Source organism: Salmo trutta, chromosome 22, assembly GCF_901001165.1.
Source record: "Salmo trutta chromosome 22, fSalTru1.1, whole genome shotgun sequence".
In the NCBI taxonomy this organism is placed as follows: Eukaryota; Metazoa; Chordata; class Actinopteri; order Salmoniformes; family Salmonidae; genus Salmo; species Salmo trutta.
The window spans coordinates 20,918,313-21,206,670 of NC_042978.1; the positions used below are offsets into that span (position 1 = coordinate 20,918,313).

A 288,358-nucleotide genomic window follows, 5' to 3' on the forward strand; every position below is an offset into this window, starting at 1 on the left:
GGCTGTAACACAACAAAATGTGGAATAAGTCAAGGGGAATGAATACTATCTGAAAGCACTGTACAGAGCTTCTGTCCCTGTGCCTCCTTTACCCTTGGTTAGCCACATTGGTTAGCTCCCGCTCAGCCCAGTCAAAGCTCTTATCTGTCTTGGCACCCCAATCATGTAACTAGCTTCCCCCTGAAGCTAGGACAGCAGAGTCCCTGCCCATCTTCTGAAAACATTTCAAACCCTACCTCTTCAAAGAGCATCTTAAATAATCCCACAGCACCCCTGGAACCCCCTTATAAATTGCCTTTTGTGAAATTACACTAAGACTTGCCCCCACCCACTTGCACTGACTTTGCTGATAAAATGTAATTGCTATGACAGATATGTGGTTGTCCCACCTAATTATCTTAAGATGAATGCACTAACTGAAAGTTGCTCTGGATGAGAGCGTCTGCTAAATGACTAAAGTATAAATGTTGGGCTGATAGCTATATCGTGTGTGTGTGTGTGTGCACACAGGGGTGTGGTATGTACATGTGTGTGTATTTCTGTTTAGGGGGTGCATCCCTGTGTGTTTACATGTAGCTTTATGTAGGACTGGGCGTATAAGTCTTTTTCATTTCTGCCATCCAAAGATGTATGCGCGGCAGTTCAGCCAGCTCCAGAGAGTCGGCACAGGGCTGTAATTGGAAGTAGAGCAAGTGAGCGGAGCTGCTGTATTGATAAGAGCGTATCAGGCTCCGTCAGCAGGCCCTGTGTCCGCCACGCTTCCCTAGGGAGGGGAGGAGGAGCTGTGAGTCTGCCATCTGTTGGAGCAGGCGCCTCACTATGGGGAGGCGGGGAGGCAGGGAGGCAGGGAGGCATGGGGGTGGGTTGGTGCAGGCAGTCTGCAAATATATACACGTACATGTAATAGCTGCAGATCTGGCTGCCAATTAAGGTATAAATGTAATGGGAGCATGTGTGAGGAGTGCTAATGAAGACAAGCGGGCAAACTAATATAACAGCACCGTGTGTGTGTGTGTGTGTGTGTGTGTGTGTGTGTGTGTGTGTGTGTGTGTGTGTGTGTGTGTGTGTGTGTGTGTGTGTGTGTGTGTGTGTGTGTGTGTGTGTGTGTGTGTGTGTGTGTGTGTGGAGGGTTTCGCTACCTAGTTGGGTGTGAGGGGGCAGAGCCGCGACTGTTGGCACACACCCTGCCTACATTATTGTATGGCCTGTCTGTCTGGGGCCTGCCTGGGCTGTTGAGTATCAGACTGTTGACTTCTCCACCCTCAATTAGGCAGACAGTAATATTAGTATTTCATAAGTGAGGATAGCAAAGATGTTGTATATTCCATGTAATGGGAGATACCATTTTGTACATAAGATGTACATGGGAACTAAATGGAGCCACAATTTAATATGGGGCGGCAGGTAGCCTAGTGGTTAGAGCGTTGGGACAGTAAGCGAAAGGTTGCTGGATCGATTCCCCGAGCTGACAAGGTAACAATCTGTTGTTCTTCCACTGAACAAGGCAGTTAGGCATTGTAAATTAGAATTTGTTCTTGCCTGGTTAAATAATATTAAATAGTGAATACACATTATGTAAACATAAATTTAACACTAGTAGCCTATCCATTTAGACACAATTTCTTCATACTACCCAAATGACTATCTGAAATGAACTACATATTACCATATTCGTTTAATTTGATTCTAGAACACAGCACCAAGTACAGTGAATGAAGTGCAACACAATGAATATTCATATTTACAACAAACTACTTTCAACGTGTTAGTATAGAGGACATCAATACAAACCATTTCATAGGCTTACAGTGTGTCACTTCAATGCACATGTTAAAAGTTGTTATGCAGTGCCATGATGACACAGTAATGGTCTGTTGTTAGAATAGACTCTTACATCTGCCATATGCTCCTGCAGAACATAAACCATTCATAAATCTACGAGCCTACTTAATCAACTAGGTGGTCGATCGTAAATGATGGCAGATATACGTTTTTTGATTCTGTCGTTGTCCTGCATGTGATGGGTTTAATTCCCATCAAATAGAGATATTACAGGTGACAATTCAGTATATCACCATGGGCTATGGAAATAGCTTTCGTGACTATGCATAGCCATAAAACACCATGGACTGCTTAGATTTATGGAATAGCATGATAAATAAATGGTAAAATGCAATCACATTATCGCTGTATTGAAATTCATCTGATGAGAAACACCTATTAGGTGAAGCTGTGCATGCAGTGCTTTATCTGGACCACTAGTCGTTGCTCTTTCCCTGCAGTACGATTGGATGGCAAAGCAAGGGACTTTTCAGTAGTTTAAAAATGTTAGTAGGAATCTGAGCGGGTGCTCTGTTGCGATTGGTTTGAGATGCGCTATCTTCTTTTCGTGATTGGTCACGAGGTGTTAAAGGGGTGTGAGAAGTGCTGTTGAGGGAACGGGGGCCAAGGTCTATCTCTCATCCCGCTTCACTTATCCCCTACATGCCTCATCCTCCAAGTAACCTACTAGGTTTTCATACACTGCGTACAGTACGGTTTGAAATGTGATTCAACATACGCACTGCTGGAATACTATTCTGTGGCAGCTAAAGGATTTGTGTTTACACCTTTTAAAAGGGGAGAGGAAAGGCAGACCACTTTTGCCATGCCAGCGGATTTGTTAGTGGTTTTATGCGTGATTACTACGGTTTACGCAGTGGAAGGTAAATTATTTGAGTTTCTCTCTTTTTAGCTGTGATATTCTATTGCTATGTGTGCACGTATGTGAACGCAATATGGTGCATTAACAGTGTTGTTGTAAGCGCATGGGTGTATTCGTTTCTAAATGTATGGAAAGCAATTAGGATCTTGGATGGGATAAGTTTGGAACTGGTTCCGTGGCGCCTCTCGGATTGATTCAGGCAGAGGTACCCAGGGTCGAGGGTGGGTGTACCACTGCCACTACGATGGTGGATGTGCAGTTTTGGGTCATGTATTCCCTTCAATAATTCGACTACAAGAGCATTGAATCAATGTATTATTGATTCATATTATATATATATATATATATATATATATATCATTGTTGCTTTATGACGCGTTCATGTCGCGTCCAAACTTGGGACCTCCGTGTTAAAAGGAACGTATGTTATTTGTGTAGAGCTTCCTATTGGTTGATTCTGATACCGCCCATGTGTGGAACTCGGGCTCCGACTCTTTCTCCTAGGTTAGCAAGTCCGAAATTCCCGAGTTTCGGGACATTACCTAAACGCTGCATTAGGTTAATTGCTTCAATTAAGATATTCCACGATTTCTTCCAATCATTTAATGCCGCTGGACAATTAAATACAAATTCAACTATACATAGGCCTAAATCCCCAAGTATTTACAGCAATATTATTTGATAGGACATTACCTCCCAAACATATAGGCTAGTGGAGGAGATGAGGGAAGCCTGCGACACCCAGTCCCCGGCACCCTGGTGTATACAGTCAGTCAGTGCGCCACAGAATATTCCTTTCAGGTCATGTTTTAGATATAAGGTGACAGGCAGTGAACCTATACTAATTTATTTTGCCATTTCCTCCTAAACCTCCATAAATTATGACTTAATTGAATCTCTTTTTACTTGATGTGAAGCTGTCCCTCTAGAAGCTATAGAGAAGGTCAAGGTCTCTCCTAAATGCTGTCTGTTCGAAATAATAATGAGAAGTTCTGTATGGAGGTTTGTTCCTCTCATGTCCATTTTTGTCTCCGGATTTCGACAAAATATTTGAAAGGTGGATTTTGTCTGTATGTATCTTTTTGAATAGGCTACTCGGACAGAATCCACAGGTTGGCTGGTCTCATGAGGTGTATTGCTATTATATCCCCAGACGCGACCCATAACGCATCCTCCGCTATGGCTGCGATGAATAGCCTAGCCAACGTGCGTCAGTGAACGCAATGACAGGCAGTTGATCGAATGCCCTTGTTTCATGTTTTCATGTTTTCTTACTGAGGTTTTTTGTAGATGAGATACACCATGTAAAAAAAAAACTATCAAATGTTTCATCTTTGATTTGACCAGCTTGTTGGTGATGATAAGATACATATTGTATCTTATCATCACCAACAAGCTGGTCAAATAACAAGGGCAGGTAACAAGGTTTTGGAAATGCAAAATGGTTACCTATTTAACCTGTACTTGGTATAATAATACATGGGATTTAAAGCGCCTTTCAAGAAACTAAAGGACACTTTAAAGCAAGAGAGTAAAAATCAAAACAAGGATTAAATAAAAACAAATAAAGCTACAAATCCCCATAATATGTGGACTAGGGGTGACTGGTCATATAGTGAGGACCCTCACCCTTTGCCTGGCGGTGACAATAACCTGGCTAATAAAATCAAAGGACATTTTATGTGCTACGTGCTTCGTAAACAACAGGTATAGACTAACAGTGAAATGGTTACTTATGGTCCATTCCCAACAATGCGGAGAGAAAGAAAATAGAGAAATAATAGAAAAGTAAAAAACGTGGTAATAATAAATACACAATGAGTAACGATACCTTTCCTATATACACTGGGTACTAGTAACGAGTCGATGTGCAGGGGTACTAGGTAATTGAGGTAGGTATGTACATATAACTAGGACTAAAGTGACAGATAATAAACAGTAGCAGCAGCGTTATGATATGAGTCAAAAAAGCGCTAGAAGATCAAGCAGATTGCGTTCTTCATTTCACCTGTCACATTATTTTACATTATGAAGTTTACTGTAGTTCCCCAGAACAGTTGAGCCAGTCACGCGTTTGTTCGTAAATAGCACAACGGGAGAAAGTGGGAGCTTGTGAGTCCTTAAAGATGTATAGTTATCGGCGAGTTTCTGTTGTGCTGCGCACATGAGGTGATGAAGTTACACTTGTATGCAATTCACTACTAAATGTTTGCCATCATATCTTATAACGGCATTCTGCCAGAAGTGAAAGAGCTCTGAATGAGATATCTCTACAGTTGCCATTATTTCTCTGCTAGCGTTTCTTCTCTCCTCAGTTCTTCAACCCGGTGCTCCATGTACACATGCTGCTCTTCCTTCAGAAAAGCATACATCAAAACTTTGTTCATTTCAACAATTTCTGTCTTTCACTTTCGATTGTAAATGTCCACACTCTCCGAAAATGACATTCGGTAGCTACTACTGTAGCTATGCTTGTATGTATGAGTCTTTGCAATTCGTTTGTTAGTTTCGTTCGTTAGCATTTAGCTAACAACATCATGTGATTTTGCTATTAGTTTGTGCAAATGTTGTTAGCATTCTGGTTATAGAAGCCCAATGGGATTGTCTTGCGTTTTTTGAGTGCCCCTGTGTGCTATGCCGGTAATACCGTAAATCCCATAATGAGAGAAGAACGGTATGATGATTTGAAAATCGGGATACCACCCAAGCCTAGTGTTGGTGTGTTTGGACCAGTGGCAGTCTGTACCGTTTAAGATGGAGGATGATTCTTTTTTTAATTAACATGGTCTTACTTCTATTACAGCATATTGGATGACTGTCATTCATATTACATTCACTCAGCTCAATGTAACATCGACAGGTTTAGGCTTACTACATGATACAAAATGTTTGTCTGTACCCATCATGAGGTTGCTACAACCTAGCTTATGAATAAAAGTTTACAATGTAGGTGCACAGGTCTAGAGAATTTTGAGTAATCAGACAGTGACACATTCAATACCGCCTTGCACACCCTTGCCTGCATCTAGCTGATCTAGGGTGTAATCATTAGTCCAACAGTTGCAAACAAGTGTTTCTATTGGATAAATTCATTTATACCTGTTCCGCTTGCCTCCATTTAAGACATTCTTTTCAACAGAATCACAATCATACGGCACTTTTATGCCAGACACATAAAAACAGCTTGTTGTATTTATAATTCATTCCTGCATCTATCTATGCGCTCTCCTCCTCTCACCTTTTCCCTTCGCTTGTGGACTTCAGTGCACAACACATCAGCTGTCTGTGACCAGGCGAACAAACCTTTCCAAGCCAAACCTTCATATCATGGCCACTAACCTCTACACACAGTCTACATTGTTGTCATGTTAAAGTCAGCATAGTTACTAGAACTAACACATTAGTAAACCCGCTACAGTGTAGTCAGCAGCAATCAGTTTAGCACTTACACTGGCAGTCCCAGTGGCAATACATTAATAATACCAAAAGCTTACCTTGACTCCGAAGAGTTCCAGTGTTGGATAGCCATAGCCAGCTAGCTAACATGGCATTCCTCTGTTTGAGCTGGGTGTTTGAGTAGGCTAAACTAGCTAGCTGAATTTGTCACTAGCTAAGTAAGTGAAAACAAATATGCTTAGAAATATCTATTTTTCTGCTCCTTACTTTTGGAAGATATTAATTTGTTCAAAATGGTTCAACGATTGTTTTTCTTTGAGTCAACTACTCAACACATTTTATGCACTGTAGTGCTAGCTAGCTGTAGTTTATGCTTTCAGTACTAGATTCATTCTCTGATCCTTTGATTGGGTGGACAACATGTAAGTTCATGCTGCAAGAGCGCTGATAAGTTGGGGGACGTCCTCCAGAAGTTGTCATGATTACAGTGTAAGTCTATGGAAGAGGGTGAAGACCATGAGCCTACTAGGTTTTGTTATGAAGTCAATGTACCCAGAGAAGGACAGAAGCTAGCTGTCCACTGGCTATACCATCGCTCTACGTTAGAGTGCTGCGGAGGCTACTGTAGATCTTAATTTCAAAACAATGTTTTTTATAAATTATTTGGTGACGTGAATATATTTAGTATAGTTTTATCTGAAAAGGATAACTGTTTTTTAATGTTTCACTATTTAGATTTTTATGAAATTCACTCAGGATGGTCCTGCTCGGAGGAGCCTCCACTGGTTTGGACCATATGTGATGTGGACACAGAGGAACTTGAAGCTCTCAACCTGCTCCACTACAGCCCCGTCGATGTGGATGGGGGCGTGCTTGGCCCCCCGTTTCCTGTAGTCCATGATCAGCTCCTTTTGTCTTGCTCAGGTTGAGGGAGAATTTGTTGTCATGTCACCACACTACCAGGTATCTGACCTCCTCCCTAAAGGACAGCGGTTCCCAAACTAGGGGTCGTGAAAATGGGGTCCTGGGAGAATTTCCAAAATTCTGGAGAAAACAAATATATACAAAAAATATATAAATTATAATATCGTCGTTGTATCTCAATCATTGTAATGTGGTTAACCTTAACAATCCCCCCCAAAAAATCTAAAAGATCAAATTCAATTAAAGAGCGCTCTTAGATTATGGGAAAAAGCCTCACTTGACCGTTGCACTTGAATCATTCCCACGTTGAATGGCTAGGCCCGCTACGCTATGAAACCACACACTATTGCAGAGACTTTGATATTACTGGATGCAACTGATATGGTGAAAACAATGTATGGGGAGAAAGACGCACAAACTCACATCAATAGCTTTGTCAGATTACACTGTTAAATGAAGAATTCATGCTATTGCTAGCAATCAAGAGAGAACTCTGACTGAACGACTCAAACTCCCCAGCTTATGGTCTCCAAATGGACGTTAGCTGTGAGGGCCGAGATGTCCATGCATTGACTTTTGTTCACTTTACATGTCAGGGGATGCTATTCACAAGGACATATTATTCTGTCTCACGATTCCCGAGCATGAAATGGCACAGGGGATGTTCAGTGTGCTGCGTGGCTATATTGATGAGGAACAGATTCCATGGGATCAAATGGTGGGCTTTTGCATAGATGGGGCAGGCCTCTGCACTCTAGTTATGAATAGGTCTCTCTCTGCCATATGGACGCATTGTATGATACACCGAGAGCAACTGGCGGCAAAAGAGCTGAGCGCAGAAATCAGAAATATACTGCAGCAGGTAGCTTCGATTGTAAACTACATCAAACCAAATCCACTGTACACACCTGTTCACAAAACTATGTGTAGATATGGGATCAGAGCATGACAATGTTCTTTTTCACACCGAGGCCTGGTGGTTATCGAGGGGGAGCATTGGAAAGATTTTTCGCATTGAGAGAGGAACTGTTGTCATTCACAATGGATGTAAAAAAGCCCAGACTTGGTTGAGTTTTTGTGTAATGAAAAGAAAATGTCTCCTTGCATATTTTGGGAACTGAACCCAAGCATGCAGTGGAAATACAAAAGCATTGTGACCAAATCAGTGGATTCAGAGGAGATAATTATTTTTGGAGAGAGTCTTTCAAAAGCGAATCATGCCCCCTTCCCTCAGCTGTGCATCAGTAAGTGTCCCACACAAGTGATGACTGCTCACCTCCAACGCTTGGAAGAGCACATTGGGACCTACGTCCCAATCCGTTTGACTGTGATCCTGGCTCAGTTGACATGCCGGTAAGTGAAATCGAACACCTACAGAGGAATTTTGGTTCCTGACTCAAAAGGAATATTACACTGCTGTCTCCCTCTGGGCATTAATGCAGTGTTCAAAACAACCGGGAACTGGGAACTCATCTCAGACTTCTGACTTCAGTGCGTTCAAGAAAACGGGGATTTATGAAGCCGGTGATTGATGTGATAAACTCCATAATGTCATCAGATGAATCCCGGAACATATTCCAGTCTGTGCTAGCTAAACAGTCCTGTAGTTCAACAGCCGCTTCATCTATGGGCCAGCCCCGATAGAGGACTGCTTAGCTCGCCTATTAGTGGCTAGGCCCCATGAATGAGATGACCCCTGTTAAGGCAGGCATTGTCAAAAAATATCCACAGCTATCCATAAACAATGCCAATTAGTAAATTGCCTTGACCTTATTAATGAGCTGGCCCATGCTTTGGCTTTGCCCTACATTGGGTATGGTGTGGCCAATCAGGCCAATCCTTCAGTAGGACTTCCTCTAAGCCAGCCTCTCAGTGCCCTAATTGAAAGCAGGGTCTATTGCAGGTAAATTGCTGCCTAATGAACTGGGCGATTAAGTCATTTAACAAGAATCTGTTTATGGGAAACAACGTTATAGTGATGATTAGAGTCCAGATCATTCTTCTCGCAACCTTACAACAGCCGGTGTGCTGCTCTCTGCTTCACTTCATTCTCTTCTTACCATACCATTAGGTATTCAGTTATCTTCTCTCTCCCTCCGTGCTCTTCTTTCATTCTCTATGCACAGCTAATTGTGTGAATATTTCAACTGTCCTCTGAATTCAGACCGAGACCAAAACCCAAACATTCAACTGCTCTGTTCTAATCAGCACTGTGTTTTAATGAGTCTTTTCCTTGTCATCTTTCTTCATTTCTCTTTTCATATTTTGCTCTATTCACCCCCTCCCCCCACCCTTTTCATTGTATCCACATATTTCTCCCACTAACTGTCTGTTTCTATTGTACTAATTTTCCCCTTTTCTCTCATGGTCCCTCTATCACCCTGTGTTTTAATGAGCTACATTTAAGACATTCATTATTACCAAGCCTTAAATAAATTGACCATATCCCCTAGCCTGTTAAGGCAGGCCTGGAAGTTAGAGGCTGCATTATCTTAACTCTCTCTGAAAAACTCAAACCCTTCACCAATGGTCTAAGAAGAAGGATAGGGAAGCGAGAGGATTAGGAAGGAAAATAATTGTGGTGTCGGCTGTTAGAAAAGGGATAGAGAGGAGAGAATGAAAGAGGTAGTGACTTAGTGAGGGATGTGGAGTATGTAAGTTACTGAGTGAATGGTGGTGGCGGTGCTAGGGTGGCATTGGGGGCCCCTCACTTCCTCCCCTAATGAAAGAGGCCCCTAGGCCTGGTTTCCATTGGAAATAGTGTGGTTAGCATAAGGGTACATGTCCGTACAAAGAATCATTGTTATGTCTGCGTGGACCTGCTCCAGGGCCTTGTCTCTCTCTCTCTCTCTCTCTCTCTCTCTCTCTCTCTCTCTCTCTCTCTCTCTCTCTCTCTCTCTCTCTCTCTCTCTCTCTCATATTCAATTAATATTAAACTCAATTCATGCTTATGGAAAAAAATATACACTATATACATACAAAAGTGGACACCCCTTCAAATTAGTGGATTCGGCTTTTTCAACCACACTCGTTGCTGACAGGTGTATAAAATTGAGCACACAGCCATGCAATCTCTATAGACAAACATTGACAGTAGAATGGTCTTACTGAAGACCTCAGTGACTTTCGTCATTGCACTGTCATAGGATGCCGCCTTTCCAACAAGTCAGTTCATCAAATTTCTGCCCTGCTAGAGCTGCCCCGGTCAACTGTAAGTGATGTTATTGTGAAGTGGAAACGTTGAGGAGCAACAACGGCTCTACCGCGAAATCATAGGCCACACAAGCTCACAGAACAGGACTGCAGAGTGCTGAAAATCGTCTGTCCTCGGTTGCAATACTCACACTACCGAGTTCTAAACTGCCTCTGGAAGCAACATCCGCACAGGAGCTGTTCATCGAGAGCTTCATGAAGTGGGTTTTCATGGCCGAGCAGCCGCACACAAGCCTAAGATCACCATGCGCAATGCCAAGCGTCGGCTGGAGTGGTGTAAAGCTCGCAGCCATTGGACTCTGGAGCAGTGGAAACGCATTCTCTGCAGTAATGAATCACGCTTCACCATCTAGCAGTCGCTACGGAATAATCTGGGTTTGGCGGATGCCAGGAGAACGCTACCTGCCCCAATGCATAGTGCCAACTGTAAAGTTTGGTGGAGGAATAATGGTCTGGGGCTGTTTTTCATGGTTTGGGCTAGGCCCCTTAGTTCCAGTGAAGGGAAATATTAACGCTACAGGATACAATGACATTCTAGACGAATCTGTGCTTAAAATGCAGGTAAAAATACACCTTATGGAACAACGGGGACTGTGAAGAGACACACACAAAGGTACAGACACGTATACGCACACATTGTGATATTGTTGTATGGTGGTATTGAGCATTTTGTGTTGTGGATATGTGGTGGTCTACTGTTTTATCTTTAGCTCATTCAGTACAAACATAGTTCACGTTTTTATCTCTTGTTTTACATGTAATGTGGGTGCATTGATGTGTTTCGACCCCAGGAAGAGTAGCTGCTGCCTTGGCAGGAACTAATGGGGATCCCTAATAAATACAAATACAAACGCCGACTGCGAGCCAGGCCTAATCGCCCAACATCAGTGCCCAACCTCACTTATGCTTTTCTGGCTGAATGGAAGCAAGTCCCCGCAGCAATTTCCAACATCTACTGGAAAGACTTCCAAGAAGAGTTGAGGCTATTATAGTAGCAAAGGAGGGGACCAACTCCATATTAATGCCCATGATTTTGGAATGAGATGCTCGACGAGCAGGTGTCCGCATACTTTTGGAAGAACATAATTTTTGTTTTGCAAATACTAACTGTCAGTGGCCAGTTTTGGCAGTAGGCATCTAACACTGACAGGCTATGCTGTAACCCCTGTTCTGTTGGAGACAACAAGACCAGGTCATCTGCATGGAGAAGAAGCTTCATTTCTTTGTTTTCTAGGATAAGACCAGGAGCTCCAACTGTTTTTGAAAATTCATCAATATAGATATTTAACAATGTTGGGCTCAGATTTGCTGCCCTGGGTGGCCCCTTGCCTCTTTGTGATTTTTACATGTATTTTAATTTCTTTGATTTAATAGGTTCTTCCTCCAATTCCACTTTGGATGAGTTTCAGGAAGAGTCCTTTATGCCAGATGGAAGTCAATAAAGCAGGCAAATATTTTACCCTTGGTGGATTGATAAGGGTGTATATGTGGTCAGATGTTCTTTGTTTCGGTAGGAAGCCAATTTGACTTGCACTTAAAGGGACATTTCACCATATTCATCATCTCCAGCAACACCCCAACATCAACGTATGTGAAAATTGCACGTATCTATTTTTTGAAGTAAAAAAAGATAGAGGAAGATAAGTGTTTCCAATGACATCCTCTGTGTGCATAGTGTGGTTTTAACCAATTATGAGGAGGAATTGCCAACTTATTGTCTACTAATGTCAGTTGTCAGTTATGTGGAGGTGAGGATAGAGTCAGGCGCAGGACACAGAACTGAGTAAAATAACGAACTTTACACTCAGAAAAAATCATAAGCCAATAATCCACGCAGGGATAAATAATCCTGACACAAACAACTAACACGAAGACAAGAAAACAATCACGCACAAAACATAATGAGAACCAGAGGGTTAAATATGGAAATAATCATAACGAGATGGGAACCAGGTGTGAACACTCAAGACATAACAAATAGAAAAAGAAACGTGGATCGGTGGTAGCTAGAAAGCCGGAGACGATGAACGCCGCCCGAACAAGGAGAGGCACCAACTTCGGCGGAAGTCGTGACAACTAATTTATTGATGATGCCATTGGAAATACTTATCGCCCCTTAATTTTCACACATGTTGATGTTGGGGTGGTGCTGGAGAGGATGAATATGAACATTTATAAAACACTGTTTTCGTTGAGGAAAGTCTGTATTCTCGTATATATTATGTTGCAGAAAACCTTCCCTAAATTACTGGTCACGCAGATGCCGTGATAATTATTAAGGTCATATATTTGCCTTGAATATGGGTGTTATTATGCCTTTATTCCATATTTCTGGAAAGTATCCTACATTCAGCACCAGATTGAAGAGCTACTGTAGAGTATGGCTTCCTACAGCTTAGGGCTGTTTTTCTTCAGCATGGCACTGCAGATACTGTCTGGCCCACAGGCTTTACCGCACTTGAAGGGTTTGATTTTCTCTTTCATCTCTGTTATTGTGATGGGTATTTAATGGGTTTTGTTGGTCTTTATTTGATTGTTTGTCCATTTAAAAAAAAAAAAAAAAATGTATCAACCAATTTGGTCTGAGTCTGGATCATTTCTGGCATTCTGGATTTTCGTAGTTTTTCTAGATGCCATTTCGATTGGGGTTGTTTCTCTTATGTGAGGCATTAGTCTCTCTGTCTCTCTGTGTGTGCCATTCATTCACTCTCCTGGTAATTAAAGTCTTCAACAGCAGCTCCTGGTGATAGGCGAAGCAGAGCTCTCTGTGCGCCTCACAGCCCCCCGGCTAAAATACTAATTGGTTTTTATATTGTGCTTGAAGTTTGAATGTATATGATTATGGTCTTAGCTTTGTGTTTTTTAAGCATTTTGTTATTACAGGGATTATGAGTCAATAGCCATGTTTACAAAGGGACAAGAGAGCAGAGTGTTAGGCCAAAGGAGGAGGGAGAAAAGGCAGGAGCGGATTATGTAGGTAGGTGAGTTGCTGGATCAGCTAAGTGTATTTACTCTTGCTCGCTCGCTCTCTCAATTCAATTCAAGGGCTTTATTGGCATGGGAAACATATGTTATCATTGCCAAAGCAAGTGAAGTAGATAATAAACAAAAGTGAAATAAATAATAAAAATGTACAGTAAACATTACACTTACAGAAGTTCCAAAAGAATAAAGACATTTCAAATGTCATTATGTCTATAAACAGTGTGCAAACGATATGCAAATAGTACAAAAGGGAAAATAAATAAACATAAATATGGGTTGTATTGACAATGGTGTTTGTTCTTTACTGGTTGTCCTTTTCTTGTGGCAACAGGTCACACATCTTGCTGCTGTGATTGCACACTGTGGTATTTCACCAAGTAGATATGGGAGTTTATCAAAATTAGGGTGTTTTTTGAATTATTTGTGGATCTGTGTAGTCTGAGGTAAATATTTGTCTCTAATATGAAAATACATTTGGAAGGAGGTTAGGAAGTGCAGCTCAGATTCCACCTAATTTTGTGGGCAGTGTGCACATAGCCTGTCTTCTCTTGAGAGCCAGGTCTGCCTACGGCGGCCTTTCTCAATAGCAAGTCTACGTTCACTGAGTCTGTACATAGTCGAAGCTTTCCTTAAGTGTGGGTCAGTCACAGTGGTCAGGTATTCTACCACTCTCTGTTTTCAGGCCAAATAGCATTCTAGTTTGCTCTGTTTTTTTGTTAATTCTTTTAAATGTCTCAAGTAATTATCTTTTTGTTTTATCATGATTTGGTTGGGTCTAATTGTGTTGCTGTCCGGGGGCTCTGTGGGGTCTGTTTGTGTTTGTGAACAGAGCCCCAGGACCAGCTTGCTGAGGGGACTGTTCTCCAGCTTCATCTCTCTGTAGGTGATGGCTTTGTTATGGAAGGTTTGGGAATCGCTTCCTTTTAGGTGGTTGTAGAATTTAACGCCTCTTTTCTGGATTTTGATAATTAACGGGTATCGGCCTAATTCTGCTCTGCATGCATTATTTGGTGTTTTACGTTGTACATTTTTATGTTTGTCCCATTTTGTTAATTCTTGGTTGGCGAGCGGACCCCAGACATCACAACCATAAAGGGCAATGGGTTCTATAACTGATTCAAGTATTTTTAGCCAGATCCTAATTGGTCTGTCGAATTTGATGTTCTTTTTGATGGTATAGAATGCCCTTCTTTCCTTGTCTCTCAGCTCGTTCAAAGCTTTGTGGAAGTTACCTGTGGCGCTGATGTTTAGGCCGAGGTATAGTATAGTTTTTTGTGTGCTCTAGGAATTTGGAATTTGTGGTCCTGGTGACTGGACCTTTTTTGTCTTACTGAGATTTACTGTCAAGGCCCAGGTCTGACAGAATCTGTGCAGAAGATCTAGGTGCCTCATTGGTTAGTGACAGAAGCACCAGATCATCCGCAAACAGATATTTGACTTCAGATTCTAGTAGGGTGAGGCCGGGTGCTGACTCTCTCTCTCTTGTCTAAATACATTGGCGTTTCATAACATCTTATTTCTGTCCTTTCCCTAGAGGCACCCTTCAAGACAGGGGCACCTCATCACTAATTTCGCGCTAATCTTGGTCCACAAAGGTCATAGGTCACATGATGTGTGTATCTGCAAGTGCCATAAAACAGAAAGTATGACCCATCCAGAGCACATTATACAGCAGAATTTGCTTGGTTGCTTCTCAGGACCGTTCAGGCACTGTTCTGTTCTCATATGCTATCTGTGGTGTTCTCTGTTCAGCATGCCCTTCTCCTCTCCCATAGTAATGCGAGAAAAACAAGGGACAGAAGGTTTAAGGTAGAAACCGAGGGAGGAAAAGTTTGAACAAGGGGGAAAAAGTGTAGGAATGTGGACAGGCAGGTAATGGCGTGAGACAGTTGGTAATGACCTTGCCCTTGCCTCCCCCTTTTTTCAGGTAATTAGGTATTGATTGTTAAGAAGTAGAAATACTTAAAAACGAGAAGGCAAAAGCCCTCTCCTTCTGTGCCTTCCTTCTGTCCTTTTTACTGGAGTGAGCAGCATAGTTAGACTGGCTGTCAATCTGGGCAGCAGGGCCAGCCTAGTGGGGAAAAGAGGGTTCAGCAACTTGTGATGCAAAGCCTGGTGTAGACCAAGTCAGACGTTCTCCTTGAGAAGAACTTTCTGCCGCTGCTCAGTCCTGTTGGATATACACGTATGCTTGCGTCCCAATTGGCAGGTGATGTATGGAATCAATGTGTCAAAGTGTTCCCATCCGGGTGAGAGTCTATCCAGGTGCTAGTGGAGGGCCACTGTAGTTTTGTCTTTGACTGTTTCATTCAGATGTCTAATAATGTAGATGAATAGGAATGAAATGCTTGGTCATCACTGTTTGGTGGAAAATTATGCTGATCATGTGATTTTCAGCATGCATGTCTTGTAAGGATAGGGACCCTGTTGGTGTGAAAGATGGACTCACTCTGCCTCCCAGGTCCTTCCCTCCTGATTCACAGCCTCATTATTTTAATATGTGCATTGAAGTTGCAGCCCTTATTTCCTTTATAAACCCAGGAAACAATGCCATAAAGCTGTTACGTACCTCATGAATCTTCCTGAGCGGCCATTTTAGATCCCTGTTACAGCCTTATATACTTTGTCTTGTGTTTATGACCTCAGGAGGGAGAGGGAGAGAGACTTATCAGTCTGTGTATGGAACAACACAGGAGAAGACAGACATCTGCACATTAATTAACAGCCCAATCTTTGATGCATTTCTTATCCTATTGCAAATCCTCAAGGCAATAGGGTGATTTGACTGTTTGGGAACTAGGTGATCAGTGAGTAATAGGGAAGATATTGGGGTCGCAATTACCTTGTTGTCAAGGTTGATTTAACAACATCAGATTCAATTAAATTCCCTCAAGGATAGATATCACATCAATGTTGAAAATGGATTGGCAGACGCACACCGCTCTGCCCCTCAATGTGCAACATCACTTGTCATTTCATGTTTAATACATGTTCATTATAGTCCTGTCATTACTAATTTACCTGATAGCTGACCTCCTCATAGGCACTGCTTCCTGCTTATAATCATGTGTGACATTAGTTATTATTGATGAGGAGAGGTCTTTGCTAAAAAGGCATGATCTTGGGTTAGATGGTGCTGGCTGTAACCTAACCAAGGGTTTGAGCACTTACTCTATCACTTAAACCTCCACTGCATGATGTTGTGTAAAAACCTGGTTAGAAGAGCTGAGCTGTCTTGATTGTACGCCCAAGAGCACACAACACCAAGTTAGTGTGTGGAATTATAGACAGAAGCCTACTTTCTTTCACTGAGTTATTTTTGTCAGTGTGCACCTTGCATTGCTGCAGTTGACAGCAATACAAAACAAAGACCATCTAGGAGATCATGAACGTGTCTTTGGAGCTGATGTTTTTCTGCAGTGAAAAATTGAAAACACAAGTAGAGACAAAAGCGTTCTGAAGAGCTGAACCACCCAACCTCCCTTTGCAATTTACATAACGAACAGAATTTGATGGCTTTAATTTTAGAAATAGATGATTGTGTTTGAAGAAAAAAAGGCTAAAAAAGGCATTTTGAAGAAAGGGTTCTTTGTTTCTAGCATAAGGCAACATCAGTTTTCTTCTTTTTGGTATTTTTTAGACTTAATATGCTGGGTAAGCAGTGATAGCCAACTGTCACCAGCATGCTACACAGCAGGCATGATGTGGGCTCCTTTAGAAATGTTTGAATGTGGTGTTTATTACAGAATACTAATGTGTTATATTTTATGAAAAAAATTCAATTACGCTTCATTTCACACAGTATTTTTAAACAAAATAGCTCTCCCACAGAGTCAGAGACAAAGACTGACATCGCTTTTTATGAATGTCAAATGCACCACCAGACTTCAAGGGCCTTTTCACAACCACTAAACACTGTGTGAGTTGGTTGAGAAAATGGGCCTCAGATTTGCCCATGTACTACTGTATATCAAATCACTTTTTATGAGGTCTCTATAAGGTCTGGGCCCTCTCCCTTGCAGCAGGAAGGGACATTACTCCTCCCAGGTTGTTGCTTCATCTGTTCCCTGGCCACTGACACAAGAGCATTAGCTGACATAATGGGGAATTATTAGTGGAAGAGCAGGTACTGTATTTAAGGGCAGGCAGTGTGCCAGCTACCTAAGGAGTCTCTCTCTCTGGGCGTATGGCTCCATAAGCAAGTATAACGGATGTTTCAGGAGGATTATCCCACCAGGGAAGACAGATGGTGAAAGGCAACCAAAGAGAGGGGGAGGATTGTGGAAACCTAAAAGCATGGCAAATAACTTAAGTGTATGCCCCTCTGTGATAATGGAGGTTTTTAGTGTGTGTGTTTTTTGAAGAAATCTTCTAAGAAGTCTTCACAAGGATAGTAAAACAAGGAAAATTTGGACAAGTGGGGACTCAAGGAAAAAGGCTATATTAAATTTAGGGGTAGGGTTACAATTAGGGTTAAAATTAGAGTTAGGTATAGGAGTTAGGGTTTGTGGTTTATGTTAGGGTTAGGTTAGGGGTTAGGTAGCGTACTAAACTCTACTCCATGTTGAAGGAAGTTTCTGAATAACTTCACTAACGGCGTGGAGCCGAGACCAGGCTTTGTGGAATCTAGCTCCAACTAGCTCCGATTCTCGAAGGTCAATACTTAAAATGTTTTTAATTATGAAGCGCCCACTTTGTACCGACAGTACGTTTGGCCTCTGTAGTTGCATACCTTTCTTTGTTAGCTAAAATCCATACGTTAATCAAACGCAACTACAGAGGAAAAACATAGGTACAAGGTGGGCGTTTCATAATTGAATATTGACTTTGGGCGAATTGACATAGTTGGAGCTAGATTCCACCAAGCCTGGTCTTGGCGCCACACCGTTGGTAATTGAAACTGTGTATGTAGCCTACTCTCTGTAACCTAGCGTTAATGGTTGACCATACAGCACCCACCCTAATGCAACCCATGCATTACATCACAGGAGCAGTTCTAACGCCAGCTCTGGTGACAAACCTTTCTTAGAAAGCAGGCAGAGAAAGATCAAGTAAAAGAGAACAGGAAGGAAGGAGAGAGAGAGAGAGAGGGCGAGAGAGTAGGAGAGAGAGGTTGATTAAAAGAGGATGAGGAAGAGTGCGCAGTCTCACACTTTGTTGCAACACCTGACTCTGTCCATTGTCCTCCTGTCTCTGTCCATTGAGCAAGAATGGATTCTGTCTTTTCCTTGTTAAACTGCTTATTTTTGCCACCCCTGTTTATTTCAGTTCCCTCTCCTTATTGAGGTTAGGCCAGTGTTTGGGTATTTTAGAAATGGCTATTACATTGCTCATTAGCTGCGGTGGATTTGGTGCTTATTCTGGACTTGCAGCCAGTTTTCAGCCCCCAGCTTTGTTATGTTGCTTTTTAGCACATTTTCCAGCATGCTACCATGGATATGGACAAGGGAGAAAAGTATTGACTTTGGAACTTTCCTGTTTTGTGAGGCTGTGATCAGGGATGACAAGCATCCATCATTTCCTTTCTCCTCACAGTCAGAGAGAGTGGACTCTCTGTGACAGGACACATCAAATAATACAAACAACATATGCTTTTATCCCAAGCGACTTAGTCACGTGTGCATCCATTTTACATATGGGTGGCCTCAGGGAATCAAACCCACAACCCTGGCATTGTAAGCGCCATGCTCTACCAACTGAGCCATACAGGACCACGTATCACCTGACAACTGACTGACGCTCTACTTTCTTTACCAACTTTTAGTTACAGTAGCTACTATTACGTATTAGATATGAAAGAAATCTGATTTTTGTACTCCAGCAAAAAAGGAATAAGATTTGACCCAGTGTTTTCTCCCCTAACAGGATGTGATTGACAGACAAAGTATCCAGTAACTACAAGCTCTGTTAATGTAGCCTCAGCACTTCATTGGTTCTTAACAAGCACGTAAAGCAAACCAATGGTGACCTTTTACAAAACCTTCTCCATGACCGCTGTTAAGCACGTTTTTACGATTCAACCTCATTGTCAAAGGTCATTGAATATATCCTTATCTGGTTTCACACTTTCTCCACATTTATTGAGTGATCACTCAGAATACTGTTAGTGTGTCTAATCAGTTGTTTATTAAGAAAAAGTTATTTAAAAAATCCATCAATATTAAAAAAAAACTAAGCAAATAGCAAGAAGTGTGCTGCTCTCATTTTTTGGGACTGGAATAGCGTATGGCAGGAGACAAGCAAAAGAGCTATGTTCCACAGACCAAAAAAAAATCTAGCACATTTTATGCTGTTGGACCCGAGACAAGCAGTAGGACCCAACACAGATTTCATCTCACCAATCTTTTAAAAAATTATGAAACCCCTAAAACACACTCACTCTCACTCACTCACTTTCTCTGAATGTGTTGGTTTGTGTATGAGATACAGTATGAATGTGTTTGCATTTGCAATTGTGTTTGCAGTTTGTTTGGGGTGGGTGTGCAGTATGCTTCTACTTTTGGGCAATGTGTTTGTGCTGTATGGATGTATGCATCTGTAAATCTGTGACTATTTTGTGGAGCTCAGTGAGTGACAGTTGCTGTATAGTCTCTATGAAGAGCTCAGTCAGGTTTATATCACTGGACAGACGCGTCTCTGGCAGGATGCCCAACCCTTCTGATTTACACAGATGTGAGGGGATAGGCCCTTCAATCAGAAAGGCCATTTACAAAATCTATGGCAACAAGAGTCTTGCCTTCCCAGTCACCAGTGACATATAGTACATTTTCCCCCTAAACGCACCCACTGTAATTTTTCTCCCTAACTCAGACAGACCCCCTTGTACACGTACGTGTGTACACACACACACACACACACACACACACACACACACACACACACACACACACACACACACACACACACACACACACTCCCTTAGCCAGCTGTCTGCCGGGAGGAAGCTATTACAGCCAATAAAACATAGCTCCTTGGCCACGGTCCCAGCACGCTGAACTGCCAGCGCAGTCCTTCCCCTGTGGTCATGGAGCTCAATGGTGTCTGCAAGCAGAGCAACCAGAAACTAAAAGCCAGAGGGGAAATGACTCCATTCAGCCCACTGTTAAGGGATGCTGTGTTTGTACATCTACAGTACATATTCTGATGATAAACACGTCTCGGGCCCAGTGGCTACATGGAAGGTAATTGTGGCCGTTTTCTTACTACTGTACTGTTTGCACAAAATGAGGGTTACGTTGTGCCCTGACCCATGTGTTCTTCTCTAATAGTTTCAGTTTGCTAATTATGTGTGCGTACATACACACTACACAGTATTTTCCTGCTTTCTCTATTTACTTTCCTCTAGTTTCCTAATCTGTCTTTAATTTATAATTTCCAAAAAACACAAACATACAAACAAAAGGATTCTTTCCCCTTTTCAATCCAGGAGGATTATTTGAGATCAGGGCAATTACCTGGGACAACGAAAGCAATTTGCTTTGCCTGGCAAAAACCCATCACAGATTGCTTCAGTACCTGGCCTCCCTGGACTTTCATTAAGATGCTGCTGAACTTTGGGGAGCCCCTGGTAACTGAACGCAATTCCAGCCATCTCACCAGGCTGTTGAATGAAATGGAGGGCACTGTTTTGGGGAGAAGAGGGGAAAATGGACAGAGATGGAATTTTAACGAATAGCTATTACAACGAGTGTCCCTTTTTACCATGGAAGGGTTTAAGGTGGGGATGGAGGGAACCCATGGCAGGAGGGGCGATGGACAGAACTGGAGAGTGGACTTGACAGAGAGAGGAAGGGAGAGTGAAGTGGGCTGTAAAAGGACTAGGTAGATAGGAAGAGATAATATAGCATTGGACCAGTCAGACTTTCTGCCTCCCTTCTTTCTGTCCATCTTCCCACAGAAGCAGTATAGGATTATCTTAGTTATTTCTCCAATAACAGTACTATTGGACTACTGTGGTATTAGAGAAGCTGTGTGCTCTGTGAATCAGATGGTGCGGTGTGTTTAGTTGTGGAGGCTGTGGGCTGACACCGAGCACTGTCACATGGACTCTACGGCTGTGTCTCTGCTGCTGAGGCTGCTGCTGCAGTGCAGTCCTCCTGCTCTACCCTGTGGCCTGATCCTTATGAAAGAGGAACTCTTGTGGGAGGAAGTCAAGTGTGTGTGTCGGAGCAAGCAGACACAGGCTGCTAAAAATCTGTCACCCTCACTTGACTTGCTTGCCCTCAGAGGGAGGTGCCCTCCTTTTTTCCTACTCCCCCTGTTCAATCATGTTAGATTTATGTTGCTGGCTACCCCCCCCCCCCCCCCCCCCCCCACACACACACACACCGCCTCAGTTTGTGGTTGAGTGAGTACCCAAGGGGACGGGTGACGAGCTCTGTTCCTGTCAAAGTGACACTTTGTGTGGTTTACAGACAGTGCTGTCCTTACCCAAACTCCAAATCCTGGTAGAACAATCCAGAATGCATCAGTTTGCGGAATGCATCAGTTCCCCCATATAGGCATGAACAGGATGAGACTCATCCAGAGGATGAAACAAGAAAGCAGAAAACAGCAAACAGCTAAATGCATTCTAGCATCATCTGTGCCATTTAGTGAGAATATGGCTTTGTACAGATGAACCTCTTCTCAAGTGGTATAGCTTGTGTGCCTGTTTGCCAGGATTGGAAATAACATTGAAATAATTACCATGTATTCATTATTCACTAAACCTAATCGAGCAAATGAATGTACCCTATGGACCAATGAGAAAATGAACGCATTATCAGACAGACAAAAAAGACAAGAGTGCAATCACTTTATTGTAGATATGCTGCACAAAGCACTAAATTGTGAATGTTACTGATGTCGGATGATCATCTTTGGAGTACCTGATTGGGATTATATTTGTTATCTTGAAGGTACACACACACAGGATAAATAAGTGCTTGATTACAGGCTGCATTGAAAAATCTATTTACATGTGTTGTTTTAAATTTACATGTGTTTTTTGGAGCTGCAAATTGGTCTCTGAATTTGTCTGTTTGTTGTAGTCACCTGTAGTTTGTTACTTATCGACTGTGTTGATTGTTCCCTTCTCCGAAGAGCAGAGATACAGAGAATGGCACCCAACAAATACCAACATTTACTCTAGTAATCCAGATATCACCAACGTTACTACCTCCTGTAATAGACTCACCTAATGATTGTGTTGTATTACTGCACCATTCATACGGAAGGGAAGTCAAGTCAAGCCATGTAGTAAAGAGCAGGGTCCCAGGGTGTGAGAGGGGATTAGTACACACTGGCCAGGCTAGCAGCTGATGGCTAACAGTCCAGTGAGACTTGTCCCCAGCCTACCCACCGGCCATCTTTCAGCCACCTGATGGTGGTGGTTTTAAGAGGCTTGATGTTCTGAGGGTGGAAGGTCACTCCTGGAATGTGTGAGAGTGGATCAGCTCAGTCAGAGCAGTTATCCAGAGCCTGTTTAAAGCCTCCACAGCTTTAACGCTATTGTCCCAACTTGCCAAAAGAAGCTTAAGAGGTAATCGGCTCAGGGCTGTGGCCAGGGCCCTGGGTGAACCTATCCGTATGGGCCCTGTCGCCCAGAGCCAACCCTAAAGGGGTTCAGAGAGTGAGAAGGAGGCCCCTGAGTTCCAAATGATCAGGGATTACAACACATAAACTTGTGTTTACCATGGCTCCCAGATAAAGTTTCACAGCTTTCACACCAGCACAACCAGGCCTGTTATCAGGAGAAGCTGGAATGATGTTTCAGTCTATTTTGAAGTCACTGAAGTTCAAGCGATACAAAGGCATGCTCAGTACCTGGCCTCAGACAGATAGAATATGTATTGTATTTCAGTACTGCGTGTATGTGTGGGGCCCTCAGAGGGTAATCTCCTCTTTCCTGTTGTTCTGAAATCTAGGGATTATGTTTTGGGAATGTTTTTATTTTTATTTTACCTTTATTTAACTAGGCAAGTCAGTTAAGAACACATTCTTATTTACAATGACGGCCTGCCAAACCCTAACCCAGACTACGCTGAGCCAATTGTGTGCCGCCCAATGGGACTCCCAATCACGGCCGGTTGTGATATAGCTTGGAATCAAATCAGGGTCTGAAGTGATGCATCTAGCACTGAGATGCAGTGCCTTAGACCGCTGTGCCACTTGGGAGCCCCAAAATGTCATTGGGAACACCCAAAAGTGTGTACTAAATAATGATTCCACAGGATTTCAAAACCATTTTGGCACCAAACCTACATTTAAGGAAAGTCAAATTATCTTGAGTTCAGGAAAAGATTATTCACACAACACATTCTCCAAAACACACACATTTTAGTGTAATCAAGTGCTTATTACTTTTTGTCAGGCTCTCTTTTGAGGCACATTTATAATACTAACCTCATTGTTGTCCCGGTGGTTGAATTCAACCTTGTCTTACTTCCATCAAGTTATTTCACAGACTTTCTGTGTGGAGAGAAAGTGAGGGAGAGATCTAAAGAAAGAGTGGGTAAGTAAAGGGAGAGAGAGAAAGTCAGGGAGACTGGTTGTCTGTGTGCTATAGCTTTCTGGGCCGAAGCCTTTGGGAGCCCAGGAGAAAAATGTACCACAGGCCAGGGGCCATTTCACCACTTCTATCTCCAGCACCTCACACAACGCTCTATAAGCAGTACCCTCATCCACCAAGACAATCCCACTGACCACAGAGCTGCATGTCTGCCAACAACCTCAATTCCCATATCTGTCATAAACACCATTTTCTCTCTTTCTCTCTTTGTTTCTTATTCAAACAACACTGAAATTATAGCTTTGGGGTTTTCCATATGTGGTGTTGAAGTACTCTCTGCTTTCTGTGCCTAGAGCCTAGAGTGTTGTTTGATGCAGTACTTCCATAGTAAGGGCTTGTTCTCCATTAGAATTGCTTTTCATCATTAGTTCTTTGGAAACCTAGTAGGCCCACTTGTAGCCTACACTCTCAGAAAAAAAAGTTGCTAAGTAGAACCATATAGGTTTCATCAGTTTGTCCCCATAGGGGAACCCTTTTTGGTGCTGGGTAGCAGAGGGTTCTCCAAAAAACCCTGTATGTAGGGTTCTTCATAGAACCCCCAGTATATGATTCTACCTAGAACCATTCTGAGGGGTTCTGCCCTGAACCCCATGTGAAGAGTTCTACCAATAACCATTTTATCATCTAAAGGTTCTTCCCAGAACTCTCTATGAACAGTTCCACCAGTCTTATTAGCCTTTAAAATTCAATTATTTATGACAATATATTACATATATCATAAGGCTTTTCTTTGAGGGCCCAGTTATACCCTAACACAGTAATGTTAGGAAACTCTTGGTTTAAAGGCCAATTCAGGCCTGCAAGTCACACTATGCTAGCTTGCAAAGTTATGTTTAATTCCTATTGGAATGCAGCCAGAGTTAGGATATCCAACAAGTAGAGTTTTTTGCACCCGCAACCTGCATTCAGAATGACTGCCAGGGTATGGAAGATTGAATACTGAGATTACCTCAAACTGGAACAACCATCTCAGTAACGGGTGCAATAAGTACAACTACTAACAGATTGGATTAGTTTCGAAGAATGTATCAATCAGTCAATCAATGTACAGTTGAAGTCAGAAGTTTACATTCATACACTTAGGTTGGTGTCATTAAAACTAGTTTTTCAACCACTCCACAAATTTCTTGTTAACAAACTATAGTTTTGGCAAGTCGGTTAGGACATCTACTTTGTGCATGACACAAGTCATTTTTCCAACAATTGTTTACAGACAGATTATTTCACTTATAATTTACTGTATCACAATTCCAGTGGGTCAGAAGTTTACATACACTAAGTTGACTGTGCCTTTTAAACAGCTTGGAAAATTCCAGAAAATGATGTCATGGCTTTAGAAGCTTCGGATAGGCTAATTGACATAATTTGAGTCAATTGGAGGTGTACCTGTGGGTGTATTGCAAGGCCTACCTAACTCAGTGCCTCTTTGCTTGACATCATGGGAAAATCAAAATAAATCTGCCAAGACCTCTGAAAAAAAAATTGTAGACCTCCACAAGTCTGGTTCATCCTTGGGAGCAATTTCCAAACACCTGAAGGTACCACGTTCATCTGTACAAACAATGGTACGCAAGTATAAACACCATGGGACCACGCAGCCATCATACCGCTCAGGAAGGAGATGTGTTTTGTCTCCTAGAGATGAACGTACTTTGGTGCGAAAAGTGCAGCAAAGGACATTGTGAAGATGCTCGAGGAAACAGGTACAAAAGTATCTATATCCACAGTAAAACGAGTCCTATATCGACATAACCTGAAAGGCCGCTCAGCAAGGAAGAAGCCACTGCTCCAAAACCGGAATAAAAAAGCCAGACTATGTTTGCAACTTGCACATGGGGACAAAGATCGTACTTTTTGGAGAAATGTCCTCTGGTCTGATGAAACAATAATAGGACTGTTTGGCCATAATGACCATTTGTTATGGTTAGAGGAAAAAGGGGCACGCTTGCAAGCTGAAGAACACCATCCCAACCGTGAAGCACGGGGGTGGCAGCATCATGTTGTGGGGATGCTTTGCTGCAGGAGGGACTGGTGCACTTTACAAAATAGATGGCATCGTGAGGCAGGAAAATTATGTGGATATATTGAAGCAACATCTCAAGACATCAGTCAGGAAGTTAAAGCTTGATCGCAAATGGGTCCTCTAAATGGACAATGACCCCAAGCATACTTCTATAGTTGTGGAAAAATGGCTTCAGGACAACAAAGTCAAGGTATTGGAGTGGCCATCACAAAGCCCTGACCTCGATCCCATAGAAAATCTGTGGACATGACTGAAAAAGCGTGTGCAAGCAATGAGGCCTACAAACTTGACTCAAAATTCACCCAATTTATTGTGGGAAGCTTGTGGAAGGCTACCTGAAACGTTTGTCCCAAGTTAAACACTTTAAAGGCAATGCTACTAAATACTAATTGAGTGTATGTAAACTTCTGACCCACTGGGAATGTGATAAAATAAATAAAATCTGAAATAAATAATTCTCTCTACTATTATTCTGACATTTCACATTCTTAAAATAAAGTGGTGATTCTAACTAACCGGGAATTTTTACTGGGATTAAATGTCAGGAATTTTGAAAAACTGAGTTTAAATGTATTTGGCTAAGGTGTATGTAAACTTCCGACTTCAACTGTACATGCAAAAACAGATATTAAAACAAACAATTCTGAAAATTGGGAAATATGATTCTATGTAGAACCCTTCTTGCCTTCCAAATCATTTTTATTGCCTTCCAAAGAATCATCAGACCCTTTCTTTCAAAAACAGTTCTTAGGATGTTAAAGGTTTTAGGTAGAATCCTTTGCCTTACAAATAACCCTTGTCTTCCAAAAGGGGTTCTTCAGATCAAAAAGGTTCTTAGTAGAAACCTATCTCTCCGCAAAGAACCCTTTTGGAAATGTTTTTTATAAGAGCGTAGGGTCAGTCAGACATGGTTCACAGGACGCATAAAGAGAAACACTTACTTGACATAACTGCAAAACAATGTTTAAATGTTACCATAGCCTATAGCTCACAAACTCAACTCTGGACCTCGAAGCCAGTTCCACTGGGTTTTTTCATTGTTCACCTCTAATCAGGGACTGATTTAGACCCGGGACACCAGGTGGTTGCAATTAATTATCAGGTAGAGTAGAAACCCTACGAGGTCCGGAGCCTTCTGGTTAAGAGTTGAATACCCCTGGCCTATAACAATACACTGAAAAGCCAATGCCAAACCAGACTAATTAGCCATACAGGTGTTCCTGTGAGGAGTGGTGCAGGTTGGTTGATGATCTGATGAGAGAAATAGGGAGTTCGTATTTCATGAATAGTGTACGGCCACACTTAAAACCCTTCATTATTTCTGTTTTAGTGAGAAGTAGCACCCTCGATGCACCTGAGCTGCGTGTGCAGTGAATGTTTAAAGGGACAAAGATTGTTCAACAATTTATTCCGGTAGTTACCACCATTCCCTCAATGCCCCGAGTTTCACTCCTAACAACGAGAGACAAGATACCAGGCCTTGCAGGTCATTTAATACACCATCTGCAGATCGCTGTTGAAGTGGGGGGAAAAGATTGCTGTATCAGCAAGAAGGTGTTGCTCAGGGAGAATGAATTAATCGCCACGCGAGGGGTCACAGGGGAGCATGTGAGGAAACGCACAGCAAAATCCTTTATGTGCTGCTGCACTCTAAAGGAACTTTGCTCATGACTGCTGTACAGGAAACCTGTCTTTATCACAGTTCCTTATATTCTTTTTCCATTCAATACCACACAGTCATACTAGGAGAAGGGGGACTGCTGTTGGTAAATGGCTTATCAATGAAATAGCCATTGATGTAATAACAATACACAGGTGACTGGTACAGTGTATTGAACAGCAATAGAAGGCAGTCACCCCTACTGAGAAAAATAACCGTAGAAAAAAATATAGCTGTACAGAAACAGGGATCAGTTTGCTCAAATTGAATTTAAAATACTCCACTTTTTGCTCCAATGGCTTCCATTTCTTCCGGATATATTTCCACTGTATATTAAAAATAATTATTTTGTAAAATCACATGGAACCTATCATAACCATACATAAGGAGATAGAACAGATATTAGAAAGCAGTCTGAACCAAACTTTCAGGGTCATGATAAGAGAGAAGTAAGATCACACACCAGCCCCAGGTTCTTATCCTGGTTTAGTTTAGAACGCTGTTCTCTGTTATGTTCTGCTCCACATCCCTGTCTCTTCTGGCTTGGCCTGCTTCCAAAGTAAATAGTCCTGCTTCTGCTTTAAGTCAGTAAACTGATAAAAAACCGTTAAAAAACACTCCTGTAGCATTCAGATTTTGTGAGAATTTGAGAGAGATTTTGGGGGGTTGGAATATTCACACCGTCTAAAGGTTAATGCGCCAATAACGCCTGGCTAATGCAGGTGATGTATGTCTGTTATGCCACTGACATTCAGGTGGGGAATTATAGCACCAGACTTCTACTCAGTAAAGGGCAGAGGTGGTTAGTTAATCTCCTAAGCTTTTCCCAAAACATGTATTTTCACTGGCTGCCTCTGTTAGATAATGTTGTTTTTGCTGAGGTCATGTTTGGTAGAGATAAACCAGTGTTTTGGGAGAATAATACCTGTGAGGATAAAAACAAAGAAATGAACAAACAAGCATAGAATGGAATTTACAACCTGACCCAGTTACACATGTTAGATGTTTCACCTCATTCTATTAGAATAACTACATGTGGCAGTATTACCACCTACTGTAGTATTATCTAATCCAACAGTTCATGTTTCCAGGGTTCGAGTTCCATCTTGCTTACCCTTGAAGAGTCCTTTGTCAGAGAGTGACAGGGCTACAGTAGGTAAAGAAAGTCTGTTGCTCAGGACACGTACTGTAGTGGAACTCAACCTGAGGGGAATATGAGTGTCAGGATGATTCTGAGGGCAGTTTAGTGCAGCTGCATTATGACAGACAACCTTAGACAAAGTCACAATGCAGCGGGTACAGTCTAATCATGCCATGGCATGCCATAACCAGTGTTGGGGAAGCTACTCTGAAAATATAGTTTACCAAGCTACTAATTACTTCACACTGGAAGAAGTTAAGCTACACTAAAGCTACCCTTAAGAAAAATATAATTTACTCAACTAAAGTTACTTAGTAGTTCACTGTCATAGACTACCAATTGCAAGAACATATCACTCTGGAGTCAGATGTTAACAGAATGTGTAATGTAGCCTATTAACCACAAAACTGTTTTAAGTAAGAATTAGGTTGGTCTAATGCCGAAAAATAAAGGAAATTCTTGCGTACTTCACCCATATTTTATTTTTGCAAAAAAAGTAGTGTAGTTCCAGTAGTTAGCTACACCGCTACTAAAAACAGTACCACACATTTAATTTAGTTCAACTACAACCAAGCTACTGCAAAATGTAGTTGCATTTCTAGCTGAACTACATGTAGTTCACTACTGCCCAACACTGCTAAAGACACACCTTGATTCTCTGGGGTGCAGGTTTACCACTCACTGCTACGAGGGTAGAGAGAGGGTACCATGAGATCATCTGACTGTAGAGAGGAGAGTGTCTTGTGTGAAGTAATGGTATGAATATATACTTCATGTCCGAATAGAGGATAAGAGGGGATTTTAAATAGACAGTAAATGCATGGTGGGGGGATGTTTTTCCCCTTGTTCTTTCCACTTATATTCAATTTTCTCTCTCTGTCGCTCTCTCTTGCTCTTTCTCTCACTCACTCACTCTCTCACACATATATACATTCTGTAGACTCCCTCTTGTTGGCATGGAGTCATGTCCCTATATTCAGAAAATAAGAAAATGTACCCATTATACAGTGCATTCGTAAAGTATTCAGACCCGTTGACTTGTTACATTACAGCCTTATTCTAAAATATATTAAATTGTTGTTTTTTCCTCATCAATCTACACACAATACCCCACAATGACAAAGCCAAAAGCAGTTTTTAGAATAAATAAAACAACTACGTAAATATCAGATTTACATAAGTATTCAGACCCTTTACTCAGTACTTTGTTGAAGCACCTTTGGCAGCAATTACAGCCTCGAGTCTTCTTGGGTATGACGCTACAAGCTTGGCACACCTGTATTTGGGGAGTTTCTCCCATCCTTCTCTGCAGATCCTCTCAAGCTCTGTCAGGTTGGTTGGGGAGCGTCGCTGCACAGCTATTTTCAGGTCTCTCCAGAGATGTTCAAGTCTGGCTCTGGCTGGACCACCCAAGGAGGCCACTATGTTCTTGGGGAGCTTCAATGCCGCAGAAATGTTTTGGTGCACTTCCCCAGATCTGAGCCTCGACACAGTCCTGTCTCGGAGCGCTACAGACAATTCCTTCGGCCTCATGGCTTGGTGTTTGCTCTGACATGCACTGTCAACTGTGAGACCATGTCTAATCAATTTAATTTACCATAGCTGGCCTCCAATCAAGTTGTAGAAACATCTCAAGGATGATCAATGAAACAGGATGCACATGAGCTCATTTTCGAGTCTCATATCAAAGGGTCTGAATACTTATGTAAATAATGTATTTCTGTTTTACGGTTTTATAAATTTGCTAAAATTTCTAAAAAGCTTTTTTCACTTTGTCATTATTGGGGATTGTGTGTAGATGAGGATTTTTTTCCAATTTAATCCATGTTAGAATAAGGATGTGATGTAACAAAATGTGGAAAAAGTAAAGGGGTCTGAATACTTCCCGAATGCACTGTATCAGTTATCATTCATTGAGGAAATCGCCCAGTAAAACGATGCCGTTTCGCGGGTTTAGGTTAAGGCGGAGCAGTCCAAGCATTAAAAAGGTGTTCCGGCTGTACTTTCCCCCTGGCTATTGTCACATGATTGTTGATACAATTGGCCTGATACTGATACAATTGGCCCTTATCGAAAGCAATTCCTGTCATTCTTGAGCCATTCTTTCATTGGAACCAAGCTGGATTCCTTATGATTTCATACAGTAGCACACAGTGGAAGTCCTGCTACAGTATATTTTGAGTCTTTGTACCTGCTAAAAGTGTTTGCCTTAAACTTTTTAGTCAAAATGTGTTTACCCACAGTAAGTGTGCAAACCGGACTCTGTTATCAAAAGAAAACTAGTGCTCTGTGGACTAAGGAGTGGAATGGAAATGTTTTTCCATCTCTACTGTAAATAGGCTGCCTTACTTTCATGTTACCTTCTATGGCAAAATACAAATTAGAGTGATTTTCTGTTATGTATCATGATTTCACCTGCATCTTGGGCCACACAGGGCAGGCTACTGGCTTCATGAAACATGTCTTCCTATGCACATCACATTCACACTGGGAAGGGGCTGATCTAAGGACTAAACACAACAGTAATAACCTGCTGGGTATCTTGACCACTTCATTTGCTGTGTATAGTATAAGTGATGGTGACCTATACACAAATCTTTTGGGAGTGGCAGAACTAATACACGATGGCTGACTTGCATCAACAGTGTAGGTCTATATTATGATAACGTGAATCTATGACCTTAAGTCTATTTATCAAAGAGACATTATCAGTTAATAGGATGAGTGATTGACGGTAATAGTCTCCTTTAATTTCCTTCCAGAAAATCCATTTTGCCATGCGGGAATGTCATTACACCTTTATCACAGCAGATTTCGGCTGCAGCTGGCGCTTTAAAGCCTTTCTCATTTTGGCAATACAGCAACTCTTTAATTCAGCTTTGAATAGATGTTGTTTTATTGGTGCATAATGGAGTGAGAAGACAGGGATTTTTCCCTGTGAATTATAGCTCTGTGTGTGATGGTATTGTGTGAAATGTCTGCTGGCAACCTATCACCTGAGATAAAAAGAGGGATTGGAGGCAGATGTCAACCTCAGAACTTGTTTACCTCAGTGGATTAATTGCGTCACTCACTCTGACTGGCAGTTCAAATTTCCTGTGTAAACAAATGTATGAGCATGATTTTGGCCCTGTGCACAAATATCACAATGTGCACATGCGGTCTTGTGCTAGTGCACAATAAATACATGCACATGTGCGCATGTGACACACATGCAAACACACACACACACACACACAGTCTTGTACAACTAACCTTGTGGGGACACAGAATCCAGTCCCATTCAAAATCCTATTTTCCCTAAGCCGTACCCTAACCTTAACCCTAACCCTAACCTTAACCCCCAAACCTAACCCTAGCTCCTAACCCTAAAACTAATGCTAGTTTCTAACCCTAAACCTAATTCTAACCCTAACACTAATTATCTCTTTCATCCTCTCTCTGTGTATTGTAATCAGAGCCAGCTCTTTATTGATGATGGTGTGTTTACAGAGCAGTGTCTTGCCTTCTCCAGTTACAGTTGAAGTCGGAAGTTTACATACACTTAGGTTGGAGTCATTAAAACTCGTTTTTCAACCACTCCACAAATTTCTTGTTAACAAACTAGTTTTTGCAAGTCGGTTAGGACATCTACTTTGTGCATGACACAAGTCATTTTTCCAACAATTGTTTACAGACAGATTATTTCACTTATAATTCACTGTATCACAATTCCAGTGTGTCAGAAGTTTACATACACTAAGTTGACTGTGCCTTTAAACAGCTTGGAAAATTCCAGAAAATGATGTCATGGCTTTAGAAGCTTCTGATAGGCTAATTGACATAATTTGAGTCAATTGGAGGTGTACCTGTGGATGTATTTCAAGGCCTACCTTCAAACTCAGTGCCTCTGCTTGACATCATGGGAAAATCAAAAGAAATCAGTCAAGACCTCAGAAAAAAATTGTAGACCTCCACAAGTCTGGTTCATCCTTGGGAGTAATTTCCAAACACCTGAAGGTACCACGTTCATCTGTACAAACAATAATACGCAAGTATAAACACCATGGGACCACGCAGCTGTCATACCACTCAGGAAAGAGACGTGTTCTGTCTCCTAGAAATGAACGTACTTTGGTGCGAAAAGTGCAAATCAATCCCAGAACAACAGCAAAGGACCTTGTGAAGATGCTGGAGGAAAAGGGTACAAAAGTATCGATATCCACAGTAAAACGAGTCTTATATCGACATAACCTGAAAGGCCACTCGGCAAGGAAGAAGCCACTGCTCCAAAACCGGAATAAAAAAGGCAGACTACGGTTTGCAACTGCACATGGGGACAAAGATTGTACTTTTTAGAGGAATGTCCTCTGGTCTGATGAAACAAAAATAGAACTGTTTGGCCTTAATTACCATCGTTATGTTTGGAGGAAAAAGGGGGAGGCTTGCAAGCCGAAGAACACCATCCCAACCGTGAAGCACGGGGGTGGCAGCATCATGTTATGTGTTGCTTTGCTGCAGGAGGGACTGGTGCACTTCACAAAATAGATGGCATCATGAGGCAGGAAAATTATGTGGATATATTGAAGCAACATCTCAAGACATCAGTCAGGAAGTTAAAGCTTGGTCGCTAATGGGTCTTCCAAATGGACAATGACCCCAAGCATACTTCCAAAGTTGTGGCAAAATGGCTTAAGGACAACAAAGTCAAGGTATTGGAGTGGCCATCACAAAGCCCTGACCTCAATCCTATAGAAAATCTGTGGACAGAACTGAAAAGGTGTGTGCGAGCAATGAGGCCTACAAACCTAACTCAGTTACCCCAGGTCTGTCAGGAGGAATGAGCCAAAATTCACCGAATTTATTGTAGGAAGCTTGTGGAAGGTTACCCGGAATGTTTGACCCAATTTAAAGGCAATGCTACCAAATACTAAGTGAGTGTATGTAAACTTCTGACCCACTGGGAATGTGATGAAAGAAATAAAATCTGAAATAAATAATTCTCTCTACTATTATTCTGACATTTCACATTCTGATGATCCTAACTGACCTAAGACAGGGAATTTTTACTAGGATTAAATATCAGGAGATGTGAAAAACTGAGTTTAAATGTATTTGGCTGAGGTGTATGTAAACTTCCGACTTCAACTGTATGTCACGCTTGATTGACGTCTGGCTGGATAGGGGATCGCATCTAAATCGAGACGAGAGAACTGAGGAGCACAGGTCTCTTTCTCAGTGAAAGACGAGAGGATAGATTTTAGAGTGGCCGAGTAAAATAAGAGGGATAGATGGAGAAGAGGAGTATTTTCTTTGATTTTGGAGTGAGCCACTGAATGAACATACGGGAGTATTGTCCCAGGGGACTCATTCTTCCTGAGTGGACGTGAAGTGTTTACAGAGGAATAAATATACCTCTCGCCGGGGGACCACGGCGGCCAGCTGCTCCGAGTCAAGTTTCCCCCAGAGATACTGATAGAGACGTACTGTTGCCTAGCCCTTCTCAGAGTCAGAGGGGAGTTCAGGCCTCGAGTCACGAGCCCCCCACCATTGGCCCTCAGTCATAGGGCCCATTGACAGGCCCCTACCTCCCCTAACAGTTGCCCAGAATCAGATTTCTCTCTGAGAGGGCTTATATCAGCACTCCATACCAGCTTGTCTTTTTAGGAAAGTATGACTTTCCCAGTAGTGATAGACCTCTTATTCTTCAAGAAGCTGCTCTGAGTCAAGTTTCCCTCTACCCTTAAGGTACCAAACATACGTCCTCCACATCTCCACCTTCCTCTACTTCCATATTCCTTGAATCCCATCTTCATCCCAACCATCATTTTCCTCAACTCCTCCTTCTCACATGTCACATGACTGGTGACCTTTTTACCTGCTCCCCAGTTCAAATACCAATGACACGCACAGGCATGCACACGTACACACCTGTCTCTGTCCATCTGCACCTGTCAGCCCTTACCCAGGTTAACCCAACGTGACAGGTAATGTAAACAAGCCACATCCATAGGGTAACATGAAATGCCTGTGGAATTTAGCCACTTGTCACTTACATTACATGCACACGTGTAACACATGCCACAAGCGCACACACACACTCATGATACACACATACTGAAACTGAGCTTAGAGTTCCAACACTCTCACTGCTGAGTTTAGTCTTAAAGATCATTAAACACTGTCTTTATGTTTCTCTTGAACATGAGGGATATTTCCACCTCTTAACCACCTTGCTTCAAATCCCCCCAAACATTCAACACTCTGCCACTTCACCTGGAGTGTCCGTGAGGTGTTTTCCACAAGTGACCCAGGATACCTTTCTGCACTGCCACTCAAGTGGTCTCAGTTGCCCCTGGCCATATCGTATTTAAAATCCAGATGTTTTTACACAGGGTTAGCGCATGTCTGACAGTCACTTTTCAGGCTGTTTGGGCAGTGACATTTGGTCAGCACTTCTCTTCAGTAGCATTGGTAGCACGCAGAGCTGTCAGCACAGTAGAGGGAGCTCTGCTCAGGGCTTTGGATAGGACAGAGAGCCAATGTTGTTCAGTGGCATCTACTCAACAGCCTGTCAACACTCTCCTTCACTCTTAGTCAACACACTGTATCAAAAATAAATACAAGGACTTGGAGAATGTGGTTTGTCAGCTGGAATAGTTATTGGATAGTCGGACCAGATTTATTTTCTGGCTTCCCAATTTGAGAGAACATGATTGATAAGTGAGAAGAACTAAACTGTTCTCTTGTTTTTTTGCGTTTTCCTATTTTATCACTCTTATTCCTTCCCTCTCAGTAACTCGGTGAATAATTCCTCACAGGAGCTTAAGAACTGTGCCTATTTCCAAATGCTATTGTGTCTCCTACAGCAGTCAGGCATACTGTATTGAATTTATTTCTGTTGTATATTTACCCAGTGCCACCCTGGGGGTGTATGTTCTGTAGAGCTTTTGTTTCAGGTTCCCGCACCTTAATATGCTTCTCTCCATGGTCACGGTGTTGTTTGATGTGGGTAGAACTATACCTATGTCCCTCTCACTGTTCCATACCTTAGGAGTACCTTTCAGACTCCAATTGTTCCTGTTCTTTAAGGCTGTGTCATCATGTGCCTCAGGAATCAATACATTCTCCAGACATATCTGTATGGTTGTGTATGGTCTCCTGCAGAAGGCCATACAAGTCGTTCTGGACACAGCGGGAATATGAAAGAGAGGGACTGAGGGGGCGAGACAAAGAGAAAGGGTCTTATCCCTTCCACTCAGAGAGGGAAGTCATTTGCGGCTGGTATCGTTCTGAGTCTCACTAATTACTGGCTAACAGGTTCCTCCTCACAGCTTCCATGTGGGGTATTTCAGCAAGGATGGATGCCTGCAATTAACTTTAATCCCATTTCTGTGAGCTACAATCTGAAGCCAGGCTTTTTACATGACCAGTCAGAGTTATATACCCCATGCACAAGGGAGGACTTGGTCGCATGAGTAATACTCCCTTCTGTTGATATTTGGAGTAAGTGTAAGATATGAAAGGTTTTTGTCTCTTAATAGAGGCCTTTGCTTTTTATCTCTCTCTCACCAGTAACATAGGATTACTTCTATCTGTTCAGAATGACTGTTCGCCTCGCTCACCAAAAGTCTTCAGCCCTGCTCAGTGGATCAGCAGATAATTGAGCTGTCATCTCAAGTCAAATACTAGGCAGGCAGACTGACAGTATGAAATTCATGCATGTCTCCACAGTGAGAGCATGTTGAATATCGAGACACAATATACTGAATTGGAAGTCTGGAGAACTGACAGCAATTACAATGGAATCTAAGGTGTCAAATCCAAATGAATCCAGAATTGAACTGCCTGGCATTCTAAACCAGACTGTTCCAGAGTCCTGTGAGATAATGAAGACTACACAGAGTTGTGAAGGAGCCAGTAAAAAGCCTGTAATGCAGTCCATAATGTGTCACAACTAAGAGCTGTGTATGTATCCCAGGGCTCTGTACTGGTTTATAGTCCAGTCTTCATGAAGCAGTAATAGAGTCTCTCCTCAGCTAATGTACAGCAGCCAGGTACTGAGGCACAGCTGTGTACAAACCGCCATAGTATAAAATCTGCTGCAAGACTCAATTTACCCAATGATGAGTCTGTAATTGCATGGACCAAAATAGAAAGAGCTATAACTAGAATGTGTGATTATGTGATGAAAGTAGATCTAAGGAGTTCACCTTCATCATTTTCAGTGAAATCATTGTAAAATGGACACTATTTTGTGAATTCATAGGGATGGAGTCTTTCAGAAGGTGCTTTGTCTCATGCTTTGGGCAGTCTGGTCTGCCCTCCATGTTCTCTCATGGCATGTTCAACTTAGTCAGAGCCCAGTCGCTCGAGTCCTCCAATCACTCTGTCAGCAGCAGGAGTCGCACTGATGACATCTATGGGGGGTGAGAGGTACTTAGTGGGTAACCCCCTCTTCACTCCATCATCTTGGGCAAGCAATCAATCAGTGCAACAGGAGAGCCAAGATCTAAGACTAGCTCCTCAGATCACTTTTCACTGTTCTCCACAATGATGATTCGTATTTCAGGGTTTTATGGCAAGATACGTTTTACTTCTCTTGTCTTGGATGTGGTGCTGACCCTAATCATCCTTATACTCCTGATTCCTGTGGTGCTCTATGTTGCAGTTTTTATTTGCAGATGTCTCTCTGTCTTTCTCGGTCTGCCTGCTGATGCCCAACCTACCATATAGGAAGGTAATTAATTAGTGCCTGGAGAGCAGAAATTAATTGCACTCCATCGCTCCCCAGGTCCACTGCAGGAAGAAAAGCATTTTTACATTTCAGTCATTTAGCAGACACTCTTATCCAGAGCGACTTACAGTAGTGAATGCATACATTTCATTTTCATTTAATGCATTTATTTATTATTTTTAATTTAATTTGTACTGGCCCCCCGTGGGAATCAAACCCACAACCCTGGCGTTGCACACACCATGCTGGCGTTGCAAACACCATGCTCTACCAACTGAGCCACAGCAGACAGAGCCTGGCGTAAACTACATCCTGCGTGTGTGTGTGCGCATGTGCATATGTGTGATTGTGTGTGTAGGACCGTTTTGTGTAACTCTGTACCAGTACACTGAACTGGGGAGGCTGGGTTATGGTGGAAAGGCTGATGGAGCTAATTAAACTATTATCCAGTCAGTGGTGACACAGCTTCCATGACACTAATAGAATGTGTACTAACATTTGTTTAGCTTTGCCAGTTACTCCCAGTCAAATGCCATCGGTGAAGACTGCGTATAAGAAATTACATCCCCCCCATACCATTGCAAGTCAGTGTGGGGGACATTTATAATACTGGAACTGTTGTATTTAGAGTGAAGACCAGGCTTTGCATGAACTCTACAAGGTGTCGAAAGCATTCCACAGGGATGCTGGCCCATGTTGACTCCAATGCTTCCCACAGTTGTGTCAAATTGGCTGGATGTCCTTTGGGTGGTGGACAATTCTTGATACACACAGGAAACTGTTGAGGGTGAAAAATCCAACAGAGTTGCAGTTCTTGACACACTCAAACCGGTGCGCCTGGCACCTACTACCATACCCTGTTCAAAGGCACTTCAGTGTTTTGTCTTGCCTATTCACCCTCTGAATGGCACACATACACAATCCATGTCTCAATTGTCTCAAAGCTTAAAAATCCTTCTTTAACCTGTCTCCTCCCCTTCATCTACACTGATTTGAAATGGATTTAACAAGTGACATCAATAAGGTATCATAGCTTTCACCTGGATTCACCTGGTCAGTCTGTCAGTCTAAGGCACTTCAATCTTTTGTCTTGCCCATTCACCCTATGAATGGCACACACAGTGACGTGTATTCATGGGTGCCAAGGGCTTCCCCAAAAATGTTCCAAGAAAAAAACATAAAATAATGTGTCTTTCGTCTCTCTATGGTTCACAGTTTTCCTTCAATGCGCAAGAGGCTGAATGTAACTCACCGGAGAAAGCATCTGAGCGATCGAAACTGCTCCCCTCTCTCTGTATGTGTAGGTCATCTATCTGATTCGGTCTTGTCAAAAATAGTATGATATTGTTGCCACCCATAGCATTGAATGCAAGGGAAGCCAGCGAGCATTTGGCCTCTCTTAATATATTTTTTTATACAATAATAGCCAATCAGCGTTGAGCTCAACTGTGAATGGTCTTGGCACACCCCCCCCAAAAGTGTCAAGGGAACCCAGTTTAGATTTGACTTTACACCAATTGACACAAACATTTTTTAACTGTTGCATATAGTTGTTGTTGTCCTCAAGTGGCTATCTAGCTAGCTAGCAAATATTGTCCCTTTCCAAATTAGCCATGGATGGAGATAGGGATTTGGACTTGTGGTTTTACTTAATTCTCCGTACTGGCCAATGATTATAACAGCGATTCTACTCCAACCATAAATTCTGGCCTGATAGGACGGAAGTTCAATATGTAGCTAGATGTAGTAAGCTAATGTTAACTAATAGTTGCCCATGAAGGAAGTTAGGCTCGCGAGCAAGCATTTTAGCCAAGTAGCCTAGGACAACAAAAACTAAAAGTGGGTACTGTATGACAGAGTGATAGACCGTTTAGGCAACATGAAAGAGAGGAGGACGGCATTGGCGCTTCTCTACTTACACACACACACACGCACACACGCACGCACAGTCTTGTATAAATAACCTCGTGGGGGACACAATTCAGTCCCATTCAAAATCCTGTTTTCCCTAACCGTAACCTTAACCTAACCCTAAACCTAACCCTAGCTCCTAACCCTAAAACTAACCCTAATACTAATTCTAACCTTAACCCTAAACCCTCTAGAAATAGCATTTGACCTTGTGGGGACTAACAAAATGTCCCCAGATGGTAAAATGTTTGTTTGTTTACTATTCTTGTGGTGACTTCTGGTCCCCACAAGTATAGTTACACACACAGAAATCAGTAGCATGGACAGCCACATGATATTTAGCTATTTAGTTGATTAGACTAAATAGTTTTTGGAATCATTTAGTTGTCACTGTATTAGACTAAGCATAGGTGATTTGATGATGTTGAAATGGTGCTGGAATAGTGGAGGCAGCTTCTGATTTCTTTGCGACTTGCAATAACTCTCCGGTGTTCTAAGTCAATAATTGTTTAGTTGTCAGAAAAAGTCGGAAAAATTAACTTCATTGAGCATGCTGTAGGTCTTGTAACTGTTTGTTACATGCGATATGCTTTGTCGACTTCACCAGACTGATGTTGCTCTCTGGTTTTGTGATGAAACAAAGATGTGGTTGAATTTATTCTGCCACTCTGTCTTCTTATGTTTTTCTGCCTTACACAGAACCCAAACCGGCTGCTCGTGTGCGCCATCGTGCATACATTTATTTTGGCCCCCCACACCAAACGCGATCACGACACGCAGGTTAAAATTTCAAAACAAACTCTGAACCAATTACATTAATTTGGGGACAGGTCGAAAAGCATTAAACATTTATGGCAATTTAGCTAGCTAGCTTGCACTTGCTAGCTAATTTGTCCTATTTAGCTAGCTTGCTGTTGCTAGCTAATTTGTCCTGGGATGTAAACATTGAGTTGTTATTTTACCTGAAATGCACAAGGTCTTCTACTCCGACAATTAATCCACACATAAAACGGTCAATCGTTTCTAGTCATCTCCCCTCCTTCTAGGCTTTTTCTTCTCTTGACTTTATATTGCGATTGGCAACTTTCATAAATTAGGTGCATTACCGCCACTGACCTCGTTCGTCTTTTAGTCACCCACGTGGGTATAACCAATAAGGAGATGGCACGTGGGTACCTGCTTCTATAAACCAATGAGGAGATGTGAGAGGCAGGACTTGCAGCTCGATCTGCGTCACAAATAGAACTGACTTCTATTTTATTCCTAGGCAACGCAGATGCTCGTTGGCCCGCGCGAGCAGTGTGGGTGCAATAATTGAATAACATAGATTTCTAAATGTATTTTGCAACGCTCGCTCACGTGACGCGAGCGGTGTAGTCAGCCTGTTAGGCCTATACACAGGATCACGGTGGCAAGGCATACGTATGAACTAACAGGTTAAAGAGCAAACTATGCAATTATCACAGCACATGCTGTAGGTTATAATATAGCTTTTTTTTCCTGGCTTGTCTTCCCCAGTGATTTTACCCATGCACCGTTACTGGGCACACGTACACAATCCAGGCTTAAAATCCTTCTTTAATCTGTCTCCTCCCCTTCATCTACACTGATTGAAGTGGATTTAACAAGTGACATCAATAAGGGATCATGATTTCGTGATGTTTTGTGTACTCAGTGTATGTATATATTATGGTGACCATGGCCATTTGGCTGACCATCACGGGCATAATTGAGTCGTTTAAACCATTTGTATCGATTGCGAGTGTATGGGGCTATACAGTCACAGCTTGTACGTGGGGTGAGACACATTTCCCCTTCATGATCAATGCCTGTACCCCTCTGTGTTTGAATTGCACAAATCCATACTCTTGTGTGTTCCTATTGGGGGAAAAATAAGGTTATGATTGGCAGGGCATAAGGAGCGCTCTCTAGAGACCTTCAGTTACGAAATGAACCTGGCAATTTTTAAGATACTTTATTAACTGGAGCTGATAAAGCGTGAGGTAGAGAGGGTGCCGCTCTAGCAGGGGCTGTGCATGCTGTGTGTAGGCTACTGTGAGTGAGCGAGTAACATGGGGAGCAGGGAGGTGGGGGGGAGAGACGAGAGACAGCAACCAATCAAGCCGACTCACGCTATAGTATAATAACAGCTGCCATAGCTAAGTTATTTATCATCCAGGTTATTTATCATCCTATACATATACGTAGTGCCCGTCTTGACTGCATCAAACACAGGTAGCCTAGTGGTTAAAGCGTTGGGCCAGTAACTGAAAGGTTGCTAGATTGAACCCCCGAGCTGACAAGGTTAAAATCTGTTGTTCTGCCCCTGAACAAGGCAGTTAACCCACTTAACTGACTTGCCTAGTTAAATAAAGGTTTAAAAAAAAAAAAAAAAGTGAGAAGCTAGTTAAGCTAGCTAGCCTAATTGAGGCAGCATCTGCTTTCTTGTCCTACACATTTACAAACAACAACAACTCCATTCAGAACATTAAGTAGCAGCCTACCTGTTAGCTCTTGGTCGTTGTAGCTATCATTTTAACTTTTAATTCTGTAATTTTAATTCCATCTTCCATTGATTAGATATATCCTAACTTTTGCCATACATGGAGATTGTAGCCTATTGCCGCATTGATGATTTATGATCGGCCAACAACAAGCTACATGCGCCACTCTCGTGAAAAGCAAGAGCTGCAGCATAAATGATACAATTTCTCTGTCTCTCTCTCCCGCTGTCTCTCTATACACACTGCAGCAGTCTCGTTCGGATCTGATAAATTACACATACCCAAGACCTGTGACATTATTTAGAATTCTGGATCCAGACCCGCTCGGGTCTTGGGTATTTCGGATACAGGTGGATCCGTGAAGCACTCTCGCCTACAGTCTGTCTAAAGAAACCCCATCTCTGCTCTGAATCCATGGGCAGGCTCCAAAAATAAACTGTTGATAAATCTATTGGAAAATATGCTTTCAGATATAGTTGCACCTGTGATGTTTTGTTAAAGGGCAAAACCACATATTCATCCTCTCCAACACCATACCAGTGTCTACACACAGTACATGACCAAAAGTATGTGGACACCATGAAATACAGCCCCAGACCATTAGTCCTCCTCCACCAAACTTTATAGTTGGCACTATGCATTGGGACAGGTAGCGTTTTCCTGGCATCCGCCAAACCCAGATTTGTCCATTGGACTGCCAGATGGTGAAGCGTGATTCATCACTCCAGAGAACACGTTTCCACTGCTCCAGAATCCGAAGCTTTATACCACTCCAGCCGACGCTTGGCATTGCGCCGGCGATCTTAGGCTTCTGTGCGGCTGCTCGGCCAAGGAAACCCATTTCATGAAGCTCCTGACAAACAGTTATTGTGCTGACGTTGCTGCCAGAGGCAGTTTGGAACTCGGTAGTGAGTCTTGCAACCGAGGACAGACAATTTTTACATGCTACGTACTTCAGCACTCTGCGGTCCAGTTCTGTGAGCTTGTGTGGACTGCCACTTCGCGGCTGAGCCGTTGTTGCTCCTAGACGTTTCCACTTTACAATAACAGCACTTACAGTTAAGCGGGGCAGCTCTAGCAGGGCAGAAATTTGATGAACTGGCTTGTTGGAAATGTGGCATCCTATGACGGTGCCACGTTGAAAGTCACTGAGCTCTTCAGTAAGGCCATTCTACTGACAATGGGTGTGGCTGAAATAGCTGAATAAATTAATTTGAAGGGGTATCCACATACTTCTGTATATATAGTGTATGTGGAAACGACTCGTTTCTATGATCTGTGGTTAAAAAGATAAGCAGAAAGGTCCTAAAAAATACTTCTCTGTGACACCACAGGGTAGGATTAAAAGAACCTTCAACAAGTTTCTAGCCAGAGGGAGGGTATTTTCTTGCTTTCCACATCACTGCAAATGTCATAGTGTTTGAAAATCGCTGTTTTTAAAATGTTTTAACTTTTGGAGATGCCATCGGGTAGAACTTTTTAACTTCATATTATATTTTTTATAGATAGAAACAGTTTTACGTAAAGATTTGAGTGAGGACAATGGCCAACCGTCGCTGAACAAAGTTATTGATATTGTATTCATATTAGCCGCAGTGTTTCAGTGGGTCAGGCTATTGAATTATGAACTCTACTATTGACTAAATTGTCATGTTGTACAGCAACGTGCATTGATTGTCCATTCTCTAAATACTTTGGCCAAACACAAGGCCAGAGATCATTCTATGTTCTCTCTATTGCCATCTCTCTTTTTCCTATTTTAAGCTCTATAGTGGCTAAGGTTGTGGTTATATTTGTATTAGGAGATGATCATCTGGACCATTTGATCCGCCACAGTAGCTGGCCATTTTGGCCAAACATAACAAGTACAGTGTGTCATAGAAGGGTGTTATGTCTGTGCAATATGTTTATCACACTATTACCGAACCTGTACAAGTTTTGAACCTTTCCTGATAAATGTCTTTACTTTGAACATCCAGCCGTGCAACCTTTTTGAAGGCGCTCAAATCTGAGGAGTAAAACCATATTTAGACCATATTTAGATCTCTAGCACAAAAAAAATCTTCAGATCTTGTGTAAAAGAATGCCAGAAATAGCTATACATGAAACATTCCTCCATCCTGACAGGTATGTCCAAGGATAATCACTGTATGTTCGTTCACCTTGTTGTGATTAAAAGTAACGGTACTTTTATGGTGTAACATGCTATCCAGAAAAGCTTTGCTAAGAACGCCTACAAATAAATTGGGTCATGCTTGCGATTCTAAAAATAGATCCACGGGCACAAAAGACTTTTCATGTGTGAATTTTTCCTACACAGCATTCAGTGTAGCCTATCTTTGGGACAGAATAACATCAGGAGTCTGTGTATTGGTTGGACTCCCTGAGTGGTGCATCATTCTGGTGGCTGGCGATGGAAAATAACCATGCAACAATATAGCCGGCTTCAGCCCAAAAACTTTTCCTGTCAACAGACGCATATGTAGAATCTCTAGGAAATCAACATACCAGATGTAAAGTAAAATGTGACTCGCTATCAAATAAACAATGTGACCCTCATGTGAGGTGTGTGGTCTAATGGCAGCCCGCTGTCTAACTCAACAGGAATATGGTGCTGTTCAGACAAAAGTTGGATTCAGATGTTTATTTGATAGCGAGGGACACGTTTCACTTTACATCTGGTTAGTAGAATTCTTAGAGATTCAGACAGGAAAAGTGTCAATACAGGACTAAGATTGAATCCTAAGACACCGGCTCTGATGCTCATCGGATGTGGCAGGGCTTGCAAACTATTAAGGATTACAAAGGGAAACCCGGCTGAGAGCTGCCCAGTGACGCGAGCCTACCAGACGAGCTAAATGCCTTCTATGCTTGCTTCGAGGCAAGCAACACTGAACCATGCATGAGAGCACCAGCTGTTCCGGACGACTGTGTGATCACGCTCTCCGTAGCCGATGTGAGTAAGACCTTTAAACAGGTTAACATTCACAAGGCCGCAGGTCCAGATGAATTACTAAGACGTGTACTCAGAGCATGCTCTGACTAGCTGGCAAGTGTCTTCACTGACATTTTCAACCTCTCCCTGACCCAGTCTGTAATACCTACATGTTTCAAGCAAACCATCTTAGGCCCTGTGCCCAAGAACACCAAGGTAACCTGTCTAAATGACTACCACCACGTAGCACTCACATATGTTGCCATGAAATGCTTTGAAAGGCATGGCTCACATCAACACCATCATCCCAGAAACCCTGAACCCACTCCAATTCCAACCCAACAGATCCTCAGATGACGCAATCTCTATTGCACTCCACACTGCCCTTTCCCACCTGGATAAAAGGAACACTTACAGTATGTGAAAATGCTGTTCATTGACTACAGCTCAGCGTTCAACACCATAGTGCCATTCAAGCTCATCACTAAGCTAAGAACCCTTGGATTAAACACCTCCCTCTGCAACTTGATCCTAAATTTCCTGATGGGCCGCTCCCAGGTGGTGAGGGTAGGCAACTACAACCGCCACGACGCAAACACCATCAATAAGTTTTCCGACGACACGAATGGTGGTGGCCCGATGAGACGTCCTGGCACCTCACTACCAGGTCTCTGACCTCCTCCCTATAGGCTAACAACGTCTCTCTCAATGTGGGCAAGACAAAGTAGCTGATCGTGGACTACAGGAAACGAAGGGCTGAACATGCCCCCATTCACATCGAAGGTGCTGTAGTGGAGCAGGTCGAAAGCTTCTAGTTCCTTGGTATCCACATCACTAAGGACCTATCATGGTCCAAACACACCAACACAGTCGTGAAGAGGGCACAACAACATTTCTTCCCCCTCAGGTGGCTGAAAAGATTTGGTATGGGCCTTCAGATTCTCAAAAAGTTCTACAGCTGCACCATTGAAAGCATCTTGACTGGCTGCATCACTGCTTGGTATGGTAACTTCTTTGCATCCAACCGCTAGGCGCTAAAGAGGGTAGTGCGTACGGCATAGTACATCACTCGGGCCGAACTCCCTGCCATCCAAAACCTCTATACCACACGGTGTCAGAGGAAGGCCCACATAATTGTCAGACTCCAGCCGCCGAAGTCATAGACTGTTCACTCTGCTACCGCACAGCAAGCGGTACCAGAGCGCCAAGTCTGGAACCAAAAGGCTCCTAAACAGCTTCGACCCCCAAGCCATAAGACATATTTATTTATTGTTTTTTTATGCTGACTCTCTTGCACTGGCTCTATGCACACTCACTTGACTCTACCCACGCACGCACTCACACATACTACACTGCCACTCCAACACACACACACACACACACACACACACACACACACACACACACACACACAGACACTACATAAGCACACACACACACACACACACACACACACACTTGCATATTTACACCACACACTCACACATAGACACACTTTCACACTCTTCCCAGATGCTGCTGCTACTCTGTTTATTATCCTGATTGCCTAGACACTTTTAACCCTACCTACATGTACGTACTGTATTATCTCAATTACCTCACTTATCTCATACCCCTGCAGATTGACTCAGTACTGGTACTTGTATTTAGCCTCGTTATAGTTACTGTCTCCTTTTTTATTTAGCAAATATTTTTCATACTTTTTAACTCTACATTGTTGTTTAGGGGCTCATAAATAAGCAGTTCACTGTAAAGTCTACACTTGTTGTATTCGGCGCATGTGACCAATAAAATTTGATTTGACAATAACAACAGGATATTAAAACAGATAAATAAGTAGGAACGACCAGTGTCATAAAATCATCTTGAGATTGGTTGTCCTGACAAATTGCTTTTTCTGTCAAACATATCCTAGCTCATTTTGTGATGTTGCATTGTGGAATTCATATACATTGTATTGCATTACTTACTAGTTGGTAGAGGGATGTTTTAAGTCGTTTTATAGAGTAGGAATAAATTATGTTGTGGTATTGTTGTTGGCTCATGATGTTGCTGTGTCATAATGTAATAAAGTAAGGTGTTACTCTGGTTTAGTGAAACTGTGTGATGCCATTATGCCACAAAATGAACTTGTAATCTTAATGGTGCTACAATACCGACCTCTGAGAATACCTATCCCCAGGTATTGGTAGCTGAATAAGTGTGCCATCATTGGAAAGCACAGCTGGCACACTGCTGGGAAATGCAATGGATTTACTTCAACACTGAACACAGATGTTAACGTGTTCTGGCTCATTGCGTTCTCGTCACCCTCCCTCGCCTAACTGCAGAGGAGGGGTAGTGTGACTGTGGTGTGGCTTTTTCTATGGGTCTCTGTAAAGATACAGTAGGCTCGGCATGGCTCCTTTCGTGCTAAACCCCCAGAACGCTTGGCTGACTGATTGGGCAACTGGCTAGCGCTGTTCTGGAGGCTTCCGTTGTCTCCTGTCCCAGGGGTTTTTACTACGCCTGCAGCAGCTTCACATGGTGAATGACAAACAGATGCCAGGTACAGGCTAGGGATGCATTGCTTCACAGGACATGCTAATCAAAATGGCTATTTCCATTCTGTTTTGCCCCCGCCTAAGCTAACAGCAAATTACTTAAACATAAAAATACAGCTAGGCCCACACACCCTTGTTGTCACGTTCTGACCAGTAAAGGGGTCATTTGTTATTGTAGTTTGGTCAGGACGTGGCAGGGGGGTATTTGTTTTATGTGGTTCGCGGTGTGTGTTTGTGTAGAGGGGTGTTTGTTTAGAGTTTCCGGGGTTTTGGTCTATGTTAGTGTATTTCTATGTTAAGTCTAGCCTATGTTTAGTTAATTGGGATTGGGCATTCAATTGGAGGCAGCTGTCCCTTGTTACCTCTGATTGAAGATCCTATGTATAGGGGTGTGTTTGTTATGGGAATTGTGGGAGGTTGTTTGTGCATTGCTGTGTGGTCCCTGTAGTACTGTGCGTTTGTGTGGTTTCTTGTTGTGTATTTTCAGTGTTCTTTATTAAAAGTTAAAATGAGCACTCAACCCGCTGCATCTTGGTCCACTTCCTACAACGACCGTTACACTTGTTCCCACAGAAACATCCTGCTGTTACATGTTCTGTAGCTGGTCTTGGAGTGTCTTTTCTACAACGTCTATCCTGGGTGTCAATCTAAAGAGTCTATACTTCCATGCAAAAATCTGAGATTTTCTCTCTGATGATCTACTAAGACTGAGGAAGCCCTAATAGGATTAATGTGAGGCTTTGAGCTCTGTGGGAGTGAAAGGCAGACAGGCACCCTGTGGTTGGTCCTGGCCCTGGACCTGCTCTCATCTCCTCTGCCCTGCTCTCCTCTGCTGACTACAGAGAACACCCTCCACAGGCACTGACCTCAGTGGCCTCAACACTTATTCTGCCAGCCAGTGGGTCAGTGTCTCAATGGGTCTATGATGAACTGTAACCCTGAAAGAACCCACAACCACAATACAGTGATTGTATAGCATTATGGGTATTGCATTGAGACTAGGAATAAGTAGCTGTATACAGAGAAATAAAGAAATATAAAAAATACAGTATGGCTTTACCCTGACCAGTTTGCTGATGAGTGGGAAGGAATCAGTGATTTATATATACACTAGATGACTAATAAGGGGTGATGTGTTGAAGCCACTGTGCCTCCAACATGGCACTTCCTCATCGTCGTAAAAAATATTTTGGAAGCTATAGAAATGGATGTATTAATGTCTACATTTGTTTTTGCCGCATTTATTATATTAGACACCTTAATGCATACTTCTAAATTATATTATATGAGCTAAACATACAAATACATTTAGTTGAAATATTTACATTTTTCCTTAAAGTAACATTTTTAGAGATGACTAATGTTACTGATCCCACTACACCACTACACAAAATACTTATAAATAGCCAATAAATAGCATCAGAAATCCACGGTTAATATACATCATTGGAGGGGATGGGTTGAGAGCACTTGTAGGAAGGTGAGTTGGGATGAGGGCAATTTATTTTTTATTTTTTGCATTCTGCATGGGGCGGTTGATTGGTTGGCAGTTGATTGGACCAGACCCTCTCTCTGTAAAATGGCTGCTGTTATCGACTGATGATTTACCCATGCTGCTGATTGCCTTTCCACCTGCTGACTTGATCGACTCCCAGGAAAATTGTGAAGGAGGAAGAGAGCTAGAGAAAGTGAGCTAGAGACAGACAGGCAGTCAGGCAGGCCACCAGGCAGACAGGCAGACAGGCAGACAGGCAGATAGGCAGACAGACAGACAGACATCAAAGAGATCAGTGTCAATGCTTTTGGAAAATCGAGAAATAGTCACATCTGGAAAATATATATAAATTGTTGTGGTGAAATGACACCAATAGACCAACATGTGCTGTTTTGTGGCTCTGTGAGCTGTGTTAGTTGCATTTGAACCCCTCTGCCTTCAAGCCAGGTGTGGCTGTTGGCATGCACCGGTGTTTGTATACCTGCTGTTGCGTTATCACGGACGTGATCAATATTTCCTGGGCCATCAATATTTAATACACTCCTTTGCAGAAATCACCCACCATTACCTATTGATCAGTCACAGCCCAGACTGTGTGAAAACAACACTCTTCCAAGGGCAGCAGTTTGCACAGAGGATGGTGCTAACTGAAAGTCCACAGAGAACGGTTTGTATATACTGTACCATACATCATATCCCAAACAAAAGTGTTGGTTATCTCCCACTTTTCCTCCAAGAGTGTGGCCTATCTAGACCCAGAGCCTGTTAGAAGTGGAGAGGTGATGGATCACCCTATGTCTCTGAGTCAGAGTTTGACTGTAGTGAAATGTGTAGAGACGGTGTCATCCAGTAGGAACTGTCAAACATTGGTCTGATTCTGTCTGGACCATTGGTAAAGAGCTGATATACATTTACAGTAATGAGACATTGAAGCTTTAGCTCATATCAATGGTTTTCAATGGACTGAGAAGAAAAATTTGCATTACGCAAAAAGTGATGGGGTGAGGTGTTTCACTGTAACAGGTGTTTGCATTACATTGGTAGTAGCAGACATGTGTATTACATTTCTTGTTCTTTGTCTCTTCTATAGAGACAGTGATGGACACGCGGACGGCCACAGCGGAGCTGGGTTGGATAGCGTATCCTGCCTCTGGGGTAAGACCACTCCTCATCTAGACCTCATTTTAACACTCACCAACCATCCTCTCCTTCCCTCTCCTTGACATCTAAACTTTTCCACAATCTCAAAAAGCTTCCCTGAAAGTTGAGTGGTAGAGTGTATTGTTGATGCCACAGTGAGATGAATGGCCAAAGAAAGTGTTCAGATGCCCATAGTCTGCTCTCAGGGCCTAACAACACACTCACCAGCTAACGAGCTCACTTCATTCTGCTGCCACATGACTGACTGGCTCACAGACAGCCATCTCTGGGAGATGTAGTGATTTGTGACCATGTTCTTCTTCCTCTTAAAAACATATTTGTCATTCATAGGCGCTGGCTGGCAGATTGGTTCTGAGCTGTAGTTTTCTGAGCCACGTTAAGTGGAAAGACAGAATGTGCATCCCCTGTGTCTCATGCAATCAGGAGAAATAATGTATTGCACCGTCAGTGTGTGTACCCCAAGGGAATACTTTAGTTTGAGCACACTTAGATTCCAATTTCAAGCCTGCCAACAGCTTAATTAAAACACTTATATCTCGTTCTGAACAATTAAGTTCTACTTATGTGCTACAATAAGTGAAACATTAAACACCAGAATTGGCCAAATCCAGATGAGGAAAATAAATGCCAGAGGTCCTTGTTTGCATGAACAGTTGTGAAAGCTTTAACGTGTCATTATTTACACACAAGATTAGATTCTGTTGAATGTATGTGCATTCCATTAAGATTCATTACAATTCACAATGCCATATTCATATCGACATTGATAGTGATTTAAAAAAGTTCAAGCATAAAAAGTCTCGTACTTCGATGATTACAGAAACCAATTTCGTTTTTTTTTCTTTTAGATAAAAAGTATTTTCAACCAGTGTGTTTTACAAAATGGAAAATGTATAATTTTCTGCCAAATGAGACACATTTAGGCCCTTAAGGTTTGGTGTTTATGGTAATGTGATTAATGAGATTAATTTAAATAAATGTAGATTATATTCAGCAATGTTTAATCTATTGCAATTGTGAATGGTTTCAGGCTGCCCTCTGTCAATGAGTCATTTGTAAATAATGAGTAATTCTCTGAAAGCTGCCACAGGTCTTAGTCATGACCACAATTATTTCATTAGGATATTATGTTCATTTGACAGGCAGAAAATGGCATTAGAAATATGACTGGAAACTCTGCCAACTATACTGTCAACAGAAAGAGAATATATAATAATGAGGTTCTAAGAGGGGGTTGAATGTAGAATATGTACATGCAGAATGTATATTTAACAGATAGGTCCACACTGTTTGACTCTGCATTAGCTTTGATCCTGCTGCAACCAGCACCTTGCATAGATAGCAAGGGCTTTCAAAACCAAGAAAATGGAGGGTCAGTGATGTTTCCTCCTTTAGATAGATAGTGTGTGGTGAAACATAGGCAAGTTCCCGGAGCTAGATGCTCTACTGCAGTAAACGTTTAGTGGGTTAGAGAGAAACAATGAATACAGCTGGGTTTTGGTGGAGAGGTTCAGATTCTTCTAGCCATACATGTGAAGCTGAGACTCGCAAGGGTCATAGTTAATTTGCTAGTTTGAGAGAGAAAATTGTGCACCTCCCCAAGTGGTTATAATTTAACGCTCGTCCATGTTATAGTTGTTAAAAATAAACATGGTTGAGCTATGGAAGACATGCCAAAGTATCTGATAATGTTTAATGCAAAACTGGTCCTTCTGTGCAAATAAAACTCCATGACCATTAATTAACCTTTTGCTGAGTATCTATTTGATTGCATACCGTAAAGGACTCCTGGTTGTCTGATGATGCTATTACTGTAAGTTGCTACAGAGCTGGAGTCAGATTTCTCATTTCAAATTGAGAGAGCCTATTCATTTCATGATGGCTTGTCATTGTAATTGAATTGTACACTTCTTGGCAATCACAGTGACATTATGAATCATTCAGTTCAAAGGAGAACACTCCCACATACATACCACTCTCATGAAGGGAAACGTCTCCTGTTAATGTCTACATGAGTAAAAGAGACACGTTAAGATAGTAGTATACAGTGCATTCCGAAACTATTCAGACTCCTTGACTTTTTCCACATTTTCTTACGTTACAGCCTTATTGTAAAATGTTTTTTTGTCAAATAAATCCTCATAAATCTACACACAATATCCCATAATGACGAAGTGATTACAGGTTTTTAGAAATTTTAGCAAATGTATTAAAAATGAAAAACAGATACCTTATTTACATAAGTATTCAGACCCTTTGCTATGAGATTCAGGTACATCCTGTTTCCATTGATCATCCTTGAGATGTTTCTACAACTTGATTGGAGACCACCTGTGGTAAATTCAATTGATTGGACATGATTTGGAAAGGCGCACACCTGTTTATATAAGGTACCACAGTTGACAGTGCATGTCAGAGCAAAAAACAATCCATAAGGTCAAGGAAATTGTCAGTAGAGCTCCAAGACAGGATTGTGTCGAGGCACAGATCAGGGGAAGGTTACCAAAAGATGTCAACAGCATTGAAGGTTCCTAAGAACACAGTGGCCTCCATCATTCTTAAATGAAAGAAGTTTACAACCACCAAGACTCTTCCTAGAGCTGGCCACCCTGCCAAATTGACCAATCGGGGGAGAAGGGCCTTGGTCAGGGAGGTGACCAAGAATCCGATGATCACTTTGACAGAGCTCCAGAGTTCCTCTGTGGAGATGGGAGAACCTTCCAGAAGGACAACCATCTCTGCAGCACTCCACCAATCAGGCCTTAAAGGTAGAGTGGCCAGACGGAAACCACTCCTCAGTAAAAGGCACTTGACTGACTGCTTGGAGTTTGCCAAAAGGCACCTAAAGGAATCTCAGACCATGACAAACAAGATTCTCTGGTCTGATGAAACCAAGATTGAACTCTTTGGCTTGAATGCCAAGCGTCACGTCTGGAGGAAACCTGGCACTATCCCTACAGTGAAGCATAGTGGTGGCAGCATCATGCTGTGAGGATGTTTTTCAGCGGCAGGGACTGGGAGACTAGTCAGGATCGAGAGAAAAATGAATGGAGCAAAGTACAGAGAGATCCCAGATGAAAACCGGTTCCAGACCACTCAGGACCTCAGACTGGGGCGAAGGTTCACCTTCCAACATGACAACGACCCTAAGCACACAGCCAAGACAATGCGGGAGTGGCTTCGGGACAAGTCTCTGAATGTCCTTGAGCGGCCCAGCCAGAGACCGATTTGAACCCGATCGAACATCTCTGGAGAGACCTGAAAATGGCTGTGCAGTGATGCTCCCCATCCAACCTGACAGAGCTTGAAAGGATCTGCAGAGAAGAATGGGAGAAACTCCCCAAATACAGGTGTGCCAAGCTTGTAGCATCATACCCAAGAAGACTATGCTGTAATCACTACCATAGGTGCTTCAACAAAGTACTGCGTAAAGGGAACTGAATACTTATGCAAATATGACATTTCAGTAAAACAAAAAATATATTGCAAGAATTCCGAAAAACATGTTTTTTCTTTGTCATTATGGGGTATTGTGTGTAGATTGATGAGGGGGAAAAAACAATTCAATCCATTTTAGAATAAGGCTGTAACGTAACAAAATTTGGAAAAAGTCAAAGGGTCTGAATACTTTCTGAATGCACTGTATCTCAGTACTACATATACAGTATGTAGCCTACAATTGTGCTCCATATTTATTTTATCTGAGCATATATTTTTCTCTGGCAAATAGATCACAAAAGAGAGCAGAGAATGGAGTGACATGGAGTGATAGGCTATTATGGTATGATAGGCAGGAGAGGATCTTAAATCATTATATTTTCTTTTATCCATAGGCACCTAAGCTCACACTGTAACAGCAGTATATTGTTGTATGTGGAGGTCAGTGTGAGTGCAGGTGAGGAGGGGTAATTTAATGGAAAACCACCTTAAAGTATTCTTGTGTGAGAGAGAAGGCGGAGATACTTTAGGAGCAGGAGGCATTGAGGGAAGAGGGGATAGGGGGAGGGGGTTCACAGTGGATATCACACAGATGCTACATGGGCACTCAGCTGCACTGAAAGTCCAGGTGTGGGGTTGTTCAGAGGGCAGGTGGTGGTTGTGGTGGTCATGGGTTAAGGGAGGGCATCACTGATCTTTATGTAGATACTCATAGGTGTATCATGATTGAAATATATCAAACCGTTTGGGGTTTTCAGTGAAAGAAGACCATATAAGATGCTGAATTAGGCCCAGTACATTCTCCTGGTCAGGGCAAGGCTCTGTAGACACAACAGATATCTGGGGGTTACTTGGGTACACAGTCTTTTCTCTGATCCATAATGGGCTGTGTTCCACATGGAGTCAGAGGCCTGCTGCTATTCTCATCCTCCCCTTCCAGAAACAATGAATATCTGACAGATAATCCCTGCCCATTCATCCTCATGGAAATACTGGACTGCTCATGCACCTGTTTAATTTACTATGGAGGAAATGAACTGGAAATGACTAAATTGAGAAGCTGTGTAAGTATGTGTGTTCACACGCGCGCTCGTACTCATCCATGCGTGCACATGTACCTGTCCACGTGCATACGGGCTTGTTGGGTGTGTATGGGATGTACAGAGATTTGGGTGAGTGTGAGAAAGGAGTGGGAACAGAGGAGACCTCCTGTGGAGAGCCTGTATCATCCCTTCATCATCTCTCCATCCTCTGATCCACCGGGAGGACTCCCTATGGAGTCAGAGTGTATCCCTCGCTTACATTCCCACCACACTCTCCTCCTCTGCACCTAGCTCTTCTTATGAAGTCTGCTCTCTGCCTCCCCAAAAACATGCCCAACATGGATGTTGATCATTACATGTTTAACCTGTTGACGTGTAATAAAATCAGAAGTGAGATATGACAGAACTTCCAGCCTCTTGTAGCTATTGCTTACGTTACACAAACATTTAGAGCCTGGTTTTACTTTAGTCAAGAACCCATTGTAATTGTATCTAATATATTCTACCACTACATACATAATATACACTGAGTATACAGCTTCTACCCCCAAGCCATAAGACTCCTGAACATCTAATCAAGTGGCTACCCAGACTATTTGTATTGCCCCCCCACCCATCTTTTACACCGCTGCTACTCTCTGTTGTTATCATCTATTCATAGTCACTTTAATAACTCTACCTACATGTACATATTACCTAAATTACCTCGACTAAACGGTGCCCCCTCACATTGACTCTGTACCGGTACTCCCTGTATATGGTCTCGCTATTATTATTTTACTGCTGCTCTTTAATTACTTGTTACTTTTATTTCTTATTGTTATTCGTAATTTTTTTTAAATATACTGCTCAAAAAAATAAAGGGAACACTTAAACAACACATCCTAGATCTGAATGAAAGAAATAATCTTATTAAATACTTTTTTCTTTACATAGTTGAATGTGCTGACAACAAAATCACACAAAAATAATCAATGGAAATCCAATTTATCAACCCATGGAGGTCTGGATTTGGAGTCACACTCAAAATTAAAGTGGAAAACCACACTACAGGCTGATCCAACTTTGATGTAATGTCCTTAAAACAAGTCAAAATGAGGCTCAGTAGTGTGTGTGGCCTCCACGTGCCTGTATGACCTCCCTACAACGCCTGGGCATGCTCCTGATGAGGTGACGGATGGTCTCCTGAGGGATCTCCTCCCAGACCTGGACTAAAGCATCCACCAACTCCTGGACAGTCTGTGGTGCAACGTGGCATTGGTGGATGGAGCGAGACATGATGTCCCAGATGTGCTCAATTGGATTCAGGTCTGGGGAACGGGCGGGCCAGTCCATAGCATCAATGCCTTCCTCTTGCAGGAACTGCTGACACACTCCAGCCACATGAGGTCTAGCATTGTCTTGCATTAGGAGGAACCCAGGGCCAACCGCACCAGCATATGGTCTCACAAGGGGTCTGAGGATCTCATCTTGGTACCTAATGGCAGTCAGGCTACCTCTGGCGAGCACATGGAGGGCCGTGCGGCCCCCCAAAGAAATGCCCCCCCCACACCATGATTCACCCACCGCTAAACCGGTCATGCTGGAGGATGTTGCAGGCAGCAGAACGTTCTCCACAGCGTCTCCAGACTCTGTCACGTCTGTCACGTGCTCAGTGTGAACCTGCTTTCATCTGTGAAGAGCACAGGGCGCCAGTGGCGAATTTGCCAATCTTGGTGTTCTCTGGCAAATGCCAAACGTCCTGCACGGTGTTGGGCTGTAAGCACAATCCCCACCTGTGGACGTCGGGCCCTCATACCACCCTCATGGAGTCTGTTTCTGACCGTTTGAGCAGACACATGCACATTTGTGGCCTGCTGGAGGTCATTTTGCAGGGCTCTGGCAGTGCTCCTCCTGCTCCTCCTTGCACAAAGGCGGAGGTAGCGGTCCCGCTGCTGGGTTGTTGCCCTCCTACGACCTCCTCCACGTCTCCTGATGTACTGGCCTGTCTCCTGGTAGCGCCTCCATGCTCTGGACACTATGCTGACAGACACAGCAAATCTTCTTGCCACAGCTCGCATTGATGTGCCATCCTGGATGAGCTGCACTACCTGAGCCACTTGTGTGGGTTGTAGACTCCGTCTCATGCTACCACTAGAGTGAAAGCACCGCCAGCATTCAAAAGTGACCAAAACATCAGCCAGGAAGCATAGGAACTGAGAAGTGGTCTGTGGTCCCCACCTGCAGAACCATTCCTTTATTGGGGGTGTCTTGCTAATTGCCTATAATTTCCACCTGTTGTCTATTCCATTTGCACAACAGCATGTGAAATTTATTGTCAATCAGTGTTGCTTCCTAAGTGGACAGTTTGATTTCACAGAAGTGTGATTGACTTGGAGTTACATTGTGTTGTTTAAGTGTTCCTTTTATTTTTTTGAGCAGTTTATATACAGTATACACTACCGTTCAAAAGTTTGGGGTCACTTAGAAATGTCCTTGTTTTCCATGAAAAAATACATAACGTGAGTTGCAAAATGAATAGCAAATATAGTCAAGACGTTGACAAGGTTATAAATAATGATTTTTAATTGAAATAATAGCTGTGTCCTTCCAACTTTGCTTGTAATTGTGTCCTCCAATAATTGTGTCTTCCATTTGCAGCAATTACAGCCTTGCAGACCTTTGGCATTCTAGTTGTCAATTCGTTGAGGTATTCTGAAGAGATTGGCGCTTCTTACGTACCATACGGTCAAGCTGCTTCCACAACAGCTCAATAGGGTTCAGATCCGGTGACTGTGCTGGCCACTCCATTATAGACAGAATACCAGCTGACTGCTTCTTTCCTAAATAGTTATTGTATAGTTTGGAGCTGTGCTTTGGGTCATTGTCCTGTGAGGAGGAAATTGGCTCCAATTAAGCGGCGTCCACAGGGTAAGGCATGGCGTTGCAAAATGGAGTGATAGCCGTCCTTCTTCAAGATCCCTTTTACCCTGTACAAATCTCCCACTTTACCATCACCAAAGCACCTCCAGACCATCACATTGCCTCCACCATGCTTGACAGATGCCGTCAAGCACTCCTCCAGCCTCTTTTCATTTTTTCTACATCTCACGAATGTTCTTCTTTTGTAATCCGACCACCTCAAACTTAGATTTGTCTGTCCATGACACTTTTTTAAATTTTCCTTTGTCCAGTGTGTTCTTTTGCCCATCTTAATCTTTTCTTTTTTTTGGCAAGTCTTAGAAATGGCTTTTTCATTGCAACTCTGCCTAGAAGGCCAGCATCCCGGAGTCGCCTCTTCACTGTTGACATTGAGACTGGTGTTTTGCGGGTACTATTTAATGAAGCTGCAAGTTTAGCACTCTAATATACTTGTATTCTGGTTAGAGCCAGTTTGCTCTGTTCTGTGAGGGCAGTAGTACACAGCGTTGTACGAGATATTCAGTTTCTTGCCAATTTCTCGCATGGAATAGCCTTCATTTCTCAGAACAAGAATAGACGGACGAGTTTCAGAAGAAAGTTAATTGTTTCTGGCCATTTTGAGCCTGTAATCGAACCCACAAATGCTGTGTCTCCAGATACTCAACTAGTCTAATGAATGCCAGTTTTATTGCTTATTTAATCAGCACAACCGTTTTCAGCTGTGCTAACATGATTGCAAAAGGCTTTTCTAATGATCAATTAGCCTTTTTAAAATGATAAACTTGGATTAGCTAACACAACGTGCCATTGAAACACAGGAGTGATGTTTGCTGATAATGGGCTGATAATGAACCTCTGTACGCCTGTTCCATTAAAAATCAGCCGTTTCCAGCTACAATAGTCATTTACAACATTAACAATGTCTACACTGCATTTCTGATCAATTTGAATTAATTTTAAATGAACAAAAAAATTTGCTTTTCTTTCAAAAACAAGGACATTTTTTAACTTTTTTTTTTACTGCATTGTTGGTTAGGGGCTCGTAAGTAAGCATTTCACTGTAAGGTGAAATGTATTCGGCACGTGTCTAATAAAAATTTGATTTGAAAACATTAAGAACACCTTTCTAATATTGAGTTGCACCCCCCACACTCTTTTGCCCTCAGAACAGCCTCAAATTCTTGACACAAACTGGTGCGCCTGACACCTACTACCATACCCCTTTCAAAGGCACTTAAATCTTTTGTCTTGCCCATTCACCCTCGAAATGGCACACATGCACAATCCATGTCTGAATTGGCTCAAGGCTTAAAAATCCTTCTTTAACTGGTCTCTTCCCCTTAATCTACAATGATTGAAATGGGATCAATAAGGGATCATAGCTTTCACCTGGTCAGTCTATGTCATGGAAAGAGCAGGTGTTCATAATGTTTTATATACTCAGCAATTACTGTTCCTTACATGTTTTTCAGAAAATCCGGCACATCTTTACAGATTTTCAGATCTGAGTACTCTGTTTTTGAGCTATCTAATTTGAATATTTGTGACTTTAAACTCTAACTCCTGCCTTTCTGTCTTTGAGCCCACACAGTACCTCTCTGCTGTGATATGCTGCTGGCCCGTATGAGTGGGAACAAACTGTTCCAAAACCCTGTTGTGTTCAAATGTCTTTTTGGTGTTACATCCATCATTCCTTATACAGCAATCTTCCTATTTATTATTAAAGACAGAACATCGAGAGAAACATATACTGTCTTCTCACTAGAGTAGAGAGAACTTTCCAGCTATTTCCAAACTATCTAATCACACCTACCCCATCCCAGCATGTCTAAAGCAGCTATTAATATCTATACTAAGATTCCCTTCAAGTCGCTCAAAGCAGTAACCACCTTCCACCTCCTAAACTACGGCCCAGATTACAGTAATGCGGAGGTAGAGCACTCAAACAGAACCCTGGAGTTCACTAATTGAAACCACTGGGCTCTCCTGAATATTCCCTTTATTTTGTCTGTCTAAAATAGACACCTGACTTTTAATCAGCGTCTGGCTAGGTTGGGTTGGGTTGGGGAGCATTGGAGGTCTGGACTCTTTTCCCCCTGCTGTTTCAGGAGAGCCTGTTGATTCAGTGTGTGGCGCTGCCTGCCTGCCGCTGACGGTCTCATTATCACGTCTCTCCTATTCTCTGCTTCTCTTCCGCTCATAGTCACACAGACGGAGGAAGACGGAGGAATCCTGGGAGAGAAGGTGGGGAAGGCGGAGAGAGAACGTTAGGGAGGGAGGGCACTGTGACTGGAACGAGGATGAACACAGAGTCCAAGGGGACAGACAGGGTCCAGTCTGATCATCCATGTTCACTGACTATGAAACACACAGCTTTTACAGTACCATAAAGTGGAGGCTCCTCAGAGGGCGAAAGGGGAGGACCATCCTTCTCAGTGAATTTAATTTAAAAATAATAATTGTAAAACATTTAAAAAGTTATCCTTTTTAGATAAAACTATACTAAATATATTCACATGTCACCAAAGAATTGATTAAAATACACTGTTTTGCCATTAAAACCTCTTACATCTACACGTTCCGCTAGCGGAACGTCTGCTCCAATATCCAATGATGGGCGGGGCGCGAAATACAAACTCCTCTAAAATCCGAAAACTTCCACTTTTCAAACATATGACTATTTTACAGCTATTTAAAGACAAGACTCTCCTTTATCTAACCACACTGTCCGATTTCAAAAAGGCTTTACAGCGAAAGCAAAACATTAGATTATGTCAGCAGAGTACCCAGCCAGAAATAATCAGACACCCATTTTTCAAGCTAGCATATAATGTCACATAAACCCAAACCACAGCTAAATGCAGTACTAACCTTTTATGATCTTCATCAGATGACACACCTAGGACATTATGTTATACAATACATGCATGTCTGTTCAATCAAGTTCATATTTATATCAAAAACCAGCTTTTTTACATTAGCATGTGACGTTCAGAACTAGCATTCCCACCGAACACTTCCGGTGATTTTACTAAATTACTCACGATAAACGTTCACAAAAAGCATAACAATTATTTTAAGAATTATAGATACAGAACTCCTCTATGCACTCGATATGTCCGATTTTAAAATAGCTTTTCGGATGAAGCACATTTTGCAATAATCTAAGTACATAGCCCGGCATCACAGGGCTAGCTATTTAGACACCCACACAGTTTAGCCTTCACCAAAATCACATTTCCTATAAGAAAAATGTTCTTACCTTTCCTGTTCTTCGTCAGAATGCAGTCCCAGGACTTCTACTTCAATAACAAATGTAGGTTTGGTCCCAAATAATCCATCGTTATGTTCCATCAACGACGTTTTGTTTGTGCGTTCTAGACACTATCCCAACGCTAAATCTCGAGTTCAGGAGTTTTTGTTTGTCTTTTATTTTGTTGGTGATGTCGAGGTGGATTCCGCCGCCAATGAAACCGGGGTGCCTAAGCCAGCCCGTCTGGCTTTCACGCCCTGGCTGGCTCGAGAGGTTTTCCTGGCTCAGCGGCTTCCCATCTCACGAATCACTCCTCTGGATTATCGGGCTCCACTTCTGCTGTGGGATCGACAGGCATCTTCCCTCAGCCGGATCGTCAGGCTCTCATGCCTCGGCCGGCTCGCCAGGCTCTCACGCTCCTGCCGGTTCGCCGGGCTTTCACGCCCCAACCGGCTTGCCCAGCGCCCATGTCTCAGCCGGTTCGCCCAGGTGGGACACCGGGTGGCGTCCCAAGAGGGAGGGGTACTGTCACGTCTGCTCCCGCTCTTCTCTTCCCCTGGGGCTTGAGGGCACCAGATGACCCTTCATCACGCACTCCTGCCATCATCACTCACACCTGCCCTCCCTCGTCACTCGCTTCAGCGTTATTGGACTCACCTGGACTCACTTATTACCTGTTATTTCCTCCCCTATATTTGTCAGTTCCCCAGCTCTGTTCCCCGCTGCTGCATTGATTGTTTTTTGTCTTAGTTTCTGTTTGCTGACGCTGTGCTTGTCTTGTTGTATGTCCGTTATTTATTAAATGTTGCTCCCCGTACCTGCTTCATCTCTCCAGCGTCAATACATGTGACAATATAGTAGCCTAAACCTATCGCTGTTGCATTGAAGTGGGTGAATGGAATATGAATGACAGTCATTCAATATGCTGTAATAGAAATATGGCCTCCCGGGTGGCACAGCAGTCTCAGGCACTGCATCGGAGATCTGGAGGCGTCACTTTGATCCCAGTCTGTGTTGCAGCCGGCCGTGACCAGGAGACCCATGAGGCGGCACGCAATTGGCCCAGCGTTGTCCGGGTTAGGGGAGGGTTTGGTCGGCTGTGAGGTCCTTGTCCCATTGCACTCTAGCGACTCCTTGTGGCGGCCGGGCGCATGCACGCTGACTTCGGTCGTCAGCTGTACGGTGTTTCTTCTGACACATTGGTGCGGCTGGCTTCCGGATTAAGCGAGCAGTGTGTCAAGAAGCAGTGCGGCTTGGTTGTGGTCGTGTTTTGGAGGATGAATGGCTCTCAACCTTCGCCTCTCCCGAGTCCGTACTTGAGTTGCAGCGATGGGACAAGACTGTAACTACCAATTAGATATCACGAAAAAGTGGTAAAAAATGATCAAACAAATAAATCCCTCATCTTAAAAAGGCACCGACCGCCACTGGTATCACACCATAGTACGGTATGCTGTATATGTATGGATTTTGTTATAGTATACAGTTGAAGTCGGAAGTTTACATACACTTAGGTTAAAACTCGTTTTTCAACCACTCCACAAATTTCTTGTTAACAAACTATAGTTTTGGCAAGTTGGTTAGGACATCTACATCTAAGTAATTTTTACAACAATTGTTTACAGAAAGATTATTTCATTATAATTCACTATATCACAATTCCAGTGGGTCAGAAGTTTACATACACTAAGTTGACTGTGCCTTTAAACAGCTTGGAAAATTCCAGAAAATGATGTCATGGCTTTAGAAGCTTCTGATAGGCTAATTGACATAATTCGAGTCAATTGGAGGTGTACCTGTGGATGTATTTCAAGGCCTACCTTCAAACTCAGTGCCTCTTTGCTTGACATCATGGGAAAATCAAAAGAAATCAAGACATCAGAAAAAAAATTGAAGACCTCCACAAGTCTGGTTCATCCTTGGGAGCAATTTCCAAACGCCTGAAGGTACCACGTTCATCTGTACAAATAATAGTAAAGTATAAACACCATGGGACCACGCAGCCGTCATACCGCTCAGGAAGGAGACGTGTTCTGTCTCTTAGAGATGAACGTTCTTTGGTGCGAAAAGTGAAAATCCATCCCAGAACAACAGCAAAAGTCATTGTGAAGAGTTTAAACTGAGTTTAAATGTATTTGGCTAAGGTGTATGTAAACTTCCGACTTCAACTGTACCTGTCAGGATGGAGGAATGTTTCAAGTATAGCTATATCTGGCATTCTTTTACACAAGATCTGACGATTTTTTTGTGCTAGAGATCTAAATATGGTCTGTTTTTACTACGTACAGTATGTCTCCTCAGATTTGAGTGCTTTCAAAAGGTTACGAGGTTGGATGTTCAAAGTAAAGACATTTATCAGGAAAGGGTCAACTTGTACAGGTTCGGTAATAGTGTGATAAACATTGCACAGACATAACACCCTTCTATGACACAAAAGTGGTGATCCTAACTGATCTAAGACAGTGAATCTTTACTAGGATTAAATGTCAGGAATTGTGAAAAACTGAGTTTAAATGTATTTGGCTAAGGTGTATGTAAACTTCTGACTTCAACTGTATGTACATGCCATAGTATCCCTTAATGTAATATGTTTAAATTATTCACTCTTATATGCATTTACACATCAGCTCTCTAAATAATATCTGTGTGGGTCTCAGGCTTATATTTTGTAGAAGTGCATACAGCAGCGGGACCAGATAAGTGAATTACCACTGAGGTGCAGCAGGATGCCCCATTATTTCCCTTATGCACCAGAACCAATGAGGTGCAGCTGAATGCTCTGTTATTTTTACCTGGTGGGGCTGAGACAATGAGGTGCCATGGGATGCTCTATCTGAGAGGAGCACAGAGAGGAAAGGACATACACACACACACAACCACACACAGGTCATTCCACTTTAAAGAGCTCAAGAAAGAGAATTTCAACAACCACCATCTCAGATTGTTCACCTAATAGCAGGAACAGCACCATCTAGTGGTCAGAACCTTGTAATATCAGGATGTACGATGGGACATAAACCTACTAACTTCTATGACTAATTTCTCTGAACAGGGGGATAAACACATCACCAAATTCATTGTGAAGACATAACATAGGATGAAGAAACAATACTCCGAGCCGCAGCTCCATGCTACTTGTCAGACATATTTATTGATTTTATTGATTTAACCTTTATTTAACTTGGCAAGTCAGTTAAGAGCAAATTCTTATTTACAATGATGGCCTACCAAGAGGCAAAAGGCCTCCCGCGGGGACGGGGGCTGGGATAAAAAATAAAAATAAAAAAATGAATAAAAAAATATAGGATTAAACACACATCATGACAAGAGAGACAACACAACACTACATAAAGAGAGACCTAAGACAACAACATAGCAAATCAGCAACACATGACAACAACATGGCAGCAACACAACATGGCAGCAGCACAACATGGTAGCAGAACAAAACATGGTACAAACATTATTGGGCACAGACAACAGCACAAAGGGCAAGAAGGTAGACACAACAATGCATCACGCAACGCAGCCACAACTGTCAGTAAGAGTGTCCATGATTGAGTCTTTGAATGAAGAGATTGAGATAAAAATTGTCCAGTTTGAGTGTTTATTGCAGCTCGTTCCAGTCGCTAGCTGCAGCAAACTAAAAAGACGAGCGACCCAGGGATGTGTGTGCTTTGGGGACCTTTAACAGAATGTAACTTGCAGAACGGGGGTTGTATGTGGAGGATGAAGGCTGCAGTAGATATCTCAGACAGGGGGGAGTGAGGCCTAAGAGGGTTTTATAAATAAGTATCAACCAGTGGGTCTTGCGATGGGTATACAGAGATGACCAGTTTTCAGAGGTGTATAGAGTGCAGTGATGTGTCCTATAAGGAGCATTGGTGGAAAATCTGATGGCTGAATGCTGAAAAACATCTAGCCGCTCGAGAGCACCCTTACCTGCCAATCTATAAATTACTTCTCTGTAATCTAGCATAGGTAGGATGGTCATCTTAATCAGGGATAGTTTTGCAGCTGGGTTGAAAGAGGAGTGATTACGATAGAGGAAACCACGTCTAGATGTAACTTTAGCCTGCAGCTTTGATATGTGCTGAGAGAAGGACAGTGTACCATCTAGCAATGCTCCCAAGTACTTGTATGAGGTGACTAACTCAAGCTCTAAACCCTCAGATGTAGTAATCACACCTGTGAGGAGAGGGACATTCTTCTTCCCAAACCACATGACCTTTGTTTTGGAGGTGTTCAGAACAAGGTTAAGGGCAGAGAAAGCTTGTTGGACACTAAGAAATCTTTGTTTTAGAGCGTTTAACACAAAATCTGGGGAGGGGCCAGCTGAGTATAAGACTGTATCATCTGCATATAAATGGATGAGAGCGCTTCATACTGCCTGAGCTATGTTGTTGATGTAAATTGAGAAGAGCATGGGGCCTAGGATTGAGCCTTTGGGTACTCCCTTGGTGACAGGCAGTGGCTGAGATAGCAGATGTTCTGACTTTGTACATTCCACTCTTTGAGAGAGGTAGTTAGCAAACCAGGCCAAAGACCCCTCAGAGACATCAATACTCCTTAGCCGGCCCACAAGAATGGAATTGTCTACCGTATCAAAAGCTTGGCCAAGTCAATAAAAATAGCATCGCAACATTGCTTAGAATCAAGGGCAATGGTGACATCATTGAGGACCTTTAAGGTTGCACTTTCACATCTATCACCTGAGCAGAAACCAGATTGCATACCAGAGATAATGCTATTGACATCAAGAAAGGCAGTCAGTTGATTATTGACAAGTTTTTCCAACACTTTTTTTAATAAACTGGGCAAAATAGAAAAAGGCCTGTAACCGTTAGGATCAGCTTAATCAAATCAAACAAATCAAATTTTATTTATATAGCCCTTCGTATATCAGCTGAAATCTCAAAGTGCTGTACAGAAACCCAGCCTAAAACCCCAAACAGCAAGCAATGCATGTGAAAGAGGCACGGTGGCTAGGAAAAACTCCCTAGGAAAAACTCCCTAGAAAGGCCAAAAACCTAGGAAGAAACCTAGAGAGGAACCAGGCTATGAGGGGTGGCCAGTCCTCTTCTGGCTGTGCCGGGTGGATATTATAACAGAACATGGTCAAGTTGTTAACCTCTCTGGGCTATGTGGGACGATTTCGTCCCACCTACGTAACAGCCACTTCAATCCAGTGGCGCGATTTTTGAATCGTTAGAAATGCTATAACTTCAATTTCTCAAACATATGACTATTTCACAGCTATTTAAAGACAAGAATCTCGTTAATCTAACCCCACTGTCCGATTTCAAAAAGGCTTTACAACAAAAGCAAAACATTAGATTATGTCAGCAGAGTACCCAGCCAGAAATAATCACACAGCCATTTTTCAAGCTAGCATATCATGTCACATAAACCCAAACCATATCTAAATGCAGCACTAACCTTTGATGATCTTCATCAGATGACACACCTAGGACATTGTGTTATACAATACATGCATGTCTGTTCAATCAAGTTCATATTTATATCAAAAAACAGCTTTTTGCATTAGCATGTGACGTTCAGAAAACGCATAACCCCCGCAAACTTCCGTTGAATTTACTAACAGTTTGCTAAATTACTCACGATAAACGTTCACAAAAAGCATAACAATTATTTTAAGAATTATAGATACATTACTCCTCTATGCACTCGATATGTCCGATTTTAAAATAGCTTTTCGGATGAAGCACATTTTGCAATAATCTAAGTACATAGCCCGGCATTACAGGGCTAGCTATTTAGATACCCACCCAGGTCAGCATCCACCAAAATCACATTTCCTATAAGAAAAATGTTCTTACCTTGCTTGTTCTTCATCAGAATACACTGCCAGGACTTCTACTTCAATAACAAATGTTGGTTTGGTCCCAAATAATCCATCGTTATGTTCCAACAGCGACGTTTTGTTCGTGAGTTCTAGAATGCTTCTTCGCGGTGTCGCGCATGGCGCATTGGCGTGTCAAAAATGTCTAAATATTCCATTACCGTACTTCGAAGCATGTCAACCGCTGTTTAAAACCAATTTTTATGCCATTTATGTCATAGAGAAGTGTTAATATTCCGACCGGGAGTATGCATTGAGCCTAAACAGCCGAATAAAATTTCTCCTCAGAAGCGACTCATGCACGCGCATCATTGAAAGGTCCTCCGAGCATCCACTTACAAAAGGCGATAATATATTTCAACCTGAGGTTCCCTCGTAAACCTTCAGTTATTTCGCGGGCTCTGAGAGCCTATTGGAGCCCTGGGAATTGTCACGTTACAGCTAAGATCCTTACTTTTCAATAAAAAGAGGTAAGACGCACGACTCCTTGTCAGACAGGGTACTTCCTGCTTGAAGCCTTGTCAGGTTTTTGCCTGCCATAGGAGTTCTGTTATACTCACAGACACCATTCAAACAGTTTTAGAAAATTCAGAGTGTTTTCTATCCAAACCTGAACAATAATATGCATATTCTAGCTTCTGAGTTGGTGTAGGAGGCAGTTAAAAATGGGAACATATTTTTTCCAAAAATTCTCAATACTGCCCCCTATACCAAAGAGGTTAAAATGTTCATAAATGACCAGCATGGTCAAATAATAATAATCATAGTAGTTGTCGAGGGTGCAACAAGCACGTCCGGTGAACAGGTCAGGGTTCCGTAGCCGCAGGCAGAACAGTTGAAACTGGAGCAGCAGCATGGCCAGGTGGACTAGGGACAGCAAGGAGTCATCATGCCAGGTAGTCCCGAGGCATGGTCCTAGGGCTCAGGTCCTCCGAGAGAAAGAAAGAGAGAATTAGAGAGAGCATATTTAAATTCACACAGGACACCGGATAAGACAAGAGAATACTCCAGATGAAACAGACTGACCCTAGCCCCCCGGCACATAAACTACTGCAGCATAAATACTGGAGGCTGAGACATCTCCCCCTTTAAATAAAGGACAAACCGTGGCTGCCTTCCAAGCAATGAGCACCTCCCCAGAGAGGAGAGAGAGGTTAAAAAGTTCAGAGATAGGCTTGGCGATGATAGGGGCAGCAACCTTAAAGAAGAAAGGGTCTAAACCATCTGAACCAGATGTTTTTTTGGGTCAAGTTTAAGGAGCTCCTTTAGCACATCGGACTCAGTGACCGCCTGTAGGGAGAAACTTTGTAGCGGGGCAGGGGAAAAAGAGGTAGGAGCATCGGGGCTAGTCGCATTAGAAGGAGTGGGAGATGAGGAAATGTTGGATGGGCAAGGAGGCATGGTTGAGTCAAATAGGAATCCTGACTTAATGAAGTGGTGATTTAAAGAGCTCTGCCATGTGCTTCTTGTCACATTAAGGGACATGTGCAGCTGTGAGGAGGAGGGTTTATTCTCCAGGTCTTTAACCGTTTTCCAGAACTTCTTAGGATTTGACCAACAGAGAGAGAACTGCTCCTTATAGTAACTAACTTTGGCCAGTCAGCCTGAGTATGCGTGTACCAAGCCTTTCACCAAATTCTTGAGGTGGAGTAACTCTGCATGTTTGTTAACAATACCACTGGAAATATAAAAAAAAGGTCCAAGCGTCTCCGACATCCACCCCCTCAAGCTCATTCTAGACCATTTTACAGAGGCCAGTTCATGAAGGAAGGCTTGCTCATTAACGTTTTTCAGCAAGCATCTATAACAAATAAGGTCAGGTCGTTTCATTGAGCAGCCATTACGAACACAGGTTGTAAAACAGTGATTACTCAGGTCATTACAGAAAACACCAGTCTGATACCTATCAGTATTATTTGTGAGGATAACATCGAGGAGAGTAGCCTTTTCTGGGTGTTTGGAGTCATACATTGTGGGATTGGTAATAATCTGAGGAAGATTTAGAGAGTCCCATTGCTTTAGGTCTTGGTCAGGTGGTTTAAGCATGTCCCAGTTTAGGTCACCTAGCAGGACAAATTCAGATTTGGTGTAAGGGGCCAGGAGAGAGCTTAGTGCAGGTAGGGTACAGGCTGGTGCTGATAGAGGACGATAGAGAACTGCTACTTTATATTTGTTTTTAGGGTGGGATTGGTGTAGATTGTGGGGGTCTGTGGTTGGTTTTTGACCATTTCTTTGTATTCCTCATGTCTTACTCATTGTTAGAACATTTCTTTTGTCCAAATTGGATGTTAACCTGTCTGGGGTATGTGGGACGATTTCGTCCCACCTACGTAACAGCTACTGATATTCCAGTGGCGCGATTTTTGAATCGTTAGAAATACTTTTACTTCAATTTCTCAAACATATGACTATTTTACAGCTATTTAAAGACAAGAATCTCGTTAATCTAACCCCACTGTCCGATTTCAAAAAGGCTTTACAACGAAAGCAAAACATTAGATTATGTCAGCAGAGTGCCCAGACAGAAAAAATCAGACAGCCATTTTTCAAGCTAGCATATCATGTCACATAAACCCAAACCACAGCTAAATGCAGCACTAACCTTTGATGATCTTCATCAGATGACACACCTAGGACATTGTGTTATACAATACATGCATGTCTGTTCAATCAAGTTCATATTTATATCAAAAAACAGCTTTTTGCATTAGCATGTGACGTTCAGAAAACGCATAACCCCCGGCAAACTTCCGTTGAATTTACTAACAGTTTGCTAAATTACTCACGATAAACGTTCACAAAAAGCATAACAATTATTTTAAGAATTATAGATACATTACTCCTCTATGCACTCGATATGTCCGATTTTAAAATAGCTTTTCGGATGAAGCACATTTTGCAATAATCTAAGTACATAGCCCGGCATTACAGGGCTAGCTATTTAGATACCCACCCAGGTCAGCATCCACCAAAATCACATTTCCTATAAGAAAAATGTTCTTACCTTGCTTGTTCTTCATCAGAATACACTGCCAGGACTTCTACTTCAATAACAAATGTTGGTTTGGTCCCAAATAATCCATCGTTATATCCAAACAGCGACGTTTTGTTCGTGAGTTCTAGAATGCTTCTTCCCGGTTTCGCGCATGGCGCATTGGCGTGTCAAAAATGTCTAAATATTCCATTACCGTACTTCGAAGCATGTCAACCGCTGTTTAAAACCAATTTTTATGCCATTTATGTCGTAGAGAAGTGATAATATTCCGACCGGGAGTATGCATTGAGCCTAAACAGCCGAATAAAATTTCTCCTCAGAAGCGACTCATGCACGCGCATCATTCAAAGGTCCTCGGAGCATCCACTTACAAAAGGCGATAATATGTTTCAACCTGAGGCTCCCTCGTAAACCTTCAGTTATTTCGCGGGCTCTGAGAGCCTATTGGAGCCCTGGGAATTGTCACGTTACAGCTAAGATCCTTACTTTTCAATAAAAAGATGCAAGACGCACGACTCCTTGTCAGACAGGGTACTTCCTGCTTGAAACCTTGTCAGGTTTTTGCCTGCCATAGGAGTTCTGTTATACTCACAGACACCATTCAAACAGTTTTAGAAAATTCAGAGTGTTTTCTATCCAAACCTGAACAATAATATGCATATTCTAGCTTCTGAGTTGGTGTAGGAGGCAGTTAAAAATGGGAACATATTTTTCCAAAATTCTCAATACTGCCCCCTAGCCCAGACAGGTTAAGTACTGTATTAATTGAACATTATATGAATCCGATAAATTAAAATCTGAGATCAAATTATGTTTCAACAAAATAATGTTGCAGGAATGCTAATCTTATCTCATTCTAACTACAGAAACGATTTAAAAGAAATCTGATATGGTGAGTGTCATGGCTTGCTGAAATGACATGGAAACACAACCAAACAAACAAACACAAACAAACAAACAAAGAGAGACACTGCATCTGTTCCCAGAGCTGCTTTGTTCTCTCTCAGAAGAACATTCATCCATCCACCCCTACTCTCTCTTTACCTACCTGCCTGCTTGGTTAAGAGGTGATGGAGATAATAAAATAGCAAGGCGGTGTTACATAAACATAATACATAATATAGCCAGAGGGGGAACAGCCTAACTTAATCATCACCACTGATTGGGTTTGCTGAGACGCTCACGACAAGGACATGACAGTCTGTTGTTAGAGTCCCAATGGACCCTCTGCTTTCTGTTTGGCTTCTGTTAAAGATAGCGGACCCGACAGCCTAGTAAGGAGGTTCCGGAGTACTTAATCAGTCTGTATAGCCTAGATCAGGTGCAAAAAATAGGTGGTATTTATTTACAGTGCAGGTAATTGTCACGCCCTGACCAGGTGAACTCGGGGATATTGGGTCAGGGTGTGTCATGTTAGGTATTTTTCCTTGGTTTGTGTTTTGTTTACGTTTTAGCCTTGTGTAGGCTCTAGGTGGGAAATTCTAGGTTGGGTTCTGTCGATTCCCAATCAGAGACAGCTGTCGCTAATTGTCTCTGATTGGGATCACATTTAAGTGCTGTTTTCCCCACGCTGTTTTGTGGGTTGTTGTCTCTTTGTTTTGAGCACGTAACGTATCGACATTTTTTCTTGATTTTGTGTACATGTTTAATTCCAGTGTGTTCAATAAACATGTGTTCGCTCCCAGCTGCGTTTTGGTCCGCTTCCTCGTCACCAGGCGACGATCGTTACAGTAATGGAGAAGACTGGATCCAGAGACGTAGCCTATTAATAAAATCGCAGAAATTATTAAAAATTGTTTTTGACGATTTAAAAAAAAAAATACATGCAATATTATTAGTGCTGATAGATTACTTTACTTTAATAAAATATGTTTTATTTGATGACTTTGTTATTCCATTCCAAGTCATCATCTCATCTCTATAGACCTGCTGCTAAGGCATACTTTTATGACTTTTATGACTATCAGTCACTTAGAATATGTATTTTCAGGTAGAGATACCTTGCAAAGCATCTGCTTTCTATCCCTCTTGCACGTTCTCTCTTGTCTCTGTCGCCGAGCTCTCCATGTCTGCTCCACACAGACCAGACTGGTAAGCGGGTACGCAATGGGTTATGGTCATTGTAGTTAATTACCACATTTTCTGTGCTAAACTATGTAGAATATTGGCCTGTTGGAAACCACAAGTCCCTAATACATCATACTGTTCGGCTTGATCTGATTAATCTCTACAAGTCAAAATGTGGCTCAGTAGTGTGTGTGGCCTCCACGTGCCTGTATGACCTCCCTACAACGCCTGGGCATGCTCCTGATGAGGTGGGGGATCTCCTCCCAGACCTGGACTAAAGCATCCGCCAACTCCTGGACAGCCTGTGGTGCAACGTGGCGTTGGTGGATGGAGCGAGACATGATGTCCCAGATGTGCTCAATTGGATTCAGGTCTGGGGAATGGGCGGGCCAGTCCATGGCATCAATGCCTTCCTCTTGCAGGAACTGCTGACACACTCCAGCCACATGAGGTCAAGCATTGTCTTGCATTAGGAGGAACCCAGGGCCAACCTTACCAGTATATGGTCTCACAAGGGGTCTGAGGATCTCATCTCGGTACCTAATGGCAGTCAGGCTACCTCTGGCGAGCACATGGAGGGCCGTGTGGCCCCCCAAAGAAATGCCACCCCACACCATGACTGACCCACCGCCAAACCGGTCATGCTGGAGAGGATGTTGCAGGCAGCAGAACATTCTCCACGGCGTCTCCAGACTCTGACACGTCTGTCACGTGCTCAGTGTGAACCTGCTTTCATCTGTGAAGAGCACAGGGCGCCAGTGGCGAATTTGCCAATCTTGATGTTCTCTGGCAAATGCCAAACGTCCTGCACGGTGTTGTGCTGTAAGCACAACCCCCACCTGTGGACGTCGGGCCCTCATACCACCCTCATGGAGTCTGTTTCTGACCGTTTGAGCAGACACAGCACATTTGTGGCCTGCTGGAGGTCATTTTGCAGGGCTCTGGCAGTGCTTCTCCTGCTCCTCCTTGCACAAAGGCGGGGGTAGCGGTCCTGCTGCTGGGTTGTTGCCCTCCTACGGCCTCCTCCACGTCTCCTGATGTACTGGCCTGTCTCCTGGTAGCGCCTCAATGCTCTGGACACTACGCTGACAGACACAGCAAACCTTCTTGCCACAGCTCGCATTGATGTGCCATCCTGGATGAGCTGCACTACCTGAGCCACTTGTGTGGGTTGTAGACTCCGTCTCATGCTACCACTAGAGTGAAAGCACCGCCAGCATTCAAAAGTGACCAAAACATCAGCCAGGAAGCATAGGAACTGAGATGTGGTCTGTGGTCCCCACCTGCAGAACCACTCCTTTATTGGGGGTGTCTTGCTAATTGCCTATAATTTCCACCTGTTGTCTATTCCATTTGCACAACTGCATGTGAAATTTATTGTCAATCAGTGTTGCTTCCTAAGTGGACAGTTTGATTTCACAGAAGTGTGATTGACTTGGAGTTACATTGTGTTGTTTAGGTGTTCCCTTTATATTTTTTGAGCAGTGTATATACAGAAATATGTGGACACCCCTTAAAATTTGTGGATTCGGCCACACCCGTTGCTGACAGGTGTATAATATTGAGCACACAGCCATGCAATCTCCATAGACAAACATTGTCAGTAGAATGACCTTACTGAAGAGCTCACTGACTTTCAATGTGGCACAGTCATACAGTAGGATGCCAGTCAGTTTGCCAAATTTCTGTCCTGCTAGAGCTACCCCGGTCAACTGTAAGTGCTGTAATTGTGAAGTGGAAATGTCTAGGAGCAACAATGGCTCAGTCGTGAAGTGGTAGGCCACACAAGCTCACAGAACGGGACTACCAAGTGCTGAAGCATGTAGCGCGATAAAATTGTCTGTCCTAGCGTGTAATTTTTAGCTACATCCTCAACATTTTTGCTGTTTTGAAACTGCAGTAAAAGTGCAGTAACTGCTGTCGACTGGTATTTTGGACGCAGTATTTTCAGAATAACTGCAGTGTACTGCAGTTGAAATGCAGTAATACTGCACCATAACTGCAATTATATTGCACTCTAACTGCAGTTACGGTATACTGCAGTATACCACAGTTATACTGTCACGTCCTGACCAGTAAAAGGGGTTATTTGTTATTGTAGTTTGGTCAGGGCGTGTTTGGTTTGTGTTTCGTTTTTTTGGGGGTTATGTTCTATGTTAGTCTATTTCTATGTTTATTCTAGGTTGTCTATGTCTAGGTTGGGAGTGTTTGGGATTGGTCTCTAATTGGAGGCAGCTGTATCTCGTTGCCTCTGATTAGAGACTATATTTAAGTAGGGGTTTTTTCTCATTGTGTTTGTGGGTGGTTATTTTCTGTTCAGTGTTTCGTATACCTGACAGTACTGTTTGGGTGTCGCGGCACTGTGCTACACCCTCCCTCCCCAACCCACCTATCCTGGAGGTGGCTCAGGTGCTGGCCGTTCCAGGCTGTCGGGGCGGTCCGGCCTCTCGGGGCAGTCTGGGCAGTCCGGCAGCTCGGGACGGTCTGGGCAGTCCGGCAGCTCGGGACGGTCTGGGCAGTCCGGCAGCTCGGGACGGTCTGGGCAGTCCGGCAGCTCGGGACGGTCTGGGCAGTCCGGCAGCTCGGGACGGTCTGGGCAGTCCGGCAGCTCGGGACGGTCTGGGCAGTCCGGCAGCTCGGGACGGTCTGGGCAGTCCGGCAGTTCGGGCCGGTCTGGGCAGTCCGGCAGTTCGGGCCGTCTGGCCACTCAGGCAGTTCGGGCCGTCTGGCCACTCCGGCAGTTCGGGCCGTCTGGCCACTCCGGCAGTTCGGGCCGTCTGGCCACTCCGGCAGTTCAGGGCCGTCTGGCCACTCCGGCAGTTCAGGGCCGTCTGGCCACTCCGGCAGTTCAGGGCCGTCTGGCCACTCCGGCAGTTCAGGGCGCTCTGGCGACTGTTGACTGGCGGGCAGCTCTGACGACTGTTGACTGGCGGGCAGCTCTGACGACTGTTGACTGGCGGGCAGCTCTGACGACTGTTGACTGGCGGGCAGCTCTGACGACTGTTGACTGGCGGGCAGCTCTGACGACTGTTGACTGGCGGGCAGCTCTGACGACTGTTGACTGGCGGGCAGCTCTGACGACTGTTGACTGGCGGGCAGCTCTGACGACTGTTGACTGGCGGGCAGCTCTGACGACTGTTGAATGGCGGGCAGCTCTGACGACTGTTGACTGGCGGGCAGCTCTGACGACTGTTGACTGGCGGGCAGCTCTGACGACTGTTGACTGGCGGGCAGCTCTGACGACTGTTGACTGGCGGGCAGCTCTGACGACTGTTGACTGGCGGGCAGCTCTGACGACTGTTGACTGGCGGGCAGCTCTGACGACTGTTGACTGGCGGGCAGCTCTGGTGACGGTTGACTGGCGGCAGCTCTGGTGACTGTTGACTGGCGGGCAGCACTGACGACTGTTGACTGGCGGGCAGCTCTGGCGACTGTTGACTGGCGGGCAGCTCTGGCGACTGTTGACTGGCGGGCAGCTCTGGCGACTGTTGACTGGCGGGCAGCTCTGGCGACTGTTGACTGGCGGGCAGCTCCTGCCCCGTCAAACAGCCCTTGTGCCCCCCCTAAAAAATTATTGGGGGTGCCTCTCGGTCTCCCTTACCCGTCGTGTCTCCCAGTCCTCGCCAGCCTTCTTCCGCTGCTTGGTCCTGTGTTGGTGGGGAATTCTGTCACAGTATCCATCGTGGATTTGAAAGGAGGACCAAGGCGCAGCAGAAGTGTGGACACTCATGTTTCTTTAATTAACAAAACAAGTAAAGTATCCACTGGGAAAAACAATAAACATAACAATGAACAGTACTCACGATACGACAGTGTAGCAGGCTAAACCAAAAAAAAAGCAGTGCTCACCACAATTCCCCACAACCCCCAGTGACAAACATACTCCTACATATATGACTCCCAATCAGGAACAACGATCCCCAGCTGTTCCTGATCAGGAGTCACAAGACACAGAGAACACACACAAGACTGCCACGTCCTGAACCCCAAACTACTACAACAGCTCCATCTGCTGGTCAGGACGTGACAAACTCCCAATACAGTTTCCTTCTTTTTGTCACGTCTCTGCGTCTCATTCCTAGGATTTCATCAGTGAATAGGTACGGCCTTTCACAGTTAATTATCCTAACCTACTACATTAATTCTCCTATCCTGCTACGTTAATTCTCCTAACCTGCTACGTTAATTCTCCTATCCTGCTACGTTAATTCTCCTAACCTGCTATGTTAGTTCTCCTAACCTGCTACTTTAATTTTCCTAATCTGGTACGTTAGTTCTCCTAACCCGTTATGTAACAAACCATCCGTCCCGACAAACCATCAGTATCTCCACACAGGGTATGACCCATGAAGACGCATTAACAAACGAAAAAACATCACTCAATCAAAACAGTCTTATTATTACACACCTTTATAACATGATTCCCACATGGCTATATTTCAATGATACAGCTTAAGGAAGAGATGCAAACACCTGTTCTAATTAGCTATCTAGCGTCTCCGAACACCTGTGTGTGGAACATTGTCAGGACAGTGGATGCTTGGCACAGTTGTTGTGGCACAGCACTTGAAATTAATGTTGCTGTCAGACACATAGTCAGACATTAGTCTGGAATGCTGTGAAAATAGGTCATCTGTGGATGGTGGAGACATGGAGGGTCCCCTTAGCTTGGCTCCAGCTGCGCTGAGCACCCCTACCCCTCTCTCGCTCTCTATGGCTGGAACCTGGCTGTATTAATGTCTGCTTGGTGTTGAAAGGGACAGGTCGCTCTAATTCTGATGAATGGTCATCCCAGGGAGAGGGGCAGAGCGAAGGAGAGACACTGAGAAAAAAAGATATGGTTTAATTTGTGTCAGGGCTCTCCGTAAACTCATTAATCATCTCAGCTCTCTGTGATCTAGTCCTCTTCCTGGCCGCTGTTTCAACAGGATCTCCCACAATGCACCGCTTCAGTGCTCCCCAGTAGCCACAACTCACCACGTTACCTCCTGTTTCACACAACCCTCGTCTATTGCTCATACACACACACACACGACGGTGTATCTATCTCACCTCCCTAAAGGCCTAGATAGTTGGACCAAACAATAGCTCTCAGGGATGATGGTGTGTAGGGTACTCTCCACTAGTGTTTCTGCATTCATGTATTCCATCTTCTGCCAGACTGTGGGCTGCTATGGCCAATCCACATCCAGTGTGCCCTCTCTTGGTCCATGGTAATTCTCCTGTGGAGAAGTGGCCGTTTCAATGTCATACCATTAGTACAGTACATCATAATATTGCACATATACATCAAACAGGTACACACACATTTCTGTTATAAAGAATTTACCAGTGGTGTTAATGCACAGTAGCAGTGATCCAGGTCTGTCACATAAATGGTAATGTGTGAATTAATGGTGTAGGGAAAGCATTGACTGTGTTTAAGGCCTATCAGTGCTTTATGGCTGGCTCACAGCCCCCTAACGTGTATGTACTGATCCATTAGCTAGGCAGCTCATTCTGATGCGATGGGCCATCGTTTCTCTAAGGCTTTAATTCAATACCTTGTATAATCCTGCGTCTGTAATGCACCAAATGTCCTAATGTGGTGAGGCCTTGCTCAGTCATGCCTGCGCAAGATTGATTTCAGTTGGGCCACTTATCTGTGGTAGACTGGCTGTGTCTGAGTGGATTGTGGGCCGCTAACAGCCAATACCAGCGTTCAGAGAGGTATGTTAATACACTGGGAAATGGAGGGAAAACATATGCAGGGCCATACTCTGTCTATCTCACATGCACTAATCTCTCTCTCCATGACTTGGACGGATGTGCTGATTGATTGAAGCCTTGCTCTAACTTGTTGTGTGTCTGTTCTCCACAGTGGGAGGAGGTGAGTGGCTACGATGAGAACCTCAACACCATCAGGACCTACCAGGTGTGTAACGTGTTCGAGCCCAGCCAGAACAACTGGCTCCTCACCACCTTCATCGACAGACGAGGGGCTCAGCGTGTCTATGTGGAGATGCGTTTCACTGTCCGTGACTGCAGCTCCATCCCCAGTGTCCCCGGCTCCTGCAAGGAGACTTTCAACCTCTACTACTATGAGACAGACTCGGTCATCGCCACCACCAAGGGAACCTCCTTCTGGATGGAAGCTCCCTACCTGAAGGTGGACACCATCGCGGCCGACGAGAGTTTCTCCCAAGTGGACTTCGGCGGACGATTGATGAAGGTCAACACGGAGGTGCGGAGCTTTGGCCCTCTCTCCCGTAATGGGTTCTACTTGGCCTTCCAGGACTACGGGGCCTGCATGTCCCTGCTGTCAGTACGTGTCTTCCATAAGAAATGCCCCAGCGTTGTGCAGAATTTTGCCATCTTCCCAGAGACGATGACGGGTGCCGAGAGCACCTCACTGGTCATCGCCAGAGGCACGTGCATCGCTAACTCAGAGGAGGTGGACGTGCCCATCAAGCTGTACTGCAATGGAGATGGGGAGTGGATGGTTCCCATCGGGAGCTGCACCTGCAAGGCTGGCTTTGAGCCGGATAACGGCAATGTCTGTAGAGGTGAGATCAGTTCTCCTCACTCATAATAACCCCTATCACACTTTGTGTTACTGTGTCTTACTGTCCTACTGGAAATTTGAAGGCATTATGTCTCACTGTGGAAACAGTGGTGATGATAAACAAAGTAAGGAGCAGAAAATATTTTGTTTCGTCTGGCAATCACTGCTGCCAGGGGATAGCTATGTGGGCGGCCAGACAATCAAAGACTGTTCCTCAGGGAAGAAAATTTGACCAGCAGCAGGCATATAATTTGAAAGTTCATAATTTTAATAATTATTTCCCATCAAGGAACAGAAAGGGGAACATTTTGTCTAGCACCAGTCAGAAGCAGAGGGGGGGGGGGGGCAACTAACCAACCAACAACTATAGGGTTCTCTCATGCTGAGATAGCTCTGATTGTATATTATTTTGGAAAAATGGTTTTAAATGTTGGTTATTCTATAGAGTAATTTGATTATCATCCTAACAAAGTTATTAAGTTAGGCTTTCCATAAACTTTTTTTTAGCTCTTTGGATTTTCCACTGCAGTATCTACAGTGAGCTACCTGCATGGAATGTTTTCTTCCCCCAGCACTATGTTCAGATTTTATCTTTGTCTCATAGAAGGAGGACATCTGATGTGTTCCATTCTTGATGTTACTTACAGTAGTGACCTCATTCAGGACACACTCGCACTCTCTTTTTGACTCCTACCGTATCTTCTCTCACTGATGGTCAGTCTGCCTGTATAGAGACCAGATAAGATTGATCGGCAGCCATATGGGCTGATCAATAATATAGGTATTAAAACCTTTCCTCCTAATATGGAGTTGAGCCTGTTTCACAGATGACCTAGTGGAGTCGTTGACTTTGTTCTGCCTCTGAGGTGAGCATTTAGATCAGTTAAAGAGTGGCACAGCAAGAGCTGATTACTGTACTGACGGTAACATAGGCATGTGTCATCTAATAGTGAATACATGTTTATGAAAGTGTCACTATGTCTATAAGAGTGGATGTATATGACAATAAAGGATCAGATTTGTAATTGTAAAAAAAAAAGTGTAGCCACTCTGGAATGTTTTCATAAGCTTGTCAGAACATTTCTAAGTGACAGATTCTGAAGGTGTTTATTTGTGTTACTGTGACTTGGTACTGCTCTGAAAGCAAGACTTGGCCCTGCTCTGCAGTGTATTATTAGCAGCCTGATCCCTTTATGTCTGGGATTGGTTCTGAGGATACTTCTTTCAGTCCATCTGCTCATACGCTCAATCATGCATCAGTATGTTAGCATTACCTACATGAAATATCTCTCTGATGTTTAGTTATTTGTCAGAAAGGTGAGACATTTTTGATTTTTGTCGCTGCCTACTGCTGGGGATATGCGACTGTGAGGTAGTCCAACACATTGGAAAGGCCTTGGAGTGCTTCATGAAAGTCTCATTTATCATTACAAAAAAAGCCTTGTGAATCCAGCCCCAGAAGTGTTAATAAAGATGTGATGACAGCTCATCAACACCTTGTGGCTGGCCAGAGAATAGGATAGGAGAGCTACTGCTTGCTGGAGAGATGTGGTGAGTTGAAGTCTGGCTGACCGTCTAGGTCTCCAGTTGCTCTCCATACAAGATCCAACCCCCCCAACATCAGGGCTTCTCGAGGGTGTAGTGATAACTGCCGGCTTACTGTTGAAACCCCCACATCATCGTGCAAAAAGAAACTGCCACCTGCCACCAGTATCCACACCTGCCAATCATTGGACCATAGTGGCACTCTTGAGAAAATCTCTGTGTGAATAAAAAATTGTATTAGGAATGAGATGATGAAGTAAAGGGGGAGAATAGTGTAGAAAGAGAGGGAGGAGAAGAGGGACAGAGATGGAGGGAGAGAGAGAAGTAGGGGCGGAGCAGAGAGAAAGAAGGAGAACAAGACAGGGAAAGACACACAAAGAGAAAGCTAATGGCGAATGCTACAGTAAATACGTGTGTTGGCCCTGTGCTGACACGTGGCCTCCACCAAGCTTGCAACTGTCAGGTATTTAATAAGAATTTCATAGATCAGCTCAGCGCTCAGCAGCATAATTAATCATGGAAATTGGCTCTGCTTGTCAGATTAAAAAGGCTAGTGCCCTCTGCCTCGCCACATCATATTAGAATCTATTTTTTCTTGTCCTCCTACGTTCTTTCCCATATTTTTTCTTATTCTATCCTTTTCCTGTAATGTCCTTTTGCTCCATTTTCTCGCGGTATCCAATAATATCTTTCCATCGAGTCTCTAATCCATTTTGTTCTCACACCCTTTTACACCTCCCTCCTCCCTTTATCAATGCAGCTGGGGCGAGGGGGATGGAGGTGGTGGGGGGTGCACCTGTGTATATGTCTTGATATTAAGTGTTATTATTACATGTTAATTGGCCAAGTAGGTTCAAACCAGATTACTTCGCTACAGGCTTAAATTCACCTCATATCTATTCAATGCACATGATTGGAGAGAGAATGAGAGCAGAGGAGGAGAAAAAAGCAGTAAAGAAGAGTGGTCAAGGCCGCCCGCTATGGTTGGTCTGACTGAATATATTACACAGGAGAGATCATGAGAGAGGCCATATACTCAGAATATAAATGCGGTGAATTATATTCAGTACCTTTGTTCAATGACAGTAGATACTTTGCGCCACAGGGGCACTATAAAGTATAGATTCTGCAGAATACAAATTCTATATAAATCAGTCAGATTTCACATTGATGGGTGATTATTTGCTGTGGAAGTGTTCTTAACTTGTGCCAAAGGGTCTACACAATGGCTGGTGACATTAGCAGAAACTATTGTAAAGTAAAATTTGTCAAGTTGAAAGTGTCAAGTAACCTAGTGTTCCTCATCCTGTGTGACTGTTTGCATCATCGGTACAGCACACATTCATTATTCATTAGATGGGTAGCGAACTCTCGTCTCACTACTGTGCACTATTTCAATGGCCAGATCCCTTGATGTCTGACACACTCCATAGCCCCTTTTTAAGCCATCCCAGAATGCACCTCTCTCTTGCACCAGAGGCACCATACTACTGCTTCTGCATATACCAGGCAGGGACAGAATGAAGAGGTGCACCAGGTCTCTCTGGCTTCCAGATACATTAGCATTAATATTTCAAATATTCAAATAACATTATTTAACATGCAGTAGGCTGAAGGAGATGCTAGATTCACTGGCAACTTGATTGACTGCTCATACTCAAACTGACTTATCAGGGTTTGTTATTTATGCAAGATGCCCGATTATCGGCTGACACAGGTGGGCACACTGGCACCCTTGCCTGCTGTGGAGGGGACAGGACAGGGGACACAGAGAGAGGGCAAAGCCACTCAAGGGGCTGAGGGCAGTTTATCACTGTCACAGGCAGAGACACACACTTCATTTGGCATTCTGCAGCAACCTCCTCAGAGCCTGGTCTCCAAATGGAACACAGAATTGGATGGCGCCACTCGATATTCCTCTCACTCACTCTTACTCTATGGAGAGGGAATCTGTAGGCATAGCACCACCGAAGGTGATAGTCTGGGAGGTCTGGTGGAGAATGGGGCTATGCCATTTATAAGTCCTGAGGGAAGATTAAGGTCAAATAGGGACAAGAGAATGAGAGACGAGGGTGTAAGGGAGAGAAAATACAGTGCCTTCAGAAAGTATTCACAACCCTTTACTTTTTCCACATTTTGTTGTGTTACAAAGTGGGATTAAAATGGATTACATTTTTTTGTCAAAGATTTATACAAAATACTCTAATGTCAAAGTGGAGAAAAAAAATCTTACATTTGTAAAACATTCATGAAACATTAAACACTATCTTGATTAGACAAGTATTCAACCTCCTGAGTCAATACATGTTAGAATCATCTTTGGTAGTGATGTGAGTCAGTCCAGTCACACCTGAATTGTGTAACATTTGCCTATGATTTTTTTCAAAATTCTTCAAGCTCTGTCAAATTGGTTGTTAATCGATGATAAACAACCATTTTCAAGTCTTTTCATAGATTGTTATGTAGATTTAAGTCAACTGTAAATTGGCCACTCAGGAACATTCACTGTCATCTTGGTAAGCAATTCCAGTGTAGATTTCGCCTTATGTTTTAGGTTATTGTCTTGCTGAAAGGTGAATTCCCATTGTCTGGTGGAATGCAGACTGAACCTGGTTTTCCTCTAGGATTTTGCCTGTGCTTGGCTCCATTCTGTACATTTTTTTATCCTGAAAACTCCCCAGTCCTTAACGATTACAAGCATACCCATAAGTGAAATTGGCGCCGACAGAGGGCTGCCTCGCTTCTTGCTCTTAGGAAACTTGGCAGTATTTTTTTTGTAATGTATTATTTGTTAGCCCAGAATTTTTTTGGTGTTATTACATACAGCCGGGAAGAACTATTGGATATCAGAGCGGCGGTAACTCACCAGCATCACGACCAGGAATACGACTTTCCCGAAGCAGATCCTTTGTTCGCACCCCCCAGGGCAACTGAACTGATTCCAGAAGCCGACCCTGTCAAGTTGTATAATGATAGGAGACAAGTGCAGGAATACGTAATAGGGGTTTTATTTTCTCCACCCAAACAAGATGCGAGGTGTAAACCTCTAAATAATACATGGGACGAGACCCGTAAAACAAGTGCACAATAACACATAGCATGGAAGCCGATACAACAGCACAGGTGCTCACAAGACCAACGGGCATGGTAACAATAACCGACAAGGACAATGGGGAACGGAGGGCACATATATACACATACTAATCAGGGGGAATGGGAACCAGGTGTGCGTAATGAGACAAGACAGTCCGGGGTTGTTGGTAATGAATCCAGTTCAGTGGCACCTAGAAGGCCGGTGACGTAGACCTCCGGAGCTGGTGAACGGAATGAGCAGCAGTACCGGAGGGATCCGTGACAGACCCAAAACAACGCCGGCGATGGAGAGGTACTCGGAGTGATCTTCTAGTCCGATTTAGGAGGCGCGCACACCACCCACCGCTTCCGAGTATATTACTCGCTAATGTTCAGTCTCTGGATAATAAAGTTGACGAGCTCAGGGCAAGGGTTTCTTTCCAGAGAGACATCAGGGATTGTAACATACTCTGCTTCACGGAAACATGGCTCTCTCGGAATATACTGTCCGACTCGGTCCAGCCAGCTGGATTCTCAGTTCATTGCATAGACCGAAATAAATATCTCTTCGGGAAGAAGGGCGAGTTTCATGATTAACGACTCATGGTGTAATTGTGATAACATACAGGAACTCAAGTCCTTTTGTTCACCGGAACGAGAATACCTCACAATCAAATGCCAACCGTATTATCTCCCAAGAGAATTCTCATCGGTTATAGCCACGGCTGTGTATATCCCCCCTCAAGCTGATACCTCGACAGCCCTCAAACTCTTTTTGAAAACTGGAAACCACATATCCTGAGGCTGCATTTATTGTAGCTGGAGATTTTAACAAATGAAATTTGAGAAAAAGGATGCCGAAATTCTATATTGACTGTAGTACTCGCGCTGCCAAAACACTTGACCACTGTTACTCCAACTTCCGGAATGCATACAAGAACCTCCCCCACCCTCCTTTCGGCAGATCTGACCACGACTCCATTTTGCTCCTCCCTTCCTATAGAAACTCAAACAGGAAGTACCCGTGCTAAGGACTATTCAACGCTGGTCTGCCCAATCGGAATCAATGCTTCAAGGTTGTTTTGATCACGCGGACTGGGATATGTTCCGGGTAGCTTCCGAGAATAACATTGACGAATACACTGATTCTGTGATTGAGTTTATCAGGAAGTGTATAGGAGATGTTGTACCCACTGTGACTATTAAAACCTACCCTAACCAGAAACCATGGATAGATGGCAGCATTCACGCAAAACTGAAACCGCGAACCACCGCAATTAACCATGGCAAGGTGACTGGGAATATGGCACAATACAATTAAGAAAGCAAAGGTAACTGAACTAAATGACTATTGCCCCGTAGCACTCACTTCTGTCATCATGAAGTGCTTTGAGAGACTAGTCAAGGATCATATCACCTCTACCTTACCTGTCACCCTAGACCCACTTCCATGTGCTTACCGCCCCAATAGATCCACAGACGATGCAATCGCCATCACACTCCACACTGCCCTATCCTATCTAGACAAGAGAAATACATATGTAAGAATGCTGTTCGTTGACTATAGCTTAGCATTCAACACCATAGTACGCTCCAAGCTTATCATTAAGCTCGAGGCCCTGGGACTGAACCCTGCCCTGTGCAACTAGGTCCTGGACTTCCTGACGGGCTGTCCCCAGGTGGTGAAGGTAGGAAACAACATTTCCACTTTGCTGATCCTCAACAATGGGGCGCCACAAGGGTGCGTGCTCAGTCCCCTCCTGTACTCCCTGTTCAACCATGACTGCGTGGCCAAGCAAGCCTCCAACTCAATCATCAAGTTTGCAGATGACATAACAGTACAAGTTGGATATCCAAATTTGAATTAGCTTATTATCCACATTTCAATCAGTTTAACATGTCCTTTCCACAACTGTCACATCCACATTTACTTAGTACTATTCCCAAATACACTCAGTAATCTCCCTTATTACTCCATGTGCATCTTCAATGATTCTCTTGTCGTTACTTCCTATTCACCTGTTCAACGGTTCTCTTGCCGCTACTTGCTATACATATAAAATAGCACAACATGCTCAATAACACCTGGTGCTATTAGTAGTGGCTCCAGACCACGTAGACGCTTCAAATGAATGCCTACAGATGGTTGTCAGCGGGTTTTTCCATGGTACCTTTTTGCTCTCACGCTAACCTTCTCCTAAAACTAGTTCTAGCCTTCTTGTCAAGACTAGTGGTGCCGTTTTGTTTTATTGGTTTTATTAATATATATATATTTTTAAATGCAGATTCATTTAAATTGACTTACTAAAATTCAGTCCCTGTGTCTCTCAGTTGTTTGAGGATGATGTGTCTCCTCCTGGGCAGCTCACAGTAAAGGTCTGGGCAGGTCCTCATTGTCTTTTGGTCAGACGGGAATTTCCCTCACGCATCATAACATTTGCTAACCGTTTTCCTCGCAGACCCTCACTGTAAAGCTCCGCAGGCAGAGTCAATCATCTTCTTTGTGACACCAAATTGTGGTGGAAATTCAACACCAGGGACACCGGAAGTCAATATTAAATGAATCATTCTTTATTATCAGCAAGCTAGAGAGCTTCCAAGAAACTTAATGTACCATAGTACACGTCGGTCGGGAGCTCCCCCGGGGCAGTCCCGTTACTTTTCTTATATACGGCTAGACAAAAAAGTCATATAAGCATGATTTACCTTATTCTTTATTCATCATTAACTTTGGTTTCTGCATGTGACTGACCAATACCTCACAAGGCTTCTTCTCTCCAAACTGAGACCTTGAAACTGAGATACCCCTTTCAGTTCCCACACAGCAATGTTCTGGGCGTACTGCCAAATTACTTATACTGATAGTGAGGATTCCTCCATGCGCGATCAATTAGTCACTTCCATGAACCTATCTTATTGGTTATTATAAAAGCAGCATTGATCTGATACACAAACATACCATTTTCTTTTCACTCTGTCAATTAGGTTAGTATTGTGGAGTAACTACAATGTTGTTGATCCATCTCCCGTTTTCTCCTATCACAGCCATTAAACTTCAACTGTTTTAAAGTCGCCATTGGCCTCATGGTGAAGTCCCTGAGTGGTTTTCTTCCTCTCCATCAACTGAGTTAGGAAGGATGTTTGTATCTTTGTGGGTACTTGGTGTATTGGTACACCATCCAAAGTGTCATTAATAACTTTACCATGCTCAAAGGGATATTCAATGTCTGTTTTTGTTTTTTACCAATCTAGTAATAGATGCTCCACTTTACGAGGCATTGGAAAACCTCCATGGTCTTTGTGGTTGAGTCTGTGTTTTGAAATGTACTGCTCAACTGAGAGACCTTACAATTATCTGTATGTGTGGGGTACAGAGATGAGGTAGTCATTCAAAAATTATGTTAAATACTTATTGCATACAGAGTTAACAATAAATGTGGAGTTCTAATAACTAAAGCTCCATTATTGTTGACAAATAATAGACAGTTACGTCTTCTTCTTCATTTCAGTATAACCAACCATTTTTAGTTGAATTAATTTCACATTTTGTTAAGTCAACTTTCAATTAAGTTATTGTAACTAGTAATACAGTTATCATAACTAAATTTGAAGTTTACATAACATGTCACGTTATCCTTGCTTAGACCATTTTGTTAAGTGCTCTGAGCTTGAAAAAGGCCACGCAACTAGATGACTGGAAATAACAAGTTGAAACAAACTTAAAGCTAGAGTTATCGGAACTAAAGCCAGTAACTTCAATGTATAAAAGAGTTAACCATTTGCCATTATAACTTACTATTCTGAGTTGAATCTTTTTCCTATTATGTTATGTCAACTTTTAATAAAGTTATCATAACTAGTAACACAGTTATGATAACTACATTTAAAGTCTACATAACAAAATTGTCTAGGCTAGGATAAGGTGACATGTAATGTACTCTGAGCTTGAACAAGGCCATGTAACTAGATAACTGGAAATAAAAAGTTGAACAACATTAAAGTGTGAATTATCTAAAGCCAGATTTAAGAGTTAACCAGTTACAATCCTTGTTCAATCAACATGCACTTAAGTCAAGCCTACTTCATATTGAGTTATTGTAACAGAGTTCTCAACCTGTGTGGCCGGTGGTGCTACACTGTGGCTACGAGCAAGTCAAGCAGGCCACACATAAATAAATAACTATACTATTAATGACATAACAGACAAGCTTGCCACAGGCTGCAAGTTGAGAACCACTGTTCTAACTCAACAAAATGACATTGACGAATAAAAAATGTAAACTTAATATAAACCAGTATGTACAGTTTAACAAAGTTCAGATTTAGTAAAGCTTATCTCCATTTTAAAATGACTTTATATTTACAATGATTGATTTACTATCAAGAGTACATTGATCGATTCAACTACTTACATTGAAATCAATTCACTCCATCTAGCTTGTAATGACAACTAAATAGTCCTATCATGTATTTCAGAACATTTATTACAATATGTATTAACCATCAAATACATTTGCAACAATGTATTGTTCCCTAGAATGCATTTGGATTGTCATGAGAAAAAAAAAATCTAACAATGCATATTTTTAGATGCATGTCTTTGGGTGCATTTAATCGGCAGCCAAATTCTGCTGTCACTAATTGGTCTTTTAACCAATCAGCTAAGATTTTTTTTTTTCTGAAGATAAATGTTGTGTCAAACAATTTTTTTTATCCTCTGTCCAATAAACCCATACTTATTTGTAAATGGCACCATTGAAACATGGTTTTATGACACGGTAAATAAAAATTCAAACACAACCTTCAGAATGGTTTCTAAGACAAGTTGATGTCGAGTGTGAAAAAAAATTCTAACATGTTGTAAACATTTTCAGAATGCACTGTAGTTTATGGGAAGAGATGATAGCAAATCAATGGTCTCTAACAAAAGATGGTTGTAGTTTTGTAGACTGAAGGTCACACGTAAAAATAGGGTAACTTAAGTCTTCCCAGAACTGAGATTTGTAAGATTTAGGCAAATAACAGCATCATTGTCTGAGGAATTAACTCAACTACTGCGAGTAAATAAAAAACACAGCAAATAGTTGTCTTAACAAAGAAGACGGTTCTTCAGCCCATGCACTTTTGCTGTACAGTTTTCTGCACCAATCTTCAAGAATATTCTCTGAACTACCTCGAAAGTGTACCTCAAACATTTTGGGTAATCCATGTTCAGACAATAAAGAAGCCCAATCAAAGTGGCAAAGGCATTTGGGACATTGTGAAGCTCCTGTATGATCACCTACTCTTCTATCACAAGGGCAACGTCCACATTGTCAGCTGGCATTGGGTCATCTGCTGCAGCTCCATCCACAACGACAAGGATACCAATTTTCACTCCGTGGGTGACTTCTTCAGAATCAGTTGTCTTCTGAAAAACAGAACAAAAATAGGCAAAGATTAGAGGCATTGCCCTACAAAACATCCTCCAATACAATTTTTCTGTGACACTGTCTGCAAATGTACTGTTGCTTATTGATGCAGGCAAGTGTGGTGGCAGGTAGCCTAGTGGTCAAGAGCATTGTGCCAATAAACAAGCGTGGTCCTTAAGCACGTCAGTCAACCATGATTGCTCCCAGGTCTACATAGAATGCATTCTTAGTTGAGGTAAAACATGGTCTGTTCTTTTTCCATTTGTAAAAAACTATTGATTGTCCGCTATAGCGCCGTGAAGGGCCATGGTCATCCAACACTGAGAATGAGGGGGAAAACCATGTAAAGCCTCATCTATCATTCAGTACTGTTTTGGCAATCAGCTCTTTCTACAACATTCATTATATTAAAGGTGCACTGTGTAGAATTCCACCTCTACTACTTTCTTTTTAAATGACCAGCTTACAAAAGCTGTTAACTATATTTCTAGATATTTTAAAAATATAAAAAGTTATTTCGATAGAACAATGATTCCCTACAATAAGCAATTCATTTGTTAGACAAAAGCACAGCCTAAAATACAAAGTTTATATTGAAGACGGACCGGCGCGAGCCCACTGACGAGCAATGTTGAAGCAAAACTGATTGCAATTCCTGTTCAAATGCCAAAGTCAGCACTGCATGGTAGGGATTATTCTCCTATCAAAATAAATCACTTTATATATTTAAATAACAAGAAATATTGTTTTTATAGCTTTTGTATAGAATTTGGAATTCCTCACAGTGCCACTTTAATTCTGTTAATTGTCTAACAATAGGGAATTTGACATACTGTATCACTAAGGGCACTGCAGTATTGTGTGCTGCCGTACACCAGGGATGTGTGATACGTTCTAATATGGTAAAACTTGAGCATACTTACATTTCACAACCATCGACAACAGCTATCAATAGTTGTTTACATGGTAGTTAGGTATTATCGCCCAAACCTAGTATTGTGTTTAATGCATGGTCCTGATTTTTGCTTTGCAGTCCAAAATAAAGATTTTGTTTCTTCTGGACAAAAAGCATGCTAAATCAGAATTCTCAACTGAATGTCTAGAAAGGGAGAAAGATTGAGGGAAAGTAAAACAAATAAAATATTTCTAAAATAGATGTCTTTATATACTGTAGTTGGTTCACATTTGATTTGGCCTGTGTGTTATAATTACTTCAGATGGCGACAGACATTCAACTTCACTCCATTGAACGTTACAGTGCATCACGATTCATAGAAAATTTCACTCTCTGGGAGAAAGCATAAGGTTATGTTGTACGGTTGTGTACCTCACATGTCTTCAAAGAATTGGTAGGGTCTTCTCGCAGGAAGTATGGCAAGCCTCAGAACACAGCCTCTCTCTTCCTTTGATTGGAACTTTAACAACAAAAGCACAATTTACTGTTTTATGACATTAATGTGGTTTTCAATGTCTCATCCCCAATATTGATGTGTATTTAAAAAAGTAGCAATTATCAATACACCAGAACGTAGGTAATAACTGTACAGAAGACTTCAATATCAATATAATCGAACCTACATCTTTGTCAAGACTGTCCATCAGGTGTTTTAGCTCCATCCCTCCACCACTCTTGGCCCGGAAGAATTCAAGGAGCTTGGAAAGATGACTGTCCAGGCCTTCATAAAATGTCTTCTTGAGGTCCACAGACACCAGTCTCATGAACTCCAGAGCAACCTGTTTGAAGAGCATAACATACCAGGGAAGGAATTTGAGGGACAAGGGGGTGCCTAATCTGCCAGTGCACCAAAACAATTAGCCAGGGCACTGAGGCCATCAAGCAAAATAGCCAATTACATTGCTACAAACAAACAAAAAACACTTCTTAAAAAACCCTAACATTTAATGTAGGAAAGTGATTAAAATGATCCGCTGCTACTTTCAGAGCAAAGGGTTACCATGGTAATGGAGCTACAGTACTTATACTGATTTGGGGGAAATATATCTTGCAGTTTAAACTGAAATTAACACTGAAAAACCCGGAAGCATGTGATTTAAAATATACATAGCTAGGAAACATGGAAACACAAACTAGCTAAGTCTCAGTTGGGATCATTTCAAATGTATCTATGACAGCCTGTGTCACGTCCTGACCATAGAAAGCTGTTATTTTCTATGGTAGAGTAGGTCAGGGCATGACAGGGGGGTTTTCTAGTTTAGTTTTTCTATGTGGTTATGTTGTAGTTTTGTATTTCTATGTTGGGTTTTGTTTGGGATGATCTCCAATTAGAGGCAGCTGGTCATCGTTGTCTCTAATTGGAGATCATACTTAAGTAAGTGTTTTTCCCACCTGGGTTTGTGGGAGATTGTTTTGGAGTTAGTGTATGTTTCACCGCTGCGTCACGGTTTGTTGTTTTTGTTATTCAGTTTATTTGTATGTATTGCATAGTTTCACAGTTCAATAAAATATGTGGAATGATAATCACGCTGCACTTTGGTCCGCTCCTTCATCCTACGACAACCATGACAGCCTGTGACTGCCACTGCCCTCATTGTTAAATAAAGTTAAGGGATGCAAGTCAATCTATGAAACTAAATGACAGAAATACTTTGAAAACAACAATGGTTTATAGCCATAATTGACTTCAGAAAATGAGTGAAACACTTACACTGTATAGAACCCTGCATTTGTGTTACCTATAAGCAGTCAGAGTTATGATTTTTACACCCGGCCATAGAGCACTACAGATAAAAGGAATACATTTTTGGAAAGAATATTACATTAACAACTTATGTAGTTCCCTGTGTCCTCTAATCACCTTCATCTCAAAATGCACAAAAGTCTGAAGGGAGACAAGCTCTTGAATTATGAGAAACTGTGTATATTATTAATTTCAACAACCACAGAAAATCTTATTGGACCTTTTGCAGATTTTAAATAAGCACTTATCTGTCTGAACAGCGCTAACCATCTAGATTTGATGTCAATCACAAGGGGCTCATCTTCCACAATCTCCTTTCGTCTTAATGAGAAAGTAGTCATCGTTGCTGCATCAACAGTTACCCAGTCAGGACTTATTTTCTGAATCTCTTCCTGCATATAATCCTTATTGTTGAAATTTCTTCTCAAATGAGAAAAGTACTGCTTAACATTACAGGGCTCATAAAGTCGCTCTGGATAAGAGCGTCTGCTAAATGACTTAAATGTAAATAAAAATGACAAAGGTCACATTTTATACAAGCAGTAACTGTTTCATGAACATTTCTTCGATGTTGAGTCAAATGCTTCTTGAGTGCTATTTCTGTTTTTAAAGGTGCATGGACAGTCTTGATGGATTCATGGTAATGGACAGGTCTTGCTTCAATTTGTAATGTCTAATAAGGATGCATTGATTTGATGTGTCAAATCTGCAGTACTTACAGTTCCACTTCATCTATTGACGGATGAATGCTTTTGGATTTCCAATAATCTAAAAAATGATGTTTACGTAAACATTTTTTTTCACTTTAGTTAATGTTATTTATTACCATTATTCTGAAATTGAAAAATTTCTGAATAATGTTAGTGCTGTCTAGGTAAACCTGTTTACTAACTGCAAAATTATTTTTATAACATGGTTTGTTTAACATAACATCTCACTACACCCAAACTAACAATTGTAAAATAACAAAATATATGCTAACATTACTACTTGCAAGATTAGGCTAATTAATCATTAGAATATTCTTAGCTAGGTTTTTAAATCATATATTTTGGAAAAAATAAGGGCTTTAAACCCAATACTAATTAGAAGCATGGCTAGCAAACATCTTTCCTTTGTACTATTATGCAGGTTGTCAAACTATTTCCAAACTAGCCAACAAGCAGCTTTTATCAGCACATTTGCAATTCCGACCACGGGCTATCTAGCGCCATGCTAAGTAAATGCACTTTAACTAACCAGCACATGTGCAAATTCGGCCACGTGTCCTAACTAACACTATGCTAGCTAACACCATGCTAAATAGCGCGATGCTAGCTAACAGCATACTAACTAAATGCCACAACATAACCTGGAGAATTTACTTAGCTAAACATACCTATATCTGATGTTTGGCTCGCAAGTCGCTGAATACAACCACATTAGTAAAATAAACTGATAACAGCTCATTACCACCCAATCTAATAGTAATTGTAACTACAAGCATAGCTACAGTTGGCTTTTGTAGCTAGCTACTGTTATACAAGTTATCAAACAAATGACAAGTTAGTCAGCATGTTTGCAATTTGGCGCCATGTGTGCTGCTGGCTAGGGCGGTACTATTTAACAGCATGATTACAGCAAGCTTTGCTACAATTATACTACAGTACACGTAGTAGTGAGGGGTTGTTCGCAGAGCCGGCTCTTGTAGGTGAACGTTAGCAGCCGGCTCACATACCAGAAGAGCCGAATCTATTTATAAAAAAATTAAGATATGAATAATCAAAAGATTTAAATTAATAGAATTAGCTAATTCAAAGAACGAAAAACTGAATACAATAAGATAGGCCTAAATGCTCAAGCGCACACATTTGTTCTGACAGTCTGAGCAGACAAACAGCCTCACCTGTTGTTCCTATAAATCAGACACGCATTGTCAACCAATGAACCAAAGATGCTAAGCCAACTCACTCACAGTCACACACTTAGCAGCCAAGGAGAGAGAGGAAGGACAGCTGTGAAAACAACAGCTGGAAAATGAGTCGGAAGCACAGTAGTATTTCGATGCATTTTAATAATGTAGACAATGTTAGAGCACAGTGTAGAATTTGCCAAAACAAAATCTTATATAAAGCCGGTTCTACGCACAACCTACACCGGCATATGTGAACTGTGCACCCAACTGTGAAGCTAGCTGTAGGGGAGCTTCGAGAAACTAGCGGGCCTGCTAGTGATAGTGGTGGAGCCAGCACCTCCACACGTGGAGATGTATCCCCTCAGTCAAGTGGGCCTACTCCGCGACCCACAGCAATGCAGTCTTCGTGGAGGACAGAGGTTTTAGAAATTATAGCAATAGTCTAAATCCAATGTACACAATTCCAAGCATTAAAACCCTTTCAAAATCCCTTATTCCACAACTGTACGAGAGCACACAGGCTTCAGTGCGGGAAAGAGTCCAACAAGCTACTGCAGTTTGTCTTACCACTGACTGTTGGACATCAAGGGTAACCACTTCTTACATGTTGGTTACATGTCACTTCATTGAAGATTTGTCGATATCTAACTATCTTCTGGACTGCTTTGAGTTCAGCGACAGACACACCTCAGAGAACTTGGCAGAGGAACTGTTGAGAGTGGCCAGAGAATGGCAAGTAGATGGAAAAGTGGTCTGTTGTGTTAGAGACAAAGCAGCTAACATAACCAAAGCCATGACAATTTTAAAATGGACCCATCATCCACCATGTCTTGCCCACACAATCAACCTGATTGTTAGAGATGCTCTAAAGGTGATGAAGCCCACTGTGGACAAAGTGAAAGCCGCTGTGGAATACTTCCACAGGAACACAGTAGGTGCTGAAAAACTAAGTCTACACAACACCAGATGGGGATGCCTGAGCTGAGGCCTAAACAAGACTGCACTACAAGGTGGAATTCAACATTTTATATGTTGAAGCGGTTTCTTGAGTCAAAGGATGCCATCATCTCTACCCTGGCCATTGTCAATGCACCTGCTCATGCTCTGACCCAAGAGCAATGGGAGGTGGTGGAGAAGGTGTGTAGAGTCCTGGAACCCTTTGAGCAGGTCACTGTGGAGATCAGTGGAGAGGTACAGTAAGTAGTTATTACTACATCATTATTTAATCCAGTATTATATATGTATATGAGCAGTAGATAAAACATGAACATGAACCTGAACTAATAAGTTACTGTTCTCTCTTTTCAGCTATGTGACAGCCTCAAAAATGATACTCCTGTGTAAGGGTCTGCAGCGAATCACAGCCAGACGCCAGAGAGAAGCAAATGTAACCACAGGACATGTGACAAATGTAACCACAGGACCTGTAACCACAGGACATCCTATGTTCATCAATGGACAGAAAGTTCCACAGAATGGAATATAATCACGTGCTATCAGCAACCTCTGCGCTTGACCCCAGGTTTAAGAAGTTAGTCTTCAGTGATGCCAGAGCGATGATGAGGCTCTTCAAAGAATAACCTCAGCAGCAGGGAGGGACAGCTCCAGCAGTCAGCTGGCTCAGGCACCAGGGCAACAGGAAGAAGAAGGATCAGATGGAACAGAAGCACCGGCAGGAGTGCCACAAACATCTGCTGTTTGGATGCTGTTTGACGAGAGAGCAACTGGGGATGCAGCACGAAGGAATCCCTCAGCAGATGCCATAATGGAGGTCCGATCCTATTTGGAGGAGCCCCTCCTCCTGAACTGGTGGAAAAACAAGGCCTCTGTCTACCCACGGCTTACTAAAGTCATGACAGGGAGACTCTGCATAGTGGCCACATCCGTCCCTCTGAGCGGGTCCTCTTGAAAACGGGACAAATAATTACTGAGAGAAGAAACCGCATCGGCCCCTCAAGTGAGGAAGCTTGCATTTCTGATTGCAAATCTCTCATAAGAGCAAAATATGGTCAGCATTGCTGTGTGCTGCTGGTAATAACATGGCAATAAGAGAAAAGAGGGACCAGTTTAATGTTTTAAGTGGGATGCTGCAGTTTTGCACATTGTTATTTATTTTTCTTTGATATGGTAAAATATTCTATTATTATGTTTTGATTTGTTACATTTATATGCACTTTGTTTATATACATTAAAAAGATTATACTTTAAATGCACATGTGTAATAGCATCCTTCTTTTTTACATTTATTTCAATTTGTGGGATGCTGCAGTTTGGCAATTGTTATTTATTTTTCTTTGATATGGTGCAATGTTCTATTATGCTGTTCAGATTGTTGTAACGGGGGTCGTCTAATGGGGACCAAGACGCGGCGTGTGACGTGCTCATATTCACTTTATTTTTTACTTTAATCAACAAAACGACCGTAAACAGTCCCGTCAGGTGCAACATACACAAAACAGGAAACAACCACCCACAAAACACAGGAAAAAACACCCCTACTAAATAGGACCTTCAATTAGAGGCAACGAGGAACAGCTGCCTCCAATTGAAGGTCAACCCAAGAAACGAAACATAAAAATAGACATACTAGAATTAACATAGAAATATACTAACATAGAACATAAATCAAAAACCCCGAAACACATAAAACAAACACCCCCTGCCACGCCCTGACCAAACTATAATAACAAATAACCCCCGTCAGGACGTGACAGTACCCCCCCCCCCCCCCCCCAAAGGTGCAGACCCTGTATGCACCTCAAACAAAAACACAAAATGAACCCCAAATAAAGGGAGGGCCCACAGTCCGGAGCCGACAGAGACGGCCCACAGTCCGGCGCCGACAGAGACGGCCCACAGTCCGGCGCCGACAGAGACGGCCCACAGCTGCGCAGGACTGGCGGCCGACTCTGGCTGCGCCGGACTGGCAGCCGTCTCTGGCTGCGCCGGACTGTCGGCCGACTCTGTCGGTGCCGGACTGTGGACCGTCTCTGTCGGCGCCGGACTGTGGGCCGTCTCTGTCGGCGCCGGACTGTGGGCCCTCCCTTTATTTGGGGTTCATTTTGTGTTTTTGTTTGAGGTGCATACAGGGTCTGCACGCCCTGACCAAACTATAATAACAAATAACCCCCTTTACTGGTCAGGACGTGACAATTGTATTCGTTTTGAATGGTTAGATTTATATGCACTTTGTTTATATACATTAAAAGTTATACTTTAAATGCCAATGTTTAATAGCATTCTTTTTCATAACAAACCAATGGATTTTTAAAAACATTGTGGTTAAGGTAGAGTATGATTTCATTTCATAATTTAATTAGAATTATTTTAACACCAGTCATAGTCAAATTATCACAAACTGTTTGACTTGAAAAAATAAAAACATGTTTTTTTTAAGAGCCATTTGGGAGCCAAAAGAGCCAGCTCTTTTTAGTGAGTTGAGCCAAACGAGCCGGCTCACTGAAAAGAGCCGGAATGCCCATCACTAACACGTAGAATTGCACAAGTAATCCAATTTAAACTAATAGTAAAATACTATTTGCCAAACGTAGCCAAATATATGTTTTTCTTTCTAAATTTAACCAAAATTACAATTTTAACATGGAATGTGTGCGGTGCTAACCAGCTAGCTAGCATGTAACATGCTGGCTAATGTCCTTGCTATTCTGGTGCAGAAAAGTTATCATTTTTTGAATAAATGGCACTTGTTAACTTGCTCAATAAATATTTATACCGTGTAGGTCACCAAGTAGGTAAATAGCATGCTAGTGGTTGTATTGTTTAATAGGAAATACTCACCTTTTGCCAAGCTACTCACTCCAACTTGGAAAGCTGTTGAATGCAGTAGAGGATTTGCTCGAAGCATGGTCTCGATCAAGCCACTTCCTGAAATGATGCCGCCGCCTATAAATTAACACTGAGTTCTAAAATAAATTGTGCTAGTACGACTTAAGTAAATAAAAAATATGTCCAACTGTTGTCTTTATTTAGTCATTTGACTTATTGGATCTAATTTGAAAGTTGAGGGAACACATAGTTCATAGCTGATTTTATGACAATGTAATGAATTGTAGTTATTATAACTTGCCATGTTTTGTCAACACAACAAGGATCTTGTTTTAGTTTATTTGACTTATTAGTTCTGATTTGAAAGTTGACTGAGCAAATTGTGCTTTGTTAAATGAAATAGATTTTTTACAGCTTTTATTGAGTTGAAGTCAACTTAACATGATTTGTCAAATCAACACATTTTGCACATTTAGTTGACTTGAATAGATGAAATAAGTTCTTTTGACTTAATCCCCAAACGTATTTTACAGTGTTGGTCAAATAGCCCTTACACATCTTTAAGGGTGTGTTTTGGGTCATTGTCCTGTTGAAAAACAAATGATAGTCCCACTAAGCGAAAACCAGATGGGATGGCATATCACTGCAGAATGCTGTGGTAGCCATGCTGGTTAAGTGTGCCTTGAATTCTAAATAAATCACAGACAATGTCACCAGCAAATCACCCCCACACAATCACACCTCCTCCTCCATGCTTTACGGTGGGAACCACACATGCGGAGATTATCCGTTCACCTACTCTGCTTCTCACAAAGACACGGCGGTTGGAACCAACAATCTCAAATTTGGACTCATCAGGTCAAAGGACAGATTTCCACTGGTCTAATGTCCATTGCTCGTGTTTCTTGGCCCAAGCAAGTCTCTTCTTCTTATTGTTGTCCTTTAGTATTGGTTTCTTTGCAGCAATTCGACCATGAAGGCCTGATTCAAGCAGTCTCCTCTGAAAAGTTGATGTTGAGATGTGTCTGTTACTTGAACTCTGTGAAGCACTTATTTGGGCTGCAATTTCTAATGAACTTATCCTCTGCAACAAGTTCCTTTCCTGTAGTGGTCCTCATGAGAGCCAGTTTCATCATGGCGCTTGATGGTTTTTGGAACTGCACTTTCAAAGTTCTTGACATTTTCCCGATTGACTAACCTTCATGTCTTAAAGTAATGATGGACTGTCGTTTCTCTTTACTTATTTGAGCTGTTCTTGCCATAATATTTACTTGGTCTTGTACCAAATAGGGCTATCTTCTGTATACCACCCCTACCTTGTCACAACACAACTGATTGACTGAAATGCATTAAGAAGGAAAGAAATTCCACAAATGAACTTTTAACAAGGCACACCTGTTAATTGAAATATATATATATTTATTTAAAAAAAATAACATTTTCCCATAACCCTACCACCGCTGCCCTAATTGGAATAAAATAATGGACAACAACACTTAGGCTTCTACTTCCAGCTTATATATATAATATACATTTTACGGACACAATGTATTTTACTATAGTTATCTTTTGTTTGTTTTTAATCCCATCTTTCAGCTACCATCAACTCCTCCCATCTATCTCTGAAGACCATCCAGTTCTATTTTGCCATATATTTGGAAAGTATTGGCATGTATTTGAAAACACTCAAATACTGTGTATTTTCAAATGCAAATAATTATTCCCATGCATTTGAACCCAGGTGTAACGGCTGCCTTTAGAGAGAGTGGACCAAAACGCAGTGGAGTTAGTGTTCGTCATATATTTAATTTCGGCCAGAACACTATACAATACAAAACAATAAACAGACAACCAAAACAGTCCTGTCACGTTAAACACAGTAACACGAACAGAAACAATTACCCACAAAACCCCAACGGAAAAACATGCACTTATGTGTGACTCCCAATCAACAGCAACAAACTTCAGCTGTGCCTGATTTGGGAGCCACACAGCCAAAAACAAAGAAATACAAACACATAGAAACAGAACATAGAACGCCCACCCAATGTAACACCCTGGCCTAACCAAAATAAAGAACAAAAAACCCCTCTCTATGGCCAGGGCGTTACAGTACCCCCCCCCCCCCCAAGGTGCGGACTCCGGCCGCAAAACCTGACACTGAAGGGGAGGGTCTGGGTGGGCCCTCTTACGGCGGCGGCTCAGGTGCGGGACGTAGCCTCTGCCCCACCCTGGCGTCGCCCTCTTAGGTGGCGCACCTGGCCGCGCCGAAGGTCTGGTGGGCGACCCTGGCTTCGCCCGGCTGGCGGGCGACCCTTGTTGCGCCCGGCTGGAGGACGACCCTTGCTGATCCGGGCAGACGGGACACTGGCTGATCCGGGCAGACGGGACACTCTGGCTGATCCGGGCAGACGGGACACTCTGGCTGATCCGGGCAGACGGGACACTCTGGCTGATCCGGGCAGACGGGACACTCTGGCTGATCCGGGCAGACGGGACACTCTGGCTGATCCGGGCAGACGGGACACTCTGGCTGATCCGGGCAGACGGGACACTCTGGCTGATCCGGGCAGACGGGACACTCTGGCTGATCCGGGCAGACGGGACACTCTGGCTGATCCGGGCAGACGGGCCACTCTGGCTGATCCGGGCAGACGGGCCACTCTGGCTGATCCGGGCAGACGGGCCACTCTGGCTGATCCGGGCAGGCGGGCCACTCTGGCAGCTCCGGGCAGGCGGGCCACTCTGGCAGCTCCGGGCAGGCGGGCCACTCTGGCAGCTCCGGGCAGGCGGGCCACTCTGGCAGCTCCGGGCAGGCGGGCCACTCTGGCAGCTCCGGGCAGGCGGGCCACTCTGGCAGCTCCGGGCAGGCGGGCCACTCTGGCAGCTCCGGGCAGGCGGGCCACTCTGGCAGCTCCGGGCAGGCGGGCCACTCTGGCAGCTCCGAGCAGGCGGGACAATCTGGCAGATCCGGACAGGCGGGCCACACCGGCAGCTCCGGACAGGCGGGCCACTCCGGCAGATCCGGGCATACGGGCCACTCTGGCTGATCCGAACAGGCGAGGCACCCTGGCAGATCTGGACAGACGGGCCACTCTGGCAGATCCGGCTCAGGATTCACCAGGCTGGGGAGACATGAGGGAGGCCTGGCTCTGGGCGCAGGCCCTGGACTCACCAGGCTGGGGAGACCCGCTGGGGGCCTGGTCTGAGGAGGCGGCACAGGAGAGACCAGGGTGGAGGGATCCACCGGAGGACTGGTCCTTGGAGGAGGCACAGGATGAACCAGGATGGGGAGACCCACTGGAGGACTGGTCCGAGGAGGAGGCACGGGCTTGACCAGGATGAGGAGACCCACTGGAGGACTGGTCCGTGGAGGAGGCACGGGCTTGACCAGGATAGGGAGACCCACTGGAGGACTGGTCCGTGGAGGAGGCACGGGCTTGACCAGGATGGGAAGACATGCAGGAGGCCTGGTTCTGGGCGTAGGCACAGGACGTGCAGGGCTGGGAAGACATGCAGGAGGCCTGTTTCTGGGTGCAGGCACAGTCTTTACCAGACAACCAGCACGCACCTCAGGACGAGTATGGAGAGCTGCCTCAGGTGACATCATTTCCACGACACGCTCCGTAGGGCGAATGCCGTGCCTTATGCACCAAACTAGCAGCTCTCTCATCTCTCTCTCCTTTAATTTCCCCATTAACTCCGTCACAGTCTCTGCCTCGTACCCCTCGCTCACCTCCAATGTCAGCCCGACTGGCTCTGGTTCTGACCTCGGCTCCGCCGACTGTCCCGTGTGCCCCCCCCAAAAAATTATTGGGGCTGCCTCTCGTGCTCGTTGCGCTCTCTCTCCTCATAATATCGCCTCTCCGCTCTCGCCGCTTCGATCTCCCACTGCGGGAGGCGATAATCCCCAGCCTGAGTCCATGGTCCCTCTCCGTCCAGTATCTGTTCCCACGTCCACGAGTCCATCAAGCTGTTCTCCTGTTGCTCCTTCCTCCTCCGCTGCTTGGTCCTGGTTTGGTGGGTAATTCTGTAACGGCTGCCTTTAGAGAGAGTGGAACAAAACGCAGCGGAGTTAGTGTTCGTCATATATTTAATTTCAGCCAGAACACTATACAATACAAAACAATAAACAGACAACCAAAACAGTCCTGTCACGTTAAACACAGTAACACGAACAGAAACAATTACCCACAAAACCCCAACGGAAAAACATGCACTTATGTGTGACTCCCAATCAACAGCAACGAACTTCAGCTGTGCCGTTATTTGGGAGCCACACACGGCCCAAAACAAAGAAATACAAACACATAGAAACAGAACATAGAACGCCCACCCAATGTAACACCCTGGCCTAACCAAAATAAAGAACAAAAACCCCTCTCTATGGCCAGGGCGTTACACCAGGTCTGTTTGGTATTTGAAATAATGTATTTTGAAAATAATGTTTGAAAAGTCTGCTTTTTAGGAAATTATTAGAAAATACTTTCAAATACTTCCAATAGACGTAGTTAATTTGGGCAACATTTTTTGAAAATACTCAAATATAAATACAAGTATTTAAATAATAAATAATCAAATTCACATGCATTTGAACCCAGGTTTGGTGTGAGTGTTTGTCTGTGTGTCTTGCATACAGACTGTGTCTGTGTGACTTGGCACAGAACATCCCTCTCACTGAGAGAGACAAATTATTGATCCCCCACTGCCTTGCTTTGTTTCCAGGACCACCTGGTGAGGCTGCCCACAAATGTCGCCTGCTTGAAAAGATTCTCTTTGAACGAGCGAGTGCTCAATGTTTCAGTTCAAGGAGTGGCCTGGGGAGAGAGGGGATGAGAGAAACGAAGGGGATGAGATGGTCGGGTGGGTACTTAAAAAAAAAGTAAAAAAAGAATGCCAAATATGTTGTTTTGTTACACAATTTGTCCGAGGGTGACACAAGACGGTTTCTAATCTAGCTGTGACTTCTGAAGGCTCTAGCAAATCTGGCGAACAGTGGGGCTACTACAGAGTGAAATCGGAACCTGGCCCAGGGAGACATGGAACTGAGACGTGTGAAGTTCCGGGCAGCTCAGCTTCGAAGACCCTGGCAGCCTCGGTTCTGTTCTGTGGATGTCCTCCTCAGTGTCATTCTGTGGCCTTGGCCGCCTGCTCCACAGAGAGCGTGGCCCTGACTTTAAAACCGCCTTCGCTCTGCTCTTCTATTCTAAAATAACAATTTTCTCTCTCTCTCTCTCTTCTTTGATAGGGCCGTTTTAAATTGTGAATGTGCTGTCGGATCACAAGGGTTGGAAAAAGCCGACAGGTGCGTGCGTAGCATTCGCAGAACGGCAAGGACGGGTAATTGAAATGAGATCTGGGGGGCCTTCAGACAAAACAGAGATTTTATATTTAAATGAGATGACAAGGTCAAGGTCATTTATTCAATCTGCCAGCACATAGACTGCTGTTTCACCATGGCAACAGTCTTGCTCTCTGCCCCCCACCCTCCCTCTCCTTCATGTCTCTGTCTCGCTCGCTCTCAGTTTCTCTCTACCCTCACCCACTGTTCTTCTGTACAACTGTCAAGGATTCATCTTCAAACCTCTCTCGTCACTGTTTGTTTGCATTTGCATGTGTCTTTCTGTGCAAAGCAAATGTGTTCATTCAGTGTGCGGTGTGGGTCTAGGACTCAGGGACTGACTGATGGAGAGTTAGTATGAGCAGCCTAATGACTGAGAGACAGAGCTCGACAGGGGCTGTAGTATGGTGGTGATGCGGAGCTCCGTCTTTCAGGGGCCGGCTCTGGCGGGCCGTAGGTCTCAGAGGAGGCTCCCAGTCTGGGATGAGTGGATCCACACGTCCCTCTGTTGGACCTGGGAGGAGTGGATGAATGCACTGTGTCTCTCTGGGCCATCCATCTCAGTGTGAGTGTTTTTCCACTCCACCTACCAGGCGAGATAGAGCGCTCCAGGCACCACACTATTCTCCCCGCCTTCCTTCCCGCCAGGAGCCCAGTACAGATTGTCTCACTCGTCATGCTGGTGCAGATTGGGTTTTCATAGCTTTTCCTTGACAATACAATGCAAAAACTCTTATAAAAGGGCTACTTGACCTTACTTAGCTGATTAGCTGTTGTTGTCTTACCCATTGTTGTCTTAGCTAGCTCTCCCAATCAACACGTTTGATTGCTTTATGTCTCTCTCTAATGTCAATATGCCTTGTATACTGTTGTTTAGGATAGTTATCATTGTTTTAATTTACTGTGGAGCCCCTAGTCCCACTCAACATGCCTCAGATACCTCTTTTGTCCTACCTCAAACACATGCAGTGACCTCACCCAGCATAACTAGTGCGTCCAGAGATGCAACCTCTCTCTCTCTCAATGCCTAGGTTTACCTCCACTGTACCCGCACCCTACCATACCCTTGTCTGTACATTATGCCCTGAATCTATCCTACCACGCCCAGAAATCTGCTCCTTTTATTCTTTGTCCCCAATGCACTAGACGACCAGTTTTGATAGCATGTAGCCGTACCCTTATCCTACTCCTCCTCTGTTCCTCGGGTGATGTGGAGGTTAACCCAGGCCCTGCGTGTCCCCAGGCACTCTCATTTGTTGACTTCTGTAACCGTGAAAGCCTTGGTTTCATGCATGTTAACATCAGAAGCCTCCTCCCTTAGTTTGTTTTACTTAATGCTTTAGCACATTCCATCAAAATATTCCATTATCGTACTTAGAAGCATGTCAAACGCTGTTTAAAATCAATTTTATGCCACTTTTCTCGTAAAATAGCGATAATATTCCAACTGGGCAACGTTGTATTCATTCAAAGACTGAAAGAAAAAAATGGAGAAGTCTCGTGAATGCGCATCTCCAGTCTCACTGTCCCCAGGCTGACCACTTACGAACTCTGCTGCTGTACTTTGCCCAGAGACAGCAGACACTTTCTGGCGGCTTTAGAGAGCCAATGGAAGCCTTAGAAAGTGTCATGTTACAGCACAGATGCTGTAATGTCGATAGAGATGCAACAGAAGGACAACAAATTGTCAGACAGGGCACTTCCTGCATGGAATCCTCTCAGGTTTTGGCCTGCCATATGAGTTATGTTATACTCACAGACACCATTCAAACAGTTTTAGAAACTTTAGAGTGTTTTCTATCCAAATCTACTAATTATATGCATATTCTAGTTTCTGGGCAGGAGTAGTAACCAGATTAAATCGGGTACGTTTTTATCCGGCCGTGAAAATACTGCCCCCTATAACACAACAGGTTAAATAAGCATGCCCCTTTCAGAAAATGTAGAACTAAGAACAGAAATAGCCCTTGGTTCACTCCAGACCTGACTGCCCTCGCTCGACCAGCACAAAAACATCATGTGGCGGACTGCACTAGCATCGAATAGTCCCCGCGATATGCAACTTTCAGGGAAGTCAGGAATTAATACACGCAGTCAGTTAGGAAAGCAAAGGCTAGCTTTTTCAAACAGAAATTTGCATCCTGTAGCTCTAACTCCAAAAGGTTATGGGACACTGTAAAGTCCATGGAGAATAAGAGCACCTCCTCCCAGCTGCTCACTGCACTGAAAATTTGACCCACTTCCGTACATACAGTTTGATGTGTAATGAGTATATGTGAAAGGTAAGGATGTGCATGGGGAGTACTATCCACAGACGTGATGAAACACTGAAAATGATGATCCACACTGGGCTCAAACTGGGCTAGTGTTGAATAATTGAAGTTGTGTGTGGCACCCAGCTGAGAGCATGATTGCGTGTAGTGTAGTAGACTAGTAGATAGCGTGTAGTGTAATGGAACGTGCCTGTATGTCTCGGAGTGTGCTAGCGGGTACTAATATCCGCGGGGCATGTTTTTGAAGTGCAGGCACGTGTTGTTGTTTGTTTGTGATTCAGTTTGGGCCCCTGGGCATCCCTGCTGTGGACATCAACAAGACTGGGGCCCTCCTGGGGTTTGTGGACAGAGAGACAGTCCATTAAAGATTCCTACCTCCCTAGCTTGGGCACTTAATTAGCCAATGAGCAGCAGCAGCAGAGTGGAGGAGGTTTTTTGGGGGGAATGTTGTCTCTACAAAATGCATTTGCTTATTCTTTCTGTTGCCATGTGTCATAGCCTTGCACTACAGTAATTATTCATGGACCAGCTGTAGTGTCAAATGGAGCACTGAATTGTATAGCCTCTAAAAGCTGGGCCAGGCTCCCTGGGCTGATGAGGGTGGAGGGGTGCAAGTTGTGTGGTGAGTATTTGTACAGGGGTTTACTGTAAATGGGTCATAAGGCATGAGAGACAGAATTCCTTTGATACTAATGGGTTCAGTAACATAACCATGTACTTTCCCTTATTTTAGTCCACAAAAAGTTCAAATGTAATTTGTACTTAGATAAAGTAGCTTAATTTACATGTGTGGCGTGTTTACATTGTTTTCAGAAAAATCATTTTCATTTGACTTCTCATTATAGGACAGACATTTGCTTGTCTGCTCCCTTGTTTGTGGTGGTATCAATTGCATACTTTTTTTTGACAAATTAGGTACCATCTGGCCTCATCTGCAAGGAAATATATTTGGCAGGTAGCTCTGACTGAGAGCAACTGGATTAATCGATGCCACACAACCACACTGACACACTCATTCAAGCATGTACAGTGCCTTCAGAAAGTATTCATATCCCTTGATATATTCCACATTTTGTTGCGTTATAGCCTGAGTTCAAAATATATCAAATTAAAAAAGAATCTCACCCATCCACACACAATACCCCATAATGACAAAGTGAAAACATGTTTTTAGAAATGTTTGGTGTATGGGGTATTGTGTGTAGGCCAGTGACCCAACATCTCAGTTTAATCCATTTAAAATTCAGGCTGTAACACAACAAAATGTGGAAAAAGTCAAGGTTTATGAATACTTATGTTATACAATATATGCAATATATGCATGTTTTGTTCAATCAAGTTCATATTTATATCAAAAACCAGCTTTTTACATTAGCATGTGATGTTCAGAACTAGCATACCCACCGAAAACCTCCGGTGAATTTACTAAATTACTCATGATAAACGTTGACAAAATACATAACAATTATTTTAAGAATTATAGATACAGAACTCCTTTATGCATTCGCTACGTCTGATTTTAAAAATAGCTTTTCGGCGAAAGCACATTTACATACACACCCACCCCACTGGGCACAATTCAATGTCTATTTCACGTTGGTTCAACCAAATTTCATTGAAATGACATGGAAACAATGTTGATTCAACCAATGTGTGCCCAGTGGGACTCTTTTTCTCCCTATCTATCGTTCTCTGGCTCTTTCTCAGAGTCTCATCGTTGTCTCAGTGACTGTTATGACAGAGAGCTCCCTATATAGACTGTAATAGCAGTAACATGGTGTACCTCATCTCAGCATCCAGGAAACTGTGTGACCCTTTGTCCCCTTCATTTGGGCTGTATCTATCCCTCTGATGAGCAGCTCTCTGCAGGGCGCAGAGGGGAAGGCAGAGCCCTGAACTCCTGATCCCCTCCATCTGCTGAGCTAATGGAGGCCGGCCATCTATCCCTTCATCTCTGTTCATTTTCCTGCTTTCTCTCTTCCTCCATCCCTCCATCCACTGGTGGCTCACAGGTCAGGTGGCAGTGGCATGCCACTCTAATCCTGCTCACCTACCGGCTCTGGCCTGAGCCCTGATCAAAGCCAGTGTCAGACGCCAATGTCATTTCATTGGACATACTATGCAGTAGCACACACTTAAATAGGAGAAAGAGAGAGGGTGGGTGGATATAAAACATACATCTTCAATCCAGTTATAGTATGATACTGTAATTTGAGCATTTCATGCGGCCAATAAAACAAAGCAACACAGCAGGGATGATAATGACCATGGGCAGTAATGGAAATTATTAATTGGAATTTAAGTTATTTATCTATCTCTGCTTTGGAACTCTCTCTCATGGCATTCTCTCCCTGGTATCTCTCTATCTGTTGTGACGTGTCTCAGTCAGAGAGAAACAGAGTCACAATGTGATTGTGCAGCGTTGCTGAGAGCTCTATGGCTGAGTCTGGCTGAGGTTTCTCTGCTCTCTGAATGTTAATGTGTTTCTGTTAGCAGTCTCATATGTTCGGGCTATGCTGTGTGCTGCTGGTATGCCACCCCCCAATCCCCCTCTCTCCCAAACCTTTGATCACTGGCCAGGCTGGAGACATCGGGTCCTGCCAGCTTTCCCTGATACCGAACAAATCCCCGAAGTTTAGGGCTGGCGCTGCGTCCTGTCCTCCAGATTTCACAGGCGATACCGTCTGTTGTTGGACCTCACTGTTGTTCAATACGGAGACCAGGGACGTGCCAGCACAGCACCAGCTGCGGCGTAACCATGGTGAATGGGCTTTTGTAAAAAAGGCCTGCTCTCCAAGAACATGGGCCCATACACAATTGTAAAATGTTTGGATAGAGAGTTGGATAGAGATGTGGAAGGGCTATAATAAACCCTAGTTTAACTGAATGTTATTTCATTAACTGCTATGGCCCTATGAAGGGTCCTACATAACAGCTTTACACAACATCACAGCTCTTCACTCATAAAGAATGCACATCAGTTGATATAGACAAACCCTTAACAGCAGGGTTTCAGAATAGAACATTGTTTCTAGCCAAGGTGCAAATTCAAGTTTGAGTTAAGTATGAAGGCGTACTCCTTAGAGGTTTCTCTTTCTCTGTTTAGAACTCCCTCCTGTTTGCTGAAACCTTTGGCGTTCTCAAGCAGCATATTTTCAAGCAGGTGTTATTTGTGGGCAGCCTCACCAGGGGTCCTAGAAAGAGAGCATGGGCAGTGAATGATCAATAAATGGGGCGTGTTCCTATGCCCAGGCGTTGTCGATGCATGCCAGATCTTGTCAGGAGTCCACCTATGGGTCATGATTGGGGCTGTACCAAATGATTGATGTATTAGAATAATTGATTATGCTTATGTTGTATTAATAGAAGAGGATGGGTTATAAATACCCTCCCTCCTTACATTTATAGGGTCCTAGACTACAGATTAACAATATATCTACATTATGAGGTTTAATATTGTTCCACAGTACTTTTCTCGGCTCTCTGCCTCTTATGAAGAAACTGTCTGAGAAATGTGTGACTGTGAAGACAGAACTCTGCAGGGGAGTGTAAGAGATAGGAGACTAGTCAGACATTCCACTATAAATCAACTTGGACATTTTCTGCTAAGCTTTCAGATAACACGCTAAAAGCCTTGTTTATATAGCTGTGTAGGCATGGTTTTGGTCTCATGAGTAAAAGATAATGACGTAGGCAGTGACATCACGAGCGCTGGACTTCGGGTTTGATAAAATAACATGGGACCTTTTCTTTGATGCAGAACTTACTTGGAAACATGCGTGCTATGTTCCTGATTGTCACGTCCTGACCAGTAAAGGGGTCATTCGTAATTGTAGTATGGTCAGGGCTTGGCAGGGGGTGTTTGTTTTGTGTGTTTTGGGGTTTTTGGTTCTAGGGGATTTTGGTTCTAGTTTTCTATTTCTATGTTTCTTTTTCCATGTTTGGCCGAGTATGGTTTCCAATCAGAGGCAGGTGTTTCTCGTTGTCTCTGATTTGAAGCCATACTTAGGCAGCCTGTTTTTTCCTTTGGGTTTGTGGGTGGTTGTTTTCCGTTATAGTCTTGTACCTTACGGAACTGTCGTTTTGTCGTTTGTTAGTATTTTTTGTTTAAGTGTTCACTTTATCAAAATAAAGAAAGAAGATGAGCACTATACCCAGTGCGCCTTGGTCTGTCCCTTTCGACGTCCAAGACACTGATTGTCATCTTCTGTCTGCAATTGCATTAATAAAGGTTTTTGAATTATTTAATTCAAGATATTGTCATAATACTTATTTCACCAATGATTGACAAGGAAACGAACCCTAACAATCTGATGCATAGCAATCTGTCAGTCGATGACACAGTCGATGACGTGGCACGCAACCATTGGTTGATGCATACACTGTCTGAGCAGGGGAAGGTATGGTGCCTGCCAAGCAGGGTTGGGGACCTGGGGTCAATTCAAATTGAATTCAGGAAGTGATTTGAATTTGAAATTCAAAAATGGAAAGACTTTTGAAAGAAATAGCTTCTACTTTTCAGTTTATTGAGAAGTCATCGAAAATAAATGACTTTGTTCAGTTATTGACAAAAATGTCAGTTTACTTCCTGAATTGACTGCCTTCAATTCGAATTGACCCAAACCCAGTTGCCAAGTCACAGACACAGTTTTCCCACCATACAGACACACACTCCCCTTTCTCGCAGAAAATGTATTACACACACATTAACCACACATTGGAAATTGTATAAGCAATACAAAATAACCTCCCAGACCAGGTGCACGGGGAAAGAGGACAGTGGGAGATACAGGTCACATAAAAAAAGAACACTGTGTTGTTTACAAAATAAGCTGGCATCCCCAGTTACTGTGTGTGAATTTACCATTAAGCCTAGTTTAATGTGCTATACTGTAGGTATGGTCATCTAATGTTTCTTTCTCGTGAATTGCACAGTTCATGGTAGTGCCTACTAAAACATTACTTGTAGATCAGACTGAAAAACAATATAATACTACTATATTTTCTACAACTCACCCCGCTTATAGGTCATTGGGTGCAAAGTGATGTGGCATAGTTGAATCGATAACGTAGAATAACCGGCTCTGTACAGTATGTCATGAAAGATGATGGTAGAAGGTCACTAGTGAGATAGGTCTTCGCTTTGCTATTGATCTGCTCTGGATTCAGACAGTTTGGCAAATACAGACTGGGGATCAGTCAGCTTCTATTCAATTAACACAATGGAAAATAGTAGTAAAGAAAACACCATAGTGGGTCCTTGTGTCTACCCGTGTTTTCTCTGACCAGTGACTCATGCCGTTTGGTCTTCTGGGGATTTACTTGGAAAAACCCATCAGTGGTAGAGAGATGGCTGCTGTGTTCATCTGCTCTCTGACCTTCTACTGGTTAAACAAAAGGCTGGAAAAACACTGGACGACACCAGTTAACAGAATAGAATAGCATGAGCCAAATATCAAGTAAACAAATGTTGTGACTTGTGAGAGAGAGGAAGTTGTGATGGCATGATGTCACACATGGCTTTCTTTAAAGCCATTTTGTGTAACGTGGCGAGAATATTTAAAGCCATTCGCTGGTTGAAAGATTCTTGAAATCTATGTGTGGCTGGGACAGGTAGTGAATGTGAACAGGTGGTCACGGGTTAGGTGACTGAGAGGAAAGGAGGAGACTGAGGCAGGAATTCCTTTAACCTCATAGTGGTATATTTACTGGATAGTTTTTTTGTCTGGATTTGACCGAGTTGGGGAGACAAAGCAGCGAGGTCGGGCCGTGGCGATTTCCTCATTTTAATGAGTTGAGCTCTGTCGGACATTTCCACCCAACCTAATTATAGCGCTCTGGCCCAAGCGCAAGCAAGCATGAATTAAAGGGTGATTCCACCAACTCCATGGGCCTTTTCAACACTGGTTGTATCAGAGGTTGTTCATCTCATATTTCTCACTTTATAACTGACTGTTTGTTTATTTATTTGGTTGTTTGTGTAGATGATATCAACACACACACACACACACACACACACACACACACACACACACACACACACACACACACATGCAAGCAGGTTGGTTTACTACGATAACAGAGCATACATATAAATGAATAATATGATATGCTTTTAAAGCTCTTTTGCTCCTGGACTGCATCTCTCAGTTTATGCTGAGTGTTTCATCTCCTGCTGCAGTGCCCTCTGCTCTGTCATCTCAGAAGGAGAGGCTGCTGGGAGTCCTCAGTCTCCAGATGAGAGGTCAGATTAACAGCAGCCTTATGACCACTGAGATCATATCTACTGAGAGACTGGAGAAAAGCCATGATTGAGACAGATAGGAGAGGGAAATGGAAGACCATGCCAACATGAATTTTAGTGACAGCCTGAATGGAAATGGTTTGTGTGTGTCTGTGTGTGTTTATGTTGGTGTGTGTGTCACCATATATGAGTCGGCTGGAGTTGGAGGAAACGTGTGGTGATCCATCAGTGCCAGGCGGGGCCCTCAGCAGGGTTCTGAGGAGAAACACAATAACATTCTGTGACCCTGAGGATCCGGTCAGCGAGCCCATGCTGCTTTAACTGCAGATCAGCACAACAAATCATCCAGTTGGTCAAGTGGGGCCACGACCCTGGTCTGCCCCGGCTCCCAGACTGAGGTACTCTCGTGTCTAAGTAGAGAAACAACCTCTCTGGGGGTCCTTGGGTGACTACTGTCCTTCCCATAAACCAGACATTACATGACCCCTTTTTCACATTTCCTGTTTAGGATGCTACTGGCTATTAACCTGTACCCTCATTGGGACTGATTAACATTCTATTGGATTCTTTCTGATGTGAATATTGCCCTTTGGAGTACTTTGGGGTAATTAAAATATACCCATTTTGGTATCTTTTGCACAAGGAAACCATCTTTTCCTGCATTATATCACAGACACTTTGGTTAACCTGTTGCAGTAAACTATCTACAAGCTGCCACATACATGACCCTACTATCTTTACCATTTTCAATTATAAAATGCAATGCAATTATTTGGTAGCCCATTTAGATTCAAGAAAGCTTCATACAGCTTCCATCAATTTTAGACATGTATGCTGCTGTTCGATACATGGGTCATGTGTGATCTCACTGATTTATGGTCAGCTCTGGATTTCCATCTGTCTGACCTCTCAGGTCTACAGGCTGATCTCAGGCCTGTGGATTTACAGCTCTCACCCTCTGATAGACCAGGTCTGTACACCCCCATTCATTTTAATCCAATCTGTTTGCTGTCAGCCCTCCCCTCTCCTCGTCTCCCCAGGATGGGTCTCTCTCTCTCTCTCTCTCTCTCTCGCTCAGGGCCAGAGGAGAGAGAGAGAGAGAATGATAACAGCCTTCTGAAGTCATTGGAATAATTCATTTCTAAGCCTTCACTTTCTCCCATGTTTAGCCATGGGCTTTGGTTAATATTAGCCTTGTCTGTAAGGGTCCTATCCTATACTTTGAGTAATGATGTCCTTCTCAATCTTTGATACAGGAGCTGCATGCATACTGTAGTAGATGGCTATTGTGTCGATGGCCTTGCCCATACAGTGGAATTTTACACAGGAGCACATGCAGTCTTAGGTGTGAGGTATGTGGAGAGGGATGACCTCTGGTTCCTCACTGATCCAGGATTCTCTCCCCTGCCTGGCACAAGCTGAAGGTGGATTCGACCCAACCTGAAGGAAGTTATACGCAGAGAGGAAAATATTAGCTTAGTCTTGACCAAGTTTCTGTGCAGGCACATCTGAGAATGTTCTGCTGTAAGATTTACACTCTAACAATTCTTTGGCTGACTGGATTGTGGGCTTTTGTTCCTGGCTGAGTACATTCACAATGGTTTGCATGGGCAAGAGCTGCAGTTAAAATGTGTTCTTGGCAGACAGGAGACAATGGGAATGAAAATGTCAAACAAGAATCCCATCTAGTAGGGTCAGACCTGAGCATAAAATACACATTCAGAGTAAATTAATGTGAATGTGTGTGTGTATATATATATATATATATATATATATATATATATATATATATATATATATATATAAACTCAGCAAAAAAAGAAACATACTCTCACTGTCAACTGCGTTCATTTTCAGCAAACTTAACTTCGCTGGCCATGGCAGAACACTGACATTCCTGTCTTGCAGGAAATCACACACAGAACGAGCAGTATGGCTGGTGGCATTGTCATGCTGGATGAGCCTGCAGGAAGGGTACCACATGAGGGAGGAGGATGTCTTCCCTGTAATGCACAGCGTTGAGATTGCCTGCAATGACAACAAGCTCAGTCCGATGATGCTGTGACACACCGCCCCAGACCATGACGGACCCTCCACCTCCATATTGATCCCGCTTCAGAGTACAGGCCTCGGTGTAACACTCATTCCTTCGACGATAAACGCGAATCCGACCATCACCCCTGGTAGAGACAAAACCCTGACTCGTCAGTGAAGAGCACTTTTTGCCAGTCTTGTCGTGTCCAGTGACGGTGGTTTTGTGTCGACGTTGTTGCTGGTGATGTCTGGTGAGGACCTGCCTTACAACATGCCTACAAGCCCTCAGTCCAGCCTTCTCACAGCCTATTGCGGACAGTCTGAGCCCTGATGGAGGGATTGTGCGTTCCTGGTGTAACTCGGGCAGTTGTTGTTGTCATCCTGTACCTGTCCCGCAGGTGTGATGTTCGGATGTACCAATCCTGTGCAGGTGTTGTTACACGTGGTCTGCTACTGCAAGGATGATCAGCTCTCCGTCCTGTCTCCCTGTAGCGCTGTCTTAGGCATCTCACAGTATGGACATTGCAATTTATTGCCATGGCCACATCTGTCTTCCTCATGCCTCCTTGCAGCATGTCTAAGCTGGGACCCTGGGCATGAGCAGGGACCCTGGGCATCTTTCTTTTGGTGTTTTTCAGAGTCAGTAGAAAGGCCTCTTTAGTGTCCTAAGTTTTCATAACTGTGACCTTAATGACCTACCGTCTGTTAAGCTGTTAGTGTCTTAACGACCGTTCCACAGGTGCATGTTCATTAATTGTTTATGATTAATTGAACAAGCATGGGAAACAGTTTAAACACTTTACAATGAAGATCTGTGAAGTTATTTGGATTTTTACTAATTATCTTTGAAAGACAGGGTCCTGAAAAAGGTTAATTTTTTTGCTGAGTTTATATGTGTGTGTGTGTGTGTGTGTGTGTGTGTGTGTGTGTGTGTGTGTGTGTGTGTGTGTGTCTTGAGAGAAAGAAAGAGATTTCCTATTTTCATGAGATTGAAGGCCCGATCCACTGTTTTACATAAAAACCTTATCCCCCCCCACACCATCCATCCCTCTTCTCTGTTTGCGTCTCTCTCTTTCTCCTCCCTCATCCCTCCATCAACACTTCCTTTATTTATAATCCCTAGCTAACAGATACCAGAACAAAGAGTGACCCTGAGCTTCTGTTGAGTTCTGCCTTTGCCTGAGGAGAACAAAGAGACGAGGGCCTGTTCTCTCTTCAACAGACAGCAGAGTGAAAACACTATGACTGTATACCCTTCCCTTCCTTTCTTTACTCTGTTTAGAACATTTTGGTGTAATGGATCATATTTAATTCAGTATCTTTTCAAGAGAAGATGGTGAATATAGCCGTCAGGCTGGCCCCCATGCCACTGTATCCCTGTCTGTGTCCCACGGTGGCAGGGCCAGCTGATATACTCTCATTGTTGCTCCTCACCGTCCCACTGGTCCTATCTCTATTCTCTCCCTTCAGCGCTCCACAGCTGTTGTTCTGTATGGAGGTCTTTGACCTTTGTGTCCGTCAGCACTGTGTCCGTATCCTGACCCCTCTACCCAGAGTCCTCTGGGCCCTCTCATCAGCCCGCCACTCTGCAAATGGGCTGGTCAACCACTAAATACCAATGTATAAACAAGTGCTATGTTTGCTTGACTATTCCCCAAAACACGTATAAATATTGGACTATAAATTGTGCCTTCCTGTATTATACTTATGCTAAAATGTGTTCTATTCTACTGAGCCATTTATTTTATGTTCATATTGTGTCTTTTATTATTTCTTATTGTTGCATTGTCGAAGGAACCAGCCATGTGTATCCCGTACATACAACTAATAAAACTTGAAACTTAAAACTGAAACTCGTGTTTTCAAGCATCTGTATTGTTTTGCCCCCAATCCTGATTTCCCACATAAAAAGCAGCAATTATTATATACAGCATTATGGTTCTAGATGTACTTGATTCTGACCCTCTGAAAAAATAACATGCTATATTACTGTATGTGCTGTCACGTGTGCTCCCTCTCCGGCCTCTAGGTCACCAGGCTGCTCGTTAAGGCACACACCTGTCACCATCGTCACGCGCATAGCCTGCCAGCTTAGTGGAGTCTGCCACAAGCACAGTCAGTGTAGTCAGCTCAGCTATCCCCATTGAGACCGTGTCTGTGCCTCGACCTAGGTTGGGCAAAACTAAACATGGCGGTGTTCGCCTTAGCAATCTCACTGGAATAAAGACCTCCTCCATTCCTGCCATTACTGAAAGAGATTGTGACCTCCTCACATCTCAAAATAGGTCTACTTAATGTTAGATCCCTCACTTCCAAGGCAGTTATAGTCAATGAACTAATCACTGATCATAATCTTGACGTGATTGGCCTGACTGAAACAAGCCTGATGAATGTACTGTGTTAAATGAGGCCTCACCTGGTTATACTAGTAACTATATCCCCCGCGCATCCCGCAAAGGCAGAGGTGTTGCTAACATTTATGATAGCAAATTTCAATTTACAAAAAAAACCGATGTTTTCGTCTTATAGTCATGAAATCTATGCAGCCTACTCAATCACTTTTTATAGCTACTGTTTACAGGCCTCTAGGGCCATATACAGCATTCCTCACTGAGTTCCCTGAATTACTATCGGACCTTGTAGTCATGGCAGATAATATTCACATTTTTGGTGACTTTAACATGGAAAAGTCCACAGACCCACTCCAAAAGGTTTTCGGAGCCATCATCGACTCAGTGGGTTTTGTCCAACATGTCTCTGGACCTACTCACTGCCATAGTCATACTCTGGACCTAGTTTTGTCCCGTATAATAAATGTTGTGGATGTTAATGTTTTTCCTCATAATATCGGACCACCATTTTATTGCATTTGCAATCGCAACAAATAATCTGCTCAGACCCCAACCAAGGATCATCAAAAGTTGTGCTATAAATTCAACCCAAAGATTCCTATATGCCCTTCCAGACTCCCTCCGCCTTCCCAAGGACGTCAGAGTACAAAAATCAGTTAACCACCTAACTGAGGAACTCAATTTAACCTTGCGCAATACCCTAGATGCAGTCGCACCCCTAAAAACCAAAAACATTTGTCATAAGAAACTAGCTCCCTGGTATACAGAAAATACCCAAGCTCTGAAGCAAGCTTCCAGAAAATTGCAACGGAAATGGCGCCACACCAAACTGGAAGGCTTCCGACTAGCTCGGAAAGACAGTACCGTGCAGTATCGAAGAGCCCTCACTGCTGCTCGATCATCCTATTTTTCCAACTTAATTGAGGAAAATAAGAACAATCCAAAATGTATTTTTGATACCGTTGCAAAGCTAACTAAAAAGCAGCATTCCCCAAGAGAGGATGGCTTTCACTTCAGCAGTGATAAATTCATGAACTTCTTTGAGGAAAAGATCATGATCATTAGAAAGCAAATTACGGACTCCTCTTTAAATCTGCGTATTCCTCCAATTACTCAGTTATCCTGAGTCTGCACAACTCTGCCAGGACCTAGGATCAAGGGAGACACTCAAGTTTTTTAGTACTATGTCTCTTGACACATGGATGAAAATAATCATGGCCTCTAAACCTTCAAGCTGCATGCTGGACCCTATTCCAACTAAACTACTGAAAGAGCTGCTTCCTGTGCTTGGCCCTCCTATGTTGAACATAATAAATGGCTCTCTATCCACCGGATGTGTACCAAACTCACTAAAAGTGGCAGTAATAAAGCCTCTCTTGAAAAAGCCAAACCTTGACCCAGAAAATATGAAAAACTATCGGCCTATATCGAATCTCCCATTCCTCTCAAAACTTTTAGAAAAAGCTGTTTCGCAGCAACTCACTGCCTTCCTGAAGACAAACAATGTATACGAAACGCTTCAGTCTGGTTTTACATCCCATCATAGCACTGATACTGCACTTGTGAAGGTGGTAAATGACCTTTTAATGGTCGTGCTCCTAGACCTTAGTGCTGCTTTTGATACCATCGATCACCACATTCTTTTGGAGAGATTGGAAACCCAAATTGGTCTACACGGACAAGTTCTGGCCTGGTTTAGATCTTATCTGTCGGAAAGATATCAGTTTTTCTCTGTGGATGGTTTGTCCTCTGACAAATCAGCTGTACATTTCGGTGTTCCTCAAGGCTCCGTTTTAGGACCACTATTGTTTTCACTATATATTAGCCTCTTGGTGATGTCATTCGGAAACATAATGTTAACTTTCACTGCTATGCGGAAGACACACAGCTGTACATTTTGATGAAACATGATGAAGCCCCAAAATGGCCCTCCCTGGAAGCCTGTGTTTCAGACATAAGGAAGTGGATGGCTGCAAATGTTCTACTTTTAAACTCAGACAAAACAGAGACGCTTGTTCTAGGTCCCAAGAAACAAAGAGATCTTCTGTTGAATCTGACAATTAATCTTGATGGTTGTACAGTCGTCTCAAATAAAACTGTGAAGGACCTCGGCGTTACTCTGGACCTTGATCTCTCTTTTGACGAACATATCAAGACTGTTTCAAGGACAGCTTTTTTCCATCTATGTAACATTGCAAAAATCTGAAACTTTCTGTCCAAAAATCATGCAGAAAAATTAATCCATGCTTTTGTCACTTCTAGGTTCGAATACTGCAACGCTATACTTTCCAGCTACCCGGCTAAAGCACTAAATAAACTTCAGTTAGTGCTAACCACGTCTGCTAGACTAGAACCAAAACATTTGATCATATTACTCCAGTGCTAGCCTCTCTACACTGGCTTCCTGTTAAGGCAAAGGCTGATTTCCAGGTTTTACTGCTAACCTACAAAGCATTACATGGGCTTGCTCCTACCTATCTTTCCGATTTGGTCCTGCCGTACATACCTACACGTACGCTACAGTCACAAGACGCAGGCGTCCTTACTGTCCCTATAATTTCTAAGCAAACAGCTGGAGGCAGGGATTTCTCCTATAGAGCTCAATTTTTATGGAATGGTCTGCCTACCCATGTGAGAGACGCAGACTCGGTCTCAACCTTCAAGTCTTTATTGAAGACTCATCTCTTCAGTAGGTCCTATGATTGAGTGTAGTCTGGCCCAGGAGTGTGAAGGTGAACGGAAAGGCCCTGGAACAACGAACCGCCCTTGCTGTCTCTGCCTGGCCGGTTCCCCTCTTTCCACTGGGATTCTCTGCCTCTAACCCTATTACAGGGGCTGAGTCACTGGCTTACTGGTGCTCTTCCATGCCGTCCCTAGGAGGGGTGCGTCACTTGAGTGGGTTGAGTCACTGACGTGATCTTCCTGTTCGGGCTGTAGAGATACTCTTAATGATCGGCTATCAAAAGCCAACTGACATTTACTCCTGAGGTGCTGACCTGTTGCCACCTCGACAACCACTGTGATTATTATTTTTTGACCCTGCTGGTCATCTGTGAACATTTGAACATCTTGGCCATGTTCTGTTATAATCTCCACCCGGCACAGCCAGAAGAGGACTGGCCACCCATCATAGCCTGGTTCCTCTCTAGGTTTCTTCCTAGGTTCTGGCCTTTCTAGGGAGTTTTTCCTAGCCGCCGTGCTTCTACACCTGCATTGCTTTCTGTTTGGGGTTTTAGGCTGGGTTTCTGTACAGCACTTTGTGACATCAGCTGATGTAAGAAGGGCTTTATAAATACATTTGATTTGATTTGATAATGACACTCACTTGGACTCCATCACCTCCTTGATTACCTGCCCTATATATGTCACTCCCCTTGGTTTTTTCCCCAGGCGTCATTGTTTCTGTTGCTTGTCTGCATTGTTTGTGTTTTGTATTATGTTACATTTATGTATTAAACACACTCCCTGAACTTGCTTCTCAGCGCACTCGTTACAGAATGACGCCTCACCAAAGGGAAGCATCAGGGCATTTATTTATTTATTTATTTTATTATAATTTTTTGCAGGTGAAACGTTTTAATAACACAACAAAACCAAGAACACGACACTAACATAAGGCAGTACCCCAATACACAAGAACAATACCAACTGGTGAGTGACATATAAAGGGGGGGGAAATTATGAAGGTAATGGAGTCCAGGTGTGAATCATAATGATTCACAGTTGCACATAATGATGAGCGCCAGGTGTAAGTAATGATGAATCCCAGGACCGGTGGTTAGTGCTCTGGTGACATCGTACGCCGGAGGGGAGGAGCAGAAGCAGACATGACAGTGCGCCGGAACAACTCATCTACCGCAGGAGCCGCGGTCTGGCCCGGGGTCCACGGGGCCAGGGCTGGCTGGAAACCCAACACACACTGGAAGGGTGTCAACCCAGTGGAGGAGTGATGTAGAGAGTTCTGGGCGTACTCTGCCCAAAGAAGGAAACGTGCCCACTCACCCTGCCGGTCCTGACAGTGACTCCTCAGGAACCTTCCCAGCTCCTGATTCATCCTCTTCACCTGCACCTGCTTCCGACTCACCGCCCCATCATTACAGGTGCACCAATGGGGCTATTGGACAAGTGCAGAACCAAGTGTTGTCTTCCAGGCCCTGCACATGTCAGTGCAATAGTGATGATATTATAACTTTAGCGGCAACTACAAAGCATATGGACTCTGGGTTGTATCTGTTTTAAATGACTGCCCTGGCCAGATGTGTTTAAAAACATAATATTAGTGAGTGGCCTGAATCCACTGTTGCAAGACAGTACGGTGTGTCTGTGGTTCCAAAGCTTTATTTCCAACCTTTATTCTTTCAATGACAGCCTGCCTTTTTCATCATAATGCTTTAAGATTAGAAATAAATGCCGTATATGCTTGTCATACAGTCTATGCTTAAAGAAGTGTATAGGTCCCAGGGATGGATTAACCATTGCAAAATAAGACTGAAAGAGAAGAAAGGAAAATAAAATAGCGTCTTGTCATTATGTTGTTTTATAAGTGTGCTGCTTATTCCTTCTTTCTGGCCCCATGCTGCTCTGCGGGTGGGCATTAGGCTGGACGTTGGCACTTGTTTGTGTGGGTAATGTGGAAGCCTCTTGTGTGCCCGCTACTTAGCGCTATTTACCATGCCCCCCGCTGTCATAGGCCTGCAGGCTCTGTGTGAGTGGCAGGGCGGGGCAGGACTCAGCAGGGCTCTGACAAACACTTCTAGAGAGAGAGAGAAAAGAGCAGCGGCTGAGCTCAGGCCCATGGGCAACAGTATCAGAGGTGTATACAATAGGTGTGCTCAAAACAGTGCAGCAGGATCGAGTACTTATCTGAGAGAGAAGAAAAGTGGAATTTAATTTAGTGCTGTTCTTGGTTCCATAGTCAGGGTTTTAATTTGGAGGTTGAAATGACATGAGACGATAGATGGTAGGAGCTGCACAGTGAACAAGGGCTGTCACACAGATCTGAGGGTACCCGCTTCCTGCCTGGGATAATAATTTCCAAGAACTGGATAGGCCATCTGATCTGGCTTCCCAAACTTCTTAATAAGTAAATCAATACCATATCTTCATATTGTTTGTAGCGATGCACTTGCTTCCAATCGTTTAATTACATTAGCCCACTTCTGTGATCGCTGGGAAGGTCGTTTGAAAGCCTGTGCTGAGGTAATGGTATGTACAGAAAAGGATCCTTAAAACATTTGGCTTAGTAAGAGAGCTGGTGTTCTGTGTTTTAATTGCTGTAGCAGTACATAAGATATGCTTAGGTAAGTTTGATAGTTTCCTCTTGGGATCTACTTTTCCTCATATTGAATCTGGTCCTTATTTCTGTCATACAACATGTCATAATTCCTGTTTTTGGAACAACCCACATTTTCTGGAGTAAATAAAAGATTGAAGCATGTATTAAAGTTCCATGAATCCCCCCTTCCCCAAGGATTCTCTCACTTTCTGCACCTTAGCAAAAAAACATCTTTACTCTTATCTGCTGAGAGTGAGAGAGGCAATTTAGTGGAGGATAGACTGTTGAGTCATGGTGCAATGCTACTGCAGAGGGATTATGGAAATGTGAATGTTGTTCAGGCAACTGATTTCAGAGTGACAGCTCCACACTGGGACCATTCCTAAGTCATGAGATAAGAAGTTCACTTTACACACAGCTGAATACTTAAACAAGTGATGATTTAATGCCACCATTATGCACCACTTCATATAACTGTAGGACAGGGGGTATTACTATCTCTGTGTATCAACTGTAGTTTGGAATCCCTTTATTCTGCCTTGGATTCATCTTTGAACAAATCCAGCTGTAGCCATGCTTCTCGATTAGCTTGTGCAATCCGTTTAAATGTTGGCTGAAGGGTGCCCAGAATCAGATCAGGAATATGAAGAAAATCCGTTCCAATGGAGCCCCCGAGCAGACTTGTATCGAGTCAAGGTCGCCTAGATGAGGGAAAATAGAAATTCACTCATTTAGCCGCCACATTCACATGCCAATTCACACTCGGAGCAGCAGATGAGCAGTTAGCATTCTCTGTAATGGCTGTTTATGTTATCCTGGATCAGTGTGATTATGCAATCTAGCCTCCATAGCGGTGATTCTTCAGACAGATTATTGTGAACAAACACATTATTTTCTTACTGTAATTAAGGGACCTATTACACGCCATTGTTATTGCTGTGTACTCAGACTGAAATGAAGCGAGGCACCTATTAACCTATCAGATCTGTTGTTCTTTTTGGAGTTATGTTTTATGACAGTAGAATATGTACTGTAGGTCCACTAAGGCATAGAGATACATAGTTAAAGTTGTTGAAGGGTGAGTCAACGCTTACTTATGGTTATAGTGAGGCAACTTATATTATTTTAGTCAACCTTTGCGTAACCTCGTCTCCAGGCTATTGCGCAGGAGGAAATGTCTTGTGTGCGAGACTGACCTTTGGGTGTAGTAATGGTAGCCTACATGTTGGGCCCTGCATACAGTACACTGTGGATGTTGATGAAGAGTCTAAATACAATTTTCTCTGTCTTTTCTTTCTGTCTTCCCTGCAGCGTGTCCTCAGGGGACGTTCAAGTCCACCCAGGGGCCAGGGCTGTGTCTGCAGTGCCCCCCCAACAGCCGTTCCACTGTGGAGGCTGCCACCATCTGCGGCTGCCGTAACGGATACTACAGAGGAGACATGGACTTGCCCGAGGCCTCCTGCACCAGTAAGTCTCAAATTCCTACTACTCATCAATGGGAAAATGAATGTGTACATTTTCATTTGGAAAGGGTGTATTCAATATCAACTGTTTTAATTCCTGAGTACATTTTTTACCTTTGTAGATACTATATATTTCAAGGTTTGCTATCATCCCTTGCTCTACCTGTGCTGCTTGAGTGCATTCTATTCAATGCATCGTCAATGAGCGCTGTATTGCACTTTTCATCAAAAGTGCAATACAGTGGGCTTGGAAATAAAATTACATTTAAAAAAGAGTCAAATAATTATTAGGAAAACCTTTCATCATCATTTTGATGTCACCAGATTGACTTTAGATGCAGTATACTGTTAGCTAGCTATCCCAAGATTGAGGGGAGGCCACCGGATTTTAGCTACCTAACGTTAGCATTGCTAGCTATTTTTGCTGAGCTTTTGCTAGCTAATGACAACATTGACATCTGCCTAAAGTAAATTTGACGACATGATAATGCTGGAAAATGTGTTTCCTACTAAGTATTTCACTACTTTAGCAATGTCATCGTATTTCCAGGCTCTACAGTGTAATTTAGACTAAACAGTAGTTAGCCTCCGGGCGGCTTGAGAAAGTTCATAACAATGGCATGACTCGACCGAGTGACGTAAGTGCAACCTATTAATAGGACACGAGGAACCTGATGGATATGTGGTGGGCCACCCCCTCTACCGGCTGAGTTTTAATACTCACACTTTAACGCACTCCAGTCAATGAAGTGTGAGATAGAGAATAACTCTCGTATAAACAACTGCAGGACAGGAAGACTTTATGATCCCATCGATGGATGACTCATCCAATGCATGCAACATTTATTAAGCAACTGAGTGAAAATTATGATTCATTTGGGTCATACCTTTGAATTGCTCTTATATCGTTGGATTTGACCGGCCATATTCACCATGAACATGACAGTAGCTGCTAAAGAGACCTATAAGACAAGCTTATAAAACTAGGTGTCCGTCTTAATTTTGTGTCACCTTACTGACACACTACCAATAGTCTCCTGTTGACTTTTCTCCAAATGAGAGACTGGGACAGGGGATGTGTACGTATGTAGTGTAGCAGCTGTTCAATGTCTCTGTCTGTCTACCCCATTGCCCCAGATCATATCAATGTAGGTCGATACATGAATAAGATTTAACTAATGTCCCTGAAGTTGAGCCAGCCACTCCAACCATTTCCCTAAAACTCCCTGATTCATTTCCCCTCAAACCTACAGGGACAGAGAAAGTGGGACACTGCACTATGTAGGTGACCTGGATAGACAAGTACTAGGGGAAAATAAGACATGGTCACCCCATTCATAAATAGTTTAATATAAAACTCTCTTGTGAATGAAATGTTTTTGAGTCAGAAAACACTGCCTATTGAACCATTATTATTCTATATAGAACCCTTAGACCAACGTATTGTAGATTCAGCCACGGGCCAATTTTTTCTTGAACGGCTGGTCGGGGGCCGGAACATAATTAAAAATCATTTGTAGGCTGAAATTGACCGCAAGAAGCCCAAACCGATATAACATTTGACTTAAACATAATCATTTCAAACCTTGCTTACATTTGTATGATCACTTGTCTCTATTATGTGGGGAATACTTGGGAACAGATTTCCAAAATTAAAATCACTTGGAGCTGATTTCTTGGTTGTTTTTACAATCTTTTATGTCCAACAATAAAAAAGTAATTAAAAACAAGATTTGTATTATTTTTTTTTAACCACCATCGGGCCGCCAGTTGTGGAATCCTTCCTTAGACCTACTATTATAACTAAATATAACTGGTAATATAAATGGTTCTTCTAACTATATAGTTGCCTTCAAACTCCATGCAATCGATGCTTCTTAGAGAGACATTTTGGAGACGCATTGGAGCTGCTAAGCCCAGGGCTAAAACATTAAGAGCTGTGTGGTGTGACTTGTCTTTTCTTTCTCTGGCCTCTTATCCTTGATGGTGATGAGGCGTTGTTGAGGGGCTTTTCTCCCTCCTTTCATGTGACTTAGCGATGGCTCAGTGTTGAGGCCTGGCCTCCTGCTGAGCCTGGACCTTCAGTGCTGTTACAATCCTCATTACCCCCCCCCCCCCCCCCCCCCCCCCCGCCCCCCACCCTCGGGCTTCTCCAGCCAGAGTATTGGGGCCCCGCTGTGAAACCCTGGAGAAGTGCTTCAGAAAGGCCTTAATCCCTCTCTTCTCTCTCTATCCTTCCATCCCAGCTCCTGTGTTAACGTGATTAGCAGGATGAAGGTACTTCTCGGGTTGTAGAGTTGGGTCTTCGAAGCATCTTTAGGAGAGAGAGAGAGCGAGAGATCTCCAAGGCTTTCGTAGTTGATCACCAAACATTTCTGTAAAATACCCATCGACAAAGCCTTGCGTTCCTATTTTTTTATTTGTTTCGTGCTGTTGGCGATAGGTGCACTTGATTCAGCAGCCATAGCACCGGGAAGGCAAAGTGTTAACATTTTGAACCATTTGATGTGTCTGAAGGTAGAACTTCACCTACCCGGCAGGCCCAGAGAGCAAATCAAGTGCACCTATAGGCCTGCTGCTGGCCAATCAGATCACTCAGATCTACGTATCGGCACAGTTTCCCAGAGCCTTAAGCCTCGAGCACACAGCAAAGTTGATACTGTGAGATTTAAAAACTTTTAAAACCATGACTGGAGAGAAACTCAACAAATACAGCAAAGAGTTGCTGTTTAAAATGAGTAAGCTCATGCTTAAGTTCAGCACTGTCAACACCTTTATAAGTCTTAGAATGCCCGTTCTCCCTACTTCCACTTCCAGTCACACTACAACCAGCACTGCAGCTGCAATGAATGAGTATTACAAAGTGTTTCAATAAGCTTGGGTTGTTATTGTTAGGGGCTTGTGTCTTTTAACATTGAGGAATATTTCTGGTCATAGGAGTAACAACATGAATTAGTGCATGAGAGCAAACCTGAGCCCTAGGACCATGACTCAGGACTACCTGGCCTGATGACTCCTTGCTGTCCCCAGTCCACCTGGCCGTGCTGCTGCTCCAGTTTCGACTGTTCTGCCTGCGGCTATGGAACCCTGACCTGTTCACCGGACGTGCTACCTGTCCCAGACCTGCTGTTTTCAACTCTCTAGAGACAGGAGGAGCGGTAGAGATACACTCAATTATTGGCTATGAAAAGCCACCTGACATTTACTCTTGAGGTGCTGACTTGTTGCACCCTCGACAACTACTGTGATTATTATTATTTGACCATGCTGGTCATTTATTAACATTTGAACATCTTGGCCATGTTCTGTTATAATCTCCACCCGGCACAGCCAGAAGAGGACTGGCCCCCCTCATAGCCTGGTTCCTCTCTAGGTTTCTTCCTAGGTTTTGGCCTTTCTAGGGAGTTTTTCCTAGCCACCGTGCTTCTACACCTGCATTGCTTGCTGTTTGGGGTTTTAGGCTGGGTTTCTGTACAGCACTTTGAGACATCAGCTGATGTAAGAAGGGCTATATAATTAAATTTGATTTGATTTGATGAGGCAGAAATAATGCAGTGCTACTTGAGTTTTGCCATCAGCTGGAAGACTGTCCCCTTTCTCACCAAAGGGAGGGAGAGCAGAGGGGCGGTGTATTGGGTGAGAGGCAGCCTCACCGCTGCTCTCCCTCCCTCCATCCCTCCCTCCCTCCTCTCAAATTTACCAGATGCAGACCATCAGTCCAATCAAATAAAACAAAATGCTAATTACTATACTCACTTAGCTGTGCCTCACAACAAATGATCTATTACTAGTGATTATATACCTCAGATTTTGAAATATAATTTTAAAATGGTCTGAGAAGAACAGCATTGGCTGGGCAATTCAAGCATAGCCAATATGCAGTGATAATGTATTGGGCCTACTGCACAAACATCATTGTTATTATTCATGTTCCTTGCTCACAACAGTTACACACATTCTTATGTTCCCCACCCATCAGTGTGCACACCCTCCCTTTCGCTCCCAATCCCTCTTGTCCTCCCCGATACACATTCTCTCTCTCTCTCTCTCTGTGTTTCCTCTCTAATCCACTAGCTATTAACTCCAGAGAGAAAGGTTAGTTGAGATGGTGCTGCAGTGGATAGCAGCCGTCTTACGGGCTCCTGACTAAATCTGCTATTTTGTATTTTTTTTAAAGCTGATCTTAACTTATTTTGTACATAATGTCTCCGTCATCATGTCCTATGACCGAAAACAGCTTCTGGACATCAGAACAGTGATCAGCGGAAGTGAAAAGAGGCAGGCGAGGCGGAATCCTGACGAGACTACACTGGCTATATAGTACCCGCAAAACACCAGTCTCAACGTCAACAGTGAAGAAGCGACTCCGGGATGCTGGCCTTCTGGGCAGAGTTCCTCTGTCCAGTGTCTGTGTTTTTTTGCCCATCTTCATTTTTTTTTATTGGCCAGTCTGAGATATGGCTTTTTCTTAGCAACTCTGCCTAGAAGGCCAGCATCCCGGAGTCGCCTCTTCACTGTTGACGTTGAGGCTGGTGTTTTTTTTCGGGTACTATTTAATGAAGCTGCCAGTTGAGGACTTGTGAGGCATCTGTTTCTCAAACTGTACTTGTTCTCTTGCTCAGTTGTGCAGCGGGGCCTCCCACTCTTCTTTCTATTCTAGTTAGAGCCAGTTTGCGCTGTTCTGTGAAGGAAGTAGTACACAGTGTTGTACGAGATCTTCAGTTTCTTGGCAATTTCTTGCATGGAATAGCCTTCATTTCTCAGAACAAGAATAAACTGACAAGTTTCAGAAGAAAGCGCTTTGTTTCTAGCCATTTTGAGCCTATAATCGAACCCACAAATGCTGATGCTCCAGATACTAAACTGTCTAAAGAAGGCCAGTTTTATTGCTTCTTTAATCAGGACAACAGTTTTCAGCTGTGCTAACATAATTGCAAAAGGGTTTTGTAATGATCAATTAGCCTTTTAAAATGATAAACTTGGATTAGCTAACACAACGTGCCATTGGAACACAGGAGTGATGGTTGCTGATAATGGGCCACTGTACGCCTATGTAGATATTCCATAAAATCTGCCGTTTCCAGCTACGATAGTCATTTACAACATTGACAATGTCTACACTGTATTCATGATCAATTTGATGTAATTTTAATGGACAAAAAATGTGCATTTCTTTCAAAAACAAGGACATTTCTAAGTGACCCCAAACTTTTGAACGGTAGTGTATATAGTGACTTTTTCTCATACATTTTCTCCTTTCCGTATCTGTTACAGTTTTACAAACAAAATATATGCTACTAAAGATTGTTAATGGTACCAATGCCTACTGATTCTTTATTGGAAGAGTGTAAGCTGTCTTCCAAGCTTTGTAGCTTACACATTAGAACACCGCCACTGCCCTCGGATCTGTTGGCGAACGTGCAGTCACTGGAGAACAAACTGGATGAGCTCTGTTTGAGACTATCCTATCAACGTGACCTGAAAAACGTTAATATCTCAGAGTCGTGGCTGAATGAGGACATGAATATGCATCTCGCTGGTTTTTCTATGCATTGTCAAGACTAGAGGGGTGTGTTTTTTTGTTAACTTCTTGCAGATTAGTGGGACGCTAAACTTCCGGTGAAATTGCAGAGCGCCAAATTCAAATGAAAGTACTATAAATATTAAACTTTCATGAAATCATAAGTGCAATACATCAAAATTAAGCTTAACTTGTTGTTAATCCAGCCAAAGGCTTTACGGCGAAAGCAAACCATGCGATTATCTGAGGACAGCGCCCAGCACACAAATGCATAACAAATAATTTTCAACCAGGGAGTTGCGACACGAAAGTCAGAAATAGCGATATAATATATGCCTTACCTTTGAAGATCTTCTTCTGTTGGCACTCCAAAAGGTCCCAGTTACATTACAAATGGTCCTTTTGTTCGATAAAGTCATTTTTTATATCCATACAAACTCAGTTTAGCTGGCTCGCTTCAGTCAATAATCCACTCGGTTTCCCTCCTTCAAAATGCATACAAAATGAATCCCAAACGTTACCAATAAACTTATCCAAACAAGTCAATCAACATTTATAATCAAACAATAGGTACCCTAATACGCAAATAAACGATAAAATTTAAGACGGAGAATCGTTATTGTCTTTACCGGACAAAAATACCAAAGAACGCGCTCAATCACACGCTTGGAAACACTACAGCCAAAATGGGAGCCACTTAGAAAAACTACAATTTCTGGCTCATTTTTCCAAAAGCCAGCCTGAAACTCTTTCTAAAGACTGTTGACATCTAGTGGAAGCCCTAGGAACTGCAATCGGGTATGATTTTGCCCTATTATAAAAGTGCCAGCCATTGAAAAATCAGTGGTACGATGACATTTTTTGGGGGGGGGGGGGGATGGTTTGTCCTCGGGGTTTCACCAGCCATTTCAGTTCTGTTATACTCACAGACATTATTCTAACAGTTTTAGAAACTCTAGAGTGTTGTCTATCCAAATCTACCAATTACATGCATATCCTAGCTTCTGGGCCTGAGTAGCAGGCAGTTTGCTTTGGGCACGCTTTTCATCCGGACGTCAAAATACCGCCCCCTATCCCAAAGAAGTTAACAACAGATGGTGCGCAATCTCTTTAAGGACGACTTAGCAGAACTCGCCTGAGTTAGAATACCTCATGATAAGCTGCAGACAATACTATTTACCAAGAGAGTTTTCACCTATTTTTTTTCTTCATAACTGTCTTTTTACCACAGCAAACTGATGCTGGCACTAAGACCGAACTCAACGAGCTGTATAGGGCCAAAAGCAAAACAAGAAAGTGCACATTCAGAGGCTGTGTTTCTCATGGCCGGTGATTTTACTGCAGGGGAACTGAAGTCCGTTTTACCATCATGTCACCTGTGCAACTAGAGGCCACCAAACTCTAGATCAGCTTTCCTAGTTCCTTCTTACCATCCAAAACTCAAACAAAAAGTACCAGTGACGCGCTCCTATGAAGCAGATGCTAAGCTACAGGACTGTTTTGCTAGCACATACTGGAATATGTTCCAGAATTCATCCAATAACATTGAGGAGTTTATCACATCAGTCACCGGATTCATTAACCTCTTACATCTAGACGTTCCGCTAGCGGAACACCTGCTCCAATATCCAATGATAGGCGTGACGCGAAATACAAACTCCTCGAAAATCCGAAAACTTCAATTTTTCAAACATATGACTATTTTCCACCATTTTAAAGACAAGATTCTCCTTTATCTAACCACACTGTCCGATTTCAAAAAGGCTTTACAGCGAAAGCAAAACATTAGATTATGTAAGCAGAGTACCCAGCCAGAAATAATCAGACACCCATTTTTCAAGCTAGCATATAATGTCACAAAACCACAGCTAAATGCAGCACTAACCTTTGATGATCTTCATCAGATGACACTCCTAGGACATTATGTTATACAATACATGCATGTTTTGTTCAATCAAGTTCATATTTATATCAAAAACCAGCTTTTTACATTAGCATGTGACGTTCAGAACTAGCATTCCCACCGAACACTTCCGGTGAATTTACTAAATTACTCACGATAAACGTTCACAAAAAACATAACAATTATTTTAAGAATTATAGATACAGAACTCCTTTATGCAATCGCGGTGTCCGATTTTAAAATAGCTTTTCGGTGAAAGCACATTTTACAATATTCTGAGTAGATAGCTCGCCATCACGGGCTAGCTATTTTGACACCCACCAAGTTTGGTACTCACCAAACTCAGATTTACTATAAGAAAAATTGGATTACCTTTGCTGTTCTTTGTCAGAATGCACTCCCAGGACTTCTACTTCAATAACAAATGTTGGTTTGGTTCCAAATAATCCATAGTTATATCCAAATAGCGGCGTTTTGTTGTGCGTTCAAGACACTATCCGAAGGGTAACGAAGGCTGACGCGCCCGGCGCGTTTCGTGACAAAAAAATTACAAATATTCCATTACCGTACTTCGAAGCATGTCAAACGCTGTTTAAAATCAATTTTTATACGATTTTTCTCGTAAAAAAGCGATAATATTCCGACCGGGAGACGTTGTTTTCGTTCAAAGACTGAAAATGAAAACATGGAGTCGTCTCGTGCACGCGTGCGCCAGTCTCATTGTTTTCAGATCGGCCACTTACCAAATGCGCTACTGTTTTTCAGCCATGGCCTGCAAAGTCATCATTCAACGTTCTGGCGCCTTCTGAGAGCCTGTGGGAGCGTTAGAAAATGTCACGTTACAGCAGAGATCCCCTGTTTTGGATAGAGATGATCAAGAAGGCCAAGAAATGGTCAGAGAGGGCGCTTCCTGTTTGGAATCTTCTCAGGTTTTGGCCTGCCAAATGATTTCTGTTATACTCATAGACACCATTCAAACAGTTTTAGAAACTTTGGAGTGTTTTCTATCCAAAGCTAATAATTATATGCATATTCTAGTTTCTGGGCAGGAGTAATAATCAGATTAAATCGGGTACGTTTTTTATCCGGCCGTGAAAATACTGCCCCCTATCCATAACAAGTTAACAAGTGCATCGACAACTTCGTCCTCACAGTGACAGAACCTATATACCCTAACCACAAGCCATGTATTACAGGCAACATCTGCAGTAAACTAAAGACTAGAGCTGACACTTTCAAGGAGCATAACACTAATCCTTATAATAAATCCATCTACGACCTACGACAAGCCATCAAACAAGAAAAGTATCAATACAGGACTAAGACTGAATCCTATGCCGGCTCTGACACGCCACAAATATGGCAGGGCTTGCAAACTATCACGGATTACAAAGGGAAACCCATCCGCGAGCTGCCCAGTGACGCAAGCCTACCAGACGAGCTAAATGCCTTCTATGCTTGCAACACATCCGGACGACTGTGTTATCTCGCTTTCCATAATGGATGTGAGTAAGACCTTTTTTAAGCAGGTTAACATTCGAAAGCCCGCATGGCCAGACGGAATACCAGGACACGTACTCAGAGAATGCACTGACCAGCTGGCAAGTGTCTTCACTGACATTTTCTACCCACCACTGACCCGGTCTGTAATACCTATATGTTTCAAGCAAACCACCATAGTCCCTGTGCCCAAGAACGCTAAGGTAACCTGCCTAAATGACTATAGCCCTTTCGCACTCACGTCTTTAGCCATGAGATGTTTTGAAAATCTGCTCATGGCTCATATCAACACCATCATTCCAGACACCCTGGACCCGCTCCAATTTGCATACCGCCCCAAAAGATCCACAGATGATGCAATCTATATTGCACACCACACTCTATTGCACACCACACTCTATTGCACACCACACTACCCACCTGGACAAAGTTAAAGTCAAAATGTTGTTCATTGACTACAGCTCAGCATTCAACATCATGGTGCCCTCCAAGCTCATCACTAAGCTCAGGACCCTGGCACTGAACACCTTCCACTGTACCTGGATCCTGGATTGTCTGATGGGCTGCCCCCCAGGTGGTGAGGGTAGGCAACAACATCCGCCACGCTGACCATCAACACAGGGCCCCTCTGGGGTGTGTGCTTAGTCCCCTCCTGTACTGTTCACCCACAACATACAAAACTGAAATATCACAAGTATTCAGACCCTTACTCAGTACTTTGTTGAAGCACCTTTGGCAGCGATTACAGCCTCGAGTCTTTTTGGGTATGACTCTACAAGGTTGGCACACCAGTATTTGGGGAGTTTCTCCCATTTTTCTCTGCAGATCATCTCAAGCTCTGTCAGGTTCAATGGGGAGCGTTGCTGCACAGCTATTTTCAGGTCTCTCCAGAGATGTTAGATCGGGCTCTGGTTGGGCCACTCAAGGACTGGCAGACATCTGTCCAGAAGCCACTCCTGCATTGTCTTGACTGTGTGCTTAGGGTCATTGTCCTGTTGGAAGGTGAACCTTCGCACCAGTCTGAGGTCCTGAGCGCTCGTTAGCAGGTTTTCATCAAGGATCTCTCTGTACTTTGCTCCGTTCATCTTTCCCTCGATCCTGACTAGTCTCCCAGTCCCTGGCGCTGAAAAACATCCCCACAGCATGATCCTGCCACCACCATGCCTCACCGTAGGGATGGTGACAGGTTTCCTCCTTACGTGACGTTTGGCATTCAGGTCAAAGAGTTCAATCTTGGTTTCATCAGACCAGAGAAGCTTGTTTCTCATGGTCTGATAGTCCTTTATGTGACTTTTGGCAAACTCCAAGCGGGCTGTCATGTGCCTTTTACTGAGGAGTGGCTTCTGTCTGGCCGCTCTAACATAAAGCCCTGATTGGTGGAGTATTGTAGAGATGGTTATCCTTCTGGAAGGTTCTCCCATCTCCACAGAGGAGCTCTGTCAGAGTGACCATTGGGTTCTTGGTCACCTCCCTGACCAAGGCCCTTCTTCCCAGATTACTCAGTTTGGCCGGGTGGCCAGCTCTAGGAAGAGTTTTGCTGGTTCCAAACTTCTTCCTTTTAAGAATGATGGAGGCCACTGTGGTCTTGGGGACATTCAATGCTGCAGAAATGTTTTGGTAACCTTCCCCAGATCTGTTCCTCGATACAATCCTGTCTCGAAGCTCTACGGCCAATTCCTTCGACCTCATGGCTTGGTTTTTGCTCTGACATGCACTGTCAACTGTGGACCTTATATAGACAGGTGTGTGACTTTCAAAATCATGTCCAATCAATTGAATTTACCGCAAGTGGACTCCATTCAAGTTCTAGAAACATCTCAAGGATGATTTATAGAAACAGGATGAACCTGAGCTCAATTTCGAGTCTCATAGCAAAGGGTCTGAATAAGGTATTTCTGTTTTTTATTTTTAATAAATTTGCTAACATTTCTAAAAACCTATTTTTCGCTTTGTCATTATGGGCTATTGTGTGTAGATTGAGGGAAAAAAAATATTTTATCCATTTTAAAAAGGCTGTAACATATCAAATTGTGTAAAATTTGAAGGGGTCTGAATACTTTCCAAATACACTGTATATGTACATAGCTACCTCAATTACCTCGTGCCCTTGCACATCGACTTGGTACTGGTACTCCCTGTATATAGCCATCTTATTTTTTACTTGTCATTGTTATTAGTTATTCACTGTGTATTTATTCCTCATGTCACGATTCCAAATTTGTTTTTTGCTTTAATATTGCATTGTTGAAAAAGGACCCGTAAGTAAGCATTTCACTGTTAGTTTACAGCTGTTGTTTGTGGGTGTAATTAAATAGTGCTCCTGACTGCAGGCGTCATATAGAGACTTTACTCTCAAACACGCTTTGTTCCACCACAGCCGCCACGTGGGACCCTGTCCCTGTAACCATTAGCAAGTCATAAACCATCCACACTCACACAAAATGTCTTCCTCTCAATTTTATGGAACGAGAAGAACGAAATGAAAAGAGGTGAGAGAGGAACAAATGACGATATCAGAGTAAATTAGTTTCTCCGCTTACCTCCCTACAAGGACTAACATTCTTCATACCATTTTATACATTTAGCCAATGTGAGTAGATTTTGGGGTAGTTGTTTGGAATTTTATTCAGAAACCAACTGTCACCCTGTCTTTTTAACTACTCCCACTCACCACTTTTACTGTTAAAAGTACTCAAAAGACACAGACAGAGACAGCAGCTGCATAACGTATGATTACAGTGGTGAAGTGCGCATGCATATATGATTCTGCAGCTGTAATCAATGTAATGAATGCATGGTTGAATCGCAGGGCCCACCCGTGTCCTTAACCTCTCACAGTTTATGTAAAACAGGATGTATCAGCTTAAATAATTAACCCCCCCCCCCACTGATTGAGTGCTTAATTGAGAACAGTTCACTTGAAAGCTCTGCACAGTTGTGGAAGGCAGATCTCTGAGGAAATAGTATGGAGCAGAGCTCCCTGAAGCCAGCCTCGTAGGGGGTGTACATCTAAGCATCCTTGTTACCGTTTGCATGTTACTGACTCACATATTTATTCTACTTATTATTCACCAAATTATCTTACAGATGAAGGGGGATTTCGGAATCACAAACAAACACACCCACCCACACACAAGAACGTACGCACACGCGCGCACACACACATGTTTGTTTTACTGTCCTCCTTGCGGGACCAAACAATTGATTCCCATTCAAAATCCTGTTTTCCCTAACACCTAAACTTAACCCTGAATTAAACCTAACGATAACCCTAAACCTAACCTCTAACCATAATTATAATCCTAATTGTACCCCTAAACCTAAAATATAATTTTTCCATGTGGAGATCGGCAAAATGTCCCCACTTGTCTGAATTGTTTTGTTTTAATATCCTTGTGAGGACACACACACACACACACACACACACACACACACACACACACACACACACACACACACACACACACACACACACACACACACACACACACACACACACACACACACACACACACTGTCTCTACTGTTTCCCCCTGCTCAAAGACTGTGCAGTAGAGCAGCTGTTAGGCTGTGTAGTAGTATCAGTAGGCGCGAGGCAAAGCAAGGTGTGTGTGTGTAGAGTGGGCTGGTATTCTGCTGCTCCCTCTGTCAGATTAGCAGGGTGATGGATTGATACGCTCCCCGCTCTGTCAGTAGGAGAGCAATACTACACTGTAACCATGGAGCCTCACTGCTGAGCCCCCTGCTCCTTCAAAGACCTATCACTACTACACCTACTGGTGAAGAGGAGAACGTTGATGTTTCAATTATTCTAATTGAAGCAGCACCCTTACGGCAAGCCAGCAGTGTTGCACAGCGTGTGGACCTGGCAAAACATCGATGCTAATTACCTGGAGTCAGATAGAGACAGTAGCTATTACTCCACCTGGGAAAGGAGTGATGAGACCCATCCTACATTCACATATCAGCTCCGCCTCACGCAGAGGCAAGCATGTTATTGTCTGTAGCTGTGAGATTAACTCCTCATATTTAGTCTGTGGTCATTGCGCTCACACACACACACACACACACACACACGCATTATGCACACACACACACACGCATTATGCACACACACACACACACGCATTATGCACACACACGTACACACACATACACATATATGTAAAAACTGGGACATGGTGTCACGCCTGCTCCCGCTCTCTCTCCCTGGCACTCTTTGGGTGCCAGGCTGCCCAGCAGTGCGCACTCCTGCCACCATCATTACGCACATCTGCTTCCCTCGTCACGTGCACCAGCGAATTATTGGACTCAATCACCTGTTTTAGTAACTTTAACCATATCAGTCACTTTAACCATATCTACATGTACATACTACCTCAATCAGCCTGACTAACCGGTGTCTGTATGTAGCCTCGCTACTTTTATAGCCTCGCTACTGTATATAGCCTGTCTTTTTACTGTTGTTTTATTTCTTTACCAACCTATTGTTCACCAAATACCTTTTTTGCACTATTGGTTAGAGCCTGTAAGTAAGCATTTCACTGTAAGGTCTACACCTGTTGTATTTGGCGCACGTGACAAATAAACTTTGATATGATTTGATTATTACCTCCCCTATATTTGTCAGTTCCCCAGCTCTGTTCCACGGCTGCTGCATTAATTGTCGTTCCTGTTCTATGTCGGTTCCAAATTAAATGTTGACTCCCCGTACCTGCTTCTCATCTCCAGCGTTGGTTCTTACAGAATACAGCAGCCATCAAATGAAGCATCGGGGAGTGCTGGCTTTTCAGTTGGTGGTTGACGTCGGGTCCGGGGGCTGCCGCCGATGGAACCGGGGATACCTTAGCTGGATCGTCGGGCTTCCATGCCCTAGTCAGCTTGAGGTTTCGTTTCCCTGGTTGGCTCGGCAGGCGCCCATCCCACGTCAGGCCTCACCCGGTTCGCCAGGCTTCCACGCCTCAGCTGGCTCACCAGGCTCCCACGTCCCAGCGGGATCGTCAGACTGTCACGCCTCAACCGGATCGTCAGGTTACCACGCCTCAGCCTGTTCGTCAGGCTCCTACACCCCAGCCGGCTGGTCCAGCACCCATGCTTCGGCCGGCCCGTCAGGCTCGTCCAGGTGGGATGCCGGGTGGCGACCCTAGAGGGGGAGTACCGTAACGCCTGCTCCCGCTCTCTCTCCCTGGCACTCTTTGGGAGCCAGGCTGCCCAGCACTGCACACTCCTGCCACCATCATATCGCACACCTGCTTCCCTCGTCACGCGTATCAGCAAATTATTGGATTCACCTGGACTCAATCACCTGTTTTATTACCTCCCCTATATTTGTCAGTTCCCCAGCTCTGTTCCCCGCTGCTGTATTAATGTTCGTATGTCGTTATGTTACCCGGTGCTGACATTGTTCCTGTCCTGTTTAATGTCTGTGCTATATTAAAATGTTGACTCCTCGTACCTGCTTCTCATCTGCAGTGTCGGTCCTTTCACATGGTCATCTCTAACCCAGAATCACCACTCAGTCTCATGAAATATGCAGGTTGCGTGCCGACACACACCCTCTTCCCTTTGCTTTCACACGCAGACATAGACAGCTACAAAAGGTCGTCATGAAACATAAAAATAAGCTGTTGCTCGGATTGGAATTGAAATGGCCTCTCATGGGTTTTTCCTTGAAAGGCATGGTTGAATGTTAAAGCCGCCTTGGCATCTTTAGAGCAGACAGTTTCAGACTGCTGTGCCCCTTGGGTTTTGATATAGCACATGGCAGAAGCACTGAGTACTGTAGTCTAGAATAGATTGACATGCAAAAAACAATTTGTCTCTGAGACATACCCATTAAAACCTCCTTTGGCTGTTCTTTGTTAGGACGTCAAGTCACAGACTCCTGTTTAAATTCAAGGGCCAACACTAATGGTATACTACCGGAATTACTAGCTGTAAGTAACTGCCAGAATAATAGAAACACTTGAGTAAATGAGGGATACAAAGTATATTGAAAGCAGTTGCTTCCACACAGGTGTCTTTCCGGAGTTAAGTAAACAATTAACATCCCATCATGCTCAGGGTCATGTATAAAAATGGCCATTATTTTGGCTACCTTTGCTATGCCCCCATAGGATGACAAGGCCCCAATCCGCAGGGCACGAGTGGTCACTGAATAGTTTGATGAGCATGAAAACTATGTAAACCTTATGCCACCAGATCTCAACCCAATTGGAAACTTATGGGAGATTCTGGAGTGATGCCTGAGATGGCATTTTCCACCACCATCAACAAAACACCAAATTATGGAATTTCTTGTGGTAGAATGCTGTCGCATCCCTCCAATTGAGTTCCAGACACTTGTAGAATCTATGCCAAGGTGCATTGAGGCTGTTCTGGTTCGTGGCGGCCCATTGCCCTATTAAGACACTTTATCTTGTTGTTTCCTTTTATATTGGCAGTTACCTGTAAATACTATAATAAAACTTAAACAAATGTCCCTGTGAAATAACTTTTCATTGAATCATGTAATTCCCTTTTATGAACACTAAAGGGCAGTTTTGTCATGGGCCTCTCCACAGGGTGTCAGGAATGCCTGATACAGATCACAGTCCGGCCTGTTATTTCCCTCTGGGCACATTCCAGAGTGGCAAAAGCGGAGAAGGAGAGAAAAAGAACTGGTCTGGCCGAGGAAGAAGTGATCCTGGATGTGGATGTGAGGCCTAGCTGTGTAAACAGAGGTGTGATTGTTAGCGTGTGGTGTCGTGTGCCGACAGACTTCCAGATGGAGTCTTGGTGTGCTGTTGGGTTTAGCCTTTAGCTCTTGGTGTTGCTGGGGTTGTCTTTCATGTGATGGGCCTTTCTACTTACTGCAGAATAGTTTGGACAGTCAATGCACAAGATTATTTTTTTGTACTTATTTTTTCCCTCACTCTTTGCTCACAGAAATGAAAACAAACTTTTTAGGCTTTTGATGAATCTACAGAGACTTCTTGTATGGACTGAATTATGGTTTCTCCATATGTGAACTGTTATTGTAACTAAGTTACAGTATGTAAATATGTATTGAGTTCATTATACACTTTTAATTGCATGTTAGCTACAGAATGTTAGCTAACCCTTTGGCTCTTTCACTCTGAGGCCTCCTGCTAGTTTTGTACAGAAGGCTGGTTTTCCATCAAAGGCTAGCCAGTGGCAAAACGATTACCCCCCTGTCGCGTCCCTGAGGGCAGGGGGACAAGGTGAAGTTTAAATTACTCTCAAGTTCATTAGAGTGTCTGCTAAATTACTAAAATGTAAATGTAATTAGCATGGATCTACAGACCGGTCTGTGGGTCTGGGTGTCGATAACTCAGCTTGGTGTATGGCGGCCCTGTCCCACTGAGCCAAATCAACCTTGACCCCTGCAGCTGATGGACAATGGGGGAGAGAGGCAGAGAACAGTAACTAACACTGTGGACAAATTAGATCCTCTCACAAATGAAAGAGGGAAGGCGAGAGTTGCCATAATGGCAGGTAAAATTAGCTGTTAAGTGGTGATCACATCAGTCTTCTCAACCTCTCCATAGTTTTTTGTTCGAAGCTGAGAAGCAGGTCAAAGACATTGGGCCCTATTAAGCACAGACAGGCTTTTGACAAAGGACCAGTGACCCTATGTTGTGTGAATCGAGTCATCCCAGCTAAGAGTCTCAAATTAGAGATGGCCACACATGGCAATCAACACCTACTTACAGTCATATCAAGATACTTCCACATCTACATAATTACATGTATGAACAAACAGTAAGCAATGTATGCTCATACATTGCAGTGTTCACAAGAGATCTCTACATATGGCTCTGGTTCACTGTGATGTTGTTGTGTACAAGATCTCCTGAATCTTGCTCGTCTTCCCTCCCTCGGCTAGTCTACTGCTGGCTACTGTAGAGTTGCTGTGTAGAGCCCGGCCACTCTTCTCCCCAGCAGCTGACAATTAGGCTACTGGAGGAGTCCTCAGACTCCCACTGCTGGTTTTGCCCCTCACAGCGAGAGAGAGAGTGTGAGGAGGTGGATCAGAAAGAGAGACTAATATAAAAGAGGGAATATTGACCAATCAGATCACAGCTGTGACTTAGGGAGAGGAAAGTAGAGGAGAGAAAGTGAAACAGAAAACTCTGGCTGCTAAAGCATGGTCAGACCCCTGTGTGTACAGTACATTGATTTTTTTATTTAACCTTTATTTAACTAGGCAAATCAGTTAATTTACAATGACGGCTTAGGAACAGTGGGCTAACTGCCTTGTTCAGGGCAGAACGACAGATTTTTTACCTTGTCAGCTCGGGGATTCAATCTTGCAACCTTTCAGTTACTAGTCCAATGCTTTAACCACTAGGCTACATGCCGCCCCGTGGGGAACTGCTACCAGAAAGGCATATGTTAAATTGGTCAGCCAACCCAATCATCTGTCACCTCTTGATTCACTGGTCGAATGGTCAAATCACTACGGAAGATTGGAGCACCACAGTGATTGTTGGGCCTTTGTGAAATTGTTAACACACACAATCGATTATTGTGCAGGTAATCTTGCAAGTTTTGAGAAGCATACAGCCACTATAGGGAAATATGTGCATATAAACATGAATGGCAAAAAACTCAGATAATATTTTGTGACGATAATAGATTTTGACTCAAACACAGAGATAGAAATGGTGCACAACAAAACCAGAAGTCCCTGGCAGGGATCCCAGTGCCAGATGAAAGGTACATGTGAAATGTAGGGAAACTATTTCAGTGGAGGAGAGATAGAGACCAGTATGTGTGACTGTGTGTGAGCAGGAGGAGATTGTGTATGAGGTTGGTTGAAGGGGGTGATTGAGTGGTGTAATTTCTGCTCCCATGATGTGCTCTGTCATGTTAATGGTATTGCTGCAACACGTGCACATCAAAAACACATGGGCTAAATGGCAGCTGCATGACGTGTAATAACCGTCAGTAGGTACTAATTTCAGCTAAATGCAGAGCCATACATAGATACATACTATATCTCTGACTAAATGTAATGCACATGATGTATTTGCCAACATTACAGATGACTAGTAAAACAGTGGGAGTTACATTATGTATGTGTGTGTGTACATCTTCTGACCAAAATGAGCAGGTGGGACTGAAATGAGCAGGTGGGACTGAAATGAGTAGGTGGCATCAGTGCTATATGGTGATTCCTCACAAAACTAGATTTTCAAGACATTTAATCCATAGAAGGGTTATTTTGAGGAAGGATTGTTGCCATGTATTTGACATTTGTATCTTAAAGCATAATTGAGAAATAATTAATTGAAGTTGGAATATTTGTGAAATGTTGGCCTTACCCAGACTTCCTTTAAGACTCCAAAGGACCCTTAATGGTATTTTTTGTTGTTATTTTTTCTTGAGGAATCACCCTAAACGTTTACATCTGAACTATAATTTTTGTTGATCACTTTGGTTGATCCTAATATCTCTTTCACATCAGAGTGCAGTGTCTTGTTGAGTGTCATATTACAGTTTTTGCAGGTTGTGGAAACAGTGCAACATGTTCAGTATGTTGTTCAGTATCTTCATGTCTGCATTGCATTCCCTGTCCTTTTACAGGTGTCCCCTCTGGTCCCAGGAATGTCATCTCCATCGTCAACGAGACCTCGGTGATCCTGGAGTGGCACCCGCCTAGGGAGACTGGCGCCCGCGATGACGTCACTTACAACATCGTGTGCAGGAAGTGCCGTGCGGATCGGCCGTTGTGCTCCCACTGTGATGACAACGTGGAGTATGTGCCCAGGCAGCAGGGCCTGACTGAGACCAGGGTGTTCATCAGTAACCTGTGGGCCCACACCCCTTACGCCTTTGAGATACACGCTATCAATGGCGTCACCAACAAGAGCCCCTACCCTGCCCAGCACGTGTCCATCAACATCACTACCAACCAGGCTGGTCAGTGGCATTGTACAGCACCATGCTTTGTGTCTCACACCATGCTTTAAAATACATGTTAATGTACAGGCATTCACAACAAGTACATTTCAGTGGTACACGTTTCAAGGTAACTGCAACAAAAAGGTCTGAGACAGTCTAATGGTCTACAGTCAAGCTTTAGCCCTATACTGTATACAATCGATTTTCTCTGTCCTTTAATAAGATGGATGCTATTGATAGCCGTCTTGTATTCTTGACTGAAAGCCTTCCTCACTCGTCAACAGAATGAGTCAACAGACTCAACACAATCCTGTACATTGCTATTGATCAGCAGCAATTAAATCCCAAGGTTACATTCTTGTTATTTTTTTGTTGTTGTCAATAAGTGAATAAGTGAAGCTGTTTCACCTGTTGCTGTTAGGTGAGTTTCTATTGAACAGCCTCCCCTGGCAACCATTATAGACTTTTGTTCTGGAAATCAATGCCCTAAGGCTTATATTTATCATCTAAATGATGAATGCTATTGCACAACAACACATCAGCGCTACTGGCATTTCTTGTTTTTTAAACCGGAGACATTCTAGAACATTCTAGAACCAAAGGCAAGGCTTTTGATCTTTTGTCAAGACTTCACTTCGGCTGTTTTGGATTTTTCATGACGTTTTCAATATTCAAGCATCGCAGATTGGTTTATTACTTGTATGTCTCTCACAATACAGACAACACCATTCAGGAGGTAGAATTCAATGTAAGTCATACAATGTATCTTTCTATCGCTTTCTTTTGTTATTGAAAAATCATATGGACTTGATAATTGATAATAAGTCCTTCCGCTTTTAAATATGGCGTGAATCAGCCGTATCAGAATCTATCAAACTTCTGTAGGTTGGTGTAATGAGGTGTAATACATGAAGGAGAGATTGTTTCATTGGGAAGCCATTCTAGTACTCAGTGGTCCTGTCATACGGTATACCCATGGGTAACACCAGGCCAGCCAACGACGCCTCTCTCTCCAGACATAGGACTCGTTGTTAGGAAGACTTGAAAAAGTCTTCTTGAAAAGGATTATAGTCATGACTCTCTTCAGTGCTCCACTGTGAATGTTCTTGGAGGAACATCAAGATTGTATCTTACGCTGCTATATTGCTTTCAATTAAATGGAACTATGGTTACTGAGCTAACACCGTGTTCAGTTGCATTCAATTATAACCATGTGTTGAACCAAACAACAGGCTATAGAGAACACCTGGAGTCTACAGTGCCTTCAGAAAGTATTTATACCCCTTGATCATTTACACATTTTGTTGTGTTACTGCCTGAATTTAAAATGGATTAAATTGAGATATCTTGTCACTGGCCTAAACACAATCCCCCTTAATGTCATGGGGGAATTATGTTTTTAGACATTTTTACAAATTAATTAAAAATGAAAAGCTGAAATGTCTTGAGTCAATAAGTATTCAACCCCTTTGTTAAGGTGAAGTTAATTCAAATCAAATTGTATTAGTCAATGCAAATAGTCCAGGTAGCCATTTGATTAAGTGTTCAGCAGTCTTACGGTTTTGGGGTAGAAACTGTTAAGGAGCCTTTTTGTCCCAGACTTGGCGCTCCAGTACCGCTTGCTGTGCGGTAGCTGAGAGAACAGTCTATGACTTGAGTGGCTCTAGTCTTTGACAATGTTTAGGGCCTTCCTCTGACACCACCTGGCATAGAGGTCCTGGATGGCAGGAATCCCTCTGTAGCGCCTTGCGGTCGGATGAAGAGCAGTCGGAGGCTGAGCGGTTGCCATACCAAGCGGCGATGCAACCAGTCAGGATGCTCTTGATAGTACAGCTGTAGAACTTTTTGAGGATCTGAGGTCTCGTACCAAAAATCTTTTCAGCCTCTTGAGGGGGAATAGGCATTGTCATGCCCTCTTCATGACTGTCTTGGTGTGTTTGGATCATGATAGGTCCTTAGTGATGTGGACACCAAGGAACTTCAAGCTCTCAACCCGCTCCACTACAGCCCTGTCGATGTCAATGGGGGCGTGCTTGGCCCGCCTTTTCCTGTAGTCCACAATCAGCTCCTTTGTCTTGCTCACATTGAGGTCAGGTCTCTCTATAGGTGGTCTCATTGTTTGTGATCAGGCATACCACCGTCGTGTCGTCGGCAAACTTAATGATGGAGTTGGAGTCATGTGTGTCCACGCAGTCATGGGTGAACAGGGAGTACAGGAGGGTCAGCATGGCGGATGTGTTGTTGCCTACCCTCATCACCTGGGGGCAGCCTGTATGGAAGTCCAAGATCCAATTGCAGAGGGAGGTGTTCAGTCCAAGGGCCCTCAGCTTAGTGATGAGCTTGGAGGGCACTATGGTGTTGAATGCTGAGCTGTAGTCAATGAACAGCATTCTCACATATGTGTTCCTTTTGTCCAGGTAGGAAAGGGCAGTGTGGAGGGCAATAGAGATTCCGTCACCTGTGGATCTGTTTGGGCGGTATGTGATTTGGAGTGGGTCCAGGGTTTCTGGGATGATGGTGTTGATGTGAGACATGACCAGCCTTTCAAAGCATTTAATGGCTACAGAGTGAGTGCTGCAGGGCGATAGTCATTTAGGCTGGTTACCTTGGCGTTGAGCACAGGGACTATGGTGGTCTGCTTGAAACATATACAGTTGAAGTCAGAAGTTTACATACACTTAGGTTGGAGTCTTTAAAACCTGTTTTTCAACCACTCGACAAATGTCTTGTTAACAAACTATAGTTTTGGCAAGTCGGTTAGGAGATTATTTCACTTATAATTCACCGTATCACAATTCTAGTGTGTCAGAACTTCAGATACACTAAGTTGACTGTGCCTTTAAACAGCTTGGAAAATTACAGGAAATGATGTCACGGCTTTAGAAGCTTCTGATAGGCTAATTGACATAATTTGAGTTAATTGGAGGTGTACCTGGGGATGTATTTCAACGCCTACCTTCAAATTCAGTACCTCTTTGCTTGACATCATGGGAAAATCAAAAGAAATCAAACAAGACCTCAGGGAAAAAATTGTAGACTTCCACAAGTCTGGTTCGTTCTTGGGAGCAATTTCCAAACACCTGAAGGTACCACGTTCATCTGTACAAACAATGGTACGCAGGTATGAACACCATGGGACCGCGCAGCCGTCATACCGCTCAGGAAAGAGACTAATTCTGTCTCCTAGAGATGAACATACTTTGGTGCGAAAAGTGCAAATCAATCCCAGAACAACAGCAAAGAACCTTGTAAAGATGTTGGAGGAAACAGGTACAAAAGTATCTATATCCACAGTAAAACGAGTTCTATTTTGACATAACCTGAAAGGCCGCTCAACAAGGAAGAAGCCACTGCTCCAAAACCTCCATAAAAAAGCCAGACTATGGTTTGCAACTGCACATGGGGACAAAGATTGTACTTTTTGAAGAAATGTCCTCTGGTCTGATGAAACAAAAATAGAACTGTTTGGCCATAATGACCATCATTATCTTTGGTGGAAAAAGGGGGACGCTTGCAAGCTGAAGAACACCATCCTAACTGTGAAGCACGGGGGTGGCAGCATCATGTTGTGGGGGTGCTTTGCTGCAAGAGGGACTGATGCACTTCACAAAATAGATGGCATCATGAGGCAGGAAAATTACGTGGATCAGACATCAGTCAGGAAGTTAAAGCTTGGTCGCTAATGGGTCTTCCAAATGGACAATGACCCCAAGCATTCTTCCAAAGTTGTGGAAAAATGGCTTAAGGACAACAAAGTCAAGGTATTTGAGTGGCCATCACAAAACCCTGACCTCAATCCTTTAGAACATTTGTGGGCAGAACTGAAATAGCGTGTGCGAGCAAGGAGGCCTACAAACCTGACTTAGTTACACAAGCTCTGTCAGGATGAATGGGCCAAAATTCACCCAACTTATTGTGGGAAACTTGTGGAAGGCTAGCCGAAACGTTTGACCCAAGTTAATCAATTTAAAGGCAATGCTACCAAATACTAATTGAGTGTATGTAAACTTCTGACCCACTGGGAATGTGATGAAATAAATAAAATCTGAAATAAGTAAGTCTCTCTACTATTATTCTGACATTTCACATTCTTAAAATAAAGTGGTGCTCCTAACTGACCTAAGACAGAGAATTTTTACTAGGATTAAATGTCAGGAATTGTGAAAAACTGAGCTTAAATGTATTTGACTAAGGTGTATGTAAACTTCCGACTTCAACTGTAGGTATTACAAACTGGGTCAGGGAGAAGTTGAAAATGTCAGTAAAGACACTTGCCAGCTGGTTAGAGCATGCCCTGAGTACACATCCTGGTAATCCATCTGGCCCTGTGGCCTTGTGAATGATAACCTGTTGAAAGGTCTTACTCACATCGGCTACAGAGAGCGTGATCACACAGTCGTCCGAAACAGCTGGTGCTCTCATGCATGGTTCAGTTTTGCTTGCCTCGAAGCGAGCATAGACTGCATTTAGCTTTTCTGGTAGGCTCGTGTTACTGGGCAGCTCACGGCTGGATTTCCCTTTGTAATCCATGATAGTTTGCAAGCCCTGCCACATCCAAGAAGCATCACAGCCGTTGTAGTAGGATTCGATTTTTGTCCTGTATTGACGCTTTGCCTGTTTGATGCTTTGTCAGAGTGTGTAGCTGGATTTCTTATTAGCGCCCGGATTAGTGTCCCGCTCCTTGAACGCGGCGGCTCTAGCCTTTAGCTCAGTGAGGATGTTGCCTGTAATCCATGGCTTCTGGTTGGGATATGTACGTACGATCACTGTGGGTACGACATTGTAGAGGCACTTATTAATGAAGCCGGTGACTGATGTGCTATTCTCCTCAATGCCATCGGCTGAGTCCCGGAACATGTTCCAGTGTGTGCTAGCGAAGCAGTCCTGTAGCTTAGGATCCACCTCATCGTACCACTTCTGTATTGAGTGCATCACTGGTACTTCCTGTTTGAGGTTTTGCTTGTAAGCAGAAATCAGGACGATATAGTTATGGTCAGATTTGCCAAATCGAGGGCTTTGTATCTGACGCTGTGTGTGCCGTGAAGGTGATCTATACTTTTTTCCCCTCTAGTTGCACATGTGACATGCTGGTAAAAATGAGGTAAAACAGATTTCAGTTTTCCTGCATTAAAGTCCCTGGCCACTAGGAGCGCCGCCTCTGGATGAGCATTTTCTTGTTTACTTATGGCCTTATACAGCTCGTTGGGTGCGGCCTTAGTGCCAGGATCGATTTGTGGTGGTAAATAGACATCTACGAAGAATATAGATGAAAACGCTCTTGATAAATAGTGTGGTCTACAGCTTATCTTGAGGTACTCCATCTCAGGCGAACAAAACCTCAAGACTTCTTTAATATTAGAGATTGTGCACCAGCTGTTGTTGACAAAGAAACATACACCACCACCCTGATCTTACTGGATGCTGCTGTTCTTTCTTGCCAATGCATGGAAAACCCAGCTAACTGTATATTATCCATGTCCTTTTCTGCCACTACTCAATGAAATATAGGAAATTACAGTTTTTAATGTCCCGTTGATAGGATAGTCTCAAACGGAGCTCATCCAGTTTATTCTCCAGTGATTGCACGTTTGCCAGTAGAACGGAGGGTAAAGGCGGACGTATCCACTTGCTGATGCAGTCTCACCCTGCATCTGGATCTTCGACCTCTGTAACGACGTCTCCTCTTCATACGAATGACGGGGTATTGGACCTGGTCCGGGAGGAGCAGTACTGTATATCCTTCGCGTCCAACTCATTAAAGAAAAAATACTCGTCCAGTTCGAGGTGAGTAATTGCTGTTCTGATGTCCTGAAGCTCTTTTCGGTCATAAGAAACAATGGCAGAAACATTATGTACAAAAAAATTAAAAAATAAAGCGCCCAAAAAACACAAAATAGCATAATTGGTCAGGAACCTGTAAAAGAAGGAAGCTTGTACAGAATAAAAATATTCCAAAACATGCATCTTGTTTGCAATAAGGCACTAAAGTAAAACTGCAAAAAATGTGGCAAAGAAATTAACTCTATGTCCTGAATGCAAAGCATTATGTTTGGGGAAAATCCAACACAACATATCACTGAGTACCACTCTTCATATTTTCAAGCATGGTAGTGGCTGCTTGTCATCGGCAAGTACTAGAGAGTTATTTAGGATAAAACGAAATAGAACAGAGCTAAGTACAGGCAGAATCCTAGAAGAAACCCTGGTTCAGTTTGCTTTCCACCAGACACTGGGAGACAAATTCACCTTTCAGCAGGACAAAAACCTAAAATGCAAGGTCAAATATATACAAGTTGCTTACCAAGATGACATTGAATATTCCTAAGTGGCCTAGTTACAGTTTTGACTTAAATCCTCTTGAAAATATATGGCAAAACTTGAAAATGGCTGTCCTACAATGGTCAACAACCAACTAACAGAATTTTTTAAAGAATAATGTGCCAACATTGTAGTATCCAGGTGTGAAAAGCTCTTAGAGATACAGATGTAATCGCTGCCAAATGTGATTCTATTGACTCAGGGGTGTGAATACTTATGTAAATTAGATATTTCATTTTCAATAAATGAGCAAAAATGTCAAATATGTTTTCACTTTTACATTATGGGGTATTATATGTAGATCGGTGAGAAAGAAAATATTTGTATCCATTTTGAATTCAGGCTGTAACACAACACAATGTACAATAAGTTAAGGGGAATGAATACTTTCTGAACATTGGCTTGTAGAAACAGGATTCAAGTAGACAGATTTAATGCCTGGCCAAAATGTAACGTTCTATCGTTTGATAGCTTCACATTAGAGGAAAGCGGGGGAAATGAGAATGTAATTGGACTTTATTACCTAGTAGTTAATAGTGCTAGTTAATAGACCCCATCATCTTGCTTGACAAGGTAAGTGCTCGACTTGACAGATGGATATAGATTAAGAAATAAATAGATACACCAAATAGCCAATGCCATTGTCTTTTGTAAAAACGGCTGCAGTGGTAATGCGTAAGTAGCTTTTAATTTCACTTCAGAAAAGTGGTCAGAGCCATTGTGTTGTTGCCAGGTAATTGGGCCATTTCAGCTGTCCCTGAGAAGGAGTTTATGTCATGTCTCTGTAGGGAAAAATCTGTCATGTTTAGAATAAAAGAAGGAGTTGAGAGGCAATGGAGGAGATGGTTACCTTAAAGCTAGAATCCTTATGTCACGAACGTGTGGAGACGGACCAAGGCGCAGTGGGATTAAAGTTCCACATATTTATTTAAGCGAAACTTCCAAACAAAAAGAAACAAACAATCAACGAACCGTGACATCAGAGGTGCTACATGCACTAACGCAAAACAATATCCTACACAGCAGGTGGATACAGGGAGCCCCAATTAGAGACAACGAACCTCAGCTTCCTCTAATTGGGAACCATACCAAGAGCACCAACATAGAAATAATAAACCTAGAACACCCCCCGAGTCACACCCTGACCTACTATACCATAGAGAACCAAAGGCTCTCCATGGTCAGGGCGTGACACCTTAGTTGCTACATCCATTTTTGGATGTAAATATTTATGATATAAACCCATTGATTCTTGAAGAATATAACGTATAAATGCCTCATGAGCTTAGTTCAACTGCCGTACCCCATCAGAACCAAAAATATAAGCTTGTTTTACTACAAAGTGTAAACATCTTAAGTGTAAACAAACACTGTATAGCCTTTCTCCAGCCCCATTCCTTAGCTTTTAGAGAAACATTCGGCAGGGACCACGGGGCGAACGCTTTGTTACTGTTTCAATTAAGGATTCTAGCTGAATGAGTTGGCTAGATCAGGGTTATTAAACCGGGGGTCTGTGGACCCCTAGCGCTACTGCTGTTGGTCAGCAAAAAAATCAAATACATGATAAGACAAGATGTGGATTTTTTGATCGGGGTCCCTGGGTCACAGGTTTGCCTGGGAGGGGGCAAGAAAAGGTTGGAAGACCCCTGGGCTATATTGAAAGGATAATGGTGTGAGTGTACACCACTGTCCTTTTGACAGAGTCACAGGGGATGGGAGGTTGGTTCAAATAGTGCCCCCCCGACAGTTCAGAGAAAAGGAAATCTCTGTTGAGGAGAGAGTTAGTTGTGGTTCAGTGAAGGGGCCATTAGACCTGATTCAGTCTGGAGTGACAGAGCTGACAGGAACCCTGATTGATGCACCGCTCTGTAACTCCTCTCCTCTCTGACACAGTGGTGTGTATTCTCATGCATACCCGATTTACCACCAACCAAAGACCAGCTTACTTATTAGAACCTTTCAGTTAAATGTAAAATATGATATTACACATTCTTTTACCATTGCCTTTTACGGTTTATGCATTCTCAACTGTAGTCTGAGAAAGTCTTTAGGAGAGTGGGTCAGTGGGAGCCATGAATTCAATGAATTAAAACAGAGGTGCAGATTGAATGGCATGAAATAAATCAGCTAATGTGGGCAACATATTAACATGTACACTCCGAGGTCTGCTTACTCTTCCAGAACTGTGGCAGAGTAACTGACACTAGCGGATGATAGAAGCTCACAGAGAACAGTGCCAAACCCTCTACTCTGGCAAGACTCTGGGGCTCCACACTCAAACCCCAAACTCTTCTCATGCTGGCATGGAGGGGGTGTGGGGGGCACTGGCGCCCAGAGGAGGCTTCTCTCCAGCCCATGACAGTGTGTGCTCAGGGGAATGGTTCTTACACACACTCCCCTCAGGGAAATGTAAAACATGTCTACTGTTCCATGGGTAGTAGGATATGTCTGGCCAGAAGTTGCATTAGTCCACATAAAGGGATCCATGTTAACTTGAGCCTCTCATAAAGACCAGTGAACCGTGTCAATTTGTAGAGAGATACTTGGTTCTTTGTTCCATCAGTGGGCACTTTGAGAGTATTTGGATCCATCAGACAGACTCTTGAATTCCCAAGCCGGAAATTTGTCATAGCTCTTTCACAAACTGTACTAATCATTGAACAGCTTCAGACACTTACTCATAGACACTGCTTGCTACAGTAGTAAGACTGCATTTACATTTCTCATGGAATATATTTTCCTGGCGTTTTGAATCTGTGACGATTCAGAATCACTACATCAGCCAGTCCCATCCTCCATGTCACCAGTATTTTGCAGAGTCATAGGGGTCTGTCCTTTCTTACCACAGCTCATTCACCCATGACACCGTTAGCAGCATACCACCCTGCATCCCACTGCTGGCTTGCCTCTGAAGCTTAGCAGGGTTGGTCCTGGTCAGTCTCTGAATGGGAGATCAGATGCTGCTGGAAGTGATGTTGGAGGGCCTGTAGGAATAATTCTTTCTTCTGGTCTAAAAAAATATCCCAATGCTCCAGGGCAGTGATTGGGGACATTGCGCTTGTAGTGGGCTGTCTTTCGGATGGGACTTTAACATGAGTAAACACCTCAAGAAAATACAGAATAACATTAAGGTACAAGTGTAGCTACAGTAGCCACTGGCAGTTAGCTATATGTAATATCTTAACACAGAAAGCCAATCTCTTGTGTTTTGGTCAGTTTGTCTCCTGTGCCCTATAAGGACATTTGGAAATTGCATCTGAACCAACATCTGGTAAATAAGAAAACAAGAAACAGATGGAAATATTGCACTAGGCAAGATAACAGGCTGTCTGTCTCTGTGTGAGGGATCCCTGATGTTCCACTCTTCCTCTGCCTGAGTAGAGGCATTATCTAGAGCTATAAAACATTCACACAGAGCGAGAGAGAGAGCGAGAACAAGCGAGAGAGAGGGACAGACAGAACAATGCATACAGAAAGAAAAGGCAGAGAAAGAAGGAGAAAATATTTTTTGTAGTACAACCGAAATACTTTTATTTCATGTAGCTTGAATCCAAATTGGTAAAGGAAACAGGGTCATCATCAACATTACATTAAATGTTGGCTGTAATGAGACTTTCCTAATGATGAAGTCTATCTGACAAAAAGGTAACATTGTTTTATCTGATATATGTGAAGAATCACTGTACTTTTCCTCCAACAAGCTCTGCCTTATTCTTGTGGGAAACAGTGTTGGAATATAGAGATCCTGCTTCGTCCTATAGGTCTCCTGTGGGACATTCTTACCTTGTGAGGAATGCTGGTGTTCGGGAGATTGGAACTCTGACAGTTTTACCACCCTTATCTTGCTTGTTCAAATCCTCCTCTACACGTTTCTCTCCTTGTAAATCCACACACATCTTGGAGACATAAAAAGAGCAAAATGCTGAGGCAAGCCTTTTGAGAGCTCTGCTAGTTTACTTCAGCCAATAAAAATTGATCGGTTAGAGGAAGCCCAATATTTCAAAAATTATGATGAAGACATCAATGTCAGTGTAGTAACTTAGCATCGGCCTCACTCAGTGTCATTGTTTATGGAGATTTTGGAGTCCTTTTCTTTATCCGGGGAAACATCGTATTGATAGTTTCAGCATGAGAATCAGAAAAAAAACATGCATTGTCATCAATAGCAGCAAACTATTGAATTTCACAGCTTGCCAGTGGAGGTTGAGGCAGATAACAGCAGTTGAAAGAGCAACAACCCAGACACATGTCTTTTTATGTGAGGGATGCGTCACCACACTTAGTAGAGGAAATGTCAGAGAGCTTTTTTGTAGAGTTTTTAAATATCTGTTTTGGGGCTGTAACTCAGACAGACATAATTCTGAGCTGAGCATGAAGTCTAGTCTAGCGTGGCAGATTTCTTTCTTAGAGAGCTAAAAGTGTTTTTTCTTCTTCTCTGATTTGGCTCCTAATTCTCTCAGCCTCGTGCCAGCCACAGTTAAAGAGGATGGGGAACACACACACACACAGACACACACACACACACACACACACACACACACACACACACACACACACACACACACACACACACACACACACACACACACACACACACACACACACACACACACACACACACACATGTTTGTTTTACTATCCTTGTGGGGACCAAACAATTGATTCCCATTCAAAATCCTATTTTTCTTAACCTAAACCTAACCCTACTCCTGACCCTAAACCTCAAACCCTAATTGTAACCCTAAACCTAACCCCTAAGCCTAAAATAGCATTTTTCCTTGTGGGGACCAGCAAATGTAGTACTCACTCACTCACTCACTCACTCACTCACTCACTCACTCACTCACTCACTCACTCACTAGCTCCATATCTCATAGTCCAAAAACCAAATCAGCAAATGAAATTAAATAAAAAATTCATTGAAAAGATTAAAAAGCAGGCCGTTTGAGGCAAGGAAAGCAGCACATTTGAAACGGTATGAATGATAGGAAGTGCTGGGGGCCTGTAGACTGCTGCCTCACCGCTAGCCAGGCTCAGCGTATTGATAATGCGGCGCAAAGCTGGAGCAGCGGTGCGTGAAAGAGAGCCAGAGAGCCTCCTCTCACTGACTGATGACTATCCCCTCCCCTCTTTTAGCCAGAGCAGCAGTGCACAGACAACCGCTTAACATGACCAACATCTCTCCCTGCTGCTGCTACAGTAAGGATGCTCAGGTACATAGAATTTCCGGGATGTAAGACAATCATACAAACAGATACACCATTAGGTGCTATGGGGGTAATATCCCACACTCCTCTCTCCATCCCTGGTCGAGGGCTTGCTGTGGTGCCCTCCACCCTCCCTGGGTTAAGATGATGGGTTGTTGGCGATGATGGCCTGGGGGATTGTGGTGGTAGCAGAAAGAGAGGGATGAAATTGAATGGGCTGAATGGGTTTAATTCATAAAACATGTTATGGGCATTTCAACTTTATTGCTGTCTGTAAGGGGAAAAGAGGGCTGCAAATCAAATGTGCTATAAAGTGAGCTCAGTTCGATGCCATAGAATTGTTGTAATAGAAATACTATGACCAAGGATACCTCAGTACTGCTTAAAGGAATGGTATGACGACATTATACGTCTGTGGTGTTTCCTAAGAGATTTGAAAGCCATTCAATTAAATGGGACTCTTCAGTCAAGCATGTTTTTTCATACAGTTTCAGCACAGAAGGCCTTTATTTCATAACATTGATCAAACATGTAGGATGGTTGCAATACTAAAGAGTAAGGAAGCATCCATACAGTTGACCTTGCCCCATCTGTCTGTTCCCTTAGCTCCTTCCATGGTTCCCATCATGCACCAGGTCAGCTCCACCATGAAGAGCTTCACATTGTCATGGCCACAGCCTGAGCAGCCGAATGGAATCATCCTGGACTATGAACTGAGGTACTACGAAAAGGTAAGACAACATTTTAATAATTAATGTCTGTAATAATACACGAACAGATCATTATGTCCACCAAAGGCATCTCTTTTACGTTCAATGGAAAGACACCCAGAAGGTTGTCTCTATTGGGTGAATCTTCTGGGCAGGTATTGGTCTACCAAGCTTGCTGGGAATATTAGCCTTTATGCCTTTATCCTTTTCCCCATGGGACTCAATATTCATGTGTCATTATACTTGAAACGTTTACTCAAATTTTATTGTACCCTCTGATTTTTGAGTCATTCCCCTCGTTACCTTGGCGAGTGTGCATCTGAGAATGCCTTTGCAACCTTGATAATTATCCATTAATTGCGTTTAACCCGCGTCTTCTTTGGATGAGCACAGAGCACTGGGTTGCTAGGAGACCGGCGTGATTGGACCTGTTTTGTGTGAAAGGTGTCCTCTCAGTCTGGGTCTTTCGCCAACCCTGTCTGACCTGTGGCTCCTCCACACAGCCTTTTTCCCCCTGAGTAGAGGCAGCACACAGCCTTTCAACTCTATATCATTAGGTAGTAAATATGCAGCTTCCCCCATGCTTAGAGAGGGCTGCCCGGTGGTCTCGCTAACCTTATATCTACTCCATTGCCCTAACCTCCCTCTGTCTCTCTCAGCTTCCTCTATATCTCCCTACTTCTTCTTTCTCTCACTCTGTTTTACACTGTGTTTTTTCATTGTTGTGTCCATTTCCTTTTCATTGTCTCTCTCTGCCTGCTGCACATCTAGAGTCTTCTGTCAGTATCCTTCTCTGGCTCTCGTATTTTCCTCTCTGATATAGTATGGTCATACCTATGGAGTTCATGGATACGATGTCACTTCTATTGAAAAGACTGTGTTAACAGCACTGTACACTCATAAAGCATGCATTTACTGTAATATTGTATATTATCCAACATAATGCTGTCAAATGTGCTCTTTCAGAGAGTTTGGTCAAAATCCTCTCAGTCCTCTGATGACTTAGTTGTTTTCCTGGTCAATCAGTGAAAGGTTGTTATTAATAAGCACTTCATATGTCCAGTTCTGAGAGCACAAGAAGAGGGAGGCTAGCTGGCCTATTTAAACAGGCTAAGTTGCGTTAAAGATATTGAGTGTTCTGTATGTCAAAGACAACTAGCAATTTTAGCATTTTTACTTTTAATGGACGGGGCCACAATTGTTTTCATCAGTCTATGTCTATCAGTCTATGTCTTTGTGTGCCTGCCCCCATCCCCCAGGCCAGGGATGGGCAACTGGGATGGGAAACCCTTTTGTAGGCCTGCGGACAATCAGCACGTAACAATGGGAAAGTAATTCTGCTTTGAAAGTTGATACATTTGTAACCTCACTTTTGAGAAAATGTCCTTGAATAATTTGGTACCTACTGGAGAGCTCTTCTTTGTCTACACCCATTCAGCATCGTTCACACCCTTTTAAGCTTTAGCCCCACCCATCTCTTTAAGGATTCACATGTGAGGCTATGTACTAAACAACCAAAGACACCAGCTACTTCTATCGACAGTTGTTGCAGAGACATCATAAACATTCTATTGAAATAGTTACTTGCATAGTGGAGTCTTTTGTTTCGACATGTAGCTAGCTAGCTAAACAATGAACCATAATCCCAACTCATAATGTTACTGCCCTACATGAATCTGCAGGTAGCTAACCAACGAGGTTCAATGTTAGCTAGCTAACATTAGGCTATAACTAGTGTCGTGACGTTGTATTAGTTAATGTGGCGACTGTTGCTCATCGAATGATTAACTGTTTATAATTGCGTGCTTAAATTAATCAAGCAATGAATCAAGCAATTATTAACTCATTAACCTGGGGCACCATGGGAAAATTAGTTTTATTGAGTTTCTATTTCCCAAATTAACTCAAAGAATATCAGAATATCGATTTTACAACAGTCGCTAAATTAATCAACCTCTAGTCTCATGTCTGAACGTCGCATAATCCGGGAATCTGCACGAACCCGGGCTTCACCAATGAGTTTACCACACCAATCTTGGTTGATTATTTATTTACTAGCAAGCTAAAATGGTGATAAAAATACACATACACAAAACACAGTCTAGGCTATTGATTAGGACTTAGTATAACGGGCCAACACACTATGGCGCGTGTTACCCAAAATGGGGATTTAAAAGAGAGAGAAACAAAGAAAGTACACGAGAGAAATATACATTTGGGTTCATTTGTCAGCTATGCTTATTTAAACCTAGCCTTGCCCCGAACTGCCGCTCTTATGGGTCAGAATATAATGATGTAATTACGTGTTAGAGATCTCAGAGGGGCGTCCCGCGTGGCTCGTTTAGGCTTCTCAAGGGCGCACTGCTCCGACGCAACTCTCTGATTGTCCTCACGATGTCAGTGTCTTTCTTGGCTTGGTGGTCTGATTTCTTCCCTTTTCTCTGTGGTGTCGTCTGAGGACAGACAGCTCTGTAGCTCAGAGCTCACAGCGTATGAATGAAATAGCGTAGATACCACGATTCGATGAAGAGTGGAGGCTAGGTGGTTCGGCTTGAATTCACCCACGTAAACACAGCTACTCATCTGTAGCTTGGGTAGAAAAAGATTTCTTTGTCTTCAAACTTTGTGTTGCGTTTTGGGGTTCGTTGACCATTTAGACCTTCGCTGCAGCTTGGGGTCTCTTTTAGTCTGCAGTTCATTCTTCAGTCACATGTCTTATACCCTCGGGTCAGAAGTGGGCGTAACCGCCTTTAGGGCAATTCTCTGTGCGTACCAAGTTAAGGGACAAGGCCTAGATTTTACTCAAATCCAATTTTAGACACTAACTTCACATCTCATCTTTACCAAAACATTCTCTTTGATTTGGATATTTTCCACACAACGTACAATGTATAAACATCAGGCATACTCTGGGAAAACTCTTAAAGGTACAATGTTTTCATAATAACGTCATCTGTTAACCTTTAATAATAAAACAAAAATTACATACATTTTCATATTCCATCTCTCGTCATGACCACCATTGTGGCTGACGGAAACCATTGTTCCAAAGTCCCTTTATTGCATGTTTAATGTTCTGAGCCAGTTCTCCATAGTGAGGACAAAGGAATTTCTCTGTGTCCTAAGATTTATCCTGGGCGTGAGGGGTCATAAAACCCCCACATCCTCATACCCCTAGATCTCTCCTCCTCTGTTGGGGGTTGAGAGAGACCCTGTAGGATTGTGGTCTCCTGTAACCTGACCTGATCAGGACTGTCATGACACTAGCAATGCAAATGGCTCTGAGATACGAATAATATTACTACACAGATCATACACGTAACATTAGCTAGCTAGCTAACAGTACATTTTCTGACAAACTAGAAACATGTAATATCTGAAAATGTTGCTAGCTAGACTCTCTTAACCGTATACATGGATGGACACTTCTCCCTCTCTGTCACGGATGCCATGGTTCCTCTTAGTTTGAAGATGTAATTCGGAGCCTTCTGTGTTCTCTTGTCGACTCCGTCTGCATATTTGCAATCAAACGCCGGAATTTCCTCCATCTCCTTAGCTATCATACTCTACATGGCAGACCAATCCAAACTCATCTCTTGGCATGTCCAATCATGGCTAGCGGGAAGCGGCCTTTTTCCATGGCTAAACCAAGCTAGGCTCGTAATTTAACAATTGTATTTGTATTTACAGATGGAATACAAGTTTGTTATTAAGGCACATGAAAGTTCACATGTCCCAGAAGGCATCTCTGCCAAAAAACACATTTTGATAAAAAAAATAAAGTTTACGTTCAAATGGCGCCCTTGTGAAGTAAACTCAGCAAAAATAGAAACGTCCTCTCACTGTCAACTGTGTTTATATTCAGCAAACTTAACGTGTAAATATTTGTATGAACATAACAAGATTCAACAACTGAGACATTAACTGAACAAGTTCCACAGACATGTGACTAACAGAAATTGAATAATGTGTCCCTGAACAAAGGGGAGGGGTGGGAGGGGTCAAAATCAAAAGTAACAGTCAGTATCTGGTGTGGCCACCAGCTGCATTAAGTACTGCAGTGCATCTCCTCCTCCTGGACTGCACCAGATTGGCCAATTATTGCTGTGAGATGTTACCTCACTCTTCCACCAAGGCACCTGCAAGTTCCCAAACATTTCTAGGGGGAATGGCCTTCACCCTCACCCTCAGATCCAACAGGTCCCAGATGTGCTCAATGGGATTGAGATCCGGGCTCTTCGCTGGCCATGGCAGAACACTGACATTCCTGTCTTGCAGGAAATCACACACAGAACGAGCAGTATGGCTGGTGGCATTGTCATGCTGGATGGTCATGTCATATCAGGATGAGCCTGCAGGAAGGGTACCACATAAGGGAGGAGGATGTCTTCCCTGTAACGCACAGCGTTGAGATTGCCTGCAATGACAACAAGCTCAGTCCGATGATGCTGTGACACACTGCCCAAGACCATGATGGACCCTTCACCTCCAGAGTACAGGCCTCGGTGTAACGCTCATTCCTTCGACGATAAACGCGAATCCAACCATCACCCCTGGTGTGACAAAACCGCGACTCCTCAGTGAAGAGCACTTTTTGCCAGTCCTGTCTGGTCCAGCGACGGTGGGTTTGTGCCCATAGGCGGCAATGTTGCCGGTGATGTCTGGTGAGGACCTGCCTTACAACAGGCCTACAAGCCCTCAGTCCAGCCTCTCTCAACCTATTGCGGACAGTCTGAGCACTGATGGAGGGATTGTGCCATCCTGGTGTAACTAAGGCAGTTGTTGTTGCCGTCCTGTTCCTGTCCTTCAGGTGTGATGTTCGGATGTACTGATCCTGTGCAGGTGTTGGTACACGTGGTCTGCCACTGCGAGGACGATCAATTGTCTATCCTGTCTCCCTGTAATGCTGTCTTAGGCATCTCACAGTATGGACATTGCAATTTATTGCCCTGGCCACATCTGCAGTCCTCATGCCTCCTTGCAGCATGCCTAAGGCACGTTCACGCAGATGAGCAGGGACCCTGGGCATCTTTCTTTTGGTGTTTTTCAGAGTCAGTAGAAAGGCCTCTTTAGTGTCCTCAGTTTTCACAACTGTGACCTTAATGACCTACCGTCTGTAAGCTGTTAGTTTCTTAACGACCGTTCCACAGGTGCATGTTCATTAATTGTTTACGGTTCATTGAACAAGCATGGGAAACAGTGTTTAAACCCTTTACAATGAAGATCTGTGGGGTTATTTGGATTTTTATTCAGTATCTTTCGAAGATAGGGTCCTGAAAGTGACGTTTCTTTTTTTGCTGAGTTTAGTTATGCACGACATACACCTAGTTTCCTGAAACGAGTCACATATTTCAATATAAAGACATACCTTTTTCATCACAGCGGAAGTCACAGGTTTTTTTGAGGTGGTTCTGTACCGTGTTTCATTTCAGGACTCCCACAGTGGTTCCATAGACACAACATAGTGTTGAACAAACTAATTTCCTCAGAGAGACAATAGTAATATTGTGGAGATAGGGATAGGGATATTTACCTGGACCGCAGCTGTATTGCAAAGAAGAGATGAGGAGAACCAGAGTCCTCAGGGTGGAGAGTCAGAAAAGATGGCCCCACACACACAACGGAAGGAGAATAATACATTCTACTATTACCCCAGGACCAGGTTACACTCCCCCACAGAAAATAATGGAGAGAATTATGGATCAAATTGAAGGAATTCGAGTCTGAACGCTTTGTTCTATTTCCATACTTGTTTTATTTACCTGGTCTGCTTAATATGATGGCTTTATCACCTCTGTCTGGGCAACAGGAAAATGTATCAGAGCTAAAAGGTAAGATGATTTAAAGTTATTTTTGAAATCATGAAGTCATCAGAGTCCCACCACAGTGTATGATGCTTTGCGGATTACTACATATCTTTCACACAAAAAAAACACAGTCCACGAATAGGGTTCATGCTTGTTGAAATTGATAATTATGTATGGAGGGCCAGTGTAACACGCTGTTTCCTGTCCTGCAACTCTCTTCATAGTTTCACCACCCCCCCACCCGTCCAGTATTTCTGTGTTTAATGCCAGTCACTCAGCTGCAATCTCCAGGGAATGTCTGGAGCCATGGGGTTGGTTTAGATTCGGGATCGGGCCTGGATTGCACCAATTGGCCAATGAAAGCAGATATAAAATCTCTATTCTACCGAAGGTCTTTTTCTTCCTCCTGCTCTGTGCAGACAATGAAGAAGAGGTGGGTTCCCGATGGGACAGCACACTGATAATGTCAGCACTCCCTGTCACAATATCCTATTATGTAATGCTCTACTCGGTCCGAGTACAAACCCCATTCCGCATTCTCTGCATGTATGAGGAGAATTCCATTTGCTAGCCTTTGCTGAGGTAGTGGATGTCTTCTTGGCCTTCTTGCTGAGCATCAAAGCTGGTGTGATGATAAGCAGTGAGAATATTGGCGTAATGGCAAGGTGGAGTCTGCTATTGAAATTGAAATGGCAAGGGCCAACGAGGCATATTTCATCCGTCAGCTTTGACTGAAGTGCCACGGAACACTGCCAGGCTGAACATTGCCAGGCTGAACACTGCTAGGCTGTTGAGAGTTAAGTTCACAGTCCCCCTTAGCAGCTCTGGGAGTCTCCACCCCTCACAAATCTTTACGAAGGCCAGGCGGGGATAAGGCCAGGGGAGGATGGGTTGGGGCTTCAGAGGGATGGAATTGGGAGTGGTTGTAAAGGGCGGTTCACTGGGTATTTCTGGGGAAGAGAGATAAGTGGCCTTGGGCATTTAAGGAATTCCAGGCATTATACAAAGTCCCCCATATCTAATTCTGCACTGGACCTTGTCATTTAGGCAGTGCATGCGCTGAGCGAGGAAGCAGCTATATTTCAGGGGTGAAGTTGCATCTAATTTCTGCTCAGTGTTTTTCTTCTGATAGAGGAAGGTTAGAGCCTCCATTAGCTGAGGAGTGTTTCCTTCCTTCCTCTGTCTCTCTCTGTCTCTGTGGGTTGGCTGTTTTTGTGTGTCTGCTGTGTATGCACACACTTTTCCTTTTATAAATTACCACCATGGAGGATACTTACAGTTTGTATGGTTCAGATACTAAAAATGTGTCCAGTCTTTATACAAACCAGCAGACCTAACCTGCCACATAACAAGTCACACATTCTCACTAAACAATTACTAAACACATGCTGAACATGTACATACACTCATGTGTTCAGTAAAAAGATGATTCACTCTGGTCTGAGGCGAACCTGGACACGTCTCAGTGTTTTTCCACCTCCTGCTCCTGTTTGCTCTCATCCCTCCACAGAGGAAAGAGTCTGGAAAAAGAGACAGACAGAGAGGGATTAAAGCAAACAGAGAAAGAAAAGCAAATGCCATAAGCTCTCTAAGTACACACAATGCCAGTGAAAAGGTGTGTTGTGATGAGCCAACGATCTGAAAGGAGAGATGTGTGTGGTAACTCTGGTTGATGATTGATGATTAATACGTCTATGCATGGATTCTAAAACCAGGATCAGCTACTGATATGCTGCACATGATGAAAGATCTAATATGGGGATGTTGTTTGGAACTCTTTTTTTCTCAACACCCAACTCATTGCTCGATGTCCCTATTTCTGCTTTTATGTGGCCAAATTAAAAGAGTTCTAAAATGATATACTGTGTGTATGTGAAAAGCCTAATTCCCCTCTATGGCTGTATAAAGATTACAACAGTGGCCAATGTGGATATCCACCATCCAGTATAATCTCATACACAAACATAAAGAGGAATAAGGGCCATTTTGTTATCTAAACCCACAGGGCAGTATGTAGTGTGTATTAGGATTAGGGGTTGACTCGAGTTGTTACTCCACTGCCTAAAGGCTGCAGGCCCAGTGTGATGAACAGATGTAATATTCTCTAGCTCTCTTTCTCTTCTTTTTCGATCTCTCCCTGATTGTTACAGGACCACACTGAGTTGAATTCAACCATGGTGCGGAGCCAGACCAACACTGCCCGTGTGGAGGGCCTGAGGCCAAGCATCATGTACGTGGTACAGGTCCGTGCCAGGACCGTGGCAGGCTTCGGCAAATACAGCAGCAAGCAGTGCTTCCAAACCCTGACAGATGGTATGCTCCGTGTGTGTGTGTGTGACCGCCATGCGGGTCTTTGTGTCTGTGGACTCGGTGTGGGAGATTGGATATTGTAATAACTTCTAACATTAACTATCATTACTGCAATACATTTGTATGTGTCGACGCAGAGCAGGTGGTGAATTTTTTTAATTAAACCGATATTCCCTTGATATTAGGATTTATTTTTAATATACATATTCCAAAGTCAATGTCTGGATTAAAGTAGTTCCTACAAGAGCCATGTATCCTCAGTGCCTTCAGAAATGATTCACACCCCTTGACTTTTTCCACATATAGTTGTGTTATAAAGTGGGATTAAAATGGATTTAATTGTAATTTTTTTGTCAACGATCTACACAAAATACTTTGTAATGTCAAAGTGGAATAATATTTCATCATCATTTTTTAAAAAGGTGTCAAGTTGGTTGTTGATCTTTGCTAGATAGCCATTTTCAAGTCTTTTCAAGACGGTTTAAGTCAAAACTGTAACTACTGTAGGCCACTCATGAACATTTAATGTCATCTTGGTAAGTAACTCCAGTGTAGATTTGAGTTTTAGCTTATTGTCCTGCTGAAATGTGAATTTGTCTGTTAGAAAGCAGACTGAACCAGGTTTACCTCTTGGATTTTCCTCTAGGACTTTGCCTGTGATTAGCTCTAGACCTTTTCTTTTTATCCCCAAAAACTCCCTAGTCCTTGCTGATGACAAGCATACCCATAACATGATGCAGCCACCACCATTCTTGAAAATATGAAAAGTGGTACTCATTTATGTGTTGTGTTAGATTTGCTCCAAACATAATGCATTGTGTTCAGGACAAAAAGTTAATTTCTTTGCCACATATTTTGCAGTTTTTCTTATTGCAATGTTTTGGAATATATATATTTTTTGTACAGGCCTTCTTTTCACTTTGTCATTTAGGTTAGTACTGTGGAGTAAGTACAATGTTGTTGTTGTATCCTATCACAGCCATTAAACTCTGTAACTGGTTTAAAATCACTTTTGGCCTCATGATGAAATCCTTGAGCAGATTCCTTCCTCTCTGTCAACTGAGTTAGGGAGGACTCCTGTATCTTTGTAGTGACTGGGTGTATTGATACACGATCCAAAGTTTAATACATTTACCATGCTCAAAGGGATATTCAATGTCTAATTTTGTATAGTCGATGCAACTTATTATCTGACTTGTTAAGCACATTTTTACTTATGAAGTTATTTAGGCTTGCCATAACAAAGGGATTGACTACTTATTGACTCAAGACAATTCAGCTTTTCATTTTGATTAATTTGTAAACATTTCTAAAAACATAATTCCACTTTGACATTATGGGGAATTGAGTGTAGATCAGTGCCAAAATCTAAATTGAATCAGACTGTAACACAACGAAATGTGGAAAAGTCAAGGGGTGTGAATAAATTATGAAGGCACTGTAGAAAATAAATATATGGCTCTGACTAATTCCATTTGTTCGGGGAAATTGCACATTTGAGGTGTTAGCCATAGTGAGTCTTTGCAGGTGGCACAGCTGCATGGTGTAGTGAAGGAAAGCAGCCAACAGAGAGCCCCTGCATGCTCACAGTGTGGTGTAGCTCGTTAAGGGATCTCTAGCAGCAGCGCCTGCCGAAGACTTGGGGTTGCAGCAGAATCCATTCCCCCCCAAAACAGTTGAGTCATCAGTCTTAGAAAAGTTTTCTGGTCATGGTTAGAGACTATAAAACTATGAACCAAATAAAAAGTTAAAATAAAGCTTTTATTCAAATGTTGCACCAAAATAAGTCTAAAATATTTGTTATCACTAGGAGCTATTTTGAAAGCTTCCACAAAATGGTATAAACAATTATAAGCCATATGAAAACCACAGAATATGAAAAAGGGTGCTGTTCAAAACACAATATGAATGGTTATATACATGAATATAGATAAATACTGGAGAATGTGTGATTCAGTTGGAAATGACAGAACAGCAACACATCCTTTTAATCCGATCTATACATATGAAGGTATGGTGTTTCTGTTTACTTTCTTAACTCTCCCTCTGACACGTGATAAAGAATTTGTGTTGAGATTAGCAGGCATTCTTCTGACTCCTATTTCGTGTGTAAAGGGATTAGCTGTGTCAGGAAGCAATGTGTCACTCTGAGGGACTGTCTGTCTGCACAGATACTAGCCCACATGTCTATGTATTTCACAGTAGAGACACCTTTGACACTGTCCCAATACCATTTAACTGTTCCAATACTGCTATTTCTCTTCTCTCCCATCCTTTCCTCTCTTCTCCTCGCACCACTTCACTTTTCACACCTCTTCTCTGACCTCTTTTACCTTGCCTTCAACTCTCTCCATTTCTCTCCATTTCTCTCCTGTCTTTCTCTCTCTCTCTCTCTCTCTCCCTCTTTATCTCTCACTATTTATATCTCTCTCTCTCTCCCTCTTTATCTCTCACTATTTATATCTCTCGCTCTCTCTCTCTTCCTCTTTATCTCTCACTATTTACATCTCTCTCTCCCTCTGTCCCTCTTTATCTCTCACTATTTATATCTCTCTCTCTCTCCCTCTTTATCTCTCACTATTTATATCTCTCGCTCTCTCTCTCTTCCTCTTTATCTCTCACTATTTACATCTCTCTCTCCCTCTGTCCCTCTTTATCTCTCACTATTTATATCTCTCTCCCTCCCTCTCTCCCTCTTAATCTCTCACTATTTATATATCTCCCTGTCTCCCTTTTTATCTCTCACTTTTTATATATCTCCCTCTCTCCCTCTTTATTACATTTACATTTACATTAAAGTCATTTAGCAGACGCTCTTATCCAGAGCGACTTACAAATTGGTGCATTCACCTTATGATATCCAGTGGAACAACCACTTTACAATAGTGCATCTAAATCTTTTAAGGGGGGGGGGGTTAGAAGGATTACTTTATCCTATCCCAGGTATTCCTTAAAGAGGTGGGGTTTCAGGTGTCTCCGGAAGGTGGTGATTGACTCCGCTGTCCTGGCGTCGTGAGGGAGCTTGTTCCACCATTGGGGTGCCAGAGCAGCGAACAGTTTTGACTGGGCTGAGCGGGAGCAGTGCTTCCTCAGAGGTAGGGAGGCGAGCAGGCCAGAGGTGGATGAACGCAGTGCCCTTGTTTGGGTGTAGGGCCTGATCAGAGCCTGAAGGTACGGAGGTGCCGTTCCCCTCACAGCTCCGTAGGCAAGCACCATGGTCTTGTAGCGGATGTGAGCTTCAACTGGAAGCCAGTGGAGAGAGCGGAGGAGCGGGGTGATGTGAGAGAACTTGGGAAGGTTGAACACCAGACGGGCTGCGGCGTTCTGGATGAGTTGTAGGGGTTTAATGGCACAGACAGGGAGCCCAGCCAACAGCGAGTTGCAGTAATCCAGACGGGAGATGACAAGTGCCTGGATTAGGACCTGCGCCGCTTCCTGTGTGAGGCAGGGTCGTACTCTGCGAATGTTGTAGAGCATGAACCTACAGGATCGGGTCACCGCCTTGATGTTAGTGGAGAACGACAGGGTGTTGTCCAGGGTCACGCCAAGGTTCTTAGCACTCTGGGAGGAGGACACAAGGGAGTTGTCAACCGTGATGGCGAGATCATGGAACGGGCAGTCCTTCCCCGGGAGGAAGAGCAGCTCCGTCTTGCCGAGGTTCAGCTTGAGGTGGTGATCCGTCATCCACACTGATATGTCTGCCAGACATGCAGAGATGCGATTCGCCACCTGGTTATCAGAAGGGGGAAAGGAGAAGATTAATTGTGTGTCGTCTGCATAGCAATGATAGGAGAGACCATGTGAGGATATGACAGAGCCAAGTGACTTGGTGTATAGCGAGAATAGGAGAGGGCCTAGAACAGAGCCCTGGGGGACACCAGTGGCGAGAGCACGTGGTGCGGAGACGGATTCTCGCCACAACACCTGGTAGGAGAGACCTGTCAGGTAGGATGCAATCCAAGCATGGGCCGCACCGGAGATGCCCAGCTCGGAGAGGGTGGAGAGGAGGATCTGATGGTTCACAGTATCAAAGGCAGCAGATAGGTCTAGAAGGATGAGAGCAGAGGAGAGAAAGTTAGCTTTAGCAGTGCGGAGAGCCTCCGTGACACACAGAAGAGCAGTCTCAGTTGAATGCCCAGTCTTGAAACCTGACTGATTAGGATCAAGAAGGCCATTCTGAGAGAGATAGCAGGAGAGCTGGCCAAGGACGGCACGTTCAAGAGTTTTGGAGAGAAAAGAAAGAAGGGATACTGGTCTGTAGTTGTTGACATCGGAGGGATCGAGTGTAGGTTTTTTCAGAAGGGGTGCAACTCTCGCTCTCTTGAAGACGGAAGGGACGTAGCCAGCGGTCAAGGATGAGTTGATGAGCGAGGTGAGGTAGGGGAGAAGGTCTCCGGAAATGGTCTGGAGAAGAGAGGAGGGGATAGGGTCAAGTGGGCAGGTTGTTGGGCGGCCGGCCGTCACAAGACGTGAGATTTCATCTGGAGAGAGAGGGGAGAAAGAGGTCAAAGCACAGGGTAGGGCAGTGTGAGCAGGACCAGCGGTGTCGTTTGACTTAGCAAATGAGGATCGGATGTCGTCAACCTTCTTTTCAAAATGGTTGACGAAGTCATCCGCAGAGAGGGAGGAGGGGGGGAGGGGAGGAGGATTCAGGAGGGAGGAGAAGGTAGCAAAGAGCTTCCTAGGGTTAGAGGCAGATGCTTGGAATTTAGAGTGGTAGAAAGTGGCTTTAGCAGCAGAGACAGAAGAGGAAAATGTAGAGAGGAGGGAGTGAAAGGATGCCAGGTCCGCAGGAAGGTGAGTTTTCCTCCATTTCCGCTTGGCTGCCCGGAGCCCTGTTCTGTGAGCTCGCAGTGAGTCGTCGAGCCACGGAGCAGGAGGGGAGGACCGAGCCGGCCTGGAGGATAGGGGACATAGAGAGTCAAAGGATGCAGAAAGGGAGGAAAGGAGGGTTGAGGAGGCAGAATCAGGAGATAGGTTGGAGAAGGTTTGAGCAGAGGGAAGAGATGATAGGATGGAAGAGGAGAGAGTAGCGGGAGAGAGAGAGCGAAGGTTGGGACGGCGCAATACCATCCGAGTAGGAGCAGAGTGAGAAGTTTTGGATGAGAGCGAGAGGGAAAAGGATACAAGGTAGTGGTCGGAGACTTGGAGGGGAGTTGCAATGAGATTAGTGGAAGAACAGCATCTAGTAAAGATGAGGTCAAGCGTATTGCCTGCCTTGTGAGTAGGGGGGGAAGGTGAGAGGGTGAGGTCAAAAGAGGAGAGGAGTGGAAAGAAGGAGGCAGAGAGGAATGAGTCAAAGGTAGACATGGGGAGGTTAAAGTCAGGAAAGGAACTTATCAAGGCGTCAAGCTCATTGATGAACTCTCCAAGGGAACCTGGAGGGCGAGAAATGATAAGGATGTTAAGCTTGAAAGGGCTGGTAACTGTGACAGCATGGAATTCAAATGAGGAGATAGACAGATGGGTCAGGGGAGAAAGAGAGAATGTCCACTTGGGAGAGATGAGGATTCCAGTGCCACCACCCCGCTGGCTCGATGCTCTAGGGGTATGCGAGAACACGTGGGCAGACGAGGAGAGAGCAGTAGGAGTAGCAGTGTTATCTGTGGTAATCCATGTTTCCGTCAGCGCCAGGAAGTCTAGGGACTGGAGGGTAGCATAGGCTGAGATGAACTCAGCCTTGTTGGCCGCAGACCGGCAGTTCCAGAGGAAGGTTTGGAAAAAGGTTTGGAAAAATGGCGTCGCGGGGGACGGAAATAGCTGGCTAGCTAACCTCGATGATTACTAAACTACACAATTATCAAGCTATGACAAAGACAATTATGTAGCTAGCTAGCTAACACTGCACTAGTCAAATCGTTCCGTTGTAATGTATTAGTATCTACAGCGCTGCTAGTCAGTAACGGTTGGCTAGCTAGCAGTGGGTTTGATGATGACTAGGTGTGTTGATTAAGTCTGGAGTCTGGACAACGGCGTCGCGTCGCGGCTGGCTAGCTAACCTCGATAATTACTCTAAACTACACAATTATCTTAGATACAAAGACAGCAAAGACAACTATGTAGCTAGCTAACTAACACTAACACTACACTAATCAAGTCGTTCCGTTGTAATGTAATAGTTTCTACAGTGCTGCTAGTCGGTAGAAGTTGGCTAGTTGGCTAGCTAGCAGTGTTGACTAGCTAGCTAGCAGTGTTGACTATGTTAGGAGGACGAAAATAGCTAACCTCGATAATTACTCTAATTACTCTAAACTACAGAATTATCTTTGATACAAAGACGGCTATGTAGCTAGCTAAGAAAAATTACTCAGATCAAACAAATCAAACCGTTGTAATGTAATGAAGTGTAATATTACCTGTGGAGCGAAGCGAAGTGCGACTGTTCGCTCCAAACTATTTATATATCCCCCTCTCCCTCTTTATCTCTCACTATTTATATCTCTCTCTCTCTTTCTCTCTCTCTCTCTCTCTCTCTCGTTGCAGATGAGTATAAATCGGAGCTGAGGGAGCAGCTGCCTTTGATTGCAGGCTCAGCGGCTGCAGGAGTGGTCTTCCTTGTATCATTGGTGGCCATCTCCATCGTCTGCAGCAGGTAACAACCACTTAGTCACTGCTCATACCTGGTGTTACCAGGAATATGTTCAACGGTTATGCCTCCCAGGAATTAAATGTGAATATTACAAACGTTTAATACAGTGGCTTAATATTGTCAAATATGGTTACATAACCGTCTTTTGCTGATTCTTTGTTGCAGGAAGAGATCATACATGAAAGAGACTATATACAGTGACAAACTGCAGCACTACAGTACAGGCAGAGGTAAGTATAAAGCTCTCATCCCATCCCACACACACAACACACACCCCCACGGACCCTCCCACTCACACACTCTCCTACCAGTGACTCCACCAGAGGCACCACACAACATCTGACTCCCATCATCCCAGTCTGGCCCTTATATAACATCCTGGCTATTTTGACAGATTATCTATTTAAGACACAGCTCGTTACCTATCCTCCTTCATCCCCGCCTCCCTATTCCTCTCCAGTACATGGATGATGTTCTCTCTCTTTCTTTCTTTTGCTCTTCCACTCTCTCTCTCTCGCTCTCTCGCACACACATGTATGCAAGCACACACACACACACACACACACACACACACACACACACACACACACACACACACACACACACATGTCTCCTACATACAGTGGGTTCTGGACCAGGGCAGTGGTCAGGGAATAGCGTCTAATGTATGTACAAGTTTCAGCGTTTTACAGTTAAAATGATCAATATTGGATAACATGCTGCCAATCGAGTGCCTACAGGGCCCTGACCTTTCACAGATCAATCTGTTACCATGGATTCTGAATCCGGCCTAATTAAGGGTGAATTTCCCAAGAGTCTTGTTGCCCTGTTCAGTTACTCCTCCCTCTCTCTCTCTCTCTCTCCCTCTCCCTCTCCCTCTCTCTCTCTCTCTCTCTCTCTCTATCTCTCTCTTATGGAGCAGAATGGTTTACATGTCTTTGTTGTTTATCAAGGGAGCAACAGTAAAAACATGATGTCAATGTCAAGATCGCTCTCTCTCTCTCTCAGGATTAACAGTCATTCTGTTTGATGGACACTCAGATCAGAGAGGCAGAGAATGTTTACATTTGTATCTATTATTTCTCTCAGCCATCCATAAAAAGATGGTGCCACAGCACAGGTGAAGATAAAATATATAAACTGTTTGCCGTTTAAACAAGACATAAAATTATATGTTGCTGATCATAAATTGAATAGATTCTGCACATGTGGTGTGAAATGATTTGGACGCTGTGCAGATAGTCTCTTATAATAGTACAGTCAGTACAGGTTGCCAAGAAACCCATTATGGGATGGTGAGCTGTTTCTCTTCCCCCGGGCGCCTGAGTAAATCCTCTCATTTGAGTGTGTTTGGATTCACTTAATTGTCTATTAAATCTGAGTATCCTATTGGTTCAAAGCAATTAGGACGATGTCAGAATGAGCCGACCCTGTTCCATTGAGAACCAAGCCTTGATCCCCACAAGAGCCACAGAATAGATGGTCTCAAGTCAACACGTCTGATTGTCCTTTACTTTCAATAGTTTTTGTAGTGTAGAATATATGTAGAAAGAGGCAGATATCAGAAACATCTATAGTTAACTTTGACCTTATACTGGAAACTTTGGCTGGGTTTTCATAATTAACTTTACTTCATTTTTTTTCTCAATCATAAAAGTGAAATGCACACACACATTTAGGGATTGCTTTGCAGGTGCATAGGAAATGTTAAATAACAGTTTGAAGAAACATAGAAACTATGAGGAAGGCTGTGAGGCCAAAATGTTGGCACAAAATACTGATACTGTGCAAGTGCAGTGTGTGGGATCTTATTTATTTTTCTCTGAATCTTAAAATTGGATGTCTACTGCAGGAGGTGATATTTCCTGCAATTTTTCATCTTAGTGTATGTTATGACACGTTTCCCTCTCTTACTTTGCAATGTTTGCTAGGACTTTGTGAGTCACTCTGATCATCTTATATGTCCCTGGGATCAAAAACATTGTTTGGTCTGCTCGTCTTCTGCTTGGTTACCAGGGACTTTGTCCAACTTGCTTGGAGGTAAAATAAACCAATCTAATAATTTGGTAAGCAAAATAGCAAGGGGATGTCTGAGGACAGTTTTGATTACAGAAAAACGTATCATCACAGTTCAAATGGATGCACCAGTGTGTAAGCACCAACATTCAAGCCAAATCTATTTGTGATTTTGATACACTGTTAGGCTTGATTTTCCTTTGGCAAATCAGATCACGCCTCCATTTTGATCCTCCCCTCCTATAGCCAGAAACTTAAACTATGGTAAGGACTGTTCAATGTTGGTCTGACTTATCAGAATCTTCAAGATTATTTTGATCACGGGTACTGGGAATTGTTCCGGGCTGCCTCTGAGAATAGTATTGATGTATACACTGACTCAGTGACTGAGTTCATCAGGAAGTGCATAGAGGATGTTTTTCCCATCCTGATGATTAGAACTTATCCAAACCAAAAACCGTGGATAAATGGTTGCATTCGCGCAAAACTGAAAGCACGAACCACCGCATTTAACCATGGCAAGGTGACTGGAAACATGGACGTGTACGAACAGACCAGCTGTGCCCTCCGTAAGGCAATCAAAGAGGCAAAACGACAGTACAGGGACGAAGTGGAGTCGCAATTCAACGGCTCAGACATGAAATGTATGTGGCAGGGACTCCAGACAATCACACATTATAAATCGGTGACGGACAAGCTAAACACCTTCTTTGCCCGCTTCGGGGAAAACACAGAGCCGCCTTCACGGGACTTACTGCATGTTCCGCTTTTCAAGGAACCAAAGTCGCTTTACAATTGTAGAAATTAAAAGAAAAACTTGAGTAAAAGTAAAGATACCGTAATACAAAATGACTTAAGTAAAAGTGAAAGTAGCCCAGTAAAATACTACTTCAATAAAAGTCTAAAAGTATCAGATTTGAAATGTACTTAAGTACAGTGGTGGAAAAAGTACTACATTTTCATACTTGAGTAAAAGTACAAAGTAAAAGTAAATACTACACATCAAATTCCTTATATTTAGCAAACCAGATGGCACAATTTCCTTTTTTATGACTTGTTTTTGACAGCCAAGGACACACTCCAATTCTCCAACATCATTTACAAAGGAAGCATTTATGTTTAGTGAGTCCACCAGATCAGAGGCAGTAGGGATGACCAGGGATGTTCTCTTGATAAGTGTGTGAATTGGACCTTTTTCCTGTACTACTAAGCATTCAAATTGTAACTAGTACTTTGGGTATCTGCGGAAAATGTATGGAGTAAAAAGTAAAAAGTAAAAGTTGGCAAAAATATAAATAGTAAAGTAAAGTACAGATACCCCCAAAAATAACTTAAGTAATACTTTCAAGTATTTTTACTTAAGTACTTTACACCACTGCTGCTCAGTATGGTGAAGAGAGGAGTGTCTTAGTAGTGTATTTCTTTGCTTGTATGTGTGTGTGGACGGGGGGGCTTAAGGGTAGGCCTTGTCAAAGAGGTGGGGCTTTAAGAGGGACTGAAAGGCAGTGATGGCCTCTGAGTCATGGATGGCTGGAGGGAGATTCAGAGCCTAAGAGCAACCCAGGAGAAGGCCCTGTCGCTGAAGCTCTGGAGCTTCGACCTGGGGATGACAAGGTGGAATGGTGTGTGCGTGTTGGTTGGTAGGGGAGAAAGAGGTCTGAGAGGTAAGTGGGGGGCAAGGTGGTGAAGGGTAGAAGGAGGATCTTGTAATCAATGCGTTGGGAGACAGGGAGCCAGTGGAGTTCACGGAGGACAGGGGTGATGTACTGCTAGGTCTTAGTGCGGGTGCGGAGTCAAACTGCAGAATTGTAACCATCCATTTGGAGATTATGGTGGGAGCTTGATTTGATGCGGCAGAGAAGTGAGTTGCAGTAGTCAAGATGGAAGGAGATTAATGCATGTATGAGGGTTTTAGCGGTTTCAGCCCAACGCATTACCAGGGGCACACTGCCTGCCCTCAAGGACATCTACGGCATCCAGTGTCACAGGAAGGCGAAGAAGATCATCAAGGACCTCAGCAGTCTGAGCCACGGCCTGTTCACCCCGCTACCATCTAGAAGGCGGAGACAGTACAGGTCCATCAAAGCTGGGCAGACAGACTGAAAAAACTACTTTCATCTCCAGGCCATTAGACTGTAAAATAGTCACCGCTAGCCGGCGTCCGCCCAGTACCCTGTCCTGAACTTAGTCACTGTCCCTAGCCGGCTACCGTCCGGCATTCTACCCTGCACCTTAGAGACTGCTGGCCTATGTACATAATCATTGAACACTGGTCACTAATTTTGTTTACATACTGTTTTACATGCTTCATATATACAGTGTATTCGGAAAGTATTCAGACCCCTTCACTTTTTCCACATTTTGATACGTTACAGCCTTATTTTAAAATTAATTAAATACATTTTTTCCTCATCAATCTACACATAATACGCCACAATGACAAAGCAAAAACAGGTTTTTAGATTTATTTGCAAATGTATTACAAATAAAAACTGAAATTCCTTATTTACGTACGTTTTCAGACCCTTTGCTATGAAACTCGAAATTGAGCTCAGGTGCATCCTGTTTCGATTGATCATCCTTGATTGGAGTCCACCTGTGGTAAATTAAATTGATTGGACATGATTTGGATAGGCACACACCTGTCTATGTGAGGTCCCACAGTTGACAGTGCATGTCAGAGCGAAAACCAAGCCATGAGGTCGAAGGAATTGTCCGTAGAGCTCCGAGACAGGTTTTTTTTGTGGAGGCACAGATCTGGGGAAGGGTACCAAAACATTTCTGCAGCATTGAAGGTCCCCAAGAACACACTGGCCTCCATCATTCTTAAATGGAAGAAGTTTGGAACCACCAAGACTCTTGCTAGAGCTGGCCGCCCAGCCAGACTGAGCATTCGGGGGAGAAGGGCCTTGGTCAGGGAGGTGACCAAGAATCCAATGGTCACTCTGACAGAGCTCCAGAGTTCCTCTGTGGAGATGAGAGAACCTTCCAGAAGGACAACCATCTCTGTAGCACTCCACAAATCAGGCCTTTATTGTAGAGTGGCCAGACGTAAGCCATTCCTCAGTAAAAGCCACATGACAGCCCCCTTGGAGTTTGCCAAAAGTCACCTAAAGGATTCTCAGACCATCAGAAACAAGATTCCCTGGTCTGATGAAACCAAGATTGAACCCTTTGTCAAACATCACATCTGGAGGAAACCTGGCACCATCCCTATGGTGAGCATGGTGGTGGAAGCATCATGCTGTGGAGATGTTTTTCAGCGGCAGGGACTGGGAGACTAGTCAGGATTGAGGGAAAGATGAACAGAACAAAGTACAGAGAGATCCTTGATTAAAACCTGCTCCAGAGCGCTCAGGACCTCAGACTGGGTTGAAGGTTCACCTTCCAACAGGACAACGACTCTAAGCACACAGCCAAGGCAACCAGGAGTGGCTTCGGGACAAGTGTCTGAATGTCCTTAAGTGGCTCAAACAGAGCCCAGACTTGAACCCGATCGAACATCTCTGGAGAGATCTGAAAATAGCTGTGCAGCAACACTCCCCATCCAACCTGACAGAGCTTGAGAGGATCTGCAGAGAAGAATGGGAGGAACTCCCCAAATACAGGTGTTCCAAGCTTGTAGCGTGATACCCAAGAAGACACAATTGAGAGCATCCTGTCGGGCTGTATCACAGCCTGGTACGGCATCTGCACCCCCGCAACCACAGGGCTCTCCAGAGGGTGGTGCGGTCTGCCCATCACATCACCGGGGCCAAACTACCTTCCCTCCAGGAAACCTACTGGTGTCACAGGAAGTCACAGGAAGGCCAAAAAGATCATCAAGGAATACAACCACCCGAGCCACTGCCTGTTCACCCTGCTATCATCCAGAAGGTGAGGTCAGTACAGGTACATCAAAGCTGGGACCGAAAGACTGAAAAACAGCTTCTATCTCAAGGCCACCAGACAGTTAAATAGTCATCACTAGCACATTAGAGGCTGCTGCCTACATACATAAACTTGAAATCACTGGCCACTTTAATAAATGGAACACTAGTCACTTTAATAATGTTTACATATCTTGCGTTACTCATCTCGTATATACTGTATTCTATGCTATTCTGCTGTATCTTAGTCTATGCTGCTCTGACATTGCTCGTCCACATATATTCTTAATTCCATTCCTTTGTTAGATATTACTGCACTGTTGGAGCTAGAAACACAAGCATTTTGCTTCACCCGCAGTAACATCTGCTATACATGCGTATGTGACCAATAATATTTGATTTGATTTGACATGAGTCTGTAATCTCTGCCAAAGGTGCTTCAACAAAGTACTGAGTAAAGGGCCTGAATACTTATGTAAATGTGATATGTGTGTATTTTGTTGTGTGTATTGTGTGTATTGTTTTGTATTTTTAGGTATTACTGCACTGTTGGAGCTAGAAACATAAGCATTTCACTGCACCTGCATAACATCTGCAAAATATGTGTACCCGACCCAATAACATTTGGGTCGGGTACACATGGCCTCATAAAATCGGTTCCAGGACAACAGTCAGGATGGACTCTTCAGTCTAAAAAACACATTTATGCCCACTCACACACATACACACTTGCCAAATCACACACATATTTTCATAAGGGTCTCTGCATTCTGTATTTCTCATTTGGCCATTGCTCCGGATGACAGTAGCACTCAGATTCCAAGCTACTATTGTCAGTGACTCACCCCTATCATCTGTGCAGAGGGTAATGTGATATTGTGTCATTTTTATCAGTTTATGCTCAGTTCCTGAAGGTGGGAGAGAGGAGCCAAGGAAATTGCCTTCCACAGCAATTACGGGAAATAGTTTACATCTGTGTGTGTGTGAGAGCAAGAGAGAGAGTCTGGAAAGAAAAACATGGAGATGACACGCACACACATACTGTACATACATATAGTCACACACAGACAAAAACTGATGATATATTTGTTTGAGCTTCCCCGTGCTTATCCTAACCTCTCCTCCTCCTCGGCCTTTGTTCCAGAACTCTCTCTGAGACCGGACATGTCCAACTGCCCTTCCCCCATGGGATGCCCCACCCACTTCTCTGGCTCACCAGGGATTAAGATCTACATCGATCCCTTCACCTACGAGGACCCCAACGAGGCCGTCCGAGAGTTTGCCAAGGAGATCGACGTGTCTTGTGTGAAGATTGAGGAGGTCATTGGTGCAGGTGACATGGTGGAAATGGAGTACCTCTGCTGCATCCATGAATCTATATAATTTTCTCCTCCACTTTCTCTTTACCTGTACAGTATCCAGGTGTTAGCACAGCTATTCAGTTTTTTTAAAACCACTTTTTCCATCTAATTTGTTTTGCTTTTAGATAGAGAACCATATCCACTTCACAGAACTGCTCTCTTTACAGGGAGCAATTTTAGCCGCTATCTCAGTAACCGGACCGCCTCCATTCATCTATAATTCATGCTGATTTTATCTGTTGGGGACATTTATTTTTTACTTGACTTGACATATTCATGCATTCAGCAAAAGAACGGTCCTCTCACTGGCTGATGTTTGACATCTGCGGACTTGTCAGCACAGCACTTGTCTTATGACCCTGAAACTGGGCTCTATTATCTCTGTGTCTGTCACACATACAGTGTTTTATCTTTATGGGGACTTTTGATTGTACATGTGCTATATGTATTAGAATAGGAAGTTAAAATATATGGCATCAGCTTGCATACATGTAGCTGGCTTTGTAATAAGGTAATCAATTAGTAATCCCATGTCTTTCCCTCCAGGCGAGTTTGGGGAGGTGTATAAGGGTCGTCTGAAGCCGGCTGGGAAGAGGGAGCTGTACGTGGCCATTAAGACCCTGAAGGCAGGCTACGTGGAGAAGCAGAGGCGGGACTTCCTGTCTGAGGCCAGCATCATGGGCCAGTTTGACCACCCCAACATCATCCGACTGGAGGGCGTGGTCACTAAGAGCCGGCCAGTCATGATCATCACAGAGTTTATGGAGAACGGGGCCCTGGACTCCTTCCTGAGGGTGAGAAAGGGAGCACTGCTTTGTTATTATGTTTTAACCTCCTCTGTTCAGAACACCACCCCGGGCACAGCTTTCACTTAACAGGGCCACTGTGTGGTTTCATCCAGTGCCTTCAGAAAGTATTCACACCCATTGACCTTTTCCACATTTTGTTGTGTTACAAAGTGGGATTAAAATGGATTTAATTGTTATTTTTTGTCAGCAATACACACAAAATACTCTGTAATGTCAAAGTGGAACAAAATTATTATAAATTGTTTCAATTGACGGAAAATAAAACACTAATATATCTTGATTAGATAAGTATTCAACCCCCTGAGTCAATACATGTTATAATCACGTTTGGCAGCGATTACAGCTGTGAGTCTTTCTGGGTAAATCTCTGTACAATATTTGCCCATTATTCTTAAAAAATGTGTCAAGCTCTGTCAAGTTGGTTATTGGTTATTGCTAGACAGCCATTTTCATGTCTTGCCATTGATTTTCAAGCAGATTTTAAGTCAAAACTGTAACTAGGCCACTCAGGAACATTCAATTGTGTCTTAGTAAATATCTCCAGTGTATATTTGGCCTTGTGTTTTAGGTTATTGTCCTGCTGAAAGGTGAATTTGTCTTAGAGTGTCTGTCGGAAAGCAGACTGAACCAGGTTTCCTCTAGGATTTTGCCTGTGCTTAGCTCTATTCCGTTTCTTTTTATCCTAAAAACTCCCTCGTTTTTGCTGATGACAAACATACCCATAACATGCAGCCACCACCATTCTTGAAAGTATGAAGAGTGGTACTCAGTGATGTGTTGGATTTTCCCCAAATGTACTTATATTTGTAAGAAAGATTCACAGCTGACATACTTATAAGTATATCACATACTTTCTGAAGGCACTTTATATGAATCATATTGATCGATCAGCTGAAGCTTTTATAGTTAATTTGACAGTCTTACACAAACAGTGAAGTATGATTATTGAGAATAGTTGGCACAAGGATTATGACAATGGAGATTTAAAGCTATCTGGAGGATAAAGGTTTTTCGATATAGCAGGGAATTGAGATCTGATAAACAACCTTGGCATGAATTGGAAAGAGAATCTAAAGCTTGTGTGTGTAAGCACGATTTCTATTTATCAATAACATTTGATTTCTCCTAATGTAATTCATGAGATTAACGTAAATGCAATTGTTCCACCCAGAGCCCTTTGAGGCAATGTAGCTAATATATTCACAGTGCCCTGATTCAAAGTGCCAGCCTGGTACAGTTTAGTGCTTCTTCTAACTCCTTGGAAACAGAGAACATGGAACCCAATCAATACGTGGCCTAGTTTTCTAATCCCCTCAACCTGTTTCCTCCTCTCTTTGATCCTGGGCTTGTTTGAAGCGGGGCTTTGAACACCCCTTTGATGTCCGCTCCCTCACCAGGCCTCTCTTCCGAGCCACCGCACTTGACTCCCGCAGCCATCGATTTCTGGGTTGTTTTTCTTCTGGCATGCCCATGTTGCTGGCACAGGGAGCCACAGTTGAATGAGCAGCCCGCTCTGAGTGTTGGAGGTGCCCACTGAGGCCACACCGGAGGGTCAGACCTGCCGTGACTCATGGGAGGGGGTTATCCACCTTGGTAGAGGCCACTAATAAACAGCCAAGCTGGGGATAAGGAGGCAGAGTGAGAAAGATTAAAGACATGGAGCCACTGGGGCTTAACATACATGTTTTATTTATTGTCACATACACCGGATAGGTGCAGTGGAATGTGTAGTTTTACAGGGACAGCAATAGTTTTACGCCTGGCCGGTATTATGGGCTGGCCTTAGGGGGCCTGGTCCGCCCTACCATAGTTCTTGCCCGTGCAAATAAAATATTTAAATATTTATAATTTATTTGCCCGAGACAAGTGCCGACAGAAAGACGCATCAATCTCAGATAAAGCATTTGCACTAGCTAAACAGCGCCCCTCTGTCACAGTATGTATAGCCCATGTATCTGATGCTGTCTGGCCAAAAATAATATGGTATGTCATACTCTTTTTGGCCAGATCGCATCAGATACATTGGCTACATATAGTAAGACAGGGGTGCTGTTTTGCTTTGCTTTCTCCGGTAAGATATTTTCAGCCACTGTTTGGATGCTGGAAGTATTTTGGATGAATGTGCGAAGGTAACCTACTTTTTGAAGTGATTTGTTTGTCAATCAGATGAAAACATCATGACTGGTTGTGCTCATGCCACAGTAACACTAGAACCGCTAAAGCAGTCATTTGGACTGCTCATGAATTACATTTTATTACTCTGCAATGTTTAAAGTCATAAGTCTATATAACATACGGTCATTGTTAGAATCTTAATATCACAAACAGAACTGGAGATATGTAATTTCCTTAATTGTTTTCTGTGGTTGTCCCTCCTCCCGACTGTAGGGCCTGTTCCCCGCCTTCTCCTGGTACTGTGCCCAGTTGATAATCACCCCTAAGGTGCCGTGCCCAATTGATAAGCACTCCAATAATTGCCTCGAAACTGAATCTAAACTATATCTAAACTAATTTCACACGTCTAACAACAGGTGAAATACAGTATTATGTAATCACCAATTGTGAATGAAGAACAAGGTGGGCCATTCTATTGTATTTATCTAGTTATAATCTCTAAATAGTATGTACCCTATATACTTAGAGCGGCAGGTAGCCTAGTGGTTAGAGCGATGGGCCAGTAACCGAATGGTTGCTGGATTGAATCCCCGAGCTGACAAGGTAAGAATCTGTCCCTGAACAAGGCAGTTAACCCACTGTTCCCCAGTAATATATCATTGTAAATAAGTATTTGTTCTTAACTGACTTGCCTTGTTAAATATTTTATTAAATATATCAGTCCATGGAATCCAAGCAGTCTTATCAGTCTACTCTGGCCTACTTGGAGTGCGTGCGTAATTTACAATGGCAAGAAGACCAAGACAAATGGATGCACATTCTGCGTCAGCGTTGCTACAAAATCTGAATGAAAACGTCTCAGATAGTGGGGAAGAAATGAATTATGACATCTCTGAAGATTATTCTTCTGATTCTGAGCTTCAGCCAGAACCTAGGGCAAAGCACAAAAAAAGCCAGAATGGTGCCCACTGAGCAGGTGCCCATGCCACCACCAAATGAAATGGTGAGACAGGAGAGAGGAAGGGATGGCACCTTTTGGATAGACCATACTGGTTACAATGCTACAGGATGATTATCAGCACAAAATGTCACCACTGAGAGAGAGGACCCAACATCTCAAGCAAAAAAATACATCAGCAATGCTTTTGTTGCTTATGTGACATGGACATGCTCTAACTGATGCCATTGCGTTAAGATGCACACCTTGTAAGCACGAGCTGACAATAATTTACTATTTTTTACTGTTGTCATATGAGGCACACTTGGCACTTATAATTATTCATCATTTGACCACACGTCTTGCTGACCATGCATATTGATGGTTGGTGTAATTTTTTTATTACCACATTCCAAAACATATTTTCTGTTGCATAGTTGTAACAAAGGCACTCCACAAATAAAATTGATTGAACACCTGAATATTATTTATATATATTTTTTTTACATAAAAAAAAACATCCGACTTCAACTGTATATGTATATATACAGTTGAAGTCGGAAGTTTACATACACTTAGGTTGGAGTCATTAAAACGTGTTTTTCAACTACTCCACAAATTCTTGTTAACAAACTATAGTTTTGGAAAGTCGGTTAGCACATCTACTTCGTGCATGACACAAGTAATTTTTCCAACAATTGTTTTCAGACCGATTATTTCACTTATAATTCACTGTATCACAATTCCTATGTGTCAGATGTTTACTTACGCTAAGTTGACTGTGCCTTTAAACAGCTTGGAAAATTCCAGAAAATGATGTCATGGCTTTAGACCCTTCTGCTAGGCTAATTGACATCATTTGAGTCAATTGGAGGTGTACCTGTGGATGTATTTCAAGGCCGACTTTCAAACTCAGTGCCTCTTTGCTTGACATGTGAAAATCAAAAGAAATCAGGCAAGACCTCAGAAAGAAAATGGCAGACCACAAGTCTGGTTCATCCTTGGGAGCAATTTCCAAGCCACTGAAGGTACCACGTTCATCTGTACAAGCAATAGTAGGCAAGTATAAACACCATGGGACCACGCAGCTGTCATACTGCTCAGGAAGGAGACGCGTTCTGTGTCCTAGAGATTAACTTACTTTGGTGCGAAAAGATCAAATCAATCCCAGAACAGCCGCAAAAGACCTTGTGAAGATGCTGGAGGAAACCGGTACAAAAGTATCTATATCCACAGTAAAATGAGTCCTATATCGACATAACCTGAAAGGCCGATGAGCAAGGAAGAAGCCAGTGCTCCAAAACTGCCATAAAAAAGCCAGACTACGGTTTGCATCTGCAGATGGGGACAAAGATCGTCCTTTTTGGAGAAATGTCCTCTGGTCTGATGAAACAAAAATAGAACTGTTTAGCCATAATGACCATCGTCATGTTTGGAGGAAAAAGGGGGAGGCTTGGAAGCCGAAGAACACCATCCCAACCGTGAAGCCCGGGGGTGGCAGCGTCATGTTGTGGGGGTGCTTTGCTGCAGGAGGGACTGGTGCACTTCACAAAATAGATGGCATTATGAGGCAGGAAAATTATGTAGATATATTGAAGCAACATCTCAAGACATCAGTCAAGAATTTAAAGCTTGGTCGCAAATGGGTCTTCCAAATGCACAATGACCCCAAGCATACTTCCAAAGTTGTGGCAAAATGGCTTAAGGACAACAACATCAAGGTATTGGAGTGGCCATCACAAAGCTGTGACCTCAATCCTATAGAAAATTTGTGGGCAGAACGGAAAAAGTGTATGCGGGCAAGGAGGCCTACCAACTTGACTCAGTTACATCTGCTCTGTCAGGAGGAATGGGCTAAAATTCACCCAACTTATTGTGGGAAGCTTGTGGAAGGCTACCCGAAACGTTTGACCCAAGTTAAACAATTTAAAAGCAATGCTACCACATACTAATTGAGTGTATGTAAACTTCTGACCCACTGGGCATGTGACGAAAGGAATAAAAGCTGAAATAAATAATTCTCTCTACTATTATTCTGACATTTCACATTCTTAAATATAGTGGTGATCCTAACTGACTGAAGACAGGACATTTTTACTAGGATTAAATGTCAGGAATTGTGAAAAACTGAGTTTAAATATATTTGGCTAAGGTGTCTGTAACCTTCCGACTTCAACTCTGTGTGTGTGTGTGTGTGTGTGTGTGTGTGTGTGTGTGTGTGTGTGTGTGCGTGCGTGCGTGCGTGCGTGCGTGCGTGCGTGTGTGTATACAGTGCCTTGCAAAAGTATTCACCCCCTTGGCATTTTCCCTATTTTGTTGCATTACAACCTGTCATTTAATTTTATTTTTATTTCATGTAATGGACATACACAAAATAGTCCAAATTGTTGAGGTGAAATGAAAAACAGAACTTGTTAAATATAAAACGGAAAAGTGGTGCGTGTATATGTATTCACCCCCTTTGCTATGAAGCCCCTAAATAAGATCTGGTGCAACCAATTACCTTCAGAAGTCACATAATTACTTTGCACACAGGTAGACTTTATTTAAGTGTCACATGATCTGTCACATGATCTCATTAGACATACACCTGTTCTGAAAGGCCCCACCAAGCAAGTGGCACCATGAAGACCAAAGAGCTTTCCAAACAGGTCAGGGACAAAGTTGTGGAGAAGTACAGATCAGGGTTGGGTTATAAAAAAATATCCTAAACTTTGAATATCCCAATGAGCACCATTAAATCCATTATTCAAAAATAGAAAGAATATGGCACCACAACAAACCTGCCAAGAGAGGGCCGCCCACCAAAACTCATGGACCAGGCAAGGAGGGCATTAATCAGCGAGGCAACAAAAAGACCAAAGTTAACCCTGAAGGTCCCGTGTGGCTCAGTTGGTAGAGCATGGTGTTTGCAACGCCAGGGTTGTGGGTTTGATTCCCACGGGGGACCTGTATGAAAAAAAAAGTATGAAATGTATGCATGCACTACTGTAAGTCGCTCTGGATAAGAGTGTCTGCTAAATGAAGTAAATGTCTTTACGGAAGAGGAATGATTGATGCCACTAAATACAGGGAAATTCTTGAGGGAAACCTGCTTATCTTCAAGAGATTTGAGACTGGGATGGAGGTGGGATGGAGGTTCACCTTCCAGCAGGACAATGACCCTAAGCATACTGGTTAAGCAACACTTGAGTGATTTAAGGGGAAACATTTAAATGGCCTAGTCAGTGGCTAGATGTGCCAAGCTTATAGAGACATACCCCAAGAGACTTGCAGCTGTAATTGCTGTGAAAGGTGGCTCTACAAAGTATTGACTTTGGGGAGGTGAATAGTTATGCACGCTAAAGTTTTCCATTTTTTTGTCTTATTTCTTGTTTGTTTCACCTCCAAAAATATTGTGCATCTTCAAAGTGGTAGACATGTTGGGTAAATCAAATGATACATACCCCCCAAAAATCAATTTTAATTCCAGGTTGTAAGGCAACAAGGGGGTGAATACTTTCGCAAGCCACTGTATATGTATATATACACTGCTCAAAAAAATAAAGGGAACACTTAAACAACACAATGTAACTCCAAGTCAATCACACTTCTGTGAAATCAAACTGTCCACTTAGGAAGCAACACTGATTGACAATAAATTTCACATGCTGTTGTGCAAATGGAATAGACAACAGGTGGAAATTATAGGCAATTAGCAAGACACCCCCAATAAAGGAGTGGTTCTGCAGGTGGGGACCACAGACCACTTCTCAGTTCCTATGCTTCCTGGCTGATGTTTTGGTCACGTTTGAATGCTGGCGGTGCTTTCACTCTAGTGGTAGCATGAGACGGAGTCTACAACCCACACAAGTGGCTCAGGTAGTGCAGCTCATCCAGGATGGCACATCAATGCGAGCTGTGGCAAGAAGGTTTGCTGTGTCTGTCAGCGTAGTGTCCAGAGCATGGAGGCGCTACCAGGAGACAGGCCAGTACATCAGGAGATGTGGAGGAGGCCGTAGGAGGGCAACAACCCAGCAGCAGGACCGCTACCTCCGCCTTTGTGCAAGAAGGAGCAGGAGGAGCACTTCCAGAGCCCTGCAAAATGACCTCCAGCAGGCCACAAATGTGCATGTGTCTGCTCAAACGGTCAGAAACAGACTCCATGAGGGTGGTATGAGGGCCCGACGTCCACAGGTGGGGGTTGTGCTTACAGCCCAACACCGTGCAGGACGTTGGGCATTTGCCAGAGAACACCAAGATTGGCAAATTCGCCACTGGCGCCCTGTGCTCTTCACAGATGAAAGCAGGTTCACACTGAGCACGTGACAGACGTGACAGAGTCTGGAGACGCCGTGGAGAACGTTCTGCTGCCTGCAACATCCTCCAGCATGACCGGTTTGGCGGTGGGTCAGTCATGGTGTGGGGTGGCATTTCTTTGGGGGGCCGCACAGCCCTCCATGTGCTCGCCAGAGGTAGCCTGACTGCCATTAGGTACCCGAGATGAGATCCTCAGACCCCTTGTGAGACCATATGCTGGTGCGGTTGGCCCTGGGTTCCTCCTAATGCAAGACAATGCTAGACCTCATGTGGCTGGAGTGTGTCAGCAGTTCCTGCAAGAGGAAGGCATTGATGCTATGGACTGGCCCGCCCGTTCCCCAGACCTGAATCCAATTGAGCACATCTGGGACATCATGTCTCGCTCCATCCACCAATGCCACGTTGCACCACAGACTGTCCAGGAGTTGGTGGATGCTTTAGTCCAGGTCTGGGAGGAGATCCCTCAGGAGACCATCCGTCACCTCATCAGGAGCATGCCCAGGCATTGTAGGGAGGTCATACAGGCACGTGGAGGCCACACACACTACTGAGCCTCATTTTGGCTTGTTTTAAGGACATTACATCAAAGTTGGATCAGCCTGTAGTGTGGTTTTCCACTTTAATTTTGTGTGTGACTCCAAATCCAGACCTCCATGGGTTGATAAATTGGATTTCCATTGATTATTTTTGTGTGATTTTGTTGACAGCACATTCAACTATGTAAAGAAAAAAGTATTTAATAAGATTATTTCATTCATTCAGATCTAGGATGTGTTATTTTAGTGTTCCCTTTATTTTTTTGAGCAGTATGTGTGTATATGTGTGTGTGTATGTATGTATATACAGTACCAGTCAAAAGTTTGGACATACCTACTCATTAAAAAAAAAGTTGTTTTCATTTTTTATTTTTTTATTTTTTCTATTTTGTACTTTGTAGAATATTAGTGATGGCATCAAAACTATGAAATAACCACCTGAGCTGTGCAGTTGTCTAAGGCACTGCATCGCAGTTGCTAGCTGTGCCACTGGAGATTCTGGTTGAAGTCCAGGCTCTGTCGCGACCGGGAAACCCATGGGGCGGCGCACAATTGGCCCAGCGTTGTGAGGGTTTGGCCGGCAGGGATGTCCTTGTCCCATCGCGCTCTAGTGACCCCTGTGGCAGGACCGAATTCCACCGGTCTAATGTCCATTGTTCTTGTTTCTAAGCCCAAGCAAGTCTCTTCTTCTTAATGTTGTCCTTTAGTTGTGGTTTCTTTGCAGCAATTCGACCATGAAGGCCTGATTCACGCAGTCTTCTCTGAACAGTTGATGTTGAACTCTGTGAAGCATTTAATGGGCTGCAATTTCTAACATACAGTTAACGCTAATGAACGTATCCTCTGCAGCAGAGGTAACTCTGGGTCTTCCTTTCTGTGGCAGTCCTCATGAGACACAGTTTCATCACAGAGCTTCGGGGTTTTTGCGACTGCACTTGAAGAACCATTCAAAGTTCTTGAAATTTTCCGTACTGACTGACCTTCATGTCTTAAAGTAATGATGGACTGTCATTTCTCTTTGCTTATTTGAGCTGTTCTTGCCATAATATGGACTTGGTCTTACCAAATAGGGCTATCTTCTGTATACCAACTCTACCCTGTCACAATACAACTGATTGGATCAAACACATTAAAAAGGAAAGATATTCCACAAATTAACTTTTAACAAGGCACACCTGTATTCCAAATGACTACCTCATGAAGCTGGTTGAGAGAATACCAAGAATGTGCAAAACTGTCATCAAGGCAAAGGGTGGCTACATTGAAGAATCTCAAATCTAAAATATATTTTGATTTGTTTAGCACTTCTTTGGTTACTACATAATTCCATATGTGTTATTTCATAGTTTTGATTTCTTCACTATTATTCTACAATGTAGAAAATAGTAAAAATAAATAAAAACACTGGAATGAGTAGGTGTGTCAAAAGTTTTGACTAGTACTGTATGTGTTTGTATATACACTTATTTTTCAGTTTATTAGGTACACCCGTCTACTAACGGGTCGGCCCTCCCTTTGCCACCAGAACAGCCTGAATTCTTTGGGGTATGGAAACGTTGCCCAATTGGTATCAAGGGACCTAACATGTTCATGGAAAACAATGTTTTTCCACTCCTCAATTAACCAGTGTACGTGATTGCGTGCCCACTTTTGCCGCTTCTTTTTATTTTTATCTGATAGGAGTGGAATCCTGTGTGGTTTTCTGTTGCAATACCCCATCCGTGACAAGGACCAACGAGTCGTGACTTCCGAGACGCCTTTCTGTTTGTGGCCCGCCTGTTAGATTCCACGATTCTTGCCGTTCTCCTTCGACCTCTCACCAACGAGCTGTTTTTGCCCACAGGACTGCCGTTGACTGGACGTTTTTTGTTTGTTGCGCCATTTTCTATAAACTTTAGATACTGTCGTGCATGAAAAGCACACTGTCGTACGTGAAATGCCCATACCACGTTCAAAGTTGCTTAGATCACTCTATTTGCCCATTCTAACGTTCAATCGAACAGTAACTGAATTCCTCGATACCTGTCTGCCTGTTTTATATAGCAGGCCACGTGGCTCACTGTCTGTAGGAGCGAACCATTTTCGTGAACGGGGTGGTGTACCTAATAAGCTTTATTAGTACAAAGAAACTGCTCCACCAATTTTTGAAACTTTACCTTTGCATCTCCAACACAAGGACATTCTAGATACATAGTTGGAGTATTATTTTCCCAAGAATCTTTACTATGTTATTACCTCTAAAGTGACATAATTTCCTCTATGCCCCCTGGCCCCTGCACTGCAGCAAAACGATGGGCAGTTCACAGTGATCCAGCTAGTGGGGATGATGCGTGGCATCGCCGCAGGCATGAAGTACCTGGCAGAGATGAACTACGTCCACAGAGACCTGGCCGCCCGCAACATCCTGGTCAACAGCAACCTGGTCTGCAAGGTGTCCGACTTCGGGCTGTCCCGTTACCTGCAGGATGACACATCAGACCCCACCTATACTAGCTCCCTGGTGAGTACCCTGTCTGTCGAGAGAGTTGGGTGATTCAATAGTTGACCATGGTTATTTACTTGTGTTTGTGGTGAATAAGGATTATACTATGTCAAATGTCACTCGTCTTTCACCAGAATCATATCTTATAACAAAGTCTACAGTGTGTATGAGTATAACTTGCTACAAATACAGTATACTGTATTGCACTACTGCAGCAAAATGCACACGTTGATGAATTGCAATCTTGATGAGTTCTGACTCTTCTCACAATTCTTTGGTTAAAACTGAAATTCAATAGAAAAAAACTTTTCCACAATTCTGTGTGTCTGTCTGGCTGTGTGCAGGAGGCATAACTTTATAATGAGTTTCCCATAGGGCAGCCTCCACAACAGCTCTAATCAGAACATCAACATTTTGAAAGGAAACTAAAAAAAATTCTTACCCGTTAGCAAAATGGACAGTATTATCACACAATGTGGAACATTAGACATTGGCATTGTGAATGGAATAACAACCCATGTCTGAGATGAGTGTACATGTCTGCCTATGCAAAGACACTCTCTCACACAGTCATAGATTATAGCAAATTATTGATTGGTGCTTGCAGGAGCAGTGTAGTAGACAACCCTGCAAGTATCATCTAAGATCTCTTCTAGGTTACACTGTCCTCCCTCAGAGAGTAGTTGGATTTCATTTGGGTTTGATGATAAGCTCTTAAGTTATACTCTATATTGTAGATTTCTTACTTTGTATTTCCTCCGTTAGAATCATCATCACCTGAAGAAACCATTAATGTCTGGATGTTTGAGGGTATATAGTAAGTGAGAGTGTGCCTGACTGTGTGGATATGGGTGAGTATGTCGGAGAGGCAGTGTGTATTGGTCCTGTCATGGTTGGCCCAGATGGCTGACCCTGTGGTTCTGGGTGGATGGCTAAGGGGGGCTGGAGAAGCTGGGGGGCTATGGCCATGCTTTGTTTGCTGCCTGCTAATTAAGACAGTCTTAGCCACTCCGGGTCTGCCCCACTTCCCTGCTCCACTCTCTTTGCTCTACTCTTATTTGCCGCAGGCTCACTAGCGTGAGGTTAGGACATCTCGACATTAAGATCTTGATGGCATAGTAGTCTGATTGACCCATACACCCTAGAATCTCCATCTGTCTAATGCTTTCAGAATGACAGGAAATGGAGGTATATGGTGGGATGAAGTATAACCAGCTCTGTCTATTTACAGTGGTTGCTTCACTAAAAGTTTTGCAATTATACTGTTGGACTTAGAGGTAATTTGTGGTTTAGTACGGTACCCTGCTTCACTACTTCATTGCTCCAGACCAGCACAAGGGGGAGTTAGAGCACTGATTATTCTTTTGGTTCCCAAGGCGCTACTGTGTCTCTAAACTGACAGTGAATGGGGGACATAAACCTAAATAGAAACTGCTAATTGTGCACGACTTCAGTATTACTTACTAAAACTGTTGTTACACTAAGGTTTTTATTCTAAGAGAAACTTAGACCACAATTAGGGTGTGGAAATGTTAAGATTACTTTGCTCTTACTTTAGTAGTCTAGTCTACTCCCAACCAGTCATGTTGTACAGAGCTTGAGTGGCGCAGCGGTTTAAGACACTGCATCGCTGTGGAAGCTGTGTTGCTACAAATCCTTCTAGGCAGACACTCTAATACCCGTGCCGGCCTCGACTGGGAAACACATGAGTTGACTGTAGGGTTTTGGTTTCTCTCCCTCTAAAAACATTAACAAATAATTCTAAATAACAAACTGACTTTATTTACAAATTAATGTTTCACCCCATGTTCAAGAATGGCCTTTTTCTCGCTAATTGTACATTATTTGAAAACTAAATAATCTCCAAAAATATATATATTTTTAAACAAAGCGATTATTATTATTAATCATTTAGAATTATTTAAAAGCCCCTTGGATATTCTCACAGATATATTATTAACCCTGTTATTAGCAGGACAATATATATTGGTCATATTGGTCATGGCTCCCGAGTGGCGCACAATGGGATTTCCTTGCAGTTATCCAGCTGTATCCACTGAAATAGTGGGCGCGCGAGGTTCAAGGCACAAGGGCAAGGGGCACGGGATGGGCCGTAGAGAAGACAAACCTAGCCCATGGGGAAGGGAAGAGGAGGAAGGGAGAAGGGGGGTGGACCCCCACCTTGCCCCACTGGGTAGCACAGAGCAACTCTTTAAGGGGCATTCCACTAATAATGGAGCCTCACAAGTCCTCAACTGGCAGCTTCATTAAATAGTTTCCACAAAACACCAGTCTCAACGTCAACCGAGAGGAGGCGACTCCGGGATGCTGGCCTTCTAGGCAGAGTTGCAAAGAAAAAGCCATATCTCAGACTGGCCAATAAAAATTAAGAATGGCAAAAGAACACAGACTCTGCTGGACAGAGGAACATCCCGGAGTCGCCTCTTCACCGTTGACATTGAGACTGGTGTTTTGTGGGTACTATTTAATGAAGCTGCCAGTTGAGGACTTGTGAGGCGTCTGTTTCTCAAACTAGACACTCTAATGTACTTGTCCTCTTGCTCAGTTGTGCACCGGGCCTCCCATTCCTCTTTCTATTCTGGTTAGAGCCAGTTTGAGTTGTTCTGTGAAGGAAATTGTACGAGATCTTCAGTTTCTTGGCAATTTCTCACATGGAATAGTCTTCATTTTTCAGAACAAGAATTGACTGGCGAGTTTCTGAAGAAAGATCTTTGTTTCTAGCCATTTTGAGCCTATAATCGAACCCACAAATGCTGATGCTCCAGATTCTCAACTAGTCTAAAGAAGGCCAGTTTTATTGCTTCTTTAATCAGTACAACAGTTTTCAGCTGTGCTGACATAATTGCAAAAGGGTTTTCAATTAGCCTTTTAAAATTATAAACTTGGATTAGCTAACACAACGTGCCATTGGAACACAGGAGTGATGGTTGCTGACAATGGGCCTCTGTACGCCTATGTAGATATTCCATAAAAAATCTGCCGTTTCCAGCTACAATAGTAATTTACAACATTGACAATCTTTGCACTGTTTTTCTGATCAATTTGATGTTATTTTAATGGACAAAAAATATGCTTTTCTTTCAAAAACAAGGACATTTCTAAGTGACCCAAAACCTTTGAACGGCATTGTATGTGTTGACTGAATATAAGCAAGTGATGTCTGCTAAATAATCAAGTTGATGGCACAGTCATATAGCCTCGGCACCTACATAAAGCTGCATGTGGGCGACCTCATGCAACCGCAAAATGTCGCATAAAGCATATACTGTACAGTACTATATTTCTTCATCAGCATCTTTATGCTTTCAATAATAAAATAATGATAACAATAGTCTTTCAAAATACAGATGTTTATTTAGTTATGGATCCATAATGAATTACTATGGGAATAAATATCACTAAATTAAAGAAATATTGGAACAAAGTTGTATAATGAAGGTAAACAAATTGTTGCTTACTGGAAAATACTCTTTCAAACACACACGATCACGTTGTATAGCGCCATTATGGCTATTAGCAGTTAGACTTGCCTAGAAGGAGGGTAGGGGGAGAATTCTATCGTCAAATGTATTTCTTAGTTGGGTTGACGGTATCACAACCGACCGGGATTGGTTGCAATTTCAGTTTAATCCACCAGAAAAGACAAAACAAATAATACAACAAAACGTATTATTGTTATTATTATTATTATGTATCACATCCAACCGTGATTGCTCACATCAACACCATTATCCCAGTAACCCTAGACCCACTCCAATTTGCATACCACCCAAACAGATCCACAGATCATACAATCTCTATTGCACTCCATACTGCCCTTTCCCACCTGGACAAAAGGAACACCTACGTGAGAATGCTATTCATTGACTACAGCTCAGCGTTCAACACCATAGTACACTCAAAGCTCATCACTAAGCTAAGAATCCTGGGACTAAACACCTCCCTCTGCAACTGGATCCTGGACTTCCGGACGGGCCGCCCCCAGGTGGTAAGGGTAGGTAACACATCTGTCACACTAATCCTCAACACTGGAGCCCCTCAGGGGTCCGTGCTCAGTCCCTTCCTGTACTCCCTGTTCACCCACGACTGTGTGGCTAGGCACGACTCCAACACCATCATTAAGTTTGCAGATGACACAACAGTGGTAGGCCTGATTACCGACAATGATGAGACAGCTTATAGGGAGGAGGTCAGAGACCTGGCCGGGTGGTGCCAGAATAACAACCTATCCCTCAATTTAACCAAGACTAAGGAGATGATTGTGGACTACAGGAAAAGGAGGACCGAGCACGCCCCCATTCTCATCAATGGGGCTGTAGTGGAGCAGGTTGAGAGCTTCAAGTTCCTTGGTGTCCACATCACCAACAAACTAGAATGGTCCAAACACACCAAGACAGTTGTGAAGAGGGCACGACAAAGCCTATTCCCCCTCAGGAAACTAAAAGGATTTGGCATGGGTCCTCAGATTCTCAAAAGGTTCTACAGCTGCAACATTGAGAGCATCCTGACTGGTTGCATCACTGCCTGGTACGGCAACTGTTTGGCCTCCGACTGCAAGGCACTACAGAGGTTAGTACGTACGTCCCAGTACATCACTGGGGCTAAGCTGCCTGCCATCCAGGACCTCTACACCAGGCGGTGTCAGAGGAAGGCCCTAAAAATTGTCAAAGACCCCAGCCACCCCAGTCATAGACTGTTCTCTCTACTACTGCATGGCAATCGGTACCGGAGCGCCAAGTCTAGGACCAAAAGGCTTCTCAACAGCTTTTACCCCCTGGCCATAAGACTCCTGAACAGGTAATCAAATGGCTACCTGGACTATTTGCGTCAACCCCCAACCCCTCTTTTATGCTGCTGCTACTCTCTGTTTATCATATATGCATAGTCACTTTAACCTTACCTACATGTACAGTGAGGGAAAAAAGTATTTGATCCCCTGCTGATTTTGTACATTTGCCCACTGACAAAGAAATGATGAGTCTATAATTTTAATGGTAGGTTTATTTGAACAGTGAGAGACAGAATAACAACAAAAAAATCCAGAAAAACGCATGTCAAAAATGTTATAAATTGATTTGCATTTTAATGAGGGAAATAAGTATTTGACCCCTCTGCAAAACATGACTTAGTACTTGGTGGCAAAACCCTTGTTGGCAATCACAGAGGTCAGACGTTTCTTGTAGTTGGCCACCAGGTTTGCACACATCTCAGTATTATAATAGCCCTCCTGATTGGCGCAGCAGTCTAAGACACTGCATCGCAGTGCAAAATGCGTTGCTACCGATGTAGGTTCGATAACTGTGACGGCTGCCACTGGGAGACCCATATGTAATTATTGTCGGTCACTTCATAAAAAAAATAAAAGCAATAGGATTTGAAGCAATAGCCTACCGGCTGTGGTCACTATTTTAGCACAGTTTCGCGCTGCTCTGAGACAAGCATGGGGACTGGTCTTGATAAATCAATGAGATTTTTATTTTCACTGAATCTCCATTTGGGTATTGGTTAGACTACAATTATACAATTAGGGTTTGGAAATGTTAAGCTCTTAGTACTGTAGCCTACCCCCGATCGTCACGTTGTACAGCGCCATATTTTCTGTTCCATCCTAACGGAAACCCTGAGGATATTTTTTTGTTTTTCTTAGAATAGAAACACCATAATATTAATCAAATTAACTATGCAAAATGTCTTAAAATTAGTCCCATAGACTATGTTCTTTCAAAAATGCTTCTCAAAGATGCCCTCTGGTGGTCAAAGTAGCACTAACTAGCTTTAATGGTTACAATGGCTGACATTTAAATAATGTGCCATTGAATTCTGTGGCACCATGCAAGCTGTGTTGCAGTACGCTGCAACTTTTAAAGGAAGAACCACTGTAAATTAGCTCTCTCTCCTATAAGATGGGTTTGTTGTGACAAATATGGCAGGGGTAGCTCCAATACTTCAGTTTCTCATCATATCCCAACTCAACATGAGAAACAAACCTGGCCAACAGGCTAGCTGTTTCCATTACAGAGCTGAGCTGCTCCACTGCTGTTTGAAATGGGAAACAGAGCTATCTGGGCTGGGGTCGCCCTTTTCACCTAACGAGCTCTGCCCTGAGCACCTCAGACTGCACTGCTAAACAACATCATTGATTTCTTTCTGTTTGCTTGCCCTTTTAATTCCAGTTCTCCAGCCAATGTTCTGTTGGTTTGTTCTGAAAGGGCTTTTTGAGGTGAAAAGGTTATTTCTTAACCGCACCTGATTTTAAAAAAACAGCCATTGCAGAGGTAAAGCATTTCTCATACTTCCAACCACAGTCTTTTAGTTGCTGACTGCAACCCATTGGCAGTAAGATTACTAATTGAAAAGCATGTTCGATTTCACTGATGAATTGCACTAAACATACATACAATCTAATTGCTAATTGTTTATATCACATATTATACTGATATTATAACAAACCTGATATGATGGCTTTGGCCATGAGGGGCTCTTTTACTCACCTTTGTAGGGGAGATTTGTAGTGTGAGTGTGTGCAGTGACTTTTAGGCCTTTGTAAATGTCACACACATCATGGGGAGTGAGAGAGTTGAGACAGAAGAATGTAGAGGCCCAAAGCTGTACAGAACAAGCTATCAAAGAGCATCAGAACTGCACAGTGGGAGGCTCACCATTTACATTTTCTCATCTAATAATTTATGTCCAGTCCTTCATGGTGTCAGTAGTTCAAAGATGATACGTTAAATGAACTCTATTTAAGCCAAGCTCCTGGTCCCTTGTGCAGTATGGAACTTCAACATCTCAATATTGACACAAATATAAAGTAAGTTTGTCAATATTTAAATAAGTTAGAGCATTAGTAATGCAGGAACCATGGGAATGCTTTATGTTACGTGATAATTAGTTCCTATTCCTGTTTGTACTGTATCCATCCGTATCTACCCAGTCTGTTTCCACAAACTGTTTTTCCAAAAAATATCAATATAACTTGTACTGCTCTCTAAATTGCCATTAATGCAGGGTTTCCCTGCTTCCTGCCATGTAGATAAATATCCTCATGGTTTTGACAGTGTGAAACCCACTTGGCTTTAAAAAGGGATGACAGTCACTGGAGACGAAGGGGAAAAGCCTGCTTTGCTGAAATGTCCCAATGATACATATCTGGAGTAGGGCCATATTGATTTGGGTTTAACTGTACTATAAAAACAAGAATGTGAGATAGGAAAAGCCAGCCCTCGATACCCCTGGAGTTGTATTTTTTTACAGAATAAGTGCCATTCTCTTCACCCAATGGGATCATAAACCAAATTATGCCGGCTGGCATGAAATGCATTTTTCATCACCCCTCTGCCATATTAATAGTCTAATTTATCCTTGAAGATTGGAAAAACAAAGTAATCTGGTTAGGCTTCACATTACTATTTATGATTTGCTGTGGCAGATTTATGAGCTTACGTTATATGTGTGTAAATGTATACTACATGAAGATTGTGTGTGTGTGTGTCTGCGTGCGTGCGTGTGTGTGTGCATGAGAGGGAGGGAGAGGAAAGGAAACAGAGGGAGAGAGGGTTGCCTGTGTTTGTGCTAGGGAGAGATACAGGAGAAAGGTTTGCCTGTGTTTGTGCTAGGGAGAGATACAGGAGAAAGGTTTGCCTGTGTTTGTGCTAGGCAGAGATACAGGAGAGAGGGTTTCCTGTGTTTGTGCTAGGGAGAGATACAGGAGAGAGGGTTGCCTGTGTTTGTGCTAGGGAGAGATACAGGAGAAAGATTTGCCTGTGTTTGTGCTAGGGAGAGATACAGGAGAGAGGGTTTCCTGTGTTTGTGCTAGGGAGAGATACAGGAGAGAGGGTTTCCTGTGTTTGTGCTAGGGAGAGATACAGGAGAAAGATTTGCCTGTGTTTGTGCTAGGGAGAGATACAGGGGAGAGGGTTGCCTGTGTTTGTGCTAGGGAGAGATACAGGAGAGAGGGTTTCCTGTGTTTGTGCTAGGGAGAGATACAGGAGAGAGGGTTGCCTGTGTTTGTGCTAGGGAAAGATACAGGAGAAAGGTTTGCCTGTGTTTGTGCTAGGGAGAGATACAGGAGAAAGGTTTGCCTGTGTTTGTGCTAGGGAGAGATACAGGAGAGAGGGTTTCCTGTGTTTGTTCTAGGGAGAGATACAGGAGAAAGGTTTGCCTGTGTTTGTTCTAGGGAGAGATACAGAAGAGAGGGTTGCCTGTGTTTGTGCTAGGGAGAGATACAGGAGAGAGGGTTGCCTGTGTTTGTGCTAGGGAGAGATACAGGAGAGAGGGTTTCCTGTGTTTGTGCTAGGGAGAGATACAGGAGAAAGGTTTGTCTGTATTTGTGCTAGGGAGAGATACAGGAGAAAGATTTGCCTATGTTTGTTCTAGGGAGATATACAGGAGAGAGGGTTGCCTGTGTTTGTGCTAGGGAGAGATACAGGAGATAGGGTTTCCTGTGTTTGTGCTAGGGAGAGATACAGGAGAGAGGGTTGCCTGTGTTTGAGCTAGGGAGAGATACAGGAGAGAGGGTTTCCTGTATTTGTGCTAGGGAGAGATACAGGAGAAAGATTTGCCTGTGTTTGTTCTAGGGAGAGATACAGGAGAAAGATTTGCCTGTGTTTGTTCTAGGGAGAGATACAGGAGAGAGGGTTTCCTGTGTTTGTGCTAGGGAGAGATACAGGAGAAAGGTTTGCCTGTGTTTGTGCTAGGGAGAGATACAAGAGAGAGGGTTGCCTGTGTTTGTTCTAGGGAGAGATACAGGAGAGAGGATTGCCTGTGTTTGTTCTAGGGAGAGATACAGGAGAGAGGGTTTCCTGTGTTTGTTCTAGGGAGAGATACAGGAGAGAGGGTTTCCTGTGTTTGTTCTAGGGAGAGATACAGGAGAGAGGGTTTCCTGTGTTTGTGCTAGGGAGAGATACAGGAGAAAGGTTTGCCTGTGTTTGTGCTAGGGAGAGATACAGGAGAGAGGGTTGCCTGTGTTTGTTCTAGGGAGAGATACAGGAGAGAGGGTTTCCTGTGTTTGTGCTAGGGAGAGATACAGGAGAAAGGTTTGTCTGTATTTGTGCTAGGGAGAGATACAGGAGAAAGATTTGCCTGTGTTTGTTCTAGGGAGATATACAGGAGAGAGGGTTGCCTGTGTTTGTGCTAGGGAGAGATACAGGAGAGAGGGTTTCCTGTGTTTGTGCTAGGGAGAGATACAGGAGAGAGGGTTGCCTGTGTTTGAGCTAGGGAGAGATACAGGAGAGAGGGTTTCCTGTATTTGTGCTAGGGAGAGATACAGGAGAAAGATTTGCCTGTGTTTGTGCTAGGGAGAGATGCAGGGGAGAGGGTTGCCTGTGTTTGTGCTAGGGAGAGATACAGGAGAGAGGGTTGCCTGTGTTTGTGCTAGGGAGAGATACAGGAGAGAGGGTTGCCTGTGTTTGTTCTAGGGAGAGATACAGGAGAAAGGTTTGTCTGTATTTGTGCTAGGGAGAGATACAGGAGAAATATTTGCCTGTGTTTGTGCTAGGGAGAGATACAGGAGAGAGGGTTGCCTGTGTTTGTGCTAGGGAAAGATACAGGAGAAAGGTTTGCCTGTGTTTGTGCTAGGGAGAGATACAGGAGAAAGGTTTGCCTGTGTTTGTGCTAGGGAGAGATACAGGAGAGAGGGTTTCCTGTGTTTGTTCTAGGGAGAGATACAGGAGAAAGATTTGCCTGTGTTTGTTCTAGGGAGAGATACAGAAGAGAGGGTTGCCTGTGTTTGTGTTAGGGAGAGATACAGGAGAGAGGGTTGCCTGTGTTTGTGCTAGGGAGAGATACAGGAGAGAGGGTTTCCTGTGTTTGTGCTAGGGAGAGATACAGGAGAAAGGTTTGTCTGTATTTGTGCTAGGGAGAGATACAGGAGAAAGATTTGCCTGTGTTTGTTCTAGGGAGAGATACAGAAGAGAGGGTTGCCTGTGTTTGTTCTAGGGAGATATACAGGAGAGAGGGTTGCCTGTGTTTGTGCTAGGGAGAGATACAGGAGAGAGGGTTTCCTGTGTTTGTGCTAGGGAGAGATACAGGAGAGAGGGTTGCCTGTGTTTGAGCTAGGGAGAGATACAGGAGAGAGGGTTTCCTGTATTTGTGCTAGGGAGAGATACAGGAGAAAGATTTGCCTGTGTTTGTTCTAGGGAGAGATACAGGAGAGAGGGTTTCCTGTGTTTGTGCTAGGGAGAGATACAGGAGAAAGGTTTGCCTGTGTTTGTGCTAGGGAGAGATACAAGAGAGAGGGTTGCCTGTGTTTGTTCTAGGGAGAGATACAGGAGAGAGGATTGCCTGTGTTTGTTCTAGGGAGAGATACAGGAGAGAGGGTTTCCTGTGTTTGTTCTAGGGAGAGATACAGGAGAGAGGGTTTCCTGTGTTTGTTCTAGGGAGAGATACAGGAGAGAGGGTTTCCTGTGTTTGTGCTAGGGAGAGATACAGGAGAAAGGTTTGCCTGTGTTTGTGCTAGGGAGAGATACAGGAGAGCGGTTGTTTCTGTATGTGTTGTATGTAGGTTAGCATACCCCTCAAAAAGAAGACACCCATTTCAAATACTTCAATAAATTATTACATGTAATTCTAGTCATTCATTTAAGTAACAGTCATGGTGTAACCAACATGATGAACACGCAGTACCAAAACACAGCAGCTTTTAATGATATCAGTAGTTGTACTGTAAAATTAATAAAGGCTCCTATCTCTTTCCATTCAGTATGCCTTTTTCCACTCACACTGTCTCTCCCCATTCCTTATGCCTTTCACCACTCCCTACACTATCTCTCTCCATTCCTTATGTCTTTCTCCACTCCCTACACTATCTCTCTCCATTCCTTATGCCTTCTCCACTCCCTACACTATCTCTCTCCATTCCTTATGCCTTCTCCACTCCCTACACTATCTCTCTCCATTCATTATGCCTTCTCCACTCCCTACACTATCTCTCTCCATTCCTTATGCCTTCTCCACTCCCTACACTATCTCTCTCCATTCCTTATGCCTTCTCCACTCCCTACACTATCTCTCTCCATTCCTTATGCCTTCTCCACTCCCTACACTATCTCTCTCCATTCCTTATGCCTTCTCCACTCCCTACACTATCTCTCTCCATTCCTTATGCCTTCTCCACTCCCTACACTATCTCTCTCCATTCATTATGCCTTCTCACCTCCTTACACTAGACATCACACAGTGTCTGGAGCTCTGAAGCTTTGTTGACTATAGACCTTACTGTAATACTGTCAACACTTTTAAGTTTCATAATTTCCTTGTTTCCCTGAGGGAATTCTCTCTTCTCGCAGTTTTTATTGGGTAGAGAGAGAAAGTCGACTCTATTCATTATAAATATACAGTGTTGGCCAAGCCTTTTGTTTGCCTCTGCATTTCAACAATTTGCTTTATTATAAACCTGCGGTTTGGCTGCCTCCCCCATAGCGTTAATTATAGGGGATCTGCAATGCAGCCTCAAACGAGCTAACCATTGAAGCAAAATACATTCAGCAGGAAATACTGGGATTTGTAGTATTTTTGATGCTGTAGCATTCCTTTCTTCTGTTGTGGAAGAGACATCTGAGCTCGCCTCCAGGAGCCAAAGAACACACAGAGGGAAAGAGTCTCAAAGCGCTGTAAATGAAATGCACAAGAACTGAGAGTCTGATTCAAAGCATGCTTCTGAACAATGGTTACTTTCTCATGTTGTCACACTGAATACACTTCCACATCAAAAACTTTCCTTCTAAAATAGATCCTTAGTAATACATATGTTATTCTTGAATCAACAACTGACTTGTAAGCATCAGGTCCATTTAGCTGTTGATGGCATGTGAGTATTATTGATGGAGGTTTCCCTGCTCAACACTCATCAGGGGTTTTCTCTCAGTCCTGTGAATTCACAGCACAGGCTTTTCAACCCCAAGACTCTCTGCCCAGAACAATCAGAACAGGACTTGAGCTTCATGACTTTCAGTCCAGCTTACAGAGGTCTTTAATTCAACTGTCTCCAATAGATGGGATCCACCATCAGCCCAATGTGCTTCTCTAACAGCACACACTCATAAATATGTTCCCTGTAGAGCATGTAGCTAGATCCGGAGGAGGGCTGTGGAAGCCTGCAGTTCCTTTGGAATCAGCATACATGTCCAGGCCTTTTGGTGCTGTTAAGAGTGCACTCTTCCAGGAGTTGTAAGAGAAATCACCCCAGGGTGTGCTGTATGCATGGTGGGAAATATGTAATGAGCATCGTTCATCAATGTTAATGAAAAGAATTGCATGGTAAGCCAGTGTTGTTGGTACACTCATAACTAATCTTTTTTTCCAAATAAATATAGTCAGCATGTGATAAAAAAAAAGAAGGTTTTCCAAAAGAATGTTTATAATGCTATATAAATAGTTTGGTTTTAAGTCCATTGCATATGTTTTTGATATGGAGATTGTAGGTTTTGAATAAATACTCTGATTGGTGGCGTGATATCAGTGTATTTGTAAGAGGAAGCTCACAGATATGGTTCTCCATTCGTCTTTGGCTATTACAGTTTGGCCTTGGCCTTAAAAAGCAGGAAACTGTCAAATGTCATGTCAAACCAGCCAGTGTAAAGAGACACAAGATTACAGTCTAAAACATTTCCCTCTCTTTCTTCCTTGTCTCTGTCCCCCCCCTCCCCCCCCCCCCCCCAGGGAGGGAAGATCCCGGTGAGATGGACAGCCCCTGAGGCCATTGCCTACAGAAAGTTCACCTCAGCCAGCGACGTGTGGAGCTACGGCATCGTCATGTGGGAGGTGATGTCATTTGGCGAGCGGCCGTACTGGGACATGAGCAACCAGGATGTGAGTATTATTCAACTTCCTTGCAGTATTAACAGATACAGTGCTTTCAGAAAGTATTCATACCCCTTTCCTTATTCCACATTTTGTTGTGTTACAGCCTGAATTTAAAATGTATTAAATATTTGTTTTTTTCTCACCAATCTACACACAATACCACATAATGACAAAGTGAAAGCATGTTTTTTTACACTTTTGCAGATTTATTGAAAATGACATACAGAAATATCTAATTTACATAAGTATTCACACCCCTGAGTCTATACATGTGTAGTGATTACAGCTGCTATTCTTTCTGGGTAAGTCTCTAATAGCTTTGCACATTATTCTTTTAACAATTCTTCAATCTCTGTCAAGTTGGTTCTTGATCATTGCTTGACAGCCATTTTAAAGTCTTGCCATAGATTTTCAAGACGATTTAAGTCAAAACTGTAACTAAGCCACTCAGGAACATTCAATGTCATCTTGGTAAGCAACTCCAGTGTATATTTGGCCTTGTGTTTTAGGTTATTGTCCTGCTGAAAGGTGAATTTGTCTCCCAGTGTCTGTTTCAAAGCAGACTGAAACAGGTTTTCCTCTAGGATTTTTCCTGTACTTAGCTTCAGTCCGTTTCTTTTTATGTCAAAAAAACCCTGTCCTTGCCGATGACAAGCATACCCATAACATGATGCAGCCACCACCATGCTTGAAAATATGAAGAGTAGTACTCAGTGATGTGTTTTTGGATTTGCCCCAAACATAACGCTTTGTATTCAGGACATAGTACATTTCTTTGTCACATTTTTTGCAGTTTTACTTTGGTGCCTTATTGCAAACAAGACAGGCTTCCTTCTTTTAACTCTGTCATTTATGTTAGTATTGTGGAGTAACTGCAATACTGTTGATCAACCCTCAGTTTTCTCCTATCACAGCCTATTAAACTCTAATTGTTTAAATGGTGAAATCCCTGAGCAGTTTCCTTCTTCTCCAAAAACGGAGTTTGGAAGGACACGTGTATTTGTAGTGACTGGGTGTATTGATACACCATCCAAAGTGTAATTAATAACTTCACCATGCTCAAAGGGATATTCAATAACTGCATTTTTTTTGTTGCCATATTCTATGTGAAGCATTGGAAAACCTCCCTGGTCTTTGTGGTTGAATTTGTGATTGAAATTCACTGCTTGACTGAGGGACTTACAGATAATTGTATGTGTGGGATACAGAGACGTGGTAGTCATTCAAAAATCATGTTAAACACTATTATTGCACACAGAGTGAGTACATTGTAAAAATGTATAAAAATAATCATTCGACTTTGACATCATGGGGTTTTGTGTGTAGGCCAGTGACACAACATCTCAATTTATTACATTTTTCATTCAGGTTGTAACACAACAAAATGTGGAAAAAGTCAAGGGGTGTGAATTCTTTCTGAGTGCACTGTATGTGACTGCATAAAAAAATTGAGAATACCATGATACAGGGCTCATTATTTCATTTAAGGATGTCATTATGTATGTCTGCTAATGAGCTTTTGTCTGTATTGACACTGGGTTTCATATTCATACTCGTTTTATGTCAAACTAACACTTAACACTGGTCTCCTCAAATCTGCATCACAAATATTACACTGCTGAATTGTTGTGGATCTGTCTGTCTGCCAGACTCAGTAGTTATGTGCGGTTTTTATTCAGAGCCCATGTAGTGGCACTGCAGTCTCCACCAGTGCAGCACTCTGTAAATCCTTGGAGTAACCCACCTAGAGATGCTGGAGGATTATAGGTAAAGAAGATTATTGTTGAAAGCACCGCTTCCCATTTGCAACAGTCCTACCTCAGATACTAACGAGATCTCCCGTAGTGAATTCCCAGACAGCAACTCTCTCGCCTGCCACTCTCCTGCAATCAAGGTTGAATAGTCAGGGGCGGGGGAAGATTTCTTAACAAGTTCATTAAATTCCCACTCTCTCCTTTTTTTCTATTTTACAAGCAATCAGGCCCCAGCCCCCACAAGGAAGCTGGCTCCTGCCGGTTTCTATAGCAAAGCTGTCTCTTCTTTTATGCTGTGGTGATTGACGGCTGTCTGGAGAGACCACCCTCTCTCTGATAAAGAGAAATCAGGGAACGGAGATATAGCAAAATCCCTTCAGACCGTCCTGTTTTTGAAAGCAATTATCAGCTGTGGTATCTGTTGTTCTGCCTGAAGTTCAGCTGCAACACAGAGACCAGGGAAAATCTGCTGAGGATCGTATGGATAGAGAAAATAGATTCATCATATGGGATATTACTGTAAACTTTGATTGACAGATTTGGATGTAGAGTGAAGATACCTGGGTCACAGAGTGCAAATTTCTGTGAAGTTGATCAAAACTTTGCACATTGTATTCTTTCTCCTCCTTACAGCAAGTGTTTACACAAACACAAAGCTAGGTCTTATACAAGCAGTGACAAGCTGTAAGGAAGCTTAAATTGGATATGATGGTATCTTTGGAAGTGTGCCAATGAAATCCTATTAGACCTGGCATCCACTGCTCTGTTATGGTGTGCTGCAGCCTCCAATCTGGAAGCAGTTCAGTTGCAGGTGTCTTGAAACATACAGCACATCAAAAACCTTTGTCAATTGGTTATGAACTCTTCCATTGTTTAGAACCACAATGGACATTTTCCATATTAGATTTGTGTTTCATATGTATGTTTCGCTGCCAAACAATGTGTTCAAACCAACCCCTTTGTCCGTCCCTGTAGTCTAGGTTCTCAGGGTGTCCTTTTGATTCTCAGTCTCCCAGTGTAGTCTACTATGTCCCTCTCTTTTTCCTTCCTTTCCTCTCTTTAAATGTGACATCTCTTTCTCCTCTCCTCCTGGGACAGGTGATCAATGCCATAGAGCAGGACTACCGTCTGCCCCCTCCCATGGACTGCCCCACAGCACTACACCAGCTGATGCTGGACTGCTGGCAGAAAGACAGAAACGCCCGGCCCAAATTCCCTGACATCGTCAATACGCTGGACAAGATGATGCGCAACCCTACCAGCCTCAAAGCTGTGGCCACCATCACTGCAGTGTACGTCTGTAAAAACTGGTTTGACTCTCAACAGAACACATACAGCACCTTCATAGCACACAAACCATATTACTGAAACACTTGTCCCAGGTTTCCCCTCTCCTGTACCACATCCCTTCACTGTTTCATCTCTCTCCTCTCTTTTTCTCCACAGGCCTTCTCAGCCCCTGCTGGGCCGCTCCATTCCAGACTTCACCACCTTCACCTCTGTGGAGGACTGGCTAGGTGCCATCAAGATGGGCCAGTACAGAGACACCTTTCTGGGGTCCGGCTTCACCTCCTTACCCCTGGTGGCTCAGATCACCTCTGAGTAAGTCCTGACGTTGTCATATCCCACCTAATTTCCCCATCTTATCAGGAGTCACCAAACAGTAAAACCCTCCAATCACTATCCACTGTAGCAATAGAATATTTGATCTGCCCTTGATCAGGTAGATGGTTCTCAATATTACTTTTTTGAGAAGTGTTACACTAGCAGTCATGGAATACACACACCTGCCTGCACACATGCACACACACGCAAACGGGCGCACGCAACACACTCATTTGTCACAGATTACAGAAGGTCTCAGAAGTATTATCCCCCTATAATTAGATTTGCACTCTTCTAGATGTAGCGTAATGGGGCAGGCTGGAATGAATTTTCAATCAGGTTCACTGAGACAGCCAACCAGACACACAGGCCATTGCAGTCACACATCCACCTTCAAAAAGCTGTCTCAGAATAATGGGAATCATGCTCCTGGCTCAGACACAGGAATAATCCCTTCAGTAAATGTCCATAGGAGCTCAGGACTGTCATGCTTCAAATCCACCAGGCATTCAGAGCTCTGGATAGGTCTACGTCGCCAAGGTCTTACTAATCACTTTGATTTGATAGTGGCACGAATACAAATTATTTAAAGTAGGACAAATGATTGGCTTTCCTTTGGTTGTTTGCAGGTTAGCGTTTTTTTGTCATGAATCTTGTTCTGGAGGCAGCTCTGCAGTGGTCATTAGCTGGCACAGTCACAAAGTCATAATGTCTGATTTTAACCCTAGCCACACTGCTAACCCTAATGCCTAACCCTAATTTTAAATTCAGACCAAAAAGGACATTTTTGTTTTCATGAATTTTTACAATATAGTACATTTTGACTTTGCAGCTGGCTCATCTAAGGAGAAATCGCTCAGTTCTGGCTTCATGACAAGGCACATAACAATAAATGTCAACCTGCTGGTTGTTCAGACTGATGAAATAGATGGCCTTGAGGTTGTTGTTGTCCATTTGACTGCTACTGTACAAGTCAGCAACAATTCCCAGCAGTCCTCAACCAATTGTGTCCATTCTGGGCTTACCATTGTAAATAGAACAGTGTATTACCATATGAATGGGAACAGTAAAAATATATTGTGCTTATCTCTAGCAGGGAGTGTATCTGGCACATTGTTTACTATGCTGGAAACCATCCCTGCATGTTTGTATTTCTGCTCTGCCTCAAGCAGACAAAATATTGTACCATTGTCTTTGTGCATGGTGTGATTGTTTGTCTATGTATTAGTACACGCACAATGACAATATCCATAGCCCAATAATTCCATCCAAGAGAAAACACACAGACATGAGGTACTGTACTGTGAACACCTCCATCTCTCAGCCTTGTTGTTGACACTGTTCGTCCTGTTTGTCAGAGACCTGTTGAGGATAGGAGTGACCCTGGCCGGCCATCAGAAGAAGATCCTGAGCAGTGTCCAGTCTATGAGGGACCAGATGGCCCAGTCCCCCAACTCCATGGCCTGACTACAGGGGGGGCACCACCACCACCAGGGAACCCATAGTAGAACTCCTGATGACCCTAAAGAATACACCAGGGTGGAGACACTAGCCTTGATCTAACAACAACATTCACGCCCCCAACACACACTTTCTCAAGACCAGAGGGAAAGATACCTGCCCTCTAGTCTACTGAAGGTACAAAGGGATAGAAGAGAAGATTCTGCCTCAGAACAACTTCACTGGTTCAATCACGGCAGTCTATCAAGTTGGCTTATTTTTTGCTGAAGAATAGAGCAAGTGGAAATGCAAGGGCGTTTGTTTGCTTGCCGTGACAGATGGTCTTGAAGTGCTAAAAATAAAATATAAAAAACCTGTGCTACTTAATGTGAGGATCAAAGGGATGACTTAGCCAAAGAACAGCATCAAACGGTGTCACCCAAATTTAAAAAAAGATACAAAAAATATATTAAAATCAAAACAAGTAGATTGACTTCTTATTTAAATGAATCTTCATATTGAAGATGATTTGTAAATACTATATGGATATTAATTTGATGCTTGCATTTTTTGCAACAACAACAGCTAGTTTCACCTGAATAGTTTAGGATTGTTGTAGTCATGAAGGGTTATTTTCTATGGAGGCACTTGGAAGTTCTTCCCAATTGGAGGCAGATCCATGGGGTAAAGACTGACATGACTGATTCTCTCTAAAGGATTCACTGTTTATATATACATATAAGATATCTCTTTGTAATGTTTTAGACTTTCAGAGACCAGATTGACATTGAACCCATACAACTGCAAGAGTCAGTAAGTGTCTAGTGTTGTTCATCGAATACCCAGGGTAAGAAATAATGTTACAGGGACAGTGAAAGTTATATGAAATCTGAAAGTTGTATTGACAGTCTCAAGTGCTTCGTGCTTTCACCACACTACTACCCCAGAACGTTATCTACCATTTCCCGTTCCTTTTCAAACATGACAACAGAACATCTTTCCCAGCTTGACATGTTGGGTTGACCATGCTGTGTTGATTCTGGGCCACTCGAGGCGCGTTAAAGAACTGTGTCAAAAGCATGTTGTAAGTCAGTGAAGGTTGTTTTTATTATGACAGAGAGAGTGGGAATATAAGTAATAGGTATGGACTTTGTAAAGCTACCTTTTAATTAACACAGGTGACTTCCTCCCACGCCAAGCCATTAAGTGGCAGGAATGAGGTTCAAAACGTCTGGGGGAATACTGATCGTTACAGACAGGTCATTCTCCTATCAGATTCTGACATTTCATTGCCTTGTACTTCCTCTCCTTTTTTAATTACGTTGATATCTACTAACGATAGACATCTATTTGCAATCAGCTCATAATGATATGTGGTGATGATGGGGGCTGTTGAAACAATGCAGGTTAATAGCTTGAAGTGGGTGGCTGTGTTCTCCTGGGGACCTAGACGCTGGAACTGAAGCATCAAATTCATTACCCAGCTTAAATATGACGGATTACAGGGTAACAAGTGGGAGCCTTCTAACATCTTACCTTTGAAAAAGTGTCTACTGTTCATTTGTGTGCATATTTGCTCAGCAGGCCTTAGACTGCATGTGAAGCTATGTACAGAGTAACTGCCATCTCCATTACAAATCATTGTCTCTCTAACTACTATCACAGTAGGAGCTGTCTTCAGCAGTGTCATGGTAACCCCTCACAGTTAGTTATTGGTGGCAACAAAGACTTATTATTGAGCAGAGCAGACTATACTGTATGTCAGGGCCCATCAGGTTAAGTGTTACACAAACACTTTGGCCAAATTTGTCTCAACAGTACCTAATGCATAACATAATACAGAGAGTGTTGTATCACCAGCATTCAAGCAAAGACTTTGAAGACGAAAGTGTCATTATGGAATATTAAGTCTTTCTAAATTAGACATCTGTTCATTCTGTGGGGACACATAAAAAGTTGCTGTCCTTATTCAAGTTTTCCTTTTTATAATAGTAATTTGGTAGCTGTTGGACGTTAGTGTTCAGCTTCACTCCACTGATTCGGGTAATAGACTGGTAGAATTGGAAAAAGTGTTGTTATTTTGAAGATGAAAGCTGGGAGAAGTTGGAGAACTTGCACTGAATGTGAAAGTAGTCTGACATTGTGAGGTCTCTTATCTGTGTTCTGCATTTAAAGTGCCTTTCTGTAATTCAGACAGTCTCGTTAAAAGTCAAGATCCAACAGCAAATGCAGACACTCCCAGACTCATTGAGGCAAACTTAGAGATTCCTGTAAGTGGACTCATTCCTTATTAAAGTGGACATACTTTATGGTGGTATTGCTGACTTTCTAGACGTTTAATTGTCACATTGACTTCACCTCCCCTTGTAATTGTGCCACTTTAAGTAATTCACCAGCAGATAAGAAACCTCCTAGCCCAAACCCTAACTTGAAATCTCCCTTGCTCTCCTATACTCCTGCCACTTAAACAAACTTGTCTCCCAGGATATTGCTCTTTTGGAGTGTTGTGAGAAAATGTTCTCAGATTTTTCTTTTTGTTTGTCTGTTTTCAAAATCAGTATTTATCTACATTTTGAGGAATGTGATTTCCAGCTCGTCAAAAAAAGTAGATTGCTTGGATCAAGACACAGCTTTTCACTAAATTTTCAGAGTACGCCAATGTGAAACGGCCCCTTTCCACTTTCAAAGACATCTGACTGGTGGCTCTTTCTCCAGCCATGTCTCTGGACTGAGACTGGAAAGCCACAACATAGCAGCATGAGAACGGACACACTCATCCAACCTACTGTAAATAAGACTTGACACAACCAGGAGGGATCTTTTCATTTGTTTGGGGGTGTCATTGTACAGTTACAAATTTGTTTATTGTGCTGAGTATGTCAGAGTTTGTAGTTGTAACTTTCTGAGAAGAAATATTGTATTAAATGCACTCAATAAAGACAAATCAATCAAGCCAGTCCATGTATTCCCCTGGAAGGTCATCAGTTTGCGTGAGATATTGTAAGTTGTGGAGAACAAGTGAACAGTGTGAATGCAGTTGAAAATACAAGCCTGTGTTAACATGCCTTTGAAAAAACATTACGTTGAGAAGTTAGAATACAACTTTTGCCTTTTATGTTTCAATAAACCCCTTTGTGAAGTATTGCTGATGCTGACACCCTCAGCATCAAGTGTGTGGGAGCAATAGAGGTCCTGAAATGACTTTACGCTTCAGTATCCAACATAGGGTAATAAACAATGGCCAAATGCAATAAGAAAACCACATTATTTGAAGTTTCATATCACACATTTGACATGGGATTTTAAGAGGGATGGAATGAGAGTGTAGGGACCCACAGATGTAATCTTGCTGTATGTGGAATGCCTGTTTTAATGTATCACGAACCGAGGCAGGATTTCAAACTTGGCATATTTCTTGTCTCAAATGGGACTGAATGTATATGTTTCTTCAACAACAGCACAAAGACACAGGATGCAAAAAAATGTTTTTACGTTCAATTTTACCCATTGTTTCAATATTAGGTTGGTGCTTGAATATTCTCCTGAACTAAAAGCCTTTGGAACATACAAAACAAAATACATCATCTTTATAACTGTATATTATAGTATGACTCCTTCTAGGAACATGCTGCCCCCTCAGCTCTGCCCACCCACTTCAATTAAACAAGGTACTTAATCAAAGTAATCCCATTAAAGGACAGCATGCTGGGATATCGGCCCTAATCAACATGGCACGTTATATTTCACATGGAATCCCCAGCGTCAGGACTTACAAGAGAGGTTACACTTCACTGTAATTGCATTTCTACAACTACACCCATTGTCAATTATCCCATTCTAATGACTATTCATAGTCATAATTATCTTGTTGCTATAGTTTCTGTGGCACAAATCCATTTAATGTGAATTGATATGCTAACTTTAATCACTTCATATGAAAATGCTGGCTAATCATTTACCGGTGAAGGAGCCATTATACATGAATTAGGTAACCACTTTTAAAACAACATTCAAGGTGGGCAAATGGCTGTTTCTCTAATCTGTCCTTAGAACTCCTGCAGGGGAATTTCAGTACACAGTTAATTGACAAACCCCTAACTATTGCTTTTTAATTGCATGTCTTTATTACTGTCTTTTAACTTCACAATCAATATTTCAAGTAATTACCAGCAACAGGAACCAGAGAGTTAGTTCAAGCAATAAGGGAGAGAGCAGCGTGCTATGATTATTCTACTGGAGGACACATCCTTGAGAACTGGTTATTTTTTTTAATTTTATTTATTTTACCGTTATTTTACCAGGTAAGTTGACTGAGAACACATTCTCATTTACAGCAACGACCTGGGGAATAGTTTCAGGGGAGAGGAGGGGGATGAATGAGCCAATTGTAAGCTGGGGATGATTAGACAGCCATGATGGTATGAGTGCCAGATTGGGAATTTAGCCAGGACACCAGGGTTAACACCCCTACTCTTACGATAAGTGCAATGGGATCTTTAATGACCTCAGAGAGTCAGGACACCCATTTAACGTCCCATCCGAAAGACAGCACCCTACACAGGGCAGTGCCCCAGGGCACAATCACTGCCCTGGGGCATTGGGATATTTTTTAGACCAGAGGAAAGAGTGCCTCCTACTGGCCCTCCAATACCACTTCCAGCAGCATCTGGTCCCCCATCCAGGGACTGACCAGGACCAACCCTGCTTAGCATCAGAAGCAAGCCAGCAGTTGGATGCAGGGTGGTATGCTGCCGGCGTTATATTCAAAAGGATTATTCAGTTGTCCATTAGCTAACTGTTGCTAACAAAATCCTCTTGACAATGATTGGTTATATGATGGGGGCCACAATGTTATATTGTAGACCTTGAATACAAAATTACACTATTGAAATGACCTCGCAACATACAATGGACCTGTCATCCAACAGATTGGATGTGTGGTTCTTCACTGCAATAGATGGTGCTGATTGGACAGTTACCCTAACCATATGATCTAGACCAGGGTTAGGGTTAGGGTTACGGTTATGGTTAGGGTAAGGGTTGAGCCATGGTGTGGACATGAAGGTAGGGTTAGGGTTGCTGTAGGGTAAGGGTTAGGGTTAGGGTTGAAGCTAGGGTTAGGATTGAACTAGGATGAGGCTAGCTTCATGTCCACACCTAACTCTAATTCATAAGCATACATAGGTTTAAATGTGCATTATAGCATAATACTGCAACCTACCATGCAGTTCTTCCCTTAGACAGCCCAATGTGTGCACAGCAGAAATAACCAGTTTTCTCAAATATACTGAATTTGATCTCCAGCCTTCCAAGCAGGAAAAGCTGAAATCTGGAAATTCAGAGAGACAGATACCATACATATTTTGTCATAGTGGGTGAGTGTATGTTAATGTGCCATTAGCTTCTGTTTACCCATGAAGTGTCCATTATGACACATTGCGTTTACATTTTAATTTAATCATTAAATGTACTGGGCTTTTATTACATTTTTTACTTGAGCTCACGTGGCTGCATAGCAGAAACATTAAAAAATAACATCAATGAAGCAGCCAAAACGATGTACCAGAGGCAACCCTGCGTCTCCCTATGTGCTGTCATTCCTATAATCTTAACTAATCTATCTCAAACCAGATCTTCCAGGAAAGAGGAGCAGTAGTAGAATGTCATGTCTGCAACCAGAATTAATCAATCAACTTAACTCTCTGATAAATTTAGCTGTCAAACCGGCTGAGTAAATATCAAATGTTGTTGTGTATACAAAATATGCAACATACTGTAAAATCTGAGATCTCCATACATTTCACACAACAGTATTTAACTAACTGTACAATAATTAATGTTTTAGTGGTGCTCTAGAATTGGTGGTGATTGAGGATGTTGAGGTGTGTGCGGTAACAGTTCCTGTGAGTGAATGAGTATGCTGAGTATATAAAAGAACATGACATGTAATGCCCTTTCAGAATGGGCCAATAATATGAACCCATACACTAAATGGTCTTCATATGATATGTATGATGTCGTGCCTGTGGTTGAACCCTCCTGTTTAAGATGTTAATAGCCTCCCTAAAAAATTGTCAAGCTTGGTGAAGCATGCTTATATGTCACACACAGCAAGAGCTGGAGCAGGGTATCTTTTTAAAAAAAGAGCTAAGGAAATAGATGACTGTACTGTATTTAGTAAATGCATTTTCCTAGGCAATATACATAAAAAGACACATGGACCACTTTAATAATATGTCATAAAATGAGGTGCAATGGAGTGCAGAGAGAGAGAAATAGGGGGCGAGAGAGAGGGGGGAAGGATTATGGGTAAGGTTGATGAAATCCCCAGAGAGGGAGTTAAATTCAGGAAACTCACAGCACCACACAGCTCCCCCTCTTCCATGATCCCTGAGCTCCTCTCCCGTCATGCTCTGCATTATTCAGGATCCGTGGCCAGACAGTGATTTAATAGGACGATATGTTTTGCACTCCATACTGAAATTCCTAGAGATGGGAGAGACTCCTTCCAGTGGTCACGGAAGACTAAAACCACTGGCAGAAAAAAGCCAGTGGTGCCTATGTTGGAATATTGTGGGGAAATTATCATTTATATTTTATTTAGTCTAGTCCGCAGCTTTTCTGGAAGTAGACTGGCCCCATTTTACACAGCAATAGGCCTCCTGTCTATAGAAGACTGGGCTTCGAGGCCATTTTATCTCTGTGTTTAACTCTGCGTTAAAAATTGCCCATCACTGCTATTATATCTTTGTTGAGTTTAAGTAATACGTTTAATTAATTTCTCTCAATAGGCTTTACTGTGGATCAGTGGCGGTCAGTGCCGTTTAAGATGAAGGAGGACGATCATTTTTTTATGACCATGGCCTTATTTCTATTACAGTATATTGGATGACTGTCATTCATTTTCCATTCACCCAGCTCAATGTAACACTGAGAGTGTCGTGTCTGTGACTATCATTAAATGTGAAGATTGTTATTTTATCAAATCAATTCTCTATGTGTAATTATTATTACATGATTAAACTTATCATGTAAACTTTAATTAATTAGGAAGTCGGGGCACCACGGGAAAATGTTTATAGTCTCTATTTCCCGAACCGACTCTTCAGATATTTTCATATCTTATCGATTAGTCTTCTATTAATGTATCATTATTACCTCAGTGTCACGTCCTGACCAGTAAAAGGGGTTATTTGTTATTGTAGTTTGGTCAGGGCATGGCAGGGGGTGTTTGTTTTATGTGTTTCGGGTTTTTTGGTTTATGTTCTATGTTAGTATATTTCTATGTTTATTCTAGTGTGTCTAGTTCTATGTTTAGGTTTCTTGGGTTGATCTTCAATTGGAGGCAGCTGTTCCTCGTTGCCTCTAATTGAAGGTCCTATTTAGTAGGGGTGGTTTTTCCTGTGTTTTGTGGGTGGTTATTTTCTGTTTCGTGAGTATTACCTGACAGAACTGTTTGGCTGTCGTTTTTATTATTTTGTTTAAGTGTTCACCAGAAATAAATACATGATGAGCACTATCCACACTGCGCCTTGGTCTACTCTTTCAGACGGCCGTTACAGAACCACCCACCTTCAACGGACCAAGCAGCGTGGTATGGAGGAGCAGAGGATTCAGGACTCCTGGACTTGGGAAGAAATACTGGACGGAAAGGGACCCTGGAGACAGGCTGGAGAATACCGCCGCCCGCCGGAGGAGATAGAGGCAGCGAAGGCAGAACGGCGTTTCTGGGAGGATCGGCTGGCACGGCAAGAGGAGGAGAGGCAGCCCCAAGATTTTTTTGGGGGGGCACACGGGACGGTCGGCGGAGCCGAGGATGGAACCACAGCCAGTTGAGGTGAAGTTGGAGGTGAGCAAAGGGAGCGAAGCAGAGACAGTGAAGGAGTTGATGGGGAGATTGGAGGAGAGAGCTATGAGAGAGCTGCTGTGTTGGTGCATGAGGCACGACATTCGCCCTATGGAGCGTGTCCTCGAATTGATGTCACCTGACTCAGCTCTCCATACTCGTCCTGAGGTGCGTGCTAGCCGTCTGGTGAAGACTGTGCCAGCCCCACGCACCAGGCCTCCTGTGCGCCTCCCCAGCCCTGCACGTCTTGTGCCAGCTTGGCGCTCCAGACCTCCAGTGCGCCTCCACAGCCCGGTGAGTCCTGCGCCCGCTCCACGCACGGTTTCCCCAGTTCGCCTGGAGAACCCAGTGCGGCCTGCGCCAACTCCCCGTGCTTACCGTGGCGAGCATTTGACTGGTCAAGCCCCGTGCTATAGGGTGATGCGCACGGAGTCGAGGCCGAGCATCCACAGGCCGGTGTGCTCGGGGCCAGCGTCCCACATTTGCCTTGGGGAAGCGGGCACCCAGCCAGTACGGGTGCTGCCAGTCCTGCGCTCGAGACCGCCAGTGCGCCTCCACGGCCCAGTGTATCCGGTGCCTGCTCCCAGTGCCAGGCCTCCTGCATGTCTCTCCAGCCAGGTGAGTCCTGTGCCTGCTCCCAGAGCCAGGCCTCTTGCATGTCTCTCCAGCCGGGTGAGTCCTGTGCCTGCTCCCAGAGCCAGGCCTCCTGCATGTCTCTCCAGCCAGGTGAGTCCTGTGCCTGCTCCTAGAGCCAGGTCTCCTGCAAGTCTCCCCAGCCTGGTGAGTCCTGTGCCTGCTCCTAGAGCCAGGCCTCCTGCATGTCTCCCCAGCCTGGTGCGTCCTGCGCCAGAGCCGCCCGCCTGTCCGGAGCTGCCAGAGCCGCCCGCCAGTCCGGCGCTGCCAGAGCCGCCCGCCTGTCCGGCGCAGCCAGAGCCGCCCGCCTGCCGCCCGCCTGTCCGGCGTCGGCGGAGAGGGACCCCGCTCTAGAGGTGCCACCAAAGTGAGGTGAGCCAGTGGTGGAGCGGGGTCTGCGTCCTGCTCCTGAGCCACCTCCGTAGGGGGGAGGATTGGGAAGGGGGGGTGTAGCACAAGAACTGTTGTTGACGGTGGCAACCCCCCCTTCCCTCCCTTTATTTGAGGTTAATTTTGTGTTTTTTGTTTGAGGTGCATACGGGGTCTGCACCTTTGGGGGGGGGGGGGGGGGGGGGGGGGGGGGGGGGGGGGGGGGGGGGGGGGGGGGGGGGGGGGGGGGGGGGGGGGGGGGGGGGGGGGGGGTACTGTCACGTCCTGACCAGTAAAGGGGGTTATTTGTTATTGAAGTTTGGTCAGGGCGTGGCAGGGGGTGTTTGTTTTATGTGTTTCGGGGTTTTTGGTTTATGTTCTATGTTAGTATATTTCTATGTTTATTCTAGTGTGTCTATTTCTATGTTTAAGTTTCTTGGGTTGACCTTCAATTGGAGGCAGCTGTTCCTCGTTGCCTCTAATTGAAGGTCCTATTTAGTAGGGGTGGTTTTTCCTGTGTTTTGTGGGTGGTTATTTTCTGTTTCGTGAGTATTACCTGACAGAACTGTTTGGCTGTCGTTTTTATTATTTTGTTTAAGTGTTCACCAGAAATAAATACATGATGAGCACTATCCACACTGCACCTTGGTCTACTCTTTCAGACGGCGGTTACACTCAGTCTCATTTATGAATGTCGCAAACCCTTGGATATCTGCACGAACCCTAGTCTCCATAATGAATCTGTGATATAGAAATTGGCTTAATTATTTATTTACTAACCAACTAAACAAGTCACAGAAATACATGAACAAATAATATAGTTATTGGTTACTAACACAATGCATTGATAAGTCCCTAGTGGGCTAAACCGATATGACGGCTTGGTAGACAATGGAAAACGGTGGGGACAGATAAAGAGTGGGAAAGACAAAATGGATTCACTACACACAGTTGATAATTATATTCATTGAAATGCTAATGCTTATTCGAAAATAATTGCAATGTATATATTTATGTCCGTATGTCATTTTTGTCTTCTCTGTTGGAATCGCCGGTCCATCTGCTGGAGAGTCAGTTCATCAGAGAGTCTCTGGTTAACCTCTATGGGCTATGTGGGACGCAAGCGTCCCACCCCTGGTACACCCTATCAACAACAGGTGAAATATCAAGAGCGCCAAATTTGAAAACAATTAAATGTCATAATTCAAATTTCTCAAACATACAACTATCTTACACCCTTTGAAAGATAAACATCTCCTTAATCTAACCACGTTGTCCGATTTCAAAAAGGCTTTACGGCGAAAGCATAAAATTAGATTATGTTAGGACAGTACATTGAAAATAGCTGTGTGTAATGTTTTGTCAATGCAAAGACACGCGTCACCAAAAGCAGAAAACCAGCTAAAATTATGCACTAACCTTTGACAATCTCCATCAGATGACACTCCTAGGACATTATGTTAGAACAAAAAATGCATGTATTGTCAATCAAGTTCATATTTATATCCAAAAACAGCATTTTACTATGGCGTTGATGTTGAGGAAATATTTTCCCTCCAATACCGCCAGTCAATCAGCACAACAAATTAAATAATTACTATTCAAAAACATTGGTAAAATATTATATTGTCATTCAAAGAATTATAGATTTACAACTCTTGAACGCAACCGCATTGCCAGATTTAAAAATAACCTTACTGGGAAATCACACTTTGCAATAATCTGAGCACTGCGCCCAGAAAAATACGCTTTGCGATACAGACTAACCGCCATGTTGGAGAGATCTAAAATCAAAAATACTATGTAAATAATCCATTACCTTTGATTCTCTTCATCAGATGTCACTTCCAGGAATCCCAGGTCCATAACAAATGTAGTTTTGTTCGAAAAAGCTCATAATTTATGTCCAAAAAGCTCTGTGTTGTTAGCACATGAACTACGCCCGCCGAACTTGTCTTCATGAAAGAGGGGAAAAAATATATTTACGTTCGTTCAAACATGTCAAACGTTGTATAGCATAAATCATTAGGGCCTTTTTCAACCAGAACATGAATAATATTCAAGGCGGACGATTGCATTCTCTTTTAAAATGTATTGGAACGAGAGTACCCAACATGAACTCGCACGCCAGAGTCTTATCGGCCACCACCGTTCCAAGGCTCTTGTTCGGTCAGTTCTCACAGTAGAAGACTCAAACCACTTTGTAAAGACTGGTGATATCTAGTGGAAGCCATAGGAAGTGCTCAACGATTAATAAGCCCCTGTGTGTTTCAATGGCAGAGGCTTAAAGGTAATTCAACACATCAGGTATCCACTTCCTGTCAGAATTTGTCTCAGGGTTTTGACTGCCATATGAGTTCTGTTATACTTACAGACACCATTCAAACAGTTTTAGAAAATTCTGAGTGTTTTCTATCCAAACCTGAACAATAATATGCATATCCTAGCTTCTGAGTTGGTGTAGGAGGCAGTTAAAAATGGGCACATATTATTTTCAAAATTCTCAATACTGCCCCCTAGCCCCAACAGGTTTTAACTTCCCCAGAAGTCACAATGTAGGGGGGGGTTTTCCTGTGGTTGTAGCTTTCTCAGCGGCTCTGGATAGTGTCTGTTGTAATGCCTACATCAGGCGTACAGATGGTTGTTGCATAGAATAGATGCTTCTGCGGTTGTCAATATTCTCGTGCTAGACTTACGTAATTTCCAGCTGCAGACTAGTAATTCTACGTCTAGGATTTGCTCTTATTATGTAGTAATCGATAGTCTCAGAGTTTAACCATTTCCAGCCAACACTACATGCTGTCTGGTCTCCTGGGCCTAAAGAGTGGTAGCCATTTCAACGTGGGGACTGTCCTGGGGACTGTCCTGGCGCTGTTTGACTTCAGTTTGTAGATTTCTTGACCATTCCAACATGTAGCGACAGCTCCATATTTTCTGGTCTAATGTAAATTTAGTCTGGAGTGGGTTTTATACACTTCTGAGAAAAGGGCGGTTCATGACGCCGATGTAATGTCTATGCTGACGTGGGCGTTGCCACTAATTTGGTTAAAAGCTTCATATGGAAACCCATACTCTCATTTAGAAGGCTAACATCACATTTAATCTTTTCACAAATAGCTTCATATGTACTCATATACATATACATCAACCCCATAATTGAGAAGTGGACACAACCAAAGACACAGTAATGTGTGTTTCCTGTCCTTCATGAGATCACCAAATTAAACGAACTCGACATGACTGTCCCATAAGTGTCCACGGACCACTCCCACATTCTCAAAAATATAAATATTTTTAAATTATTCAAAGGTTTGATGTCCAAGGGTCTCTCTGTGTTCCACAATTTACATTCCAATCTCGAACACTACAGAGCATAAAGGCAGCGTATTTTATGACTGCCATAAAACAGCCTACTTCCCGCTCTCCCCCTCTATGAGAGAGAGCATGCTGTAGAGCTGACCCACTGCAACCTGATCCTTCAGATCATCACAGGAGAGTTATGACAATAGATTTAGCCTACCGTATGATACCCTAATTTCCATATGCCCATCATGAGGTTGCTACAATCTAGCTAGTCTATGAATGAAAGTTTACAACTTAGGTGCATAGGTCGAGATAATTTTTTGTAATCAAGGTGAGAGACAGTGACACATTCAGTATTGCCTTGCACACTCTTGCTTGCATCTAGCTGATCTAGGGTGTAATCCTTAGTCCAATAATTGCAAATGATAGTTTCTATTGAACAGATTCAGGTATGTTTATCCGTGTTTCATTCCGTTTGCTTCCGTTTAAGAAATGTTTTTCATAACCCGGCTGGGGATCTGGGCATCTAAAGCTCTGTCTTTCCTGGGGTGCCCAGTCCTGGCCCTGGTGGTCTGCCATCAAATCAAATCAAATCAAATGTATTTATATAGCCCTTCTTACATCAGCTGATATCTCAAAGTGCTGTACAGAAACCCAGCTTAAAACCCCAAACAGCAAGCAATGCAGGTGTAGAAGCACAGTGGATAGGAAAAACTCCCTAGAAAGGTCAAAACCTAGGAAGAAACCTAGAGGAACCAGGCTATGAGGGGTGGCCAGTCCTCTTCTGGCTGTGCCGGGTGGAGATTATAACAGCACATGGCCAAGATGTTCAAATGTTCATAAATGACCAGCATGGTCAAATAATAATATTCACAGTTGTCGAGGGTGTAACAAGTCAGCACCTCAAGAGTAAATGTCAGTTGGCTTTTCATAGCCGATCATTGAGAGTATCTCTACCGCTCCTGCTGTCTCTAGAGAGTTGAAAACAGCAGGTCTGGGACTGCTAGCACGTCCGGTGAACAGGTCAGGGTTCCATAGCCGCAGGCAGAACAGTTGAAACTGGAGCAGCAGCACGGCCAGGTGGACTGGGGACAGCAAGGAGTCATCATGTCAGGTAGTCCTGAGGCATGGTCCTAGGGCTCAGGTCCTCCGAGAGAGAGAAAGAGAGAATTAGAGAGAGCATACTTAACCTCTATGGGCTAGGTGGGACGTTAGCGTCCCACTCTATTCAACAGCCAGTGGAATCGCGTGGCGCGAAATACAAATACCTCAAAAATGCTATAACTTCAATTTCTCAAACATATGACTATTTTACACTATTTGGAAGATAAGACTCTCGTTAATCCAACCACATTGTCCGATTTCAAAAAGGCTTTACAGCGAAAGCAAAACATTACATTATGTCAGGAGAGTACCCAAACAAAAATAATCACACAGCCATTTTCAAAGCAAGCATATATGTCACAAAAACCCAAACCACAGCTAAATGCAGCACTAACCTTTGATGATCTTCATCAGATGACACTCCTAGGACATTATGTTATACAATACATGCATGTTTTGTTCAATCAAGTTCATATTTATATAAAAAAACAGCTTTTTACATTAGCATGTGATGATCAGAACTAGCATACCCACCAAAAACTTCCGGTGAATTTACTAAATTACTCATGATAAACGTTGACAAAATACATAACAATTATTTTGAGAATTATAGATAAAGAACTACTTTATGCAATCGCTATGTCAGATTTTAAAATAGCTTTTCGGTGAAAGCACATTTTGCAATATTCTGAGTACATACAGGCTAGCTATTCAGACACCCACCAACTTCGGGGCTCACTAAACTCAGAATTACTATTAGAACATTTTTATTACCTTTGCTGTTCTTCGTCAGAATGCACTCCCAGGACTTCTACTTCAACAACAAATGTTGTTTTGGTTCCAAATAATCCATAGTTATATCCAAATACCTCCGTTTTGTTTGTGCGTTCAGGTCACTATCCAAAGGGTAACGCGCGAGTGCATTTCGTGACAAAAAACTTCTAAATGTTCCTTTACCGTACTTAGAAGCATGTCAAACGCTGTTTAAAATCAATTTTTATGCTATTTTTCTCGTAAAATAGCGATCATTTTCCAACCGGACAACGTTGTATTCATTCAAAGAGGGACAGAAAATAATGCCGAGGTCTCGTGAATGCGCATCTCCAGTCTCTCTGTCACCAGGCAGTCCACTGACAAACTCTGCTGCTGTTATCTGCCCAGAGACAGGAGACGCGTCAATCCGGTTTCTGAAGGCTTTAGAGAGCCAATGGAAGCCTTAGAAAGTCTCACGTAACAGCACAGATACTGCAATTTCGATAGAGATGCAACAGAAGGACTACAAATTGTCAGACAGGCCACTTCCTGCTTGGAATCTTCTCAGGTTTTTGCCTGCCCTATGAGTTCTGTTATACTCACAGACACCATTCAAACAGTTTTAGACACTTTTGAGTGTTTTCTATCCAAATCTACTAATAATATGCATATTCTCATTTCTGGGCAAGAGCAGTAACCAGTTTAAATCGGGTATGTTTTTTATCCGGCCGTGAAAATACTGCCCCCTAGCCCAGACAGGTTAAATTCACACAGGACACCGGATAAGACAGGAGAAATACTCCAGATATAACAGACTGACCCAAGCCCCCCGACACAAACTACTGCAGCATAAATACTGGAGGCTGAGACAGGAGGGGTCAGGAGACAATGTGGCCCCATCCGACGATACCCCCGGACAGGGCCAAACAGGAAGGATATAACCCCACCCACTTTGCCAGAGCACAGCCCCCACACCACTAGAGGGATATCTTCAACCACCAACTTACCATCCTGAGACAAGGCCGAGTATAGCCCACAAAGATCTCCGCCACGGCACAACCCAAGGGGGGGCGCCAACCCAGACAGGAAGACCATGTCAGTGACTCAACCCACTCAAGTGACACACCCCTCCTAGGGACGGCATGGAAGAACACCAATAAGCCAGTGACACAGCCCCTGTAATAGGGTTAGAGGCAGAGAATCCCAGTGGAAAGAGGGGAACCGGCCAGGCAGAGACGGCAAGGGCGGTTCGTTGCTTCAGAGCCTTTCCGTTCACCTTCACACTCCTGGGCCAGACTACACTCAATCATAGGACCCACTGAAGAGATGAGTCTTCAGTAAAGACTTAAAGGTCTAAGCAAACAGCCTCCAGCTGTGGGTAGGCAGACCATTCCATAAAAATGGAGCTCTATAGGAGATAGCCCTCCCTCCAGCCGTTTGCTTAGAAATTCTAGGGACAATTAGGAGGCCTGCGTCTTGTGACCGTAGCGTACGTGTAGGTATGTACGGCAGGACCAAATTGGAAAGATAGGTAGGAGCAAGCCCATGTAATGCTTTGTAGGTTAGCAGTAAAACCTTGAAATCAGCCCTTGCCTTAACAGGAAGCCAGTGTAGGGAGGCTAACACTGGAGTAATATGATCAAATTTTTGGGTTCTAGTCAGGATTCTAGCAGCCGTATTTAGCACTAACTGAAGTTTATTTAGTGCTTTATCCGGGTAGCCGGAAAGTAGAGCATTGCAGCAGTCCAACCTAGAAGTAACAAAAGCATGGATTCATTTTTCTGCATCGTTTGTGGACAGAAAGTTTCAGATTTTTGCAATGTTACGTAAATGGAAAAAAGCTGCCTTTGAAACAGTCTTGATATGTTCTTCAAAAGAGAGATCAGGGTCCAGAGTAACGCCGAGGTCCTTCACAGTTTTATTTGAGACGACTGTACAACCATCAAGATTAATTGTCAGATTTAACAGAAGATCCCTTTGTTTCTTGGGACCTAGAACAAGCATCTCTGTTTTGTCCGAGTTTAAAAGTAGAACATTTGCAGCCATCCACTTCCTTTTGTCTGAAACACAGGCTTCTAGCGAGGGCAATGTTGGAGCTTCACCATGTTTCATTGAAATGTACAGCTGTGTGTCATCCGCATAGCAGTGAAATGTAACATTATGTTTTCGAATGACATCCCCAAGAGGTAAAATATATAGTGAGAACAATAGTGGTCCTAAAACGGAACCTTGAGGAACACCGAAATTTACAGTTGATTTGTCAGAGGACAAACCATTCACAGAGACAAACTGATATCTTTCTGACAGATAAGATCTAAACCAGGCCAGAACTTGTCCATGTAGACCAATTTGGGTTTCCAATCTCTCCAAAAGAATGTGGTGATTGATGGTATCAAAAGCAGCACTAAGATCTAGGAGCACGAGGAAAGATGCAGAGCATCGGTCTGACATCATTAAAAGGTAATTTACCACCTTCACAAGTGCAGTCTCAGTGCTATGATGGGGTCTAAAACCAGACTGAAGCGTTTTGTATACATTGTTTGTCTTCAGGAAGGCAGTGAGTTGCTGCGCAACAGCTTTTTCAGTAGTTTAGTTGGAATAGGGTCCAGTATGCAGCTTGAAGGTTTAGAGGCCATGATTATTTTCATCATTGTGTCAAGAGATATAGTACTAAAACATCCTGTGGGTTGTCACTCTGGCCTTGGCATAACACAACCGAAACCAATAATGAATGTTTCACTAAGAACCTAAAGCTGAGTGGGGTGTTTTGGGTTGGGGCGTTGTAGGGTGATGGACCCCTAGGGACAGGACGGGGCGACCCAGCTACGTTGTGTGAAAGTAAAAAGAGCTCTACAGTACTATTAGTCCTACGAGTTTAATTATATGGAGGATTTGCTGTTTCTGTGTGTTAGTGTATATTTGAGGTGTATGTATTTATTTTATTTTTTTCAGGAACGAGTGACTGATGTAGTGTGTATAGCCTGCGCAAAAAAACAAAGCAGAGCTCATGCCTTTCAAGCTCCATTTTTCAAATCATCATTAGAGTTGCATCATGCAGCCTTACAATGTATTAAAAATCAAAACATATATCCCAACATTTGTAGAACTACTAAAGTTACATTAATAACTGTAAATTAAGCATATATGAATACCTATCTCTTTGTTAACCGCTCAACACAGAATAGCCGCATGTGCGCACTCCCTCAAATTGTTTGGAGAAAATATCCTTTCTATTGTATTCAGCATTGTTCAATTGTATTCTTCATATTATAAAATAATGCCATGGAATACTAAGCAAATCTTGTCACAGCCTTTTGGAATACCCATTTCAGGACCTAACATAATGTCACGGCTGTCGAATAGATCGGACCAAAGTGCAGCGTGGTTGTAGTTCCACATTTTATTAAATCCGTGAAACTTTGCAATACACAAATAACTGAATTAAACAAAACAACAAACCGTGACGCAGGGAGAAACAAACACTACTCAAAATATAATCACCCACAAAACCCAGGAAGAAAAACCCCTACTTAAATATGATCTCCAATTAGAGACAACGAGGACCAGCTGCCTCCAATTGGAGATCATCCCAAACAAGCCAACATAGAAATATAACAACTAGAACCTAAGAACATAGAAAAACACAAAACACCCCCTGTCATGCCCTGACCTACTCTACCATAGAAAATCACATCTTTCTATGGTCAGGACGTGACACATAAGGAAAACTCAGAGTATGCTATTCTGTTCTTCTGAAATAGACTGCATTTTCTTCATATCATGCTTCTTTAGACCTGTCTAAAATAAATAATGGATTTATTGTGAAGGTATAGGCTATATTGCATGGATTTATTAGACTTTTTAAAATTGAGATGTTCCCAAGGTCAGCATCAGTGGCTTGTACGCTATGTGTGTAAGCCAGGAGATGCTAAATGTGTATATGTTAATTAACGGTCAATTACCATGAGACCGACAATTATTTGCTTGACAATCACCGGCTGACAGAATTCTGTGACCACCACAGCCCTAATCCAGACCTTATGAAAGTTGCCCAGCATACCCTTAATCTTGTAATAAATAAAATCTAGTGATCCATAACTTGAAATTGTGGGAGGATAACAACCTTCTAATTAATGGCAATGCATTTGTTAGCCGCTATAAATGCTTGGTTACACAGTTTCTTCAGATAACGGTCTCCAGTATTAACATTTCCAAGCAAACAAAAACAGGGAGAAGGGAGAATCTGTAGACATGCTGGAATAAAATAATATACTGTTTGCTAGAATTCAGCCAGCCTTCACAAGACCATAACATATGCAAATAATATTATTATTGTGTTTTACACCTCCAGCAGAGGAACTACATTTCTGAACGCATATAATTCAGTTTCGCTGGCATATAGTACATTCTACCAGTATCACAACAGTTTATTAATCCAACAGGGATAGGCAAAAGACAGGTCAAGGACAGGCAGGGGTCAATAATGCAGATAGGTGAGGCAAAGGTGCAGGACGGCAGGCAGGCTCAGGCTCAGGGTAGACAGAGGTAAGTAATCCAGATAGGTGAGGCAAAGGTGCAGGACGGCAGGCAGGCTCAGGGTCAGGGCAGGCAGAAAAAGTCAAAAACGTGAAACTAGAAAACAGGAATAATCGAGAGACAGGAACAGAGGAAAAAACAAAACAAACTGCCAACAGACAAATAGAGAGCACAGGTATGAATACACAGGGGATAATGGGGAACATGGGCGACACCCGGAGGGGGGTGGAGACAATCACAAAGACAGGTGAAACAGATCAGCGTGTGACAACTAGGTCTTCCTCACATTTTTGTAATCGGGAAAAGCCTCTATCAACTCTTGATACAGTTTGGAAATAAACTTTGGAGGTTTGTCAGACTGCCTTAAAATAGCATCTGGCTTGACCAGTGTTTGCTACACAGAGAGAATAAAGTGTTGTTTCTGCAAAAAATTCCCCTGAACTTCGCCACAGACTGGTCTTCCCTGGATGCCTGACCCTGCTGAGACCCCTGTCGCCATCTGATCGTCCTAAAATAAGGCATGACAAAGAATTACCTTCGTGTACTTTTATACATTACAGTGAGGGAAAAAAGTATTTGATCCCCTGCTGATTTTGTACGTTTGCCCACTGACAAAGAAATGATCAGTCTATAATTTTAATGGTAGGTTTATTTGAACAGTGAGAGACAGAATAACAACAAAAAAATCCAGAAAAACGCATGTCAAAAATGTTATAAAATGATTTGCATTTTAATGAGGGAAATAAGTATTTGACCCCTCTGCCAACAAGGGTTTTGCCACCAAGTACTAAGTCATGTTTTGCAATCACAGAGGTCAGACGTTTCTTGTAGTTGGCCACCAGATTTGCACACATCTCAGGAGGGATTTTGTCCCACTCCTCTTTGCAGATCTTCTCCAAGTCATTAAGGCTTCGAGGCTGACATTTGGCAACTCGAACCTCCAGCTCCCTCCACAGATTTTCTATGGGATTAAGGTCTGGAGACTGGCTAGGCCACTCCAGGACCTTAATGTGCTTCTTCTTGAGCCACTCCTTTGTTGCCTTGGCCATGTGTTTTGGGTCATTGTCATGCTGGAATACCCATCCATGACCCCTTTTCAATGCCCTGGCTGAGGGAAGGAGGTTCTCACCCAAGATTTGATGGTACATGGCTCCGTCCATCGTCCCTTTGATGTGGTGAAGTTGTCCTGTCCCCTTAGCAGAAAAACACCCCCAAAGCATAATGTTTCCACCTCCATGTTTGACGGTGGGGATGGTGTTCTTGGGGTCATAGGCAACATTCCTCCTCCTCCAATCACGGCGAGTTGAGTTGATGCCAAAGAGCTCCATTTTGGTCTCATCTGACCACAACACTTTCACCCAGTTGTCCTCTGAATCATTCAGATGTTCATTGGCAAACTTCAGACGGGCATGTATATGTGCTTTCTTGAGCAGGGGGACCTTGTGGGCGCTGCAGGATTTCAGTCCTTCACGGCATAGTGTGTTACCAATTGTTTTCTTGGTGACTATGGTCCCAGCTGCCTTGAGATCATTGACAAGATCCTCCCGTGTTGTTCTGGGCTGATTCCTCACCGTTCTCTTGATCATTGCAACTCCACGAGGTGAGATCTTGCATGGAGCCCCAGGCCGAGGGAGATTGACAGTTCTTTTGTGTTTCTTCCATTTGCGAATAATCGCACCAACTGTTGTCACCTTCTCACCAAGCTGCTTGGCGATGGTCTTGTAGCCCATTCCAGCCTTGTGTAGGTCTACAATCTTGTCCCTGACATCCTTGGAGAGCTCTTTGGTCTTGGCCATGGTGGAGAGTTTGGAATCTGATTGATTGATTGCTTCTGTGGACAGGTGTCTTTTATACAGGTAACAAGCTGAGATTAGGAGCACTCCCTTTAAGAGTGCTCCTAATCTCAGCTTGTTACCTGTATAAAAGACACCTGGGAGCAAAAAATCTTTCTGATTGAGAGGGGGTCACATACTTATTTCCCTCATTAAAATGCAAATCAATTTATAACATTTTTGACATGCGTTTTTCTGGATTTTTTGTTGTTGTTATTCTGTCTCTCACTGTTGAAATAAACCTACCATTAAAATTATAGACTGGTCATTTCTTTGTCAGTGAGCAAACGTACAAAATCAGCAGGGGATCAAATACTTTTTTCCCTCACTGTATATATTCCAAGAATAGAATCGGTGGTTCAATAATTGAAATGACCATTATTCCCAGATCCCAGACTGTAGCTTTAAGCTTAAACTGCTGTCCTGTAGCTACTGTAGGTCTACCCATCAATTCAAGATGGAACTTTGTTTCATTCTCACATGAATTTTGCAGTCCTACTGCAAAATTCACCTGAGTTCCGCAGACTGGTGTTCCCTGGCTGTCTGACCCTGCTGGGACCCCTGTCACCATCTGATCATGCTAAGACATGAGCATAGTTTTGTGTACTGACTGCACTAGAGGGCTGCATTCCTGCGGGATGCCTTCGGGACCTGCGGGACCCAAAAGAGATTATTGCGGCTCGGTCAGCATTGTTCCTGCAGGAGCGGGCGGTCAGACAGACGACTTTGGGATTTTAAATGTTTTTGTTTCCCCACAGATTATTTGGAAACGTTCCTCTTTCTGCTTTGTATGCGTTAGCCTACCTATTGTATTAAAAACACATATTTTTAGCATTTTTTACATACTTCGCTGCTTCAACTTCAGTAGCCTACCCTCTCCTAGTTGGTTGTGAGAGTTCAAGTGCACCTGGTATGTGTGGTCTCATTGAAATATAGTAGGCTGCCTACATGGGCGGAGAACCAAGTGGCAGTTAACTTAAATATGAAATTAACTTAAATATGATTAGACTGTAGTTTAATACAATGTCTGTAAATAAATATTTATAATGGAAAGTAGTGGAAGGTGCTCAACCAACGTGAGTCAAAGTGCATAAAAAAAATGTAATCATCATTGAAAAGGAACAATGTGCACATAGGTTAGGTTACTATGGTCAGTGAGCATTGTACCTTTTTATTTTCAATAAATATTGATTTCCCATTTATTTGTTTTCTTCCTGCCAATTGTCCCCCTGAAAGGTAGGCTATATCCTATAGGCCTATGCAAAACTTAGCAAGTGTTGCTGTCATCATTCTCGCTGCTTCCTGTCCAGCAGACATATCTGCGAGATCAGGTGAGTGTGTAGTCTCAATTAAATAGAGTAGGCTACAGCCTATGCATGGGCGGAGAAGCACGGGGCAGTTATCTTTCCAAGGAAATGACCTTCCTAAATAGGCCTATGTGTCACGGATTCCCCTGGTACTACTGAGCACCAGTTCCGGAGGTCTACGTCACTGGCCTCTAGGCGTCACTTAACTGTCTCATTACGCACACCTGATTCCAATTTCCCTGATTAGTAATTCTATACGTGCCCTTTGTTCACCATGGTCTTGTCGGATATTGTATGGTTACAGTCCGTTGGTCTGTGAGTACTTGTGCTTTGTTATTTCGGCTTTTGTGCTGCGTGTATTGTGCACTTGTTATTACGGCCCTCGTTCCGTGTATTGTGCACTTGTTATTACGGCCCTCGTTCCGTGTATTGTTGTGCATTTGTTATTACGGGTCTCGCCCCGTGTAGTGTATTGCGGGTCTCATCCCCGTGTATTTATTAGAAGTTTTATCTCGCTCTTTTGTTTGGGTTACATCCCTGTGTTTTTGTATACGTGTTTGTTTTGGGCTTCATCCCCGTGCCTTTTCATGGCATGTTGTATATTTTGGGTGGAGTATTAAACCCCCCTATTATGAACTCCTGCGCCTGTCTCCAATCATTTATACATTTAAGATGAGGTTGGATGATTTATTTTCATGAGAATGGCCTTATTTCTATTACAGCATATCAGATGATGCTCATTCATATTCCATTCACCCGGTTCAATGTAACAGCGATAGGTTTAGGCTACTACATGAAACTCAAATTTTCCCTATATACATCTTGATGTTGCTACAATCTAGCCTATAAATGAAAGTTTACAATGTAGGTGCACACAAGTCGAGAGAAAAATTTGAGGTAACAGACAGTGACACATAGACAGACAGTGGCATTCAATACTGCCCTGCACACTCTTGCCTACATCAATCTGATATAGGGTGTAATCCTTAGTCCAACAGTTGCAAACAAGAGTTTCTATTAGACAAATTCAGGTATGTTTTTTTCTGTTTGATAAATGTTTTTCAACAGAATAGGTGGAATGAAAAAAAATGTGTCTTTCTCTATATTTCTCTTTTGCTTCTCCTTAATTTTGGGAGAAATGAATTTGTTCAAAACTGTTAAACTATTGACTCTCTCTCTTTTTGAGTTAACTACTAACCACATTTTATACACTGCAGTGCTACCTAGCTGTAGCTTATGCTTTCCATACTAGATTAATTATCTGATCCTTTGTTTTTTATGTATTATTTCCTACATTATTAAGCCAGAAAATGTTTTGTGTTATTACATACAGCCGGGAAGAACTATTGGATATCAGAGTAGCGGTAACTCACCAGCGCTACTAGCACTACGACCAGGAATACGACTTTTCCAAAGCGGATCCTTTGTTCGCACCCACCAGGGCAATTGAACTGATTCCAGAGGCCGACCCAAAACAACGCCGGCGAAGGAGAGGTACTTCTAGTTCTGGTCTTCTAGTTCGACTTAGGTGTGCACACCAGCCACCGCTTCCGAGTATATTACTCGCTAATTTTCAGTCTCTGGATAATAAAGTTGACTAGCTCAGGGCGAGGGTTTCTTTTCAGAGAGACATGGGATTGTAACATACTCTGTTTCACGGAAACATGGCTCTCTCGGGATATACTGTCTGTCGGTCCAACCAGCTGGGTTCTCAGTTCATTGTGCAGACAGGAATAAATATATTTCCGGGAAGAAGAAGGGCGGGGGTGTATGTTTCATGATTAACGACTCATGGTGTAATTGTGATAACATACAGGAACTCAAGTCCTTTTGTTCACCCGACCTAGAATACCTCACAATCAAATGCCGACCATATTATCTCCCAAAGTAATTTATTTGGTTATAGTCACGTCCGTGTATATCCCCCCTCAAGCCGATACCACGACGGCTCTCAAAGAACTTCACTGGACTTTATGCAAACTAGAAAACACATATCCTGAGGCCGCATTTATTGTAGCCGGGGATTTTTACAAATCAAATTTGAGATAAAGGCTGCCGAAGTTCTATCAACACAGACTGTAGTACTCGCGCTGCTAAAACACTCGACCACTGCTACTCCAACTTCCGGGATGCTTACAAGGCCCCCCCTTTTGGCAAATCTGACCACGACTCAATTTTGCTCCTCCCTTCCTATAGGCAGAATCTCAAACAGGAAGTACCCGTGCTAAGGACTATTCAATGCTGGTCTGCCCAATCGGAATCCACTCTTCAAGATTGTTTTGATCATGCTGACTGGGATATGTTCCGGGTAGCTTCAGAGAATAACATTGACGTATATACTGATACAGTGACTGAGTTTATCAGGAAGTGTATAGGAGATGTTGTACCCACTGTGACTATTAAAACCTACCCTAACCAGAAACCGTGGATAGATGCATTTGCGCAAAGCTGAAAGCACGAACCACCGCATTTAACATGGCAAGGTGACTGGGAATATGGCAGAATACAAACAGTGTAGTTATTCCCTCTGCAGGCAATAAAACACGCAAAATGTCTGTATAGAGACAAAGTGGAGTCGAAATTCAACTTTTCAGACACGAGACGTACAGTGGCAAGAAAAAGTATGTGAACCCTTTGGAATTACCTGGATTTCTGCATGAATTGGTCATCAAATTTGATCTGATCTTCATCTAAGTCACAACAATAGACATAGTGTGCTTAAACTAATAACACAGAAATTATTGTGTTTTTCTTGTCTATATTGAATACATCATTTAAACAGTCACAGTGTAGGTTGGAAAAAGTATGTGAACCCATAGGCTAATGACTTCTCCAAAAGCTAATTGGAGTCAGGAGTCAGCTAACCTGGAGTCCAATCAATGAGATGAAATTGGAGATGTTGGTTAGAGCTGCCTTGCCCTATAAAAAAACTATCTGGACCTCCCTGGTACCGTATGAGTCCAGGGAAATACTGTATCTGCGTGGGAGATAAGTTCAAGACACGCACCTGATGTGGGTGCATCTGCCTACATATTTGTAAAATGGTCTTTACACTCAGGCATGAACGAATCCACATATTTTCTCAAATCTATCATGTCTGTAGTTATTACCTGATAATCTATGTGTCCGTAATTTAAAAAAAATAATTTCAATCGATATCATTGCATGATATGTGAATCATAGACATTTTAGTCTGATCAAAAATGGGCTAAATCCGACTCAAATCCGAGTTATTTTACCTGTTCAGGCGCCGAAAATCATTGTGCTTCTTCACATGAAGGTGACATATCTGAGCATACATTTACATCATATTCAGTAGTAAGCTATACAAGCCACGGAAAGGCAAACATCATCATATCCAAGTTGATATTTCCAAAGCACATCATGCCTGCTATTTCTGTTTGTTCTTTCTGTCACCCTCAATATCCCTTCCCGCCCTGTTTGTTCTTATGGAAGATGCGATAGGCGCAGATTGGGTCGTGCAGATTGCCTTGTGGTCAGCGGCGGAGGAGCTGCCGCACCAGGCTGTGATGCAGCCTGACAGTATGCTCTTGATGGTGCTCCTGTAGAACTGTGAGGGCCCTCAGGGACAGGCCACATTTCTTCAGCTTCCTGAGGTTGAAAAATCGCTGTCGTGCCTTCTTCACCACAATGTCTGTGTGGTTTTGCCATTTCAGCTCCTCGGAGATGTGTATGCCGAGGAACTTTACGTTTTTTACTGTCTCCACAGTGACCTGTTGAGGAAGATCGGGGCGTGCAAAGACTGGTTCTTCCTGAAGTCCACAATCAGCTCCTTTGTTTTGCTGATGTTGAGGGAGAGGTTGTTTACCTGGCACCATACCGTCAGAGTGCCTACTTCCTCCCTGTAGACCGATTCGTTGTTGTTGGTAGTCAGGCCTACTACTGTCGTGTCGTCAGCAAACTTGATGATGGAGTTGGAACTGTGTGAGGCAGTTGTGGGTATACAGGGAGTACATTAGGGGACTGCGGATGCACCCTTGTGGGGCCTCCGTGTTGAGGATCAGTGTGGAGGAAGTAATATTGCATACCTTCACCACCTGGGGACCCAGTTGCACAGGGAGAAGTTCAGTCCCAGGGCCCTGAGCTTTGAGGTGAGCTTAGAGGGCACTATGGTATTGAAGGCCGAGCTGTAGTCGATGAACAGCGTCTTCAAATATGCATTCCTCTAGTCCAGGTGGGTGAGGGCAGTGTGCAGCGCAATGGTGATTGCGTCTTCTGTGGATCCTCCATAGCGGTAGGTGAAGTGGAGAAGGTTGAGTGTGTCAGGGAGGGAGGTGGTGATGTGCTGTTTGACTAGCCTCTCATGGCACTTCAGTTCCTTTCCCGTTCTTGGGCACGCGGGTGAAAGTGGACATCTTGAAGCAGGTGGGGATAACGGCCTGAGCTAGAGAGAGATTGAAAAAATAACCAGTAAAACAAAATACGCCTAAACGTTTTAAAACGTTAGCTGTCATAGGGAGCAAAAATGTGTTAGCTTGGCTACCAATTATTGGACTAAACTCCACTCCATGGTGAAGGAAGTTTCTGATGAACTTCACCAATGGAATGGAGCTGTGACAAGGCTTTGTGGAATCTAGCTCAGACTACATCCATTTGCCCAAGGTCAATACTTCAAAAAATGTATATTGTGAGATGCCCACCTTGTACCTATGTTTGTCCTCTGTAGTTGCGTGCCTTACTTTGTCGGCTGAAATCCATACTTTTTTGATAAATGTTAATCAAATACAACCACCAACTATTTGCTCATTGTTAACCTCTACGGGCCACGGGGGCAGTATTGAGAATTTTGAAAGAAATATGTGCCCATTTTTAACTGCCTCCTACACCAACTCAGAAGCTAGGATATGCATATTATTAACACATTCGGATAGAAAACACTCTGAATTTTCTAAAACAGTTTGAATGGTGTCTGTAAGTATAACAAAACTCATATTGCAGGCAAAAACCTGTGAAAAATAGATAAAAAAAAATGAGAATTTTGTGACTGTACTATTTAGTGTCATTGTTTTAAAGATACCACAGTGAGAAAGGATTCAGTTCGCAACTCCTACTGCTTCCACTAGATGTCAACGATCTTTAGAAAGTTGTTGGAAGCATCTGTCATGAATACAGACCGAATTAGAAAGCTTACAAGTTGACACGTCATCACTTCATTTTTTGCGCCTGCGCATGAATCTGAGAAGAGTGCCTTTGTCATTATCGTTTATTCTAGACACTTGATAGGTTGTGTGAAAATATTACTGATGTTTACTGATGTTTCACGTTAAAAATGGAACAAAAGATTAGTGCTAAACAACGTTTGACATGTTTAAACAAACGTAAATAGATTATTTACTAGGTTTTCTTTAGCTTTTCGACGTGACTTTACACTGCCCACCTCATTTTGTGGGAGCCTACTGAACGCTAACTATTTGGACATAAATTATGAACTTTGTCAAAAGAAACCACATTTGTTCTGGACCTGGGATCTCTGGCAGCGCCTTCTGATGGAGATAATCAAAGGTAAGGGGATATTTAGAATGTTATTATCGATATTAGATGATGCTAATGCTAACGGTATAGCTTAGCTTAGCTTAGCATATAGCTTATTGTTGTTAGCATAGTACCCAGTTTATGCAAAATGTGATTTCCCAGTAAAGTTATTTTGAGATCTGGCCATTCGGTAGCAATTACGAGATGATAATATATTATTCTTTGAATGACAATATTATAATTTACCAATGTTTTCGAATAGTAATTCCGTGATTTGTAATGCTGGATTCACTGGGTGCATTCGAGCCGAAAAAAATTCTGAATTTCACCGCGACTGTAAATGCTGTTTTTGGATATAAATATGAACTTGATGGAACTAAAAATGCATGTATTGTATAACATAATGTCCTATGAGTGTCATCTGATGCAGATTGTCAAAGGTAAGTGCATAATTCTAGCTAGTTTTCTGTCTGTTGATGCCCTTCTTTGAATTGGCTAAACATTACACGCAGCTATTGTCAATGTACTCTCCTCACATAACCTAACTTTATGCATTCTCCGTAATGCCTCTGAAAATCGGACAGCGTGGTTAGATTTAGGAGATATATCTTTCAAATGGAGGAAAATAGTTGATTATTTGATTTTTTGAAATGATTACTCTTGCAGTTTTGAATTCCCCGCCATGGTCACATGACAATGAATCCCAATACCGGGATAAGATCGGGATAAGATCCTCAACAGGTTTTAACTGCGTTTGTTTGCTGTTAACGTAACTAGCCTAAATATAGATTGATCTGATATTTTGTTTGCTAGGCCTACTTGGTACCGCTGTTTTGCAGATGCGCATGTGCCAATTGACTCTGAACAAGGAAACAGATGGTGGTGGTATTTCATGAACATTTATTTAATAGCTGTCTAGCAATGATCAGCAACCAACTTGACAGAGCTTGAAGACTTAAAAAAATAATGTGCAAATATTATACAATCCAGGTGTGCAAAGCCCTTAGAGACTTACCCAGAAAGACTCACAACTGTAGTCACTGCCAGAGGTGATTCTAACACGTATTGACTCAGGGGTGTGAATAGTTATGCAAATGTGATATTTCTGTATTTATTTTTCAATACATTTGCAAACATTTCTAAAAACACGTTTTCACTTTGTCATTATGGGGTATTGTGTGTAGATGGGTGAGATAAAAAAACAATCTAATCCATTTTGAATTCAGGTTGTAACACAATAAAATGTGGACTAAGTCAAGGGGTATGAATACTTTCTGAAGGCACTGTACATCATTGGTACAGACGCTAGAGTAGATAAAAAAGAAAGGTGTGTGTGTGCATGAATGTGTTTGTGTGTATCTGTGTGTATACATATGTTTATGTTTTTGTATCACTGATAAGACTGATACTCTGCTCTGATGATACTCTGAATGCTAAAGCTGCTTACGGTAATTAGACCGCTTTTCATCTCCATAATTATTCTGCTCTTGCTAAACAAGCAGCTGAAAGGAATAGCAGTTGCTCAGGATAGTGCATCATTGAAAAAATTATCATATAAATTGGTCACTATTTCTAATCCTGTTTTTCTGCATCCATTCCATCTATATGACCTTTGCTAGAGAGCCAAGGACAGGGTTACTCGGAGATACAGAGATGCTCCCACCAGAGGAAATGATATGAGTCTTTAAAGGGCACAGAAAACTCACCCCTATAGTACAGCAGTTTAGCATTCATGTTTTCCACAAAGGTCAAGAAATCCCCCAGCCTTTAGGGATTGAGTCATAAGGCGCTTACTGTTGATCTGGGATGAATGGCTGGATGCTTGGATAAATGGTTGTGTGTTGATATAAGTACTGGTTTGTAATCTGATGATAGGAACCTTGAACCTGCTGTGATAACACGTTATTAACACAAGTAAAAAGTATATTGAATTGATGGTGTAATTCAATGTCCAGGCATAACCAGTATACAGTAGGCTTAGAACTATAGGCTAGAATGCATTTCTCAATGTTATCGATATTTTAAAGACATTCAGAAATGTGACAGATATACTGTATTTATTGTATTGAATCATTACTATTTCCCTTCATTCATGTAGTCAGAGAGATTATCATTGTGGTAGGGTAATCAGAATAATCAGTTGGAATAACCAACAGGTGATACGGGGTGGCAGGTAGCTTAGTGGTTAGAGCATTGGGCCAGTAACCGAAAGGTTTCTAGATCGAATCCCTGAGCTGGCAAGGTAAAAATCTGTTGTTCTGCCCCTGAACAAGGCAGTTAACCCACTGTTCCTAGGCTGTCATTGTAAATAATAATTTGTTCTTAACTAACTTGCCTATTTAAATAAAGGTTACAAGAATTACACAAGGGGATACATCTGAAACAAAATGCCAGGACTATACCGCAGAGTAAATCCAGATCTGGGGCTAAAAATAGCTTTAATCTAATTAGGCAGCAGTGTAGTGCTGCAGAGAAGGGCAGGGTGAGCACTGCGCAAGGGTAATTAAGAAAAAGAAGGCTTTGATGTTAATGAATGCTTTTTATGGCCGTCAGGGGAGCCAGTCGCAGATCTGAGTGCCAGTTGTGTGTTTTTCAGGAGAGGGAAGACTGTCACCAAATAACCCCTTTACTGTAGAAATAAGTAACATTTCTGTAAAGAGGTAGAACTTTTCTCTGTTTCCTCAAGTTACTTTTGCTCTTTGGTGGACCTTGGTGATGATTTATGCAGATATGACTGACAATTAGGCAGAGAATAAAGAGAATGAAAAGGAAAATAGATGAGGGTAATGTAATCAAAATGACTTTGAGGATATATTTTCAGTTAGCTCAATGAAATTATATTACAACCGTGAAGTCTACAGTACACCACTACATACAGTACCTGCTCATGTTGAAATTAGCAATCAAATGTTTGCAAACACTTTTATTAGCAGAATAAATTGGCGACTGATTGGCCAATATTAAGGAGTCCGTTTGAGATGAGGACGGGATTATGTACTAATAATTTGTTGGTGTTTGGTATTATAATGTTTTTAATAGGAGGCCTCTTAATTGTCCATTAATGAAACCGTTCTGGGGGGGGGGGCGGGGGGGGCGGGGGGGGGGGGGGCAGGGGCAACAATTTTGGACCCCCTTGTGGCCCCTCTAAATGTGGAGTATGAAATAATTTTTACATAACAAATTTTTGCTATCATTATTTTTTTACATCCGTTATTACCTCTCTTTCGTGTCATCTGAGATTCCCAAAGATTGGAAAGCCGCTGCGGTCATCCCCCTCTTCAAAGGGGGGGACACTCTTGACCCAAACTGCTACAGACCTATATCTATCCTACCCTGCCTTTCTAAGGTCTTCGAAAGCCAAGTCAACAAACAGATTGCCGACCATTTCTCCGCTATGCAATCTGGTTTCAGAGCTCGTCATGGGTGCACCTCAGCCATGCTCAAGGTCCTAAACGATATCTTAACCGCCATCGATAAGAAACAATACTGTGCAGCCATATTCATTGACCTGGCCAAGGCTTTCGACTCTGTCAATCACCACATCCTCATCGGGAGACTCAATAGCCTTGGTTTCTCAAATGATTGCCTCGCCTGGTTCACCAACTACTTCTCTGATAGAGTTCAGTGTGTCAAATCGGAGGGCCTGTTGTCCGGGCCTCTGGCAGTCTCTATGGGGGTACCACAGGGTTCAATTCTTGGGCTGACTCTTTTCTCTGTATGCATCAATGATGTCGCTCTCGCTGCTGGTGAGTCTCTGATCCACCTCTACGCAGACGACACCATTCTGTATACTTCTGGCCCTTCTTTGGACATTGTGCTAATTACCCTCCAGACGAGCTTCAATGCCATCCGTGGCCTCCAACTGCTCTTAAATACAAGTAAAACTAAATGCATGCTCTTCAACTGATCGCTGCCTGCACCTGCCCGCCCGTCCAGCATCACCACTCTGGACGGTTCTGACTTAGAATATGTGGACAACTACAAATACCTAGGTGTCTGGTTAGACTGTAAACTCTCCTTCCAGACTCACATTAAACATCTCCAATCCAAAGTTAAATCTAGAATTGGCTTCCTATTTCGCAACAAAGCATCTTTCACTCATGCTGCCAAACATACCTCGTAAAACTGACCCTCCTACCGATCCTCGACTTCAGTGACGTCATTTACAAAATAGCCTCAACAAATTGGATGCAGTCTATCACAGTGCCATCCGTTTTGTCACCAAAGCCCCATATACTACCCACCACTGCGACCTGTACTCTCTCGTTGGCTGGCCCTTGCTTCATACTCGTCACCAAACCCACTGGCTCCAGGTCATCTACAAGACCCTGCTAGGTAAAGTTCCCCTTATCTCAGCTCGCTGGTCAGCATAGCAGCACCCACCTGTAGCACGCGCTCCAGCAGGTATATCTCTCTGGTCATCCCCAAAGCCAATTCCTCCTTCGGCCGCTTCTCCTTTCAGTTCTCTGCTTCCAATGACTGGAACGAACTACAAAAATCTCTAAAACTGGAAACACTTATCTCCCTCACTAGCTTTAAGCACCAGCTGTCAGATCAGCTCACAGATTACTGCACCTGTACATAGCCCATCTATAATTTAGCCCAAACAACTACCGCTTCCCCTACTGTATTTATTTATTTTGCTCCTTTTCACCCCATTATTTTCTATTTCTACTTTGCACTTTCTTCTACTACAAATCTACCATTCCAGTGTTTTACTTGCTATATTGTATTTACTTCGCCACCATGGCCTTTTTTGTCTTTACCTCCCTTATCTCACCTCATTTGCTCACATTGTATATAGACTTATTTTTCTACTATATTATTGACTGTATGTTTGTTTTACTCCATGTGTAACTCTGTGTTGTTGTATGTTGTCGAACTGCTTTGCTTTATCTTGGCCAGGTCGCAATTGTAAATGAGAACTTGTTCTCAACTTGCCTACCTGGTTAAATAAAGGTGAAATAAATAAAAAATAAAATAAATTAGACAGTGGCAACGCGGAACACTAATGATTATGAACATGGTCTTTTGCATGCTAATGCAGTGAAGAAAACGACATGACAACAATAACGTCTAATGTAACTGGCCCCTCTAACAGTACAACTGGCCCCAGCTTGGCCCCCCCAGTTGAAATGGTCTAGAACCGCCACTGCATCAGGCCTCTCTTTCACTACCATCTCTGAAGACTACCATTCCATGCCAGGCTGAACAGAGGCACTGATATGTTTTTGGGTGCAGGGTATGTAGCTACTGTGCTGTAGTTGGGTGTCAATATTTATTTCTGTGGTATTTTTGGTTTCTTCAGTGTCATTACTGATAGAGTACAATATATTGTATGCCATGTCCATTTTTGGCCTTTAATCTTTAACAAACATAGATAGATAACAGGGAAATAGTTTATATTCAAGCAGAACTGATACAGAACACCAGTGATGGACTAAAAGTGTTTGGCTGCAGGGTTTCTGGTCCTCCATACATGTTTTTTTTCCATACATAGCATATGGAAAAAGGTTGTCATTCCATGGATTTAAATGGCTGTTAAATACTGATGAAAAAGCCCTCAAATGGAGTAGGAGGTGCTCAAGACTGATTTATATGTTTTTTTGACTGTGAAACACATTTTAATTTCTAGTGGAAATTCTATCAATATAAATTTGCTGAGCTTCTTAAAACATTTTGCCTTTAAAAGTGAGTTTGATATTGAAGGGAAGGGAGTAATTTCTATCTTTTGGAGAACATCCTACAAATGTATACTTAAACGTAGAGTCAAGACTAGTATTTTAAGAAGAGAAAAGCAGAGAAACACTTATGTGCTCTTTTCTGTGATGTCACCTCTCCCATGGTAGAAATGAACTCTGGTTGAACTGCTAAGTTTTCCTGCAGGCCCAGGAGAATAACACTTTTGTGGCAGGCCTATATTTAAACCCCCAGTCCCTTGCTTATGTGACTGTCCGTTCTTCCACTGGTGACACTGATCCCAAGTAATCATCCCTTCCACTCTCCCAGGCAGCTTCCTGGCTATATTTAGATCTCACTCAGGTGTGACAAAGGCATAATAACATTGCCTTAAACCATCATATACATTCATTATTTGTCTCCTTTAAATTATAGGCTATTGGTGAACAATAATGATTTCCCTGCTGCTGCAGTTTAGCCAAATCTATCTGGTCTAATTCACTGCATCTCAGTGCTAGAGGTGTCACTACAGATGCTGGTTCGATCCTGGGCTGTATTACAACCGGCCGTGATCGGGAGTCCCATAGGGAGGCACACAATTGGCTCAGCGTCGTCCGGGTTATGGGGAGGGTTTGGTCTGGATAGGCCATCATTGTAAATAAGAATTTGTTCTTAACTGACTTGCCTACTTAAATAAAGGTTAAACAAAAAAAAATATATATACATGTTCGAAACATCTGACACTACAAACACCACACATCCTCCCTTGACCTATATATCGTCCTAAGGAGAGAGATTATTATTATTCTGTGTTGATCCAGTCGATATAATGTCTTACGTATTTGAAGCCGAGAAATCAATGGATGAAAACTAACATTTATAGTTCCTATGGAGATGTATTGCAAGCTTAGTTTGGAAACCTGTTTTCAGGTTGAGTTTTGTTATCTCACGCTGCACACTGTGTTTCTGTCAGTTGTGCCACACAAACAATATTTGTCTAATTACCTGCTCATGCTGGATGGCGTAATCAGCTCAGATGCACACTTGTGTTGGGACTCATTATGGACTTCCTAATGAAGCTACTAGTACCTTTGGGAGCCAGTCACCATTTCCTCTTCTCTCTACGCTCTTACTCCCTATGTGTGTCCTTCCCAGTCAATGGGGGTCATTCCAAATGCTACCATCACACCTCTTTCTTTGTCCATATCCCCCCTCTGTATGATACGTAGGTCATCATTGAATCTGATGAATTTCTGATGAAGGACTTCAGATGACAGCAGGTTGTCATGTGAGTGTGAAGAAGAGCCATATTCACCAGAAATGAGATGATGAATGTATGCATGCACCACTGGCATTCAAAATTCTGCCTGCCTGGCCAAACATCATTTGTATTCCACATGTCTCTCAGCAAAAAACTCTCTTCTCCTCTCTCCTTGTTATTTCTATCTTATTTTACATTTACTCTTAAAAGAGTTGAAACTCAATTCTGACAAAAACGGGTTGTAGAATTGCATTTTTGTATTTAAGCTGAATGCCTTGTGGACAACTTCACCCAATTTTCTCATTACAAAGTTGACATTTAACTCCAATTTAATTTGGCGCTTCCAAAGCTTTCTATGTACCGTTTCATTAAACTAGCCTAATGGCTTTAGGAGTCAGCAGCAAATATACAGTACCTGTTATCTACAGAGAGAGAGAGAGAGATAGAGAGAGGGAGAGGGAGAGGGAGGGAGATAGAAGCTATAACCTGGTTTCTATCCAACCATTTCTTGCAGATTAATTACCTGACCCATGAAAAAAGTCACCACTGGGCTGATGGAAACAGGAAATGACGGTACAATTTCATAAATTTCGACAGACAATTTGTTTGTTCGACATGGTGGGATCTTTTTGTGTCGGTAAAATTAATTATGCGAGAAATAGCGGTGGAACTGTCTTTATGCGTAAATATTGATATCATCAGGGTGCAACAACATGTTGGAAATAGCAATGTGATACGAATGGGGCAAAGGTGTGCTTTAGGACCATGCGGACGCCTCCGAGCGGTCGGGTAGGCTGTTTGGAGTACTTATCCGACTGGATAAAAAAAAGGTTATGTCCACCCCACTTCTAAAACCAAATTTGCACCCCCTCCTCCTCCCACTACAACTCGGGAAAGTATGCAGTTTATTAGGCTACAGATTAAAATATTTATGATAAACTTGGTGAAAGCACACAGTTATGAGCTTGATGCTCCTTTCCAATAAATATTGAGGGTCTTCTGGTGACATGATGATCGATGCTTGGCTGCCGTTTGACAAATAAAAATAGTCTAGCTTTTATCCAGAATAATCTGCCTACCTGTATATGTGAGCTGTTGTCTAGAGCGCACTTGCCAAGATGAGAGTGGGCACATTTGCTACATAGCTCAACAGTGTAACGTTCATCGTATTGAGTAGACCAAAACGCAGCGGGAATGTGTATCCTCATCGTCTTTATTAGAAGGAAAAAACACAAACAAAATACTTATACAAAATAAACGACGAAGACAGTCCCGTAAGGCTAACCGCTATACATGGAACAGGAAACAACTACCCACAGTGACAAAAACCCCTACTTAAATATGACCTCCAATTAGAAGCAACGAAGAACAGCTGCTTCTAATTGAAGGCCAAACCAAAAACCCTGAACATAGAAATAGACTAAATAGACACAGACATAGAAATATACTAACATAGAACATTGCCCCAAAAAAAAAAAACACACTAAACAAACACCCCCTGCCACGCCCTGACCAAACTACAATAACAAACAACCCCTTTTACTGGTCAGGACGTGACAAACAGTTTTTGTGACTAAACAATCTATAGAGTTGTAAATGCAATGAAAACTCCTTTAACTTAGATTTTTTATTCAAAACATGGGAATTGAATAGCAAAATAAATGTTTTTGTGCACTACGTAATCACACACAGCCTTTTGTCCGCAACAAGTCAGTTTGATTGAAAAACATCTCTGATGGGAAAATGGGCATATTGTTTTTATGTGTATTTTAGAATATTCCTCATGAAAATCTGTCACCAATTGGATGGAAACCTAGCTAGTGATATATATGCATAGGCATAGGCTCAAGCCTCAAATAGCATCCATTATTGGGTTTAATAAGAATTTTTTTAAACTATGTTAAAATGTATTTAATTCTTGATCTTCCACCTAATGAGAAAAATAGACTGTACTGTATATGGCATTGGGGCGGCAAGTAGCCTAGTAGTTAGAGCGTTGTACTAGTAACCGAAAGGTTGCAAGATTAAATCCTAGATGATTTCCTGACCTAATCAGGAAGTGCTGATTGCTGTTTCTCACCTAGACAGACAGACAGACAGACAGACAGACAGACAGACAGACAGACAGACAGACAGACAGACAGACAGACAGACAGACAGACAGACAGAAGAGGCTGCCTTGGGCCCTGGTTAACACAAGGTCACGCATGATGCCACTAGATGTAGGCTAAGAACACTCCAATGGTAATTATTCATCTATATACCACAGTAACATTAAACTGTAAGCTGTATAATAATTGTTTGTACGAATTTGATATGATTTTAAATGCTTTGCAACGTTTAGAAAGAGCCCTCCCATTTTGTTGGGAGACTTTCTGTTCTGTACATCATAGCTTTCTTTATTTTTCTAATTAAAATTTCATTCCACATATTTAACAGGCACAGCAGGCACTGGTTGAATTGACAATGCTTTTCAGGTGTTTTCTGAAAATTCTCTTTGTACCCTGTTCATTTGTCCTTCCTCTGTGCCCTTGTATAGTCCATGTTTCACTTCTGTTCTGTGTTCTTGTGATTGTTATAGTGTCTTGTGTTGTCTGTCCTCCCCCCCCCCCCCCCCCCCCTCGTCGGCTGGCAGCCACGTCTGGCACAGGAGACTTGCTGCGGCAGGTGCTGATTATTCGTCAGCGCATTAGCGCTAGAGCAGCTCAATTAGTGAGCCACTCTCCTCATTTCAATTAGCACTCAGGTGTGTAGTACACAGTCATGGCTGAGACACACTCAAACCATCCGGAAAATAGGGAACTCAGAGGGCCTCGACGGAGACACAGACAGCCTGCATCAGTGCACTAAACAACACAAACAACCAAAACAACGCTAAACATTCCAAACTACTAAACAGTGCAATATTGTTTCATAGATTGGTCATGAGCAGAATGTAAATTAAAGATCAGCATTTTGCTTGAAGAAATGGAGAAGTGAGGCAGGAGTGTCATGAATCGGAGTAAATAACGCAGGCTTCTGTTTTGTTGAGTGGCAAAGAACTTTAGAGCGAGATAATAACCCTTACCTATTGACAGAGATGAATAAAGCATGGACATGAGCTGATTCAGACTGGGATATTAACAAAACAGCTGAAAACATGATGATGAGAATTAGGATTCTCATCATCCATTCTATTGACATCATCTCCTTCAGATGTTTTATTTATTTAACCTAAATACGAAATGCAAGCAGAAAGAAAAATACGGTCCTAAAAAAACAAAGAAACGTTCGGAGCAGAACAGAGGGAGGATGTAGGTTGCTGGGAGCAGGCAACAGGCTGTCAGTGGTCACCCTGGGGACATCTAGCTCCAGCCTGAATATCTCGGCAGGCAGGTAGGAAGTGTCCTGCAGAGGCCTCACTCAGAGCAGAGCGCAAGGCAAACTGGCAGAGGGAGAGATGCCTGGCAATAAGACACATCTATGCCAATTAAGAGGTAAGGGAGTGAGCCATGCTTGAAAATCACACCGTCTCCCACGACACTTTACTTTTTGAGGGCACGGTGTACGTTAAAAACATTTGTTACCCCCAAACCCTGAGGTATGCAAAACCATGCTGAGCTCAGCTCCTCTGGTCTGTTCCAATTTTCATCTTTCGCTGACATCCCAATTAGTGGCTCAATTAAATCCCATTTGAGCAATGAGGTTATAAGAAGTCAATGTCTTCCTCAGAATGCATTTATTGAGGTGATTTTCATTTAGGGTGATCCGTCTTGAATTAAAATGTTTTGCTACTCTTGTCTTCTCTACCTAGTATTCTGTTGAACTCTGCCTCTCAGTTCTCACCCAAAGAGATTTGTATAACTCCCTCTCTCTATTCTTCATGCTGTTGCTGTGTGACCCATATCATACTGTATTTAATGCAATCAGTTCCACTATGTACAGTGAGGGAAAAAAGTATTTGATCCTCTGCTGATTTTGTACATTTGCTCACTGACAAAGAAATGATCAGTCTATAATTTTAATGGTAGGTTTATTTGAACAGTAAGAGACAGAATAACAACAACAAAAAATCCAGAAAAACGCATGTCAAAAATGTTATAAATTTGCATTTTAATGAGGGAAATAAGTATTTGACCCCCTCTCAATCAGAAAGATTTCTGGCTCCCAGGTGTCTTTTATACAGGTAACGAGCTGAGATTAGGAGCACACTCTTAAAGGGAGTGCTCCTAATATCAGTTTGTTACCTGTATAAAAGACACCTGTCCACAGAAGCAATCAATCAATCAGATTCCAAACTCTCCACCATGGCTAAGACCAAAGAGCTTTCCAAGGATGTCAGGGACAAGATTGTAGACCTACACAAGGCTGGAATGGGCTACAAGACCATCGCCAAGCAGCTTGGTGAGAAGGTGACAACAGTTGGTGCGATTATTCGCAAATGGAAGAAACACAAAAGAACGGTCAATCTCCCTTGGCCTGGGGCTCCATGCAAGATCTCACCTCGTGGAGTTGCAATGATCATGAGAACGGTGAGGAATCAGCCCAGAACAACACGGGAGGATCTTGTCAATGATCTCAAGGCAGCTGGGACCATAGTCACCAAGAAAACAATTGGTAACACACTACGCCGTGAAGGACTGAAATCCTGCAGCGCCCGCAAGGTCCCCCTGCTCAAGAAAGCACATATACATGCCCGTCTGAAGTTTGCCAATGAACATCTGAATGATTCAGAGGACAACTGGGTGAAAGTGTTGTGGTCAGATGAGACCAAAATGGAGCTCTTTGGCATCAACTGAACTCGCCGTGTTTGGAGGAGGAGGAATGCTGCCTATGACCCCAAGAACACCATCCCCACCGTCAAACATGGAGGTGGAAACATTATGCTTTGGGGGTGTTTTTCTGCTAAGGGGACAGGACAACTTCACCACATCAAAGGGACGATGGACGGCCATGTACCATCAAATCTTGGGTGAGAACCTCCTTCCCTCAGCCAGGGCATTGAAAATGGGTCATGGATGGGTATTCCAGCATGACAATGACCCAAAACACACGGCCAAAGCAACAAAGGAGTGGCTCAAGAAGAAGCACATTAAGGTCCTGGAGTGGCCTAGCCAGTCTTCAGACCTCAATCCCATAGAAAATCTGTGGAGGGAGCTGAAGGTTCGAGTTGCCAAACGTCAGCCTCGAAACCTTAATGACTTGGAGAAGATCTGCAAAGAGGAGTGGGACAAATCCCTCCTGAGATGTGTGCAAACCTGGTGGCCAACTACAAGAAACGTCTGACCTCTGTGATTGCCAACAAGGGTTTTGCCACCAAGTACTAAGTCATGTTTTGTAGAGGGGTCACATACTTATTTCCCTCATTAAAATGCAAATCATTTTATAACATTTTTGACATGCGTTTTTCTGGATTGTTTTGTTGTTATTCTGTCTCTCACTGTTCAAATAAACCTACCATTAAAATTATAGACTGATCATTTCTTTGTCAGTGGCGCTCGGCGGTCGTCGTCACCGGCCTATTAGCTGCCACCGATTCCCTTTTTGGTTTTCCCTTTTTTTGGTTTTGGGCACCTGTTTTCAGTTTAGTTAATTAGCGGGGCTATTTAATTTAGCTGGCCCGCTTCCGTATTGTGCGGGATTGTTTCTTGTCAGACGGCTTGTGTTCGTGTCTGCGTTGTTTTACGCTGTATGTGTTTTCTCCCCTGTGTTTGGGAACATTTGTTTTTGTGTGAGTGTATATTAAAAACACCACTACCCTGTGTTCGCTGCTTCCTGCGCCTCATTCCTCCTCCACGATTACCAAGCCGTAACATGACCTCTGTGATTGCCAACAAGGGTTTTGCCACCAAGTACTAAGTCATGTTTTACAGAGGGGTCAAATACTTATTTCCCTCATTAAAATGTAAATCAATTTATAACATTTTTGACATGCGTTTTTCTGGATGTTTTTGTTGTTATTCTGTCTCTCACTGTTCAAATAAACCTACCATTAAAATTATACACTGATCATTTCTTTGTCAGTGGGCAAACGTACAAAATCAGCAGGGGATCAAATACTTTTTTCCCTCACTGTAGGTCAATTTGAAGTCGGACATTTACATACACTTAGGTTTTTCACCTGTTTTTCAATTACTCCACAAATGTCTTGTTAACAAACTATAGTTTTGGCAAGTCGGTTAGGACATCTACTTTGAGCATGACACAAGTAATTTTTCCTACAATTGTTTACAGACAGATTATTTCACTTAGAATTCACTGTCTCACAATTCCAGTGGGTCAGAAGTTTAGAATCACTAAGTTGACTGTGCCTTTAAACAGCTTGGAAAATTCCAGAAAATTATGTCATGGCTTTAGAAACGTCTGATAGGCTAATTGACATAATTTGAATCAATTGGTGGTGTACCTGTGGATGTATTTCAAGGCCTACCTTCAAACCCAGTGCCTCTTTTCTTGACATCATGGGAAATTAAAAAGAAATCAGCCAAGACCTCAGAAAATGTTTTGTAGACCTCCACAAGTCTGCTTCATCCTTGGGAGCAATTTCCAAATGGACAATGACCCCAAGCATACGTCCAAAGTTGTGGCAAAATGGCTGAAGGACAACAAAGACAAGGTATTTGAGTGGCCATCACAAAGCCCTGACCTCAATCCTATAGAAAAGTTGTGGGCAGAACTGAAAAAGCGTGTGCGAGCAAGGAGGCCTACAAACCTGATTAGGTTACACCAGCTCTGTCAGGAGGGATGGGCCAAAATTCACCCAACTTATTGTGGGAAGCTTGTGGAAGGCTACCCAAAATGTTTGACCCAAGTTAAACAATTTAAAGGCAATGCTACTAAATACTAATTGAGTGTACATAAACTTCTGACCCATTGGGAGTGTGATGAATGAAATAAAAGCTGAAATAAATCATTCTATCTACTATTATTCTGACATTTCACATTCTTCAAATAAAGTGGTGATCCTAACTGACCTAAGACAGGGAATCTTTACTAGGATTAAATGTCAGGAATTGTGAAAAACTGAGTTTAAATGTATTTGGCTAAGGTGTATGTAAACGTCCGACTTCAACTGTACCTTATATTTGACATTGAGATCAGCAAAGAAGACTGCGATTATGTAAGGGTAAAATCTGCTTTAATTTGTAACAGTACATACTGTAGAAAAACAGACTTATTTTCTGTTCAGGTTTGCATTAGAATTTTCCCTTATCTTAAAAGAATCTTTGATCTACTGTGAATGAATTAATTAGTGAACTGCTGGGGTAAATTAACCACTGAATTACATTTATGGAAAGCAATTAGATAAACTGTATTGTACCCTACAGTAACTACCAATCAGAGCCGCTTTTTATTCACATTCCCTATTTAATTGGGTTAAATGAAAAGGGGGTGAGTTACAATAGACACAAAAGGGAGCTAATACGTGTGCCAGATGAATGATGAGTTCTCAGAATACTGCTTTTAAATAATCTAGTTCATAAACGAAAGGCTTTGTGATACAACCCACTGGGCAAGAACTGGTTGAATCAACATTGTTTCTACGTCATTTCATCCCCAAAAATCTATGTGATGATGTTGAATCAACGTAGGAAATAGATTAGATTTGCAAAAAGTCATCAACGTAAAGGCATTTCATTTTTTTTTTACCCAACTTTTTAACCTAAATCCAATGACATGGTGACATTTTTTGTTGATTTCACATTGAATTCACGTTGCTGAAAAGCCCTTAACAAATCGTGAGACGTATCTGATTATGTCTTTCTACTCATGCTTTTGTTTGTGTGTATTTTGGGGATTCTAGAGGCCTCACCTGAAGGGACTTGAAGGCATTCAGACAAGCAAGCAGACCTTAAACTGATAAGCCCTGAAACTTTCTTAAGAGGACACACTCCCAAGGATCCCATTAGAATTAATCCATGTTCATTCTCTGCCCCTCTCTCTCTCTCTCTCTCTCTCTCAATTAGCCAGCACCCCAGAGACCTGACTGTCTGTAAGTCAACCAGCAGCCAACCCACTTTATCAGCTCCTCCCTGTCTCTCTCTTTCTCTCTCTCTCTCTCTCTCTCTCCTTAAAAGAACACTCATTCAACTTCCTCACTCTCTTTAGCTGCCTTATTGCTGACGAGGCCAGAGCTCGATTGAGCAGCCCAGGATAAGACTCACTCTCAGATGATCAGAAAGGGGAAGAAAAAGAGAGATAAAGAAGTAGGGACAATATGTGCTTTTGCCTACATGAATTGCAGTCTGCGTGGTCTTGGTTGAATTTAGTGAGTAATTGACAAGACATTCTATCATGCTTATAAATATCTCTTTCACTATAATTCTCAAGTAATTCTAGTGTGTTAAGATCACAGTTTCTCCTTTCATTAATAACAGGTCTACATTACACCACGATGCAAATCAGCGAAAATAATGTAGATGTGTGATTTTTACTATTTTCTATATTGTAGAATAATAGTGAAGACATCAAACATGTGAAATAATACACATGTAATCATGTAGTAACCAAAAAAGTGTTTAACAAATTCAAATAGCCACCCTTTGCCTTGATGACAGCTTTGCACACTCTTAGCATTCACTCAATCAGCTTCACCTGGAATGCTTTTCCAACTGTCTTGAAGGAGTTCCCACATATGCTGAGCACTTGTTGGCTGCTGTTCCTTCATTCTGCGCTCTGACTCATCCCAAACCATCTCAATTTGGTTGAGGTCGGGGGATTGTGGAGGCCAGGTCATCTGATACAGCACTCCATCACTCTCCTTCTTGGTAAAATAGCCCTTACACAGCCTGGAGGTGTGTTGGGTCATTGTCCTGTTGAAAAACAAATGATAGTCCCACTAAGCCCAAACCAGATGGGATGGCGTATCGCTGCAGAATGCTGTGGTAGCCATCCTTTTTAAAATGTATTTAACCTTTATTTAACCAGGTAGGCTAGTTGAGAACAAGTTCTCATTTACAACTGCGACCTGGCCAAGATAAAGCAAAGCAGTGCGACACAAACAACAACACAGAGTTACACATGGAATAAACAAAACATACAGTCAATAACACAATAGTCTATATACAGTGTGCGCAAATGAGGTAAGGTAATAAATAGGCCATAGTGGCGAAATAATGACAATTTAGCAATTAAACACTGGAGTAATAGAGACTGGAGTGATAGATGTGCAGAAGATGAATGTGCAAGTAAAGATACTGGGGTGCAAAGGAGAAGAAAAAAAATACTAACAGTATGGGGATGAGGTAGTTAGATGGGCTATTTACAGATGGGCTATGTGATCTGTGAGCTGCTCTGACAGCTGGTGCTTAAAGTCAGTGAGGGAAATGTAAGTCTCCAGCTTCAGCGATTTTTGGAAGCTATTATTGGAAGCTATTTTGTAGATGACATCGCCGAAGTCGAGGATCGGTAGGATAGTCAGTGTTACTAGGGTAAGTTTGGCGACGTGAGTGAAGGAGGCTTTGTTGCGAAATAGAAAGCCGATTCTAGATTTAATTTTGGATTGGAGATGTTTGATATGAGCATGGAAGGAGAGTTTACAGTCTAGCCAGACACCTAGGTATTTGTAGTTGTCCACATATTCTAGGTCAGAACCGTCCAGAGTAGTGACGCTAGTTGGGCGGGTACGGGCAGCGAACGGTTGAAAAGCATGCATTTGGTTTTACTAGCGTTTAAGAGCAGTTGGAGGCCACGGAAGGAGTGTTGTATGGCATTGAAGCTTGTTTAGAGGTCAGTTAACACAGTGTCCAAAGAAGGGCCAGATGTACACAGAATGGTGTCGTCTGTGTAGAGGTGGATCAGGGAGCAAGCAAGAGCAGCAAGAGCGACATCGTTGATATATACAGAGAAAAGAGTCGGCCCGAGAATTGAACCCTGTGGCACCCCCATAGAGACTGCCAGAGGTCGGGACAACAGGCCCTCTGATTTGACACACTGAACTCTGTCTGCGAAGTAGTTGGTGAACCAGGCGAGGCAGTCATTTGAGAAACCAAGGCTATTGAGTCTGCCGATAAGAATACGGGGATTGACAGAGTTGAAAGCCTTGGCCAGGTCGATGAAGACAGCTGCACAGTACTGTATTTTATCGATGGCGGTTATATCGTTTAGTACCTTGAGCGTGGCTGAGGTGCACCCATGACCAGCTTGGAAACCGGATTGCACAGCGGAGAAGGTACGGTGGGATTCAAAATGGTCAGTGATCTGTTTATTAACTTGGCTTTCAAAGACTTTAGAAAGGCAGGGCAGGATGGATATAAGTCTATAACAGTTTGGGTCTAGAGTGTCACCCCCTTTGAAGAGGGGGATGACTGCGGCAGCTTTCCAATCTTTAGGGATCTCGGACGATATGAAAGAGAGGTTGAACAGACTGGTAATAGGGGTTGCAACAATGGCAGTGGATAATTTTAGAAAGAGAGGGTCCAGATTGTCTAGCCCAGCTGATTTGTACGGGTCCAGGTTTTGCAGCTCTTTCAGAACATCTGCTATCTGGATTTGGGTGAAGGAGAAGCTGGGGGCGCTCGGGCAAGTAGCTGCGGGGGGTGCGGAGCTGTTGGCCGGGGTTGGGGTAGCCAGGAGGAAATCATGGCCAGCCGGAGAGAAATGCGTATTGAAATTTTTGATTATCACGGATTTATTGGTGGTGACCATGTTACCTAGCCTCAGTGATGTGGGCAGCTGGGAGGAGGTGCTCTTGTTCTCCATGGACTTTACAGTGTGCCAAAACTTTTTGGAGTTAGAGCTACAGGATGCAAATTTCTGTTTGAAAAAGCTAGCCTTTGCTTTCCTGACTGACTGCGTGTATTGCTTCCTGACTTCCCTGAACAGTTGCATATCGCGGGATCTATTCGATGCTAGTGCAGTCCGCCACAGGATGTTTTTGTGCTGGTCAAGGGCAGTCAGGTCTGGAGTGAACCAAGGGCTATATCTGTTCTTAGTTGTACATTTTTTGAAAGGGGCATGCTTATTTAAGATGGTGAGGAAATTACTTTTAAAGAACAACCAGGCATCCTCTACTGACGGGATGAGGTCAATATCCTTCCAGGATACCCGGGCCAGGTCGATTAGAAAGGCCTGCTCGCAGAAGTGTTTTAGGGAGCGTTTGACAGTGATGAGGGGTGGTCGTTTGACCACGGACCCATAGGGGATGCAGGCAATGAGGCAGTGATTGCTGAGATCCTGATTGAAAACAGCAGAGGTGTATTTGGAGGGCAAGTTGGTCAGGGTAACATCTATGAAGGTGTCCATGTTTACGGATTTAGGGTTGTACCTGGTGGTTTCGTTGATAATTTGTGTGAGATTGAGGGCTGTATCTATAGACCGCATCCAATTTGCTGAGTAGAGTGTTGAAGGCTATTTTGTAAATGACATAGCCGAAGTCAAGGATCAATATAAGACATGATTCCATATGTGTTATTTCATAGTTTTGATGTCTTCACTATTATTCTACAATGTAGAAAATAGTAACAATAAAGAAAAACCCTTGAATGAGTAGGTGTTATGAAACTTTTGACCGGTTGTGTACATTTTTTATTTGGTTTGAACTTTACTGGGAAAAGTCTCATTGAAACTAAAATAGCATTTCGAAAGAAAAATAATCATAATGGAATACAGCAATAGCATTACTCTATGAGGTTGTTCCAAATACTTTATTTTGGGGATAGTGTGATCTCATGCTTTTTGATGTTGCTGTTCTGTAAGATTGTTTTTATGTTGTAATGATCAAATTTGGGGTTTTAATTCAAAGTGCTGCTCTAAATTTGGTGCTTCAAACCAGGACTACTGCATAATATGTTGCAGGTGGCTTTCTTTGATGTGTAGCAGACTATAGCGATATTCAAATGCTTTGAGAGAGGACAATGCATTATTCATGATAGCAACAAATAGATACTGTAACCATAGTCACACAGGAAAAGCTGCCTCTACCCCAAGAGTGAACCTCTACTCTTAGGAATAATATTCACATAAAATAAGCTTGTTCTGGGAGATGTGTCAGTAAAGGTGTATAACGAGACATTCAGTTCACTGAAAGAACACCCTATCCATGCTTTATTCTTATGTAGATACAGGGAGGTAGTGTCAGAGCTTCTAAAGAAACATTCTCTGAGGCGTACCGCAGCCTCTGAAGCCTTGAGGGAAACGCCCCTCTCGATCAGAGTTAGATTCAGAGGAGAATGATACACTTTGTACAAGCACATCGAGACATCGAGCAGCTGCAGTCTGTTACTCTACTGTTCATGTAGACTTGATGACTAACAGATTAGGACGTATAGGGGTTTAGCAGTAAGATACGATACGATATGATATACTTCATTGTCCATTTACATGTAAATTCATTTTGTGATGTCAGCATACAAATACACAAACACAACACAATATACTGTATTACATGCAGTACAGAAAACCGGAAGTGTATTGTACACACGTCATACATTTACATTTTCACACATTCAAAGCCTCTGCGGCTTACTGTCCGACCATGTATTGGGCCTCCATCTGTCCTTTGTCCCACTGTTCAGCAGCCTGGTGGCTGATGGAATGAAATTAGCTTTGCTCCTATTCCTGCATTGGGTACTTAGGTTTCTACAGTAAAGGAGTTCATTGTATAGTCGATACAAGTGTAGAGCGACACTGTATCACACAGCTTAGTCCACACCTCTCTCTGACTTTTACGCCCACTTTCAGAAGTCATGTAACTTCTCCTCTCCTACTCTGTTATCTGTCGTTGCCCAGCTGATGGGGTTAGCATGTGCTCATATATATTCACTTTTAGGAGATTAAAAATCAATTATGAGTGCCGTCATGTGAGTGTAATTATAGCTGGGCAGAATCAGCCCTATTCATCATGACTCTCTGGAACTCTAGCAGTGCCATTAAAAACAGACCTGTTATCTTATTCATTAACTCACACATGATATACTGTATGCTCATGGAAGGAAGATTTCACTACACTTTTCACATGTATAAATATATATCTTAAAAAATGTCTTTAGTGACACTGCCAGGGCCTTATAAGGAGGGAGCGGTGATGTGAAAAGAGGACAAGGGTGAATTACAGAATTAAGAGAGGGAGGAGAGAGAGGAAAGGACATCAGGGTAGAGAAATGACACGCTATTTCGTGGAGATACAAGAACATTTGTCTTCCTGGGACAAACACTGTTCGTGCAGCAAAATAGAGATGGACTGTGGGTACTAGAAATGCATTGTGGGTAAAGGAAAGGTTGCTCTCATGGAAGAAAAAAATCTGACTCAACATTTCATTGTAGAACGCTTACCATTAATTCAGTAAGGTAGGCTAAATGCAATTTGGCGCAGAGAATGACACATCTCATATCAAATTGAATTATTTTCCCTACCCCATCTCCCACAAGGCACTGCAGATTTATGACTTGCTTTTATAGGGGTGGTATCATGCCTTTGGTTTTAGAATATAATTTGCCTTATTTCAAACAGACATTCAATTTCAGTGGAATTAATAGAGCCTTAGAGATGATAAATCACAAAAGCTTTAAAAATAAATGTATCTAATTAGAAAATAGGAGATACTGCTATCACGCAACAGTGATTGGTAAAGGGCAAAGTATATGAGCAAATCTTTACTGTATGTAGGCCGTTTACAATTTAACTATAGATTATGCCAATCATGATTTAAAAATATATAAAATACATTATTGCTGAAAATGGATTATCTCTGCACTTTCACATTATTTCTATTCTGCATATTCCACTTCTCTTTAGCACAATAAGTACACACTGTGCTTGTTATAATAAATCCTAAAGAGGAAGAGTTTAATTAGCATGAGTGCTTTCCTTTTTTTCCTTACCAAATTAGTTTAATCAATAAAGTCAAAAGAAATGTTTCCAGAATGAACCAATCAAACTCAAGACTTCAATGACAATGTCCCTTGATTGTGGTTGCTCAATCTTCTCATCGTATTTCAATACATATGAAGTGTATAACTGAGGAGAGAAATTCGTTTTGCAAGCCCTCTTCTTCATCAATTATCAAAACACATTCCAGGCCTTTGGCAGGAATAGCTAATCTCTCTCAGTGGTCTGGAAATCTATGTACATGTATCCCACAGCACAATGACAGTGAGCAAATCCATCTCTATGGCCACGATTAGCACTCAATGTCAGAGGCAGGAAGTGAAAGACAAAGCATCTGCATGGGCATGGGCATCCATGTCTGCAATACCTACAGTGGGGGAAAAAAGTATTTGATCCTCTGCTGATTTTGTACGTTTGCCCACTTACAAAGAAATGATCAGTCTATAATTTTAATAGTAGGTTTATTTAAACAGTGAGAGACAGAATAACAACAAAAATATCCAGAAAAACGCATGTCAAAAATGTTATAAAATGATTTGCATTTTAATGAGGGAAATAAGTATTTAACCCCTCTTCAAAACATGACTTAGTACTTGGTGGCAAAACCCTTGTTGGCAATCACAGAGGTCAGACGATTCTTGTAGTTGGCCACCAGGTTTGCACACATCTCAGGAGGGATTTTGTCCCACTCCTCTTGCAGATCTTCTCCAAGTCATTAAGGTTTCGAGGCTGAGGTTTGGCAACTCGAACCTTCAGCTCCCTCCACAGATTTTCTATGGGATTAAGGTCTGGAGACTGGCTAGGCCACTCCAGGACCTGAATGTGCTTCTTTTTGAGCCACTCCTTTGTTGCCTTGGCCGTGTGTTTTGGGTCATTGTCATGCTGGAATACCCATCCACGACCCATTTTCAATGCCCTGGCTGAGGGAAGAAGGTTCTCACCCAAGATTTGATGGTACATGGCCGTCCATCGTCCCTTTGATGCGGTGAAGTTGTCCTGTCCCCTTAGCAGAAAAACACCCCCAAAGCATAATGTTTCCACCTCCATGTTTGACGGTGGGGATGGTGTTCTTGGGGTCATAGGCAGCATTCCTCCTCCTCCAAACACGGCGAGTTCAGTTGATGCCAAAGAGCTCCAATTTGGTCTCATCTGACCACAACACTTTCACCAGTTGTCCTCTGAGTCATACAGATGTTCATTGGCAAACTTCAGACGGGCATGTATTCTTGAGCAGGGGGAACTTGCGGGCTCTGCAGGATTTCAGTCCTTCACGGCGTAGTGTGTTACCAATTGTTTTCTTGGTGACTATGGTCCCAGCTGCCTGGAGATCATTGACAAGATCCTCCCGTGTAGTTCTGGGCTGATTCCTCACCATTCTCATGATCATTGCAACTCCACAAGGTGAGATCTTGCATGGAGCCCCAGGCCGAGAGATATTGACAGTTCTTTTGTGTTTCTTTCATTTGTGAATAATCGCACCAAATGTTGTCACCTTCTCACCAAGCTGCTTGGCGATGGTCTTGTAGCCCATTCCAGCCTTGTGCAGGTCTACAATCTTGTCCCTGACATCCTTGGAGAGCTCTTTGGTCTTGGCCATGGTGGAGAGTTTGGAATCTGATTGATTGATTGCTTCTGTGGACAGGTGTCTTTTTTAAAGGTAACAATCTGCGGTTAGGAGCACTCCCTTTAAGAGTGTGCTCCTAATCTCAGCTCGTTACCTGTATAAAAGACACCTGGGAGCCAGAAATCTTTCTGATTGAGAGGGGGTAAAATACTTATTTCCCTCATTAAAATGCAAATCAATTTATAACATTTTTGACATGCGTTTTTCTGGTTATTTTTGTTGTTATTCTGTCTCTCACTATTCAAATAAACCTACCATTAAAATTATAGACGGATCCTCCCTTTGTCAGTGGGCAAACGTACAAAATCAGCAGGGGATCAAATACTTTTTTCCCAAGAACGGCAAGTTAACCTATCTAAATGACTATCGTCCCATAGCACTCACATCTGTCGCCATGAAATGCTTTGAAAGGCTGGTCATGGCTCACATCAACAACACCATCTCAGACACCTTGGACCCACTCCAATTCGCATACCACCCCAACAGATCCACAGGTGATGCAATCTCTATTACACTCCACACTGCCCTCCACCACCTGGATAAGAGGAACACCTATGTGAGAATGTTGCTCATTGACTACAGCGCAGCGTTAAACACCTTAGTGCCCTCCAAGCTCATCACTAAGCTCAGGACCCTGGAACTGAACACCTCCCTCTGAAACTGGATCCTGGACTTCCATGACTCCAACACCATTATTAAGTTTGATGCTGACTACAGAGGTAGACCTGATCACCAACAACAATGAGACAGCCGATAGGGAGGAGGTCAGTGTCCTGGCAGTTTGGTGACAGGACAACAACAATTCCCTCAACATCAGCAAGACAAAGGAGCTGATCGTGGACTATAGGAAACGGAGGGCCAAGAACCTAGCTCAAGACCAAACATTTTAAAGTAGGTTACAAAAAAGTTGGCTAAAATCATTCCAATCTCGACTTAAATGCCATAGCTATTTAGTGTATTGGAAGGCTGGCTTTAGGACCATGAGGAGCATCGCTCGGAGAGAAGCTGCCAGCCTGCGTGCCTTTCTCTCACTTTAAAAAAGCAGAGAGCAGAGACAGTGTCAGACAGTTTGCTTTGCCAGTCAGCCGTTTGAATTTGATGTCAGCATTAGAACTCGGCCTTGTAAGCCTCACTGCCAGCTGTTTTATGTACCGGTTTCTTTCACATCGATGTCAGCATAGGCGGCGCGTCCAATTGGCTAGGGGCTTCCCCTAAATTAAATGGAATAAAATGTGCCAAAATTAGCTATATAAATACTTGTGCTTATAGAGAAATAAATAAAATAATACAAAATACTACACTAGGGAGCTTGATTTGGCCACATAGCATCATTTATTTATAAAAAAAATTAGCTGTGGATTGTTTTAAGCGCAATTTGGACAGGGCATGTGGCAAATAGCTAATTGTTGTGTTGCGGCGGTCAGTGAAAAGCAGTTAAATAGGCCTATTGCAATATTTCCAAAAAGAGTCATAGGAAAAACATAGTTTAGAAAGAATATGGCTATTGCTGAAAAGAGAAGACAAAGGAAATACACACAAAAAAAGTAACCTTTATTTAACTATACAAGTCAGTTAAGAACAAATTCTTATTTACAATGACGGCCTACACCGGCCAAACCCAGACGACGCTGGGCCAATTGTGCGCCGCCCAATGGGACTCCCAATCACAGCCGGTTGTGATACAGCCTCAAGCACTGCGATGCAGTGCCTTAGACCACTGCGCCACTCGGGAGCCCTAATCTGTCTTTAGTTATCGAAATTCTCAACTCCCAATTGAGCGAACAGTAGCCTATCTTATTGGCACCAGCGGAGAGCATCGGCCACATCCCCGTTGTGTGCATGCATATTCACTGCATTTATTATTGGATCAGTACCACTGGAAAGTTTTTTGGGGGACAATAATTTCCTCCTCCAGGCTAGATGGACGTCATATTGTAAAATTTGTGTCTCCCCTTTTCGTAGGCCTAGATTAGATGGTTGCATTCAAGACAAGGTCATTTTCACTGATCTGTTTGTCAGTGTCAGCATAGTAGGTGTAACGCCCTGGCCATAGAGAGGGGTTTTTGTTCTTTATTTTGGTTAGGCCAGGGTGTTACATTGGGTGGGCGTTCTATGTTCCTTTTTCTATGTTTTTGTATTTCTTTGTTTTGGGCCGTGTGTGTGGCTCCCAATCAGGCACAGCTGAAGCTCGTTGCTGCTGATTGGGAGTCACACATAAGGAGCATGTTTTTCCTTTGGGTTTGTGGGTAATTGTTTCTGTCAGTGTTTTGTTCCAGACAGGACTGTTTGCTGTCGGTTTACTCTTTTCTTGTTTTGTATAGTGTTCATGTTGTTTATATTAAATTCTAATAATGAACACAAACTCCGCTGCACCTTGGTCCACTTCTTCAGACGACAGCCGTTACAGTAGGTTACTAATTTGTGTCGTATTAAAAAAGATGTTGCTTATGTCTTCATTCATATAAAGTGTAGTAGAATTGTATGAAGTCCGTTTATAAAAGGTCACATTTTTCCTGTGCAAAGAAAGAAGAAATGTCTCTGATTAGGCCTACTTCATGTCATTACGTGCTCAAGCGTGCATTGTTCAGAACTGTCTGTTTTGTTAACAGTGATTGAGTTATATTATTAGCCAAAATTATGACTATGCAATCTACGCATCACATAGTAACCTATCTTACATGAGTCTGCAAATGTGATGATAGATGCATGCAATCCTTTATTATAAAGGTGCAATTTTATGGTGAAAATCCTCCCCCACTTTGCCATACCCTAGGTTTAGCCACTGCCATACCCTAACTGACGCCACTGCTTTGATACAAATTACAATACCAACTAATGAAACGTAAGGACACGGCAAAGAGTAGAGGTGGATGATGAAGGAGGTAAACGTGATTACATTTTCTCCTCTCACAGCTCTTCTAAAAGAGAAGTGTACAGGCCTCTTGAGAGTCCGGGATTTGGGAGCAGGCAGGAAATTGTAAGGCAAAGCCATGTTCTTGTAATCAAAGGAATGAATTGTGTTGTCTTTCTATTTGCTTTGATTTCATACAAAGTTGATGACAGAGGATTAGAATTTGGCAAATAAAAACGAGAGCCTACTTTGTCATTGTTCCTCAACAGAGTTGTTAGAGTGGGTGTGCTAACAGCAAAGAGAGAGTACAGTGAATGTTCAAGGTCAGTTTTATCTGTGGTGATAACAAACACTCTTTGGTTGATAAAACATTGCAGAATACGCAGTCTGAGAAACAACCACTCACAGTATCTAACAGGCCTGCTCTGATTTATAACTCTCACTGAATATTCATGTCTGATTTAACTGTCTTCATACTACACATTGGAGATCAGATGTCATCAACTGCATGGTCATTAATCTACTGCATTTATGCTCTAGCTTCCCGTTGACCTGTCACAACTGCCATACTTAAAAAACCTAATGGAGGTTTTCTACAGATGAATGCATGTATTTTTATAATCAAACATGACTTACAGTATATGCTATGAAAAAGGACTTCCTTGACTCTATCTGCACTGACTCTCAGGTCTTTATCCACGCACTCACACACACTTTAAATGAAATCAGATAAGCGTTAACCGACGATGGTCGACACCTGCATAGCTGATGTTTTGGCGGTGTCGGAGGTGTAACTGCATTGGAGCCATCAAATCGGTGAGCAGCTGATCATTGTCATGAAGCCACACCTCCCCCTCGCGTTAGACGTTCAGAACTAGAACGTGTAGGATATAGAAATAATGAAGCTCAAATAGAAAATCATTAAACGAAATAATGAGGATTTCAATCAGTCTAATCAAGGTGTAGATCACGTCTCACATTCCAGTGTTTGAACTTGTAAACATGGGATTTATCTTAATGTGGCTCCGTGCAGCCAATGGTGAAGTATCCTTTAGGTATGGTGCCAGGAGCTGCTTGTGGATTTGACAGCTGTAACGCAGTTCCACCTCCGACACCAACAAAACAACCTCTATGCGGATGTCACCTAAAGCGGATCTGATGGAATACAGCCCATGTACTGACATTCACACACACACACACACACCTGTACGCTGCTGCTACTACTATTATTATTATTATTATTTATCCTGCTGCCCAGTCACTTTTACCCCTGCCTGCATCTGCATATAGTTTAGTTGATTAATTTGACAATTTTAAAAACAAGAAATACACGAAAATGAGTAAAATCATGGAGGATAGCACACAATAACACAATTACTTTAACGATGTCTTATCAATACATACACAGTATGTGAGGGATCATGAGTAGCCTCCTTAAGCCACCATTTTCAGAAGGCATAAACTTTCAATCAAGAGTTAGGCCGGAATTAAATTTGATGGCGGGTTATAGGCATTGCGGCTTTTAAAAGGAATGTTCCCGCATTCGCGGAGCTCCCATTCATGGTAAACGCTGCTAATTGCCTTTAAAAGCTGCAATGCCTAAAACTGGTTGAATCAACATTGTTTCAACATATGTCAATTTATTGTCATGTGTAATCTACGTGGAAGATATAGTACATTGGATTTGAAAAAAGTAATCAACGTAAAATGTTGTTTTGAGGGTGAAATTTCAACCACAGGGTTATGTCATCATGGTAACCAAATTTCAACATAGACAATCCTCGTATAAAATATGTTGAATTTGTACCTTTAAAACAATGTCAAATCTTCAATGTTATATCCACTATCAGAAGAGCAAAAAAACAATAGGCTGGGCAGCACCTCCTACTGCAGAATATCTACAGCTACACTTTGGTCTCCCATCCAGGGGTTTAAAGCCTAGCTCTGCTTAGCTATGATATTTGTCACTGGCTATTACCAATGTGCTATTGTGAGAGGGATTGTTGAGATATCCACTTAAGGCCAGGCACCACAGGCTGAAAATACATTTTTGCATCTACCTATATCAATTTAGTGATTTGTTGGTATTTTGGTCCATTAATATTAGAATTTTTAAAAAGTTAACATAAAAATGTAAAAAACTTGCTGAAAATGTATATTTTCCTCAATTTATCATAATACTGTCATCAACATTTTAATGAATTTTAACCACTTTAAAATGGACATACATCAATCATTTCAAAGATCACTACATTAAATTAGGCACAATTTAAAAGCCCATTTCATAGAGAGTGTTACAAACTGGACTATATTTAGTAACTTACTTTAGTAACTTAGAGATGGTGATTGGGTCTAAATAGGCATTTGTAGTTTGGTAGTCTAAATTCAGTTTACTTGTCTTTAACATTTCCTGAAAGTCAGACTCTTCCCACACATCAGCAAAAAAAGTTCAGCGTCGGAAGCATCTGCATTCATCAAATTTTGTGTGGTTATCCTTAGATATATTTTCCAGACCTGCCCTGCCCTATGTTTTATTCTAGATAACATTTTCTTTAGAAATATTTGCAAAAAAAAAAACATTTTTCGGACATGTATTTAGTATTTTACAGATAGAAAGATGCGTCGTGCATAAGAACAGCCGTGGTATATTATACCACTCCCCCTCGTGCCTTATTGCTTAAGTAGACAATACAAATAGGCTTTCGGGAAATGGCAGTGAAAGACAAGTAAAAGGCCTAGGTTTTCAAGCTCTGGTTGATTTCTGATTTAATTATATTTTGTGATATTGAATTGTGTTTGGTTGTCAAAGCAACCAAATATCAACTTTTGAAGGAGATGTACTGTATCTTCTGCTTGTATAGTTCCATCTGTGCCATTGACTTAGTCTGGCTTTAATTCCAGTTTGTCGACAAATGAACAAATGATATGTTGGATTCACGTCTCCATCTCAAACAAAAATCTAATTTAAATAATATTACAAAATAAAATCTATTTTTTTAAGTGCATTAAAAGTTTATTTGATTTGATTTAGACCTATTCTTTAAAGTAGATTTTTGGTTGAGACGTGAATCCAACAATTACAAATTTGTAAACAAATTGAAATTATAGCCTGACTAAGTAAGTGGCACAGATGGAACTATCCAAGCAGAAGATACATATCCTTTAAATGTTGACATTTGGTTGCATTGACAACCAAACACAATTCAATTTAACTTTTGTGATACAGTATAGCGTAGAGTGGTCACATTTTGAGGTTTCTGTAACTATACATTTCTTCTTATGTAATCATATAAAGTGTGCATGTTCAAGATAGCATGCAAAGGTCATCGCAAGTCTGTGGAGATATTCACAATTCCTGTAATAATCTGTACAGAATCTGGAATGGCATTGATCATTTGCACCATTACTTTTAATGTAATTTCAACTGTAATCCAGGTAATTTGGTTCTGCTATTAGATGAAACACACAGTGATAACACAATAATCTGTTACATAAATAAACCAAAAATCAGACATTGTTTTTCCATTGGAATTTTGTTGTGCTTTTAGATGGTTGAAAGCATAGGCGATAATTAAATTGACTTTTGGCTGTCTTTTTGAGTGGGTGAATATACACTGAGTGTACAAAACATTAGGAACACCTCTTCTTTCCATGACATACTGGAGACTGGCCAGGTAAATCCAGGATAAAGCTATGATCCCTTATTGATGTCACCTGTTAAATCCACTTCAATCAGTATAGATGAAGGGGAGAAGACAGGTTAAAGAAGGATTTTTAGGCATTAAGTCAATTGAGACATGGATTGTGTGTGTGCCATTCAGAGGGTAAATGGGCAAGACAAAAGATTTAAGTGACTTAAAATGGAATATAGTAGTAGGTGCCAGGCACACCGGTTTGAGTGTGTCAAGAACTACTGTACAACACTGCTAGGTTTTTCACGCTCAACAGTTTCCCGTATGTATCAAGAATGTTCCACCACCCAAAGGATATCCAGCCAACTTGACACAACTGTGGGAAGCATTGGAGTCAACATGGGCCAGCATCCCTGTGGAACACTTTCAACACCTTGTAGTTTAGGCCCCGATGAATTGAGGCTGTTCTGACGGAAAAATGGGATGCAACTCAATATTAGGAAGGTGTTCTTAATGTTTTGTACATGCCATGTAGGTTGTAATCTCATTGATTGTCTCAACCAAATATTACTCAACTATCCACATTGAAGTGACATGGTGTGCCCAGTGGGAAGTCTCCTTTACTGTATGTGCAGCACATGATTTTGTTATTGGATCAATACAGACAAAGACATCAGTGACAAAGGTAAATTGTTTCTGAATTTCTAATTGGATAGAAGGTAGGGTGTAATTTCAATCAGGTTTTGTTTATTCCACAACTGACACCTCTGAGTGGCACAGTAATCAGGAAAGAATTACCCCTAACCTCACTGATTGCTCAGATTGGCTTCTAATTAGCATGTTGGCAAGCAAATAAAAACACATAATTAGCCTACATGTTTACAATCAACTTTTCCTCAATATTACCGTCATTGCTTCTCAGTCATATCCCAATAAATATTGACTGCCTACAATCCACTTACAACAATTTTGCATTAAATCCCAGCAACTACCAAAAACTGAGAACATTAAAACATTGCCTCACAATAATTATTGTGTCCCTCTTTCCATCTTTCTCTTGAAGTGGTTTCTGATATCCCTGAGGATAATGAAAGTTTGTAAGACAGAATAAATAGTAGAAAGCAGCAGCTAGGCAAAGCCTCTGTTGCATATGGATGACCATAGCCCCCTGGTCGGGTCCTTCGTCCTAGCTGTCTTCTCAGAGCCTGTAGTAAATTAAAACAGCAAGTCTCCTGAGTATTGGACTAGCAGTAGGCCTTGTCGTTTCAGGGTGTTAATTTTGACTCAATCGCGCAAAAGGGTTTAACATCCCCCCACCTCCCTCTTCCCGCCCTGTGTACCTACAAGGCATGTAGAATATGCTGCTTTGCACGTGAGACGACATATCTCTCATAACTCTCTACCCTCACCCCACAGATCTATCAGTCAGTCAAAGGCGTTGCCTAGGGATATCCAGCTCTCTATCACTTCTTTGAACAAAAGGAACAACCACTGTCTCTTTTGAAAGAAAATAAATGAAAAGGGAGATATTGGCGAGCGACATTATAACAAAAAGAAAATCTGCTCTTTGTGCATGGAGTCTACAGCGCAGGAGGGAAAGAAATGGAAGAAAATGCTAATCACTCAGAGGAAGAGAGAGGGAATAAGGAATTAGTAGAGTGAGTGAAAAACATTTATTTATCATTTATAGTATGATGAATTTTCTGAGCAGTATGAATCTGCTGGAAGCAACTATTGCAATGTCGCCGGGCTACCTTTGAGAGGTGTTACAGTTCTTCCTCCCTGTTCTCTGCCTTGAAACTCTCATATCTACCTGCACAGAGAGAGGACACAGAGGGATATGAGCTGGGAGACGCTAAACTGACCCTGGGGCGGAACATTGAACGCTGCGATACCAGCCTCTCGTTGGCAGCTTATTTTGCTCTAGTTAGTTGAAGAGGCACCTACTGGTTTTATATCGCTAATGAATACTAAGTAACTGTTCAGCTATATATCCCATAACCCCCACAAACTGTCACCGCTTTAGACTTGTCAAGGTAAGTTTTATCAGATAGAAAGCTGGGACAGAACAGGAAGAAAAAGTGTGCCCACAGATAAACAGAGAGAAATACAGAGTGGGACATAGAGATAGAGGAAGACAGACTTGTTCAGCATGGGTACGGAACATTCTGTGGATGGATGGTTAAATGAGACAGGAGAATATATTTGAAATAGAGAGTGGTCTCAAAAGATCAATACTCCTTCAAAGCAGGTATTGAGTGAGCTGCTCTATTTGAAACAAATAAGAATTGAGCTGCTGTAGGTCACCAGACCAACATATCCTGAAGAACCCCCACTCTGCACCACCAACAACAATGGACCATCTATGAAGCCAGATACAGTACCAGTCAACAATCACGTGGCTCTCAGATAATGGAAGAATGGAAAGCAGTCTGCCGTAACCTATTTTGATTTCTGAATGAGGATTCAATGCTAACATGATCCCGTTCTTCTACAGTGGACGGGTATGGATTTCCCATACTCTGCCCAACTTGGCTGATGAAGACATATTTTATTTCATTATTTTGGCAGAAGGCATAAGGACATTGCTCTCGATAGGTGTAATTATCTTCCATTTGCTCAGCTCCCGTCTCCTTATGAGCGGACGTCTTTTTATTCAGTCTGTACGTGTCCATGAGGTTTCAGACTCAATGTCAAGGCCAATGAGGTGCAAGCAGCGTTCATATGTACTCTTCCTTCACACTCCACAGACACTCCTCTCTGATTCTCTTTCAATCACTGACTCACTCTGCTATTCCTCATATTCTGGACAGTATATACTTAAACACATGCATTCTGTTTGTTATAAAGCAGTGCATGCCATGAACCAGTAATAGGATCACAAATAAAACAGAAGTAATTATTATTAGAAAGCAAAATACTTTAGACATGCAGAGCCTGTTTCCATTACTAAGGTACTGCTTTGTGTTGTTTTTTTTTCTTCTCTATTCTCCTATATTTTCTCTCTTCTGGGTCTTCTGATGCAGGTTGTTCTGTGTTGCTCCATTCCAGCAGCAGCCTAAGCCCCAGTGACACAGATATATAGCTAGCTGCAGGCCCAGGTAGATGGATAGAGAGAGATCAGAGAGACGTCCACCGGACAGGGAGGGAAGGGAGAGATAAAGAACGACTCCCACATCACTGTGCTCCTGCAGCCTCCACACACAGCCCCCAGGAGTCAACAGAACAGAGCATCCAGACTACTGTCTATATATATATATATATCTGTCTGAGTGGTGTGAACTGTAAAGTCAGAACTCTGCCAGAGAAGAGTTTCAAGTATACAGTATCTTATTACCAGGCAATGTTCAATGTTATTGTGTTTCCTTTAGGGTGAAGTTTTCAGACACTTTAAAAGTCATATTTTGAAAATGTTGGGTAAGGGATAAAGTGTGGCCAACAAAAAAATTAGCTTAGCTGTCCATTCAGCACCACCATAAGACCTAAGTAATCAGCATATTGGGCAGTGCCCAACTCTTTGCTTTCATGTTTCTTGACAAATCAGTCAAATACCAACCAAAATGGAATTTTGATCAGATGTGCAGTGAGCAGCCTCTATCTACTCTTTGGAATCCTGTGAGCTCTCAAAAACTGATGACATTGGTTATAGCCCACAGTAGACAAGAATTACAGCAACTGTGCTGCTTTGTGCTCATAATTTCCAGTGATGATTCCTGTAATAACTTGTCCAGCACAAATTCAGGCAAATTAGTGACAGAGAACAAAAAGAACAAAAAGCAGCATCTCCTTTCCGTAATGATGTTTTAAGTGGTTTTCCTCTGTTATCTGCTGAGGAAAAAAGTGCATATCAAAAGTGAAGGCCTCCAGTGGCTAAAGCCAGTAAATTTAATTTCTATTAACTTCTATTCAAGGCTAAATTAACACCCTCAAGGGGATATTGATAAAGACTGGCCTCAGATCTGTTGGGATGCCTCTGATTTACCTCCTGTTTGAAGAGAGACCAATGAGTTCAGATATTCAGAAGTGTCAGGGTTGGTCTGGGTAATTTCTCTGTCCATAAATCTAGTAAAACTATTTTGTCAAGGCAGTACCTGATGTATGTTTTGGTAAAAAGCATTGTCTTTGCAAGGTGAGTATTTCAAGAAGACTGCAATGTTTTCTTGTGAAAAATATGACTTTTTTTTCTTCCATCAATGAAATATTAATGTTAAGATGGTATGTATGTACTATATGATACTCTGAGCCTCTGTATCCTGTGTTCATAGCCCTGAGGTTTCGAAGCCATATAACATTACATTTTCATTTCCTAGAGATGTGGAGCTGTAGATGTGAAGTGGTTTATCTGGCCACATAGGGCTAAGATCTTAGCACACTGAGGACTGTTTGCACATACAGTAAGTGCTCCTTAGAAAGCAATCTGATCTCATTTCCCACAGACATCATTTATACTGCACAGGCTTTTTATATAAAATGTCTGGCCTGAGACGAGGACTTTTCAAAACGCATGCATTCGGACTGAAGGTCATTATGTCAAATAAATAAGATGTTTAGATACACAACAGTGATGCCACTTGCATTCTTAATCAACCAATAACAAAGCATTGTCTGGTGATGGATGTCTTTGCCCATGATCCACATGATATGCTGGGCATTATTATTATTATTATAAATCAAATTAAAATAGGAGACACTACTTCGTCAAACTAAGTGGCGTGCCATGCCATGCCATAAAAGTAGTCAGATCATTAATATTTCAGGAAATGTGCCACGGTGCCGTCCCATGAAATATATATGATGTCCCATAAAAGAGAAGAGTTGTAAAAATTACATAATTTCTGTGCACCACAACAGATGAAGACAGCTTCTGCCCCATCAGCAGGTTTATAACATGAACCACCTAAACACCATTCAACTATGAGGTCTTACTCAGTGCTGTTTGCTACGTCTGTCACAAATCACACACCTCTACAAAGTGTAGAGGCAGTACCAACTTAACCAGTCTAAAACAAAAGTACCCAGCCAGCACACTGAGTTGTAACCACCCATTGTGGCATTATTGACTTGAATAAGGACGTCTGTTCTACTCATTCTAAGTCTGTGGTTGAAGATGAAGTCGTTGAAGATGAAGTCGTTGCAACCAGCGTTGCGTGCTAGGTATTCCCAGTTTGCTGCAGTCTTTTGGAATGAAGTGACACGGATGATGAGGAAGCTGTTTATATGACGATAACAGTGTTGTGGAGGGAAATTTAAAACACACATCAAAGCAGCTGGTTGAACACCTCCCTCCAATCAATAACAGACCAATCAATAGTCGGATCGATGGTACTGTGCTGAGAGCAATGCTGACCCGACAACATAGGATTTTAAATGGTCTACAATAAGGACGGGACAGGGGCTAATCTCTGACCATATAAAATATACAAGGTCACTCTCTTTCTCTACCACCCCTCTCTGTGAGAGAAGACTAATAAGTGGCCTCATTGTTTTAAGCCTAGAGGAGATAGAGGATAATGGGTCAAAAGACAACATCTGCTGTGGGCCAAAAGTAAAGGTTTCCCCCTCTTACTGTATCTTCCTTCTTCAGTGGAATACTAATTTACTAGGCCCTTTTTCTTTAGTATGAATGCTCTACAAGTTTACTCTATCCACCCTCGACTGAAAGAGGCAACAGAGAGCCGGGTTAATGCTGCAACATCAATCTACCACAGCGAGAGCCCTTCATGCGCTCAACGGAAATATTGCTTCATTTAGATTTAATGACTTGTGTCTTACCTTTGTAGCCGATGGCACGGGCCCCGTCTGAGTTATAACAATAATAATGGACTGCCTTTATAGGCCGCCCTTCACATCCAAAAAGCCGGAGAGCTCTTTACCCACTACATAAAGGAACGAGTGCAATTACATCTTAGAACTCATGAAATAAGTTTAATGATCCAATGAGGTACGGGAAGGTGGGGGGGTGGGGTCCTTCAAAGTTGACTGATAGAATAAAAAAGGTTACACAACTGTGCAGTGAAACAAGCGTTAAGAAAACATAAAACAATGGACCTAGCCTATACCTCCCCACCCAGTCTAGCCTAGAGAAAGTTAGTTTGTAGATGTTACCTTGTCTCTCTGGTCACGTACAGTAAAGTGAGAAACAAGACCTCTGGTCTTTTTATATATCATCCTCACTTCCTCTTACTTCAGTTCATGACTGTTTTCCATCACACCTGGGGAGACAGAAGAGAGTTCATAGCCCCTAACCACATGCCTCCTCACTTCTATATGACAGATGGTGTGTTCTGCTGTCACACTAGAGCTGCCCTGAACACAACCTAGCACTCACCAGCTGTCAACAACACACTCTCTGTCTGACTGAGTGGCATGTTTATTTACTGACACGCCATGCCCCACCTTCCCTCCACGTATCCTCTTGGGCATCAGCAGAAAGACACTGTACGGTAAGTGAACGTTGAGGTCACAGGGTCAATAGCTCTGGCTCTCAGACAGACGATGAGTAAAAACATCCAGCTAGCACAGGTCACTCAGATCTCCTACTCTTATACTAACCCTACTTATTATAAATTGTGAACTTGTACAGAACAGGACTGCTATGAACGATTCATTAAAAAATCAAGTGATTTTAAGATTGAATAGTTAAATCGCTATTTAATTTATCTTTCATATTTTCCTAACCAAAGTACTGATTTAAACCAATTCAATTCAAGGACATTTGAACAATAAAAGATTGGAATAACGTTTCTTAATGCATGTTAGAGGGATGGAAGTGGTTTCTTGCACAGTATCTGTGTCTGTCTGGTTAGAGGTGTAATAGAATGGCTCCAGGTTTCATTTGCTTTAGTTGTCTAACTGAGGAGTAAGTGGGCATTAGCACAGTGGCACAATGCACTTAGGCTGTAGGAGGTGACTGAATAGCTCATCAGGTAGAGAGAGTTGCTGATTTCTCTACTGGATTTGAAAGCTCTATAGCTGAAGAGGGACCAGTTAGGACTGGTATACCTCTTTATCCATTTGCCTGAATTTACAGGCTTTAACAAGCCATTTAAGCAACCCAGTATGCATAGATAGTGACAATAGCGTACTTCTTATTCAGTGTATCTCAAAGTGCATCCATATGAGCCGCGTATGGTGTGATCCATCATCATACCAACATACTGTTCAGTGCATCTTCACTTTATCTAGTACGTTCTCCCCACTCATCATTTCCTCTCTCTTTTCTGTTTCTCTGACAGTAGCTTCACTTGCTAATCCCAGAGAGCTCTGCATCATCCTGGCCATGAGGAATCCATCCCCTTCCACAACCCAGCACGGAGATGTCATGGACCATATGGTCAAATGTTACAGGGGAGCACAAACAGGTGCTCCCCTGTAACAGGTGCTCCCGACATAAACATAAACATGCAGTGACATCATTAACAGTGGAGCCTACTGTGACCTCATTATGTGTAACTCTTCTGTATTAAATCCCAGATTCGGACCTCCCACCTTGCATGATACAATTAAATCCACAACTTGTGTAATTTATAACAGTACTACCTGCATGAAGTGTAGGTTTAATGTGTACAATTGTTATTTGATGCCTGAAATACACTAAACACACGCACACTACTTTTGTCCGGTTGGCATCTGCTCATGTCTGCTCATCCGTGTCAAAGTGGCCACTGAAGCCATGTGAGTGATAAGCCTATACACAGACAATGATTCCCATCTCCTAGTTGGCATAGAGAACACAGCAGACATTCCAGAGTAATGGCTAGGGACATGTGATGGAGCTCTCCACTGCATCTTGAGAAAAATGAACTTCTGTGGGAGCTAATGAGTCTGTTTTGCAAGATTCCCAGAGTCCTTTATGAAACACATCTATAGTCATTACAGGGAGCTTTTTTTCTCTGTCAATGTTGATATTTTCTGGAGACAAACATGATAGAAACTTATAATGTCTTTAGATCTGTCAAGCAGGGGTAAAGTAGGTGTCATCTGTTGTAACTCCAATAAATCAACACAGAGACGGATGCTCTAGTCTAGACAATATGAGAATGGAAGATAAACTCTGACAGTTAGCCGGTTACATAATCAAATATGTAGTATTATGGATTTCCGACCTATACTGTGTAAACTGTACTAACATTTCATGTATTCCTACAAAGTACAGTATTTGCACAATATTACCAATTCTATTCTCTCATACGGTCCCTTTGGCCCTCTAGGTCCATATTAGTTAGCATTTCAAATGATTGAAAACACTGTCCAGTATAAGGTATACTTCATCCAATAGAGACTTAGCTCCATGTTGGCACCATATTCTTAATCAAACTGGCATTCTACCTCATTCAGTATATTTCATTACTAAGTACAGGGGGAAGTTTAAGGTTCTGCAGATTCTTTAGTTTACAGATTGTAATTCATATAGCATTATATTCTTCAAGACTTGATTCTCCACCACACAGAAATTCTGTCCAATACTGTCCAATCATCTTTTATAGAGCGATTCCAAAAATGCATGTAATTTAATTTGAAGCATAATCATTAACACATTCCTCTCAGACTCTTCTTTCCTCCCTTTACGCCACCCCATATAATAGGCAGTGTGATATTTTCGATTATATTATTTGCATCTGCATTTTCAATAAGCAATGGAACTGATTTTCATAATCTTTTGATTGTTCTGAAAGTGTTTCATTGAACAGGTAATAACTTGAATGAGTCATATAAGGCTGAATCCGATAGCCTACTTACGAGGCATTCATGTGCTTGTCGGAAATGGGAAATTTCCCCATAGGGAAGTCGTAAGTCCATGTCACGCTCTGATCTGTTTCACCTGTCTTTGTCATTGTCTCCACCCACCTCCAGGTGTCACCGGTTTTTCTCATTAGTCCCTTGGTACTTATTCCTGTGTTCCCTGCTTGTCTATTGTCAGTTTGTCTTGTTTGTCAAGTCAACCAGTGTGGGTTTTCCCCATTTGCATGCTTTTTTCCCCCCTTCTCTCTGCTTCTGCTAGTCCTCCTGGTTGTGACCCTTGCCTGCCTGCCACTCTGTACCTCCTAGACTCTAACCTGGTTTTGATCTTATGCCTGTCCATGGGCATTCTCTTGCCTACCCTTTTTATTATAATAAATATCAGAGACTCAAACCATCTGCCTCCTGTGTCTGCATCTGGGTCTTGCCTTGTGCCCTTATAGCCCGACATGATTGTGTTCAAGTGTTTTTGAAGTCGGAACAATTCTTCAACCATTAAGACTTTAGATAATATAATAACCTTGCTAATATTAAAGCTAGCTTGCTTAAAGCGCAACTGAAACATTTATTCTGGTGTCAAAATTGACTACAACGTGTAAATAGGAGAATTTTGGTCATAAAGTCAGTCCAAAATGGAGTTTGTGAGGGTTGGTTTTTGATTTCGACAGTGTTGACTTGTCCACTAACACAGGGGGATACACAAGCTGCAGTGATTGCAAGCAGAACACAGACAGTGAGAGAGACCTGCCCAGCAGTGCAGCGGATCTGAATTTGCACATTTTTTACTTGAGAAATACTGCACCAAACAGCTTAGCTAGATATACAATTGCGTGAATGAAACCAGCTCGCAAATATGTCAACTCAAGAAATCAGTAATTCATTTTATCTTAGATTCATTCAGATTATTTTGAGGGTTGTTACTAGAGTATAGCTACGATTGAAAGTGACTTTTTAACCGACCATGTCAATTATCCTAACCTGCTACGAAAACGTCCCTTCCGGTCATAGCTGTAGGCCTACTCCTTCTCGTCAGAACCTATTTTGAGGAAGTTATACTGTCTTCGTTCCAATGGTGTCTCATGGAGAACAAATGTCCGTAACTGCCACATCGAACCACACCACCAAGACTGAAATCTTGTTTATGAGCAACAGAGAAACACGTGGAATCGGTGCGTTCAGTTACTCTTTAACATTGACAATATGGTCAAGCTAGCTACATTATCCACATTGATAAGTTTGTAATTGTCACCCTCATCCTTTGGTTGAAACGACATGTCAGTGGTGAAACGTCCCAACTCAGGTAATAACATTTTCTCTGAGTTTCCCATTTGTAATTGTGACTTGAAGGGTCGTTCAAGTGAAACTTCCCAGTCAGAACTCGAAACTTCCCATAACTCTGACAGCACGTGAACTTTCTTTGCAAATCTCCCATTGACATCAGTGTATGATTTAGGTGATCTCTGTATGGATTCAGTACATGTAGACTTAATGATGATGTTGAGATAGGTTGATCTATTCACTCACTTCACACAAAGTAAAACAAGCTCCACAGGAACTATTTACAGGTGTGCAGAAAGGAGGATCATCATTAAAATCCAATCACATCAATAACTTGAACAGAAAATAATGAAATATTAAAGAATTCAGATTTCTATCTGATTTGCAGGAGCCAGAAAGGCATTAGTGTCCTCTAAATTATCAATGAGAAGATTTTCATTTAAGGGAATCATTACAACACGCTGGGAATGAACATTTAATGAGAGTTGGCTCGGAGGATCTCTGCCAATGATATTGTATTCGGGCCTGGAGATCCTATGGAATGATAGCTGTGTTGTCAGTGTGGACTTACTTACTGATCCTTAAGGTCTCTAAAAGTGGAAACGGGTGTAGAAAACTCTTTCCTCTCAAGTGGGCATATTAAAAAGCTCATTGGATGTTATACTCTGGAGAAATTTACTGTAATGGTGTTTGACTATTTCCAATAAAAATGTTTTGTTGTTTTTGTGGTTTACATGAGGATTTCTAGGGCTGTTGAAACTGATATCCACATTATTCCTTCTGACTTAAAAAATTGCCCGAGGACAGTGATTGGGGACATTGCCCTGTGTAGGTTGGCGTCTTTTGGATCGGATGTTAAACGGGTGTCCTGACTCTCTGTGGTCACTAAAGATCCGAAGGCACTTATCGTAAGAGTACGGGTGTTAACCCCGGTGTTCTGGCTAAATTTCCAATCTGGCCCTCATGGCCATCTAATCATCCCCAGCTTCCAATTGGCTCATTCATCCCCCTGTAACTATTCCTCAGGTTGTTGCTGTAAAAAAAAAAAAACATTTTAAAATGTTTATTTCACCTTTATATAACCAGGTAGGCTAGTTGAGAACAAGTTCTCATTTGCAACTGCGACCTGGCCAAGATAAAGCAAAGCAGTTCAACACATACAACAACACAGAGTAACACATGGAATAAATAAACATACAATTAATAATACAGTAGAAAAATCTATATACAGCATGTGCAAATGAGGTAGGATAAGAGAGGTAAGGCAATAAATAGGCCATGGTGGCAAAATAATTACAATAAAGCAATTAAACACTGGAATGGTAGGATGTGCAGAAGATGAATGTGCAAGTAGAGATACTGGGGTGCAAAGGAGCAAGATAATAATAAATACAGTATGGGGATGAGGTAGATTGGATGGGCTATTTACAGATGAGCTATGTACAGGTGCAGTGATCTGTGAGCTGCTCTGACAGCTGGTGCTTAAAGCTAGTGAAGGAGGTAAGAGTCTCCAGCTTCAGAGATTTTTGCAGTTCATTACAGTCATTGGCAGCAGAGAACTGGAAGAATTGGCTTTGGGGGTGACCAGTGAGATATACCTGCTGGAGCGCGTGCTACGGGTGGGTGCTGCTATGGTGACCAGTGAGCTGTGATAAGGTGGGGCTTTACCTAGCAGAGACTTGTAGATGACCTGGAGCCAGTGGGTTTGGCGATGAGTATGAAGTGAGGGCCAGCCAACGAGAGCATACAGGTCGCAGTGGTGGGTAGTATATGGGGCTTTGGTGACAAAACGAATAGAACTGTGATAGACTGCATCCAATTTGTTGAGTAGAGTGGTGGAGGCTATTTTGTAAATTACATCGCCGAAGTCGAGGATCGGTAGGATGGTCAGTTTTACGAGGGTATGTTTGGCAGCATGAGTGAAGGATGCTTTGTTGCAAAATAGGAAGCCGATTCTAGATTTAATTTTGGATTGGAGAAGTTTAATGTGAGTCTGGAAAGAGAGTTTACAGTCTAACCAGACACCTAAGTATTTGTAGTTGTCCATATATTCTAAGTCAGAACCGTCCAGAGTAGTGATGCTGGACAGGCGGGCAGGTGCGGGCAGCGATCAGTTGAAAAGCATGCGTTTAGTTTTACTTGCATTTAAGAGCAGTTGGAGGCCGCGGAAGGAGAGTTGTATGGCATTGAAGCTCATCTGGAGGTTAGTTAACACAGTGTCCAAAGAAGGGCCAGAGGTATACAGAATGGTGTCGTCTGCGTAGACGTGGATCAAAGAATCACCAGCAGCGAGAGTGACATCATTGATGTATACAGAGAAGAGAGTCGGCCCGAGAATTGAACCCTGTGGCACCCCCATAGAGACTGCCAGAGGTCCGGACAACAGGCCCTCCGATTTGACACACTGAACTCTATTGGAGAAGTAGTTGGTGTTCCAGGTGAATCATTTGAGAAGCCAAGGCTGTTGAGTCTGACAATAAGAATGTTGTTATTGACAGAGTCGAAAGCCTTAGCCAGGTCGATGAATATGGCTGCACAGTAATGTCTCTTATCGATGGCGGTTATGATATTGTTTAGGACCTTGAGCGTGGCTGAGGTGCACCCATGACCAGCTCTGAAACCAAATTGCATAGCAGAGAAGGTACGGTGAGATTCGAAACGGTCAGTAATCTATTTGTTAACTTTGCTTTCAAAGACCTTAGAAAGGCAGGGTAGAATAGATATAGGTCTGTAGCAGTTTGGGTCTAGAGTGTCTCCCCCTTTGAAGAGGGGGATGACCGCGGCAGCTTTCCAATCTATGGGAATCTCAGACGATACGAAAGAGAGGTTGAACAGACTAGTAATAGGGGTTGCAACAATTTCGGCAGATAATTTTAGAAAGAGAGGGTCCAGATTGTCTAGCCCGGCTGACTTGTAGGGGTCCAGATTTTGCAGCTCTTTCAGAACATCAGCTATCTGGATTTGGGTGAAGGAGAAGTGGGGGAGGTTTTGGCGAGTTGCTGTGGGGAGCGCAGGGCTGTTGACCGGGGTAGGGGTAGCCAGGTGGAAAGCATGGCCAGCCGTAGAGAAATGCTTATTGAAATTCTCAATTATTGTGGATTTATCGGTGGTAACAGTGTTTCCTAGCCTCAGTGCAGTGGGCAGCTGGGAGGAGGTGATCTTATTCTCCATGGACTTTACAGTGTCCCAGAACTTTTTTGAGTTTGTGCTACAGGATGTAAATTTCTGCTTGAAAAAGCTAGCCTTAGCTTTCCTAACTGCCTGTGTATATTTGTTCCTAACTTCCCTGAAAAGTTGCATATCACGGGGGCTGTTCGATGCTAATGCAGAACGCCACAGGATGTTTTTGTGCTGGTCAAGGGCAGTCACGTCTGGAGAGAACCAAGGGCTATATCTGTTCCTGGTTGTCACGTCCTGACCAGCAGAGGGCGTATTGCTTAGTCTAGGTCAGGATGTGGCAGGTGGTTTGTGCTTGTTTAATGTTGGTGATTGGGACTTCCAATTGAAGGCAGGTGTGTATAGTTGCCTTTGATTGGAAGTCCTATATAGGTGTGTGTGTTTGTCCTTGGGGTTGTGGGGAATTGTTTTTGCACATGCTTTGTGAGCCTGCAAAACTGTTTGCTGTCGTGAGTACTGTTGCTGGTTTTCCAGTGGATACTTTACTTGTTTTGTTGATTTAATAAACATGAGTATCCACAATCCCGCTGCGCCTTGGTCCATCTCTGAAGACAGCCGTTACACTGGTTCTAAATTTTTTTGAATGGGGCATGCTTATTTAAGATGGTGAGGAAGGCACTTTTAAAGAATAACCAGGCATCCTCTACTGACGGGATGAGGTCAATATCAATCCAGGATACCCGGGCCAGGTTGATTAGAAAGGCCTGCACGCTGAAGTGTTTTAGGGAGTGTTTGACAGTGATGAGGGGTGGTTGTTTGACTGCAGACCCATTACGGATGCAGGCAATGAGGCAGTGATCGTTGAGATCTTGGTTGAAAACAGCAGAGGTGTATTTGGAGGGCAAGTTGGTTAGGATGATATCTATGAGGGTGCCCATGTTTACAGATTTGTGGTTGTACCTGGTGGGTTCATTGATCATTTGTGTGAGATTGAGGGCATCAAGCTTAGATTGTAGGACGGCTGGGGTGTTAAGCATGTTACAGTTTAGTTCACCTAGCAGCATGAGCTCTGAAGATAGATAGGGGGCAATCAATTCACATATGGTGTCCAGGGCACAGCTGGGGCAGAGGGTGGTCTATAGCAAGCGGCAACAGTGAGAGACTTGTTTCTGTAAAGATGGATATTTAAAAGTAGAAGTTCGAATTGTTTGGGTACAGACCTGGATAGTAAGACAGAACTCTGTAGGCTATCTCTGCAGTAGATTGCAACACCGCCCCCTTTGGCAGTTCTATCTTGTCGGAAAATGTTATAGTTAGGGATGGAAATTTCAGGGGTTTTGGTGGACTTCCTAAGGCAGGATTCAGACACGGCTAGGACATCCGGGTTGGCAGAGTGTGCTAACGCAGTGAATAAAACAAACTTAGGGAGGATGGCTTCTAATGTTAACATGCATGAAACCAAGGCTTTTTCGGCTACAGAAGTCAACAAATGAGAGCACCTGGGGAGTAGGAGTGGAACTAGGCACTGCAGGGCCTGGATTAACCTCTACATCACCAGAGGAACAGAGGCGGAGTAGGATGAGGGTACGGCTAAAGGCTAACAGGACTGGTCGTTTAGTGCGCTCAGAGCAGAGAGTAAAAGGAGCAGGTTTCTGGGTGTGAGAGAATAGATTCAAGGCATAATGTACAGACAGAGGTATGGTAGGATGTGGGTACATTGGAGGTAAACCTAGGCATTGAGTAATGTAATGTAAAGATATTTTAAAAGACCTGGATGTTTTCTCACTGGAGATCTGACAGATCAAATACATCCTATTTAGTACAAATCCAGTATCTTTTCCACGGTCGTGCAAAACTGCACACATTGTAGCCAACAGAACATTACATTTTCACATTAGCTCACATAATGAGTTCTAAAACATGGCCATAATACAGCACCTTGTGTATTTATCTGCTGATGTTATTTACAATGACCCCTGTCGGCAATATACTGTTGAAAACCAACTCTCACATTACAGTTTGTTCCCTGTGCTTTTCTGGAGTTGTTGATATTGTTGTTGTTCTAATTAGCACAGTCTACTTTTCAATTTCAGATTGAGTCAAATGTCATGGATAATACATTTTAGACAACATACACTACCGTTCAAAAGTTTGGGGTCACTTAGAAATGTCCATGTTTTTGAAAGAAAAGCACATTTTTGTCCATTAAAATTACATCAAATTGATCAGAAATACAGTGTAGACATTGTTAATGTTGTAAATCACTACTGTAGCTGGAAACTGCAGATTTTTAATAGAATATATACATCGCCGTACAGTGGCCCATTATCAGCAACCATCACTCCTGTGTTCCAATGGCACTTTGTGTTAGCTAATCCAAGTTTATCATTTTAAAAGGCTAATTGATCATTACAAAACCCTTTTGCAATTATGTTAGCACAGCTGAGAACTGTTGTTCTGATTATAGAAGCATTAAAACTGGCCTTCTTTAGACTATTTGAGTATCTGGAGCATCAGCATTACTGGGTTCGATTACAGGCTCAAAATTGCTAGAAACAAAGAACTTTCTACTGAAATTGGTCAGTCTATTCTTGTTCTGAGAAATTAAGGCTATTCCATGCGAGAAATTGCCAAGAAACTGAAGATCTCGTACAACGCTGTGTCCTACTCCCTTCACAGAACAGAGCAAACTGGCTCTAACCAGAATAGAAAGAGGAGTAGGAGGCCCGGTGCACAACTGAGCAAGACTACAAGTACATTAGTTTACATCTAGTTTGAGAGACAGACGCCTCACAAGTTCTCAACTGGCAGCTTCATTAAATAGTACCCGCAAAACACCAGTCTCAACGTCAACAGTGAAGAGGCGACTCTGGGATGCTGGGCTTCTAGGCAGAGTTCCTCTGTCCAGTGTCTGTGTTCTTTTGCCCATCTAAATCTTTTCTTTTTATTGGCCAGTCTGAGATATGGCTTTTTCTTTGCAACTCTGCCAACATCCCGGTGTCGCCTCTTCACTCTTGACGTTGAGATTGGCGTTTTGAGGGTACTATTTAATGAATCTGCCAATGTCTATACTGTATTTCTGATCAATTTGATGTTATTTTAATGGGCAGAAGAAACATTTTTTATTTCAAAAACAAGGACTTTTCTAAGTGACCCCAAACTATTGAATGATAGTGTAGTTGGAATGAAGTAAACAGTCTGGAGCATTCTACTTTCTCCTAATTTTCTGTTATGTTTATCTTTTACTTGATTCAGTGTAGGTTCTAGTGCACAAAAAGGCACAACAAAGTTTGAGCCAGTAAAAAAGGGTCTGGGAAGATGTATAAGAAACAACTTAAAACTGTGCTATTTCTATCTTCTGTCTATTTCTTTATAATTCATTATGGCTGACTATGGTTAAGTTTGGTTGATGCAAATAAAAACTAGTTCACAGCAACAGCATACTGCAAATCTGACATATTCCTTATGATGATTTAGTATGCATAACCATTTCACATAAAACATTAAAAAAAATAATAATAGCAACATCAACATCCAAGGTCATACAAATACATGGGCTGTATCTGTATGCATAATAAGGATCTCTGTTGATGAAGGTTGCATGACAGAGACTGCACTTAATGACCAATGATGACTGATTTGTTTAAGTACCTTATGATTACAAGCATTTCACTACACCCCCAATAACATCTGCGACCGATAACATTTGATTTGATTTGATCAGGGAGGAACTCGAGAAGTTATTCATCAAAGGCATGAAAATGAGGGGAAGAGATGCCAATATGAAAATCTCATTATCAATCCATTTGAATAACAGCTTTTGGAAACCGCAAATGGACCCTTGACATAAATGTCCCCCTAGAACACTTTTCAAATGTACGTTAAGATAAATAAACCCATGAAAAGCTTTGGCAAATGTTATTAGCTCAGAGTAATTACATATTGTCCAAGTGAAGAATGAGCTGGTTTAATGCAGCTCATCTATAAGACAGTATTTCATTTGTATTGTTTTCTCAAAGCACCATTTAAAAAAGGGTTTCCACAATACATTGTAGCATGCACACTGTGGTAATGGTGCACTTCTTTGCTTTCATGTTGACAGTTTAGAGATATACAATTTATCTGTCTGTTATTAATCCAGTGATTTACAGAACTTCCAATGCATTTGAATTTTTGCTTTTATCCTTGCATCTGCTATAAAACCCTACATTAGTTACATTTGTGTCTACATGGCCTGCAAAGAAAAAGTACTCATGGTCTAATCACTGTGTGTAATAATCAGATACTCTTAGAGTGAAAGTCACCAAAAATGGTGTGAATTTTTTTAGGCAAAAGCAATTTCTTTGATTTGCACCTCTGATGCTGCTTTACTGGCAGTAGAAAGTGAGTCTTGTTGCAGCCTCAACCTTCAGCTTGTTAAACTAAAACTGTGGTGATCCATCAAAGTGCTGTTACTTTTTGGATGAGGACAAGACAGCACTGCAGATAGGAGCTCAGCTCCCAGATCTCAAGGTTACTTGCATAACCCCAGTTCTCTAAAAGTATATGAGTGAGATGTCTCACTATGGGATTCGCTGGATAGGCTGATGACTACAGAAGAACCAATCACACAACGTCTGTCAGAGACAGACAGGTCGAGTGCCAAATGAGGTGAGGCCATCCCTCTTTATGAAGCACCACTCTCCCCACCCTCTGGTTATTCTCAAGCATGTCTCTTCTTCTTGAGCTCTTGCGAGCAGGGAAATGCAGTGAGAGATCTTACTCAAGAGAAACCTTGAGTTCTCTTTCAAATACTCATTTCGATGTGTAACTATGGGATACACGTATAACCAAGTTCCGTATGGCAGAAATGCTCTCCGAAGCCAGGGTTACCTGACAGACTCATCCACAGAGGCGTAGAGAGAAAAAGGCAGCAAGCTATGAGACAGCACAGCACCATCCGTAAAATACCTATACCTTGAGGGGTATACAACCATCGCAAACCAATCTCTGAATAGAGATGCCTTAGTTCACTGCCCATGAAGTAGCCACCTCTCTGGTAGAGAAGATGGTCCATAAGCCCTCCAGAGGTGGTAAACCACAAGATGAAACTTAATGTTTTATGTCCCTATATAAAAATAGCAAAAAAGTTCAAATGATTGAGTGATAGGTTGGCGCAAAGTGCTATTTAGTGCTATTAGCCTTAGTCTATGTAGCTCAAACCAGTTAATCTGCCACTGCCACGATAGATATCAGAAATTGGCTTCGCCAAAGTACCCAAACAAAGCCTAAAGGAGAAGGAGAGCGATGACCACCAGCAGCAGCATCAAACCACCGTGGCCCCCGCCAAGCCCAGCAGCAATGATGCTGCCAAGCTCCAGTTTTCTCAGCTTGCAGACCCTTCCACAAGCGCCACCAGGATAATAGCTCCACAGGATAGCAGCATGGTTTTCCATGTTTGAAGCGGGCCTATAGGCCTATTTGTTTGGCAAGACAGCTGTGCAAGGCTACATCTCACCTACCTGGTTAAATAAAGGTGAAATAAAAATAAAAAATACAATAAAAAATGTTTTGGTTATTTGGATCTCCAGTCGCCTTTTGTTTACTGCATTTGTTTACTGTTAATGTAACTAGCCTAAATATAGATTGTGTCATGCCTTTATCAATCTGATATTTTGTTTACTTGGCCTACTTGATACCACTGTTTTGTTTTGTTCGCATTCACAGTTGTGTCGGTATTCTAAGCCAAACTGCTATTGAGTATTTTTGTTTGCATGCATGAATAACTAAGCTACTTGTCACACCCTGACCTTAGAGATCCTTTTTAATTCTCTATTTTGGTTAGGTCAGGGTGTGACTAGGGTGGGTACTCTAGTTTTGTATTTCTATGTTGGCCTGATATGGTTCCCAATCAGAGGCAGCTGTAGCTCGTTGTCTCTGATTGTGTCTGACCCCAGGGTCTGACAACTCTGCAGAGGGGACAGAGAGTGTGTCCGAGAAACTGGAATATCTCGTAATGAATCCAAGACATATGAGCAGAGCGTTTTGAATGGCTTACGTTAAACCTGAGAGAGTGGGTAGGACAGGGAGCCGTAGGGTGTGTGTACTGTAGGCTGTGTACACTATCCTTCCCTGCCGCCAGGGATGAGCTCTAGGTTGGCCGACCCCTCTTACCCCCAGGGGGTAACTTAGCTGCAGCTGCAGTTGCAGCAAAGACTGTTTACCTCCAGGTTTTCCCTGGTTCAAGGGTCTAACCTGGTATTGGTAGTCTGCCGGGGGTTTAGGTCACCTAAAACCAGCTTGTTGCCCCCTCCCAGCCGTAAAGCTGTGATTAACTGCAGGAACCAACAGGCTGCCACGGGGCCCGGGTTTGTGGGGCAGGCAGAAGTTCAAGGCTTTACCTACTTTCTAAAGCATGTCACACTTCTGCCGCATGGCAGGACAGAGGGCCCGAACAACTCCTTGGGTGTCACAGGGGCCTTTGTCTTTCAAGCTGGACAAGCTTAAAGGGGAAATTTACCCTAAATAAATGTTCACATGTATTTCTATTCAATCCACCATGCATACGGTCTGGAAATATCATAATTTGCCTACAGTTGCATCATAGCTTGGTTTTCCAAGATGGCGTAGCAGTCGGACGTCTGTTTTTGTCTTGTCTTGTCCCGTCCCGTGTATATATTGTTTTCTTTGTATATATTTCATATATATTTTTAATCTCAATTTCCATCTATGGACTGAACATACTCTCCTGCAACCCGCCTCACCCAATGTGGTACGGATCTGCTATTTATTATACTTTAGAACCGGAACCCCCATCAGGAGCAAGCCAGCTAACTAGCTACTAGCTAGTAGTCAGTTGCACAGTTGCATCAAAGTACATCACCATGTGAGACTTTGCACTTCGATCCTGCTCTTCTATGCCAGTGATTCCCAGACAGCAGCACGCGCTATCTGACACCACCTCTCGTGCTGTTCATATGTGTTCAACCAACGGTGGGCGTGTAATTCAAATGATCTTCTGTGACCAATGTTTACTAGAGTCCTGCCTGAGCCCTACCCATGCACACGACATTCATGCCCTACCCTTCCCAGGCCCGATTTCTTCTGCCCGAAAAGTGACATAACTTCCTCATTAGTAAATCCATTAGCTGCTCCTCTCTGTGGGAAACCAGCACCCTGCACACTGCTCACTCTGCATGCACTCTGCTCATGGCAGCTCTGCATGTGTGTGAGTGTAGGATCCAGAGGACTGATTACTGGAATGTATGATAGAATAATCCTACAGCAACCATGTTTAGTATCTATCTAAAACTTAATCTATATGGATGTATGATCTCTGTACAGGGTGAACTATACATTTCTCTATGCTAGGGTTTTTATTGTCCTCTCAGAAATTCTGTCTTATTTACGTTGGTCTCATCCCCCACACAAGCCTTTAGATGCAGTGACACCCTGTGGAGATTGGGCCTGAGTGATCAGGTTACTGTGAACTTGGTATTGTTTGATTGGTCAATGGTGGTTGGTTTTGGTTTGAAAAAAGGTTTAACCTTCAGATGTTATAAATGGAATGAAGGTCTGTTGTTCTCTCTCTTATCCTGTATGCTGTCCATTGGAGAACAGTTGTATGATATTTTCCAATTTCCTAGGTTTCAGGGCCTCTGGATTAGTAGGCATCTCTTTGTTCATGCTTTGTCTTGTAACTTAACCTTAGGATCTACAGTATATGCCAAGAATTATGCTTTATTAATGTCAGTATTGCTTTGTAACTTAAGCTTTATGCCTTGTATAATATAATGTTCATTACAATGATATTAAATCAATTTGGTCGTACTCGTATGTGAGGTACAGTGCATTCGGAAAATATTCAGACCCCTTGACTTTTTCCACATTTTGTTACGTTACAGCCTTATTCTGTATTCTATTTTCCCTCATCAACCTACACACAATACCCCATAATGACAAAGCAAAAACAAGTTTTTAGAAATGTTTGCAAATGTAAAAATAAAAATAAAAAATGAAATATCAAATTTACATAAGTATTCAGACCCTTTGCTCAGTACTTTGTTGAAGCACCTTTGGCAGCGATTACAGCCTCGAGTCTTCTTTTGGGTATGATGCTACAAGCTTGACACACCTGTATTTGGGGAGTTTCTCCCATCCTTCTCTGCAGATCCTCTCAAGCTCTGTCAGGTTGGATGGGGAGCGTTGCTGCACAGCTATTTTCAGGTCTCTACAGAGATGTTAGATCGGGTTCAAGTCCGGGCTCTGGCTGGGCAACTCAAGAACATTCAGGGACTTGTCCCAAAGCCACTCCTGCTTTGTCTTGGCTGTGTGCTTACAGTCTTTGTCCTGTTGGAAGGTGAACCTTCACCCCAGTCTGAGGTCTTGAACGCTCTGAGTAGGTGTTCATCAAGAATCTCTCTGTACTTTGCTCGGTTCATCCTTAACTCGATCCTGACTAGTCTCCCAGTCCCTGCTGAGGAAAAACATCCCCACTGCATGATGCTGCCACCACCATGCTTCACTGTAGGGATAGTGCCAGGTTTCCTCCAGAAGTGACGCTTGGCATTCAGTTTAAAGAGTTCAATCATGGTTTCATCAGACCAGAGAAACTTGTTTCTCATTGTCTGAGAGTCTTTAGGTGCCTTTTGGCAAAATCCAAGCGGGCTGTCATGTGCCTTTTACCGAGGAGTGGCTTCCGTCTGGTCACTCTACCATAAAGGCCTGATTGGTGGAGTGCTGCAAATATAGTTGTCCTTCTGGAAGACTCTCCCATTTCCATAGAGGAACTCTAGAGCTCTGTCAGAGTGACCATTGTGTTCTTGGTCACCTCACTGACCAAGGCCTTTCTCCCCCAATTGCTCAGTTTGGCCAGCTCTAGGAAAAGTCTTGATAGATCCAAACTTCTTCCATTTAAGAATGATGGAGGCCACTGTATTCTTGGGGACCTTCAATGCTGCAGAAAAGTTTTGGTACCCTTCTCCAGATATGTGCCTCGACACAATCCTGTCTCAGAGCTCTACGGACAATTCTTTCAACCTCATGTCTTGGTTTTCGCTCTGACATGCACCGTCAACAGTGGGACCTTATACTGTATATACAGATGTGTGCCTTTCCAAATCATGTCCAGTCAATTGAATTTACCACAGGTGGACTCCAATCAAGTTGTAGAAACAATCAATGGAACCAGGATTTACCTGAGCTCAATTTTGAGTCTAATAGCAAATGGTCCAAATACTTAAATAAAGTATTTCTGTTAGTTTTTTTTATACATTTGCAAACATTTCTAAAAACCTGTTTTTACTTTGTCATTCTGGGGTATTCTGTGTAGATTGCTGAGGATCATTTATTTGGTCAAATCTATTTTAGAATAAGGCTGTAACGTAACAAAATGTGGAAAAAGTCAATGGGTCTGAATACTTTCCGAAGGCAATGTACTGTAATAGAAATAAGACCATGCTCATAAAAAAAACATCATCATCCTCCCTAATCTTAAACAGCACCCACCGTCACTGGTTTGTATAGACAGTATGGAAAGTATATGAATAAAAACGTTGTGTTCAGTAGTAGCTATGTAGGATAAGTCATGATTAGAATTAAGCAATAAGGCACAAGGGGGTGTGCTATATGGCCAATATACCATGGCAAAGGGCTGTTCTTCTGCACGACGCAACGTGGAGTGCCTGGATGCGGCTCTTAGCCGTGGTGTTTTGGCCATATACCACAAACCCTAGAGGTGCCTTATTACTTGAGTAGCCGAGGTCCTTGATGATCTTCTTGGCTTTCCTGTGACACCGAGTGCTGTAGATGTCCTGGAGGGCAGGCATTGTGCCCCCGGTTATGCGGTGTGCTGACTGTACCACCCTCTGGAAAGCCCTGCTGTTGCAATTACCGTACCAGGCGCTGATACAGTCCGACAGAATGCATCTGTAGAAGTTTGTGAGGGTCTTAGGGGACAAGCCTAATTTCTTCAGCCTCCTGAGGTTGAAAGAGGCACTGTTGCGCCTTCGTCATCACACTGTCTGTTTGATGGGACCATTTCAGGTCATCAGTGACGTGTACGCTGAGGAACTTGAAGATTCTGACCCTCTCCACTGCGACCCCATCGATGTGGATGTGGGCGTGCTCTCTACTTTCTCCTGTAGTTTTTTTTACATTTTACATTTTAGTCATTTAGCAGACACTCTTATCCAGAGCGACTTACAGTAGTGAATGCATACATTTCATTAAAAAAAAAATCTGTGCTGGCCCCCCGTGGGAATCAAACCCACAACCCTGGAGTTGCAAACACCATGCTCTACCAACTGAGCTACAGGGAAGGCCTGACCCCCTAGGAATGTGATGAAAGAAATAAAAGCTGAAATAATTAATTCTCTCTAATATTATTTTGACATTTCACATTCTTAAAATAAAGTGGTGATCCTAACTGACCTAAGACAGGGAATTTTTACTAGGATTAAATGTCAGGAATTGTGAAAAACTGAGTTTAAATGTCTTTGACTAAGGTTCATGTAAACTTACGACTTCAACTGTACGTCTTGTTTTTGAGCTGTCGTTTTGCCTCTGATTGCCTTACGAAGGGCATAGCTGGCCTGTTTGTACACGTCCATGTTCCCAGTTACCTTGCCATGGTTAAATGTGGTGGTTTACACTTTCAGGTTTGCTGTGGCTCTTGGATGGCATTACGGGAGTTGTGGAGGTTTACATCTGTAATCATACAAATTTCCTCCCAGATATCTGGGTTCAGGGTGTCCGAATCCAGTTGTTTTTCCACCTCCTCCAGTAATTAGGCCTGATAAGTGCTCTGACTGACGGGACTGAGACTTGGTACACTTTTGGGAAAATGGAGGTGGAAAACCGCTCCGTCTTTCCAGGGAGAGAGGTCCTGTCCATGTTAGCTACACGATACGTGGCGTGGAGAGGGTTGGTCAACAAGAGCTCCGCCTTGGGGTTGCAAAATCTGGATTCCTCTATGTCCTGCATATCCAGACTAGGGGAGCCCTTAGCTGGAAAGGGGCTTTTCCCACAAGCATTTCTCATCCTTAAGGCAAGCTGGGACCATGGGAATCAGTTGTTTAACTGGGTCCGCTTGGGACGGGAGTCTTTTCCCATCGTACAGATCCCTGACGGGATGCTTAATCCCCAAGGGAGCAAGCCACCTGATGCAGAGTCTGGCTGAGGTTCGCTGGCACATGTCGAGGAGCCTATACTTCAAGTCGGGTAGAGCAGCCTCGTCGTCCTGGTAGCAGGGTGACATAGGGGCTTGAGAGGGTCAAAGAACAGGGTCTTCACCCTACATCTCAGTTTTGACGTCGAGGAGACCCAAGAGATGAATCCCTTCTTCATCCTCGTCATCCCTTACTTCACCTTCATCTCACACCACATTGTCAGTCAGTGAGGTGAGGGAATCGAGGCTGTCCATGACGTTGCCCCAACTGGGCTCGGTCGTGGGGATAGAGACTGAGGTAAGTTTGCGCTTCCTAGTCAGACCCGCCCAAGTCAGAATTTTACAATGCATGTTCTCTTCCCAAGCAGTTGATGCACAGAATGTGAAAATCCTTCCCCTCAATCATAGAAATGAGGGAATTTTGAGTGCTAGGCTAGGTTTGTCCATGGATGGGATAGCAGTGGCCATTGTTGAAAAATGGAGCCTGCTAATACCGTAATGCCTGTTGTAAAAACAACGTGTTAGCCCCAAGTCTTTTTGAAAAGGCTTGAGCTAGTGTATTAGATGCCTCACTATAGCAACGAAGCGGACACTAGCTAACTAACGACACATAGCCTCATGGCTATAGCATTTATACACCATGCTCACTTTAGCTAGCCTAGCTAGTTAGTACAATGTTAGCCAAAGACCAGCGTGTCACATCGTAGTACTTCGGTGAACAAAGAGCCTCTCTTGACCGTTGGGTCGGTCAGGTTAGTAGGTTGAGCTAAACAAGAGAGGAGAGTTGGCAATTCTACTGACTGTGTAGGTAGAAAGAGATAGTGGTGGTTAGCTGGCCTTGCAGTGAGCTTGCGGCTTGAGCTAGCCATGTGACACTATCTTCAACTGAAGACTTAGAGAGTAGAAAATGGCAAAAAGCTAATTCTACTCCAAGCAAAAACTTTCCTTTCGGTTAGTACTCAACACAAAGGAAGAGAGCTGAGGTCCTACGTTTAGCAGCATTAACCTCACGGTTCACCTGAGAACAGTTAAGCAGGAAGACAGGGATCAAGTTGTGCTGGGGACAGCTTAGAAGGTAGGGTGAGTAGCGCCTTCTAAAGCGGGAGGAGTTCACCTCATTTGACACTCAACCTCTCTGTCTTTGACAGACGTTGTGTGATTGGTTCTTCTGTAGTGATTCTCTTATGCAGCGTATCCCATAGTGAGACATTGAAACGAGTATTTGAAAGAAAACACGTTTTATCTCAAAGACTCTTTCATGACTTCCACCCAAGGTGGCTCCTCTCCCTGTTCGGGCGGTGCTCGGCGGTCGTCGTCGCCGGCCTACTTGCTGCCACTGATCCCATTTTCCTGTTCGTTTAGTTCTGTCTGGTTTTTCACACCTGTGTTTAGTTTAGCTGATTTTGGTGGGTTTATATTTCCCCGCTGCAGGTTAGGCTGTATGCGGGATTATTGCTGTATTGTGCTTGTAAGGGGTGTGTGCCTGCACCACAGGATTTGTTTGTTTATTACGGTATGTGTTTACCGTGGGCATTTTGCTCAGTAGTTTGCGGAGTCGAGGTTTCTCCTCCGTGTGCGTAGTTCCTTCCCTGTGGGTGGAAACGACGTTAGTGCGGTTTTCCTATTGTGTTTGTGTTGTGCTTTCGGGACCGCCTGAATAAACATTGATTACCCTGGAACCTATCTGCTCTCCTGCTCCTGATTTCCTACACACCCCCCTCCTCGAGAGGCGTTGTTACAGACTCATTCAAACTTTGGTTTCTAAAACTTTAACTTTGCTAATTTGTGGATGTTTTCTACGTGCTTTTTGCCTATCCTATTAAAATAAATACAATAATACAACAATATAATCATAGATTTTTATACAGAATACTTGTTGAAGCCTGTAAATTATATTTTAACTTGTTGTATGGTTGGGCAGTGTTGACAAGATGATTTGAGAAGGAACTGTGTCAGGGAGAGTAGCGAAAGATAAAAACAATAAGAGGGGGCCAGACACTTGCCAGATGGGAGTGAGGAGGTAGAAGACACGGGGGCACAGGGAGAGATGGAGGGACTAATTGAAATTTCTTCACCTCTGCCATTATTAAAGAGCCAACCTCTCTCTCTTTTCTGACCACGTATACACTCTTCAGGAGTATTGCGTTATTTACTGCAGTTTAAAAGGAAGTTTCTGTGTGTGTATTCAATAGCACCATATCTCCGAAATTCAACAATTACTCCTCTCTGGCCCCTGAAACAGCCAATTAAGACCATGTGCTCTACATTCCTAGTGCTCACAGCACTCCTCTGGATCTTTGATGGTCGATTGTGGTACTTTTCTTTTGTCATGTCTGCTCCATAGGGAATCATGTACTTCCCCACCTGTGTCTAGGCCATTATACGGAAAGGGTATTTTTCTATTTTTCTTTTCTCCGCTCACATTATCTCCACCATGAGGGAAACATGCACTGAAAGTTTATGTGAAGCATTCAATATATCTTGCCGCTCTCACTCTTGTTTCGTTCTCTAAATTTTACTTTAGATCACTGGGCACACACTGGTTGAATCAACGTTATTTCCACTTCATTTCAATGAAATTACATTGAACCAATGTGAAATATACATTAAATTGACTTCTGTACATAGTGGATCTTCCCAGTCTAATATGACAGTAGAGTTGGAATTGAAGAGTTTGAAGGCAAAAACAGTGTGAATCATAGGATTCCTTATTAACAAAAGTGTATTTATTCACCTTATGCATGTTCAAAGCAGTTGTTACATTCACCACATTCTACAATAATAAATATGGGTAAGAAATTCAAAAACAAATGGCTATTAAATGGCTATTATATTTTGGAAGTAGGAGCCTTACCCACTAATATTATCTTGCAAGGGGAGTGAGAGATAATTATCTTGAAAATGTGAGACAATGGGCTTGTGGAGGATTATTTTTGTGTGAGGACATTAGCCCCCTGGGTCTTCATTATGACCATGATAGGAGAAAAATCTCACCCCAGCCTGGACCCATCTCATTTTTATTCTAAATGAATAAACGTCAGCTTCAAGTAACAGGGAGCCACCTGATTCGATTGGGATTTAAATCTATTGAGATTTAATCCCAGAAAAGCCTGGTGGTCCACCATCGGAGGAATGTATGAGTGAGTAGAGCCAAGTGGGTTAGTATGGAGATTGTCCATGGAAATGTAATGTTGAGTGCCATCCTTTAGGATAATTCTTACTCTCAGTGAAATATTAAAAAGCCCTGGGACCATGGGGCAAAACGTTACCATTGTGCCATTCATAATGAGGTTTTGTTCTATGAAGAAAAAACGAGGGAGCAAGATACTGAGATCACAACCTGACAACTGATCATCCCCCAACATCAGACATCAGCATGGCGTAACTGACTGCTTTAGACAGCATGTCTGCTTCAAGCAACTCTAGAGGTACTCAGCCAAAGACTCATCAGTGCATAAACCCTGCAGGTTTGCTGTTGCCAGTGACAACAAAGATTTAAATTGTGCTCCTCAAGTCAGTTTGAGTGATCAGGGCTTCTTTGCCTTAGTGCACCCATATCATAACATCCAAAGGTAACATCCAAACAAACAGAGTTATATCACCTCCCTGGATGTACAGCATCATTATGCTATAAACACAGCGGTGTGGTCCGAACATCCAGGGATTCAGTTGGTCGTAAACTCAGGCAACCACACACTGAAATAAGCCTCTGACGAGCACAATTAGCTTGTCAAGCTAAAAACTATTATCTTCATTCCAGGGGCTGACATAACGTCATTTTCATGGCTCACTCTCACCATAAATAGTGAGCTTTACTGCATCATGGGAATCACTCACAAAGTAATTCCCAACACAACACATCAACAAAAACTACAACCTGTAAAGGGCGAAGAAGAACAGTAGTAGACAAGAGAAAGGATTGGCTGATCATGGAAAGCACTTCCTTAAGAGGATTGTTCCTCTTATTTAATTTGGCCCTACACATCATTTAAAGTGATGCTCCAGAGCTTTAGTATAATTTCAGCAAGTAGTTTTGAAAGTAATGCTCACGAGCCAAAACGGTTCCCTGGAAATTGTGCAGAATTGTGTACAACGTCATACATTTCGTATGATATGGTGTGTATGTTTTTGCAATTCGTGTAATATGTTATGAATTCCAAGTCATGTTATGAATTTGTGAGAGCTCATGATCCCGGACAGCATCTTTAACAACCAACTGCTTACTCAAGAATGCAGTTGCATGTCAGGTAATTAAAGGGATGAGGGAAAAAAAACGCTCCATAGAGCTTTTGTCTCAGTATAGTTCCTCCATCTCATGTACAATCTCTCAGAGCTCCCAAGAGTTTCAGTATGGAGGTTTATGTTGATAATGAGCGACAGCACAATTTGATTTTCACATTGGAAGAGAGAGAAAGAGAGTGGGACAGAAGAGAGTATTTCAACTGAAATACCCTCTACTGAAACTACAGTCTACAGCCTGAAGTCGACACCATCCTATAGTACAAACAAAGAGTTTAGTTTCAAAACACTATACGCACCAATGTTTGACATTTGTGTTTTTTCATTAGATATTATTGCTTATTGGTACCCTCATGTGTGTGTAAAATATTACTGTTCTCAGATTTTTTATTCATATATTTAGATGCGTATTAAAATGGATTTGGTTGCAAAATGCTCTATATCCATTGTTTAGCTGGAATGGAATTGTCGTATTGACTGTGATATGTGGTTGAAGTACATGTCTGTCATTAAACAACCCCATGCCATGATTAGGTGGTGAAAAAACAAACCAATTCCTTTCACAAATTCTTCAAAACCTCACACACATGGTTATGAGCTTAAGAAAAAGAAGACACCTGTACCATGTCAGACAT

At 42.8% G+C, this 288,358-nt stretch overlaps 1 protein-coding gene across 1 annotated transcript; it reads left to right on the forward strand.

Annotated features, from left to right (window-relative positions):
• The first annotated feature begins 2,388 nt into the window (after nt 1-2,388).
• On the forward strand, nt 2,389-206,130 carry LOC115158359 (ephrin type-B receptor 1). Its single transcript, XM_029707199.1, has 16 exons — nt 2,389-2,705; nt 49,793-49,857; nt 77,284-77,968; nt 121,204-121,359; nt 139,871-140,206; nt 152,320-152,444; nt 160,381-160,543; nt 167,024-167,132; nt 167,295-167,359; nt 174,159-174,347; nt 174,922-175,169; nt 185,356-185,571; nt 198,232-198,381; nt 201,228-201,421; nt 201,576-201,731; nt 203,093-206,130. Exons 1-16 carry the CDS (start codon nt 2,648-2,650, stop codon nt 203,199-203,201), a joined length of 3,024 nt encoding a protein of 1,007 aa, XP_029563059.1. The 5' UTR covers nt 2,389-2,647; the 3' UTR covers nt 203,202-206,130.
• Nucleotides 206,131-288,358: the final 82,228 nt, after the last annotated feature.

Coding starts and splice junctions, on each gene's coding strand:
- LOC115158359 (XM_029707199.1), top strand. CDS start 2,648: ATGCCAGCGGATTTGTTAGTGGTTTTATGCGTGATTACTACGGTTTAC. Junction 175,170..185,355: donor CCCTGGACTCCTTCCTGAGG/GTGAGAAAGGGA, acceptor CCTGCACTGCAG/CAAAACGATGGGCAGTTCAC. Junction 201,422..201,575: donor GTGGCCACCATCACTGCAGT/GTACGTCTGTAA, acceptor TTTTCTCCACAG/GCCTTCTCAGCCCCTGCTGG.